Genomic DNA, 288,358 nt, shown 5'->3' with positions numbered 1-288,358 from the left:
TCAAATGACCTTCAGAAGCCACTGTACTAGCATTCTGCTTCACAAAGGGTGTGGAGGAAATGTTGAATGAATGTTGATGATTAATTGTAGAAAGTTGCTGCAATGGTTCCCTTCCATCAGGAATTTCGAGTTCTGATCCTTTTAGGAAGAGCTGGGTGTGAAATTTTGTAAATATTGTGATTCCTGCATTGCAGGGGGGTTGGTCGTAATGACCTTCAGGGTACCTTCCAACTCTACAATTCTATGATTATAGGAAAGCTTTGCCTGTCTAGAATTTGTTTTAGCAAAATAGCAGTATGCTCCCTTATCCAAAAACCAGTAAGAAGAAACAATCTGTTTAATTTAACAAGATTTTCCAAATTTCCTTATTGTGAATTTTGAACTTTTAAATAGTGACACTTCCAATTTTTGCATTTCCTGGCTTGGAAATATTATGATTAGTGGCCTGTAATATTATTCTCAATTATGAGGCAACCGGGGTGCCAACTTGAATCAAAGATGATGGGTGGGCAAGGTAAACCCCGCCAAACATAATCAATCACAAAATGTGGTACATGGGAATGCCCATAAACTGGGTGGGGGCTCCTTAAACATTTTAGGGGGGCAAAGGATCTTGGCCCCTAGGAGTTGGTTCCTATGGGAGGCAAGCATTTCATCCTGGAAAGTTAGAAGTTGATGTGAGCTGGAGAAGAAGTCAAGTCCTCCCTGCCCGTTGGTCTTCCATCCACCCACATGCCTTCTTTGCCCTCTGGTGGTGGGATGAAGGGAGAAAGGTCTCTCTCTCCTTCATGACACCTGGTGTGTTGCTATGTGTGATGGACAGCTGTGCCAGACAGATGGACAGGTGATGCAGTGCCTCAGAATTCCACCCGAGGGCTGGAGCCTGTCTCTGATTGGTTATCAAGACAGCTAGCTATCCAGAGGGGGGTGGAGCCAGCACTTTGGGAGGGAAAATAAAAGGAGCCGTTTCTGAGAGAAGGTTCAGATAGTTTAAGAGGGAGAGAAGGCGTTGGTTCTGGTCCATGGGTAACATTCGCTCTGAGGAAAATATCTACAGCTAGAGAAAGGAGTCTCTGAGCTTAGATAGAAAGACAGTGTTAGGGTCTTGTGGGAATATTTAAACAGTGGATAACTGGAAGGCAGAATTTGAACAGGAGAAGAAGAAGATGTGAGGAGACAGCCTCCTTGGGTCTCATTTCCATCAGGAGGGGAGAGATCTTCTAGACAGAGAAGACCCCCAAACCAGTTAAGAAGAGTTTGGGGATCCCCTGGGTCTGTTATGCTCATAGCTGTCAACCTTTCCTTTTTTTGCAGTGGGAAACGGCGCTGGAATAAGGGAATTTCCCGCAAAAAAAGGGAAAGTTGACAGCTATGGTTATGCTGATAGAAGTACCTCAAGAGTGTGGTTGAAAGAAGGTTGGGAAACTGACAGAGAAAATACCACCTTGTTTAAGAACCAACTTATGTGACACCTACAAAAGTAAGTTTTAAGAAACTGAAGTAACCAAACTCGAAATAAGCTGAACATGTACAATCTAGTCTGGAAACCTGTAGCATGTAACTGAAGAGTACTCACTGAAGTTTAAAAGAAGCTGTGCATTCACTACATTTAAAAAGCTGTAACATCCACTAAATTTATTATAATTGAAATAAGTTAACTGTTTCCTGGGGACACGGGTGACGCTGTGGTCTAAACCACAGAGCCTAGGCCTTGCCGATCAGAAGGTCAGCAGTTCGAATCCCCGCAACAGGGTGAGCTCCTGTTTTGTTTTTGTTTTAAATTGTCTTTATTGTTTAAAATTGGAACATTTCTAAGACAAACAAAATAACACAAAAAGAATTGTACTTTATAAACAGATTTACAGTACATACAAAATAACAAACAGAATACCACATGTTAATTTTCCAGAACTTATAAAATGAAAAGTACTAAAAATGACTTCCAATTAATCTCACTGTATTTTGTGTATTAAATGTATTATATCGCAGATGAGATGGTTGGACAGTGTTCTCGAAGCTACTAACATGAGTTTGGCCAAACTGCGAGAGGCAGTGAAGGATAGGCGTGCCTGGTGTGCTCTGGTCCATGGGGTCACGAAGAGTCGGACATGACTGAACGACTGAAAAACAACAACAATCGCAGTTATGTATTTCTTACTTATTTTCCTTTTATTTCCTTTCATTTCTAAATTTACTTGATTCCAGGTTCAGTCTGCATGAGAGTTCCTTTTATACTATTGTTTTTTTTAATACTCTTTAAAACTTCTCCATTCCTTATGGACTGATTGTTTCGTTTGTCCTCTTATCCTTCCTGTTGTCTTCGCTAGCTGCAGGTATTCCACCATTCAAGTTTGCCAATCTGATGTACTAGGTATTATTTTATTTTTCCAATTTCTTGCTATCAATACCCTGGCTGCTGTTATCCCCATACATGAATAATGTGCAAGTAGATAAATAGGTACCACTCAGGGGGGAAGGTAAACGGCGTTTCCATGTGTTGCTCTGGTTCGCCAGAAGCGGCTTAGTCATGCTGGCCACATGAGCCAGAAGCTGTATGCCGGCTCACTCGGCCTGTAAAGCGAGATGAGTGCCGCAACTCCAGAGTCAGACACGACTGGACCTAATGGTCAGGGGTCCCTTTACCTTTACCTAACTGTTTCCTTAACTTTATCTCCTGTCAAATCAGCTGATTTACCAGCTTTGTTCTTTAAAACAAATCTTTATTTGTTCAGCTTCTTCCTGAGTTTCCAAGTGTCAAAGCTTTACCTCCTATAAAACCACAAGATAGCCCATATACATAGCGGTGGGATATCTGCTTCACTAGGATTGTGAGCTGGGTGCAAAAAGATGTGGAACTCTGCCTGTGAAAATCCATTGAGCGAGTCACACGGAGCAGAACAAATGTGGTTAAGGGAAAGATTATTTACCACTTCTCTGACCCTTTTTGGTGACCCTTTGTCTCTGGTTCCTGACAAGCAACTGCGGTCTCTTCATTTATTTACAAGTGTGAGTGCAACTTAATGTTGCAGTGTGGAATGCCATTCCCCCCCCCCCAGTTTTCCATTTCCCTCCATCAACACCCACTCAGCCTTCTGTGGCTATTGAGCATACAGTGGTACCTTGGGTTAAGAACTTAATTCATTCTGGAGGTCCGTTCTTAACCTGAAACTGTTCGTAACCTGAAGCACCACTTTAGCTAATGGGGCCTCCCGCTGCCACTGCGCCGCCAGAGCACGATTTCTGTTCTTATCCTGAAGCAAAGTTCTTAACCTGAAGCGTTATTTCTGGGTTAGCGGAGTTCTTAACCTGAAGCGTATGTACTGGTAACCTGAGGTACCACTGTATTCAATCTTCATTGGGTTGTTTAAGAGGTTTTCCTTCAAAGATTTTCCCCTAGAGTTTTTGTGCTTCTGCAAAAACTCTGGTGTTCCTCCACTCCCTAATAAATACTTGTTTGAGTTTTGCTTAAATGTGTTTTTAGACAAGGGTTAGGGAAAGTGGTGCTGTCATCCCTGGCTATGGTGCCTGTGGCTGATGGAAGTTGAAGTCCAGAGTCTTTGGTAGAACCACAGGTTCTCTACCACAGGTTCTTGGCAATGCCTTCTCCATATGAACCACCCCTTCCTTTTGCTGTCAAGGTAATTTACAAGGTCTTGTTCTATCTGCTGCTTTTGACAGAGATTAATTGATGGGCACCTGAAGCAGGGTCTTTTCAGTGTTGGCACCACTGTTGTGGAATTCCCTCATAGGAGGCTTGTCAGGTTCAATACTTTGCAGTTTTTAGGAAGTTTGTTGAAATATTTTTGACCATCCTTTGTGTTGCACGGAGTATTTTACACTTGCTGTTTCAATATGTCTTTGTAGTTACTGTGACCATTTTTATCTGTAAACAACTATGAAGGTTTATAGCTAGAAAAGCAGTTTAGACATATTAAAATAAATAACAACATAAGAAATGAATACACACACTGAATGCTATGCCACCTGAAATCACATGATAGGTTATACTAGAAAAAAATATTGAAAAATCTTGAGGGCCAGCTACAGATGTAGATTTCTTTATCCTGTTATAAGCAAGTGTAAGAAGTTAGAGAAATGAACAAGGCTTATTTGTTTCAGACTTACTGACACCTTTAGGGGCAGCTCTCATTATTTATGATTGATTATCAATTTTACTCAGCTTTACACTTAAGTACCTTAAAATATATTTCACAATTCCAAATGGAAGCTGAAAGTAAATTACCTTCCAAAGCTGCCTAAAGCAGCTACAGAAAAGATTAATTGTCAGTATCAAACTATAATGGATGAGAATCGTATTACGGCCATAATAGTGACTGATATGGAATTATGGGTTGAATTTGACTCCCCCGCCCTTACACTCTAACTGCAAGTATTATATGGCTTAGAGGAGATGAGATTATGGTTCCAAAGTCACTTGAGGAAAGTCTCATCTACCCTAAACTGGTGCAAATGTGAGGCAATTTCACTGATTATGCTGAACACTCTATATTTATACTAGCAGAGATCTGAATGTAATTTCAGCTTGTTTCAGAGTAACAGACTACAGCTTTGCAATCTCTGTGGCAGTCTAGAAAAAGACACCAGTGCACATTTATGCAGGAACAGCCAGTCGTAATAATATTTTTTACTATTTTACATTTTAAGGCAAAGGTGGGAGACAATTTTCAGACTGAGGGCCACATTCCCTCACGGGCAACCTTCCAGGGGCCACATGCCTGTAGTGGGTGGGGCAATAAAGTAGGCAGAGTAATGGATGTGACTCTTACCTTTATTTATACAGTAGACTACATGCCATACTGTGCATACTTCATACAGGTAATGGCCATTTTGCACACATTCAAAGCATACACGACCATGCACGCATGCTCTGTTTTTGGACCTGGAAGAGGGTGGAACGGGGGTAGGGCAGGTGTAGAACAAAGCAGAGTGGGCCTGTGCAGACTCTGCTGACACATACGATGATGCAGAACGCAACCCCCACACAAATTGGGGTTTGCCTCTACAACATAATGCATTTTTCTACATTTCCACTGGTGTGCATTTTATGCACACTAGAACCTAGCATATACATTTTAATACACATTATTTGCACAGAGAACAGCACTGAAAAATTCAAGTAACAGATTAATCCCCAAAATTTTCAGAATGAATGGAATTGGCATGGTCTTGAAAGTCTTTTTCTTCAGTGTGGGACACCAACAAACTGTAAACAGCCTGGTTTTCATCATAGAAACGGGTCCTTGAGATGATGTAATAAACAAATCCAAGTTGGGCATGTAGATAGACCACCAGTAGGTCCCTTCTGTGGATTGGTTGGGATGAGTGGAATGATTCTTTCTGGGAAGAGCCACACTATATAGTGCATTTAAAGGACATGACTTCCCCTGAGGAATCCTTGGGAATGCAGTTTTCCCCCTCACAGATTTACAAACTACAGTTCCTAAGATTCTTTGAGGGAACTAATTTGTTTTATATGTGTGTTGAATGTGCTTTTATTGTATGGAGTGGGTGTGCCCAAAGTCGCTTGGTTTGTCTAGGTCAGAGCTTTCCTAACTTTCCAAGTTGGTGACACACTTTTTAGACATCTCACATCTTACATCTACTTTGGCCTCATTGCAATCCATGGCATAGAACTCAAAACATATTTTCACATTTTACAGATGAGTAACACTGACACCAAGGCTGTCATGTCACATGACATCGTTTCACAGGACACAACATATGGTAAATCAGAAATGGAGAACCTCCTCCCTGTGGAACCAATGCCTGGTTGGTTGGCAATGTCCCCTAGCCATACTCCCTCCCCAGTCACATCCCTGGCTGGTCCTGCTTTGCCCCCTGCTGGAGTGCTTTGCCTGGCTGGAAGGTGCTCTTGAATGCTGCTCACACCTCATGCTCACCTGGATGGAGGATAAAGAGGGATGAAAGAGTATGTTTAGAAACTACTAGAATTCTGCACAAAAGTAAAAGTCATTTCTGTTGCTCCTCCCACTTTCACCTCTGTCCCCAACCACCACTGGTATACGGCACCCAGAAGGTTGTCCAGAAGGGAATGCGGCCCTCAGACTGAAAAGATTCCCTACCCCCGAGGTAAAGGTATTAGTAATGCATCTACAAAGCATCCAACCATTTCATATTTCTCTCTTATCCAGACAGACATAGACAGGAGAGAGAAATGAACACACACTCTCATTGGACACTGTCCTACTGGCCAACTGCTGTCACATGCTCCTCACCTCTTCTGCAGCACACTCCTCCTCACTAGTTGGCTGCTGGTGATGCCAATCTGTAGTGTGAGCCTCAGCTAGCCAAGCCAGTGAGGTTCCTCCTTGCCAGCATTGCTGCCCATCCCTCCTTCTCTCCCTGTGATGACCCAAAATAGTGAAGGAACAGCTGCCTACCAGGCCCCTGCTCACCACCCACTCGCGGTGGGGAAAGCTCAGGAGCTGGGTGCTGCAGTGGGTGGCTGTTTTGAGTTTTGAAGCCCTTACACGCCTGGCCTCCTCATGACTCAGGTACATGGGTGTGCATGCGGCAATGCATGCAAAACAAGCAAAATAATTAAACAGAAAAGAAAAACTGCAAAGGAGTGAGGAAAAAGGCTCACCCCTCTCCACACCATTGGGAGACGTTTTCTGCTTTATTATTAATCTTACTCGTCAGTATCACCAGATGTATTCGCAAAGTATTGACAATGCTTTGGCTGCATCTATCCAAGTTCATTTGATAAGCCCTTGGCGTTTATGGTTAAAGGAAAATTAGTGCAAGGCTGCCTGCCAATACGTCACCTGGGTTTGCAGAAGCCTCTGGCTGTGCCTCACTTGTTAGGCAGAGGGCGCTGCTTTTAGCTGTGCCAGAACAAGTAACTGTACCACAACAGCTAAAGTGGATATATAGGATTTGGTTTTAATTTCCAAACTACTTTCTGCTCATTTACTGCACGCTTGCTCTAAGGCAGGGGTTCCCAACCTTTTTTTGTGGGGACTGAAAGCACACCTGAAAGCCTAAGAACTATTGTGGGCAACATCACACAATACTAATTCAACGAAATAAAAACACTGGCAGTGTTCAGAACCACCACCTTCTCCCCAAAAGACAAATCATACCCACAAAACACAGACTGAAATGTAGCTGTTAACTAGAAATTTCTCTGAAAATCAGAGCACACTGGAGGAAGATCTGGGTGGAAAGCCGTTGCACTTCATACTTACTGCAGACATATTTTGGATCAGCTACGTACGCTGAAAAAAAAATTCTCTCAGCAATAACACTTACAAAACACTTGGTGGCAGTATTCTACTTGAATTCTTTCACTTTTCATTCTGTGTGGACAAGAGGTTTTTTTTTAATTCTCTCTCTCTCTCACTCTCTCAAAACAGGGGGAGGGAGAGAGAGAGAGAGAGGAGTTGAAGAAAATATATCCATATCTCTCCAAAGCTAAAGCTGTTCCTTCTGGGGTGGGGGTGGAGGACGGGACACAAATGCTTAATGCACAATCAGAGTGTTGAAGTTATTGTCCCTTGTTCAATCATTTATGATTTTAGGAATTGATATTTTTTTTAAAAAAAAAAATCAGGGACACATTAAGTCCCCCCCCCCATCAAACATACAACAAACAATAGCACCATTATCTTAACCCCTCCAATGATTCCTTAACAAACATTACAATATATTTTGAACACATACTTATAGGGACATATTTGAATATGCACAAACTCTTCTAGGAATAAAGTCACTAATATTAACCATGTTGGGTGTGGGGAGCATGCAAATAAGATTGGACCAATTGATGAAGATGAAAGCAGAGAATGAGATCACACAATTAACTAGAAATTCATCTCTCCTCACAGCAATGGTAAAGGAAGGGGGAGGGGAAATTGATTTGGTGATTTGGGGGAGAGTGCAGACAGGAGTGGCGGGAACTTCTCAAAACCAGGAGGATAGGTTTCTGACACTTTTTGTTTAGGCGTAGGTGATCAGAGCCAGATTAAGGCCTTCAGAAGACGTAAGCACCAGTGCTTTTTTCAGGGGGCACTCAAAGGTATGCAGTAACAGCACCTCTTTTTTGTTGTTAAAAAGTGTGACACTTACACAGTAACAACTTCCTGGTGAGTACTGGTGCCTATTTTTCTAGGGGGGAATCACTGCTAAGCATTAAAAAGATGGTGCCCTCTATATGTTGTTCAAAATAAAAACAATACTAAACCAAACCCAGATTTATTGCAACACAAGACAGGATCTGATTTCCTCACGTTATTTCGATATACAGTACATTCATAGGACGTTGCCTGGTTTAGGTGGGGATGAGCAATAAAAAGAGAATAGAAAGATTGGGGAAGACTGTGTAGTGGGCAAGAAAGAAGGCTAATGAAATTCTGATTTTCCCCATTATAACTACTTTGATGCTTAAAAAAAAATCCCAGATATCACATTCTTAAAATAAACCCCTCACATTTTTGTGTGCCTCTGCTTTGCTGGCCTGCCTAGGTTACATATTGGGTAATCCAACATTGTAGGTGTTATATAATGGAAAGAATGAGGTACAGTAGATTGTCTACTATAGATGATTAGCAAATAGGAAAGACTGGTGCTGTTGGAGATCTGAAATCTCAAGACAAGTCTCAGGAGACTAATTATATGGGTGGAAATAACGATGAGTTACTTTCTATGATTCAAACCGTGTTAAAAGTTTGGAGGGCTTCAATGAGAGTTCATAATCATGTAATAAGTACGGTGAGAAGGTACCCCTCCCAACAATGACATACTTAATGAAGAAGACATTGATAATTTAGATGAACATATTGCAGAAGTACCAGGTGGAAGATATCCCTCCATGACCTAGAAGAAGATATATCTGGAATTAGATCTTTTTTTATTTTATTTTTTTGAGGGAAGTGGATCAAAATTTATTGAAATGATTTCAGAAGTGGTTCTGGAGATTAACTGTACAATCATATACATGTCTTGAAGGGAGCGGGTGGCGCTGTGGTCTAAACCACTGAGCCTCTTGGGCTTGCTGATTGGAAGGTCAGTGGTTCAAATCCACGCGATGGGGTGAGCTCCCGTTGCTCTGTCTCAGTTTCTGCCAACCTAGCAGTTCGAAAGCATGCCAGTGCAAGTAGATAAATAGGTACCAGTGTCTCAGGAAGGTAAATAGTGTTTCCGTTGCACCAGTAACGGTTTAGCCATGTTGGCCAAATGACCCAGAAAGCTGTCTGGACAAGTGTCGGCTAGCTCAGCTTGAAGTGAGATGAGCGCCGCACTGCATACTTGCCTTTGAATGACTTAACTGTCCAGGGGTCCTTTACCTTTACCTTTAACATATACATATATTTACTCAGAAGTAAATTTCATTGTTTTCAGCAGGGCATACTTCCACGAGGAAGTGCATATAGGATCACAGCTCAAAATCATTTTTAATCAGTGGCTTGAACGAAATAATAACAAACAAACAAACAAACAACTATATAATGAGATGAAGACGCAAGAGCCATTCTGAGGCGGTAAGTAGAAAAAGAGGAAGAAGAACATGAACAAGGTCAAAGAGAAAAATTGTCTTCAGAACCAGAAGAAAGAAATGGCGAGAGATAGGAAGAAACCAGCAAACTTTAGAAGATGATTTAGAGATTAAAGACATTTTGAATAAGACTAAGAACAGGAAGGAAAGTTCTGTAAAGGGGAAACAACATTTGGGGGACAAAGAAACCAAATTTGGACAGCCTTCTCCAGCCCGGAGTCCTCCAGATGTTTGGGGCTCCAAAAGGTTTAACCAGCAATTCTGGCTTATGGCTGTTGGGAGGTGAGTCCATCAGGTTAGCAAAAGTGGAAATAAATATTAAAGGTCAGGCTAAGTAAATCCTAAGCACAAAATCTGTCTGCAAGTTATTTAAAAATGCTAATTGGTTTTTTTTTTATCAATAAGCCAACACCATATGGTATTTTTGAAACAATTTCAATGGGCAGCCCATTTCATGCAACAGATGAGTGTTTCAGATCCTTGAAAAATAGAGGCTATTCAGAGGGTGGAATTTTAACAAATAATTACCTGACTTGCCAGAGTACTATTAAGAATGAGAAAATAGCTGCCAGGAACTTCCTTCAGTGACTTTTTTAATATCAATGTTAAGAGGATTGCAGTTAACAGAGTATTGGTTCATTTAATTCCTTGTCCCCTGTTAGAATTCCTCTCGATTCAAGATAAAGGGAAGTCAGGGAAAGAGCAGCTCATGAAGGCTGATGATCTGGATTTGTCTGGACAAATGTAACACAATATCATATCCACAATTTATCGTCTTACCTCTCCAAAGGCACTAGATGAAGCTTGATATTGGGAGGTTCAAATGGAATATATAAGTTCTGGAAGTAGTAATTGAAGCTTTGCAGCAGAAGACGTCTTTCACCTGAGGCCCTCCGGAAGTTTTGGACTCCAACTTTTATCAGTTCCAGTCAGCTCGTGTGTAGATGTGTGTATATATCCTTAGAGCATCTGGGAGGAATTTCTGAAAATTGGCAAAATGTCCAGGATTTTGAGGTTGATTTCCCAAAAGAAAGTTTCATTTCCCAGAAAAAGCTCAACAACTTTTGTGTCTGCATTTTACTTCTAGAGATATAGCAACCTCACACAAAAGACAGAATTATAGAATTCTGAGCCCAGAAATATATTTTGAATATCAGCAGTGCACAGAGCTTACAGTTCTTCAACACAAAAACTCTATCCAGGTTACCCTAAGCCTTAATTTCAGCAGTATGATTTAGGGCAGTGGCAGGAGGGGTATTCTTTTGTTGCTGCTATTGGTATCCTTGCCCAGAGATCTAGCAGCAGATCCAGAGCTATGTTTTGTCCACCCATTTACTGAACAATGTGCCCCAAACAACAACATCTCTTCCACCTGCCCATTAAGGGAGTGTTCTTCCTTGGTGAAGAGGTCTTTCCCACAAGGAATTTCTGAGTGTGTGTGTTTATAAGAAAGAAGAAAAAGGACAACTATTTGGCACAACTCTTGTTCCATCACCTTGCCAACAAAGTTAAAGGTAAAGGTAAAAGGACCCCTGACCATTAGGTCCAGTCGTGGACGACTCTGGGGTTGTGGCGCTCATCTCGCTTTATTGGCTGAGGGAGCCGGCGTACAATTTCTGGGTCATGTGGCCAGCATGACTAAGCTGCTTCTGGCGAACCAGACCAGCACACAGAAACACCGTTTACCTTCCCGCCGGAGCAGTACCTATTTATCTACTTGCACTTTGACGTGCTTTCGAACTGCTAGGTGGGCAGGAGCAGGGACCGAGCAATGGGAGCTCACCCTGTCGTGGGGATTCGAACTGCCAACCTTCTGATTGACAAGCCCTAGGCTCTGTGGTTTACACCACAGTGCCACTCACATCCCTTCTCAGCACGCCGACAAAGGTCTGTATAGTTAAAGCTATGGTTTTCCCAGTAGTGATGTATGGAAGTGAGAGCTGGACCACAAAGAAGGCTGATCGCTGAAGAATTGATGCTTTTGAATTATGGTGCTGGAGGAGACTCTTGAGAGTCCCATGGACTGCAAGAAGATCAAACCTATTCATTCTGAAGGAAATCAGCCCTGAGTGCTCACTGGAAGGACAGATCCTGAAGCTGAGGCTCCAATACTTTGGCCACCACATGAGAAGAAAAGACTCCCTGGAAAAGACCGCTATGTTGGGAAAGATTAAGGGCACAAGGAGAAGGGGACAACAGAGGATGAGATGGTTGGACAGTGTTTTCGAAGCTATCAACATGAGTCTGACCAAACTGCGGGAGGCAGTGGGAGACAGGAGTGCCTGGCATGCTCTGTTCCATGGGGTCATGAAGAGTCGGACACGACTAAATGACTAAACAACAACAACAACTCATTCCATTTGATCCATAGGGCAAGGCTATATAGCCTCTCGTATCCTGATGCCATAGAATAAAGCAGATCCTGTACTGTGCTGAATATGAGCAATATTGTCTGCAGTTTTAGTGGGATACTTCTCAGAACACACAGGATTTGACTTTGGCTCTGAACAGAGGCACCACATGTACAGAAGCTGTTAATTTTGCAAGGAAGTACTTTGCAGATGTTACCAGCGTGGCAAGAGTGTCCTCCTCGCTGTTGTCATGGCATATCACTCTCTTTAAAAAAGACTTATGGCTCAATCAGTCAGCTTTGGCAAGAGCTGACTGCCATGTGCAAGCAGATTATGAGCTCAGTTTCTACAGTTTCCAGCATATTGGTGCCTTACATTAAAATAAAATAAAAATCATGACATCGTAGCAATAGGGAACAATGTTGACTAACATTGCTCGTGCATGTTTCCTATTGGGGGGAAGTAAGTGGTGTGTTCCATAGCATATGTGCAGTAAAGATATGAAGCAAACCTCTTGCTCAGTTCAGCACTAACGTGGAAGGCAAAGGATGGCTGCCAATGGCGATTCTCATTAATGTACATCAAGCATTTACAACCCTGAGAGCATTTATATGTTGAAGATAATCAGAACAGATTAGCTACTGGCCATGTTAGGTTTTATACCCAGTGGCGGCTGGGGCTCAGTGGGACACCCAGGGTAGAAGAGGAATCTGATATCCTTGACTGGATGCAAGCAAGAAGGCAGACCAGTTTCCACTGTTAATAGCTTGTGATTCATTATTCAATTGGAAGTACCAAAATAAGCACAAACCCCAAATGGAACTGATGCCCCATCAGCATCTTCCAAACATTGTGTGGACAGGCAGAGTCCCCCCCAAACCCCAGGCGACCCCTGAGCGGAATAATGACACAAGACAATGTGTTATGGGATTAAAATTGGCCACAACTTTATTTAGATTCAGATGTAGGGAGACCTTGGCTACAGATCTCCCTGTATGCACCCCTACATTCGGAGCCAGCCAAACTTCCAAGTGTCGCCCAGGAATTCAGGGGGCTGTGCACGACCATGCAAATGTCCCCCCATTTGATGTGGGGAGCGGTCATTATACCACATCAGTTTTGGCAAAAGCTCCCAAATGCCAGTGGACTCTTTAATCCAGATTAGAGTAATTATGTATTTGCTAGAGACAGGGGATACACACACACACACACACACACACACACACACAGGCATAGTTTCAGAAAAAAAACATTTTCTCTCCTGCCCTCCTATGCCACCCCCACTACTACCTAACCTATCTGCATGTGCCGAAGAGGCTCTGTTCTCAGTTAAAGCTGCAAGGATTTCAGGAACTGCTTTCATGAAGCTCGACTGCATTTTCTGTTTTGATCAGCTGGGTCTACAGCAGCCAGCTCCACTTAGCATAAATTATTAATTTATTACTGAGCATTGCAAGGGAGGATAGAGGAATAACTCAGTGAGATAAAGACATCAGCTGGAACACTATAGGCACTTCTTGTCTGTTGGAAGTTTATTGGACTCAGGCTTTCTGCCTTTTATCAAGAGACCCCACACAACTAAACTTTGTAGTCAAAACTTTCAAGAGTGATTGGGTGTTCATTGTTGCTCTGCGGCTTGGCCTCTGTCTCCTTCTCTACACGCAGGAAAACCCTAGATTTATTTTGCTGGTGTAAAATCATGTAGCTCCATTGACTTTAATGACCCACCTACTCTCACCAGCCAGAAACATCATAGCCAGCCACTGGAGGGACCTGTCAGGAATAAACATGGAACACTGGTATCAAGTAGTATGGGAAACAACCTTACTAGAAAAGCTAACCAATAGACTGAAACTGACATGGGGACAATTAGAAGAGGATGCCTTCACTCCAGTACGGCTCTCCTTTATTATATACACAACCCGACAAGACAACAAGATGAACCCACCGACAGCATACGATTCAATATGGCTAACTTAACCAAACAACTCCCCCCTCACACATGCACAAACAAATCCCATGCAGCCAACCAAAGACAATCAACCACACCCAAACCTCTCAGAAACATAACAAGCGAATAGAAAGAGAGCCTACCCAAGTAACACTGGGACAAAAACCCCACACATACACTAAGTAAAATAACATAAGTCCCCCCCTCTCTCCCACCCCCCTCTTTTTTTCCCATCCCTATAACACTAATGTCTCACAACAAATTTAACTGATCTGAAAACACAACCTGAAGAAAGAGACAATGCATGTGCTTTTATAAACGAGGAAAATCTTTAATAAAAATTATTAAAAATAAAAAACATAATCAAGGAGATCTAGTTCTTCATCGATTCTTGCTGAGTCTGTTGTACACAGCAAACCAAATGCTAAAATTGATTATTTGACACACACTGATGAATATTCAAATATAACTTTTAACAAGGCAGAAAAGCATGGACTTAAGATTTTAAGAACTATAGATTTCATTTTTGTAAACTGTCACTACAGCGTATGCTGAGAAAGGAAAAAGCAAACAAAAAAGCCCCAAACTTGCATTAAAAAGACCTGCCATTCTTGCTCTTAAAGAGAAACTCACCTGGTGATCTCCTGGATGGACTGGCTCACCTAGTGAGCTTTTAGTGATGGAGGTATCAGCTGTTCTCTAGTAACCACCCAGTAGTCACTAGGTCTGGGGAGTGGAATTTCAGAGAAAGACCAGGATGAGAATTGTACTGTTCAAATCCACTTCTCATGATTATGTATTAGGATTTTTTAAAACCATAGGTTTGAAGATGCAAAATAATAAACAGTCCCTTGTTGTTTACTTGACATTATTTTTGGCCCTGTAGTGGGTGGGCAAGTATCACCCTATTATTTATATAAGCTTTTTTCTCATACTTTTATATTTCGTTTGAGCTGCATTACATGTCCTCATGCATTACATGATTACATTCAACCATGCTCAGAAGCCACCACTAAAGGGAGTCAGAAACACAAGAACCTCAAAAGAGAGCTTGGCTTTTCCCAGCCTTGGAAAGGAGTGTGGTGAAGTAGAACCAGCAGACAAGAGGGCTGGTGGTTATAGAGGGCTGCTGCCAAGCTGCTACAGGCTGAACCAAAATTTTAGGAAGGGTTGTTCTTTGCCCATAATGGAAACACCTTTGGCAAGATCATGAAGGGATGAGAGCAGAGCATTATACAGTAGTTCCTACATTCAAAGCAGGTGATAAATCTGACCCCAGGAACGATCACCCAGTTAGTTTGGTACCATTTCTGAATTTCACTTGTTATTGACCAAGTTAGGAAAGTGGGCTGAATTTTAACTTGCATAATCTTAGAAAAACAGGCCAGATTTAGGAAAGTTAATTGTCTAGGAAGCAGTTATATGTTGTTTTTGCCAACCATCTGTTCGAAAGCTACCATTTTATTTGGTAGCATACACCAGGAGACACCAGGGATAACATTTTGATATACCAGTGTTGACAGACATTTACCAGTACTCTGATCAGGAGACATTATATTGATACATGTAGCAAAGTCAGCGGCCATATTTAGATGACCATATCTCAGCTCAATCAACTTGAGATATGAATGAACCTTTTGGCAGAGCACACAGCCACTTTTCTCCTTCATTGGTGTGAGAGACTGAACAGACAAAGAAGTCTTCTATTAGTTGTAGTTTTGCACATCTTCCAAATTGGGAAACTATGGTAAATGGTGTGACAGAAAGACTTTGGACCTGGCTCCTGGTCCAGTAAGCAACCAGTAAGAACTGGTGAGACTCTTTGATTCCCTGTGGGCAAGTTAAATATTGGAAGGGGCTAAATGGGGGTTGCTGGTTAGAACAATAATAGCCATTCTATGTAGGAAAGGTCCACCTGCAGAGGTACTGTGTTCCGCCCAACATTGTGGGGGCTCGTTGTGTGCGCATTATGTCACACATATCAGGAAGAGGCTGTGAGGTCCAACAAGGCCCTCTGCCATCGCAGGTAGGCCCAGCAAGACCCAACCCCTCAAGATGTAAATAGATAAAATGGAGGGGGGGGCCTTACTCATAAAGTGTTAAATCCTCGTGGAGTGTAATTTAAATAAGCATATAGTTCTGTTCAGTGCTTTTTTTCTAAAAAAAATGTTTAGGGGTACTCTCCTTTTCCTACTCATATTGAAATACTCCCCCTCAATGAGGCCAAACTTAGATTCACAAAATGTTTAGGGGTATGTGCACCCCTGCATCCCTCCAGAAAAAATGGTTCTGTTCCATAAGTGCTTCCTCATACTTTGAACCTCTGGGTGGGAAATGAATGGTCACTGGGAAGCCTTCACGGAAATATAATGCTTGCTGCTGTTAAACACAAATGCTACTGTAAACAGTTAACTTTAGACTTTCCTGGTGTAAGTGACAGGGAGAGATTTATCTATGGACACACCCATAAAATCAATCAAGTTATTCAACACCCATCTTTAGTCTGTCACAAACGGTTATGAAGCCACAGTTTTAAGTTGGCTTAATATTCTGTTTTATTAAGCCAACATATGATTGTCCAAATCAGCCTAGAGTCATTTTGAAGGTCAACTTTCAGAAGTGGTTTCTGTTACCACTTCCAAAGGGTGTTCCAAAGGGTATCCTATTGACTCTATCCCTGTTTACCAGCGTTTCAGAAGACAGCTTGCTTACCAGTTCCAGTTTTGTTCCACAGACTGTTGATGCTAAAGTATGCAGACAATATGGTTCTGTTGTCAACTGTGCAATAAGGGTTACAGTTGCCGAGGGATTTCCAGATGGTGTGCAAAAGACAGCAGTTAATAGTTAATTACATTAAGACTCAGGCTTGTGGTTTTTAGCAATTGTCCTGATTACCACAAATAGGTTCTTGATGGTCAAGCAATTAAAGAGGGCTTCCATTATTTGTTTTTTGTTTTTTTTTTACATTTTCAGAAATATGGAATTAGACTTTCTGCTTGCTGCAGCAAAGGTGAAAGCTTCAACATGCTGGGTTTGCAAGAAGATTTGAGGAGAAAGATAATTTAGAATATTTCTAGCTGATTTGGATGATATTTATAACAGTGTTTCTTTTTTATTTTAACAAGTGTGTAACGACCTCAGTTTTGCATTTCGCTGTGACAGCTCAGAAGGTGATAACACATTTTGTAACAACTAATTTTGATGATTGTGGTGACCTTTCATTTTTTTATTATTCCATTGGTTCTGGGAGATGTTATTGCTATAAACAGTAACTAGTGGTAATGCCATTGTTATAATATTAGAATCTACTATTTTGTGATCACCTAATTGGTTGAACAGCAACATTTTGACTTGACTATGCTCTTAATTTTTCAGTGAGGGCTGAGTAAGTGAAATAGGCAAATATTTTCATCATTTTTTTTGTTTCCTTTGCTGAGCAAGATGATGATGATTTAGATATTTATCCCCAATGATCCAATGAAGTTGGTTGTTGAGAAAATGATTAATTTCAAAAACCGATCTATGCTTTGCAGCTGAGGGACTGGAAGCAGGCTGTGGGCAACCTCAAATCCAAATAGGCTGAATTAAAATGGGCTCCTGCATCATTCACTCTTTCTTCTCTACACTTCTTTTCAGTTGTCATTCATTTCAAACTTTTTCTTGCCCTCATTATTCCACTGTTTCATCATGATCCATCCAAATGTGAATTGATTTCAGTGGGTAAAAGCCAAAAGACTATGTTCCATGACTGACCCACCAAACCCCATTTGTTTTATTTTATGAAAGACAAGGTTGGGACTTCTGTGAGAGGAACAGGGATTTAGTCCTTTCTTGCTACACTGTTTTCTTCCTGAAAAATCACAACTGGAAGCTGTTATTTTGCTCCATTAGGGGAAAATAATAATAAGGGGATAGATGGTATCATTTTCTACTCTGCTCTTTATTCATTGCATACAGCACTGTTTCCCTTCCACTGCAGATCATCTTCTACCAAAAATGTAGACAAATTACATCACATTATTCCACCTCACTGATTTCAGTGCAAAGGAAACATAATGAAAATGGGAAGGGGGAAAAGTAATCAATTGCATAATGTTTGCAGACTGAAAGCAACAACAGTGAATGCCAATCAACATTGGATTTATTTCTGTTCCAAACGTGGGATGAAGAATTGAACATTGGCAATTTCCACTCCCGTTTCTGTTTTAATCAGAATTCTTTGGCATCCCTAAGATGAGATGAACCACTCTCCCTTATCCAAATGCTCCTCCCATGACTACTTGTAAAAGAAAAACCATGGAGCTTTCAAATCACAGAACTCCCACATTATGCCTAGTATGGTCTGTAGTTGAGGCTCCTGCTTACCTCTCTCCAGTGAAATCAAGGGGACTAAAAAGTGCATAACTTTGTCCGATCATGCCATTTGTTTTTGGCTAGATATACCTTGGCAATTGCTGTTTCTTTGTTGTCTGTAAGCTCTTATGTCGTTTAACATGTTTCCAGACACATTAAACTTTGCTGTGTCTTCCCCTGCTGCCGTACATTCTCTTTTAATGAAGTCTATAAAAACCATTATCTGCAGAACTAGTCTACGGTCGCTCCAAGCTGTTATTCCCATTTAGTTTATAGACTGGAATTATGACATCTCATTGATTGCTTTCAACATGACATATTTCAGAAGAGAAGAATGGGTGGGGAGAGGACCCAAAGTCTGTGGCGCAAATGGAAACAGACATGTGAATGAAGAAAGGATCTTCTAACATTAAGAGAATGTTTGGCAGAGTACTGGTATTTCCTGCAAGCCTTAAATCAAGAAAAAATGTCTCCATGCAGATCATACTTGGTGCACCTGGGAAAATGTGTTGTGATCTAAGACAGAAGTGGGGGGCATAATTGGTTGTGAGGCCTTGTGCAAAATTCATGCCAGCCCCCTCCTGTTTTTGCTTGATTATACACCATTATCTGGGACGCGGGTGGCGCTGTGGTCTAAACTACAGAGCCTAGGGCTTGCCGATCAGAAGGTTGCCGGTTCGAATCCCTGTGACGGGGTGAGCTCCCATTGCTTGGTCCCTGCTCCTGCCTACCTAGCCGTTTGAAAGCACGTTAAGTGCAAGTAGATAAATAGGTACCGCTCCGGCGGGAAGGTAAATGCCATTTCCATGCACTGCTCTGGTTCACCAGAAGCGGCTTAGTCATGCTGGCCAGACCGAGAAGCTGTCTGCGGACAAACACCAGTTCTCTTGGCCAGTAAAGCAAGATGAGCGTCGCAACCCCAGAATCATCTGCGACTGGACCTAACGGTCAGGGGTCCCTTTACCTTTTTACACCATTTTCCAGTTACATAATAATAAAGTAAAGTAATGTGTATTTTAGGGGAAATGCACTGAGAAGGACACAAAAATGCATGGGAATAATAATATAAAGCACATACTAAATGAGTACAATTTAGCTGCATTTCGCACAATTTCTAGAATCCACAAAAAATTGAAAGCAGGATTGTGTGTGACCCCGATGACACAATGAGTACGCATCATCATGAATGCACAATAAAAAGGATGTCTAGAGGGGTCCATAGTTAACTCCAGCTCAGCAACAGGAGCTGGAGGACCAGAGTTCTCATTTTCCTCCCCTCTAAAAGACTTCAACTTGTCCACATTAAGTTTTGGACAGGATTTGAGTGCCTGACAGGTGACAGCAGAATTAGCAAAAAGAAAGGCAGTAAAAAGGCATGCCAGTATAGGCTATCCTGTCCAGTAGCTAAGCCATGGCTATTGTTGCTCTGATGCACCCTAACATCCCAGTGTCATAAATGTATTGCACAATATATTAGTGTACATATCTTAGATTCAACATTGGATATAGGTGCCTTGCCTGAAGAAGTGAATTCTCAAAGTGTAGATGCACGCAAATACTATTCCAACTGAGTACAGTGGTACCTCTGGATGCGAACGGGATCCATTATGGAGCCCCATTCACATCATGAGCAGTCCGCATCCTGAGCCTGCGCATGTGTGCGACGTGATTCGGCGCTTCTGCACATGCGCATGACATCATTTGACATGTCTCTGCATGCGCGAACTGCTGAACCCGAAAGTAACCTGTTCCGGTACTTCCGGTTTCGGGGTGTTCGTAACCCATGACGAACGCAACACGCAGCGTTCGTAACACGAGGTATGACTCTAAACCCTTCTGCATGATCAGGGCCCCTAAGAGAGCAGGGCCAAACAAGCATGAGTAGAATCAACCTGAGAACCTTCCCTGTGCAATACAGAGAATGTTAGTGAAGATGCTGGAGGTGAGCCTTGAGAGCCCACTCCTACCCCATCTACACTGCATGTGCATCTTCAGAAGACTGCCTGAATAAGTGCGTTGGGGGTATATTGTGGACTTTAATACAGGGGTAGAGGGAGCCAATCTGCCGCCCGGGGCGGCAAACTTGAAAGGCACCCCTCCCCGCGCGCACGTCACGACATGCGCAGTCCACCCAAGATGGCGGGCACGATCGGCCGGCACCCTTTCCGTGCGGTGCGGCAACCTTTAAGGCTGCAGCGCGTGAACAGCAGCACAGACGCTGTGCTGCTGTTCGCGCGTTGCAGCCTTTTAAAAGTTGCCGCGCTCGATCGCAGGGGTGGGGCCTGCCCCCAGAGTGTCACCCTCCCCAGGGCGGTACCCGGGGCGGACCGCCCCCCACCCCCTTGCTCCGCCCCTGCTTTAATAGATAACAAACAACTGCATCCTGTAGAGGAAGAAAAAATGCACTATACAATTGCCATGTTGCCATAGGCTTAGTAAATGTGGGTTGAAATGCAAATTGTGTGTGTGGTGTAGCCAATTAAATGGTCACTTCACAATAGGTCGAATTCAGTATGCAGTCTTCAAATCACCCTCTAAGTAAGGGCCACCACAATTTATACAGATGAATTCTCTGATTTTGCTTCTTTTCTGCCTGAGAACCTGTGTAGTCAAGATATATTGGCCCTGTTCATTGTTTGCTTGTTTATTGTCTCCTGTTGAAACCTTACAGTAATATATATTTGTCAATTTTCAGTTTTTGACATTTCCCCCCTGGCTATTAGGGAACCGTTCATTCTGTGTCAAAAGGTTAAGAGTGCACTTTCTTTTTAAAATTGAAATTTGGTCAATAAATTACTAGCCCATTTGCTTCTTTTATAAATGTCAATGTTCTGATTTATTTTTTAAAGGAAGATAGTTAATGTGTAGAAATCTTTGATACACATTAAAGTGGAGACTTATATTCTGATGCTTGGTATCTCTGCTTCAGACTGATAGGTACTCATATATTACACAGTCATCTATTATTTACTGTGCAGTTACCATAAACATAAAGTTTGGGCATTTGCAGTGCCTATGAGTAATTGACAATGTACACTACCAATAATAAATCACTGCCTAGGAGACAGATTCCTCTCCAGTCCCATATGATGTATTTATCATTGTCTGTTCAAATGTGGCAGGTGGGGATTGAAAATCTGGGTGTCTGTCGTCTTGCATAGAGTTTGGATAAAACAAAAACGATTGCAAAACATAGCTTGGCCTCTGTTTAAGAACATTCTTCATGTGTGACTGAACTTGGGGTGCAGCTAGAAATTCTGACTTGGTGCTTATTTTTACATATTGAAGACTATTAGAATATAGATTGCATTCATACATATTGATACACCCCATAAAGTCAAGGGGATTAAGGCTTCTTAAACAAAAAAGAATTAGGTTTCAAATGCTCATGGTTTCAGAGTTAGGAAGACAGTTGTGGTTTTAAATTACAAACCATGTGCCGATGATTTAGTGGAGATTCTATAGCTGTTGCTTTATGGATTCTTCTTCTTTCTTCCCCTTCCCTCCCCCTGCTTGCCAAATTCAGCTCAGAGTAGACAACCATGACATTGTTAAGGACAGGGGGCTGAGGGCACTTGAGTCCCAGGTCTTTTGTGTTGGGCCTCCAGGTCACCTACCTCAGTGTTAGAACCTCTAATTTGCATGCAAAAGGTCCCAGATCCAACCTCTGGCATTTCCAAGTCAAGCTGGAAGAAATCCTGCTCTAAGGCCCTGGAGAGTGTAGACAATGCTGAGCTTGATGGACCACTGGTCTGACTCAATATAAGGCGGCTTCTTACATTCCCAACTTTTAAATAACTTTTTTTTACAGGGCTGCTGCATGTGCTGTAAAACAGTGCTGTTGATTCACATCCACCCGCTATCTTAATTTGCCCAGGATGCTAAATGTGTATCTCTATAAATGAAATTATCATATGTAAATACAATGCAAATTTATGCCATGGGTCTATTCCCTAAGCCTTTTAAGTACCTAGCAATGCACCTCACTAAATACATCTTTAATTCTGAAGAATTTGACATAGAGAAGGACCCAAACCATCTGGTTCTTTTAGAGTCTCTTCCCTTTTATGCAATCAGTTTTTGAACTGTTTGCAATATCTGGACAAGCCTTTGAAATCCCTTGAGTTTTATGTTTTCCATCTGAAAGGCAGAAGATCTGAGAAAGGACAACAAATGGGGTAGCCTATGAGGTTACGCCTCTCTGGCAACATATCATTTAAGCAAGTCTTAACCTTAAAATCCCAGAGGAATACTCTGAGACCATTGGGGTAAAACAGCTGAAACTCATACCTTTAAGAAGACAGTGGATATCATGGCAGAACCCAAGTCCCCAAAATAGGGGGAAACACTGGCAGTGAGGGCAGTCCCTGGAAGAGCCACCTGGAAGACACTTAGAGATTTCTGACAAAAGATAGGTTTTGTCAGAAATCTCTAACAGCATGAACCCATAGAATAGTGGTAGGGAACTTGTGCCCAGCTCCCAAGACTCATCAGCTTCAGTCAGCATACCCAATGGTGAAGGATGATGGGAGTTGTAGTCCAGCAATGTCTGGAGGGCCACACCTCACAGGTTCTGTTGTAGAACACACATTGATGCATTTATTTAAGTTACTCACCTAGCAAGTCACCTGTACAGAAGTAATTTGTACTTTCTTCAATAGAACTTACTCCCAGGTGTGTGTGTACAGAATTTCATCCTGAAAGGGGAACGCTTACTGATTGAAAAGACTATGCAAATGTTTCCATCATGTCGAATGATGCAGATATTGCTCTTGACCATATAACAGGAACAGTTTCAATTTCATATTGTATAGATACTGTTCTAAGTAGACACAAGAAGCCTAGTTCAATGGTGACATGTGTGTTTGAACCTCCAGGTGTACATATGACACAGCTCTAACTCACACAGAGACCTCCCTTTCACTTCCCTGCACATTTTGATGTTGAGGACTTCCTTATGTGCCCAGAACTGTTCCTTACATTTCAGGGAATACTTACTGGGTATATCGTGAAGCTTTGAATGAGGATTATTTGCTGCACATTTCTGATTGTCTGTCTTTGCTTAGAGGACCTGGCTTCTGAAACAACAACAACAATTTATTACCCTCGCAAAAGGTAACAAATTTATTACCCAGAGGTCTCAGGGTGGGTGACAAAAATGTAAAACAAAGTTTAAAACAGTTTTACAACGTACAATTTAAAAATGCAATCAGAAAAAAATAGGGTGGGTCCTGAAAAAATAGGGTGATTACATCTCAGGTGTTAAGTATTGCCAACTTACCTTATTATTTTTCAGAAGAGCTTCTCTTATGGGAGAGAGAATTGTGTTTCGTTATGAATATATGTTGGCTGTTGTGTTTTATAAGCCCTGCTCACTTGTGCGCCAAAGAATCTAAGTGTGGAGCAATGGGTGGTGAGACTGTGCTGTGCGTCCCAGCCACAGTGGCATGTGTTGGAGAAGCCAAGCACCCCAGACACCTGCAGACTGGAAGTCTGCATTGGTTTCACCCAATGCAAACATCCTGGGGTGTGGTGCTAGTACCATGCAGGATGCTGCGGGGTGGGCCAAACGTGTGGTCCCACTGCCCCCCTTTTCCACATGTACAGTCTTCGGGTGAATATGGATAACTTGGACCAAACTTGATGTGATGCCAGCCCACGCTATTAGAAATTGTGTTAATGGCTCTTTAAAAGTAAATTTCAGGTCTTCACTCTCACTGTGGTCCCAGTTTGATTAGCCTGTCTGCATGAAGGAGAATTCCCCAGAATGGTGGTGCGTCTGGTTTGGCCCTGAGTCTTTATAGACCACCCTGGAGATTTTGAATTGAAGGGCAGTATAGAAATGTTCCAATTAATAATTAAATAAACACAATTCAAGCCTAATAACAAAAATTGCTTTTAGACTCAGAAGTGCTGTCGCTCCTGTGAAGTTGCAAAAAACACAGAAGGAAGGGAGGGGCGTGGAAAGTGGAAAAAAAACCCCAGTGTTTCTAATTAGGCTACATGTCGAGCAGATAGCTTAAATTCTCTTCTAATAAATAGAAATCATTCCATCCTGCACAACGTCACCTTGTCTGCAAAAGTCCAAGCACTCTGGAAAAGCCAGCCAGATGCAACACATGACACACAGTGGGCCCCCTCAACCCTGAAGGGGCCCAGCCCCTTTCCAACAAAGATGGAAGAGTCCGGAAACATGGTGGCTCCCTAGTGTTGGCATGCCTGATTCCATCGGGTTAATGGTCCAAAATAGGAGAACCCAGACTGGACACCAGATCTGTCAGAAGGAGAGGTCATGTCTTTGAACATGGTATCCGGAACAAACTGCAAGACCAGCCCATAGAGGGGAGAAAACAACACGTCCCTAAGAAGCACATTTTAAGACTCAGAGGCAAATCTCCTCCACTAAACAGGCACTTTAAAATGAAAACATCCACAATTAAAACCATGTTTGCATTTCAAGAGGATAATGTGCGATCTAATCCTCTTTGCAATGAAGCCATTTGTGGAAAAGGGGAAGAAAAGCCTCAAACCCTGAAAAGGCAGATGCGTGTTGGCTACGTAATCCTGGGGTGTGTGCCAGCGGCATAACTGGAACTACAAAGAGAGGTGAGATCACTTCTATGTTCCGCTGGGGTGCAAAATGTTGAAGCCAGCCAGATTTCTAGGAATCAGCATGGGAGGAGGGAAACACCAGAGTGTGAATTGCATCTCTGAAACTCCATTATTCCTGGCATGGCGAGCTCCAGACCAAAGGGCACCCCAAGCAAGGAGTGTTTTCGACACCCATCCTTTGTTCAACTTTTGAATACCTTCCTTCCTGTTCCATTTCAAGGTATAGTGTACATGAGGCCTTATTCTTGCTGAATTCCATGAGTAGCCCCATTCAGGCTGAGCTATCCGGTCCAAGAGACCTGGCATATAATTTGGCTACCAAACCATGCAGAACCAGGGAATACCAAACTTGGTGACCTCTGTATAAATTAGGCTACAACTCCACTCAACCCTGATCATTGGCCATGCTAATTGCAGCTGGTGGGGGTTTTAGTCTGTAACAGTTGGAGGGCATCAGTTTGAGGAAGACTGTGTAATGGGCACTTGCCCTAAGTATTGCATTTGTTCGCAGGAGGTTTGTACCATGCACATTCCTGGTGGATTGTGTCCTCTTTGCTTTACGTGATCTGACAATGTTGGGACAAGTTTAAAGTTTGTTTTGAGACTGAATCACTTTCCAAATGTCTCAGTTGTGCAATACCTCAGGAAGCAGGATTATTATTTTATTTGACTGTCTAAACAAATTAAGAATTAATCCTTCACCCTCCGAAACAATGCGTTATAAGGCTGTAGCAGTTGGCTATCAAAGGGAGATGTTTCAAGGTGTGGCTCACTCTAAAGATATGTGCCAAACTGCTCAAGGGAAGTTGTGTGAAATAAATTTCACGGAGTATGATTCGCCTCTTCTTCAAAGTTCAGAGAAGTTGATTGTTAAACATAACTTTGCCAGCCTTCCCACGAACTTGTCTCCACTGCATTCCAGTTAGGATAATATTACTGCATTGATGTTACTACTGAAGCTTTGTTTTTCTTTTTACATTTGGAAGGAAGGAAGGACTTGAACTTTGTTTTCAGGGTAACATTTCTGGTTTAGAATGGAGATGGGAATTCATTTTTGGCTGAGGGTCATATTACCCCAGTGGAAAGTTTTGGTGGCTACATTCCAGTACATTCCCCAAACTGATCAGGAACTCACCCTCCACCACCCACCCTTGATGTACAGAGAAAAATTTAATGTACACACAATGTTATTTCCCAGGGAATGAGGAATATATTTAAGTCTCAGTAACTCCACTCAAGCTTCACCTTCCATTTCGTCTATAGATTTTTTTAAAAAAACAATGGTTATAAAAATTAAAAGCTCTTCAGCACTCTTTATTTGTCCTCATTGTGTAACAGGCAAAAATAATTCAGTAATCCAACAGAAGAATGTGGATAGCATCAATGCACAGCTGAACGGCAAGCAACACTTGATGTCCTGAGCACCCCCCAGCCAAGGAAGCCACACACCTGATAGTTATTGTCCAAAGCGCACACTTATGCCAACTCCTAAGGTGTCCCAGATACACACATGCAAACACTTCTAGCATCTAGGCAACTGTCCCTAGATTTAGAATCATAAAGTTGGAAGAGACCACAAGGGCCATCCAGTCCAACCCCCTGCCAAGCAGGAAACACCATCAAAGCATTCCTGACAGATGGCTGTCAAGCCTCCGCTTAAAGACCTCCAAAGAAGGAGACTCCACCACACTCCTTGGCAGCAAATTCCACTGTCGAACAGCTCTTACTGTCAGGAAGTTCTTCCTAATGTTTAGGTGGAATCTTCTTTCTTGTAGTTTGAATCCATTGCCCCGTGCAATGGATTTGTTTCTTGCAGAGCAGTTGCATCCAGCCACAATGAGACCATGGCCCTCCACCAGCTTATGTACTGCAACCTGAGGCTTCCCACTACATGAAAGCTGCCATTGCTCTTCCCTCTTCAAGCCCCTCCTGGTTCTTGGAGACTGTGGGGCAGGGGATGTTGGGGATTTCACTGGTTTGCCCCTCACCTGAACAGTCTCTTCCCCTGCCTCTAACAGATCCTGTGCACCTTCCTCTGGCTCAGGCTGTTCTGACCCTTCCACCTCCCCCCCCCCCCGCCACTACCATGGCTCCTGCCTTGTGGGCGGCAGCAACCCCACACACTCGTCAGAGCCCTGCCAGTCCCTGACATGTTAGAGCTATTCAAATCTTAAAAGTCAACATGCAATTGCATCCCAAAACTTAGATACATGCACGGTACTTTCAAATTTCAGGACAGTTGCAGTAATTTTCCTGCAAGGATTAACAGGTTGGAGTGGTTTAAAATTTGCATGAAATTTAGCATACCCAAGAGAGCTTCTCTAAGGTAAGGAACTTACTAAATCACAGACAAATAGGTCCAGGTTTTATTTATTTTTCTAGACAGCTTGAAATTTTATTTTATTTTTTGGGTGGAGGAACTATGAGGGATTTTATCTCCTGCCTTGTAGTTTTGTGGGCAGAAATTTTGTTATGAAAACAGCATGCTTTGTAGAAGTACCCCCAAGAAAAGTAATTGGGGGGAAACTCAGACAAATAGGTGCAGGCAGATAAGGCAGACATAGCCAACATAGTGCTCTTATTTCAATGTGCCATGCTTCTTATGTTCACCTAGTCCTGGGAGTTTTTATTATTTGTGGATTTATTTTTTTACATTTCCTAGATTCTTTCCAGACTTTATCTATTTATTTTCATTGGTGTCATTGTAATGTTCATGTTCTGAACTATGTCTGTCACAGTCTACCCCTGTATCCTCCCCATATTCTTGGGAGAAAATGTGCCGGCGATTCTTGATGGTTTGATTACAGTACATCTGCTGATTGCAGTAAGTGGCCCCAATGTATATAGTGAAATTGTCCCCGGATGTTTAAAACAAATGAAGTACAGAACACCTATAAAATGCTCATCTCCACTTGTTATAGCTTGGTGGGGTTCAATTGTGGGGCAGGCATGGTTTGTGTTGCCTTTCCCCAAGTGATGGACGCCCAGCCTATGTGAAACACAGTCTGTTTTTTTAAGTTTCATTACCTGTCAACACCTTTTAGCCCAACAGTCAAGCTGAAATAAATGCACATACTATTTACTAGGCACCTGGACAACATTTAGCAAGTGTTGCCTTTTTGCATTAGACAACTGCGTAAATGGAAACACATTTGTCTATCTTGAGCTTTATTTGCGGATCTTAAGAGAGCATGATAAACAATACTTTTGGATTCACTATCTCAGATGTCATTGCGGGTCGCAATGGAAGAGTCTCAGAAGTATTTTGTTGACTTCTAAGAGGTGCAGTATAATAATCCAACCCTTTCTCTGCGACTAACAGAGCTGGCCCTGCCATGAGGCAGCTGGTTTTGAGTATTGTGGGCACAGCTGCCCTAACCCTGCCTGGGGGGTGATCGGAGCAGAGGGCCACCACTTCTAAAGCCCTGTTGGTTCCTGCTGGTAAGGACAGAAGGTGAATGAAGCCAATTTTCTCCCCCTCCTTTTTTTGCTTTATCATCTTCAGGTTGGCACAGCAGATGGGCTCATAACAGGCCCTTCATTTGGCATTGAGCTAGAATATGATGCAGTGGATCCTTGGCTGGTATAGCTTTGCACCCGAAACACCCCATTTTGGGTCCTTATGCCATCTACTTCTGGCAGGAAGGAAGATTACTGGTGATGGCCTCTCACCCACCTGGGTGGAGGTCACGTATTCACCACAGAGGAGATCCTTAGCCCTGCCAGTGGAGGCCAGCAGAGAGGGACCTCAGCCATCCGCCTTAGGAAGGTTAGGTTCAAACTCAGCAGAGATGAGTTAATGTGCAATGGGGAATAGGTAACAAAACACATCAAATTTAAATGATTCCCACTTATATGTTTAAGTGAAGTTATGCCTAGTGTGCCTTTAAGTGAAGGCTTATGCTATTAAGCAAGGATTATGAAGGGGTGTTGTTGTTGTTTAGTCGTTTAGTCGTGTCTGACTCTTCGTGACACCATGGACCAGAACACGCCAGGCACTCCTGTCTTCCACTGCCTCCCACAGTTTGGTCAGACTCATGTTGGTAGCTTCGAGAACACTGTCCAACCATCTCGTCCTCTGTTGCCCCCTTCTCCTTGTGCCCTCCATCTTTCCCAACATCAGGGTCTTTTCCAGGGAGTCTTCTCTTCTCATGAGGTGGCCAAAGTATTGGAGCCTCAGCTTCAGGATCTGTCCTTCCAGTGAGCACTCAGGGCTGGCTGATTTCCTTCAGAATGGATAGGTTTGATCTTCTTGCAGTCCATGGGACTCTCAAGAGTCTCCTCCAGCACCATAATTCAAAAGCATCAATTCTTCGGCGATCAGCCTTCTTTATGGTCCAGCTCTCACTTCCCGTACATTACTACTGGGAAAACTATAGCTTTAACTATACGGACCTTTGTCGGCAAGGTGATGTCTTTGCTTTTTAAGATGCTGTCTAGGTGTATGATTCTGCCAATCGGTTTACCCTAAAATAAAGGGTAGCTCTTATAACACCTGCAGCACATTTCACAGGCAAATGATGGGAAATAGCAGTGTTACTTCTTGTCTGGGGTAAATAGGTATAGAATCATTTTCAATTCATGTGTGGTGCCAGGAAATAAATAAATAATTCTGTTTAAACTGCCAAAAGGTGAGAAAATGGCAAAAATGGCCCCAAACTGCAAAAATGTTGCCAAAAGAGCTAGCAATCCCAGGAGCCTTGGCACCAACCTTTGAGGCCTATGGAGAGTCTGGTAAATACTGATGGTAAATGTTTTTCAAGGGTTTTTCCAAGGGTTTCCAGAAGTTTAGAGTGTGTTTACAGGCTTCTCCACCATACACAATTTCACGGTACCCAGAAACGTAACCCCCATCTAAGTGGGGAGTCACCTGTATATACTAATCATGTACAGTCAAAATTAAGTGTACAGTGTTAGTGTTTGGGAAATATCCTACCTTGTTTATATCCTAAATAATGTAAATGTTTCAGTGGGAAGTGCATAAATTCTGCAGCCTGTCCTGCTTTTCAAATGTATAATGGCAAGCAATAATAGAAGCCTTCATGGGATTTTTTAAATATTTGCAGCAAATAGGGATAGGTGAATCAGTTTTGGTTTCTCAGTTTCTCCCTTTCTACTCTTAAATTCAGTTCCCACATCTTCTCATCGGTTTGCAATTTAATTTTTTAAAAGCCCTCATGAATTCATCAATGTGCTAGTGCAAATTTATCCTAATACACATGTTTCCACATGCAGTTTTGCCTAATCTAGTCATTTGTACAAAGCAATCTTCCCTAATGTAATGAATTTTGGTATGCTCTTTTTATTAACACATGCATTTTATAGTCATTTTACTTGGCTGGTGAACTGCCCAGCAAAATTTAGAGAAGTGCAAATTTCAAAGGATGGCTTTGTTTTGATTCAGTTATCGTTCTGGAAAATGCAAATTAGGTTGCTCACCTAATTTAAATGTGAACTCAATTAAATTTCTCTCCCATCTCCAGCAGCAAACAAACATCTCCTGGCAATTATAGATTACTGCTGGAAGGCAGGCTTTACAGAGACCTCTCGCTATCCTCTCTTGGAGAGACCTGCTAGGATTAAGCGGGCTGAGGTGCTCTCCTTGGCTGCAGCCCTGCCTCTGGAGATGCTTCATCCTGTGGTGCTGGAGATGGGAGCTGTAATCTCCAAAGCCAGTCATCACTTTAAGAGACACCGTGTAGATTCACAGCTGTGTAAGTTCTTGTAAAAGACACGGAATGCAGCTGTAATAGCTAATGGATTAGTATAAACCAGAGCATCTGGGAATCTAATACTTGGGATAAGCATTTTAAATTGCTAGGAGCAGGGCTGTGTGGCCCAAGGCCTGTTTGGTTCGTACCCAACACACACATATTTACCGTCGGCTTCCTCCAAAGTCAGTGGAGTTCGCTTAAAACCTCCTGGCGACACCAGTACAGATTTTACATAGCAGAAAAAAAGATTGATAAGAATACTTCTTTTTTTCCTATGTATTCAAGTTTCTTACTTTTGCTTGTTGTATTGTTTGAATGGCTGTCCTCAGAAAGCCTTCCTACCTTTGAGATCTTCAACCTGAAATCCAGGCACCCACAAGCCAGAGGCTTCTCTAATGACAGTCCAGAGAGTGGCATTTGTTGGCTTCTCTAATGACAGTCCAGAGAGTGGCATTAAGTTATTACTTAAATAACTAACAGGTGTGGCATCAGCCCTCTGGCCAGCATGGGCATGTAATGTTGAAATTTCAACATTACAATTTGAGCCACAGAGAGAGACAATATGCGGTCGCTGGGGCTGGTGGGATTTATAGTTCAGGACATCTGAAGGGCACGAGGAAGGCTGGAATAATCTGCTGACACAGGTTGTTGCTACCTGCTTCTTCATATTATGGCTATACAGATTTATTTTTCTTACTTTATAAGACAGTGAGGATCTCCAAATGGGTGGATGGATGAGATAACAAACTTCATTTATTATTTTTTACGCATTTTATTTTGACAGTTTATATACACCACCTAATGACAATTATTGTGCAAGAAACTGTATAAGAAACTCAATACAATTAAAATGAAAATCAGTTAAAATAATAAAATCAGGATTCAGTTAAAATGCCTGCTGGAAGAAGAAGTCTTCAGAAGGCACCTGAAGTTCAAAATGAATTGATTTTAACTTTTCGAGAATGACTTTTTAATGCTCATTTTGCATCTCAATGAAACAGATAAATATCAGTGTCACTGATATTTTGGGTTCACTTCAGTTAAATGGAGAGGTGGGAACACTGAATTCCAGGCAAATATCAAATACACAAAAATACACAAATAACAAGCATACATTGGGAAAATTTCCTAAGAGCTCCGAGCTCCTGGGACCCCAACACTTCCGATTTAGAAGGTCTCTGGCTGTGGTACTCTCCCCTGCTGGAGGGGGCATTTCTCACCCTAAGCTCTTGGCTGGGCATTTGGAGGGGAACTTCCAGGATCTCTGCTTTAAATAAAATTACACTGATTAATGGAGAGTTCCTCCTGGTCACTTAGATAATAACAAGAAGCTTTCCATAGGTGTGTTATAGATTTTATTACTATTATTTTTTTATTTTTTGCATTGTGATGAATGTGAAATTACTGGAAAGGAGAAAGATGCATAACATCTGTTGTACATTTAAAGTGATGGGGGATAAAACTTCATTTTTCATATGATGTGCCAAATGTCATATATCGTAATATAGCCTCACTCGCTGCATACCGTGGGGCAGCTGGGGTGCAAAATGGGGACTATCCAACATCACATTCAAAGTAAGGGGTTTACTATATATTTACTTAAATAACTACTCTGGCAAATGTTGCTGCCTTCCTGAAATATCTCCCCCCCCCCCCCCGGCCTGTCGGCATACTAAAGTTTCAAATGGAACCACTGTAAGGTTCGTGCATTGCCCATCTGAATGTTCTCTCTAGCAGTGGGAGAGCAGCAGAGGTGGAGAGTAAGGGATTCCCTAGGTCCAGTGGCGAAGCTACCGGGGGCAGAGAGCAGGCGTGGGCGTGGCTGGCACCCCCTGGGGGCATGACGCACATCCTGGGGGCATGGCGCGCTCCCCGCAGGGGTGTGGCGCACGTTCTGGGGGCGTGGCGCGGGGGTGCGCGGCGCGTGTTGGGGGGCCACTGTGATGGCACCCTACCAGAATAGTGGTGACGGGGCCGGTCCATTCCCTCCCATAGCTGTCAACCCTCCCTGCTGTTTCCCAATGCTATAATAAGGGAATTTCCCGCAAAAAAGGGGAAAGGTTGACGGCTATGCTCTCTCCGCACTCGCGTTCCTCCGCCAGTGCCTAGGTTTGGGCTTGGCTTAAAGAGGCCTTCAAACATCCATGGGTCTTGTGTCACCAATTGATTCTGTGGATGCTGTCACTCACCAGGGCAATGACCCACAATCACAATAGTGATGCTGTGTGGGGCAAGTGTTGGATCATTGAATCCTATGACTGCCCTACATTGGAGGCTGGAGCACCAACCTCAGTCTACTCTCAGTCAGCCCCCACCTGCCTTCTTTCCTACAGCTAGGGGGGGGGGAAAGATCCGTCAATTTCAGTTACATCAGTTTCTGATTTTCCCATTTTAAATTTAGTTCTCCACATTTCTGCAGCAATTACACACACACACACACACAGAAAATTCATCTGCATTTTAGTGTAAATTCCTCCTAATAAACACATTTTTGTATGCAGTTTTGACTAATGTACACATTTTTTGCAAGCGATTTCCCCTAGTCTAAATTCCTTTTTGTATGCTATTTTCACCAATATCATCATTTCCCCTAATGTATGTATTTTTTGTAAACATTGTTTGGCTAAAGAACTGCATCACAAAATTTGGACGAATGTGAATTTTGAATGTTAGCTATGTGTTGGTTTGCATATTTTTTTGCAAAGTGTGGATTTGATAGACTTGGCTTTAAATGCATACTGAATCCAGTGTCTACTCCATCCATACTTACAACCAGTCCAGTGGGTGGCACTGCCTGTCAGCTTCTTCCTCCTTAGTCTCAGTGTTGCCTTTTGTACAGCTCAGCAGTGAAGAGGACCAGGATGAAAGGGGAATTAGTTTGCTCCACCTGCCATTGGCTGAGGGTAATGCCTAATGTTCGCTTCTTTGTCTTCTTCCTTACCAGTCCCAATGGACACTAGCCACCATTGCTATCCTGATGATATCATGCTAATCTCTTTAGGGAACTACATCGACTGGACAAATACAAGTCTCTCATCCAAGCATGTATGTCACATATTGCTTGAATACTCCCCAGTTAGAAGGGCCTCTCTCCCTCGAGCTCTGCCTGCTGTGTGGGCTTCTTCAAGATAACCAAAAGTTATGTTTACCTGCATTTGACCTCGCCGCTCTCATTCTCTCCTCCATCTGTTGTCCACCATTCTGTCAAATGTTAAAATTGTAGCCTCCTCAGGGCAAAGACCTGCTGTTTTTAATGTCACTCTGTAAAGCACCATGCATATTAATGATGATATATAAATGATAGCAGCCAGGGTTGAACAGTGACTTCATGTCTGAAGTGTGCGTGCACACGAAAGCTCATACCAAGAACAAACTTAGTTGGTCTCTAAGGTGCTACTGGAAGGAATTTTATTTTATTTTATTTTGTTTTTTCATAAAAAGAATGTTAGGTAAACTACGCTCACTATGTCTTTTTGCTCACTGAAAATATTGTACTTGTTCTAAAATTTCATGAGCCCTGTGATTGAACCCTGCTGAGGTCTAAGCATACAAAGTACTCCTGGCTTCTGATGTCTGGAGCCACCCTGAGTGTACCCCTGCCCCCAGTTTTCTGACTCAGTTAAGTCATTTGTTAATAGGCACCGATGATCCCTGAGATTAGAAAGGAAAGTCATCTCCCACCGTTGTGATTTACTGCTGCTAGTTTGTACCAGCCAATTACTCACTAGGACTACAAATGTTCAAACTTTATGGTTATGGTGACTGGATAGTGAATTATAGATGACTCTGTGTTAGGTAGCGTAATATATGACATCCTATCACAAAGAAATGGAGATATCCAAATGTGGGTTTTGCTGTTTTTTAATGAATATGAAGGATTGCTATGCATTAAGAGACTGCAGCCGAGAATCAATCAGAATATTGCAATTTACAAAATGCCAAATGCAGCGCGGCGCACAGTTATTCATTGACCTAATTATGTTTTCAATTCTTGCTACGGGTAGATGAGCAAAGTGACGTGGAACAGCCGCAATGTTCATTTTAAACAGCGTGAATGGAAAAGACAACCGTGAAGCTGTTTGAACAACCTTGTTTAGATGGAATGGTGTGCAGTAAGTGATTCTTCCATTATTTCTATAAATGAGAGGATGGGTTTCCCCCCCCCACAGGCTTGGTATGGAGAGGAAACCTCTAGACAGAGAAAATGACTTGTGCATTTTAATTCTCTCCATAGCTGCTTGCCAATGATTATCTGTATGAACTGAGTTGCACATCCCAGAATGCCACCAGCTTGTTCTGCATACTGTGCACAATGGCTCTATCAGGCACATTTCATGTGAGCCAAGCAGCTGCAGCGATGGGTGCTTGAAATTGAACTTCATGGCCCAGATTACACATGGCAAGATCTGTCCATTTTGGTTTCAAATTTTCCCAGTCTTAAGTTCAGTTCTCCACATTTCCACAGCTAGCAACTTTACTTTTAAGTATTCATGAAAATCCACCAGCATTTTGTGCTCTTTTGCCCTAATATACCAATTTTTGTAATCATTTCCTTCCCCCAAATATAGTGCATTTTTGTATGTTATCTTCAGTAATATATGCACAGTTTTCCTACTATAAGCATTTTGGGACACATTAGTTGGTTGGAGAATTCCACTGCAAAATTCAGAAGGGCAAACTTTGAAGGGTGGCTGATTTTCAGTGTGCACATGGTTTTGGAAATGGTGAATTTGCCTATATATGCAAAATGAATTAAACGTCTCCCCTACCTCTATTTTTGTGAACATGGTCAAGGGGATGTTTAACAGGCCAGTGCAGTTCTGCTTGGGGAGGGAAAATTTATTTACAGTAAATAAGTGGCTATTATTTTTATTTTTATCTTCAGTGTGCAGAAGCTGCTCACACAAGCAGCTCACCATATGGAGGTTCACCTATATGGTTCAGTTGTCAGCATCATGTGAGCAGTTTATATAAGAAACAGATGGACATTAAGACAATATGTCTTATGTCTTTTATCAGGTGCTAACAGCTTCCTTCCTATGCTGTACTATCCCTGCTAAGTGAAAAATACACCAAAGTGAGGGGACACTCTATCGGACTGGAGGTTGCCAGCCTGGCACTTGTGGGCACCATGGCACTTGCAGAGTCCTTCACTGGCACCCATTCCAGGCTCCGAGCTGTCTTTTTAAAAAAGCAATTCTCTAGCCTTCCTAGAAAGAAAGTTATGAAGCAAAATGTGCAGGTACTCTTCTCAGCGATTTGAGTGAAATGAGCCAGCTGCTCCCACCTGCCAGTGATTTTAGCCAATGAATTAAGTTAACCAATGAACTAAGTTGGAATCAAGCAAATTGTTTGAATATCAGGCAGTAGGAATGCCTCGGGCCCTTGGGTTTCTGTGGCCCCCTCCCTTTTAGTGCATTTTTCTTGCTTCTGTTTTATTTTCTAGTAGTCCTTGGAACTGCTATAATTTGCCCTTCTCCCCCCACCTCATTAATCAGGATGCATCTTTCTGTGATGGCATTGTCTGATATCAGGTACTCCCTAGAAGTTTTTTGTTTGTTTGTTTGCAAATACAGTGGTACCTCAGTTTAAGAACAGCCCTGTTTACGAACTATTCAGTATATGAACTCCACAAAACCAGAAGTAGTGTTCCAGTCAGCGAACTTTACCTCGGTCTACGAATGGAAGCCGAACGGTGGAAGGGCACCGGCGGCGGGAGGCTCCATCAGGGAAAGCGCGCCTCGGTTTAAGAATGGCTTTGGTTTAAGAACGGACTTCCAGAACGGATTAAGTTTGTAAACTGAGGTACCACTGTACTACTGCACGATGTTAAAGAATCCCCTCCCAAAATTACTGTATATTCTGGTATATAAGACTACTTTTTAATCCAGGAAAATCTTCTCAAAAGTCGGGGGTCGTCTTATACGCCGGGTGGAGAATCTGCGGTCGAGTATATCTCAAACTCTATATTTTAACTGGAAAAGTTGGGGGTCGTCTTATACGCCCAGTTGTCTTATACGCCAGAAAATATGGTACAAATGCAAAATGTGAAAACCTTGCAAAGAGGCTTAGGCGTGTCTTCTGCTGTGCAGGATCTGATGCCCACATACTCATCAAGAATCCACTGTATAATTAACTTACAATGTTATCCATGTGTATGTCAAAAGTAAGTTTAAGTGTTTAATAATAAGTTTTTGTGCTTACTGCGAGGTAAGTGTGTATAGGATGCCAGCCTAGGCTTTTGTTTAAGATTGGCATTGTGCCTTAATTGCTGAATCTCCACAATTGGGACCAACAGGACATAGTTGACTTCCCCTGGTAACCACAAGGTTGTCTGGGAGCAGAGGACAGAAAATCAGCAACAGCTTTACTTTTGCCTCTGGTCCCAGCAAGGTAGCAGCACTTACCTAAACACCCATTGCTGGTGTTGTTGTGGCTTTCCCGGAGGGAGTGTGGAGCAGAGTCGGTGCAAAACAAATGCACTAGCAGAACCAAACTGGAATGCCCAACAGTGTGTTTGTACTGTGCTAAAGTGCCATTGCTTTGCCCTTCTCCCTCTAGTAAGCTGTGCTTATGCTGGAGACAGAAGGATAAGTAAGCAGCCGCACCCCACTGATCACTGCCAGACCCCACTCAGGGCTGGCTGGTGGTCCTTGGTCTGAAAAGAGTTTCTCACTTCTGTCCTAGCACATACCTGCAAGCCCATAACACAAGCAAAACAGTCTTGTCACAAACCAATAAAAGACAAAAATGATAAATAGGTGATTAAACACATATACAACAGTGGACTCAAACATATAATAATATAATATAATATATATGATTGTGATTCCTACTGACCCAGACTGGGAGACCATTTAAAGGCTCAGGAACCCTTTGCAGGTGTTATGGATTGAGTAGCTACTGCACCTTTTCACAATATTCTAATTTTCTGAGATTGTGAATTTGGGGTTTTCATCAGCTGTACGCCACAATCGTCACAATTATGACAAATAAAGGCTTGACATCTCTCGCTTTGCATGTCATGAGTCTATCTCATATGTTAGTTTCACCTTTTAAGTTGAATTCCTGAAATAAATGAACTTTTCCACGATATTCTAATTTTTCGAGTACCACCTGTAATATATAATATAATGTAATATATTCCATAATACAAATAAGGATAACCAATAAACAATAAAAGACCCCTGTATCAAAGAAAATATAACACAATGCAAAAGTAAGTCTCCATGAAGTTAAAGGCTGTATGTAACAGAAATAATTTACAATCCATGAAAACTGCATGTAGCAGAAATAATAAATAGTTCCGTATCAATGAAATGAATTCCATATGTCAATGGAGCTAGCCTGCTTGATGCATCAAAAGAAGTTGATGTACAAATTGCATGCAGTAGGAAAGTTGATAAGATAAAAAGTCCAGAATATATTTCTGTGTCAATCCTTCTTCAGAAACTACTGTGATGGATGGGAGCCAAGCTCAATGATTCCCAAAATATCATGCCACTATGCCAAATACCTTGAAGAAAGGACACTAAAAGTCCCCAAGGAGATAGTATACCAGGTTCACCAGGTAGCTTGGATGGAGCATGGAACAGCATTGCTGTGAGGAAGAGCTTGGGTTTGCCTTGTAGTGCCATTTTTTCTTTGTTGGCTTCTCTTTATCATGAACTCGGGTGCAGGAGAGGAGGATTGAGGGACTACTGTCAGATTTAAGGAGGACTCATAATAGGGAAATGAATCTTTATGAGGAGTTGCCAACCTTCGAGGTCAGAAGGGCTACAGAAATTGGTCGAATATGCAGAATTAGCCAAGTTGACTGAAAGAATGAAAGATAAGTCCAAACAAGTATTTATTACAAAATGGGAACCTCTTAAAACATGTCTTAAAAACAACTGTGGAAGTCTAAACTCAGTCGCTGCTTTTGAATAACCTCTGTAGTTGTACCAAGGAAGAAATAAAGATACAGGAGAAATAATATTTCACTGTAAAACGAATAGATAGGTTTATGCAAAAAGTTAGTAAACTAGAAATGAAGTATGGAGAAGATGGGAAGTCAATGGATTACAAGAAGATTTATTGTCAATTATATAAATTTATCCTTTTGGGTTAATAGTGTAATTTGTAACAAATGATGTAAATACTTAATTATTATTTTTTGTATTTTGTTGGTGCGTAAGCATAAGTAAAGCAAAAAACAAACAAACCCCAAAACAAAACAAAACAAAACAAAAAACATGGTGCCCTCCAAATGTTGTTGGGTTCCAACTTCCAGTTTGAGCCACGATGGCTGGAAGTGATGGGTTCAACAACATCTGGAGGGCACCATGTTGGATATCCCTTGTTTAATATGAAGAGGGAGGTAGCCCCCCCCCTTCATGGTTTCAAGGGGTTAGATGAACACATTGGTTGGAGTGGTACAGCAGAAGCCACACTCTGTGTGTGTGTGTGTGTGTGTGTGTGAATCTATATGAACATCTTCAAAATAGCACAAGGGAATGTAGAAATGGGATTTTCCCAGGAATAGAATTGTGCTATGTGATTTCGTTGTAACCAAAGTATTACCGGTAACTGAGGGAAATACACTTGCATCTAATGACTGCCTCTTTTTGCACACTAGAACAATGATTGAGAAAGGCATGTGGATATCTTTCCCCAAAGTTGCACAACTTGAGAACACCCCACAATTTCCTCTGCTAGCTTTATAGACTGTGTAGAATGCCTAGCATGCACCAAATTACCTATGGATGTGGGCTGCAAATAATGCATGTCTATGTAAACAGATCAGAGTCTTACAAAGAAGTTCTCTGCAGATGTACTGTATCTTTAGAGCAGCCTTCCCCAGCTTGGTGTGCTCAAGATATTTTGGACCATGACTCCCACCATCCATTCCCATTGGCTATGCTGACGAAGGCTGATGGGAGTTTGAGGTCCAAAACATCTGAAGGGCACCAGGTTGGAGAAACCTATCTGAGAAACATCATGTGTCACACTAGCATCAGCGCCAGGTTCTGTTTGTTTATGTCTGTCTCCTGCTCAGCACATACGGAACACATTTATGTAGCCTTTGCCAAAGAAAGTGCCAGTGAGATGGCTTTAGCAGTGCTATTTTTTGGTTCCCCGTTTCAATTTATGACCCTCCAGAATTTGCTCTTGCTTGTGCTAAATTTCACTGTCTTGACTGCTCTCTTTGCCATGTGTGCCTTAAAGGAAAGTACAAAGATGCCTTTGTATCACTCTTTATAAATCCAAGCACTTCTGCTTAACTGGGTAATGAATCAGGCTGTAACTTGCAAACTGGAAATAAGATTACTGAAGGAAACCTGCCTGGGACGCTCTAAAGGTTGCTTAGCAGTAAAAATAAAAAATAGCAGTGTCGTGCAGTCCAGTACTACAAACATTTATTTGGAAGTCTCATTTGTTTCAATCAGGGCCAGACCTACGATTAGGCAGAATGAGGCGGCCACCAAAGATGGCAGATGCATTGTGGGGGGTTGCTAAATATTTCTTATTGTTTCCTGAAGTACAAGAAAACAAATAACTCTGAGTAATAACAGTCAACAAACTTTGTTGTATGTAGAGCAAACTACAAATTTGATACAGATTAAATCTCAGTGAATGGGTCAAGTTATTCAAGTGTTATGGAAGCAGCTATGCCATAGGTCATCAAGCATCATTGGTGGGAAGATTTATTATTATTATTATTATTATTATTATTATTATTATTATTATTATTATTTTATTTGTATCCCGCCCTCCCTGGCCAAAGCATAAGACAATATGCATAATACAATATGCAATATGCAAATAAAATAACATTCAACTTTCCTTAAAATAATATAGAATAATACTAAAGATGAGCATTTCAAAATTAAACAGAAATCCACTCTTAACAGTTACAATAAGTGATTTCTAAACTCCAATCAATAAAACAACAGCAAACCACAGTGCACAACATAATACAATACAAAATGAGAAGTAGAGAAAGGAGGGTGGGGCAAGGCAGGTGGAAGGAGGCCTTGCCTGATGGAGTCTCTCCCCTCACAGTTCTTCCTCCAGGAACAGCTTCCTTATGAAGAATCCCAGGGCCAGGGGTGGGGCAAGGCAGGTGGAGACAAACCCACTGCAGCTTACATAACTGAGATAGAGAAACCAAGCCCCATGGAGTTTGTCATGACAGGAAATACCCTTGACTACCCTTTGGTGTTGTGTCAGATACTTAGCACAAACTATTGCCCATATTTTATCCATTCATCCCTTTATTGTAGGAGTAACTTCCAATGACTCGCTGTTTCTTGGTGGGTGGCTGCCATTAGCATAAAAATGAGATTTTTATGAATCACCACTGGGTTTTTTTTCACTCTCAAGTGACAACAGTGCAAGATAAGTCATCTTCCTCCCCCCCCCCCAGTCCACCTTGTCTCTGGCAGCAAGACCTTTAGATGTTCCGGCAGAAGTTCTGCCTGTGTTTCATCTCCCATTGTAAGGAATTTCTCTTTGTTTTGTACTCCAAGTTTAAATGGGAACACCAATCTCTATAGAATCCCTGCCTCTCTGTGCATGGTCCACCACTTCAGTGCTTCAGGGCAAATACTCTGGAAAACTTCATTTAAAGCTTCCTTACATTTAAGATCTCTACAGTTTCACAGGGCTATAAACCATCTCTTTGGTGCGGTAGTGTTCAAAGTGGATGATTATGTCTCTTGGCAGGCTGTCACTGTGCGATATTGGACCTGACATGCTGTGTGCCTGCTCAACATCATCTAGCAAGAGGGTCACTCCTAAGTTCATGGTATTAAGCAAATGAATTAGAAATGTTGGGGTGTCTGCTGCCTCCTCCTTTCTCTTGGAGACCTCCTGTATGCAGAAATTACTATTTCAGTGCTCCAACCACAATTCTAGGTCTTCAACCACCATTTTTATGGTCTCCAGCTCTGCTTAACTATCAAGGCCCATTTTCATGGCCGCATTTGCTGTTCTGCTAATGTCCACAATATTTGAGGAAACCTACTCTTGTTGGCTTAGGTTCTGAGCTACAATCCTCTGCCAGTGCCTTTCTATTTTGTAGTAAATATTCCTCCTCCTCTGGCATATCAGGCAGTTTCACCGCTGCCAACTTTCCCTTTTTTGCGGGAAATTCCCTCTGCTCTTATTGATTTAACCTTGCCCGTTTCAGCTTCCTTGTTTGATGGCTCAGAGTTGTTCTCCCCAGTTATAAAATCCCACTCACTTCAGCCATCTTTGCTTAACTCCTTTGGGTACCGCATTGCATGGCCTTTTAATAACTTGATTTTAATCTTGCTATTGTGTTAAATGTCTACCACCTACTGTTGCTTTTGCACTGTAGCTTATTGAGACTTAAAATTACCGGTAAGCTTCAGTTCTACTTACACGCAAGCCTCCTTCCTCGATGTGTACTTTTAGCAGCATCTCATCAGCCATTCTTTCTGAGCCTTCTGGCAAATTCATTTTCCCTCCTTGAGAGACCAAGCTGTATGTACCAAACAGCCTGCCCTGCACCCGCTAAGCCAGCCTCCTGCCTCCAGGTGTGGTGGAGGCTGCTTTTCTGTCACTAGTGTTGAAGTAAGAGTCAAGGGCCAGTTGAATGAATGGATGGAAGGAAGGGAGGGAGGGAGGGAGACACCATCTTGGCCTTCCCCTCAGGCAGCAGAATGTTTTGGTCTATCCCTAACCTCAGTGAATGTGCACAGCTTCAAAGCCTTGATTTCTCTCATATATTCATTCTCCAAAGAGCACAGTGTGCGTGTCACTTACCAAGCATCTTTAATGATCTCTGAGTCATGAGATCACTCGGGTAAATAATCCAGTAACATGAACCGAGTGGTGAATCGGATGGGTAGATGCAGTTGTTTGCTGAAATGTCGGGAACTTTGATCAGATAACAAAGAGGGTTGAGGGAACTGACAAAAGTACTTTTGAAAACTACTATTACTCTCATTTACAGAAAGATTAAGAGTCTAATCCCACACATACACGATGGTGGTTAGGGGAGGTTTCCTCTCCTTCAACCTCTGCTAGTGTGGAGAGGAATGAGGATGGTGGGAGGTCTTTGCTGCAGAAGAAGTCTCAGCTTTGCCCAGGCAGGTGCCAAACTGCAGCTGAAAGTGTACCTGCCAGTGGGTGGGCGTGTAAACTTTCAAGATAGGACATTTCAGAGAGAATTGCTGATGTGCTAGATCCAAAGGCCCACAGATTCCCCCAAGGGAGCTGGCATAGCTTTAACAATGATGATGATCATGATACCTTCTACCCTGGCTAGCTCCTACCAGCAGGGCTTTGGGTGGTCTGCTCTGCACTGCCCTTGTCTGGCTGGGGTTGGTATTGTTACGGTCCCAGTCGCAGCACACACATACCCCATGCAGTGAAAGTCCACCCCGCAGCCCAGCTGGCAGGGGAAATCCTCACACGGCTGGCGAACATGTCTTTTGGCTGCCAGAGATGGAGGCTGAACATGAGGGGTAAGCGACCACTCTGTGAGCACTCACATGTCAGCTTGTTGGAGAAAGTTGATGATGATGGATTTCTCCATTCCTCTTCTTTGGAAACTTTAATTGTTCTTTTTCATTTCCTTCATTATAAGGCGTGCTTCAAAAACTGTGTGCTGCAAAATGGACACGCGTGCAGTTTTGGCTCTCTCTAACCAATAGTCATGTAGGGAAAGTGTCAAGTGTAGACTGGTGTTAACTACGTGACCATCCCTTAACTCTTAACCCTGTTTTGTTTTTTGCTTTAGCAAAGGTTGCAGTTTGCTTATGGGCACAGGGGAGGGTTTTGCCTTTTGATATTTGCATGCAGCTTGCATTTAAATGTGACCCTACCTAACTTGCACTTCCTGAAACAATATGCAAAGTGTATTGTTAGGGGAAAGCATGCATAAAAGTGTGTATGACTCCAGGGGAAATTGCTTGCAAAAATATATATATTCCACAGCATTGCATACTCAAAAGTGCATATTAGGAAAAATGGGCACTAAAATTTTCCTGAGGACTTTTTTTAAAAAAAAATAACAAATGGAGAAATGTGGTGAATTGGAACTGGAAAAGTAAGAAGCTGAAATTCACATATTTGTCCAGCCCTACTTTTGTTCTCCCTCTTTTGGGTGTTTGTTAATGCAATGTCCATTCATGGCTTTTAGGTTTAGCAAGGTTGCTTGAGCTGACTGATAGGAAGTGTACAGCAAAATAATTGATTCACTTTCACTCATGTAACGATGAAAGCTCACACAAGATCAGATGCTATTTTTTGAAGGTCACCGAGCTGCTGTAGAACACAGGACCACTCAAATGGAATGAGTAAAACATTCCCTTTTAAAATTGCTTTTAGGAAGGAAAAATACTTGACTCCTGAGGCAGCCTTATGCCATCTGCTTGCAATGCTTTGGAAAGGAGAAGTATAGGCTCAGCTTTGCATGGCAGGTCGATCTTGAAATATTGAAATATAATCCCAGTGCATTGGCATTTACAAGGTAGCTAATGGAAACGTTTTATTTTAACCTATGATAACATGAGTAGGTTAATCACACCAATTTACTGATCAAAGCTTGTGGCTCCATTTAGAATGTCTTTGTCATGTTTTCAAGCAGGGACAAATTTTCTATTCTGCTAAACATTCTGAGTACTTGACTTGTATGTCATTATCCAAGAGTGTCTCTGTGTTCAGAGTGGGCCTATCCTCTTTCTTGTCCTGGACTCCTTTTTAAAATCCTCATAGCAGTTGGTTTCTCACTACCTAGAAGAGCAGCAGCCTCCAGCCATGGTCTCAGATCAGTGTGTGTGTGTGTGTGTGTAGGAAGAGTCAGAGAGAAGAAGAAGAGAAGAAGAGTTTGGATTTGATATCCCACTTTTCACTACCCGAAGGAGTCTCAAAGCGGCTAACATTCTCCTTTCCCTTCCTCCCCCACAACAAACACTCTGTGAGGTGAGTGGGGCTGAGAGACTTCAAAGAAGTGTGACTAGCCCAAGGTCACCCAGCAGCTGCATGTGGAGGAGCGGAGACACGAACCCGGTTCCCCAGATTACGAGTCTACCACTCTTAACCACTACACCACACCGGCTCTCAGTGTGAGAGTCAGTGTAGTGGGGTGCAATGGTTAGAGCATTGAACTAAGACCTAGAAGACCAGGTTTTGAATTCCTACTCAGCCATGAAGTTCACTGCATGACCTTGGGCCAGTTGCTGTCTCTCAACATAACGTAAGTCATAGGCTTGTTGTGAGGATAAATTAGGGAGGGGAAAACTATGCACACCACCTTAAATTATTTGGAGGAAAATGTGGTCCATAAATGTAATAAATAAAATCATATACGTATATGTGAGACACCACACACACACACACACACACACACACACACACACACTGGTTCAACTACAAATGCTAATGAAGTCAAGAAAGCTAGCATGTGTGTGTGTCAGTATTTGGTGAATTTGAATAAGCGCCTATGACCACTGGCAGAGGAAGAGGGGTGTCAGCACAATCCTGGTGGGGTGGCATTGCGGCTGCCCCCTGCACTGGGCGCCATGCCCCCGGGGCGCACGCCAACCATGCCCCTGCCTGCTCTCCGCCGCCCCTCCCCGGTGCCGGTGCATGAAGCTCCGCCACTGCCTATGACAAATGCATAACTTCCATGGGAGCTCTTGCACAACAATGTATTTTTCATTATGGCAATGCCTGAAAAGTTCGTGAAAGAGTGAAGCCAGAGAGGAAAGCAGCTGATGGGAGTTCTGGTCCAAAACATCTGGAAGGCACCAGCTTGGGAAAGTCTAGTATAAAGCATTCAAGCGGATCCCAAGTCCTGATTATTAACCCTGAAGCTAAACATCTCTTCTGTTTTAATAGCACAAATACATTAGCTATTTTTTCAGGTGCTCCATCCATGGCAACACTCTCTAGTCCTGAATGGTGAGCCTAGATGTGTGCTTCTATTTAATCTTTTTTCCACACTACATGTGCTGCCCAGTATTGTTTTAATTTCCAGGACGAGGAAAGAACATTGCATCACACACTGAATCCAACAGAGTGGAATTCATTTCGCACAAATACACTTATTTGGACAGGAACTGGCTATGGCGCTAGATGAAAAAAAACTTTGAAGATGTGCTCAAGTCTAGCAAAATATTCTCAGGGGATTTTGTGATATTAATTGGAGGGAATTTACATTTCGGCAACGTTCCTAGTTGGAAGCTAAGGAGATCCAAAGACGGAAAGTCTGAAAATAACGGAGCAGTGATAAGCGAAGGAGCATTATAAAGCAAAGACTCCAAAGAAAACAGACAAAGAGGCACAGGATGAGGGAAGTAGATCTGGACCTCATTGCAAAGTGAAGGAATTCATTTGGGAACATGTTGGAATTAATAGTGTACTTTCTTCACGTCTATTGCCAATTATGTACAAAATAAACAGGGACACACAGATACTTTCCTTGCCCTCCCGTGAACTTAAGTGCAGTGTAATGGATGCTGATGGAGTGAGTAGCCTCTTGTCCCAATTCCCAAAATGCAAGAACTAGCTTTTCTGGAAGACTTGCGGATAAACAAGTCAAAGTCTATTGATTTATTCATTCAGTTATATGGCAGGTTTTAGTGCGTATTCTCTCTCCCCATGCGCCCCCCCTCCCCAACCTAACATTACCTGCTGGGGGAAATAATTAGAAACCAAGGAGTACCAGAAATCCTGCTGGAAAAAATAAGCAAATTGCTTTCTTATGTGGTTAATACCCACCATTATTCAAAAAACAAAACTAAGGAATTACTAGTCAATCAAAATATGCTTCAGAAAACAGGAAATAAATTTAATGGGCATACACATAAATATTTTTTGGATCCATAGTCCCTATTGGTATAAACAGAAGAGCTGACTAAACAGGATTTCTGGATTTCAACAACAAAACCTGTTTATTTGACAAATAGTCTTCTCCAGGGCTACTGTACTTATATCTGCTCTAAAGGCGGGTGTGATGTCATTTATCAGTGACCCAAATTATTTATTATTAATTGACATACAGTGTTTATTTACCTCTTTCCAACAAAAAAAGTGCTGTAAAGCAGTTTACATTGTAAAACTTGACAAGCATCAAACGTCCTAAGGCATCTTAACTGTAAGGTTTTCACCACAGTTTATCTCCTCCCCCACCCCCCTTCAATAAAACATTTCCCCGGATGGGCAGCGCAGTGGCTTCCTGTTCTCACAAGCCAATGGAGCAGTGGAAAGGGGATCAGAATCATGCTCCTGATTATTACAGGCACTTTCCAGAAAATACCAAGCGCACCATGACCACATTAGCAGTGACTGCATCAGCTGGGAAGGGCAAGTATGTTTTCTAGCTGCAAAGTATTGTTCTTTGAGTGCTGGGAAATACATGAAAATTCCTCCGACGCGAAAGAGAAACCTTTGAAGGGTTGCTTGGGAAAAGCATCCAGGTGACCTGGTTGTTTAGTCCAACCAGGTGTATGTGATCTATTCTGAGCCTTTGAACTTGTGGCAGTAATTATGTTTTAGAATTCAGGTGGCCGGGCTGCAACTCACTAGGTGCAACTCCAGTGCAATCCCCATGGAAATAGCACCGGGCGGGATAGCATTGAGGATTAGCGAGTTTCTCAAGAGCGTTCCACACTGAGATCCCCTTCCAAGGCCTTGCCATCGGAGGTGTGTTGGGTGGGGTTTGTAGAGATGGCTTTCTTGGCAGGTTGGCCCATTTGTGGGACATGCTCCCCAGGGAAGCTCAGCTGGTGTTTATCTTCTTGTCATTTCAGCACCAGATGGAGACCCTTTTAATTTCCCATGCCTTTAAAATGTGAACTTGTTATCTACTGCTTTTTGATGTCATTGTTTTGATAGTGCTGCTATATTTTTAATTTATGTTTTATCCGTTTTAGCCACCCTGGAAAAGGTTGGCTACGAAGGGCAGAATATAAATACTTTAAAACAAATATATTTTAAATAGGGGGGGACGGGACTGAGGGCCACACTAGGCATTCTGTTAAATGATGTTAACAGGCAGGTGTTGTTGGTTTTTTAATGCAAATTGCATCAGTTAGAGCTAGGGTGGGAGTTGATGAGGCACAGTGATGGAATTTAACATGCACATACCCAGAGGTCCAGAAGAAAATCCTTCTTCTGAAGGGGAAGGGGAATTCCCACTGGTGTCAATGGGGAATGAACTACCAATGAAAAGAGGGAAGGAGATGGTTACATTTTCTCTCCATGTCTGCTGCAATGCCATTCATTGGAACAAACACAAACCCCTGTGTTGCAAAATGTAAAATGCAAATGCAACACGCTGGCTAATAACAGTTGCTCAGTTTTGCTGTCATTCATTGCTTGCAATGCCTTAAATTCCATTTCCAGCTGCCGAAGACTTTATTCCGAAACAGTTGAACTATTCCAGACATACTGTCCTTTTGAAACTTCGGAGAGATGTCTTCCTTTGAGACTTTTGTGAGACGTCTTCCTTTGAGTGACGGCTTGACGTTCCTCGCTATTCATTGATTTGTTTGATTCTTTGTTTGACTCTGATACATATAACAACTTGCAGTTACTTGTATATTTTGTGAGATGTGTTGTATGATATATACATCATTTTGAAGTGGCTTATTTGTATATTTTGAATGACATCATAACCGATTATATATTCACTAAGTTATTAGCCAGCGTGTTGTGCTTGCATTCCCATTCACTGTCGGCTGCTCCCCCTTCCCACCAGCTGGTGCAATTTTCATTTTTAAAAAGCTGCAGGTTAGATGTAAGGACAGAGTTATCACATAGTTGAACCCTCAGTTAAGTGAGCCTGCATCTGATTTTTATAAAAATAACGATGATGATGATGAGGAAATAAAGCTGTCTTTTCATATTTAAAAACTACACAGGTAGTGTATGTGTCTCACACGGTAGTTCCCCAAATTGGTATGTTGTATTATCAAAGGGATACAACATACTTTGGCCACCTCATGAGAAAAGAAGACTCCCTGGACATGACCCTGATGTTGGGAAAGATGGAGGGCACAAGGAGAAGGGGATGACAGAGGACGAGATGGTTGGACAGTGTTCTCAAAGCTATCAACGTGAGTTTGACCAAACTGTGGGAGGCAGTGGAAGACAGGAGAGCCTGGGATGCTCTGGTCCATGGGGTCATGAAGAGTCAGACATGACCAAACGACTAAACAACAGCAAATCAAAGGGAAAGGCTTCTCTGGTACCAACTCTTTGAGTGTCTCCTTTTATTCCTTGCCTGTTTTTAATAGCATTTCTCCTATTGTTTTATGAGCCTACCATAACTTCAGTTAATGCCAAGGACGTTAAGTGCATGTCTTTTAAATTTTTAACAAGAATAAAAAGTTTACCCCGACAGTGCAGAAGCTTTGTTGAATCATCTCTCGATTTGTGTAAAAGATAAACTGTGAATGTCTCACACATAAGTTTAAATATTTATTCAGGAGTCCCAGATGCTTTTCATTTCTTTTCACTTGCAGCATCTGTTCTTTAATTTTTATTTTTTTAAATACCCCAGATTTCAGCATCATGTAAAGGAATCTTTCAGATATTGACATGAACAAGTCCATCAACATTCCCCATAGGTAGAAGCTAAAGCTTGGGGAACCCCATAAGATCCAATCTGATCTTAGTTCAGATTTCCTAAATGATTTTTTTTCTGGTTGTCAGATTTCTTGTTTCAGATCCTGATTTGTTCTAAAAACATTGCTACTACTCCACAATGATATTTGGTACATACATTTTCTACATCCACTGGGTATTATGGGTATTGGGTGGGTGGCTGACTGCCTGGTGAGCATCTGTGCAATTTACAAAGCAGCATGTTGCAACTGTATCAGTTTCTTCAGTTCCAAAATTTGAAACTTAAGTTTACCAATGATTCAAAGTTGATATTTTCAGCTGCTCATGAAAGTGAGGGCAGAGGGGAAGTGATCTCCCAAGAATGTGCAGGAACAATTGAAGGTATGTTGTAAATGGTGATTAATCCAGTCGTTGTTGGAAACTAAACTTCTGAGATTACATGAAACTGGGAATTTGACCCCAAAATTCAGATTGCAGAAGGATGAATGCAGAATATAGCATATTGTTGTTCAGTCGTGTCCGACTCTTTGTGACCCCATGGACCAGAGCACGCCAGGCACACCTATCCTTCGCTGCCTCTCGCAGTTTGGCCAAACTCATGTTAGTAGCTTCGAGAACACTGTCCAACCATCTCATCCTCTGCCGTCCCCTTCTCCTTGTGCCCTCCATCTTTCCCAACATTAGGGTCTTTTCTAGGGAGTCTTCTCTTCTCATGAGGTGGCCAAAGTACTGGAGCCTCAACTTCAGGATCTGCCCTTCCAGTGAGCGCTCAGGGCTGATTTCTTTAAGAATAGATAGGTTTGATCTTCTTGCAGTCCATGGGACTCTCAAGAGTCTCCTCCAGCACCATAATTCAAAAGCATCAATTCTTCGGCGATCAGCCTTCTTTATGGTCCAGCTCTCACTTCCGTACATTACTACTGGGAAAACCATAGCTTTAACTATACGGACCTTTGTCGGCAAGGTGATGTCTTTGCATATATAGCATATAGATAATATTTTTATTCCTGAAACGCTGAGATTTTTTTTGATTTTTTTTTTAATTGGTTAATACACAACTAGCAACTATTATCCACTAGCCTGTTGTTTACTGGGAGAAGAAGAGAGGTAAAGTGGCAGGAAGGTTTTGTGGCAGAAACTCTCTGGTGAAGCAGACCTGGTGCTCCTGAATGGGTTATACTGAGTTTCATTTTGTGGCGTGATAAAGGAGTAATAAAAGCATCATATATAGTTTTTAGAAATATAAACAACTTATGCAGACACAAAGCCAGGCAGCAGTGAAAATATCTGTAGCTTTGGTACAGTGCTAAATTGAAAGTAAGATTTAGATAACCTGCCTATCCAGTTTATCTGACTACTAAACATCACTTGAATTACAGGAGAGTTGAGCAAACTGATTTATAGCTCATCGCCATGGAGGTCTAATCAGAGGTAAGGCCTATTGAGTTCAATAGGACTTACTCCCAGTGTGTATAGGATTGCAGCCTGGGAGTAAGTCTCACTGACCTCAGTTGGATTTCCTTCTGAGGAGACATCTATTCTATAGGATTACATTGTTAAGCTCTTCCTCTCAGTGGAATGCATACATCATCCTAGTTAGTGTGATGAAGTAGGATTCATTCCATGACTTCAGAATCATGTATACATGTGTTAGCAAGAAACAAAAACTGTTTTATCATTACAGGTGTGGCTAAGGCTGCCTGGTTATGGCTGGGATGTCACGTTTGGTATACTAGCTTCTGCCAGTCTTCCATGCAAATCAGTTTAATTTCCTTGGAAATTAAATAGATCAAAAAATCTCGAAATGCACCCCGATAACATTGACGCACTTCTCTTTGCGTAAGGGACAGGGCAATGGGTGGTGATGGGGAGCAGAGTGCTGTCAGTCACATTCTTCTCTCTTGCCCCCTGCCAGAGAGACCGGCAGTGCCATGGCTCCCCGTTAATTAATTATAATGTCAGCTTTGTGTCAGTGTCCAATTTGTAATCTGGAGGTTGAACCAGGGAGCTTTCAACCTGGGAAGGAGAACCGCACCATGCAGAGGGAAGCGGTGTTTAATATAAAGATAACTGGGAGGATTTCTAAGACTTCTCCCCATTCAAAGGCAAATTTAATCAGCACTTACGGAGGCCCTGCTGTTTTTAATCCTTTGCTGTCACAGATGTTTTTAAGTGAATAGGAATGCTGCATAAAATATGTTGGGGGGTGGAGAAACACGTGGAAACAGAGACCGTCTAACCAGGGGTCCTGATGGTTTCCAAGTGTAGGCATCAAGGTGCACGCCGGGATTATCTTTCCCTCGCTATTGAAGTTGGCTGAATTTGAATGGTTTTGTGTGGGTCTGAACCACATTCACCCTAAAATCAGTGGGAGAAAGCAGTTGACTCTGGTAGCTTTCCAATGCACATCAGAGCACAGGAGGCTCTGTGGTCAGGCCAGTAGTCTGTGCAGCTCAGTAAGAAGATAAGTAGCCCCTGGTGGATCAGGCTAATGGCTCATCTTCTCCAGCATCATGTTATCATAGTGGACAGCCTCTGGGAACCCTAAGACCAGCACTTGAGCACAACAGCATTGAGCATCCTCCTCACTTGGGATTTCCCAGCAATTGGCATTCAGGGCCATAATGCCTCCAACATAGAATCATAGAGTTAGAAGGAATGTGGCGGTTCGCTCAACCTGCACAGGTCCCCCAGACGTTTAACGGTCCATTGATACCTGCGCTCACCACTTTGTTAATTAACCGCTGCCACCAACCAGTCTGTCTGGTATTTACTTCCCTCAGTTCAGTCAAGGAGAATATTGGAACAAAACTATTTTATTTCAAGTTTAGTACATAAGCATGTGGTTTCTGAATAAACAGTTCTTTCTTAGTTGTGTTCTTGTTAACAACAGTGCCCAACGATTTCTCCCACCCCTGTTCCTACTCCTTCCCTTGCCACCCTCCTTCCAACCTCTCAATACCCACAACAAGCCCCCCCCCCCAGACCAAGACAAAAGACAAGACTAAAGACAAGCCCAAAAGACCAGCCCAAAAGCCCCCCTTCCTTCCCCGGGAGGGGTTTATATAGCCCACATAACTCCACCCCCTAAAGGTTCTTACTGGTTATTCCTTTTAACTCCTTCTATGCCATTCCTAAGTTTGGGTGATCGCCACAGGGAACCCAATGGTACAGTGGAGGAAGAACATTGCCACCATGGCTAGGAGCTATGGATAGTCTCATCCAGTATTGTGGACATTAACAGGCAGCAGCACTATGAGCTTTCAGACCTTGGGGCTGCAGGAGTTAGCACAAGCTGCAGCAACAACCACCGGGCAAGGACTTCATTCCCACTTATTGGGAGGTTGGGGGGGGGGCAAGGCAGTGGTGAGGGTCGGACTGGTTCTGTTCATGTGCCTGGGCAACCCTGACCTTGCCACCTCCCTGTAAGCATCAGAGATGCAACTTCCAGGATTGTATTGCTGTGACTGTGCCCTGGCAGGCAAGCTGCTCTGGGATCAAAGTATTTCCCTGCCCCCTTACCTGGAGAATCTGGGGATTGGACGTGTGGTACGATCTGCTACTGAGCTAGAGTCCTTCCCCAACAACGTGTGTGTGGGGGGGGAATGTTCCTTCCTCTTCCACCTGGCGGGACTCAAACTCACCTCCTGCTTCCCAACCCTAGGCAGTGAAAGCTGCTGTAGTCCTCCTACATGAAGCATCACCCTCATCCTCATTTGCGTATCCTGTAAAGGGCTTGCTTTACATTTTGGAAAAGGGTGACATCTTTTCAATAACAGAATTCATGAGCTGCTGCCTGAGTTGCCTATAGGTTATTGCTGTGGTTAAAAAAAAAATGGTCCTAAGAAATTAGAAAATGTTAGATGTATGACAAGCCAGGAAAGCACTGAGCAGTCCCACTGAGGCTGTTAGTGGATGATTTAAGACTCCTTTCTTTCCCCTGGACAGCACATATGAGTTGCTCCATTGACTTCTAGCAAGAGGATTCCTATTTTAATTTCTCATCCTTCTTCAAAGTTTAGGTCTCGTGCATGTTGTTTTATTGACCCTAACAGCTAGCTGATGACGCGCTTTCCCTCAAGGGTCCCTGATCTAATAGTAAAACAAACCAAAAGAACCTGTGTGAGCAGCATCCTGAGCACATTAACACTGACCAACAAAAGCCTTGTGTGGCCTACTTGCTCAGTTACACCTCCATATCACCATCCATGGCAATATATAAAAATGTTTCAGATAAGTAACTGAAGCCCATCAACATAACTTTGTGGTAGTCTATAAATCTCCCTTGTGTTTCACTTTTGAAATCAGATTATTATTATTATTGCTTCTTTTGGGTATGCTAGAAACCAAATTACTTGAAGAAAAATAGGGTGTATCCAGAGGGAGGAGAAGGTGCAAGACGATTGGAAGAAATTTAAGGACTATTTAAAAAATCGTGAAAAGCTAGATATTTGAAGCAGAATCAGTGTATACAAGTGGCTTTTGCTAGATGATGATAGGTAAAACAGTGCATTAGAAGTAATGTTTATGAATGGTTTTTAAATGATTAAAGTTATTTTTTTTATGTAGTGAGATATATATGATAAGTTAGCATTTTAAAATTTTACTAAGAATAGTGGTGAATGATAACAAAATAGTTACAAAGTTACTAAAGTATAATAGTATTGAATGCAGCAGAGAGAACGGGGGAAGTCCCCAGATAAGATTTGAAACTAGAATTAAACAATTAATATTTAGTGTTCCAGTGTTTGTGTGTAGGTATGTATAAGTTTTCTTTTATATTTTTGTTGTTGTTTTTTAAATGTGTTTGTTATGTCTTTAAATTGTATTTGTGTGATGTATTGTTTATTTGTTGTTTAATGTGAAAATTAATAAAATCTTATTAAAAAGAAAAGAAAAATAGGGTGTATACAGATAGTTAATTCTTTACATATGATTTTTAAATCTTTCTTTCTTTCTTTCCAAGTATTTCCATACATACCGGTACGTATTTGGAATATCAAAATATAATCTCAGATATCTTGGGGTGGAAAGTTAATTGAAAACACAAGACCAGTTGAAACCTATCTTTATGGTTGCCACTTGGCTTGCAGTCTTCGGTACCCTGATGTTTTCTGGACTATTCTTCTTGTGTCTGTGTTTTTCCTTCATGTGCAAGGCAACAGCAATGCCTCTTGGACATTTTTACAAAGTACAGAACAGAGCTTTAAGCTTCTTGCTCCGCTCTCTTTAAATAGAATAACTGAAACCATTTTCTGAACTCCATAAATATATTATGCAAGCTCAGGGACTATGGGTCTATCTATGCACTTGGGAGGGGGAATCTAATGGACGCAGCTTATTGTAAGAAAATGAAATTTATATACTTGTTTATTGACAGTAATAATCTATTAATAATTGAACCACAATTTCTTTCTAGTGCCCCATTATTTATATATGACCCATGCTGTTACGTTAGTATAGATAGTAATGGCTGCAATGAATACACCTACATGTTATCTATGGGGTTAGTTTTTATTGAATTTTTCAAATATGAAAATGTTGCAGAGAGCGGGTGGGTGGGGGGCATTTCTTGATACAGTTTTCAACCAGGATTGAGATTTCCACAGAAATGTTTTCTTTTTAGGATGAGTACCGGTAGATTGTTCAGTTCAGCTGCCCAGAGTGGCTGGGGAAACTCAGCCAGATGGGCGGGGTACAAATAATAAATTATTATTAATTATTATTCCTATAAAGGGGGGAAAACCTTCTGGAGAAAGCCCAGTGTGTTTTCTGTAGGGTCAGTGCATAAAATTCCACCCCAGAGCAGATGTTTCCAAGGAGCAATCCATTCAGCTTAGAAAATTTCTCTGTGCCACTGCAAAACTGTAGTGTACCTTTATAATAACGTGTTTGTTCTTTTTACAATGATTAAATCAGTTTCTGTATTCGTTTAGGTTATAAAATTCCACTAAGCATGAAGATATATGCATTGCTGGGTGGTCATGCCCCGTTTTAAGCTTGTGCTCACCCTCCTGTCTTCTCTTTCTATTTTCCCCTCACATACGACATACCCCAATCACTGCCTTTATTTCTTGGTTCTCAGCAAACCATGGTTTGCCACTTTGTCCAAGTGGACTAACTGCAGGTTGGCCTTGCCTGACCAGGGTTTTGTCCTGGTCTGCGATCCTATGTTTCAGGCATGCACAAGACATGGTTTTACCCATATTTACCAAGAAGTAAAGGTAATAATCTCATTGTGTGTGGAGGGAAGAGGGACCATTTGAGACTGAGATTCCTCGGGGCTCAGCTGCATAAGGCCAAACCATGGCACTGCCACTGGAATCCAAAGACAAACCCAGGGGCTTGGCGTTCATCTGCCCCCACCTCTGAACAACAGAGCTGCATGGCAAATCACAGTCTAATTTTCAAAAAACATTTTGCCATGTGGGATGAAGAGGCCGCTATTGGGAAGGCAAAAACCTTTGCTCTTTTTACCCACAAACTACAGCTTGTTGTTCTTTCCTGTTCCAGTTTGTTGCTAGATCACTAACTAGGCCTGGGTGCTGTGTTTGTATTATGCTGGTTTACAGAATACTTTTATTTGTTTTGCTTTTATTGTTACCCTTTTATTGTATCATTTAGATTGTACAAAAGTCAGTAAAATACATTTATTTTAAAAACGCAACCAGCATGTATCCTAGATCCACCTTATCAGAAACTGGAAGTCATTTTCTCTCTAAACCTGGGCTAGGAAGCCTCTGTTTCCTCCCAGATGTTACTGCAGCCCCACTCCCAACAGCAGCAGCCAGCATGGCTCATGGTCAGGGATGATGGGAGTTGTAGTGCAGCTGCATCTGGAGGGACACAGAATCCCCATCTCTGCTCTACACAGATAAAACTGGGCAATCCCATTCTCTGAATTTTTACTAGGAAGAAATGTATGTTATATTAAGTGGGGCTCACACCCAAGTAATTATACAGAGTGTGCCATTGTATGGCAATTTGATTAAGCTGGAGAATTGTTTGGCATTGCATGTTTGGCTGTTATGGCCAGAGTTCTCACAGAGCCCAGCACCTAGTGACTGAAAGGGAAAAAAACTATATTTCCCATTGATGAAATAAATAATTTGACAGTTTGCTAAACTACTCTTTTGTGGATACTGAATAAAGAAGAGGAAAAAGTGCCCTGCATCAGTGGTTAACCTTAAAAGAGCATTTAAATCCACAATCAATGACTATGGACATCAATGTTTAACAAAGCTTTTAGCCTTTTAACCACCAGGAAATCTTCTTTTCAGGATATATTGCTCTTGGGGGCTCTTATCATTCTGTGGCATTCTGGTGCAAACTGCCTGGGCTTTTCAATGAGCTCACATAACCCAGTCACAGCAGCCACTGTTTTTTTGTTTTGTTTTGTTTACCCCAGCATCACAGACAGCAATTTTACCAGGCGCAGCTTTCCCCCTGCAAGGATGGGGGGGCGGGGCGGGTGATGGGGAATCTGCAGTACTTAAAGGCTCCAGGGTCTGTGGCACAGAGGAAAGCAGTGCTCCAGTGTGCACAGGGTGCAGAATGTGGGCTGGGGCTTTCCTCCACCTCTTAGAATACTAGAGCTCAGGGTTATTAAATTAAAGTACTGTATTTTTCCGTGTACAGGTATAAGACTAGGTTTTCCCCCTTAAAAATAATGTCCAAAATGTGGGGGCATCTTATACACAGAGGCCATCTCCCCCCATTTTCTGAAATTGGAGCCCCCCAAAATAGGGGGTGTCTTATAGAAAGAAAAGAAGGGACCCAGGTGGCGCTGTGGGTTAAACCACAGAGTCTAGGGCTTGCCGATCAGAAGGTCAGCGGTTCGAATCCCTGCCACGGGGTGAGCTCCCGTTGCTCGGTCCCTGCTCCTGCCCACCTAGCAGTTCGAAAGCACGTCAAAGTGCAAGTAGATAAATAGGGACCGCTCTGGCGGGAAGGTAAACGGCGTTTCCGTGTGCTGCTCTGGTTCGCCAGACATGGTTTAGTCATGCTGGCCACATGAGCCAGAAGCTGTCTGCAGACAAACGCCGGTTCCCTTGGCCTGTAGAGCGAGATGAGAGCTGCAACCCCAGAGTCGGACACGACTGGACCTGATGGTCAGGGGTCCCTTTACCTTTATAGACAGAAAAAATAATTCACAGAAGATTCAGGACAGACAGTTGAGCTAAAGGTGGATATTTTACTGTTGTTCTCTGTGATAAGTAGGGTCAGAAATCCTACATGGGAAGCAGGTTACTCTTCTTTTCAATGTGTAGATGAAGAGCTAAATTGGAGAGTATGGGGTCTCAACTAGATGGTGCATCAAATATGTGCGATTGTATTTGCAGGTGCTAATTTTCTTTTTAAAAGCAGCCATGGGGAGGGAATCCTGATCTAGGTCTGGGCTTTGGCATGGGGGAAGGGGCCTTAACTCTTTCCTCCTGCACAGTTTTCCAGACAAAAATCCACCCATTCAAAGTTGCTGTTTCTGTTAATGTCCATTTCTCTTATTTTGAAAATACCAGCTTGCCGGTGTGTGTGTGTGTGTGACTAAGAAAACAGCACAGGGGGAAACTCCACCGCCTTCATGCAATGGTTCCAATCCAGATAAGCTTTTAGTGGTTTTGTTTTTTTTATAGAAACAATTATGTATGACTGAGCTGGATGTGGAACCCAGGTCAGGCTCCTAAAAGTCACCATTGGCCAGTTGTGTTGGATAAAACATTAGACAGGAAGCAGTCTCCTTTTGAAATAACCCCACTCCCCACTGCTCTCATTTGTATTTAAATATAATATATATATGATCCTGTTTCTAGGTTCTATCACTAGATGCAGAAATAGTATCTAGGATGGGGCTATGGGGATGCGAGTGGGTTGTCCACATCAAATGGGGTCAGTTCTCAATAGCTCCTGTGTGTTTCATGGAGCAAAGGCCAACAGTGTCCTGAAACTGCCTTCTCCCTATAAACTACAAGAGCACAGAAAGATACCTTAGACTGAGCCAAACTATTTGTCCATCCAGCTTGGTATTGTCTACAGTGATTGGCAGCAGCTCTCCAGGGTTTCGGGCAAGAGAAATTTAAATCAACATGGAGATGCTGGGGATTGATCTGGGGGCCTTCTGATAGCCAAGCATGTTGTACTCTTAACACTGAGTTATGGGCTTCCTCCTGACGGTTGCACAAAACCCAAGTCTTCCCCACTTCATTTAGGCATCTAGGTAAAGAATAAAATGTTCCCCACCCACTTTGACATACGCCAGTTGGATGGGCTGGCAGTTGAATGGACTTCGGCACTACGACAGCGTCTTCAACTAGGCCTGAGGGCAACAGGCTAGCTCTGTCCTACCTTCCCAGAATCCGATGCCTGAGGCAGCTGCCCTCCCCCATGCCTAATTGTAGGGCTGGCCCTGTATTCCTGTAACAAACAATGGGGGGAAACGACCTGTTACACACATTTGCATGTAACGGTTTCTTGCTTGAGGGTTTTATGCTTCTTTTCTTTTCAAAAAAAAAAAAAAAAAAACAGCTTCAGAAGGTCTCATCCCCATGAGGAATCCCCGCAATATATATGCTCTCTCTTTGCCCTCCTGCCCATTGTGAAATGGGTTTTTCACTATTGAGGAATAAAGGTGATGAAGATAGCTTTCTCCATCAGATTCTATATTGATTGTATAAACATTAGCTTGTCTAACATTATTAAACGTGATCTAATTAATCAATATGATATGACTACTTTGACATCAGGGCGTATTTGAGCTTTTCTGTTAAATAGCTCAGGTTCCTGGACTCTTAGAAATAAAAGACTGAAAATGCCTATGAGATGATTTAGCTTGATCATGGCTGCACAGGATTATTCTTACAATATAATTTCGAGAGCTTTGCCTACCTTAGTTTAAATATCCCTGGAGACTGAGCTTCCAGTAAGCTCCAGATTACCAGAAAATGGGCATTAAGAACAAGCTCATTTTGCATTAAAAGCAGTAGCCTAATCAGCGCTTTTATATTCTGACGCTTTACCCTAATGTAAATATGTAAATAGGCTGAGGTAAAGTGGTGGTAATCTATTTTCCCTCTCAAACCTAAAAACAAATGTAAATATGCAATAATCGATATTGAAGGACATAATCCATACCAGTTTTCCAGTTTTCACAGAGGTAACGAACATATGCATGGGTTGTACCTCTTCAAACTGAAGGTTGCAGTTAATTGGTGGACTGCTGCTCCACCCCACCCCCCAAAATCACCCCCCATAGAGAGCAAGGTGCTGGTGGCAGAGAGCTGTGAACAGATTTGCCATAGTTGTTTTTTTTTAATTGATACAGTTGTGAGGAGGGGGCAGCAAATCAAATTGGTACTGTGGTACTGAGGGAGGTATTTTTTAACCCTTCTGTCCATGCCATTCTCTTGATCCAGATTGTGCCCTTGCGTCCCGTGTCTGCATTTTTTTTTTAAAGTGTAAGATCCACTTGCATTGCAAGATCCAACTAGGCTGGCCATTTGATCTCAAGAAGAAGAGTTCTACCCTATCCGGGCACGGCAGTTTTAATTATTGGATGAATTTGTTTGTTTGTTTTTCAAATGTAGAAAGAAGCATTGCATTATCTGAACCTGCACCTGCAACCCAAAGTCTAAAGGGAGTGGTAACTATTAGATGTCTAATAAATTTAATAAATAAATAAAAACAATTAAATCAAGTTGCATATCCTAGGTACAGGTTTACCATGTAGTGAGGTCTACATAATGCAGGCGTAGACAACCTAAGGCCCAGGAGCCAGATCCGGCCCAATTGCCTTCTCAATCTGGCCCACGGATGGTCCAGGAATCAGCATGTTTTTACATGAGTAGAATGTGTGCTTTTATTTAAAATGCATTTCTGGGTTATTTGTGGGGCCTGCCTGTTGTTTTTACATGAGTAGAATGTGTGCTATTTTAAAATGCATCTCTGGGTTATTTGTGGGGCATAGGAATTCGTTCATCCCCCCCCCCCCAAAAAATAGTCCGGCCCAGCACATGGTCTGAGGGACAGTGGACCGGCCCATGGCTGAAAAAGTTTGCTGACCCCTGACATAATGCGTAAGGGGATCATTAGGTAAAGGCAAAGGGACCCCTGACTATTAGGTCCAGTCGTGTCTGACTCTTGCATTAATGGCCGAGGGAGCCGGCGTACAGCTTCTGGGTCATGTGGGCAGCATGACTAAGTCGCTTCTGGTGAACCAGAGCAGCGCACAGAAACGCCGTTTACCTTCCCGCTGGAGCGGTTCCTATTTATCTACTTGCACTTTGTGCTTTCGAACTGCTAGGTGGGCAGGAGCAGGGACTGAGCAACGGGAGCTCACCCCATCGTGGGGATTTGAACCACCTACCTTCTGATCAGCAAGCCCTAGGCTCTGTGGTTTAACCCACAGCCCTGCCTGCATCCCTAGGGGATCATTACCCAGTCTTAAAAAAGAAGAAGAAAGAAACCCAACAAATGTCATTGTAGGGGGGAAATGCCAACTTGATATGGGTGGGGTGGGGGTGGACTATTTGAACTTATTTTCCAAAGAAAATCATCTGCTGTTTCTCCCAAGGGAGCAACTGGGGAAGGAGTGTGCTGTGGTGGAGTCTCCTTCTTTGGAGGTCTTTAAGCGGAGGCTTGACAGCCATCTGTCAGGAATGCTTTGATGGTGTTTCCTGCTTGGCAGGGGGTTGGACTGGATGACCCTTGGGGTCTCTTCCAACTCTAGGATTCTATGATCAAGAGAAGGGCATGGAAGTTAAACATCCCCTGCAACAGAGCTGCTGCTCCCATCAAGGTAGTAGCCTGACCATCACCACTGCTGCATTTCATAAAACGTTAGATCCCGCTTGTAGCATGTAGTTTGGCAGCAAGAAACTAGACTACTGTTAAGTGCTTTGACAGTACATGTCCTAAGTAGGCTTCAATGGGGCTTACTCCTAGGTAAGCGAGTATAAGATTCGGTCTTACTTAAGTCACTGTGATTTCAACAGGAGAAGAAAGCATAATTTTCTCCCATTGAATAAACAGTACTTAGCATGACAAAACTTTTAAAGCTTAAAATTCCAATTAATATTTCATTCTGAACTTTGGGTATAGCCACTCAAACATACTATGTTGTATCTCTGCTGAATGGATCGGCCATAGATGGGAACGAATGTATTTTAATGACAAAATGTGAATTTCATTACTGCAACCTGCATTTGATGAAATTTGAATTATGCCCAGATTAATGGGAAGACCTGAATCTTTATATTTCACATTCCTTTCAGCTCTTACAGAAAGTTGATCATAAAACCCTTTTCCGGAAAAGGAAAGGATAGAATCATCTCTTGTCACATCAAACTTCATGAGCAACAAAGAACACGATAGGACTCTTCAAATATGCTGAACAAAGAGAAGAGAGCAAAGGTATGTTCTCTGTTGCCCCAGAGGGCCGTGAATCCCAAGTGGAGTGAGGGCAGGTGCAGGGGTATAGTAAGGGGGGGTGGAGGGGGCGGTCCGTCCCAAGTTTCATATTGGAGGGGGTGACAAATTATCAAGGAACAATTACTGCCCTACTAGGGCAGTTCATAAAAAAAAAACTTTTTTTTAAAAAAAATGCCTGCTCCAAAGGTCTTATCTTACTATACTAGGGATTATATATATGAAATATGTATGAAATTTAATGCATATTATCTTGACCCTCCTCCACCAAAATAGTTGTTTACTTGGCTGTTTTCCTATGTCGTGAAGGCTGAAATTTCAGTTCAGTGGAGCACTTACTGTTCCCAACCCTAACCCTGTGGAAAGCCATCTAATTAGATTTTAATTAGATTTTGAGATGTTTTTAGGAGGTAATTTAATTGTTTGATTTTATACCAATCTTATGTTTCTGATGTTAGCCACCCTGAGCCCGACTTCGGGCGGGGAGGGCAGGATATAAATAATAGTTTATTATTACTTGTTATTATTCCTTTGTAAGAAAATATGAAATAACGTAAAACCATTTTTGCAGGGGGGGGGAAATCAATGGGGGGGGGGGTGACAAGAAATTTTCTGCACCGGGTACCACATGACCTTCGTACACCTCTGGGGGGGGGTTTGCCAATTTTTTTTTGCCCCCGGGTACCAATTTACCTTGCTACGCCCCTGGGCAGCTGTGTTTTTAGGCTTCCTAAAGAAATATGGTTGGCCACTGTGAAATAACAGGTGGGCAAATCTGTCAATTTCAGTTTGCCTCAGTTTCTCATTTTTCCATTCTTAAGTACAGTTCTCCACATTTCCACAATATCTTTTAAAAATCCTAATGGAAATTCAGCAGCTTTTTAGTGTGTAATTCACCTAACATACACATTTTACTATGCAATTTTGCCTAATGGACACCTTTTAAAAAAACAATTTCCACTAATACCTGGGGTTTTATGCATGCTTTCCCCTGGCATATATGCACTTTTGTTCACATTACAGTGTACTTGGCTGCAGAACTACACTGCAAAATTCAGAGAAGTGCAAATTTCCAAATATTGATGTGTTTTGGCTCATGCGTTGTTTTGGGAAGCGTGAATTAGGTACGTTCACCTTTAAATGTGAACTGAATCTCATTTCTTTCCCATCCCTAACCTCAGACGAGTTTTTTTAAATGATTTGTATTGTGTATCACTATTCAGAGTGGTGGTGGTGGGGAGGCAACAGTTCTAACGTCACATATTTGGACCTTCAAGAATGTCTGAAGTAGCTTTTTTGGACCTCCATATATCTTTTAGAGTATAGTAAATGTATAGCAGTTTTTATATTATTATTAAAACACCTATTTATTTCATATACATCCCACCTTTTTCTCCAAGGAGCTCAAGGTGCTGCATGTGAACCTCCCCTTCCACATTTAATCTCAACATTAGGCTGAGTGGCTGTGCCTGGTCCAAGGTCACTTAGTGAGCTTCATGTTTCCAGTGGGGATTTGAGCCCTGGTTTCCCAGGGTCTTAGCCTTAGACTCTAACCACTGCACAACACCGATTGCTGAGCTGTTGCCCATAGTGCTGTCAGGGCTGGACATTGGGGCCGAGGTCTGGAACCCCACTCAAGAGACTGAGCAGGTGGACCCCCCCCAAAGCGTCAGGGAAGTGAATACCCATTGCCATCTAAACGTGAGGGGCTCCCATAAGACCCCTGAAGAGGAAATGGCTGCACCAGTATCAGCTCTGATCTCATCTGTGCTAGCAGAGTGATCCATTAAGCTCTTTCAGGACGCTTCTTAAATACAAAGGGGCAGGTATCATCATTATTATTCCGGCAGAAGAAGAAGAAGAAGAAGAAGAAGAGGAGTTTGGATTTGATATCCCGCTTTTCACTACCCAAAGGAGTCTCAAAGCGGCTAACATTCTCCTTTCCCTTCCTCCCCCACAACAAACACTCTGTGAGGTGAGTGGGGCTGAGAGACTTCAGAGAAGAGTGACTAGCCCAAGGTCACCCAGCAGCTGCATGTGGAGGAGCGGAGACGCGAACCCGGTTCCCCAGATTACGAGTCCACCGCTCTTAACCACTACACCACACTGGCGTATAGTCTTCACGTGTGTGTGTGTGTGCGTGTGCGGGGGGGGGGGGAGACGTCTTCCTCCTAAAGGTTTCCATCCTCCCACAGATCTAGAGAGATTTCTCTTCAGCGTGAATTAGTTGTGAAGCCTTTCGAATGGTTGCTTTTTCTCTCTCCATCGCTAAGCGCACGGGGGATCGGCTGCGGAGCGTATGCGTGTGTGTGCGTGCGCGCGCGCGCGTGTAACAATCCAGGATCGTGGGCGGTTTCATCGTGGAAAGCAAAAGCGACCTTGGTCTGTCTCCCCCCTCCCCTCCATCTGTGACAGGATCCCCACGTTACTCCCGCAGCACCGAGGGAGCCGCAAAGACGCACATTCAGCGGCCTCTCCAGGCGCAGCCTTCTCCCCGCCCGCCCATTCCCACCAGCAGTTCCCACTTCGGGCACTGGGTGGCGCCAGAGCTCGCCGGTGGCGCCGATGGCACTGCGGTGGATTTTCCCTGGTCCCTTTCGAAATGACTGCGGAGAAGGGATGGCGGACCCGGGAGGAAGCCGACCTGCGGCGCCGCCGCGGCCGCGAAGGGAAAGGCAAATTCCACGGCGAAGCAAGCGCTTTCCACGTCCATCGCGCGCGCGCGCGCCCGGGTGTTAAAAAACGGTCACGTTCAATTATCCCAGGATCAAGGAGAACCCCGCTTTCCCTCCTGAGCAAGAGCGTTCCGTTCCCTGCTGCCCCGTTCCTGCTACGCGCGTGTCTGTTCCACGCGTACACGTGACAGCGGGAGGTGCCTCTCGGCGTGGACTGCGGGGAACCTGGCGAGCGGGGTGCGGGGAAGCGGGCCTCTTCCCGGGTCCCAATCCTACATCTCGAAAATAACAGCTCATCGCCTTAACCTGGATAGGACCAGCAGGTCGCCTTGAGGGACCTGCGGTGTCCAAAGCTGCTGCAGGAGGCGGCGGCGGGTGTGTGTGTGTGTGGAAACCCCCCAGGCGAATACCTCGCCGCCTCCACCATGGGCGCAGAGAGGGGCGAAAAGACGCCCGCCGCGCCCCCCCCCCGCCTTTTCCCGATCCTCCTTCCTCTCTTAACGCCGATCTTCGAGGTCCTTTTCGAGCCAGTCCCCCCTTGCATCGCTTTCGATTCCGATCACGTCTTTCTTTTTTTCAAAGGGGGGGGGAAGAAGCAGGCAGGGAAAGGGGGGGGTGACGAGCAGAAGCCGATTTGCACAGCGGAGGGAGGCTGGAGGGTTGTCAACAACCACCACCACAACCGAACCCCCCCCCCCACGCCAACCATCCCAAACACCACACGCCGCCAGACACGGGGAAAGGTGTTTTTTTTGCGGAGGGTCGGCGCGCACTCCCGCTGCCCCGGATGCGCGCGCGTGCGGACAGATCCCCGCCTGACTAATGGGATCTCTCCTGCGAAGCAGCCCCCACCTCCCCGTTTTTATTTTGGATTTGAGGCTGGGCTCTCTAAACCCCCCCCTCTTTTTTTTCTTTTTTGGTAAAGGAGTTTCTACCCCTCCTTGCGTCAGCCTCTCACGTCACTTTGCCGGTGGCAGCCCCTGAGCTTTGGGGCTGGAGCAAAGAGGCTGGAGCCGCTCTTAGCAGAGGCGAGGGAAGGAGGAGGAGGAGGAGGAGGGAGACAGAGGCGGCAGCGGCGCCTGTGAGGGGCCGGCGAGGCGAAACGTCTTCTCTCTCCCCCCCCCCGCCCGCCCACCGCATACACACACACACGCATCCCACTCCCTCCCTGCGGTGTTGGCCGACAGAAGCGGGGCAGGAGGGCGGCTGACTAGGCGGCGGCAGCTTCGCCCCCCCCCCCGGGCTCCTAGGTAGGAGCGCGGCGGGCACCTGGCTGAGGAGAAAAGCGGGCTCGGGACCCTGCTTATTATTCTCCTCAGGGCAACGGCGGCCCCGCGCGCGCGTAGGGCGGGAAGCGCGAGGGGAGGGGGGGGGCAGGAGGCGAACCCTCGCGCGCCTTTGCCCGGCTGACCCTCATGTCAGCGCTTCTCTCTCTCTCTCTCTCTCTTTCAGCCTCAGCAGGTTCTCCTTTCGCCTCTCTCTCGCGCCGCCTCAGAGGGCTGCTTCTTCTCCCCGGCCGACGGACGGAGCCCCTCAGGAGGCGCAGTCGCCGCCTAGGGGCGAGGCAAGAAGGCGGCCGCTGAGGCGACGGTGGCGGCGGCGCTGGTCGGCCCGCGCGCGGTGAGCCTCGACGATGCCCGAGTGACCGGCTGGCTCGTCCTCGCCGGAGCCGCGCTGGATTGATTTGCGTTTTGCGGGCGGGAGGGCGAGCACGAGGCGTGCGGCACCAGCAGCGCCCGCATCAGCAGCAGCAGCAGCAAGCAGCAAGCAGCAGCATGGGGGCCTGGCCCAGGACGTGGTGTTGGCGGCGGCAGCAGCAGCTGCACGGCTCCCCCCGGCCGACGGCGACCCGCTTCTGGAGCTTGTGCTGGCTGGTGCTGGGCGCCTGGAGGGGGCTCGTCGCCTCCGCTTGCCCCGCTTCGTGCACGTGCAGCGCCGAGCAGATCTGGTGCCTGGAGCCCGCCGGGAACCTCACGTCCTTCCCCGTGCTCGGCAAGAGGAGCGCGCCCGAGAAAGTCACCGACATGTGAGTGGTCCGGGGGGCGGCGGGACCGAGCGGGGAGGCTCTGGCGGCTCTCTCGGTGGAAAACCGTTTCCCAATATCCTATCCTATCCACCATATAACATAGATACGTACATGCTTACATACACACGCGCATATCTGGCGTGTGCACAAACGAAGGCAATCCTTTCAGATTTCTCATACTTGCAGCCTATGTGAATGACGCAGACTGGTAGTTTCCTAATTTTTATTTCCAATAACACCCACTTTTATATGCCAAATGGCCATTCGGACCTATTCTGCTGGTGTTTTTTTTTTTTTTAAAGCATTCATCACAGAATGCATGATAACCACATTAAAGGCTCGTGATTCTTCCCTCTCTTTTAACAACACACACACAATATCTCATAGCAACCTATAAATTGTTTAATTCGGACTAGGCATATCTATTTTTATCTGCCACAAGCTTTTTATAGTCACCATTCTGGTGATGTGACCATATGGCAATAGACCGCTTCTGTCCACCCTTTAGAGAATGGAGTCACATCAAGAGTAGCCACTATGTGTGCCTCTGTGCAGAGCCAGCGACAGTCTGTTGTAGCTAATAGGCATGAGAAGGAAGGACACCCTTGTGTTGTGAGCCGCTCATCTGAACATGATAAGGGTTTTTTTTTTAAACCTCTTTTTGGCATCTCTTTCAGAAAATCTTTCTGCCCTACCAAAACATTTCACTCCATTCCTGTGTATTGGAAAAAGGCATCCTAGCAGTAGGCAAATGGATTGTTCGTAAGGAGATTCTGCATTAAGGAAACTGTCTGAGACCTTTTGTAAAGGCTGTGTAAGACGAGATGGTCTCTGTATAGCAATGCACTTGCTCAAAAGGCAACTCACTGGAAGCCTAAAAGCCTAGGCTGATCTAATTTAGATTTGACTTTCCCTGAGATATAATTTGGAAAGCATTTAGCTTATAAATCTTAATTGCCCACAGTCCAATTTGCTGGGAATAAACTAGATGATAAAGCAATAAAAGACATGGATTGGTGTTCATTTTAGTACAAGGCTAGTATTCTGTTACAAACCTGCTGTCAGATTTTGCTGCAGAGAGAGGCAGGAGAACTTGTACATTCCTGCTTATTATTGGGTTTTCACAAGCTGTTAGTGTTCTAAAAATAAGAAGGAACAAGGGCATATAGGCTAGCTGTGTGTAGTAGGCAAACACCAAAACACTGTTTGTTTGTATCATATTCATTCAGAGACAAGAAAAGCAGATGAGGTTTATTTTCTCTTCATAGACTTTACCCGTTTTCATGTTTCCTTAACAGTGTAGATTGTGTGTTTTGTCTTCACTTGCTGTTACATATTCTTCCATATAAAGTATATGAAGAATTGTGTAACAGTAGTGCTGTAAATAAAGAATTCCTTACTTTCCCCTCTTCTAGGATAGGTTACTTATTAGGTTCCCAAATTGTGTTGTGGGCCTCCCCTTTGGGGGCATAGGAGACTTTGCATGGAAGCCATGCTATACCAATGAGTGGCAGGACAGGTGGGCTCATCACTCCTACCTCCAACCAAGAATTGGGTGGGTTGAATGCCCTCCAGCAGAGGATCATCAACGATAAATACTGGATTTGTGGGGTAACTCCTGTTTGCCCAATTGAATGAGAGAAAGAAGCTTGAAAGGCTGCCGTGTTATTTCAACCATATTTCCTTGTATATGATCAGAAATGTTCTCCTCTGGCACATAGGCTCATTTGTAGAACAGAGTTGGTATTGCATTAGTGACTTGGGGTGTCAAGAAGGTAAAGTAAGTTTCATTCGGGGTGGAGGGCAAATTCAAAAAGTTTGGGAAATTCTGGATTATTAACCTTACTATTACTATAGCAAATTGAGTCCTTCTTAAAAATTAGAGCTGCTGGATTATTTTAATTGGAAAGTACTTTATTTAGCTTCTCCTTTAGAACATAATGCTGAGTATTGACTATATACTACAATAAGAGATAGCTGTAAAACAAGAGATGCACGAGATTGCTAAAGGCATTTTATTCACTCTACCATATTGAGTGCATTGTTTGTTTGCAGAATTTCAAGATACGTGGTTGTGCTCAAGAAGTATTTTTAAAGTTTTTCCTTTGCAATATATATATATATATATATATATATTGCTGAAAAATCCATTACCTGCATTATCAAATTCGTAAAATCCTTGTTCTGGGCTGCCTATATATACAGTTCATTGTAGTTCTTCTGCAGCATTTCCCAGTGCCTGGGTTTGGTAGAAACTGATGGATTTGTTTTCTCTGACATTGTTCAAAGGGCCTATTTTATTTTGTAGCTATTTCTTTGACAATAATAAAAGCACTTATTTCAGAAGGTGATAGCGACAGTTTGTTTTAATGGTTTTTCGTTCATCTTCAACTCAAGAAAGGTGACATTGATTCGGCACCCCATCCTTTCACAGAACACCATCAATCACTAAAAAATTATCCCCTTTAACTATTTCTCTCTAATTTGAAATCACCCTGAAAACATACAAGTTAGGTTCATTTCCTCCTTGCGTTTCTGAAGTTTGTTGGCAGTATTTGTCCCGTCCCCCCAACCCCTGTTACCACCATTTGATTTTGATACCACCTACATCATGAATTAGCCATAGAAGAATGGCTAATATCCCAGGAGATCTTATTGTACAAATTTAAGATACAGAGCATTGAAATTGGCCTTGACACTAAAGGATGAGCAGGTCAAAGTTGTTCATTATTACTCATTATTAAACATGGGAATTATTTTAGGGTTTCTTTGTAATATTTATGTGGCAACTGCACCATAAATAAGCCAACGCTTTATATGTGGCTTCCAAAACTACACACAAGCTACATACATAATTGAATGCTTCCATCGTGGTATGTCACCTGCTAGTTCATCAAGCATTAAATAATAGCTTTTTTTCCTGTTCTATGTGCTGCATATTATAATAGGTGGAGTTTTGCATGCTTTTCCCATGTAAGAATGTGATGTTCCTAACTTGTGATTTTCTTTTTCTTTAAAAATATTGGGAGTGATTTTATTGCATGTGTTTCCCTATGATTGGTAAATCTCAGCTAATTTAGAAGGCAAACTTTTTTTGTGGGGGACTTTAAGGCCTTGTTATTGGAGTCAGTGGAATTTTTCTGTAGAATAGGGGATACACTGTAAAATGGAGGGCTTGCTAAACTTTACCATGCTGTGGTATGGTACAACACAGGGAAGGTAGAAGGATGGAGGGTGGAGTAATTTGGTGGATGGGAGGGGTAAGATCAGCTCAGAATAAGTTGTAAATGTGAGGTTCCGATGTCCTACCTAGGTGAAAATGCTACATTCTTTTGACTGCCAGACATTAAGATAAATTACTGTTTCCTCACAAAAGCTGACATAGAACTCACAGGGTGGAAATAGAAACTCCCATTGGCTTTATGTGGTTTGGGACTGGGCTGATTGAACCAGTTAGGGAGAAGAAGGAATTTTGCCTAAAGTGCAAAAATCTCTCTCAGTAGATTATTCACAAACTTGCTTGTCTTTTTAATGAATACAGCAGGCATGGTCTTATAAGCCTGTGCTTATAATGAGATTGTGTTTGATTCTGTTCCTTGGGGTCCTGGTGTGGGCTTGAAAAGCTTCTGCTACGTATACACACTTGCAATGGTTATTGCTCCGTAATGGGCCATAATCTACTTCTGACATGATTGTTGTAGGTTATTGGCTACACAAATATTCTGATCTTTGCAGTGAGACACTGTAGTAGGGAAATTAATGTAGGCCTTGCTTAGCTGCTGTTGTTACTAACAGCTGAGGAACAAGTGTAAGGCATTTGTTAAGACAGAATTCAAAATCCGCACTAGAGGCATTTCGAAGCAGATTTTTTCCCCCACAGCGGAATTTCTAGAGTTAAAATATTAACAAGATGGCTAATGGGCTTCTTAGAGTTCTCAATTAATATTTTCTCTTGTGCTAAAATATTCAGTTGCGAAAATCTGGGTAATGTCAATAGCTTATCCTATCGAACTATTTACTTATAGACTTCTGTATATTGTAGTAGCTAAGATTAGCAGTTCTTCTGTGAAGCTATTACTTCAGACGACCAATGTTTGAAATTAATTGTTCTATTTAAGAACGCATATAATGTGCCAACGAAAAACAGGCAGCTATTCAACTCCTCGCCATGGCATTGAAAAAGCAGATTGTGTATGTGCATATTATGTATATCTAAAAGCCACAGCGTGAATTTGTAATGTGCTTGTAATGTAAACCACTTCAGACCTGTTAATAAATGAGGCACATTGTGCAATTTAAATAATAAATTATTTAGCAAGGTTTGTAAGCTTGTGCAGAAAGGGGGGTGGGGGAGAGATGCTGCTTGCATTCCTGTGAAGCTTTGTCCTGTTAATTTCTTGGGTCTCTTCCATGTTTTGCTCATTATGCTCTTTGCGTAATACAATAAAAGCACCCTTGTTCTTTTGCCCATTTGTTTTTATTTAATGGCCACTGCCAACTTCCACAGAAAATTCTGCTGAGGTTGAATCTGTTTTCCTCTCTGGAGATTTGGAGGTGCACAACTTCACCTCCTCACCGTGTACCACTTCCACCAAATGCTGTTTTCTCCTCTTCGTGAGGAGGCAGCAGAAACACAAGCGAGAGCCTGAGACTTCTAGCAGGTTGCAATTTGTCCCCAGTAAGTATTACCTGAACAGGCCCAGAAAAATGTCTTGATGGAGATATAACGGACACCAGGCTGCATGTTGTGGCCATACCTATACTTATACTTCAGGCCAGAGAAATTTGCAATGGAGAAAATCATGCAGGCATTTTTGTATTCGTACTTTTATGTGCCTGGGAAACTATGTGATAGATTGCCTTGTAGTAACTTTTAATGGGACAGTTCATTCATTTTTTAAAAAATAGCCAAGCTGTCGTAAGGTAAGCAGAAAACATTTGCAGGGGCAAGGTTACCTAGGCAAGCTACTGAACACACGGGGGGGGGGGGGCTGCAGGAATATGAAGGCCCAGCTTCGCCCCCTTGATGATGTTGTGCATGCCAGCAACTCTTTGCAGTGCAAAGTCAGGCACGTCTGAAGGGGGACTCGTTAAGTTTCCAGTGGGGTTAGAAACCCTGATGGGCCATGTATGCCATTGCCTTATTGAAAACATTTCACATGATGAAGGGGGCCCTCTTCAGACTCAAATAAGTTACTGGTGCATGTTGTGCTGTCTAGGGGCAGACCACGTGTTTCACAGAAACACCTGAGGAGGTCTTCTAGCTCTTGCATTTTCACTGCCGTGGTTGCCATGGCCTCCTGTTGACCTTTCAACCTGTTTTGACATGGGATTGATGATGCCCAATATTGCAGTGGGAAAGACACTTTTAATGAGGCATCTTGCAGGATTCATTTTGTAAGGTATGAAACAGATAACTGTAAATAAACCTATATTAGTTAAATATTTTGTTATATTGTTAGATTGTTTGTTGTGATGGCTTAGACTACTCACATGAGTAGTCACTTATGGGACAAAGCACTGGTACTTCTGAGCAGCTCCTCTTCCTTTTTGCTCAAGAAAAAAACGGTGTGAGTCAGATCTTTTCAAAAGACATCTATACTAGTACTGTCTAAAGCAGAGTCAAGACTGTGTGAACCTTGATTTAGTGCTAAAGAAGCCCACCATCAATTTCAGATAATTGTTAACCCAGAATAGCCTTATTCAACCAGGAAAAAAAACAGCCAATGATTTTGATTGCACCAGCTTTCACATTGTATTGGTTCAGCCACAAGTTACTGTATTTATCTATGGAACTTTGAAAATTGGACTCTAGTCATGTTTATCACAATCAGCATGGGAACCACTTCCCTGTGGAGAGATCTCATGCCATGTGGTAAGCACCTGAGGACCAGAAACACATGTGCAGAGCTAATTGTGTGGGTCCTTCTCACAGATGCGGATTTAGGGAAGTGCGACTGAACTGGTCGTACTGGGCTTGGAGCCTTGAGGGTGTTGCTTGGCCTCATTGAGGGGCAGTATTTCAATATGAGTAGGAAAATGAGAGTACCCCTAAACATTCTTTCAGGAAAAAAAGCACTGGCCACAACTATAATGTAGAATGGAGGGCGAAAGGTGGGGGGCGCCAGATTTCGGAATTGCATATGGCGCTGCTGGAATTTGAGACCCCAAGGTCTGCCACTGATTCCCACCCAGAGGAGTAGTGAGAAGAAGCTGTGCAGTTGTTACTGCTAAAACAGTAACATGGGCTCTCATTATGGGGAAAAACAGATCCTATGATACTAGATATGGATAGCACTGCAAACATAACTGTTGTGGGGTACTGTATGAAATGCATAATTCATCTAGTAGTGGACTTGGGTAGTGTCCATACAGCAGCAAGAGAGGGGTATTAGCATGCTTCAGGGCACCTCAAGGTTTGCAAAAGTATGAAATACCATTAAGGTGGGGATTCCTCCCATCACCCCCGTTTCACCAGACCAGTGAAAACTGAGTGCATACTTGGTACCCATGGAGCTTTGAGTGTCAGTTGGGAAAGAAAAATAAAAGATGGGAGGGGTGGGGGGGGTAGATGCCTTGATAAAGTTCCTCATAGCTCAAGAAGGACTGGCTGACTGGAACTCTGAACAGGAGCGCTCCTGTTTAGAGTTGGGTATACAATGCAACATTTTGTTGCGGATCCTACTTGTTCAATTTTGATAACAAACCAGAAATTTTTCCATGACTAAATTATTTTGCCTCACTATTTTATCTGGGATTTCTTATTTGCTCAAGAGGATTTTCTTGTGGTGCTGCCGTTTTAGTCAGTGTGTCACGGTTGAAAAATACTAGGTAAGAATGTATCAAATTGTGTGGAATTTATGGATTAATTAATCAGAGTTGCCGAGGAAACCTTGCATAGTGTCTTGTAACAAAGAATGACTTCTTTTCAGCACATAACAAAATGATCTATAAAACAACTTATTGCAGATTTTTAGTATGATTCTTCTTTTTACCAAATTCTTCCAAGAGATTCTTTCTGGCTTGGAAAAACTCAAATGATGTGCTCGGTATGAATTCAGATAAACACTGCTGATATTTTATTGGAATGATAACTTTGGTTTCAGTCAGAATCCTTTTTATTATTATTTAGAATTTTTAGCATGGAGTGGCAAGAACAGAGGGAAGCTTAAACTGAATTCAGATAAGATGGAGATGCTGGTGATTTCTCAGTCCCTTATCTTAGGAGGAGCAGTTCTGTGTGTTATTGACGAGGTCACACTCCCCTTGAAGGACCATGTGTGCAGTGTGGAGTGTGCTTGGATTTTGGTTTGCTCTTGAGTCCATAGGGTGGTGCTATGTCCGGGAACCTATTTTTTCCTTGGTTGGGCTGCTGCATCTGCTGTGTCTACTAGAAAAATTTAACCCCTGAATGGCTTGGGATCTGTATAGCACAGGAACTTCCACCTTCCACAAGTGTTTCCCTGCTTTCTTAAATAATTTGAGGTAATCTTTCTCCATCTACTTGCTGTGTTGGATGTTTAGACTGATGGTGAGATGGGCTAGAACCTTGTTGTTGTTGTTGTTGTTCTAGTGCCACAGTTATAATCTCCTTCTTATGGTAAGCTGGGTAGTGTTCTTAGGGATTTTATGAAAAATTGTGACATTGTATTCGGTTACAGAGCCAGTGTGGTGTAGTGGTTAAGAGCGGTATACTCGTAATCTGGGGAACCGGGTTCGTGTCTCCGCTCCTCCACATGCAGCTGCTGGGTGACCTTGGGCTAGTCACACTTCTTTGAAGTCTCTCAGCCCCACTCACCTCACAGAGTGATTGTTGTGGGGGGGGGGGAGAATGTTAGTCACTTTGAGACTCCTTAGGGTAGTGATAAAGTGGGATATCAAATCCAAACTCTTCTTCTTCTTCTTCTTCTTACAAGTCCTACAGTGTGTAAGCTGATTTTAATTCTACTTGCAGATTGTACAGCTGTTTTACAACTTCCAGTTTTGTTATTGTTCATAGAATTCGTAATGCTTGTAACCTGCCTGGAATTAATAAAGAAGCATGGGATATACTTTTGCAAATGAATTAGTTGTGTATAGTTTTGGTATGGGTCGTGGAATATGAAAGAAGTAGTCATTCAGGACAGAAAAAATGGTCCTTTCACACTGATGACATGTTTAGAAATAGATCTCAATGATTGTGAGAATAGACTCTTACTATAATAAAGTAAGTTTTTTTTTTGAGAAACTTTGTGTACTCTGTATCAGATAATGGATAGTTTATGGAGATCTGCGCATGGGACCAGGGACCTAGGGCTAGGTGGCATAAGGTATATCACACAACAAACGGCTGCTTTAAGGGGAAGAAGGCAAAAAGGAGAACAAGCCCCGGTGCTCACTAATGCAAAACTCCTTATTGCGTGGACAGGCGGAGTCCCCCAAACCCCAGACGACCCCCGAGTACAATAATGACACAAGACAACGTGCTATGGGATTAAAATGGGCCACAACTTTATTAAGATTCAGATGTAGGGAGACCTTGGCTCAGGCATTGGGCTTCTCCTTCCCAGTCCCCAGCTGGGGATCTGGGAAACTTCAGGGTTATCCAGAATGTGTGGGGATTGGGCTGGCTCTGGAGAACATATGTTCAAGCAGAGACCCCGCCCCCCCGTTCACCGCCACTGGTGGGGGAGAGCAATGACAACCTCTCAGCGTATGACCAATGCCTCCCCCCAAGACCCATTTAACGGGGAACCCTGGTATCGCCGCCACACTGGGGGTGTGGAGTCATTGCCCCAAGCCCCCCCATTTAGGAAGATGACTAAAGGATTCTGCCCAAGGCCTGAAACCGCCAAAGTTGTGACATTTTGCTACGGGAAAGGCAAAACCTGCCAATGCAGGGAAATTCCTTTCCGGCCTTTCAACAGCGACCTTGACATAGCAGCGCCTGCGTACCTGTGGAGAAGAGGTTAACCTGCAAAAATAAGCGTTAATTGAGGGAGTGGAGGGTGGGAGAAGCTCTGGAGCCCTGACTGCCGTTTCCCAGGTAGGCTACACCTGCTATTGTGTGGGCTGGGTGGTCCCTCCCCTTTGTTGGGATATTTGTACATGCCGAGCTGCAAAAGCAACAGCAAGGCCGGTGTGACTATGTGTCTGTTTTTATCCTGTGAGAAAGCCAGTACTATATCTGCTTTCTCACACATGTGATGTTATTGTACTTTACTTTCAGTTCTGGCTCGAGAGATGCTAGACACTCTTATGCACAGCTCTGAGTATCTGAGCTGGCTAGCAGAGACATATTCTGCATTTACCTATAATAAATAGTTTAGCCTCATCAATGGCTTGTGTGTGTTGTTCTTCACACTGGGGAACAATCGCATATTGAATGTGCCACCGGTCTCACGTAGCTGGGAATGTGCACAAGGCTTTGTTCCAGTCTCGGGGCAGTCTCACAACTGACCCTGGGCGGGATATTTGCCAACACCCTTTACCTGGCCAATCCCCTGGCAACACCTCCCCAGGCGGGATTGGGTGGTTAACTGAGGTAGGTGGAGACCCCTGGTATCCCTGCCTGGGAGAAGGCGACCTCAGTCCGAACTACCAGGAGTCACACTGGAGTCGAGGGGGCTGCGTGCGACCACGCAAACATTGCCCCCCCCATTTGATGTGGGGAACGGTCATTGTAGATTTAAGAGGAACCTGATCCCCATTTAAAAGAGGTCTTGCTGACTACTGTAGCACTAGGGATTTGCAGAAGGGCAAGGAGGTCAAGTTGCATAGCTCTGTATATTTCTCACTTATCAGTACCGACAGAGGGTCCTGGCTTCTTCTTTTTCTTTTGCAGTTGAAGTCAATATTAATATCCCAAGCTTAGAATCAAGCCACAACGGAATGTACTTTAAGTGGCATTTAGTATTTGACATTTTTTTCTTTCAGGACTAGTTTGAGGAACATGAAGGCTCTATCAGAATTGGATTCTTGAGCCCAGCCCCCAACACAGAACTATTTTGCATTGTACATAGAAAGAAAAAGAAAGAAAGAGGACGAAGGCAGGCTATCGTGGTTGTCACATCCAACCATTGGTAGGAATATACAGTAGCTGAGTCAGTTCATTGGTCCATCTAGCTGGGCACTGACTTGAGAGCAGCTCTCCAGGGTTTCAGGCAGGAATCTCTTCCAGCCCTGCCTGGAGATAACTGGAGATTGAACCTGGGACCTCCTCATGCAAAGCAGATGCTCTACCACTAGACCTGGGAGACGTTTCAATATATAGTTCAGAATCGGTTATGAAGTCCACAGCACGATAATGGTTTCATAAAGCAGGTGAGGATTATGAAAGTAGCTGGGAAAGCAGCAGCCAGCCAGCAGCAGAAACTTGTCAGCCCTCACGATATACTTTCGATTTTGCAGCAAGCCCCAGCTCAGCAGTCTAGTAGCCAGCGGGACAGGCTGATAGATGTGGTTTACAGAGATACTAGTCTGAGCTGGCTCAGGGCTTCTTGCTGGGAGCTCCCTTTCCCCTTTGCCCCTCCCTTACCCCCCCCCCCACGAAAAAAGAAATGGGTCTATGGAAATTTTATGGAAACCCCTGTTGAAGGTGAATTGCCCACCTGAGAGCTCCCAGTTAGCTTGGAGTGGTGATAGCTGTATCCATTTAGCAGTGGCGTAAGCCAGCCTTCATTCTATGCCTTGAAGCAGATAGTATTTGAATGCATGGTGCTGCACTATGTGATTCTCAGATATGGGAGGAGAAAGTTGTTTATTATGATGACAAGAGACCAGTTTTTTTATCGGTTCATAAATATTGACCCGGTCTACTATTCAGATTCTGTCTCAGCTCACCACCAACGCCTGCCCCTCCCCTAATTATGTGGCATGTGCATTAATGGGGTGAGGAAGGATGGAATTTGGCTTATGTGCTAGTGTTTCCTGGCTGCTCTCCCAAGTCCTCTGCATTTGTCAAAAGACTTGGGGAGAGGCAGGACCCTGCATCTTTGCTCCTCTGTCTTCAAAGTTTCCTCCATTAAGCTAACACAGGCATAGGCAAACTCTGCCCTCCAGATGTTTTGGGACTACAACTCCCTTCATCCCTGACTGCTGGTCCTGTTAGCTAGGGATGATGGGAGTTGTAGTCCCAAAACATCTGGAGGGCCGAGTTTGCCTATGCCGGATCTAACAGAACTCGCTGCACAACTGTTCCATAAAAGCAGTGATGGTTTCACTTGTATCAATCACTTCAAGTATTCACTTGTTCTCATGCTTGTTATCAGATAGAAACCCACACACCCCGCCTTGAATATCTCTGTGATGGGGCAGCATGTTCTCCATTACATCCTACTGGGATGTGCATCTTGCCCCTAAGTGTTGCCACTGGGGCATTAGTAGGATTTATGGCAGTTTTATGGCCTCTTAACTCTTCATTCCTCCTTCCACTGTCTGTAACTGTTGCTGTGAAGTCAGTTGCTATGTGAAGTGGAGCATACCATAGGGTAAAATTAGACATCCTGGGCAAATCGCCAGCAGGCACTGGAAATCAACCAAATGAACATGTGGGAGGAGCAAGGGTGCATGGGACATGAGCTAGGTAATTGATCCTTGTGATTGGCAGTCACACTTAGGGATGGATGGATGGATCAGTTTGTTTCCAATCTGTATCACTTTTATATACAGTGGTACCTGGGGTTAAGTACGCTTCAGGTTAAGAACTCCGCTTAAGAACAGAAATCGTGCTCTGGCGGCGCGGTGGCAGCAGGAGGTCCCATTAGCTAAAGTGGTGCTTCAGGTTAAGTACGCTTCAGGTTAAGAACGGACCTCCAGAATGAATTAAGTACTTAACCCAAGGTACCACTGTATGTTCATTCAAAAGTCTATTCCAGATCATTTCTGCATTAACTTGTAAATTTTTAAAAACAAGAATGTGTAAGCAACTTTGTATTTAAATATTTAAATGCTATTTTGAATGTCTTTAATCGCGAAAACAAGCATTCATAAATGTGTTTTTCAAATGTAAATATTTTTGTTAAAGTATGAATTTTATGTGCGTTTGGGTATATTTTTTTGGAGCTGGGAACTGCATTGCACACTTGGAGAAGTGTGAAATCTGAAGGATAACTACAGGTATGTTCCGTTTTGAACATTAGTCCAGGAGATGCAGATCAGGTCGATTTGCAGTAACTGAATTCCTCAAGCACCCCCTAATCACGCTAGACTCTCAGGCTAATGTGTGCATATATCTCGCTCTCCCTGTCCCATTCCTAGTTTCCCAGACAAAGCAGGGAAGTGGTCAGCTAAGCCAGCAAGTACTTATGAGAAGTCCTATGAGAACCAGAGGCCTGGCAAGGGAGCTGTCCAGCAGTGCCAGCAAGGTCAAATTTCAAGTGCTGATTAGCAAGGGGGAGCCAAAGAGACAGCTAGGATTAGGCGATGGTCCATAGGATTATTGTACAACAGATTCCAAGCAGCAGCTGAGGGGTTTTGTAGTCAGTGTGAACTTTAGAGTGACCCTGCCCTTGACCATTGCTTAACAGTTAAACTAATTATTATCCCACCCTTCCTCCCAAGGGTCTCAGGGCAGCACACCTGGTTCTCCAGCTACCGGCTTTATCCTCCTAACCCCCATATGAGGCAGGTTGAGATTGGGTTGCTCAAGGTTGCTTTGTGGTTGGGCAGAAATTTGAACCCATTTGCCTCTGAGAGTGAAGATAGAACATTGTGGCTAGTATATGGTTACCAGATTTTTTTTCAATGAATCTGGGGGAATTTTTCTAAAATTATTTTTTTGAAGCCGAGTAGCAACAGGGAGTCAGTAGTGGGGATGGTGAGGCAAAAGACCCTGGACCCTGGACACATGCATATTGTATAAAGGTGCAAAGCCCTTCTTTCACACCCTGTGAAACATAAATGCGCAGTTTTTAAAAAAACTGGGCAACGGCGTGCCACCTGCCCATGACTCCCGAGCCTTCCCCAATCTCCTTCCCCCTTCCCCCTTTGTTTTGACAGATCAGGGGAGGCTCGGGAGTCACAGGCGGGTGGCCATTGCCTAGGAGGGGCCAGCCTGGTAGTGCAGTTGGCTCCGGCTGGCTTCAGGAGCTGCTCGCTGCAGGAAAAATGGCGGGCGCCACGGCAGCGAGCAGCTCCTGAAGCCTGCCAGAGTCAACTGCGCTAACAGGCTGGCTCCGGGCTGCTGCCACGTTTCCCGGAGAAAGATCTGCAAATCCGGGGACTGTCCCCGGGAACTGGGGATGTTTCATCCTCTGTGATATTGTCTAATCCTCTTTTAAAGCCCTCCAAGTTGGTGGCAATCACTGCCTCCCATAGGAGGGAATGCCACAGTTTAACTATGCATAATTTTAAACACCTCTATCATGCTCCAACTACCGCACAATTGCACTCACTTCACACGCTAGCAAGGTTATGCTTAAAATTCTACAAGGCAGGCTTAAGCAGTATGTGGACCGAGAACTCCCAGAAGTGCAAGCTGGATTTCGAAGGGGCAGAGGAACCAGAGACCAAATTGCAAACATGCGCTGGATTATGGAGAAAGCTAGAGAGTTCCAGAAAAACATCTACTTCTGCTTCATTGACTACGCCAAAGCATTTGACTGTGTCGACCACAGCAAACTATGGCAAGTTCTTAAAGACATGGGAGTGCCGGATCACCTCATTTGTCTCCTGAGAAATCTCTATGTGGGACAAGAAGCTACAGTTAGAACTGGATATGGAACAACCGATTGGTTCAAAATTGGGAAAGGAGTACGACAAGGCTGTATATTGTCTCCCTGCTTATTTAACTTATATGCAGAATTCATCATGCGAAAGGCTGGACTGGATGAATCCCAAACAGGAATTAAGATTGCCGGAAAAAATATCAACAACCTCAGATACGCTGATGATACTACCTTGATGGCAGAAAGTGAGGAGGAATTAAAGAACCTTTTAATGAGGGTGAAAGAGGAGAGCGCAAAATATGGTCTGAAGCTCAACATCAAAAAAACTAAGATCATGGCCACTGGTCCCATCACCTCCTGGCAAATAGAAGGGGAAGAAATGGAGGCAGTGAGAGATTTCACTTTCTTGGGTTCCATGATCACTGCAGATGGTGACAGCAGTCACGAAATTAGAAGACGCCTGCTTCTTGGGAGAAAAGCAATGACAAACATAGACAGCATCTTAAAAAGCAAAGACATCACCTTGCCAACAAAGGTCCGTATAGTTAAAGCTATGGTTTTCCCAGTAGTAATGTACGGAAGTGAGAGCTGGACCATCAAGAAGGCTGATCGCCGAAGAATTGATGCTTTTGAATTATGGTGCTGGAGGAGACTCTTGAGAGTCCCATGGACTGCAAGAAGATCAAACCTATCCATTCTCAAAGAAATCAGCCCTGAGTGCTCACTAGAAGGACAGATCCTGAAGTTGAGGCTCCAGTACTTTGGCCACCTCATGAGAAGAGAAGACTCCCTAGAAAAGACCCTGATGCTGGGAAAGATGGAGGGCACAAGGAGAAGGGGACGACAGAGGATGAGATGGTTGGACAGTGTTCTCGAAGCGACTGGCATGAGTTTGGCCAAACTGCGGGAGGCAGTGGAGGATAGGCGTGCCTGGCGTGCTCTGGTCCATGGGGTCACGAAGAGTCGGACACGGCTGAACGACTGAACAACAACAACAACAATCATGTTCTCTTACTTGCTTGTTCTCTGAACTTAAAAGCCCCAAATGCTGTATTATCTCCTCGCAGGGGAGTTTTTCCAACTCCTTGGTCATTTTGGTTGCCCTTTTCCACCTCTAAAATATCTTTTGAGGTAAGGTGATCAGAATATTATTATTATTAATATTAACCTCTCGGTGGCTTTTGATACCATCAACCATGGTATCCTTCAGGAGCAGCTGTCCGAGTTAGGGGTTTGCTCTTCATTGTGGGGTTCTTCAGGGTTCAATTTTATCTCCCATGCTGTTTAACATCTACATGAAACCATTGAATGGGGTCATCTGGAGTTATGGAGTACGTTGTCAGCCTGGCACCTTTGTTATATATCTTTAGGTGCCAGGCAAAAACATTCCTCTTCTCCCAGGCCTTTGGCTAATTAAGCAATGTATGGCCTTTTAAACTGTGTGTGAGGTGTCATTATTTTGTTTGTTATTATGTTATGAATTTTGTGTTTTTATAACTGTCCTGTGATCTTCGGGTGAAGGGCGGTATAGAAATTTAATTAATAATAATAACAACAACAACAACTGCAGAGAGTATTTCAAGAGCAGTCACATAATAGATTTGTACAATGGTTTTATTAACAGTTTTATTTTCATTCCCTTTCTTAATGATCCCTATCATTCAGGTAGGTAGCCGTGTTGGTCTGACACAGTTGAAAAAAATAAAAAAGTAACAAAATTGTCCAGTAGCACCTTAGAGACCAACTAAGTTTGTTCTACATATAAGTTTTCGTGTGCATGTACACTTCTTCAGATACACTGAAACAGAAGTCACCAGACTTAACAGTTGTCAACAGGTTTACCATACCCATTGAGTCAATCACCGATCTCCTACTATCCTTCTGAGAAAAAAACCCACCCCACCCTCCCACTATATATAAGGGTCTGGTGACTTCTGTTTCAGTGTATCTGAAGAAGTGTGCATGCACATGAAAGCTTATACCCAGAACAAACTTAGTTGGTCTCTAAGGCACTACTGGACTTTATTTATTTATTTATTTACATTTCAATCCCTATCATGCCATTCACCTTTTTCACAGACATACACTGCTACACACTGCATCAACATCTTCGCTGAGCTATCTGCTAGGACCTCAAGGTCTAATTTCTTCTCAGTCACTGCCAGTTCAAACCCCACCAATGTATATGAAAAATTAGGATTTCTTTTCCCCAAGGTGCATCACTTTACACTTGATGCACTAACTGAAGGTGATGATAGATGCTTTTCATCAGAGAAGCCACCTGGGCCTCTATGGACAAAGAGAGTTCTAAGAGTAATCCTGAATTGCTTACCTGTTTCTTCAGTGGGAGTGCAACCCCATTTAAAACAGACATACTCCTCAGTTCTCATACCTGGCAACCACTTACCCACAATGTCTCTGTCTTAGTAGGATTCAGCATCAGTCTACTGGCCCTCATTCACAGTGCCCTAAAAGAGTTGCTCATGGAACCAGATTTCCTCTTACAAATCACAGCACTACCTCCCATGCTGTTTTGGAGGGTCACAGACCCACCAGGGCAGCTTTTCAGGGGACACCTGGAAAGGAAAATGTTCAAACATTGCCCCCTTTTTCCATTGAGGGCATCCCATCAGCGACACTCTGGACATGGGAAATCTGGATCCAACCTTTATATATAGTCTGCCTTGTTTCAAGAAGAGGGTTTGGTACATTTTCTCCTTTTTCCTAACAACCAGCACAAATACAGTTGAAGTGAAAGTTAGCTGAATCCCAGAAACATGGCTGTTCACTAAGGAATGTTTGTTCATTAACCTTCAAAATGCTTTTCCCCAACACAATGAAATAAAGCTCAACAGATAACCGAGGAGTGTTTTGTTGGGGAGGGCGAGAATGGGAGGTGGGGTGGAAAGTGTGTATTTGTAAATATGTTTTCCATAAAGGGGATTTATGGCAGTAGAGCTTGAGCCAAATTGCAGTATTATTTCTTTTTACCTAAGTAGTTAATGCTAGTGTGTGGTGGGTTTTTGAGTGTGCTGTTGCTGATCTGAATAGTGTGGAGCAACTTCAGTGTTGCTTGTACAGGACATGAACATCAAAAGGCTTGAGTAGACATATTCCGGCTATCAAACTGTTTTGAAGCATTGGAAAAGGCTATAAACATGCCATGTTAAATTTTTTAGAAGTGATTATTTACTTGGAACAAACTATGTTAAAGGGTCCAAAATCATGAAGTGTATTAATGTTATGAGTTTGTTGATATTCCTTAGCTTTTCCAAAATATTTGGGCTAAATGAAACTCCTTTTGCTTGTGGCTGTATGTGTCATAAGCTAGTTTTGGAAAGATTAATTATCAGTTCTAGTATTCAGAAATGTAACATCTTTTATAAAGAATAAGACACATGAGGAAAGTATTTTCTGGTGGGAATATATGAGTATTTAAATATATGTGCATATAAAAATGCAAGTTCGTTGTCTATTTTGGTTATATAATTGAACCTTCTGTATTTTGTAGTCTCATCTCTTTTAAAGTTTCTTACATACTGGACATTCAGTGTCCATAATATATTTCAGTGGCTCTAAGCAAGTTGTTTTTAAGGCTGTAGTAAGGTCCATGCAAGACCTCAGCCATCCAAGGCTATGTTCTGCATAATTGGCAAGCTAAGTTGGTCGGTTTGACAGGTTGGACTACGTGTTGCAGCTGGTGGGACCTCCATAATCTTTTGTAAGATCACTGCCCTATCCAGGCACCCAGTCATCGAGTTTCAAGTATTTGTCCCTATTTGTGGGCCTGCAAGACAGAATCTGGATTCTGTTTGTGTGCCATGCAACCCACTACCCAGTAGTACCGCTCTCTGAGCTGGTAGAGGTGGTCTCTGGTGTGTTGTTGGTCTCCCTCAGATGTCTTATGCAAAGGAGGATAGGAGTTTAAGGTATTTTAAGACCGTTGAGAACATTGTTCTTGCCCCCTGATATTTATTATTTTGCTATTTTGTAAGCTATTACATACCTTTCTTTGAATTTCAACATTTGTACTTTTCTATTTTATTGTCTTAACCGTATTTTTTAACTTCTCTGTGCTACTTTGGGGGTCTTTTGAAAATAAAAATGGCATACAAACATAGATTTCATCCTAAACTAATTTAGCTGATGAAAGGATTCTCTCTGTGTTTGTTTTGGGCTGAGAGAATACATACCAAATACATAGCCCTTGAACTTGCCAGATTGTAGTCTTGGGGATTTTAGCTAGGTTAAGATGGTAGTTGTTTTTTGAGCTGGGCTGAAATATCACAGAAAATAATTCTCTTGCTCCCCCCTCCAAGAATTAATTTTTAACCTCATGTGAATTGCTGTAGAATTTTAGCCCCACCATGCTCCCATCCCCAGTTTTGTTACCTGTGATTATTGTTTAATATTGTTACAGGAAACAATGGGCTCGAACTGTACTACTATCCAGCCACCCCATTGTTTGCTTCATCCACCATCACAAAAAGTAAAATAGTTACATTCTGTATTAACTGAGCTGTTTAAAAACAGTAATTTCCCTGTTCATCCCACAAAAAATTCTCTCCTACTCCAGCCCAAAAAACTGTTGAGAGAAGACTGCCTTCTCTCTGGAAAACATTCATCGAAACGGTGGATAATGGAAACTGTTTTTGTTTAGATCTAGACTGTTTCTTTTACCGTTATATTCCCTGTTTGGGTTCTGAGAGTATCCATGTGCAGATGCCAAATTTTACAACTAAATACAGTAATAGGAATGTGGAAGAGAAGAGTGGAAGCCTGGAGATAGGTACTGCATGTTGATAAGAAGAAGGCTGTCATTGAGGATCATTGTGGCTTTGCCTAAAGCAGGGGCGTAGGGTGTGGACCGCCCCATGTTCCATAATGGAGGGGGTGACAAATTATCAAGGAACAATTACTGCCCTACTAGGGTGGTTCATAATTTTTTTTTAAATCCCTGCTCCAAAGGTCTTATCTTACTATACTAGGGATTATATAGCTATATATGTAATTTCATGCATATTGGTTAATATCTTGACCCTCCTCCACCAAAATAGCTGTTTACTTGGCTGTTTTCCTATGTCGTGAAGGCTGAAATTTCAGTTCAGTGGAGCACTTACTGTTCCCAACCCTAACCCTGTGGAAAGCCATCTAATTAGACTTTAATTTGATTTTGAGAAGTTTTTAGGAGGTAATTTAATTGTTGTTTGATTTTATACCAATGTTATGTATCTGATGTTAGCCACCCTGAGCCCGACTTCGGCCGTGGAGGGCGGGATATAAATATAAGTTTTTTATTATTATTACTTTTTATTATTCCTTTGTAAGAAAGTATGAAATAACATAAAACCATTTTTGCGGGGGGGGGGATCAATGGGGGGGGTGACAAGAAATTTTTCACACCAGGTACCACCTGACCTTCCCACGCCTCTGGCCTAAAGACTAAAATAATTAGAAAGTGTACTTATCTTGTATGTCAGTTGTGATCCCCACACTCTGCTTAAGTTCTAGCAATGGGGCTGGATTGGGCTGGTTACAAAAGCTACAAAAGCTTTAGATCTCAGGGTTGTTGACATTTTCCTATGGCATACAAATGGAACATTGGAGCTTCCATAATCCGCTCATGTCTTAGAGTGATTTTCTTGTAAGGCTATTCAATTAAATAAAAGGAAAGCTATTTCTAAGAGCAGAACACACTACATTTCTCAAGATTGCCCTCAAAAAGGCATAGTAATGTTCGAGCTTTTAGGAATATTAATGTTTGATAAGTAACATCAAGGTAGAGTAGTTGTGAAAGAGGCAGAAATAGCCTTTAGCCAGAGCAGAGGTTTTGCTTCAAACCTCTGTCTGACTCAGAAGTCCGTGCACAGATCTGTACGTGTGGCTGGGATGGAGAGCACACATCAGTTGCCGTCATCCCTACCCCCAATTAACCCAGGTGATCTGCATTGTAGTCTGCAACACCTGGTGGAGTGAAGCAAAAGCAGTACAGTGCGTTGATACCAAAGTGCTCGCAAAGCAGACAGCTCTAAATTATTCAGGCAAGTGAACATTGCTCCAAACAGAGGCAAGTAATATACTCTGCATAGTTCAACTCTGCATAGTTACTATCCTCTGGCCCTTTGGGAGAATTCCTTCCTGAACACCACTCTGCTCCCTGTCAGTGATGATACTCTGAGCAGGAGGGCCAGCTTGAATAAAAATTTTCGGGGGGGGGGGGGAGCTAAGCCCCATCCCACAAAATTGATCACATGACCCCCCACACCATTTGAATGGCAATGCCCATCAACTTTGGGGAGGACTGGCCCCCTCAAATATTTTAGGGGGGGGTGAAGGGACCTTGGTCCCTAAGAGTTGCCTCTTACGAGCATGTGACAAAGTCTGTCCACTGAGAGTCACCCCAAACTTTACTGGGCACATTTCCAACAACATCCAGCTTCCAACAACATCCAGTTAGGCAGGGTGTGGGAATCAGTACTTGATCTCAGAAGATCATAGCAGTGAAGTGAAAGATTAAAATCTGTAAACAACCTAGCAAGATCCCCAAATCCTATCACTATATCAGTGTAATTCTTTGCTCCCATTCTGTTCTGTTCTAAAATGTTATTCCTCTAATAAGATTGAAGCCTTCAGACTTTCAGCTTGAAAAAATAAGCACAATTTTTATAGAAGTAGTCTTTTAATTTAAATACCTTCCTCCTATTATATCTTGTCTCCATTGTTATTTTACTACAGTCATTGTGTCATCGTTTAAATTTAAATAGATCAAATTCTCTTATTCGGTATTCATTGTAGAATTCTCTATTTGTTTAGATGGCCTACATTGTCTTGTGGCTTTTTGCCTTTTCAAAATAACATGTACTGTTATGCTTTGAATTTATTGGTTTTGAGCTCATCCTATTTGTTCTACATAGCAATTCTCCATATCTCTGTTATCCACAGGGTTTTCCAACATGCTCCTCCTTTCTATCCAAGATTCCCAATGAAAAGAGAATTAAAATAATAATTCCAAGATAAATCCATAAGCATCACCTTCTGGTTCTGAGTAGAAAGTTTAAATTGATGTGTGGTCCATCTTACAGTTCCTGCGTTAATATCTATTCTATTTGTAGATAATTTACATTTAAGGTAAACCAAGTGGGGTGCATTTCCTGGTCCACCCAGCAGAGGGCCACAGGCAAACACCCAAAGCAGTGATTGGTGTAAGCGTGTAAGGCTTCAAGCCATGGTTCTTTGTCCCATGCTGAATTTTATCTATCCAGTCTGCTCCCTGTTGGGAAAAGAGGCAAAGAAACAGCATGGAGGATGGTACCTGACAATGCTTGGAACATGTGGAGATTGCCTTTGGTGGGAATGTAGGGAGAGTGTACATAAGAAGGAGCTTGGTTTTTGTTTTTTTAATGTAAATAAATAGAAGAAAGAAGGTTCTTTAGTTGTTCTTGTTGTTGTTGAGTCTTGTCCGACTCTTCGTGACCCCATGGACCAGAGCACGCCAGGCACTCCTGTCTTCCACTGCCTCCCGCAGTTTGGTCAGACTCATGTTGGTAGCTTCGAGAACACTGTCCAACCATCTCATCCTCTGTCCTCCCCTTCTCCTTGTGCCCTCAATCTTTCCCAACATCAGGGTCTTTTCCAGGGAGTCTTCTCTTTTCATGAGGTGGCCAAAGTACTGGAGCCTCAGCTTCAGGTTCTGTCCTTCTAGTGAGCATTCAGGGCTGATTTCCTTCAGAATGGATAGGTTTGATCTTCTTGCAGTCCATGGCACTCTCAAGAGTCTCCTCCAGCACCATAATTCAAAAGCAACCTTAATTTAGCCTCTCATGAAACAACCTGATTTTGTAAACAGGTTTTGAACATTCAGTGTGAGATCCTTTGCCTAGCTTGAGGATAGAATTGCTCTAATGTGAACTGATGATCAACAAGGGGTTTATCCTTATTATCTCTAGTGTTGTTTCATGAGTTTTGCACTGTCTCTTAATGAGCACTAAAGGTTTAGATGAGTTTGCCTGTGATGGCTCGCAGGGGGGAGATTGTGAATAAACCTCTCCCGTAATTTCTATTTTATTTTATATTTATTTTTCTGTTGCTTTCCTGTTCATCCTCTGCTGTGCTGTCACTGTGATATGATGCACATGATACTGGGGTACTATGTGATGAAGACCAATGTATACCAACAGTGGCTGATGTTTGGACTTCTCAATAACCTTCATTCTAAGCAGGGTTTGAGGTCATTATTAGGCATGAATTTGGAGGGAAGATGCATGGTCATTGGAAGTGGTGGTAGATGTTTTTCCCTGAATCAAAGGCATGATGAAAACTTTAAATGTCTGGTCATTTAAAAATGGATCAGAACTAGCAGACAGTCAATAACTTGCATCAAATTTGTATAGATCAGTTTTTGTAATTTTACATTTTAATATTCCAGTCTAAATAATTTTTGTTTTAGTTTTGTCCCCACACTTTAAGGCTTGAGACCCCTCAGTTACTTACAGTGTCTCATTAAGGTTGAGCTCAATTACTTCTCATCAGATCTCTGTTGCACACATTGTCCATTTAACTCACAGTGTCAAATTATAATCCAAGCTTGGTAGCCAAGCATTCTGTGTTTGTGTTTTACTCAGGGTGTGATGTGATAGACATACAGAGTTCATTAGGACTAAGATCATTAGACTTTGCTAGTTATCTATTCTGCTTCTTTGGAGGAAATACAGTAATCAACCTAGAAAGGAGTAAGTGAAATCCATTGTGGTATAATGGATTGAGTGCCAGAACAGGACCTCTTGAAACCGTATGCTTGTATTCTTCTATCTCATGATGCTTGTTTACAAGAGTGCTCCTGCAAGCCTGTAGCCCTATTTGAGTGTTAGTAGTTCATGAAATTACCAGTGTGTGAGGGAAAGGACAGGGGTGTGCCAGTCTGCCCTGTCCCTGCTGCTGTATCTACTGAGGCCACCTCTGGCCCTGCTGCCAGGGTTCTAAATCATATAGGGAGCCTATGCATGTGTAGCAGGCCCCCAACTCTAGACCTTCCCAACAAGACCTTCCCCACTACAACAATGCATCAACAGCCTTCTTAACTGGCATATCTCTCTCTCTCTCTCTCTCTCTCTCTCTTAAATAGATACATTGCAAACCAACGGAAATTAGAAAGCATAAATGAAAGTGATGTCAGAAGCTACGTTGGATTAAGAAATTTGTGAGTATATCATTTTTCATATTTATTATTATAAACCACGTGTCTTTGTCCATTGTTGTATATGCTCTGTAGGGGCTTAGATATTTGGATATCCCTGTTTGTTTTAATGAAAATAACAACTTTGCAAATGAAAAGAATATATGTCCTCTCCATTGCACATGGAAGCTCTCACATGCACCGTGGATGGTTTAATAAGAGCAGTAGTGCTTAATAATCTTTAGAATCGCAATACTGTGTGCCCTCCAGATATTTTGAACTACAATGCCCATTATTTCTGAGCATTGGCCATGTGAGCCTGATGAGAGTTGTAGTCCAAAACATCTGGAAGAGACCAGGTTGGCCATGGCTGCATTAGATGTGCTGTGGTTACTGGACCAATATAAATAATCATGAAATACCTTGAGCTATTAAGGTAAAAGATAAAGGACCCCTGGACGGTTAAGTCCAGTCAAAGGTGACTATGGGGTGTGGCACTCATCTAACTTCAAGCCGAGGGACCTGGCATTTGTACACAGACAGCTTTCTGGGTCATGTGGCCAGCACTTCTGGCGCAGTGGAACACCGTGATGTAGGCCAGAGCACACCGAAACACCGTTTACCTTCCCGCCGCAGTGGTACCTATTTATCTACTTGCACTGGCATGCTTTCGAATTGCTGGTTGGCATAAGCTTGAACTATTATGCAGCATTAAAGAAGGATGAAAGATCACTTGACAATTCTAACTTGCATTCGTATTTTTTGTCAGAACTGTGGTGAATTCAGGTTTGAAGTTTGTCTCAACCAAAGCTTTCCTGAAAAATCCCAGCCTGCATTACATGTAAGTAAAAACTCACTTAATGGTTCCAGAATACGCAAAGCTTTATCATACATCATTACCTTATTTGCAATCCATGTGAAGGAAATTAAAGGGATGCTACTTAAAAATAACAAGTGGTGACCTGCCCCAAAGTATTGCAGTGTGTCATTGGTGCTTCAAGGCTCCTGATCAAGGTTCACACCAACCTGGAACAAACATTTTTTGTGGCTTGCAGAGGTGTTCACGTGTCTGTTCCCATGTGTGTAGATTTCAGGAGAGGGAAAAGAAAATGACATATTTCTCATTCCCTCAAAGCCTTTCCTGGCTGTTCTAAATGACAGGTTTGTGAGAAGTGGAAAGTTTTTTAACCTTAATCCTGGTCCTGACGCTAATGTGTCCTGTTATGGCTTCAAGCTGGCTAATCCATGGCTCTCCCCTTTACTTTATTATTTTTCCTCTGACACCTTTGAAAGCATTGAGCATTGTTGGACCATTTTAGAACTACCTTAATTTCCTTTTTCATTAATGCACTACTTACATTTTTCTGCATGCAGAAGTATGCAGAAAACACTATATTGTTTGTGGTTGGCCCTGTTTTGCTACCATACTGATGGCAGTGGGTTGTTCAAGTTCAGTTTAGAAAGAATAATAAATAGAAAACATCTAGATATATGTGGTTATATGTTGGAAGTCTGTTTTAAGTAAAGAAGTGGTTGCTGGTTTTGCTTTTAATTCTGGATTGTTAACAGTTTGTGATACAGTATAATGACTAAAGAGCCATGGATTTCAAACTTGGAATCTAAGGGAAGAAAAGTATTAGATACCAATGACCTGCTGATTGCCACTTTGCAAATTCCATGTTTTATATTTACACATTAAAAATACCATGTATGCCTGTGAGACACACAGCACCTGAGCTAGCAGCAGAATGCTGATGGAGATAGCCATTTAAATGCGTGTGCATGTTTGTATATTGTCAAAAGCAGTATACTGCAGATATACGGCATGTACACTTGAATGCACACTCTAATGTATCTGAAAAATGCTTGTGATACAGCAAGTGATATGCCTGTGGATATTCACTGGACTGGGATATATATGTTATACAACAACAATACTTTATTGCGGTCCAAAGACCCACAAAACAATTTCAAAACTAAATACAGTTAAAACAACCAGACAGACAGATGGAAGAAACCAAGGCAGTCATTTTGTTTTATCTAGGGCATAATGATCTTTGTTTCTTATAACCTCTGAAAGAAACTTTGCCATGGCCAGTGTAATATCATTTGCCCTGTCTTCCAAAAGATATTTAATATGGGAGGCTTCCGGCAAATTTGCAAGTAAGGATTTGGTCAGTTGATCCCTTGCTTGCCCATATTGCCCAGAATGCAGTAGGATATACTTCATACCATCGACGTCCTGGGAACATAAACAAAGCCTATTCTGACGGGGGATGCCTCTCAGTCTGCCATTTAGAACTGCCGAGGGAAATACATTTAGTCTGGCTTTGGTAAATAAACACTGATAGGTAGTTACAGACAAATTCCTAAGGTATGAGGATATCTGAAAGTCGTACCCGTATTGGATTCCAGCTGCAACTGGGTTACAAATTACATAAGATCGGGATTGCAGGTTGCTGTGTGAGCTGTCCCAAAGCCTTTGCCTCAGGGATTCAAGGGCAGTGTCGTAACCCAGATGATATTAGAGGGATGATGGCAGTCCAATCGGGGTGGCTTTTCTGGCCATAGTTTTCAGCCACGGGCTGACAAATTTCTCGTTGGTTAAATGTACTAACAATCCCTTCCCCAGGCCAAATACTGAGATCTTGAGCCAGTATCCCAAGGCAGCCCACCATGCTTTGGTGGAGAGGGGGCATTCACCTGTTTCCAGAAATAGAATTGAATTTGGGACACAGTTTGGGACCTGTAATAGGGACCAAAGAAACTTTGCCCGGGACCCGTCTAACTTAGGAAATGAACCATTGTACCAGACATTTGAAGCATAGAGAAGTTGGGAAACAGATTTTGCATTAAAAACCCTTATGGCTGATGGAACATAATGGCCTCCCGTTGTAAAAAATAATTGGAGTATAGCGAGTTTGCTTATCTCCGCCTTTCGATAAGCGTTCTGCCTGTGGCAGTACCAGGACTTTGATGAAATAAGAGCCCTAAATACCAGAAGCATTTGGATTTATGTTATGCAGCTACATGTTCTGTTGAAAGATGCGGCTTCTTGAGTTTTGCCCATGAAACTTACCGCATAGACCATATTGGGATGTCATGCTAAACCACGATTGGCTTGTTTCAAACAAATCATGTTTAACACGAATGGCAACTTGTTGCTTCAGATGACATGATGAGCTGTTGGTTAAGCCAGGGGTGGGGAAGCTCAGGCCTAGGGGCCACATGTGGTTTCTGCACGCCCCTCTGTCTGGCCCGTGGGACTTTTCTCAGGCCACACACCCTCCCCCCCCAGGCCACATCAACCCTGCTTTTCTTCCTTGAGAGTTTCTGCCTTGCTGAAATGTGTTCTTGAGCTCTGATATTGCCTCTTTGTTCCTTGGATGGAGTATATAGAGCAGGGGTAGGCAACCTAAGGCCCATGCTCCACAAGCGGCCCACAGGGGTTGTTTAACCGGCCCACGAGCTGCCCCTGAACCCAGCTGCCCGCTCGGCAAGTCCCTGCATGCTGCAGTAAACCGGCGCGGCTCGGGGACTCGCTTTCGTGGCACCGGAAATCGTGTCTGCTGGTGTGAACCGGTCCAGGCGAGGAAAACCTTGCTGACCCCTGATAAAGAGGAATGTGTGTAGAACATAACCTACTGTACCAAAGGTTTCATTTACACTGGATGCTCTGCCCACTTTTGCGTTTGACCCTGTCCCTCACCAGCATGTGGGCACCACAAAGTAGTGTGGCCCTTGGACTGAAAGAGGTTTCCCATCCTTGGGTTAAGCAAAAAAGAAAAAAAGGGGGGGGGGCAAAAGCTTTTTAAGTCCTCGTGACCACACTGGAGGAAGAGTGGAGAGAAGGCTTGCTGTGGCCTATTCTAGTCAATCGGAATAATCGTTTACCATAGCCTTCCTCAGCCCTGGGTCCATCAGGTGGCATTGGACTACAGCTCCCATAATCTCAGACAATTGGCCATTCGATCTGGGAATGATGGGAGTTGTGGACCAACAATGGCTGAGGAACCCAGGTTGGGCAAGACTGGTTTTGCGTGGCATTCAGACAGAGTCATTATTCATTTTCATATTAAGCTTAAAAAAACCAAAACACCCCCCCCCCACTGCATATCCTTGAGTCTCATTAACATTGGTGGCAAAAATCCAAGTGATTTCATAGGGAGTAATGTTTGCTTTTTCTACTGAAGTTTAAATCATCAGAGTGACAGCATACATTTATGCATTTTGCTGTTTCTTGTCTTATAACAATTGGTGCACATCTAGGATTTGGAAACCATTTTTGTTTTTGTTTTTTGGCAGACATTTTAATGAAGATTGATATAACTGCATGAACTTTCCAACTAAGAAAACTATTTTGGCTTTAATTATGTCACAGGAGGACCCTTTCAACTCCTTTTAAAATCCCTTTTTAAAAATAAACTGATTCCCAACAGTATTTCATGTGAAAATACTAATGATAGCAGCAAGCACTTAAAGCAACTGCAGTAGCGTCAGATGCTAAAGAATACATTTTGTCTCTTCCCCAGATGAAATTTGTATAGCCAAAATGCTTTCCTTTAGCTTGATTATTTGAAATCAGTAATAATGTAAACAAAGGGAAATAAACGTTAAATGTTATTGTTTTGAAATGTAAAGTCAGTGAGAATGCCAGAACTGAATCAATGATGCTGTAAGTTACATTTAAGCAATATCTACTGGAATGTTCATTTTCCTTTGTTTACATTATTACTGATTTCAAATAATCAAGCCATTGAACAGCACTGTTTTAGCAAAGTCACCTGTTTGTAAACTCAGCAGTCAAAATCATTAATACTGTACTTGTTTCCATGCTGTATACACAGTCACTGTGCATTTAAGTGCCTGAATAAGTATTGTGCTGTATGTGCTATTCAAAACTTTGGGGCATTGATGCTCAGTGCATGCAAGTATATGCTAGGGACACTGGAGGGATTCAGTTCATTCTGTATTTTAAAGTGAACCAACCAAATTCGCATTTTCCAGATCACGAATTGCAAACTCTGCTGTGAGGGAGAACATTTTCCAGTGATTTATTTTCTGTTTTGTATGTTCATTAGTAATGATGAATGGATGCTTGTTGCAAATAAATATTGGGCAAGTTTGGAAGTTTCAGAGTTTTGAGCTTTGTTTACTAAATATGAGTAAACATACTAAATTGGTTACTTTGGGTTGTTTTGCTCTTTTCTAAATTTTGCAATAATTTTTTTAGCTCACAAACATGTCAAATGTGTACAAAAATGCATGTTCTACTGTAAAAATCGCCCCCAAATGCTTATGCTTTAAAGTCCTTTTTAAAAAGAATGCAATCAACTTTTCATTCAAGTTGATGGTGATGCTTTAAAGTCCTTTTTAAAAAGAATGCAATCAACTTTTCATTCAAGTTGATTAGAATGATTAGTGGTAGTAGATTGATGTGGAAATGAGATTTAATGGACTCATGCAAAATTGTCATGGACCCAGAAATATGACACAGATTCATCCATCCCTAGTGTACACACAGATCAAGATTTTCTGTGTTGTTACTCCAACTGTGTAGTAACTGATGTGCTATAGCCTGGCACATTTCTCAGTTACATAAAATGGTGAAAAGCAGCACAAGTAGGAACAGTGTAAAATGAAGTCTTGATTGACTCCCTTGCTGAAAGAATCAGGGCTTGCCTAATATACTTATTAAAGCTGCACATTGTAATAAAGTAGGCAAACACCTGATTCACCCTCAACTATGGGTGAGGAACCAGTGACCATCAAGTTGTTGATAGACCCCCCAACTCCATACAGCCCCAGTGAGTGTTGCCAGTAGTCAAGAATGATGAGAGTTGTAAACTAGTGTGATGTAGTGGTTAGAGCAGGGGACCCCAAACTAAGGCCCGGGGGCTGGATGCAGCCCATCACCTTCTAAATGCGGCCCGCTGGTGGTCTGGGAATCAGCACGTTTTTACATGAGTAGAATGTGTGCTCTTATTTAAAATGCATCTCTGTTATTTGTTATTTGTGGGGCCTGCCTGGTGTTTTTACATGAGTAGAATGTGTGCTTATATTTAAAAAGCATCTCTGGGTTTTTTGTCTGAGGGACACTGGACACCTGCTGAAAAAGTTTGCTGTTCCCGGGGGTTAGAGTGTCGGACTAGGACCTGAGAGATCAGGGTTCGAATCCCTACTCAGCCATGAGGCTATTGGGCCAGGCACTGCCTCTCAGCCTAACCTACCTCATGGGGTTGTTGTGGGGATTAATTAAGAAAGAGGAGAACCCTGTATACAACAAATAGGTGCAGCTCCTAGTTCAATGCAGTTAATTGCAAGTAGAATCGAAAGCATCTGATCTTCACTCAGGCAGAAGGCAGAGAGAGGAAGTGAGAGTACATGGTCTTGAGGCTCATAGCTATTATACTACCAACCTTACTGTATGCCTGTGAAACATGGACCACTTACAAACGCCATCTCCAACTTTTCAAAAGATTCCACCAATGGTGTCTCCAAAAAATCTTGCACATCACTTGGGAAGACAGGCGAACTAATATCAGTGTACTGGATGAAGCAAAGATCACCAGTGTTGAAGCAATGATTCTTCAACATCAACTTCGTTGGACTAGTCATGTTGTACGGATGCCTGATTATCGTCTTCCAAAGCAACTACTCTATTCCAAACTTAAAAATGGAAAACATAATGCTGGTGGTCAACAAAAGAGTTTTAAAGACTGTCTCAAGGCAAATCTAAAAAAATGTAGTATAAACACCGACAACTGGGAAACACTGGCCTGCAAGCGCTCCAGTTGGAGAACAGCCTTTACCAAAGGTGTCATGGACTTAGAAAACACTCAGACTCAGAACGCAAGAGAGAAACGTGCTAAGAGGAAGGCACGCTTGGCAAATCCACACCATGATCAGCTCCCGCCCAGAAACCAATGTCCCCACTGTGGAAAGACGTGTGGGTCCAGAATTGGCCTCTACAGTCACTTATGGACTCATTGTTAAAACCGTGTTTATGGAAGACAATCTTACTCGGCTACGAGTGATCACCGAAAAAGAAGAAGAAGTAGAAGAAGAAGAAGAAGAAGAAGAAGAAGAAGAAGAAGACGATAATAATAATAATAATAATAATAATAATAATAATAATAATACAAAAAGATAGTTCAGCATTGTAAACCAGACCAATATCTCCTTGGGACTATTCCAAGATTTTTTCTTCACTGCCCTAGGTGAATTTAATTCCCCCATCGTGTGTCCTAAGCAGCATATTAATAGCACTTTAATGATCAGGAGTTGACTGTGCCACTACGACTATTTTTTGTTTTAATTTTTGATGACTGTGCCTTCCTTACTCCCTCTCTTTGGAGTGCTTCAGCTTCAGGTGCTGTGCAGTGTATCTTCATATCTCTTACTTCAGCCAGATGTGCACTCAACTGGAATGGAGGTTGTGGGGAGGCAAAAATGGCAATTCATGGCAGCTTCTACACTTGTTCCCAGCCCTTAAAAAAAGGTTCCAGGTCTGCAGAGATTTGTAGTCTGAATGGGAACGTAGATGACAGGGACCACTACAGCATCTACTAAGCCTTTCCCTTGCTCACTGGGCACATTTTATTTTATTTTATTCTATTTTATTCTATTTTTCCTCCTTTGTCTCTTCTTCAGTGAAGGTGTGCCCACACCCACAGCACAGATGACCATGTGAACATAATCTAGAGCAAAATTGCCTCTGATCTTCAATCTAGTAGAAGACATTAAAGCTCATTATAGTATGACGCCCTGAATGCTTAATTGACGTGAAAGGCCTAATGGCTGTATTTTGCCATTTTTCCTGTGATCTTTCATGCAGTTTCTAAAGGATATATAAAAAGCTTATGAAACTTCTTTTATGGCATGTGCTCAGGGTTTAGGTAAGTACAGTTTTCAATGAAGGATCAAAGAATACATGGTAAACATGTATATTGCTTATGAATAAGTTGAGCATGTAGTCAACATCTGAGAATGTCTTTGGAGTAAAACTTAATCCACATTTTTCCTCTACATGAATAGACCTGTTTAAAGGTGCACATTGTGATGAATCTGAAGAAGTATCTGAAGAAGTGTGCATGCACACGAAAGCTCATACCAAGAACAAACTTAGTTGGTCTCTAAGGTGCTACTGGAAGGAATTTTTTATTTTATTTTATTGTGGTGAATGTTTGCCTTTGTGTTGTGTCTCATCTTCAAGTAAGAGTACGGTCCATATCTGTTTTATAGGCCATCACCCAATAAAAAAAAACCCTGAAAGTTGGTAGCTATACCAGGACTTACAGTATATTGCAAGATTTTTGTTTCAGATTGTTTCTTACTTTTAATACTGACATTCTGTTTCTTTACAGTAACTTATCTGGAAACAAGTTTTCAAGTTTGTCCAGAAAGTCTTTCCGCCATCTGAATTTGACTGATCTGTAAGTAATTGTTTTGTTTTGATTCTTAAATGTTGAGGGTTGGTTATTGTAGTAGTTACCGTTATCATCACCATCCAGCCCAAGCCTACTTCACAGGGTTCTTGTGAGGATAAAATGGAGAGTGTTGAAAGTTTGTGTGCCGCCTTGAACTCCTTGAAGGGAAGGTGGGATATAAATGTAATAATAAATAAAAATAACCATTATCCAGTTTTTAATGGACATGGAATATATCAAGGAAATACTTATGGGTTTAAAGGTAAAGGGACCCCTGACCGTTAGGTCCAGTCACAGACAACTCTGGGGTTGCAGCGCTCATCTCACTTTACTGGCTGAGGGAGCCGGTGTACAGCTTCCGGGTCATGTGGTCAGCATGAGTAAGCCGCTTCTGATGAACCAGGGCAGCACATGGAAATGCCGGAGCAGTACCTATTTATCTACTTGCACTTTGACGTGCTTTCAAACTGCTAGGTTGGCAGGAGCTGGGACTGAACAACGGGAGTTCACCCCGTTGCGGGGTTTCGAACCGCCGACCTTCTGATCAGCAGGCCCTAGGCTCTGTGGTTTAACCCACAGCGCCACCTCTGTCCCTTATGGGATTAAGAAAAGGTAAATTTTACTTTGCACAGGCCTAAATACATTTGTGTGTTCTAGTGAATCAGATGGGTTGGTCTCCAAATTCCACATGTTTTGTCTCCATACTCCACAAGCTGTTACTGGGAATGTTTGGGGACTGTGGTGGTAAACAATATGGGATAGATACATGTGATGAGCACAATACAGACAAACAACTCACTTCATCACATGGAGACGATTTAAAGAGGCTTCCATGCAATCACTGTACTGTGAAAAGGACTCCTAGGCTAGAACTCTTTAATAGGGGCTCTTCTCTCTCCCCCTCAAACCACAGAATCCACACTGCAGATCAATTTACTTTTGAAACACTGGAGAATTGCAGTGGGAGTAAACTGTGCACTATGGGAAGCCCTTGAGTAAGCCTAGCATCACATGACCCTTTGACCTGATGAGAATTACTGAACCCTTGGTGAAGCAGCAGACTTAATTGCTTCACCTAATTAAAGTTTTTGAGTTACTGGGGCAGTACAGTATCACAAAACTTGTAAAAGTGAATCAAGTGATACTTGAGCTGTGCTTATGAAGAAGCAGTCAGTAGGTGACATACCATGGTCATGGTAATTCACATCCTGTTGCTCTAAAACGTTTCTGTGTGAATTGGACCTTTTGTTATTTTGTCTTTGTCCTGCTCTTTTGAGACTTTCTTCACATCTTTATTGCACTTGTCTTTCTGGTGAAGTTGTACAGTAAAAGAAAATTTTGTTGTTTTATTCATTTGATAGAGAAGAAGTAAACTATGACTATCTGGGGGATTTAAAAACTGGATTTGTGTTTGATTTTATTTCCTGCTGCTTCTTAGACTTGTCTGAAGGCACATTATCTTACCTGGACTCATTGTGTTGAAACCAGTGTTAATTCTACTCAGAGGAAACCTATTGAAATTAATTGGACACATGTAACTTAGGTTCATTCATTTCAGAGGGTCTGCTGTGAGTAGAATTTTGATGAATTCAACTCATTAGCTGTAATACCAGTAAATACATATTTTAAAATATTTGTTACATATTCCTTTTTAGGGAAGCCATATCATTTACTGGTTTTAGAAGTTCCCAAGGAGATCCTAATCTTAGTTAGGTCCCATGCTATGTGCAGGTATGGACATTTGATACTATGTGCAGGTATGGAAAATATACTATGGCTTTAGAGAGCAATGTGATTATAGTTCAAGAGGCAGCATTAGTTTGCATATTTTTGTAAAGCAGCTGGGTGAGAAAGATTATTGTTTTAGGAAATAGAGTGGCCATGTTTGGTCGATTATATCTCAGCAAGCTGAGATAAGAAGAAGCCTTTTGAATGTGTGAGCAGCTCCTTTGCTCCATTGAGTATTTCCGCTAATCCAACCTCTATAGTAAAGATTGTACTATTCAGTTGAATGTGATACTTTTTTGTCAGCTCATATTAATGTACGTTGCTGACATAAACAGCCTAATGATGGCATTTTATAATGCTCCTTTTGATCTTTCATCTGGGTGCACATAGACTCTCAAAGGTTTAAAGAACTTGTGTTAGCACTGGCCAGGATTTAAGTGAGTTCAGTTTTCAATTTGTGATTAAAAGATGACATGAGGAGCACCCACTTTGCTCATGGCTAAATTGAGCATATAATTGAGATTATAAAAGTTGGCTTGATAGTGGAATCTGCCTCATATATCTGTAGGTGCCAGGTGGGGCATCCAGTTACAAAACTTGATTCTTCTGTGCAATGAAAGTGAGATATGAAATTACTCTTACAGAGGAAAATAATCCAATCTCCTGCACTGACTGTCCTTTGACTTCTCTGTAATCAAACAAATACTTTGTTTTAGATGTCATGGTAGACATGAGTTGAGAGAGGTTTTAAAAGGCCATAGCTTTAAGTACATTTTAAGAGATTGAATTTGTTGATTATAAGGTATTTGGATGCTATAACAATAAGTCAATCTAATAGAGATTTGAGGGGAGATGGGAAGTTATTGGTATAACAAGGGTAGAGAACGTATTATAAAATGTAACAATAAATGGGTAGCAGTAATCTGAAAGAAATATTACTGTTAAAAGAGAAGGAAATAAGGAACAATGTACCACATTTGATGTTTACTGAGCAAAGGGTAGGGAGCTGATAATTCAGATTTAGGAGTTGGGTAAGTCTGGGTTGTGCTGCTATATTGAAGACACAGGAAATGTTTCTGAATGGCCCATTAAATCTCCCTGGGGAGCTAGTTTATAATCTGACAAGCACAGCCTTGTAAACAAAGGTTAAAAAGGTAAAGGGACCCCTGACCATTAAGTCCATTTGTGTCCGACTCTGGGGTTGCGGCGCTCATCTCGCCTTACTGGCCGAGGGAGCCGGCATACAGCTTCCGGGTCATGTGGCCAGCATGACTAAGCCGCTTCTGGCGAACCAGAGCAGCACACGAAAACGCCGTTTACCTTCCCGCTGGAGTGGTACCTATTTATCTACTTGCACTTTGACATGCTTTCGAATTGCTAGGTGGGCAGGAGCAGGGACCGAGCAACGGGAGCTGACCCCGTTGCGGGGATTCGAACCGCTGACCTTCTGATCAGCAAGCCCTAGGCTCTGTGGTTTAACCCACAGCGCCATCCGCATCCCTAAACAAAGGTTACTAGCCTGCAATTTTTCTTTTACTAGCCTGTTGTGGCTGGCAGAGGAGGGTAAAGAAATGTAAAGGCTCCTGCAGTAGCCTTTACATTTCTTTGCATGGACGATGTAGCTTCTCTCCTCTTGCAGCATGCTTGGTTTCTTCGTTGGGCACAGAGGAAGGATGGAGTCTTCCATCACCCTTCTGCTGGCCTGTTTATGCGCCTGCATGCAATTCCATGTGTTTACCTAAATGTAATAATAATAATAATAATAATAATAGTAATAATTTTTATTTATACCCCACGCTTCCCGGTTTAAAAACCGGGCTCAGGACGGCTAACAGCAAATATAAAACATTGATTAAAATGTGACTTAAAAGCAGCATAAAATACAACATAAAATGCCCCATCAATTTCAATAAAATTCAAAAATGCAGGGGTCATTTTTTTGGGGGGGGGGATGATCACCAGGGCTAACTGGCCAAGTTGGTCCTATTAGGGCCAGCAAGGAGACCAGGGAAGAATTTAAATGTGGGGTCCCAGAAAGGTTTTTTTATAGAAGAGGAAAGGGAAAAGGGAGGATCAGGCTAATTCAAATTGAAGGCCAGGCAGAATAGCTCTGTCTTACAGGCCCTGCGGAAGGAGATCAAGTCCTGCAAGGCCCTAGTCTCGTGGGACAGAGCATTCCACCAGGTCGGAGCTGTCACTGAAAAAGCCCTGGCCCTGGTGGAGGATAGGCTGGCTTCCTTAAGGCCTGGGACCTTTAAGCTATTATTATTCGTGGACCTTAGGGTCCTCCGTGGGACATGCCAGGAGAGGCAGTCCCGTAAGTATAGTGTTTAAAAGGCTAGGCCAGTATGTACAGTGGGGATTTAAAGACTTTAAAGTTATAAGAAATTCAGATAAAAGTTAAAATAAACATGAAGCCACGAATCAGCATAAAATAAGTATACTTGGAATAGGGAGGGGCGACAAATCCCTAATTACTATGCATATGCTTTCATCTCTGTGTCCACCTGATTCCTGCTGGGTATAAATTAAGTACTGTATTATGGAAGTGTGATGATGATTATTAAGCAGTTGCCAAGTCCTTCTTTCGGTGTCTCCTCCAATACTCCTGGATTAGACCTGGGCAAAGCTTTAGTTTGGCAGTGTTGCAGTGTCATGACAGGAAAGTGTGAATGCTATCTTGAGGTTATGGGAATTTGGCACCTACTGAGTTGCCTGAGTGCAGATAACTGTTGCAGTTATGCTGTTGAAAGGCTGACTCATGGATACTTTTTTCCTTTTGTATTTCCGTGCTCAGACCTTTAACCTTTCCCAAATAATTTCACACAAGACTCAAATACTTGGTTTGGTTTTTGGCAGAATTTAGGCCACAACTTTATTGATTACAACCAAGTGAGTGGTTGCATAGGTTCTGGTTCGACTATCTCCCTGCACCCATGCAGGCAGCCCTGTCCCAGAGCCACGTTCATGGGACAGACAAGGATGAACACCAGGGACAGCTGCTGGAAGGTTCGCCAATCAGCCGTTCTGATGTCCCCTGGAATCAGCCACTGGCCGGACCCCTTTCGGGACCGACAAACCATTGAGTCCTTGGATTCCTGTACCGGAATATCCTGCATTTCCATAGGCATGGCCACATCACGTGCCACGCCTATCATCTGAACCAGAGCCTATCTGCAACTTAAAAGTTGTGACTATTTGCTACGCAGCAGGCGAAACCCAAATGGCACCAGCCAATCAGCCAAGTGGGGAAAATTCCTACCGTGCCCCTGTCCCAATGTTAGACAACACACGACGGCATAGCAAGGTCAACTCAAGCCCTAAATACAGGGAGTGATGGGTGGGTGTTCCGATGCGTTAGGCCCCAAAGAGGAAGCCTCTCATGGGCTTAAATAGGTCCCACGTTGCTGCATTTTACGACGCCCCATTGGCCAGATTTCACCCCAGCAACACGGGACCGACCTATCAGGGGTTGTAGCCTTGCTTTTCAATTACCCCCACAACACTGGGTCGGGTTGCATGTCTCATTGCAACACGTGCCCTCCTTTAATGGAGGACTCAATTTGCTAGCTAAAGGCTACCATCCATATGCATGGTTAATTAACATGTACTCTCTGTAGCTGTAAACCCAGATTTGCCACCAACAGTTTAGCTAGCCGGTAGAGATACACATGCCAAGGAATCAGAATTGGCTGCAACTTCTTGTCTAGTGGTTAGTTGGTGACCAATTGATATGTTTATGTTCCGAAGGCACTGTTTACATTTCAAGGGAAGCCTCAATTTATGCCAATGGAAAATTTAAATGAAATCTAAAGCTCCAGAGAGACATTTTTTGTTAGGACCATGGCAGGCAGAGAGACAGAGGGAAAGAGATTGAAACTTCCTCTCCCTCCCCCTCTCCAGTCCCGAGGCTCTTTGGGCTTCGCTTCTGACTGCTATTCACATAACAAAAGTAAAAACAAACCATGTATGTAAATTGTACTCAGTTTATCCCTCAGATGCCAGAAATTCAGCATTCCATTTTGTGAGAGAGGGGACACTGGGAAGACCAGAGCAGCTCCCAGCCTTCTCCACTGCCCCATGTTAAAGGAGAATTAAGGTGGGATGTGAGTCTGTTTGGTACAGTTGTCTCTTTTTATTGCAAATCCCATCCTCTCCCTCTGTACTGTCTCCCACGCACCGCTGGAAGAAATCCAGTGCTGACCCAAACCACAAGGTTTGTAGGAGTGGGGTCTTAACTTTTTCAGTCTGTTAGCGAGAATTTGTCAAATCTGTAGAACAGTCTGTTTTGATCGGAATTATCTACTTTGGCTTGGGTCCAGTCCAAATCAAGAGCTTTGGAAACATCTGAACTGTTATGAACATTCTGCTGAGATTGCATTGGCGAAAAGGATTTTGAAGATCGTGGTCAAATCAAATATAACTCCTGTAGATTATTATAATTAGTGCTGGTTTGTTTCTTCTTCTAATGAAATGTCTTTGGCGGATCAAGCGGCACATAAAAAATTATCCTCGTGAAACATAGGTATGCTTTTATGAGCAAAGTTGAGATAATGTTCCGTTCCTGAGCCAGACATCTGGATGTTCTGTGTTATGTTTGTCTCCAGCATCTTTGCACTTAGCACTGATGTGTGGCTTTCATGTGTGTTTTAATTATAATAGTTCTGCAAAGCTTTCATTTGAATTCCTCAATATGCGCTTACATGCTTGGAGTATGCAGTTCAGCTTTTGTTTGTTATTACTCTTTGATATTAGTTAAACACTTTTTGCGTCATTGCCTAGAGATCTACAGATTATTTCTTTTTAGAATAATTGCATCACTTACTTTGAATACATTTCTTTGGTGCTTCACCATAAGGAGAGCTAACTTTACCCCAGAATATTAAAAGCATTTTAAAATTTACTTTCTCCAGAAATAATACTGGAAATCAGATACGGTTCATATTCCCGGTCCATAATATTTTTGTCGAAATATATGGAATTGTTCAATAGGTTGATTCTGTGCTTAGCACAGCTCAAACTAATGGTAGAACACTACTGAAGTCAGTGGAATCACATCTCTTTCCTCCAGTTCAAGACCTGGTCTTTGGGCTGAAACATTTAGTCTATTCATCAGTTGGATTAATATGTTAGAAAACATTTGATTAAAAAATGTGTCCCTAATTAATTGGGAGTTTTAGAAAATTGCCATTTTTTTTAAAGATACATGTATGTATGTATGTATGTATGTATAAATAAATAAATAAATAAATAAATATGTATGTATGATATTGACAGTATCAGGTGCCATGTTAGAAGAAGTATTCCTTTCCTCTCTCACATACATGCTACAAGACTTGTATGAATATTGTCTTATTCATATACAGATTGTATTGATTAATAGATTGAAATTAATGGGCTTATGCACAGTGCACATAGGTCCAATTTCACATCCTTGCATTTAGGTATGTTAAAGTTGGAGTAATCATGCCAGGTGGGAGTGGGAAAGAGCTATGTTATTGCTGTCCATCATGGAGCAGATCAAAGACAGGTAACATTCAGTCCAGCCTTAACTACTTCTTAATTAGGTGACAGTCCTGCCTGGTCTCATATTAAACTTTAATTTGGAGCAACTTTTTTAAAAAAATGCATTTGTACTTACTGTTTTGTATATTATTAATTAGTTTTGGAAAAGAAAACCATATTTCCTGTCTTTTTTTTAATCTTTGTAGGATTTTGGATGGCAATCCATTCAAGTGTAACTGTGACATTATGTGGATCAAGATATTTCAAGAGACCAAGTTTCCAAAAACTCAGGATTTTTACTGTATGAATGACTTCAACCAGAACATATCTCTGAGGGAGAAGCCAGTCAAAAACTGTGGTAATGCACTTTTAATGTAGAATGATTGGCATGTGTGTTTGATGTTGCTAAAAGTTGTGGAGCGCAACCCATTAAGCACCTTCCCTGTCCAAACCCCATTTAATCAAACTTTTATTAGATCATTTCTTCATGGATTAGATTTTTGTTTATAATCCAGGTGCTAGTCTGGTTTGTGAAAGATAAAAATCATACTTCAGGAGAATGTTTAAAGTTGAGTTGTACATACCAGTTGCTTAACCAGTCTTAATTGTGTGCTGGATTTCTACTAGAAATGTGATTTTGTCACTTTTTGGATTCACTTGTTAGAATGGTTTTTCAAGTGAAAGTCCTATTTTGCCCGGTAAAGATTGGATAAAACTTTCAAAGTTAGTCCATCTTTTCTGTGCTGCATCTTACCTGTCCTGCATTATGAGTACCTTGACAACTGTTGATATTCTGTTACATTGTGACTGTTTGTTAAGCTGAAACAGATAATTCCAGGTTGAATGAACCACAGAATTGTTCCCATTCTACATCTTTTTAAAATTTCAAAATGTGTCAGTCCACTTTTCAATACAGTGATACCTCAGGTTACAAACGCTTCGGGGTTACGTGTTTTCAGGTTGCGGACTGCGAGAAACCCGGAAGTACCGGAAAGGGTTACTTCCGGGTTTTGCCACTCACGCATGCACAGAAGTTCTAAATCCCGCTTTGCACATGTGCAGACGCGGTGCTGCAGGTTATGAACGCTGTGGGTTGCGGAGGTGCCTCCGTCACAGATTATGTCCACAACCCGAGGTTCCACTGTATTTAGTCAGCAAGTTGCACTTGCTAACAAGAATTTTTTTTGTGGGAGGATTTCATTGATACACCAGTGGGGAGAGAGAATTGGAAAAAATTGCCTTCCCCCTCCAGGAACCTCTGCTGCATCAAAAGCCCTTACATTCATTGATGAACACTTAGCACCCAAGCCTATGTATTTATATGAACCATTAGGCATCTTGCCTTTTCTGAAGCTTATATTGTAGAAATGGGAAGGTCCAAAATACCATCTAGTCTACATTGTCCTTGCCACCCAGTGGCTTATACCACTTGCAGAAATGTCTGTTCCTCTCAGGGCACTGATATTATGTAGGCTTTAGGTCTGTTGAGCTTATAGAAAAGTATGTTAACTTCTGTTTCCTCCACATGCTAGTTCTTTACTCTGAGATACTTTCCTCTAAGGAGTACATGGCAGAGATCTCCCTTCCTCCCCCTTTATTTTTGTTACGCTGTCCCTCCAGGTGCCCTTGCATGCAGGGTGCCATTGTCTAGCTGCTCTAGGGAAGCCATTTTGCCTAAGAGAATAGCATAGTATTGAGTGCACAGGTTTCACTGTCAAAAGCTCGCCAAGCAGTCCTGCCAGGACCGATCCATGTGCTTTCAGCTGACAAACTAGGGGCCTAAGCATCCTTTCCAGAGTCCTCCAGCTCTGAGGCAAGCAACATTTTAAAGGTTTATGCTTCTAATTTTTCTACTTAAAAATACACACGTTACATTAAAAGTAGGAATAAAGAAATAATTGGTTTAACCGAGAAACAGGAAGCATGTAATGTGTTCTTTTCAAGTTTAGTAACAAATGCATGGTCACTCGTTTTTCTTCCTGTTCTGTTGGAAACAGACTGCTTTTGACTTGTTTTTCTGCTCAGATAATTCATCCCAAGAGATGAACACCCACTTCTTCTTTGACTTAGCTTTTTTAAAGCAGCGTTGTTGTATATATTTATTTGATGCAATAATTAGATTAATTGTCATTGCTTCATTCTGAATTCCTGTGAACTTGCAAGAGGACAAACGTTAAAAAAAAGAATCAAGGATGTAGGAAGTCAAAGTAGTTTGTTCATTTATTTTGACAGATGTTCTGCATTTTGTATGGTTATAATTTCCTCAATACATTGCAAATTTAGTATTGTACAGAAGGCAGTATAAGTGTTAGTAATGCAAGGCCTTACAGCAGTCAGCTGCTAATAAATTACTTGCTGGGAAATGAAGTGAGACTGTTGTGGTTTCTTGGTAAGGTTATTCATATTAGTAGACCAGTGAAGCAAGAAATAGAAATCGTTGGTGGTACTGCCTGTACTCTCTTTTTATGGTTGAAATGGTCAAAGACTTGCTTTTAATGCTTAGCTGAAAATAAACGTTACGTGTACAGTGGAAGTTTATTTCTAACCCTGGTAAAATATTAACAAAGAGAACTATAAAGGGTGGGTCAGATTTGGCTTACTTCTCTCTCATTTCTTAAGTATATTTCAGCTGGTTCTTAGACTGCTCACTGATGAGCTGTAGGGGACTCTTTCTTTCCAGCTGTTAAGTTGCATTAAAAATACTGTTTGTTTATGTTTGCTGCTAGCTTGCCATTTGTTGACTTCATTTGGAGGTGGTATATAAAATAATGTCATTTAGAGAGTATTGTTAAGCGCATATAGTTGGCAAATCAGGGTGTTTTTGTGTAGTTTATGATTATGTCATTAAAATAAGGAAAAATCTGTGTCACAGTAAATGTTCAAGCTCCTGGATGATTTTTGCTGTGAAGTACTGTATTTGTGTAGCAGTTACATTCTGTAGGTTGTAGCCAATGTTAGTCCTACTCAGAGTAAACCCGTTAAAATTTATGGGTGTGACTAACTTGGGTGGGATTTGGCTAACCACTCCCACTAATGGAAACCAATGGCTTCAAACTATAGGAAAGGAGATTCTGATGGAAGAACTTTCTGATGGTAAGAGCTGTTCAACAGTGAAATTCCCTGGATAGGTGGTGGACTCTCTTTCATTGGAGATATTAAGCAGACGTTGGATGCCCATCTGTCATGGATGGTTTAGTTGATATTCCACATTACAGTGGGGTGGGCCTCAGGTTCCCTGCCAACTCCCCAATTCTATGACTCACGCTAGCACAGTGGTACTTCATAGATGCCTTTCCTTGCATTGGAAGATGTTGTCTGGTAGTCTCCATGGTTTCGTTCATGGAGTGTTAGGGTGTGATTGCTTCTTTAACTGTTACCAAATGTGAAGTTAATTCCATACACCTAATCAATTGTAAGGAATGTTCTTGTTTAAAATAATAGCAAAAGGATTCCAATCATTGTGGTGAAGTCATGATACTTGGCAAGACTTCAAGTGGCTTCTTTTCCTACCCAAGTGTTATTTACGCTATAAAAATCCATTTAGACCTCCAGGTAATGTGCTGATGCAAAAGTGGGTAATATATGTCTCACAGGTCCCTATAGTGCCTTGTCCCAACATCTTTGCGTGGTTGGTGCTGTTCATTTGCTGTATAGTTGTCAATTGCAGGGATTTTCTTGCAGGTAGTAATATTGCATTTGAAAGATCTTTTTGTGCATGTTAATTATTTTCTGAACAGTGGAGACATGCAGGTTGTTTCCGGAAGCCTATTGACATCTGGACTTTGTGTGTAGGGTAGAGAGTAGGGAAAAGTCTTGGTTTCTTGAAAGCTCCCCAACATGGGGCCATGTTCTTGTAACAGGAATTGTCTGTGGATGGACCTGTGCACAATGCTCTTTATAGGTCACCTGTATGTGGTGGGGGAAGGCTTGTAAGCCAGATTTGCAAGAATTTCTTAAAATAGCCCACCCCATGATTTTTATTTTGAAAAAAATTAAAGAATAGCATATGCATGTGTTCAGGCCATGTGTGATCTGGTAGAGAGTTTTGTAGTTGTAGGTTTCTGTTAGCACCTCATATTTGACACTGAATGAGGTGTTCATAAAACGAATGCAGGCTTCATTCTGTTGGTTATTAAATACATCCTGAAAATCCTAAGTGATTTCTTTGAAATGAGATTGAGCAGGATGAGGCCACCTTGTATATTTTTCCTGATGCTGAGGAACGCTGCCTGTTGCTACTGAACAGTATCAGTGTGAGTGTAAAGTCAGTTCTGTGTTACCTGCAAAGGACATAGCTGCTCCCTGTTTTAAGGTACCAAAGTGTGATCTTGGATCTAGTTTGTATGGCTACATCTAAAATTGTTGTGTGTAAAGATGAAAAGGATAAAGGCATTGTTACACTGGAGGTAGATTTAGGTTTGTTAATAATATGCCACATATCTGAGAAAAGTGTGTAACAAAGTGGTTGGCTAATCTCACTAATGCAACAAACCCCAAAATATCATAATAACCCAATAAGATTTTTTGGGTCATTTGGAATGTTGTCTATCTGTCTTGGGAACATTTCATTTACCTCTGGATCTGAATTTGCTTCTCTCCCAATCAGTTGTTTATCTTGACACAGTTGAGTGACTGCTATACATGAAATTCATGTCTTGTAGGAGGGGGTGAAAGACCACGTCTTAACAGAAGTATTAGGGCTTCTACTGTAATTCTGACACAGTAGTGTCTGCCTCATGCACACGAACACAAAACATTTCTCTTAATCAATGTGTGCACTCTAAAAAGCAAATTAAAAGTGGTTGGTCAAATTCTATATACAGTGGTGCCCCGCTAGACGAATGCCTCGCTAGACGAAAAACTCGCTAGACGAAGGCATTCGTCTAGCGGAAGGCTGCCCCGCTAGACGAAAAAGTCTATGGGGCTGCCTCGCAAGACGAAAAATTTTCGTCTTTTTTTTTTTTCGTTTTGCGGAGCGCGGCTGTCATTGCCGCTCCGCAAGACGAAAAACCCGCTAGACGAAAATTTTCGCAGAATGAATTATTTTCGTCTAGCGGGGCACCGCTGTATAGCAGTGTTGGAGAACCTTGTAAATTCTTCTTCTCACACCTGTTAATTATTTTCTTTGAATACATAAGAACGTAAGAATAGCCTTCTGGATCAGGCCAATGGCCCATCTAGGCCAGCATCCTGTTCTCACAGTGGCCAACCAGACGCCTATGGGAAACCAGCAAGCACAACATGAGCAGTAGAGTTTCCCATGGTTTCTAGCAACTGGTATTTGGAAGCATTGTTGCCTCAAGCTGTGGAGCTAGTGATAGAGCAAAGCCATCCATCATGGCTAGTCGCCACAGCTAGCCCTCTCTTCCTCGAAATACAGAAAAATACAGCTTCTAAACTGGAGACAGAATACATGCAGCCATGAATAGGAATGCAATTGTGGTATGCATGAGAGTTCAGGATGATTTGAGAAGTATCAGTCTGCTCCTGAAATGTTGTCACAGTGAATGAGTACCTGAATATGAACACAGATTTATGAAGCAATAAAACATATTTGAAACTTCAGTATAATAGATGTTTGCTGTTCCCCATTCTAAATTATTTAGTCTGTGTCTTAGAATACTTCCAAGAAGATGCTTAAGTAGATTTTAGATAAGGATTTCAAAGACTTTAATGAAGGTCAGATGGCGTTTTCCTGCTGGTGGGGGGGATGTGTCACAGTAAAAGGCCTATTCTTTATAAGAACTAGTGAACATTTATAATGGGTGCAGAAGAGATTGGTCCCATAATGTCATTTAATTAAATTTTAGTTATTTTTTGTCTTCTGCATCCATCAAAATATCTTGGTTTTTTTGTGACTGTGGAATTAATAAATTCCGAGTTTTATTTGCATAGGTGTCTTAGTTGAGATGTATTCTGAGGACATCTGGGTCAGAAATAGAACATCTATAAGTAAGATCCCTTAGATTTGGCAATAATGCTGCAATAATGAAGTGGTCTCTAGTAGGATTATATGTATGTTTGTTTCTATTGAACTTGTATATCCAGGTCCCTTAGTTGGCTCAAGAAATCTCTTCTAGAATGTTGTTGTGTTGTCTACCCAAATGTCATTTCCTGATAAATTTTGGATTCCAACAATGAATTTTCAGTCACAAGACTTGATTCATTGGCATAGTTCACAGGAATATTTGGAGCATTATTATTCTACAAAATTTGGTTTTTTAAAAAAATTATATTGCTTCAGAACAAAACAGCTATCCTAATTCATAATTGGTTCCCAGCATAGACTTCCATGCTTATATACTGTAATGCTAATACCAATAGGATTCACAAGTATGTGAAATAAAGTTGAAGAAGAAAAATCTAAGCTATCAACCTAACCTTAAATATATTTTACTTTCTACTGGAGAGATCATATCCTCTTCTGTTTCACATTCTTCAGCCAGAATGTGCTCCCCCCAATAGATTTTTCCCCACCCCTTTGTTATTGTCTGAGAACACTCTGCAGCTTTTGGCACCATGATCAGATTGTCAATAAATTAAAGGAAGCTCCCAAAACTATAACCCACCCCCAATGTTACCTAGATGAGGTGCAAGAAGATGCAAGCTATCCTGATGAGACATAGAGGCGTTACAGTTCTTCTTGCTTACCACTAGGTGGCAAAGTCCAACAGATAACTAATGGGGCTTTATTAAGAAGGCCTTGTAGCCCCACAAGGGGCAGTATAGCACGCCTGCAAGTGGAGAGTTGCATGCCCTTTGCTAGTTAAAGAGGATCACAGTTAAAATTTTGTACAAGAGATGTCTTGACATTTATTACTTACTGTATACTTAAAAGGAGCACTCACATCCTGCCTTTCTAAGTCAAAATGTGACCCTTTCCAAGTAACTAACATCAAAATGTCAAACATAAGCAGAAAGGCATACTAAAAAGCATAAACACAAAAATAAAATGAAAACAGAAGTAAACAAGCAGGAGATACAGTCGTAAAAACAAAGGGCTACAGCAAAAGCAAATTTCAACTAGCATCTTAGAAAAAAGCTTGCAGAAACAAAGCAAAACTTGTGCTGGCAGAGTGCCATCAGAGAGGGGGCCAAGCAGATCTCCTGAGGCGGCGAGTTCCAGAGAGTGGGCGCAGCAGCTGAGAGAGCCCTTCGAGTATTTCTGACAACCGTGCCTTTGATATCAAAAGGGCCTTTCTGAATTGATATTAAGTATTTAACAGGCTGCATTTGAATTTTACATATTGATATGAAGACTTTCCTGTGATTTGGAGTTTGTATTAGTTTTCACTTCACGTGACAGATGCTATGGAGATTGTTCTTGAAATTAATGTCCCTGCAAAAAGGAGCCTAGCTTCTAAATTTCCTCTTTCAAGCCAGTATGGCCACAAGCTGCTCAGAATTGAAACAATTATATTATTGCTTCTGCCTGTTTCCTAGCTAGTATAATTCATATCTAATTGTTCCATAGGTTTCATTGACAGTTAATAAAAGCTGATGGAAGTTTTTGTCGACAGATTGCTACATCCAGAGGAAGAGTAATGGAGCTTTCAGTCGTGTTTAATGTACAGTTTTGCAAACAGAATGGACAATGAATTGTCTACAATTCCCACAAACTGATGTTGGATGCAAAATAAGCAACCTTAGTAATGTGTTCACTGTAAAACCTTGCTAGGAAAGGAAATGATTTGTCCTGCTTTTCTATTACATGTCATTTCAGTTCTATTGAACTTTAAGTACATTATAATTATATATTATATTTAAGTACATTATAAAGGTAAAGATAAAGGTACCCCTGACCGTTAGGTCCAGTCACGGACGACTCTGGGGTTGTCGGCCGAGGGAGCCGACGTTTGTCTGCAGACAGCTTCCGGGTCATGTGGCCAGCAGGACTAAGCTGCTTCTGGCGAACCAGAGCAGCGCTCGGAAATGCCATTTACCTTCCCACCAGAGCGGTGCCTATTTATCTACTTGCACTTTGATGTGCTTTCGAACTGCTAGGTAGGCAGGAGCTGGGACCGAGCAATGGGAGCTCAACCCCATCGCGGGGATTCCAACCGCCAACCTTCCGATCAGCAAGCCCTAGGCTCAGTGGTTGTGATGGAGTTTGGCAGATTTTTATGGTTTTTTTTGTCAAGAGTTTGGCTTTTTAGATGGTGTTCCCTACTATATGCTATTTCACGTATATGCATGGTACCCGGGAACGTAACCCCCACGTAAATGGGGAGTCGCTTGTACTCAACTTATAATTGAAGCCAGTTGGGCATCTGAAACACAGGGGACAAGTAATAGCACTCCTCCAGATTATCTCAGGTTAAGCTGGGATAGAAAGCCTCAGGCGGTTGTTAAGGTATCCTGGACCCAAGTTATTCTGGGATTTTTATTTTAATATAAGAGCCTTGATAGTTAATATAGATCACATATTTAATGGCTAATGGAGCCATTAAACCTTGCAGTAGAAAAGAATCAACCTTGCGAGACTGGCATGCCTGTCAGCACATGATGAAACAACTACACCATAACTGGAAAGTAGAAACAGAATGGGGCACGGTTACAGAAATAAACTCATGTCGATACAGAGCCTACAATCTCTGTACAGAGATGTACTGCCATGCCCTCTCAGTTATTTGATATAACAAACATGCCTAGAATTGCTTAACCAATATAAAAAAGGTAAAGGACCCCAGCTATTCTGGGCGACTTCCAACATAGATAAAAACATAATAAAACTTTAAACTTTAAAAAAACTTCCCCATCCAGGGCTACTTTCAGATGTCTTCTAAAGGTTGTATAGTTACTTATTTCCAACATTTCTCCGATGAAAATAGGGATAGCCTAAGAAAAAGCGGGACATTTTGGTATCAAATCAGAAACCAGGATGGCTTCGTTAAATCTGGGACTGTGTCTGGAAAAAAGGGACACTTGGAGGGCCTGATATCGTAATAACAATACTAAATGTATTAAAATCAGTGAGCATGATCTGTCTCCTTGTGGGTGAAATGGCACACATGCATAGCCCTGGCAAGGCCAGACCCATAGAAGTTTTGGGAGGAAGCTGCTAATCTAGTGAGCAGTCTCAAGCAGATGGGGAGAGCAGTCGGTGAGCAAAGGGAGGCTGCTTGCCCAGTCCTGGTGATGCCAAGCAAAACCTCAATATAGGAATCTTTTTCAAGATATGGAAGGAAGTTTCTGTTGAGAGAGATTTTACTAAACGTACTACATTTCATGTTTAGAAGTATAATATTTCTCCTCAGATTGGGAACCCAGAATATAGGATATTGCTGTATACAAAGCACACCAACTTCAAAATGACTTAAAATGAACAAGTTCAAATCCCTTAAGTATTGCGGAAAACCCAGATTTGAAAAAACATACTGACATTGATTTTAACTGAGCGTGGCCTGGTTCAGTTGTTTGTGGTTCTTGCCAGAAGGAAAACCCTAGTGGTTTCACTTTGAAATGGAAAAAATTTGGATATAAAGCTGAAGGTTGCAAACTAAAAGGAAAGTTTATTAGAAGTTTCACTTTCATTGATTTTGCCAGAGGGAGGAGGGACTCAGAGTATCTGTGTGGCCTGCACTGATTGTGTGAGTACCAATGATTAATCATGGAGAAAGCTTTAATCTGCATTTAAGCCTTTCATTGCTCTGCTGATCTAAAGCTTGCGGTTCTGGTGATAATTCTTTATAGCTGGTATATAATAATTGGCAGCAGGGTGAAGTGATTCAAAAAACATTACACACTAATTGTTATAAAAAAAATTACTTGTGATGGGGATGTTCTATTTTGTTGGCATCATGGACATTTATAGTCACTTCATGGAGTTTTCCTTATTATGAAGCATTTTCAGTGGCTTCTATTGAGGAGCCTTAGGAACTCAGTTGGTTCCCAGTTCTTCATATAATTGTGTTTTGATATGCCAAAATAATATTTGAAAAGTCTGTTCACTAGTGTTATGCTCAAATAGTTTATGAGAACCAAGATGCATATGGTTCACCTGTGATATTTGCTGAAAACGTGGCATAGAGATTTCTCTCTTTCTTGCTTCATAGGCTTGCCTTCAGTTAGGCTGAACACACAGAACCTCACTGTTATTGAAGGAAGAAGTGTCACATTGTACTGTGAGGCTTCTGGAAGTCCATCACCAAGTATAGCTTGGGTTTTCAATAATATTGTTTCAAAACATGAGGTAAGAATTTCATATTGAAGCATCTGGATCTGCCAAAGCCGTATACGTACTGGTTTTTAAGGAACGGCGTAAGTCCCACATCCTGCCTGAAGTAAAAGTGCCAGATGCAGTAATGCAGGTTACATGGAATTATGCAACTTGGAACTCTTTAAGTGCTGGATAGGAGCCCTGCAGACATTCCTCATCAGTCCCGAGGGTTAGTGAAATGCCCACATCTATAGTAATACTTGCAGAGCCTACAGCCTGAGTCAGTAGAAGAAGCTGCTCACATTTGGCTGGGCTTATTGTCACCTTCCCCTTGTAAGCTTTTGCGGTCTTTCCACTATGTGCTGCCTCTAGGCTGACATCACAATAATGATGCTAGCCAGGAATAAAGCCCAAGGGCAAATGAATGGCAGGCACTGCAAAATGTAGTTTCTCCTTCCTTCTTCACTCAGAGGCTCCCATTTGTCTTTACCCATGCTGGGCAGAATCATATCCCCGATTATTGGCTGGAATTGCAACTACTCAGATAGCACACTTTTTCCTTCACAATCCTATCACTACTTTTTATATAAAAATACAAACATATTTATAATGTCTGTTTAGTGAAAGAAAACTTCTGGTGGTTATTGTCATTTAATGTCCTAGATTAGGAGGCCATTAATGCAGATGGAATGGAATTTGTGGTTTGTGTTTAATACATGTGGTTAATTTTCTCATCTCAGAAAAGGTATCCGATAATTATCAGAACCCACATACAGTACAGTGAACCAGATTAATATTTGATTTCTAGCCAAATTCTTCATGCACTAGTAAAACTATTAACCATGACAATTGCTAATAATAATGTACCTATAATTCATTAAGAATGCATTAAGAGTTTTTGTTCACCTGAACATGAGCAAATTGAGGCGATGATAGGATATGAAATACTGCTTCAGTTCTTCACATGATAGATGGGCTTCTGTAAAGCAACAACACATAGGTGTGTCTGTGTGAGAGTATGCCCTTAATCCATCTCCTACTCCTGTTTGTATGTGGGTTGGTAAAACCATGTGTGCATATTTATTGGAACAAGTCATGCGGTAACTTATCATACCTATTCATACAAGGTCTGTGGCATTTCTTTGCATCTATTTATATGTATATGGGCATGTTCACAGGTTAGTTTCTGTGGCTAAGTTACATAACCATAGTGAGTGCAGTGAAAGTACTCTGGTAACAATTAAGCATTGGAAGGTATAATTTGATAGGAGGTTACTAGGGCCTTTTTTGTATTTGACACCCAGGGCTATTCCCTATTCCCTATATAATATATTTATTTGGGGATGCAATACTGTATAAACAACTTGGAACCAGGGAACCTAGGAGACCACCTCCTCAGTATAGACCAAGCTCTTCTGAGGAGTCACTTGCTGTAAGCAGACATTCTCAGTGATAGCACCCACCCTCTAGAATGCCTTCCCATGGGTAATTCATGAGACATCGATTACATAGCTGCAAACCAAAATAGAGCCTTCAAACTAATAGACACTTTATTTATATTGAATAAACTGTTATTTTAAAATATGTTTAAATTCAAATAAGTTTCTTAGTATTAGATCATGTTAGGGAAACCACTCCTAACCTCTTTATTTCTCCATTGCTTTTCTTCCAGAATGACACAAATAAGAACCCAGCTTCCCTAACCATAAAGAATATATCATCCAATGACAGTGGCGTGCAGATTTTTTGTGTAGCAGAAAACATTGTGGGCGAAGACCAAGCTTCTGTTGACCTCGTGGTGTTCTGTATGTAAATAAACTTATGCAAAATTTTAGCTGCAGTTAATTGTAGCCAAGTGGCATCAGTAGAGAACAATTTTAGAATTTCTGCTCAGCCTTCTTCAAAAAGATAAAAGTTTATAAAGTATATATTAGTAAGGATTAGCACTGAAGAGAAGAGTCATTAAATGCTTATGATTATCGCCCTCAACACGCCAACAAACCTATTCCTTTTAGTTTGCTAAAGGTATTCCCTGTATTCATTGTATTCGTGCAATCTGAGCAAGAGAGTTGGAGTTGGAGCTTCAGTAAATTGGAGGACATTGTCAATCTGTTTCTTTTTGGTCTGGCCCAATTCCATCATTTATGGCAGAAAATTGATTAATGGTGAAGAATTGCTCTTCTTTTGGCCTTAAGGCAAGAGAAGAGCGTGACCACGGACAATATTAAATTGTTCATTTTCCTCTCTGTTCTAATTCTCAGAACATGTAAATATCAAAGTTTTAAGAGACATATGGTGCATTTTAAGTTTTGCCTTGCCAAGTTATGTCAACTTCTGCTGTAAACATTACAAAATTTGCTGAAATAACATTATAACAGAATAGGTTCAAGCAGCAATCCGATACCTACTTTGGAGGAAGTAAGACCTATTAAAGTAGTGGCTTATTTCAGATAGAAATGGATATGACTGCGCTGTCAGAAAAAGAGGTGTATGTACAGGTAAATGTGAAATATATTAAAGATTTAGGTAGAATAAACTCAGTTGTGAAGTGGGTAGGAAACACTAGTGACTGAACAATATAAACAAGCTACTGCTCCTCCAAAAAGTGAAGGAAATCATAAATCATAGCTTAAATCAGGCATAGGCAAACTCGGCCCTCCAGATGTTTTGGGACTACAACTCCCATGATCCCTAGCTAACAGGTCCAGTGGTCAGGGATGATGGGAATTGTAGTCCCAAAACATCTGGAGGGCCGAGTTTGCTTATGCCTGGCTTAAATGATCCTTTATTATAACTTCCTCTAAAGAATGTTTTTATATATATGAAAAACATAATAAATTTGCTTTTGGAATTCATTTATTCGTTACATTTATATGGATGCCAGATTCTTTTCTTTAATGATTTAAAACGAACTGATGAATTTTCAAGGAAGAGAAAATGTAGTATACTAACATTACTCTTATTGTTCTTAATATAGTTGCACCAAATATCACATATCTTGAAATTCCATATCCGGACCACCACTGGTGTATTCCATTCAGCGTGAGGGGGAACCCGCAACCTGTCCTGACATGGTTGCATGATGGGGTTAAGTTGAATGAGTCCGTCTACATCTGGACTAAAATACATGTTGTAAATCAAACGGAGTACCATGGCTGCCTTCAGCTGGACAACCCTACTCATGTGAACAATGGCGATTATACCTTGGTGGCACAGAATCAATATGGAAAAGATGAAGCCAGCATTTCTGCGTACTTTATGGAAGATCCTGGAGGTAGTAAGTAATAATATTAATATTATAATATCATTGAAGCATTAATTAAGTAGAGCTGTTGTTTCTTCTTAGTTTGCTTAATGATGCTACTGAAAGTTAAGATGAGCAATTTTTTTATTTTAGTTTTGCATGCAGCCCTTGGGTGGCATATTTCTATTAAAGCTGCAATCCTATACACACTTACCTTGCAGTAAGCCCCATTGAATGGAATAGAGCTTACTTTTGAATGGTTGTGCATAGGTTTGCATTGTATGTTTGCAATTATGTCATAAGGTTAGACTAGTTAAATGCTAAAAAGCAAATAAAATGCAGATTAGAGCAAGTAATCTCACTAGACAACACAGTAACCTAAACTTTGCAGGATGGCGTAAACCTTCTCTGGTCAGTCTCATTAGTAATTTAACATTATCAACTGACTGAAATCATTATATAAAGCAGTGGTTTTCAACCAGTGTGCCGTGGCATCCTGGAGTGCCTTGAATGATAGTCAGGGGTGCCATGGGCAACACTGGCCTCTGTCCCTCTTTCCTTCCCTCCCTCCTCTGTTGCCCTCTTGCACTTCTGCCTCCCAAAGGCTTGCACAGCTGTTTGTTGCAGCAGCCCTGACTACAAGCTCCCCAGGCAAATGGTACCTCTGGGCTGGCCAGGGGGTGCTTCCCAGGTCCCTGTGAGGTAGGGGGTGCAGCTCAGAGACCAGGGGCGGCAGCTGTGGCTGCCCAGAGGACGCCCAAGGAGAAGGGAGAAGAGAGGAGACTGAGGGAACACTCCACAATGGAGGGTGCTTGAAAAAGGGTGAGAGGCTGCCAGCTCTGCAGGCAAGGGGTGACATAACTGGGCTCCTGAGCCCCAGGGGTGCCGCAGAAAGGATGTAGTTGGTCAAGGGAGCCGTGGACACAAAAAGATTGAAAGTCTCTGATACAAAGTATTATTTTCTTAATCTTCATGTCACTGCAAGTTAAATACAGTATTGCCCATCAGAGACGGTAGTTGTTTCATTCATTTGCTTAACTTTCACTTCAAGCATGGTTTATTTGTTTGCTTTTGGATACGGAAATGCTAATTATAGAGATGCAAATTGCAATCCAGTGTTCCTAGGTTATGGATACTATTAAATGAGAAGTTTGTTTGCACTGAAACATCTTTGTTAATTGACACATTATTTTCTTAATGTATAGCTTAAGGCTCTCAAAATGAGGATAAGTGATCATTGCATGGGGTGTGTGTGTGTGTGTGTGTGCGCACGCTTGCTTTTGTATTCTTCTGCCTTCCTCATTATTCACTACTGAAGAGATGCATTGATACTTCTACCTATGCATGAGGTGCACAGAGGTTATCATATCTTGCTCTTCCAGAAATTAAATCTCAGAATTTAGGCATAAGTTCCTCAACGTACAGTGATTTTATTTACCTTTAAACAAAAACATTTAGTGCTCCCATTTTCAGCCACATTTGCAGTTTCATAGAATGCTGTTATACAGTATCTCTCTGTGAAGTTAATTAAACCAAGCTGCTTTATTCTGTGAAGCCAGTTATATAATCTCTTCTTTAATCATTACTTTATGCTGTTTTTAAGTCTTAACAAACTTGTAAATATTCAGAGATTTTAAAAACCGTAGATTATTATTATTTTTTTGCTGCTTTTGTGGTGAAAAGGAAGAATAAACTCAAGCGTAGTGGTAGTGCAATGGCATAATATGTTGTGAGATCCCTTGGGGCACTCTATAGACCTTCATATGCCAGTAATCCCCACCACTATCTTGTTTTCCACAGTTAAACTTCATATCTCATACCTTCCTTAACAATGCAATAGTTTCATCTGTTAAGAGAAGGAAAATACCAATCAGCTTCCAATACTTGTTAAATAGATCTAAATGGTTGGTTTTTTCCCCCCGGCTTGAGGAAAAGAACTCTGCAAAGTAGGTTAAAGCTTCCCCAGGTGAGGTCAATGCAGGCTGAATGAGGATACACCCAGTGTTGGTTTTTTCTGGGGGGACGCAGGAGTTCGCTTACCCCTAAACATTTTCTGAATCTAAGTTTGGCCTCATTGAAGGGCAGTATTTCAATATGAGTAGGAAAATGAGAGTACCCGTAAACATTTTTTTTTAAAAGAAAAAAAATACTGGATACACCTAAGGTCTTACTAAAACCCTTGATTTGTTTGTCTTGGAGTCCAGTAGCAGGAAGGTGCTATAGACCAGACATAGGCAAACTCGACCCTCCAGATGTTTTGGGACTACAACTCCCATCATCCCTATCTAACAGGACCAGTGGTCAGGGATGATGGGAGTTGTAGTCCCAAAACATCTGGGGGGCCAAGTTTGCCTATGCCTGGTCTATAGACTACAGAAAAGACCTTTGCCTTCTGCAGGTTAGCATGGCAACTTTGTACCTCTAGCCTAGTAAACAAATCTAAGCAAAACATTTTGTTCACTTGCTTTGCTGTGCAGCTCCATTACTTGAGTGTCAGTGGTGTTAAAGTATTGCTACCTAAGCAGAAAGAAACTTCAGTAGGTGAGACAAATTTTGTAATGTCGTGTCTGCTCCTTTTCACACCCTTTTCAAGCATCCTGACAAGGTTCTGGATTGGGGGCTGGACAGTTGGTAGATGCCCATGAGGATGCCGGCACCTTAGGGTGACTGAAGTAAACGCTTGATACCCTGGAAGCTTGCTTGTGCAGGTCTGCAGCACATTGGGAGTCAGTTATATTTGGTCTGCCTGAAATTCTTTACCTAAAGTTCAATTTTTCATGTGGCTTATAGTTGTTGACAAGTATTAAGAAATCAATGCTAGGTTAAACCATGTGTAGACCCCATTCCAAGATAGCTTCAATCTTAGAATATTGCAGTGTCTTACAAACTATTTGTCTTATATTTTATGTTCACCTTCTTCCATAATGGGAATAAAGACAAATAAATAACAAATAATCTACTGTAATTGTACTCATGGTTTACATTGCTATTTAAAATAAATGCAGATCAGTCTTCAACCCTGAAATGGCTTTGATAGCTATTGTCACTGTCAGTTTTACGTACTGCACGAGCCCAATGTTATCAGGTGATGGCAGTGAGCTGACTTGAGATTCAGTAGATCCTGGGGCTTTCCTTGAGTTAATGTTGCTGTGAATCCCACCAGTGGTACTCTTGCCTTCCTGCATTCTTTGATCAGTGCAACAGGGAGCTGCACGCTGGAGGAGTGATGTTAGTGGAACTGTTTGGGGCTAGATAACCATTGCTCCACCCATCCACTCCCACCCAGAAAAAAAGCTGGTTAGGGCTAGGTATAAGAACAGGTCAGTTGCTCATGGTCAGTTTATGAGACCAAGTAAATAGGCTACATTTGCCAACACTGTTGGCAAAACCTGGATGTGCTGCAGTCCCTAACTGGAACAGTACAAAGACAGAGGAGGATTTACCCCATTCTCCTACAGAGGGAGAGTTTCTTTTATATTCTTGTTGAAGGGAGACAGCAATTCACCTGTTGGGACCAGTGCCCTCCTCTGGTTTTACCACTGCCAGGACTTTTAATTGTATATTGAATTGTGTTCCTGTATGGGGGCATTAGGAACATACATAGGAAACTGCCTTATACAAAGTCAGTTCTGGAAGTTGCAATACAGAGACAGCATTGGTCCATCTAGCCAAGTAGTGCCTGCCCTGACTTGCTAGGCTATCTAGTATTTCATATAGAGGTCTCTCACCTCTACCTAGAAATGCCAGGAATTGAACTTGAGTCCTTCTACATGCAAAGCAGATGCTCCACCAATAAGCTATGACCCTTAAACTGTGCATGTACAAACCTTTTGAGAGAATCCCATGTGTAGGGTGTTTTGAATATGGAGAAGAAGGATGTGTGTTTTCTGTGTGGGGGTACATTCCACTCCTCTGTTGCTGGCATGGAGCCACCACATTAACTGTTAGAGAGAATGGTCATATATGCATTTATAGTCACAAAAGAAGGTTAATTTTCAATAATAACTGCTTTATCCAATTGATCTCAGAGAAAAGCTTATCATCCAGATGGTGGGTTAGTACACAATGTGTGCCCAAAAGTTGTAAAGAGGGATTCTTAGTCTGGGCACAACCATTTTGAAGTAAAGCTTGGCTTGGATTCTTCTAAAAGACAGACAGGCAACAGATTTTTTTTTGGTCATGTTAATTATTTAAATGGCTCACATCTAGTTCCAAAACCTCTAATTCCCCCCCCCAAAGGTAATCAAGAATCTACACTACTAATGATACTGACCTCAGATAGGCTGATTTGAGTGGCAGTGTTAATGGAAAAAGTCCAACATGAAGTTAAAGTTCTGCTGAGATACCTCTCAAAAAAATTTTTTTGACAATGTTTCATCAATTTGAGGGATAACAACAAACTATGAAACCAACAAAAAAAAAAACAGCCATTAAGAAAAGTGGGATTGTTCAAAAACTAAAGAAATGTTTTTGTTTTTTTAAAAAATGAATAAAAAGAAGAACCCTTAGAAGTAAGCATAGTCTCTGAGCTTTCCAGTGCTCCTCTAGATGTTCGCCATTAGACTTCAAATGCATCTTGGCTGCTGTCTCCATCTGAGGCAGAAATTGAAAAGGTCTAGGGTTCAGGAAATGGCCACCAAGTGACAGCATGTTCAGAGGTCTAAAGTAACAGAATGTCCCTAAATTCTCAATCCAAGATTTTGAGGTTAACCAGCTAAATAGCAACGGAGCAGGTGGACTCACTTCTTACCTGTGCAGCACCATAGTCTCCCATCCAGCCTCTGGGCAGTTTGTCAGCCACTCCTTGTTAGCTCTTCTGGATGTGACTTGAGGTTTTAAAATCTACAGCAAGTCAGAAGCAGAAGTTAAAAGGTCGGCTTTGTCTATGCTACTGGCCAGAATGTCCGCCCCCCCACCCTTGTTGTTTCCCCAAGCAAGGTGGCATATACTATACAGGTAAGCACCACAGAATCTCACAAGCAATTTCACAAAAGTTTTCCTCACAGGCACAAAGTGGATCTTGGGCTGTTGGTTTTTTGAAAAAGCTTTCAAGCCTACCCCCTTTCTAAAGGCCAGGTTGGGCAGAATCTGCAGGTAGGCACCTAGTGTCTCATAAGCAAGCTCACAGAGCTCTTCCTCCACAGAGCAGGATCCGGAATGCTGGTCCCCATTCCCAGATGAGACAGATCTTACAGGTAGGCACCCCAGAGTCTCACAAGCAAGCTCCCAGGAGTCTTTCTCATAGGCACCTGATCACATACGAGCTTTTCCACCATCCCATAATGATGACATCTTACTAGTAACTGGTACAATGATTACTTGACCATTAAAACATGCTACATTTTCACCTTGCATCATTGAGAGAGGTTCAAACATACTTAAATAAATGGGTTTCCCCGTCAATAAAATATATGAACAGGGCCCGCTGTTCTCAAGCTATGCTAATCTTATCAAGTAGCACGTTGTTCTCATTGTTCTAGAGAAATAAGATTTTGTCTGCCCAAACTGTTTCGTCATCTTGGAAAATTCAGCTTCCTAGATCAGTTAAAAAAAAAACACAAACCTTTAAAAGTTTCAAATTCAATAGTGAGTGGTGCTATTTAGACTGTTGTGTTTCAGCCTGACAAGGCTATGTTCTTTTTCTTTTAGAAAAGTGATAATTATTACATTAAAAAAAAACCCAGTGCAAACCTGTTCATTCAAGTTGAATCTGAATTCTCATCTTAGGAATATTGAATATTGAATTAATGTTCTCCCAAGGCACAATATATTTGTTTGTTTGTTTGTTTAGTTATTGAATTCGTATACCACCCTCTATCTGTAGATCTCAGGGCGGCTCACAACATAAATGTGCAATGCATAATGTAAAATAGGTGAATTCAGCTGTTATGTGTGATGTAGAATATGATGCACAAATAAGTGCATTTTGTATTGCTCTGGAAACAGTTCAGAAGATAAAAGTCTATACAATTTAGGTCTGTATTTAATGTCATGTGGTATCATGTGATTAAAGGCTAATTGGTTATGTGTACCTCTGTGCTATATTTGTCACTTAATTATATCTTTTTCTTTTTGTTATCTAGGTAGTTCGTTCTACACTCATCTTGGTTATAGTGGTATATCTTTATTTTATACTTCAATTATGTATATAGCCTCAAATGATCAAGTAAATGACTGAAACATGTGAAAGATGGACTTTTATACAGTTTAGCAGAAATGCCCAAGCTAATGGAATCATTATTACAGTAAATACTATTCAGCTAGATTTAGAACCTCAAAATTTGCCTTGAATTTAATATAGATATGAATTTCCTTCTGAATTTTCTGAAGGGCAATTCTTAATCCTGAAGTGGCACATTCTCCTGGATAATGTCAGCAGGGTCAATCTTCATTACTGTCAAGGGAGAGGGACAACATGGCCCTTCTTGTCAAGCTCTGCCTAGTGAGATGAACAGTTAGGTCAAGTTGGAGCTGTAAGAGCTCTAGTAGTATTGGAGGCTTCTCCTTCACCTGCCCAACATGCCTGAGAAGGCATGCTCTGGGGATGTTTCTTTGTGTGTGTATGTGCACAAAGTCCCTTCAAGAGCACTCCATTCTCACCTAGTCTGGAGCCAGATGTCTTGCCACTGAAGGAAAGTAGCAATTTTAATCTACAAATAGAAGTACAGTGGTACCTTGGTTGTCGAACTTAATCCGTTCTGGGAGTCCGTTCGACTCCCGGAACTGTTTGAAAACCAAGGCACGGCTTCCAATTGGCTGCAGGAGCTTCCTGCACTCAATCAGAAGCTGCTTCGGATGTTCGGCTTCCCAAAAATGTTCGCAAACTGGAACACTTACTTCCGGGTTTGCGGCATTTGGGAGCCGATTTGTTCGGGAGCCAAGCTGTTCGACAACCAAGGTACCACTGTACTAGAATAGATGCCCTCCTGGAGCCTCAGGAGAAAATGGAATTTCTCTTCAAACCAGAGCTTCTGTCAACATTGTACATATGTTGGAGGCAGACAGATGTGCCTGGGGTGAATTCACCTCCCTGGCCACCTCCTTCTTTCCATTTCTTATTGTTTTCAGAAAGTTATTTTTGAAATGATCATATAATTGGTGCCTGTTGGTATGGCTGTTTTTTTATTTGGTTTTGAGTAGGGACCAAATGTTTGTGCCCTCTTCCAATCTGCTCTGGCAGGGCAGGGTATCCATTCCTCCTGGCAAAGCGATAAAAATTGACCTACCAACATACTCCAGGTGCCTTCTCAAGGTTAAGGGTTGCCCTCTGTGCCACTTAGAGAAACAGAAAAAAATCACGAGGCACACCACCATTAGAAAATGTTAAAAAAATTAACTCTGTGCCTATATTGACTATATATAAAGTAATTCTCTTGAATAGGAATCAAATAAACAAATTTTCCCCACGGCACACCAGGCAACATCTCGCGGCACACTAGTGTGCCGCGGAACAGTGGTTGAAAAACACTGTCTTATATGACAATCCCTTTATACATTTATGAAAAAATCATACTTTTGTTTTTTATATTTTTTGGTTTTTTTTTGTATATCTACATATAATTATTAATTACTATTTTTTTTTATAAAAAACATACTTTTTACCATCAACTATTTTTCTTTTTAAAACAATTTCTTAAAACTATGCTTGTTGGAGGCTACAATCCTGCACACAGTTAATCTGCTTAGGTCCTACATTTAAGCTGCCTGATTATGTGTAGGACTGCTGCTGAAGCTATTTGCAAATCAATGTTCTTAAAAGGCTAACCTATCATTATTAGATCAAAACTGGTACCTTTTAAAAGAACTAAATTTTTAGATAATGCCATCATAAAAGGCACCATTGCTTTTTATCTGTGAAAGTCCATTTTAAACATTGTTTCTATAATACTTGTATACCTTCAGGAGTGGAAAGCTTTGTTCAGTCCTGCTGAATATATAGCCCTGTGCCTAAAATTGCCTTAAAAATCCCAATATAAATTATATATTAATTGTAATATATAATTTTATATATTAATTTGGTTTTATTCCACATCATTAACCATAAACTCCAGTATGCAATTGGATTACCACATTACCTGTAAGAGGAATGAGTAGTTCCTAATACTAATTAAAATTCTGAAGGGGAGTTTTGGACCATTCAAGAACCCATTATTTGGATAAATATTTGGGTAGCTTGCCTGTGATAGTGGAGGAGCAGGGCAGAAAGAAATCCCACAGCCCACTGATGAGGTTTCCCTCACTTAATTAGAAGTTCACTGAATAGATAGCTTGCAGCAATGTCTTCAGTTCTTTCATACTTAATTACAATAAGTCTGATCAAAAATGCAGTATGCGAGAAAGGGAAGCTTACCTCTTCCCTCCCTAAGGCATGCACACTGTGATTGTAGGGGCCGGCCATAGGGGGGAAAAGTCTCCATTGGCCTAGTTTCCACAGGGGAAAGTGGTAGAGAAATGTAAAATACAATGACCCCAGAATTATAACTCATTGGTTGGAATGACTGTGTATAAAAAGGAGAGTGTGGTAGATATGCCTATTTCTCAATAAAATGTTTAATATGACCTTATGATTAAAGATTAAAGATACTATATTATTGTAGTTGGTAAATTATTGTAGTGTCCTGCTGAAAAATGAGCTGCAGCAAAATTGGGGCTTACACTCTCCACTTCTTGCAAAACTGAGAGGAGACTTTGGAAGCTTTTGCTTCTGCGTTTATTTAATCACAGGTTTCCACAGCTGAAGTTGGTTTGTTTCAGACAATAAACTGTGGTTAACCAAAAACAGAAACGAAAGCTTCCCCACTTCTCTGAATTGTATGGGGAAACTAAGTGAAAGTGTTTGAGCCCAAAGTTTACTGAGCTTTATACTTGATTGTGCACATTGTGTTAAACCAGGCATAGGCAAACTTGGCCCTCCAGATGTTTTGGGACTACAACTCCCATCATCCCTAGCTAGTAGGACCAGTGGTCAGGGATGATGGAATCGTAGTCCCAAAACATCTGGAGGGCCGAGTTTGCCTATGCCTGTGTTAAATCGTGGTTTGGCGTGATGTATATATGTTGCCATAGAGTTAATCTCTCCCATTCCCCGTTTCTGTGTCATTTCTGATTTTTCTGGATTGTCAAAATTAATTATAAAATAAAACTGTCATATCAGGAGTAACTCACCCAGTGGGGTGGACCTGCAGCAATAGTCTCCCGCAGCTGGGAGGGGTGAGGTTAGGGCTATGCAGGATGCTTCCACTGGTTCACCCACGCAGCCCCAAATTCCCAGTGCCGCACCCCTTTTCCTCATGGTAAGTGGCAGTGGCCATGGTGGCTGGAGGCTGTTGTTTTGGATCCATGGCACTGGGCAAGTTCCTCCTCCTTCCTTCTCCTGCCAGCTAAAGAAACAACCTGCTCAAATGTTATCAGCTCACATCTAACTATATTTGGTAGGGCATACATCAAACTTGCCTATCTTCCTTGTGTACTTTGGGGGAAGAGTGAGATGACTTAAAGGGAGTAAACTGCCATTTAGTTTAGCTTATAGTTAATCACCTTGGTAGTCCGAAGCACACAAAGTGGCTCAATTCTGTCAATTGTATACAATTATAACAAATGGAATTTCTGCCATTAAATGCTCCGTTCCTATGCGGGGAGCTGATTGCATCATTTTTTCCAAAACAAATCATAAAAGTAAACTCTACAAAGCCTATGAAAAGATTAACTCCAGTTGTGCAACTCTAAAAGCCATAAACAGAAAACATTTTGTACGAAACCACCTAGTACTGTGTGAAATTACATATTTCTATTCATGTTTTTTATGTTTACATTGTACATTCTGCTGAATGCTTATTCATTTCTAGTTTTCAGATTTGGCTCTAAAGCCATATAATCTGATTTTTCTTTTGCCCCCTCTTATTTTGTGGTCATATATACTAATGAAAAGTGGAAGAACCCCTGGCTTTTGTCCAAGTGGCAATTTTAATGTTTCTCAGTATATCTGTATCATGGCAGCACAACCACTAATGTGCCAATGAAACCTCCTTACACCTTTTTGCTTGTGCTGTGTTACAAGAACGTCAAAGTGCAAGTAGATAAATAGGTAAACGCCGTTTCCGTGCGCTGCTCTGGCCACATGACCCGGAAGCTGTCTGTGGACAAACGCCGGCTCCCTCGGCCTATAGAGCGATATGAGTGCACAACCCCAGAGTCATCCGCGACTGGACTAAACTGTCATGGGTCCTTACCTTTACCTTTTTACTGCTTAGCCATTGTGGGTGGTGGTGGGAAATCCCCACCTTCAAGGAAGAAACTTTTAGCCCTTCCCTGGACATGGAACCTCTTTCCTGTTGAGATGCACACCTTCTTGTGATATTAACAGAGCACCAGGTGGTGTGGACTTCATTTGCCCTTTGTGGGATCTTGACATTGGAATGAGATATTATGCAAAACATGAAAGGAAGTGTAACCAGTCATAAATAAGCACAACATTTGCTGCAATTTGAGATAACGAGCAGATTAAACCTTTTGAAAAGTTCTACAGACAAGAAGCATTACTATCTCATGGGAAGAGAATATATTCATTCTGGAATAGTTTTAAAATAATTTCCTTCAGTTCAAGGATAAGCTAAGTTATGCATAACTTAGGTTTCATATTTGATCCGTTAATATTAAGTAAAGATCTTTTGTTCTATGTTCAGTGAACAGATTTTCATTAATTATTTGTTCACTCCTTTGTATTTCCAAATGCCTGCTTTAATAAATCTAACCTTTTACCCTTCCACCACATGCACTAAACAGAGATAACTTTTTTGGCATTTTACGATACTTCAAATTGTACAACTTTCTGAAAAGTATAATGTTTTAATGCACATTTTGTTGCATTTCAACTTAACCTATCTCTTATCAGTGAAAAAGAATACTTCCCGCCTTTGAGCTTTTACAAAACTTATTTCACTGGGAAAGGAGAACTGTAACTCAAGCAAAAGGATGCATTTTTCATACTAAAATGAAAGTTAGAAGAATCAGGGAAACAATGATGTACTTTCAGCTGCCCAAAACAGGCCTTAAACTATCCTATGCATTATTCTTGGCTGGTCCATGTGGTAAGAGCTCCCCTCACAGAATTCTTAGGTGATGATACCTCTCCTTCTTCCTTTAAATTCCAGTTGAACATCTCGTCCATGAACCCCTTGATTTGTCTCATTGTCTGAAACCTTATTATACCCAGTTTCCTGGGAATAAGCCCTATTAAACTCAATGGGATTTACTTCTGAGTAGGCAAGTATAGGATTGCACTGTTAATTTTGGCAACCAATTATATGTGTAATCCTAAACCTACTAGACACTAAGTCTCATTGAATATAGACGCTTAGGATTGTGCAGCAAGTATATACTCTCTCCCTTTTCTTGTTCTTTCCCCTTAAATGGTAGATTATAAGATGTTTATGGCGAGGGCCAGTATTTTTGCTTAACTTATGTTAACTCTTTGAAGTACTATACAAATAACAGCAGAAGTTTCTATTTAGTGCATTTTACTATTACTGTACAGTACTGTATTACTATTTTCATCCTGTGTTTAGAATATAACTAAGGAAGAACAGAGTACATAGACTAGATACAAGTTTTCATATCACAGAGCATTCGCTGAGAAAGTCAGGAGCGAATAAAGTTCCTGGCTTTCTGTATTTTTGGCAAACAAAACTTAGAGCACTGAACAATACATTATAGAATTATAGCAAATTTCCATTTCCTGTGTTTAGTACTTTTCATAGAGACAAAAAAAAAAGTACAGTCAGGGAAGTAAATAAAAATACATTCTTTCTCTTAGAGGATTATGGAACGCCAACGGATAATTTTGAAGATACTACAAATAATAGTAATCCAGTTACTTCAACGGATGTTTCCGACAAAAACAATGAAGATAGCATCACTGTAAGTATATACATAGTTTCCTGGTTTGTAATCTCAGCAGACTTTCTGACAAGGGATCTGATACGATTGTGGTGTTTTAGCTTGTAACAAGACACCACCTTGACCATACCCAGAGCTTTTCACAGGCATTTGTATAATGTGAAACAATTGCTTTTTCAAAGAGCTGGTAAATTATAGATAGAAAACAATGTGCACAGTTTGTTTCATACACTACCATTAAGTGATATTACTTAGTTTCAGCTTCCAAGCTGCATGGAAACGACTCCCATTTTGGGTTTCCCTCCTTGGCATGAAAAATATGATGTAACTTTAGCTGGGTGGTTCTAGTGAGCACCCACATAATTTAAGTAACTATAAGGTCAACGTGGTCAAAACCACTGAGCCTCTTAGGCTTGCCGATCAAAAGATTGGTGGTTTGAATCACCGCGACGGGGTGAGCTCCCGTTGCTCAGTCCCAGCTCCTGCCAACCTAGCAGTTCGAAAGCACGTCATAGTGCAAGTAGATAAAAAGGTACTGCTCCGGCGGGAAGGTAAACGGCGTTTCCATGCACTGCTCTGGTTTCAAGAAGCGGCTTAGTCATGCTGGCCACATGACCCGGAAAAACTGCAGACAAACACCGGCTCCCTCGGCCTGTAAAGCGAGATGAGCGCTGCAACCCCAGAGTCATCTGCAACTGGACTTAACTGTCAGGGGTCCTTTACCTTTTTTTTACCATTTTAAGGTCAAGATAAACTGGATGTTGTATGTATAGGATGTTGTATCCACAGAAACAGATGATCTAGAGATATTTTCCTGGTTCTGGTTTCCTTAGCAAAAGACATAGAAGCCATATTTTGAAGTCTCTTTTATTGAAGAGGCACCCTTAATTTTTTTTAAGGATTAAAATGCTAAATTCTCAACTCTTACTAGGGCGCTGTGACTATCCCTAGTAAGAGCAGCCAAGGTGAACAGCACTCATAGGCTCTGGGTGGCAAAAGTTCAAGCTGCAAACTTCAAAAGTCTTTCCAGTTTGGCAATTCTGATACTATGTTCAAATACTGCTAATACTTCACTATTGTGTTTAATTGCATCTTGCTTTTCTCTTAGGTCTATGTTGTAGTGGGGATCGCAGCACTAGTGTGCACTGGCTTAGTTATTTTGCTCATTATTCTCAAGTTTGGAAGGCACTCCAAGTTTGGAATGAAAGGTAAGAGGGGCTGCTTTCATTTCTTTACTTCAATGAGTTAGATTGTTGCTTTTTGATTTTTATACACATTATATCCATTTACACATGTAAACTTTGTACAAATACATATGCACCTTAACTAGCATTTTTTTCCTCTATGATTCTTGAAGTTGCAGTGCATAATAGCAGTACAAAGGGCCAGGCCCCTATCCTTTCTTCTACTACAAATGTATACTGGGGCTGTGCTAAATGTTTGTATGTGTTTGTATGTTCTGGTACAAAGGCATTTTAAGGCAGCACAAAATGCCCACTCCCCCAAATTCCCCTAAGTCCACCTTGGTCACTATATAGTCATGGGTGCTTCCTTTCTCTGCTTCTCCCTCAGCACCATTTCAGAGTGAGGCCACTACTTTCTATATCTCATTATCCATAGTCTCCATGGATGTGGCGAGTGCTGTAATACTTTGAGTGCATGTCACAGGAGGGGGAGTGTGGAACCACCAGACAATGAAGGTTTTTCTCAGCCAACAGAGTTGTGGTGGCTCCTCCTCCTGTGTCCTTCTGCAAAAGGTGTTTTGTCTTCAGTTTCCTACTATTCCGACGATTAATACAAATTTCTACTGAAAAACCGAACAGTTCATTTTCATTGCCGCTTCTTTCACTCTTCAGTAACCATTTTAACCATTACGCCATGATCAAATAGTTTGTGTGCTCATTCAGTAGTAGTGAGAGTTCTGTTTGCTCCCCCACCAAAAAAATATTTTTCATAGAGGAAGTGATTTGGCAGCAGTGGTCACTGATGTGATTTATTCTCTGTAAAGGAATAGAAAGGGGTCAAGATTCAGTTGTAAGTCGGTGGTTACTTTATCTTTTCTCATATTTGTCCAGTCAGTCTACCATATGTGGGCATGTCTACCATGTGTGGTAATATGCACCCGTTTCATCTTCATATTTCCAGGAACAGGTGATAACCTTTCACAGGTTATATGGAGTCACTTAATACAACTTTCTCTCAGATGTGAACATAAATACAATCAATCCATATCAACTCCCTCCTGAGTAACTCTGTTTGGATGCGCAGTCATATTTCATACTGTGATTATTAGGTGAAATATTTTTTAAAAAGACAGCAAGTATTGTAATGCCTTTATATAAAACCAGTGCTATTTTTCTAGAAAAAGAGGTGCCAGAACTCACCATGAATACCTCCCTCGTTCTCTTAGAATGGCAATGGTGCCCACCTGAGAAGTGCTGGAATTGAGTTCTGGCTGAAAAAAAGTCCTGTATAATACTGTAGTTCAGCTACTTTACAGAGATGCTGTCCTACACAGGGTAGATCCATTGAAGTTAATTGCCATGACTAATTTGGGATCATTAATTTCACTCGAGCCAATTTTGGACCTAGCTGAATGCAAATACCGGTATATGTACAAGTCCAATTGTCCCATCACAAAAAATGCTACCACAGACCTGAAAGGGGTTTAGAAGAAGCAACCTAAAGGCTTTAGAGGTTCATTTGGGACATCTATCCTACAAGGAAAGACTAAAGTGTTTGGAATCTTTAGGTGGGTTTTGTTTTGTGTTTTAAGGCAGCTGTGGGTGACATGACAAAGTTAATGGACGTAGATTCTGAACATACAAAAATAATTACTCAGACAATGAATAATCCATTTATGGAATTCACTGCCATAAGATGTGGGATAGCCCTTGGCTCAGATGGTTTTTAAAGTGGATTAGACAAATTGGACTGTCAGTTACTATCAGCTGTGGTAAATAAATAGAGCCTTCAGGTTCAGCAGTGGTATATGCCTGACTACCGGTGATGGGGAATCAGTTTTTGTGGGAGAGCTACGACCTTCATGCCCTGCTTGTGGGCTTCTCAGAAGCATCTGGCTAGTGGCTGGAGAAGTTCAAACAGTGGCCACTTATTTGGAATTCGGGGAAGTAGCGGTGCAGCCACAGCCTGGTCACGACCATCTTTACCATGGAATGACCAATTGGGGGACATCAGACCCTCCCCCCTGCAGTGGTGACTCTCAGCAAGAAGTGCCCATTTGAACAGGCCAACATGAGGCGAGCTGGAGGCATGGCTGCAGTGGTAGGCCGGGGCATGACTCAGGTCCATCCAATTTTATACGTTCAGGCTGCCCCGGGCTTCCCAGCACAGATCAGCATTGGTTCTTATCTTGGCTAATTATGCTGAGTGTTTTGATTATGCATGCAGCCTCTTTATGAGGCCATCAACAAACCCGGGTCATATGACTTGCGAATAATTTTTCAAGTTCTGTAATTCCCTTGAAGATGCTGACTTCTCAGTTGTTTTTATTTGCAAATCTTCAAACCACAGAAAAGTTTTATTTCCCATATACAATTTGATTTATCATGGCTAAGAAATCCAGTTTCATGCCAAGGTCTATATATCTATTCGGTCAGACATTTTATTTCGTTCATCAGAGGTCACTACAGTCCCTCTAATGGCAAGGAAATACCATGAGATATAGGATACATAAAAAATGATAAGAACTGGTTTTCAAAGAAGGTACAGTAATTTCTCTCTACAAGTTATATTACCTTAACTTACAACTTCACAGGTCTCTTTGGAAGTTTAAATCATTATAATTTATTAAAGTGCTGTTGGGACGGCTATAGACAACCCGTATTTCTGGGTTCTCTTCTCAAATAGCTTTGACTTATGAAAATGCTGTGTTTATGCAGTAACATTTGAAATCACCCCAAAGAGATTTTGTTTGTTTGTTTTTGTTTTGTTTGTGTTTGTTTTGTTGCAAAGAGCCCTGTTTTGGCTCAATCTTTGTAAGACCAAGGGAAGCAGCAGAAATAGGGTTGGCACAATTATGATTAAAGAAAGAGTCAGGATCCTGGTTTGGGTCCAGTTATCAAAGGTGAACCATGTCCCTTAAATGCCATTTCCCCAACTGCTTACCTTTTAAAAGGCCTTGTTCATAATAAATAATATTTTTATTTATACCCCACCCTTCCCAATTTAAAAACCGGGCTCAGGGTGGGCTAACAACAAATATAAAACATTGATTAAAAATGACTTTTTAAAAACAGCTTAAAAACAGCATAAAAACACATAATGTAGCATCCATGTCAATAAAATTCAAACAAATTCAGGGTCATTTTTTTTGGGGGGGGGGGAGAACCCAGTTCAGTAAACATCGAGGGATTGCCAGGGCTAACTGGACAAGTTGGTCCTGCTAGGGCCAGCAAGGAGACCATGAGAAGAGTTTAAATGTGGGGTCCCCAGAAGGGTTTCTTCATAGAAGAGGAAAGGGAAAGGGAATGGAGGATCAGGTTAATACATATTGAAGGCCAGGCGGAATAGCTCTGTCTTAGGAGATCAAGTCCTGCAGGGCCCTAGTCTCGTGGGACAGCATTTCACCAGGTTGGAGCCATCACTGAAAATGCCCTGGCCCTGGTGGAGGATAATCTGGCTTCTTTAGGGCCTGGGACCCTTAAGCTCTTATTATTCATGGACCTTAGGGTCCTCGTGGGACATACCAGAGAGGCGCTGTTTATTCAGAAGCAAGTCCTATGGAGTTCAATCAGATTTACTCAAGATTTACCCTGCGTAAGCCACAGGAATAAGCCGCATTGGCCTCAGTGGGTCATATTTCTATATACACATGCATAGCATAGCACTTCACATGGCTTGAAAAACATTTTGAAGAGCCTGATAATGAAAAAAAAACTTCAGATGGTAGACAGTTGCTGTATACTGTTGGATTCAATTTCAGTAAACGCAGCACACACAGCTGTATTGTATATTTCAGAAGTCTAACCAAATTATAGACTCATTTATAAAGAGCATAACATATACCGCTAAACATTTTTTATTAAGGCATATATAAGATTTTTTTTAAGGAACCTTCATCTTCTCAGCCTTCTCTCCCCCCCCACCCTCCCCATCTCCTCTCTTCTCTCATATATCTGTATTTGTATACACCCACCAAACCAGAGAGATGTTATGTTATTGAGGCCATATTTCTACTGAACATGATTTTTCTGCTCAGAAAGTGGAGTTACTTTGATCACACAGGAAAGCTACTGTGTAATATGAAGTAGTACCAGATTTTGTTCCTTTAACAATTGAAGAAATTGAACTAGGTTTGAACTCTGGTAGGGGCTTAAGCTTAGCTCACTACCTCAGAATTCCATATTAGCACTATCCAAAAAAACCATTACCATCACTAGTGTCAAATTAGGAAAGTGCTAATTCCTTTAAAGATTTGGAACTTACCATAGTGATGTATCCTCCCTCAGGGTTGCTGCCAACATATGTTAAAAGAAAAATCAAATGTAAGCTAATGGGATCTTTCTGTCTGAAGCACATCCTTGTCAGAAAGATCATTGAGTGTATCCTACTGTAAATTTCAAATGCACTGAATTTGGCTGCAAACTGTTTCAAGCCCCATGACATACAGTATTCAAAGTTTTTTTTCAGTTCATTTGGGGGAGCTATTGATGTAATTCATTCCACCTTTAATTTGTTCCTTACCCAAGAGACAGATATATCACTACACTGGTTGATCTGTAGAAAGGTCCTCATTGCAACTCATATATCTCATCTGAAAATCTGTGCATCTGTTACGGAGGTGGGTTAAGGCAGCATATGCAATAACTTCACTAGGGACTACAAACAGTACTTGCCAAAAATATGGCCACTTTCCAGCTCTGGTTTTGCCCTTTGTTTCTTCTTCTTTGAATTTTCCATTAGAGCAGCAGAAAAGTTCTAGTATTCTTTTACGGTGATTGACTGGGTTGCCCCAATTTCTCTGTCGGTTTGTATGCTATTTAAGTTCATTCAGAACCTCTGAGTCTTAGAATCCCTGTGCTCAGTGTGGAGTTTTGAAAAACAGATTAGTTGGTGGATGAGATTATGTGACTTCTGCTTATCAATATCATATTATATTAAAAAGCTTAAACTGTGGTGATGTAAAAAGCAGTGTGTTGAACTTCAGTGCCAACAGAATGCTTGTATTGAACACTGATGGCCTGTGTACCAAAACAGCACACAAGTTTTCTCATACTTAATTTAGATCAATTCAGATCAACTCAATTAGTAACCCTTCCTAGCTTAGACTCAAAATGATTTAAATGAATGAAATGTGGGGTTTAATTAAAAAAAATATGACACCGGATTCAGATTTTTAAAAGTTTGTGATAGTTAAAGGTGTGTATCCAAACATGGTGGTTTTAGGAAGGTTTCCATGTTCCTGAGTTGGATCGTGTTGTTGACAAGGCATCTTGAGTCAGATTAGGGCCTCCCTAATCTTCCAAGCTGTTATGTGGCTTCTGCTGTCCAAAACATGCCCAACTTCCTTTTGCTTTTTTCTGGGGGAAAAAACACCAAATTGACTGCATAAGCACCCAGAACTCGAGAGGGATGGAGGTGAAGAGCTGGGGGGCAGGGGCTTGTGTCTTCTCATTCACAATAGAATAGAGTGTTAAAACCAAAGTCTTTAAAGAGCCTAGGTCTATCAATCCAGTTTGCTCGATGTGTTTAGAAGAATTGCCTTAGAGCATTCCTTATTGCAGTTTATCAACACATAATCCCACCCCTGTTATCTGACTTATTTGATGCAAGCTAGTCAAGAGCTTTATGTTTGATCTTACATATAATATAATAATAATAATGATGATGATGAAATACAATCATATTTCCACCCCCTTCCCCAAATATTGGTCCCCACTACAGTCTCTTACTACAACCCTTAGGAAACATGCCAAAAGTAGCACTACATTGCTAAATTTTCACCTGGCTCAAATCCAGCTCATCTTTCGCTGATAATCTCTCTCACAGTTCTTTAAATATACCTAGATAGAGCCAAACTAAAGCACACAATAATACAGTGCTCCTGTATTATGTAGTAATCATTTATGCCCTGCTAAATGTTCTCTAGTTCATATCCTACCCATTACTTGGGCATTTCTTCTTCATAGTCTCTGTGCATACACACAAATGGATTTTGTGCCTGTGCAGAGTGTCTTTCAGAAATTTCTAGCAGTAAATTTTACAAGGTTTTTTGTGTGAAGGTCTCCCATACTGTGCTTGCCTTAATGACTTCTCTGCCGCTCCCATGACTACCTCACCAACATCTGGACTGATGAGCACCTTTCCATCAGCCTCTGCTTCTATTCTAAGTTATTATGGTGACTATGCTGTCATAGCAGCAGAGCCCTTCAGTGTAGGTTTCCATTTTTAAAAGGTTTTCTTCCCCTTCTATTTGCCAGGAGGTGAGGGGCCAGTGGCCATGATCTTAGTTTTTTTTGATGTTGCGCTTCAGACCATATTTTGCGCTCTCCTCTTTCACCCTCATTAAAGGTTCTTTAATTCCTCCTCAGGAGTTCAAACAGGTGCAGACTAGCTTTACATATTGCCAGAGCTCATGGGGCGGGGGGCGGGCATATGCATACATGCATGGGGAAGATTTTGCATGCAGTATCTCCAGTGCTTTTTTTCTTTTAAAAATGTTTAGGGGTACTCATTTTCACACTCATATTGAAATACTGCCCCTAATGAGGACAAACGTAGATTCACAAATGTTTAAGGGTATGCGTAACCCCATGAAAAAAGCACTGAGTATCTCCATGTGGACATCAGAACTCTTGCATTAGAGCTCTTTGGGTGTTTTCTTCTGTTACTGTACCCACTGAAATCCCTTTACTGTTGGCTTTTCACATAAACCAGGGAAGTCTCCGAAAGAGCTGGACAGATATTTCGGCACTTCATTATGCAACGCAAAAAAGAGTTACCGTAGCACTATGCTTTTGGGTTCTGTCTGATTCTGTGATGCAGTTAGAAGTGGTGCCTGATGTCCTAATGCTGTGATATAGCTTACCTGCTCTCAGGAACAGCAGAGTTTCATCCTAGAAAGAATGAAACAAAGAAAGCAGTGTGTGCCAGACTGTAGCATGCATGTACAGTAGCTAGGGTTCCGTTGGGACTCTGATCTAGGGACTATATCCTCTTGGGGTGATGTTGTGCCAGTGAATGCATTAGCAACTCCCTTTATCTAGCCTATAAATTCCAAATCCCTGCATTAGAGTCAGCTAACATATATCTCTGCAAGCGACTAGTGCTTCAAAGGAGCCTCATGAGGGATAGGGAGCCAGGCAGCTTACCAAAAAGGGGCCAATAGAACATGAATGAGCATTAAAGATGCTCTGGTCAAATGGGAGCTGAAGCAATATCCTTTGTTTTAATTGACTTCAATACAGCACCTACATATTTTTTCAAGTGTATACACGCCCCCGTGTATAAGACGGCCCCTATTTTTTAGGACTCCAAATTTAGGAAATGGGGGGGAGATTGCCCAGAGTTGTCAAGCTTTTTGGGGGAGGATTGCCCAAAGTTGTTGAGCTTTTATGGGGGGGGGGGTTGCCGACAATTGCTCACCCGCCTGACCACCGATGCAATCGCCCGCCCACTTGCTGCTGCTGCCGTCACAAATCGCCAACAGGCCTGCCTCAGCCATTCATCACCTGACCAATCACCGATTACAATCTCCTGCTCACGGCTGCCACCAATCGCATGTCCCCCCCCTGCCACTATCCGTGTATAAGACGACCCCTAATTTTTAACGATAATTTTGTAATAACAAAGCCCCATCTATACACGGATAAATATGGTATATTGTAGCAAGGATACGGTATACGTAGCAAGGATATATTGTACAAGGATTCAATTGTAGCTGACACATTTCAATGGCAGTTCATTAAATTGAATACCACTCCATTTCTAGACGGAATTACGGTACTACTTTTTTGTATTTCTCCCCTTTCCAGCCAAGCACCATTATAGTGCCTGTTCCTTTAATTCTGAACACCTTGATGGATGGATGTATGAATGAATGAACCTTGATTTGCATTCAGCCATCGGCCATAGCAATAAAACAACAATAAATATACAAAGAATAGAAATAAAAGTCAATATAGGCTTATTTTGCAGATGGTAGGCTCCAGCAGGACCTGGCATTTGTTCTTAAGCCTATTAAGCCTATCGGTATGTTTTTACCAATAAATAGGGCAGAGAGTATGCAGAGAGAATTGCATTTCCCAGCAGTTTTTTACAAGCTCTCCTCCCACATACACCCCTATAATCATAATTATGAATATTTTACTACTAATAAAGACATTTGAAACTATATCAAACTTGTGCTTAATGCAAAATTAATAGAGTCTTCCAAATATTTTGGCAAAGCCTCCCTTATCCACATGCCTGTCACTGTTAGGGCTGGGCGGATACCTAGTTTTCAACATTGTGATATATCACCAGCTAATATCACGATATAATGATATATTGCAATGTCTGCAATAAGGAGGAAGAAAGAAATAAGGTGGGAGGGAGAAGCAGCCAAGATACATGGCCCAAGCCTACAGATGACCCCACATGCTACTCTGACTCGGGCTGGAGGGGTTGGGGGGGGAGGCTTCCTTAAAATTCTCAGCTGAGTCGCAAAAGCCTCCTTGTCCCCCAGCTGAGCATTGCCCTCATGCCAAGGCGGAAGTTTGGGTTTCCCTAAGCTTCAGCCTCAGCTAGCTTCACAAAAACAATGCTTTCTGTCAGCAGCTTGCACACAAAGAAGAGAGGAAGGGAGGAACAGCGCTTGCTCATTCAACTCAGGGAGACACAGAAGTACCGGCTGGCTTCCCTGTTTTTTCCAATACAATCGTACCTCGGAGGTTGAACGGAATCCATTCCAGAAGTCTGAAGAAGTGTGCATGCGCACGAAAGCTCATACCAATAACAAACCTAGTTGGTCTCTAAGGTGCTACTGGAAGAATTTTATTTATTTATTCCGGAAGTCCATTCAACTTCCAAACGTTCGGAAGCCAAGGCACGGCTTCCGATTGGCTGCAGGAAGTTCCTGCAGCCAATCGGAAACCCGTGGAACTACGTCAGACGTTCAGATTCCAAAGAGCGTTTCGCAAACTAGAATACCAAAACGTCGACTTGTAAGGCAAACGTTTGGACTTCTGAGGTACGACTGTATCAGGATTTTTGCATAGCACACGCGCACACACAAGTGCAGCGCCTCTGCACCACACACACACAACACACACACAACACCAGTGGCTCCTATGGCATTTTTTCTTTTCCTAGTGGAAAAGCTCTCTCTCCTTATCCTTGAAAGCCTGTTAGGTCTTGAGTACCGGTAATTTACATTCCCTCCGCCATAGAAAAAGCTTAGCTGTTGTTTTTGTATTTCATCCAAACTAAAAATGGTGGGGTGTTGTTTTTTAACCTTTCTCGCTGTTTTCTGCTGTATAGATTGAAATCAGAGGTATTCATTTCTAGCTACCTAGCCTGATAGAGTTAGAAACACTATTCAACCTCCTCATTGCTGCAAGGACCTGACACATTAATAGTGGAAGTGGTGATATCGCATGTGTAAGCTAATAGAATCGTGTTACTGTAGGAAGGCATGAATTTGACACCGTGTACTCATTTTCACTGCTGTCAATAGCAGTACATTGTCCTTGGGGCCAGAGTTAAATGAATTGTCCCTGTTTCTCTCAAATACTTTTTTAATGGACATTTTCTGGCTGTTGGAAGTTTGTTGTTACATTAACTAATCAGTGAGAATATTTATTTCAAAGATGTTCCCCAGTCCGTTTCTGTGACCAACCCCAGTCTTAAGTTCCAAAGCAAACTTATTACATTGTAAGAAGTGTTATTATATTTTACAACCAAGGATGGAGAATTTGTGGTCTGCCAGAGTTGCTGGACTACAACTCCATCATTAGCTGGAGTTGATGAGAGTTGGGAGTCCAGAAGCATCTTGTGGGCCACCCCTGCTCCAAATGAAGGCCCCAGCCACTAGTAGTAGTAGTAGTAGTTCTTTCTTCTTCTTCTTTCTTCTTCTTCTTCTTTTTCTTCTCTTCGTTCTTTCTTCTTCTTCTTCTTCTTCTTCTGTTTATATGCAGCATCTGACTGGGTTGCCCCACTATTCTGGAGTGGCTATCCAACACAAAAAATAGTGACAACATGATCCAGTGCGAGGTGCTGCAATCATCATAATGGACCACTGTGCCTCTATAGGCGCTATAGATTGCCCTCTTAGACAAGAACATCCAGGAGGAGTTCTATCCTATCCAGAAGCTTAGTTCAAGCTCCTACAGCTGCCTCTGTATTATTAGCACTTCTGCCACTAACTTAAAATATCAGCAATTTAGGCAACTTGCTAAGCTCGAATGGACTCAAACTCTGGCTTAACTGGGTTGCAGAGTGTTCACTGCAGAATACTTTGATGAACGTTACTGGTGGGACAAGCCCTGTCCACCCCAAGTAGCCTTATTTCGCCGTTGTTGGTTTGGTGCAGGTGTCAAATTATATCCAATACAGACCAGTTGTACTAAACAGTTCCATTTAGAAAGCAGTTTCCCAAAGCTGAACAAAACGTGCTCGGTTTAGGAATAGCATGCATATTTAGGCAAGAATGGGGGGGGGGGGGAGATTTTCCTTTCATTCCCAAAGAGGTGAAGTTCAAGTAGAGAATTGGAATTCATTAATGATTCAGATGGTTGGTTTCCAATTCCATCCCTTTAGGCACAAGCAAATCATGGTCGATATTTCTCTGTCAAGGTCACCACTATTTTGCCCCCCTCCCCAAGTCATATGCACTTGTCACCTTTTCTTTTCTTTCCCAAAAGAACCTGTCAGACATTTATGAAGCCTTATCTATCCATTCTTTCTTCATGAGGAGAAAGGCAGTGTTGGGGAAAGCCTGTCTTATTTTGCAGATGGTAGGCCTCCAGTAGGAGGAAGAAAACAAGTGAGGAAGGAGAGTAGAATATACTAATAATATAATAATAATAATAATAATATAATAATAATAATAATAATATATAATAATAATATATTTCTACCCCGCCCTCTGGCTGGGTTTCCACAGCCACTCTGGGTGGCTCCCAATAGAATATTTAAAAACACGATAATACACCAAACATTAAAAACTTCCCTAACGAGGACAATCCTCACCTCCCTTCTCTCCTGCCAGATTTCCATGGAGGAATTCTTCATCCTTGTTTAGCCTTGACCAGATGAAATTGCGTACGAAGAAATAATGTCACTTCAGACCAACCTTTACCTGTAACAGACCACGCACATACATTATCACCACCAGCAGCTTGCATCTCTCCCCCATCAAGGCTCTGAAACTGCCAGAAAAGGTCACTGCCAGTATGGCCTTCTGGTGGGTGTGGGCCCTTCCCAGGTCCTTCACTGTTCTTAAGAAAAAGCAGGGAAGCATGAGTTGTTTTAAATTTTTTAATGAACCAATCGGTTTCTGATCAAGTGCAGGTTTCATACAGAGACTCTTGGTACTTTCCTTCCCGGATGGAGGGATCACCTAGCCACAGTCATTCTTAGCATCCCCATCAGAACAGAGCACTGCAGATTCTGTTTTTTCAGGTTATAAGGATCAGTAGCAGCATTTCTATGCTTTTGCCCTTCAGTCACTCTTGAACTTCAAGGCTCTTCACCAAGATCTTGGAAGGTCCAGCAGCTTTTCTGATGGAGAAGGGGATCTACAAATATCCACTCCTCAACAACCTGCTTGCTTGTTTCTTTCTTCGTTCCCTAGGTCCTGTTTCTTAAACATTGGAAATAACAAGCTCTGCCCTGTAGAGGCATAGTTTTGTCATCTGCAAGGATCTGTATCAGTCACTCCTTTTGTAATTGGTCTCAGTGTGTCCATAGAATGAGTATTTCTGTTTCCCAGCAGCGTGAACTTGGTGAGTGTACTTGTGACGCTCCTCTAACACGGTGTTGTGACATGTCTTCAGTCTTTGTCCAAGCTTCTGGAAATGAATATTTCATACTTCAACTTGGGCAAGATTCTACTTCATATTCAGATTATTGAGACTGAACCAATATATGCCTGCTTCCAAATAAGTGTAGTGCCTCTCTGGTGATGAATACTCTCCTCCCCAGGGAGGCTTGCTTGGCACCTTCATTACATATATTTAGGCATCAGGCAAAAACATTCCTCTTTCCCCAGGCTAACAACTTTGAGAATAAGTGGGGTTTACCTCTAAGCTCATAGGTTATTCCACAGAAGGTTCTACATCCTCTTTGCATCTACGTACTTTTGACTAAAAGGTATGTGGCACCACCTGGATGTTTTTGTAGCTTGATGCCAGTGGTATGGTAAAGGAACTCAATCTAGGCTTAGGTTGTGGTCAGTGCTTTTTTCCCCAAGGAGTACTCAGGGGTACACAGAACCTGCACCTCTTTTGGTTGTTGTTAAAAAGTGTGGCACTTACTGTAAGAACTTCATGATGAATACCAGCGCCCATTTTTCTAGGGGGGAAAGCACTGGTTGTGGTGGATTTGGGTTCCTCCAAAATAGCCTTTAGTCAGGGCTGAAACAAAGAACTCTACAGAAGCAGATATCAGCCCTTGCCAGTACCCTGGAAAACTTCTTGTCATCTTGCACAGTTTGTCACTGCCTACCTGGACCAGCTTATTTTGTGAGCCCCCCTCCAGTTCACGGGGTACCCAGCCTCTTAAAGCCTTGGACCCACTACATTCAGATACTGATTTTGACTGGTGGTGGTCACCTCAGCAAGTTGAGTATCAGTTTGGGGTTCTGCCTTTAGGGAATTAACTGTGTCTTTACCTGTTAGGAAATGTAATCTTTAGGCCCATTAAATATTTTATTCTTAAAATGGACCTGGCCTTTTCTGCAGGGTGTAGATCTTGTTCTTCTTTTCTTCTGCCAACTGCCTGCCACTCCTTGGAGGAAATTCTTGATGTATACAGAGCTCTCATGTGTTATGTAAACAGGATGACGTTCATTTGACAACACAGAACCTATTCTTACTTTGGAAGAAGTTATCTTTGGCCGGACAGTGTCTATGACCTTCCTGGTGCACTGGCTTCAGGAAAGTATAGATCTGCCCTCTACTTCTTGCTATTTGCAGCTGTTTGAAGGCATGCTTGCTTATTCCATAGGGAGTGCTGCGGCCTTGGCAACCTTGGCTTCTTGGGCCACTTTTGAGATCTTCACTGGGTATTATCCTTTCCCATGATATGCAGCAGGATCAAGGAACTGTCCACCAGGGACATACTACTTTTTAATGTCCTAGCACTAGCTGCATCCTTCCCTTGAGGGAAAAGAGAGAGAAAACTAGGGTTTGTCCGCGAATTAGTGTTATTCTCAAGTGAACATTGTGATGTTTCTGATCTGATGGAAAATAGAAAGTTGTCTTCTACCAAGTCAGACCACCTGGTCCACTTAGCTTGGAGTCATCTACAATGTTACAAAGATAAAGAGAGATGACTAGAAAGAGAGAGACCAGAGGTTAGAAAACAAGATGGTAAAGTTGGGAATGCAGGATAGTTGGGAGGAAGCTTAACCACACCCAAAGCTGTGGGCTGCAAATGTACTAGTTGAAAAATCTGAAAGTGAGAACCTTTAGCCAGTTAAACCCTGACTTGCTAACCTAAACCCTGACTTGTATTCCCTTGACCTAATAGTGGGGCATTGCTTTAGTGGGAGAATGGGATATTTATGTTATCAGTTGCCATACATGATTCTTATTAAATACTAGTACATTTGCATCTTTCTAGTCCGCCTCTTTTAAACTTACTGGCTCCTGTTAGAATGATTATCACAAAATGAATGCATGTAACTGAATTTTGATTAGCAATAATTTTAAGGAAGTTTTTCACCTGTGACATTTTAATGTATTTTTAATCTTTGTTGGAAGCCGCCCAGAGTGGCTGGGGAAACCCAGCCAGATGGGTGGGGTACAAATAAATTATTATTATTATTATTATTATTATTATTATTATTATTATTATTTAGGTGGGGTGATTGGGAATGGAACCAGTGGAGCGAAGGGAATCCTTATCCCTTCTTCCACCTTTCACTTTCTCTTTGCAGATTCCCATAGATTGTCTCACTCCATGAGATTGTAAATTGAAGGAGGATAAGGCTATGTTCTCCTTTCACTGTCAGAGACAGTAAGCCTCCGAATGCCAGTTGCTCAGATCCTTTCAGGCTTCACATAGGTTGCCCACTGTGAAAACATAAACAGGTATATATTCACACACACACACACACACACACACGTGTTGATGGTTTCACTTTTAGCTGCTGGGATGTCATAGGGGGTAGGATGGCCTTGAGCTGAGAAGTTGCACAGGAAGGGGAAATAGAAAGAACTTGGAGTTTGACTTTAAGGATGATCAATACCTTGGCTATTTAAATCGTGTAGATATTGCCTTCATGCTACAAGCTTGCAGATTACATTTATTATGCAGGTGCAAATCAGTTGAATAATTCAGATGCCTTCCAGTAAAAACAGACAAATAAGTGTGGATTGTTTATATGGCAGTAAGAAAGTATACAGTATGTGAGATGTCCAAAAACAAAAGAGGAATAGACATGTCTGTGTAACTAGGTATATTAATTTAACGTTTGTTTTAGAAATTAGGGCACTAGGTAGGGTGAATTTTTCATGACAGGCTTACAAATCTGAGAAGAATATAGGAGGCATTTGAAGATGTATCAGATATTTAGACAAGGTAAAAACATAAGCAATGGAAAGGGAAAGGAACCTGTCTGTGGTGATTAAATATGTTTAATACTGGCATTAGAAATATTTTAGAATTGACTGCTAGCATTTGGCTTTATCATATATCATGGGCACAAGTAATCAATAGCTGTTAAATATAGCAGATCAAAATTTGTAGTGGCTCATAAGACTACATCAGTCAGGGACCGTATGCTGTTCAATTTTATTAATCCCTGTGACATTATACTTACAGTTCAAGCAGGTTTCGTGTATGTAATACTGATTTAATGTTGTTCATAAAAAGCCACTAATAGAAAAATCCATTTCCATTGCCTTCTCTCCCTGTGTTTCTTGGGATACACTAAATGAATGTCCCTGGGAACACACTGTATTTCTGAATAGCCATTGGAAAGCATTAAATCAAAGGTGGTTGCTTGCTCATCCATAGGTTTTTAAGGCCTGCCCTGCTGTACCCAACATATGCATAAAAACTGAGTTGTTAAATGGCCATAAGAATGCATTAGGACAGCTTAGCTCTGTTGAATCAGCTACAGGCATTGCTGCCTTCTGTGTCAATGAAATGTGTTACAAAATGGCTGTAGGAATCTATTGAGATGGGGAACTGAACTATGTCCTGTGTGAGTCACCAGGAGCCCAACCATCTGTCAGAAATGCATTTAGGCTATCCCACCCTGCGCCCTGCAAAGAAATATACAGTACTTCTAGGATTTTACCTAACAATATTCCTGCGTCTTCTTAGCCAATCAGAAAGTGCATAGGTTGTAGCTTTCCAGAATCTAGAGTCTAAGAGTATGTGTGTGACTGCACTCCTGAAGAATTAATTTAACTTTAAATTAGCAAGGCAGTGGGATAGCCTTGAAAACCTGGGATAGTGAGATAACATAGGTGCATCTGCTATTAGTGAGAGAGAAAACTACTTTCTCATGAGCTGATTTACCCAGAAAGCTAAGCAAAAGGAGCCAACTTTTTTGAAAAGGCCTAAACGTAAAAAACAGTTCTCTTGACAGGCCCCTCTCTACTCCCCTCCAGCCATACTTCCAATGCAGTAGCATATAGAAAGGGCCTCTCGGGTAGATCTTCAGCAGCAAACAGGCTGGTAAGGGGGAAGGTGGTAATTTAGGTAACTATTCTCACAATAAAGCCTACTTCTCATAAATGACCATGGGAATGCCCTGCCGTAGGTTATCAGTCCTGAGACATTTCTTGTAGGCTTTAATGCCTGCCATGTCAATCAGCCCAATTTTGAATGGCCATTCCATCCAGCATTTTGGATTCTCCTCAAATGCTTCCTCTGGCCCAAACCTGTCACAGCCACCCTCATTTGCATAAAAAATCAACACAGTTTCCAGATGGCCACAGAAATGCATTGTAATGGGCTGGGATTCCACTCCTTGCCTTGTCAGCCTCCAAATAATGCTGTACAAAGGGCTTGTCAATCAATCTGAATGGCTATTAAAATGCAGAGGGTTGGATGGAGAAGGTAATGCTTGATCAGTGCGATATAAATGCATTGCTGGTGGTTAGGGATAGGTGAATCTTATCACTTTCAGTTTCTCATTTTTCCAATTTTAAGTTCAGTTCTCCACATTTCTACAGCAGTTTGCAATATTTGTTTTAAAAATCCTCATAAAAATTCATCAGAACGTTTGTGTAAATTTCTCCTAACATACACGTATTTGCATGCAATTTTGTCTAATATACACACATTTGAAAAACGAATTCCATTAATATAATGCATTTTGAATGTTATTGTCTTCATTATTTACATTTTTATGGACACTTTGCCTCAGTTTATGCATTTTTGTACACATTACTTGGTGGAGAACTGCACTGTGAAATTCAGAGAAGTGTGGTTTTGAATGAATTTTGTATTTCGGTTTACATGTTGTTTCAGAAAGCTTAAATTAGGTCGATTCACCTTCAGATGAGAACTGAATTGAATTTCTCCCCATCTCTCCCCACAGTGCGCATTAACTAACCACTAGTTTGCATTGGGAGTTAACAGTTGCTGTTGAAGTTACCATTGCAAAATATTATGTGGCCAGCCTGTCTCTAGTTTCATTCTTCATTTTTGTAGGATACACTATCTCTGTGATAGTGACATGTTTATATACACAGAAACACATTTTGTTGCACTAAATTGAAATTAAGATTTGGCCAATACAGAGCTACCATATCCCAAGTCAGACCATTTACCTCAGCAATGTTTACACTCAACTGTCATCATCACACCTGGGTTACAAGTTTTCCCAGCCTACCTGGAGATGCCAGGAACTGAATCTGGGACTTTCTGCATGTGAAGCATGTGCTCAATCATAGAGCTGTGTTTCTTCCCCAACTGTGGCTGACATCTATGAGCTATCAGCTCACATGTTACATTGACCCTAATAATGCAGATATACAGACTGTGCCCACATGTACAAAAACATGCCTTTACTTGCTGCCTGAATGCCATGAAAGATGCCATGTCATTTAAGGTTAAGAGAAATGGAATCACTGGACTCAAAGCTGTTGTATAAAGTAGGGCAGGTTTCAATCTGTTCTGAGCAAAGTCTTGGTTTCCCCTGATCTGATTCCAAGTTTAGTCACAATTATTCATCCCACCCAGTCTCCTCAGCTGTTTATAGATAAGAATACGTGCTCACAGAGTACTTTTCCTGTCCGTGCATACTCACCCAGTCAGTTCCTGCTCCTCCCTCCATAACAAAAGAAAAAACTGCTCAGTCTTTTACTACTTCTGCACAAACTAGTTTAACTTTAGCACACTGCCCTTAATTTCAGAAGGAATTGGTAGGCCTACTGGTTTCTTCTACTATCTTCCTCTCTATGAGTAGCTGGAAGTTATCCCATTTACCCAGCTGCAACCCCCCTCCCACTTGCAGAAAGCAGTTAAGACAAGAGGGATGTTCCAGCCATGAATTTTTGCCCTGACTTACTGACCTACTTCTGAGTCCTCTGGAGTAGAAGCTGACAAATGCTGGATCTAAATAGAAATTCTAAAACATTCATTTAGAATGAAACACACAAACTCACTTTCCATCTAAACAGGACTGAAACAGGACTCAAGTTGAGGTGTGCAAACATAGGCCTGGATCCAAAGAACTGCATGATCAGTTCTGTGTGCCAGAGGGATCTTTGAATTTGTGCTTCTCAAAGAGCAGCTCTCTTTTGAAGCAGAGAGCAGTTTAAAAAGTGGTTTCTGATTTGGTGCGGGACTAAAAAGTCATCGTGGGTATGCCTAAGGCCTTTTGTGCACCTGAAATGGTTTTTTGGATCCAGGCCACAATTAGCAACAAGGCAATCAGGGTGGTTGGAAAAACCAGACAGGTTATTTGCATTTTTATGGCGTGCACATACAAACACTTACATTAAAAAAAAATTCAGTCAGTTAATTCAGAATTACATCTATCTGCTAAAATTAAGTAATCTCAGCCCTGTCTTTTTCTGCCCTTCTATCAGGTCCAAACTGGATGTGACATTAACTCAATGAATGCAATTAAACTGCAAGTTTCTTGTTATGTAAATATCGGCCAAGGGGAAGCCTTGGCAGCTTTGGAAATTGAGTGGGGACGGGAAATATAACTATTTATTTCCCTGCCATAGCCTCTACAAAAACCACCTGCTAAAACTCTTTGCCTCATCTCAAATGACCCTGAGCCTGTTCAGTCTTACCCTCAGTTGCTTCTTTTACATGATAAAAAGCATGTAGGTTAATTGCATCTTGTCTAGCTTTATGTATATTTTCCACCTCTTTCCTGACAGAGAGGTTGCTGTTCATGACATCCTGGAAGAATATGCAGAGATCTCCTCAGTTTCTTTGTGTCTGGGGTGAGGTTCTTATGAATAAGTAGTTTAGGTGCAGACCTTCTCTTTCAAGAAGTTTGCATATTTTTGCTCCCTGTTAAGGAACCGTTAAACTGGAGTGAGTGGTGCTGGTGTGAGCAATGGAATGTGTTAAATGACCATAAGTTATGTTGAGCTTGATCAACACCCTTTTCTGTTGCATTAATGCCAGTGCATCTCGTTGCAGTTGAATTTAAACAAGTTGGTCTGGTAGACCATATGTGGCTGTCATTGCAAGACTGCGATAATGAAGGTGAGACCATTAGTTGTATAGACTCATAGCTCATGGACCAGAGATAAAGACTAAAATCCATTTTTCTTATTAAAAATGGATATACTATGAAATGATTCCATCATAGTAGTAGTCTTAGCGCAAAACATTTTTACCATTATTGTGTTGTGTGGTCCCATATATTTCATTGGTCATTTTAGTTTTACATCCATCCATCCTAAGAGACACAGCAATTGAAGGATAAGGAGGATTATTACCTGCCTCCAATTCGGGGCTACAACTGCACTGACTCCTAACAGGTGCTTTGTGGCAGGAGGATTCAGGAACAAAAGTGTTGCTGACACATCATTGTTTTTTTGACCAACAATTTCTACAATTTGATAACCAACATTTAATATTACCACAGAGGAAATATAACATGCAAGCTTCAGAGTGTTGCTAATGACACATAGGAACAGAATTTCTTGGCATCTTTCCTCAGGGCCAAGTCCTTATGAACAGATAGTCGGGTCACTTATACTCTTGACATTTAATGTCTTGTGAAATGAAGAATTTCAGTAGAACATATTGTAATATCTGGTGACTCCAGCCTGGAGTTTTATGGACAGTGATATGTGCCACAGCACCAGCACAGATTTCCCACAGCATTTAAAATTAAATAACAAAGGCTCCAGGGATGTGTATGTTAAGTTGCCTTCTCCCTTGAAGCCTCTGATGAAATGTTCTCTAATCATACCTTCATTTGTCCTAAAGTTTGAAGATTTCTTAGGACTCTTTGAGTCTCATTCCAAAGACCCATTGAGCCATTCACAAAACTGCTTCAGTACTTGCAAATTGACTGGTGACATCAACATGTATTTATATATTCATTCTAATTATAGGTCACTTACTGTGCACAGTTTACAATATGATAAATCCTAATACGTAATCAAAATGCATAGATGTACAATAAGCACATAGCTTATAAGCCCCTTACGTCAGGGCTATAGTTCAGTAGTAGATCATCTGATGTGCATGCAAAAGGTCCCAGATTCTATGGTCATAAGGTCTCAGCATCTACAGCCACTGTAGAGCCACTGTCAGTCACCATAGACATTACTGAACTAGATGGGCCACTGGTCTGATTCAGTATAAGGAGGCTTCCTGTGTTCCTACATGAGGACTGACTCATGAGACCATTTCAGTATGTGAATGCTGTGAGGGAAAGCAGCTCTGCTCCTTTCCTTTCTGGGTATGGAAGTTTTCTTGGAATCTTTTTAATGCGATTATAACGGGGGAAAGGGTCATAGATGAGGGAAGGCAGAGTATATATACTTTGCATTCAGAAGACCTCAGCTTAAATCTCTAATGTCTCAAGTTTGGAAGTTTGTGGGTTCCAAATGATGGGAAAGACATTGGCATGAGACCCTGGAGAACTTTTGCCTCATAGAGGGCTGGATGGGCAAATACTTATTTAACATATTTTTAGACTGCCTTTTAGGGCCATAATCTCAGCAAGCAGCTTCCATCATGCATAAAAGACAATTCAAATAGTGTTTCCTGGTATTATAAATCAGTTTTCTATGTTTCTAATGGCCGACTGCTTGCAGACTGGACTGGTTTGTTGTTGTTTTTAAAAAGCCAGCAAACTTAGTTATATGAGTTCTCAGCTGAAATCTAGTAGTGCTGGTGATAGGAATGCAAATGTCATTAAATAAGATTGCCCTGGTTTTAAAATAAATAATAATAATAATAATAAGTCTAGCCCCAGCCAAAGCCGGGCTCAGAGCGGCTAACAACAGGTAAAAATAGCACAGTGTAAATAAAATTGCACAGTCAATTAATTAAAATACATTCTAAAATCAATTCAGAATCAAATTAATGGCAACCATCGGGTTAGAGTTCTATGAAGATTATGGAAGGAGAGAGGGGTTAGACTGTGCCTTGGCCGAAGACCAGGTGGAACAGCTCCGTCTTGCAGGCCCTGTGAAAAGATGTCAAATCCCGCAGGGCCCTAGTCTCTAATATTTAGCTTTCTAGTGGTATTCCTGGTAGACCTTGGAGTAAGTCACCCATAGCCTACTGTCCAACATAGCTTAACTCTCTAATTAATTTTATGTCAATGAATTTGGTAATATTTAATTACCATTCCATTCTTGTCTAACACATGGGCTGAATTTCCAGAAAAGTCTTCTTAAATTTAACTTTGAGCTAGTTAAACTTGGAAACATACCAAGGGTTTTGTTTTGTTTTTCAATTCCTTAAGCATATATAGCCCCAGATCCAGCAGAGATAAGCATGCTTAATCCCATTGAAACCATGGCTAATTCTGTGTAGGATTTAGGTGTCTGTTGGAGACAGCATCCACACTAGTAGCAGGATTATATCCTGTTCATTTTCCATCTCTTATCACATCAATGGTGGCTTTAGCTGAATTCATTCCCCTGTACATTTCCATGGCAATTGTCTAAAATGACACTGTGTCCATTTCTTTACAAAATGCATGGTGGACGTTCATATTTATTTATTTAACTATCACCTTCCAAACACAAGTTTCAATGTACCATTAAAACAGCTTTTTAAAGTGTTTTAAAAAGCACAGAAAATAACAGTTTATGAATTTAAAAACAGTGCAAAGTAGGCACTCAGGCAGAGCCGAGACCTTTCCATCCAGCTGGGAAAGCCTGTCGGAACAAAAACATCTCCAAATGTTTCCAGAAAGTGCAGAGAGTGGGTTCCTGTTGTATCTCGACAGGAATGTTGTCCTACAAACAGGTTCACGTAGAATTGATGTAGTAGGTACAGGGTTTACAAATAATGAGAATAAACTTCTAGGTTCACTAGTAATTTGAACTCAGCTTGATCTTTTATTTCCCTTCTCTCCCCCATCCCCTTTTTGAAGATTACCCCCTCTGGGACCCTACAGCTAATTCTCCCCTGGCCTCCTCTCTGGCCCAAGTAGGACTAATTTAGCCAGCTAGCCCTGGTTGTTTAATGTTTATTGTTTATTGGGTGGATTTCCCCAATTGATTTTTGAACTTTGAATTTTATGTTATTCATGCTTTTATACTGTATTCTATGCTGCTTTTATGTTGTATTACAATTAAGTGTTTTAAATTTGTTGTTAGCCACCCTGAGCCCGGGTTTCTGAACTGGGAAGGGCGGGGTATAAATAAAAAATTATTATTATTATTATTATTATTATTATTATTATATATTACTATAAAAATACCATTTTTAAACACACTGTAAAGTTTTCTGACAACATCAATACAATATAATTTTAATTGAATTTATTTCAGTATTACTATTCTTAGCAAGAGCTGCCACTGTAACCAGATCTCATAGGGATTTGTACTCCCCATCTTTTTCAGTATTGTTAGAGCATGGTTTTATGATGCAGCCCATTGCAATTATTTGCATCCACCCAGCCCCTTTTCCTCAGATGTGAGTGAGTTGTAAATTCATAGCACAAAACCTGCCAGCATATCGTTTTGAAAGGAAGTTTATTTGAAAGCTGTAGTCTTTTTAATGCCCTTCATTCTCACTAATCAATAAAAAAGCAAGGAACCATATCTTCAGCACCAGCAGAATCGTAGAAGGAAGTGCTTATTAGACATTGCACAGGGCAATGTGAGAGTAATGACCCTGAGTTTGAGAAATGCATAGTAAATCCTAGATTAAAATGCTGAATACAATTTATATTTCTCTTTCTGTCTCATGCCAGGAAGATGTATATGCTGTTCAAGGTTTCAGTTGGAGAGAACACCATCAAGTAGCCTAAAATAGCCTATTACAGGCAAGGCCACTGCAAAAGAGTTTAAGGAAATCAGCAATCATTGCCTGCAGGGCATGAGGCTATTAACCCTACCCATATTTTTGCTGTCAGAAATGCTGAGTCTATGGGTCATATCTTAACGTACTACCCCACTAATTCATTTTATATTGAGATCAGTGTTAACACTTTTTCAAAAATTAAAGTGTGTACAATTCCATTTCTCTCTCTCACACACATACACTTTTATTTTATGAACTTATGGGTAGATTATTTAAGCTATCAAGCATATGAATGAACACTGTCAATAGCAATCACATTAATTATTCCAATTTGTCTCCTTAAATTATAAACTTCGTTTCTGCAGACGTTGAGAATATATGGCTTGGCAGTTAATAAGGAACGTGACTTTTATTAGTTGTACAAGAAACTGCATAAAAAACCCACATGTGTCTCTTACATACTTATTTCTGTGTTGAGGACTGTGGACAAAAATGTTAACAATAATGATACATTAGTCTGATATCGTGGTGTTATGGTAGTAGGTTGTGTCTATAGCTCTACAATGATTATGTGTCTGAGGCAGTTCAAGAAAGACTAATAATGGGACTCAAGACTCTGTGTTCTGCTCATTTCACCCATTGACAGGATATGTGACCTTGTTTGATGATTCACTTAACCTTCCTGTGCATTGATTAATTAATGTGCGAATGGAGTGTAATCATTAGAAATTGTCTAAAGTTACACAGTAAGGGCTCCACACTAGATTACTACCTGTTATTTGGGCCTGAGCATTTGTTTCAGCTACCATATAAGAAAACCAGCCACAATCCCATGCAGATAGGTTAAATGTTTCTTGTTGGATGCTGCATTTATCTTAGGGCAAAATTTATTTTGTTTCTTACATGTATAGTCAAAACTGGGAAATTCAATAAATCCTGTACAAATGTACCTTTGGATGGTTATATTGCAGGTAAAAGGATTCATAACTAAATGTATGGTTTCCTTTGCCATTAGAGAAAGTAGAGTGGACTGCCAGTATTCTACAAATTTCACCTATAAACCAGAAGCTCTAAAGCATGTACTGATTGTCATGCTCACAGCTGAACATTCTGCGTAGGAAGTGGGGAATAGTAACGTACGTGGAGAGCCCACTTCATATAAGATGAGCAGAAGTGTTTGTGCTGCTGATCATGCCTCTCATGTTTCTTTAACGTTTTGAACAGGTCTCACTTCTAATGTTTCTCACCATTTTGTCCTCATCTCTATTATATTTTCAGTACATGGAGACATAATCTATCACACATAGCTATGTGGATGTGTGTGCTGCTCTCATACTTAGCTTCTTCCCTCTTTCTCCCCTTCCAGCCAGAATCTGGCCCTTTCCACTTCCCATTTCCAGTCACCCTGTTAGGATCGTCCTACTCTCATGTAGGACCCTGGTAGAGACACATGCCCAACTGGCAAGTTCTCTCCCTCCTGCTCTGTCGTTCGGGAGCTTCAAAAGTTTTCTTCAGCTTCAATATCACAGCGACTGATACCAAGAAGCATCAGCACACTTATGATCCTGCAGCGCATTGGCGGTTCGCGTAAACAGACTCAATAGCTCAGCATTTTGGCTAATCTGCTTTTCTTTACATATAATACACTCGGAGCATTCTGACTTAGCTCCTTCCTCTTTCTCATCAGACAGCAAAGAGAGAAAAAACAAAGGACAATAGTCTACATTCCAGAACACAGTAGCACAAAACATCCTGTCTCCGTCACTTCCCACACTGTGGAATGAAAACATACACTGTCATGTGATAAACAACAATCCCATGACTGCAAACACGGAGCAAGAATCCTAACACACCCCACCAACCATTTAAGAAAAGAAAAGAAATAGCAAAAGTATAGAATTGTCTTACTGTTCAACACAGCTGCTGGTAGCTGTGATTACAAAAACCATACAGGTTGTGGGTATGATTAAGAAAACAGTGTGTCCCACAATTTGAGAAACACTGTCATAAGTTTAAAATAACCTTTTTTTTTGCAAATGTAGAGAGGTTACCCCTCCCAAAAGGCAGTCATCCGAGAGAGAGATTTGAGCGCTCTCTCTCTCTCTCTCTCTCTCTCTCTCACTCTCACACACAGATAGCTAAAGGAAGAAGAAGAAGAAGAGTTTGGATTTGATATCCCGCTTTTCACTACCTGAAGGAGTCTCAAAGCGGCTAAAATTCTCCTTTCCCTTCCTCCCCCACAACAAACACTCTGTGAGGTGAGTGGGGCTGAGAGACTTCAGAGAAGTGTGACTAGCCCAAGGTCACCCAGCAGCTGCATGTGGAGGAGTGGAGACGCGAACCCGGTTCCCCAGATAACGAGTCTACCGCTCTTAACCACTACACCACACTGGCTTAAAAGGCAGACTTCATAGTATTCTGAGACATTTGTGTATTAGCTGTAGCTATAATATCACATGAAATTTCAGATTAAGAGGCTTTTTTCCGAATAAAATAAATAAATAAAACAAGGCGGCAACATTTGCAAGCATTGCCAAGGCAGCAGCTGAACAGCATAAATTATTTCATTTCACTTTCTGCTTGCAATCAGAACTGAACAAATTTGGTAAGATTTCCTTTTTAGGTAACATTGCAGCATCCTCCTTCCTTCTTTTTTTATTGCTTCCCTTTAACACTCAGCTATTCTTCATTTCTCTCCTAATAATCATTCTTCATTTAAATGGGTCACAGATACAAGTCTTGTTACGGATTATTGCTTCCAAGCTGTGTAAAGTAAATGTCTATATCTTGTTTAAAATAGCTGAGATTGCATAGGGTATCAAATAACACCAATATGCTTGAGATATATGAGGAAATATAGTGGGAGACAGAAAACAGAGTTCGATTTTAGTCAGATTTTAAAGCCAGAAGAATTTTCAGATTCTGCGTCTCCAATTTGGAATCACAGAGTCGTCGTGATCATTTTAGGCCATTTAGTGCATGAAATCCAGAGCTGTCCAGGCTCAGCTTCAAGACCTCTGGACAGCGAGAGCCCACCACCTTTCTAGATAATTGTCTCCATTGTCAAACTGATCTTACCATTCTGCTTCTCCTAATGTCAAACCAAAATCTACTCTTAAGTCCATTAGATCTATGTGATATGCACATCGTACATTTATAGCATGTTGCTTCCTCTAAAAATCCTGAGATTTTAAGTTTAACCCTTGCAGAGCTGTGTTTTTCCAGGACCCTAAGCAAACGATAGTTCCCAGAATTCTTTAGGGAAAGCTATGTGTTGAAAATGTACTTTAAATACCATGTGTTTTAAATGGTGTGGATGTAGCCCTAGTGTAAAGCCTTAGGGTTCTGTAACTGAGAAGAAGAGGGGCGGGTTGGCAATAACTCCAAAGTCTGTGAAATAATCCTTTATCTCTTAAAAGTAAACAACAACAAATTATTCACATAACCAGTCAGTGACAGTGGTAGCAGTGCTAGAAAGTAAATTGAAACCCAGGGAAAGATGAGAACGCTCAGCTTCACCCCACTTGTGTATAACAGCCACTTTGATGGGACAAATATAAGATCAGTATGGTGATTGATGTCATTAGTGCTCCCGAGCACACACAGTTTGTGCTTTCTCGTGTCCTACTTTAAGCAGTGTCTCGGATTTTCCAAGTGGTGCTTAGCTGTGATCCTGAAGTGCAAATCATTCTGCTAAAAAAATCGCAGTTCATGATGCTGTGTGCATACCTCCTCTATTAGATATTGGAATGAGCCGTGGTGCGCTGGAAGTTGCAGCATGTCTGTGTGTTGTCCCTGGCAAGATGTGAGTAGCTTACTGGGTAGGTAAGAGGCCACTTAAAAATAATCACAGTGAAGTGTTAATCACATCAGTGAATGTGGTATTCCTCAGAAGTAGTTGTCATTACAGCAAATATTACCTTATGAAATTAATCTTCTTAATGTCTTAAAGCCTTTCCTTCAAACAGCTTATGCGAACACCCCATTACAGAATCTGGCAGTTCTAAATTGATTACACTTGCTCTGAGATTATAATTTTGTGTGTGGTTTAGCCAAATCCCTTTTACTCTCTCTGTTTTTGTTGGCTTTTCATTCTACGTTGTAGTGATTGTTTCAGCAAAAGGAATTTAGGCAAGCCTTCTTGGAAACATGAAATAGCTCCTAATAAGCTAGTTTGTTTTGCACATGTGTCATTACCTACAGTGAAGCTGCAAATAGTAATGTTGCCTCGGGTGTTAAATTAGCAATCAAGTGGAATGCAAATGAAGTAATTGCTGTTTACACCCTTCTAAGCCCTACAGCCTGTATTGATAAACTTTGGAGCAGTTAGAAGCTCCAAAAGTCTCCTTTACATTTGAAGCACATTGGAGAATGTTTCACAGGATAAGCACTCATCCATTTTTATTTTTATTTTTATTTTTTGTGGCCTGCATTCTTTTCCGGGTGGCTCTGTGATCCATGTGATCTTCCCCCACTTTGGGGTTGTGGGGTGGAAATCACACAAACCAGATCTCCTCAAGATTGGGTGCTAATGTGGAAGGCCCAAGTTACGCAGCAGTGTGGTTCGGAAGGGACTTCCACTGGTCTTCTACTATGTTGTTGTCTGTGCTATTTTCCTAGAAAAAGAGGTGCTGGAACTCACCATCACTGCTTCCCTTGTTCTCTTATGATGGCAATGGCACCCACCTGAGAGGTGCCAGAACTGAGTTCCAGTGAGTTCCCCCTGAAACGAAGCCCTGGTTATTGTGGAGGTGCCTTGACCTGAACATTTGAGCCAGACACAGTTGTATGTGGTTCTGAATCATGGCATCCATGTCCACAACCAAGGAGTATTTTTGTGCTTCTCATATTACATTGCTTTCTATTTTGAATATTTTATTTGTTCACACAATGCATATACAACCATACACTAAGTAGTAAATGCCTTTTAAAGGGAAAAAAGGAGAAATCCATGCATGCAAGTCATGTCAAAATATATATTTTCTTTAGCATCAAGTGCATTTTTTCCCTTATGGTTGTGTCATGTGTTTTGTTAAATGCATTCCATATTTATTTGATTCTTAAAAAAGTATTTATGTTGATTCATTGTGTTAATTTTGTTTGACTGTTATAAGCATGATTTCTCATATGTTTATTTTGTTTCTTTTAGGTTCTGTTTTGTTTCATAAGATTCCACTGGATGGGTAAATGAAATAAGGAAAAAAGAGAGAGGGGGCGTGTTGAATCTATGTGCTTCTCTCTAGGCAGTGGACATGTTTGTTGTGCTGTCAATTGCTACACTCCTTGGACCTCTCTTGTAGAGATGAGTTATGTTTGGAGGACTGGAAGTATGAACTGTTTTGGCAACTTTAGTTCAAAATTAGCCCCAGGCAGCTATAAAGAAAGCACAAAAACAAACTGTTGTATTCCGTAGCAACGATCCTGCTCACAAAGTGGCATTTTAGCAAAGTTCCACAGTATTATTTTCAATTCAATTGTTTGCTTGAACTTAGCTGGAAAGAGAATTAATTTTATAGATAATATTTATTAAAGGTGAACTGCAAATACTTTGTGTACTAAAAAGTTAAAGTGTTTTATGTCCTCATTTTACAGATTCTTATATTCCAGCCTTTGAATTATAACATTCATACCAATGGAGCAATTGCTCACTTAAAACCTGAGCACCTGCATGTTTGCAGGACTTCGATCAAACATTCTAAAACCAATAAAAGTAGTTCCGCAAAGCTTTCTCAACATAAATAGTCTTTAGCATGGGCTGGCGTCTTTGGAGAGAAAATAAGCTGTAAAATTGCTTCTTAACATGCTGCTGTTAAGGCATTGTTTAGCAGTATGCCATCACATGTTCAAAGATCACTCTTTCCTATTCCTAGTCAGGAAACGTTATATGACTCTCCACCACTGCTACCATTAAATAAAATATACTAAATTGCTATATGTGCAGTTCAAGTACTTGCATGGTCTTCCAGGTCTTGAACCCAACAGCAGTACTATTGCCATTGCCATTATTCTCATACAGCATAATCCTATTTCTCTTTTTTGAAGGAAGGTAGGTGGCAGACATATCCCTAGGTGCTGTGGTGGCATCTGAGGACCCTTTTCAGACTTCAGCTCTGAAAAGTGGCACATCTCTCGCTATATGACAGCCTGCTCTGTTAAATATAAAAAAGCATGAGTGGATTCTGGTGCAGCTGCCCAAGAGGTTTCATTAAGTTCTCAAAGGAAAGGTGTTCTGTGCAGCAAAGGAGCACAGAATAAGTGTCTAACATCTCCTTGCCTAACCCTGTCAGACCTTTGTCATCTCCATTATAATTCACTTATGCACCTCTGGGAACGAGACTGATTCTTTCTCCTGATTGGTATGAACTTATATTTGGTGTTAATGGACTGAAAACCATTAAACAAAAGGTGGGCAAAAAAAACGAATGCTATATTTAGCTTATTCCAGTCTCATCCAAGCTGCAAAGTTTCATGTGTGTAAAAAACAATAGATGGATATCTTAAATACCAAACTGAGAATTGCCAAACTTCAAAATAGTCTCAATTTTCCATTCTTTAAAGAAGCTTCCAGATGCACTTATTGTCACATAATAGGTTTAGGATCTTTATCAGTATTTCTATAAAACATTCTTGTAGTATTTTGCAGTTCAACTTTAAGGTACAGCCACAGGTACGATTTTGGAATAGCTCTATGTGTACTGACAGATTATTTTGGATTCTATGTAATCAAGGCATTTATTTTGATAAAACAGAATTGATTTGTGCACCACCAATTTATATATGCAGACAGGCAATATAGGATAATCTGGGTATTTTTGTACTCCACATTAGCCACCCAATGCACTGTTCATGCTATAGTTACTCACAATGTGTTATGGATTACAGCACATGGCTATTTGTTGTTTGTGTTTTGGCAGTAGCCATGCTTAAATAATGAAATAGGCCATGCTTTGCTAGTTGATTTCCTTTCCAATATGGGAACAGATAAAGCTTACTGTAGCCAAATTTTGAAGTTGGAACTTGCAGTATGCTTTTTTTCATTTGGATTACTATTGACCCTGCCTGTCACTCTAGATATTTTAATCTGTCCAAATAGTGTTGAGTTACAAAGATCATGGTTAATTATACAATTACTGACCCCTTAAACCACAGTGAAAAACCATCCCAAGAAATCTGCCAGGGCCATTATAATACAGTTAAAGGCATAGCTTTCATTGCTAAAGTGGTATTAATAGTATCTTGCTAAGCAGTAAAAAGGGTTTGTAGAATGCTGAAAGTCTGTTTTACACATTGATAAAACCTGAACGGGTAGAATAGTATATTTTTCTTGTCAGCAGTAGTGCCTAGCTAACTGTCATGCTAGCTAATTGCAGCATACATTAAAAATCAGTCCTTGGCTCTTGCGGGGGGGGGGGGGTGTTTAAGAACCAGAATCTGAAGCCACTATCATGTTCAGAAACTATTCACTTACTTAGGTGGAGCATTCAGGTGAGTACCCATGTTGGTCTGACACAGTCGAAATATATAAAAATAGGATAAAGGTTGAACAGCTTCAGGTCTGTAATAAAATTGTATCCTTTCTTGTTGAATTCAATTGGAGTTCTGCTATTGGCATGCATGGCTAGAACACGGTACCTTCTGTAGAGTATATTTGATCAAGCCCTGAATGCACACTTAATCACAAACACGTTAGTGTTCCATAACATAAAATTCACAAGGAACGTGACCATTTAAAAGGGGTAGCTGCCCACCTTTAAAATTTCTAGAAATTAATTTGTACGCGTTGCTTACATTTTATCATGTAATAATTTGGGTTTCATCGTGCAATATAACTAACTACTGTCCAACTAGGACATATAGCTCAGGCTTTGACTCATTTTCATTCTTAAGTTACTAGAACTGTTCTTAGCAAAAGACAGCGTAAAGCTGACAAATTAAGCCAGGCATCAGCAACCTCCGGCCCATGGGCCGGATGCGGCCCACAAAGGCCGTTTAACCAGCTCATGAGCCACCCGGTCACCGAGCTGCCCGCTTGGCAAGTCCCCCCCCCACTGCGCTAAACTGGCACGGCATGGCACGGGGACTCGCCAAGTGGTGCCGGAAATGGCATCTGCGCATGTGCAGATGTCAAAAATTGCTTCTGCGCAGGCGTCTGGGCATGCGCAGAAGCGATTTCCAGTGCCGGGGACATGCACATATGTTATTTCCAGCATCACGCTGCGCATGTCCGGCCCACAGCCGGATAACCTTGCCGACGCCTGCATTAAGCTGAATTGTGACCATTTTCATTTAGCATTTTAAAAAGTAAAGAGAAAAAATGAACTTGTGTAATTATGTAAATTGCGTGGATTAAACAGGAGTGTTCTGCAAAAGGGGGGGGGGGGAGCCAGAATATAAATCTTACCTTCATCAAGTGGAGTGAAAAACACTCCCAAACTAGTTCTTCTTGGGTTCCCGGTTTTAGATTGTAGGCTACTAAGTTGGTGCTACTGGGAAGAGTTAGGATGCAGCAGAAGGACCCATCTGCTGGTGTGAAAGAAATTGCCTGACCACTTCAGTAAGCATGTTAAAGCGGCCATTACATAAGGGTCACAAAGTCATTGGTGGCCTGGGAGGTGGGGAAGCTCTGCTGCCATGGGGGCTCCATTGCATCTAAAGAAAGCAGCATGACAGGGCTGCTACCACCCGCAAAGTTTCCACTGGTGGTAACCAACATAGGACCTAGAATTGAGGCTCAACAGAACTGACCACAGGCCCACTGGATCCTAAGCTATTCCCCATCTTCTTGAGCAGGACCTGGTTCCCCCATAATCCTCCTCCCTGATGACCATGCCTGCAATGTAGGGGTCAATTCATAGCACTACTGACCACTCCCCAGGCAGAATTTAGATTGCTCTGACCTTTAATTAAATGATTTCTTCTATGTGAGTTTGGGGGATGTAAACTTGAAGTCTCCCACAATACCACCCATTTGGATTCCTATTGTAGAAGTGAAATAATGTTCTCCTGAAAGTCCTGCTCTCCTGTGTATCATTAGTTAAAATCCTCCAAACACTTATCTTAGAAAAGTCACAGTGACTTCAGGGTCACTACTCTTAAGTAAGTGGTTTGAAGATTTTGACCAGTGAAGCTACCTAGTCATGGCATGCCAGTCGCCTGGTTCATATGTCTCATTGAACAAGGTACAGTTTAATATGAATGAAAAAAAATTCACTGCACTTCTTCCTCATGCCTTCCCACCACCAGGAAACAAGCCAGAGTCTGGCTTGTCATAATGTCCAAAGCCTAGTTTGTTTCTCTCCAAAGAAACAAGTGGGAACATAATTTTTTATTCTTTCTGCACAAGCCCAGGTTTGTACAACACAAGAGCGGGGGAGGAGCACAGTGAGAAAATTTCAGCTGTGTCTACCAACTGCACATTCACACTAAACCATTGTTGATTTTTAGCTATGGTTTAATGTGTGCAATATTTTGCTAGCCCATTCATACAGTACTGTGCCTTACAGAGGAATAATAGCAGGATTTATTCCCCTAGCTGGAACAAGCAGGTGCTGACATATTCAGCATTTTATTGATTTGAGTTTAGATCAAATCTAAACACCCATAATTCCTGACTTATGCATAATCAGGCTGTTTACAATTTAATTAAATCATATCAAAGCTTTAATATAACTGCTATTAGAGGGCACCATTTCTTTTGGACCATAGGATTGTATCCAGTGCTGCAGCCCGGCTGTTGCAAGGGACTTCTGTGTGCACAACAGAACTTCCTTTTTCTCTCTTGCCGTCTCCCCATGGACCCTCAAAATTAGCTCTAGAGGATTGGAAGACCCTGTGGAGCAGGGGGGGGGGGGGTTGGGGGGGTTGGAGGAAGGAAACAGAAGTCCTGTTGTAGCAGTGGAACCTCACTGGAACAGTATTAGATACAGGTTGTAGATCCATTTGAGTAAGAGGAAAATTCTCATCATTTGCTGTAATCCATCAACAATGTGAAACTTTAGATACTCTGCCTGCAATTCATCTTAAGAGGAAATTTTATATATATATATATTTTCTTGTAAATAATTGACAATCACTGATTTTATTTCAAAGCACGATCTTGACAATATGGACAGGCTGTACTTGCTGAAATTTCTAAACTTCTTTTTAACAGGCCAATAAAGTTTTATAATTCATTACCATTGTGTCTTGCATTTTTTGTAAATGTATGTAGCATCTACCTAGTCCTTCATCAGTGAAAGTCTAACCAGAAATGGAATCCATTGATGTATCATGCTTATGTTTTGATTTATTTTGTTTCTCTGAAATTTGTAGATATCTGTGTATGTTTATAGTCTGGTGCATTTCTAAAATATGTAGCTGGTAATGTTTTTCTCATAAATTTATTTAAAATTTAGAGTATGGGGTGTGTTCAGACAAGTAAAAATCCATATCCAAATTTAAAGTAAGGGAAATGTAATAATTTGCTGAGGCAAATATATGTGGTTAATCTAGCATCCCACAATTATTTAGCATTTTGGTGATAATTGGGAATCCCTTAGACTACTAAACTGAGTCTCCAAAGCATTTTCTGATTTGCATTATGGTAGAATGGGGTGGGGGGTGGAATGCCCTTTAGGTATAGAACTGGGAGGGGACGAAGGGAATGTGCAGAAGAAAAAGGATGAAGTCGCTACATAGACAGGCAGAATGACTGAGGAAGGAGTAAATTGTTGCAGTTACTTGCATTCCTGGATCAAGCGTCTTAGCAATGTCTCTGTCACTTTTGTTTTAAACACTGCAATGTCAAAATGAACTGGTAAGAAACATCTTACAGGTAAGAAAACATAACGGTTGGAACTATGCCAGTTTCTTAAAACAACTTTGATAGAAGAGGAACAAATATAATTTCCCAGTTAGGTAATACTGTAGATCAGGGATCACCAGTCTTTGGGTGCCTGCGGGAAGAAGCTGGGACCCCACATAAGTTCTCCAATCACTCATACACCACCATGCAGCAGTTAATTCTTCCCCCAAACTCACCCCTTGCACTGCAGTTAGGCTTGAAAAAAAGCTGCCTATTGCTATCATAGAAGGCTACTTTCAAGCCTCATTTCACCAGGGGGAGAGGAGGACCCTGCAGGTGCCAGGGAAATCTTTTGTTGGCATATGGGTGCCAATTGGTGATTCATGTCATAGAACTGACTTCCTAGGTAAGTAAGTTTGTTTGTTTGTTATGCTATTAACATTCACTAGTTGAGGTTTATTGCCTTTTAGGGCCCTTCTCTTAATCAGGATACATGTGGAACATGTCCCAGTTCTGACAAAAGAGGTCCTTTCATCTGGGGAAATGACAGGGACAAGAGATGTGTACAGGACTCATCAATCTGATGGCGTTTCCACTTTAATGGTGCCTGAGAAGGCATTGTTTTTCTTCTGCTTGCTCCAGCCCACGGGTGGCTAATCTGTGTGCCTCCAGGTGTGCTCCAATCTAAGTGGAGGATCCTAGCAGGGAGCAAAGGGTTAACCCCCCACCCACCCACACACCCACACTACATTGCAGGTCCTACACTGGCAGTTTGTGCAAAACAACAACAGCTGCATAGCCATAGCACAATGTCGTTTGGCCCTGACATGCTTAAGGAATTGATCAACCCCAATTTTGCCTGGGTGCCCTTGCCAAGACAATGGCAGAGTTGGACTGAACTTCCCACCGTATCTGGCAAGTCACCTTATTTCAATATGCCTCAGGGTATTCCTTTAGATGAGGCCTGTACGTTTCATGGGCGTAGACAGTATTTTTGTTAGGGGGAGGCAGAACCTCAGATTTGTATTGATTTTGATTGATGGCTATGCCCATGGTACGCTTTGTCAGTTTACAGCCCCAACTACTTGCTTTCATGCTCATTATGTCATGTGAAGGTCACTAGGAGAACAACACTGAGATAACTGGGTCAGTTTTTCAGATTTTTGCACAATAAAAAAATATATTCTCACAGAACTAGAATAGATTCTACATAGGCACACTGTGGAAACGAGCTGTTTTCTTTTTATAACATAGCAGGGAAATGGAATGGAAAAACTCTGAAACATTTTTGGTTGATGTGAATGCAAGGGGATTATTCTGGTATCTGTTTTCTTTTTTAAGGGAAGAGAAAACAATCCTATTGAGTGTTAAAGCAATTATGCCTCAACATTGCCCTTTCTTGCTATTTGTACAGTCATGTCATGTTTTTCCCATGGTTTTGAATATTCTAGTTCTGCTAACTTGGCAGATGCAGATTTTTACAATCTAAGCTGTTTGTGTTTGCAAAATGTGCAGTCACATTTTTTTTTTCCATTCTGGGAGGACAGAAGTCTCCTCAGCATCTTAACAATCAGCCTAATTTGGCCATAGGGGACAACTATTTTTTCTTGAAACTGACATGATAGCTGATGGTGTTGCATGGTATACAGTGGTAGCTCGGGTTAAGAACTTAATTCGTTCTGGAGGTCCGTTCTTAACCTGAAACTGTTCTTAACCTGAAGCACCACTTTAGCTAATGGGGCCTCCCGCTGCTGCTGCGCCGCCAGAGCACAATTTCTGTTCTTATCCTGAAGCAAAGTTCTTAACCTGAAGCGTTATTTCTGGGTTAGCGGAGTCTGTTACCTGAAGTGTCTGTAACCTGAGGTACCACTGTATTTAATATGCAGATCACTCTTCCATGTTCTTGTGTGGAATGTGCTGTTATTGGAAACACATTGCTAGAATCAGGTAGGTAGCCTTGTTGGTCTGACATAGTCGAAACAAAATAAAATAAAAAATTCCTTCCAGTAGCACCTTAGAGACCAACTAAGTTTGTTCTTGGTATGAGCTTTCGTGTGCATGCACACTTCTTCAGACGAAAGCTTATACCAAGAACAAACTTAGTTGGTCTCTAAGGTGCTACTGGAAGGAATTTTTTATTTTATTTTGTTTTGACATTGCTAGAATGTCTCACCATCCAAAAGAAATTAGGCCAATTTAAGAATCACAAGCTTCCATGTCAGGGTTTCTTCACCATGGTTAGGCCCATGTCCATGCTCCTATGTTTCTTTAGTTCATTTATGATACTTTCATAGTGGCAGAATATTTCTGGACTCACCCTGCAACCTTTGTAATAGCAGAAATGTATTTGATTAGTACTTTCAGCAAAACATTTGGTTTCTACAGTTTTCCAGATTGGCTCTTTCTTGCCCTTCTGGACAAAGGACTCCTTCTAGTAAGAACACTTTTATTTACTCTAATCCAGGCATAGGCAAACTCGGCCCTCCAGCTGTTTTGGGACTACAATTCCCATCATCCCTGACCATTGGTCCCATTAGCTAGGGATGATGGGAGTTGTAGTCCCAAAACATCTGGAGGGCCGAGTTTGCCTATGCCTGCTCTAATCCAAATTCAGTGATCCCTTGTGAGAGTGCACTGGCTCTGATGCACATTTGAATTCATTTTCCCATAATGTATTCCCCATTTTATTTCAATACACAAACAGATGGGAATCTGGAACTTCATGTAAGTGAATAGGGATAGGAGCTTTTATTCCATTTGTACATACAGAGCTTTGGATTATGATAATTTCCCTGTCCTGACATTCTAGATCACCTACTTCCATTCCTTTTATTTTATTTTTATACATATTATTTATCAGTGTTCAATTTAACAATCATCATCATCAATCATATTTACATACATACTTGTTTTGACTTCCCGCCTCCCCTTCCTTTGTTTCTTGTAAAAACATTTTCAAAACTGCACCTCCCCCTTAGCTCCTTTTATTTGTTACTCTATTTCTTCCAAAGTCACGTTTTAACTGCTTGGTTTTAAATTAATCCTGCTAGTGTGTTTAATTGTTTACAATAATTTTTATAGGTAATCCATGTATCTCACCCATTTTGTGTTAAACATTCTTTCATTCCTTTTAAATGGCCAAACTTCTGCTTAATGAAGTCAGTTCCGCTTTATATCTTTAAATGCCAGAAGAAATGTTCACAAGTGTCAAGAGTTCGACGGGAACAAGAGAGCTGGGTCTCGTACATCCCAGGGTTAGCTACGGAGTTTAGGAGCTTTGGGGCACCATATGTCGGGCCATCCGCCTTCATCTTTCTCATTACTGTACTATTGTTCTAGTTGCTTGTGAGGAAGCAAGCAGTGTCTGCCCTTTTCTGCTGTCATTTCTCACTCTCTGGGCCAATGAGGAGGCAGCAGTGAGGAAAAAATAGAGCCAGGATTTTATTGACAGTGCACTTACTGCCAGGGCATGGACCTTGGTAGGGGCTCCCCCATGTGCCAGTCACTTCAAGGTATCTCTTGAAGACTTTTGTCTTTGCAGCTGCTTAATTAGCCAGTCACTTAAATTATTGGTTTTAATACTGTTCACTGCCATGAGATTTTATGATATGTTGGATACACACCCACACCTATATATATATATGAGCAAATTGTGTGGAAGGCATTGGCCTGGATTGCAAAAGTAATGGACTGATGACTGAGCAGCGGTTTCTGTTTCTTCTCTAGCCTAAGCATGATATTCACGTAATATTTCAAAGAAAATAGTTATCGATGATCAGCCATGTGCAAAATACTTTTTCCATTAACTTGTTTTCACAATATATATATCATATATTTAAAGCCCCAGAAGAAAATGCAGATGTTTAACCTTCTGTTGCTATAACCTAACACAAATATAAATACAATATATAAAAACCCACAGCCATTCTTTTGTGGATTCCTGGAGCATTTCTCAAATGTACCTGCTCAACAAGCCCTCATGTCTTTTATTGAAGCGAAATACTCTTTGCTGCTTGTGTGCATTACTGAAGGCATTTGTTTCTTGTGTTAATGCAGCCTGAGTCTACCCTTTGTCTGCAAAAAAGTGATTAACAATACTCTTATAATAATAATTCTATTACTACTACTACTACAACTTTCTGTAGAAAAGGTCACTTAGAGATTTTTTTATGTCGAAGTGGATGCTAGCTTTTCATTATTTATAAGTGGATAGATGAAGCTACACATTCACCATGATAATAGATTATAGAAAGTGTTGCTCGGTAGGTTTTCTTATTTATATGGCTAATAGTTTTTCCTGCCCTAACCTCTGAAGAAGTTGCATGCTCCAGGTTTTTTTGTGGGTTTTTTTTTAAGTACTACAGAATGCAAAATTAAAAGACTTTCTGAATTTGGGACATTTTATAGACTTTTGCTTTTAATACCTGTTGTCGTTCAGTCGTGTCCGACTCTTCGTGACCCCATGGACCAGAGCATGCCAGGCACGCCTATCCTTCACTGCCTCCCGCAGTTTGGCCAAACTCATGTTAGTAGATTCGAGAACACTGTCCAACCATCTCATCCTCTGTCGTCCCCTTCTCCTTGTGCCCTCCATCTTTCCCAACATCAGGGTCTTTTCCAGGGAGTCTTCTCTTCTCATGAGGTGGCCAAAGTACTGGAGCCTCAACTTCAGGATCTGTCCTTCTAGTGAGCATTCAGGGCTGATTTCTTTAAGAATGGATAGGTTTGATCTTCTTGCAGTCCATGGGACTCTGAAGAGTCTCCTCCAGCACCATAATTCAAAAGCATCAATTCTTCAGCGATCAGCCTTCTTTATGGTCCAGCTCCCACTTCCGTACATTACTACTGGGAAAACCATAGCTTTAACTATACGGACCTTTGTCGGCAAGGTGATCTCTTTGCTTTTTAAGATCCTGTCTAGGTTTGTCATTGTTTTCCTCCCAAGAAGCAGACGTCTTCTAATTTCGTGACTGCTGTCACCATCTGCAGTGATCATGGAACCCAAGAAAGTGAAATCTCCCACTGCCTCCATTTTAATACCTAGCTAGGCTCTAAAAGTCTGAACAGTAGAATCCTATAGCTACATACCCCCCCCCCCCCGTTGAGTTCCGTGAGGCTTACCTACGCAAATGAGTATGGGGCTGAAACTTCAGCTAATTTTATTTCACTCCTAAGCCAAAGGGACCTTTCTGTTTCAGGAACTTCATCTATTTTACTTGTTTGTATCCTATCCCCTCTGCAGAATTCAGTGCAGCCTCCATGACTCTTCTTCCCCCACACCCCTTCTAGGAAGTAGTTTATGTTGACAGATACTACATAATAAGGTTGATGGAACTTTGTGCTGGGTAGGCATGCATAGAATTGTGCTCTAAGAAATGCTGCAGGTCTCCTCAATTCCTGACCTGCTGAGCTGAAAGGATGGGGAGAGTGCTGTTGCATTCAGTGCTGTTTTGGGGCTTCCCACAGGCATCAGGTCGGCCACTGTGAGAACAGAAGGATGGACTAAATAGGCCTTTGGCACGATCCATTAGGTCTCTTTTTACCGTATTTTTCGCTCCATAGAACGCACCGGACCATAGGGCGCACCTCATTTTTAGAGGAGGAAACAAGGGAAAAAAATATTTTTCTGGTTTTCCTCCTCTAAAAGCCCTTTTTTGTGTTTGTTTGTTTTTGAGGATCAGCTAAAAGTTTTGCAGCTGTTTTTGCAAAGGCAAAAGGCTGTTTTAAGGATCAGCTAAAAGTTTTGCAGCTTTTTTTGCAAAGGGAAAAGCCCTGGTTCCCCCCCCCCCCCAAGGATCAGCTAAAGGTTTTGCAGCTTTTTTTGCAAAGGGGGAAAAGCAAAGCTCCTTTTGCAAAGGGGGAAAAGCAAAGAGGAAAAGCCCCATTTTTATGAGGTTTAACTCACATTTCTGAAAAATCTTAAGGAAAGGGAACCATTTCTACAGTTTCCAGACAGATAATCTAATCAGCCAGTCACATGTCCTGGGGAAACAAACAACCTCCCTCTGCAGCACATTCAACAAAGGAGGGCGGGGCTGAAAGGGAGCCGGGACTCTTATCTCTCTCCCGATCTCTTGCTGATCAGCTGCTGAACGGGGTCCTTTCAACACCCCTTTTTCTCTTTGTAAAATAAAAAGCAGTATCTGCTTTTGGCCCCTGGGCAATTCAGCTCCAGGGACCACCATTCGCTCCATAAGACGCACAGGCATTTCCCCTTACTTTTTAGGAGGGAAAAAGTGCGTCTTATGGAGCAAAAAATACGGTATGTTCTTCTTGAAGGGGGTGGGGAGAAGTAGAAAGGTAGATCCTGTCAAATGTAAGGGGTTAGGTCCCCAGTTGTACTGTCTTCAAAAATTTCATTTGGAGGGGTAAGCCATCTTGTAAGTTGCGTACTATAAATCTTTACTTTGGTTTACGTTATGAATTGTCTTTTGGGTTTGTGAGGAGGCAAATGCTGTGGGCACGTTGACCAGAAGGAATTTCATTTGTTCCTTAGAACTGTTAGAAAGAACTCAGTCCTGCAGTCCTCACAAATCGGTAACAGCTGCTAAGCCCTAGTGGTTGTGCCAAACAGTCTGGCAAAGCCAGGCTCTAGCAGAATGTTAGGGCTTGAGCAATGTACTTTAGACATAGATGAATTGAGCTAATAGCTCATATTTCTCTGGTACTGTGGGCCAAGTCATGCAAGTCCTTAATACCTACTCTGGCAAAACTCCCACTGATAGTTTTGTCTCAGCATGAACCAAGGAGTTTTCAAGATTTGATCTTGCATTAATTTCTCAAGAGTTAAAAATGAGGAATGGGTTTTCATAGATTTTCAATTAAACATTATGTAGACATGAAACTGTCGCTCTTTGTAATACAAGAGATCCAAAGATCCATCATATCCCCCTTTGCACGGCATTGGACTAAGGAAGATGTATTACTTTAACTCATTCTTAACAGCAGATCATTAATCTGCAGTTGTATAAATGAACTATTGTCTCTCCAGGACAGAAATGGCTGAAAACGTCATTTGCTAAAAATCATGCACTGATTATTTCAAGACTTCATGCTTTACTGGTCTGGAGAGCACTCATGCATGGTGGAGGAGAGGTTGCTCAGCAGAGCTTGGCCTGCCCCCTATATCTGCAGAGAGATCTCTGAAGAGGAACCTCTACACATGAGTAGCTACTGCCCACCAGGGTCCTCTGTGTGAGTAACACGTAAAGAGAGCTTCTCTGATCCTCATTCACATGGGACTTGTTATGTATAATGAGGCTACTAGTTAATAATCTAATCTCGTGCACATTTATTTTAGAGGAAATCCAACTGAACTAAGTGGGAGTTGCTTCTGAGTAAACATGCACAGGATCAGTCTGTTAGGAAAGTCTGGATGGTTCACCGTTAGAGATGGTGACTTGTTATGTATAATGAGGCCACTAGTTAATAATCTAATCTCATGCACATTTATTTTAGAGGAAATCCAACTGAACTAAGTGGGAGTTGCTTCTGAGTAAACATGCACAGGATCAGTCGGTTAGGAAAGTCTGGATGGTTCGTCGTTAGAGATGCACTTAGATGAATGAGCAGAAGAGCCCTCACTGCTGCAGTTTCAGCTTCCCACATCCAAACTTTTCACATTGGTGACACACTTTTTAGACATGCTTCATTTCATGACACAGTAGTCCGGTTTTTGCTAGCAAACCGGAGGTTAAACTAACCCCTTTCCAGGAGTGTGGAGAGCATTCGCACGACACACTTGCACACTGCGGCAAACACACTAATGTGTTAATAATAATAAATTTTTATTTATACCCTGCCCTTCCCGGTTTAAAAACCAGGCTCAGGGCAGCTAACAGCAAATATAAAACATTGATTAAAATGTGACTTAAAAACAGCATAGAAGACAACATAAAATGCAGCATCAATATCAATAAAATTCAAAATTGCAGAGGTCATTTTTTTTGGGGGGGGGACCCCTGTCAGTACACATCGAATGATCACCAGGGCTAACTGGCCAAGTTGGTCCTACTGGGGCCAGCAAGGAGGTATGTGAAAAAGAATTTAAATGTGGGGTCCCAGAAAGGGTTTCTTCATAGAAGAGGAAAAGGAAAAGGGAATAGAGGATCAGGCTAATTCAAATTGAAGGCCAGGCGGAATAGCTCTGTCTTACAGGTCCTGCGGAAGGAGATCAAGTCCTGCAGGGCCCTAGTCTCGCAGGACAGAGCATTCCACCAGGTCGGAGCCATCACTGAAAAGGCCCTGGCCCTGGTGGAGGATAATCTGGCTTCCTTAAGGCCCGGGACCTTTAAGCTATTATTATTCATGGACCTTATGGTCATCTGTGAGACATACCAGGAGACACAGTTTGGAAAGCTGTGAACTAAAGGTATTGAAGGGGGTGGGACATAGACCATAAAGTCCCCTCTCTAAAATTACCTAATTGCACCACTGTGCCCAATCAATCCATCATTTTATCTGTATGCCACCTTTCCAAAGTTAAAACAATGCTCAAGGCTGCTTGCAACATCCAAAAAAAATGCATAACTACGAACATTACAAAAGTAGTCATAAACAAGAAACAAAACATCAAAGCGTACACAACCAAATTGAACAATTTCCACATAAACCACAATTTCCAAAATAATAATACAAAAAAATTAACAACAACAATAACCCCCACCCACCCAACAACCCCCTCCCTAAAGAATGCCTCAGCCCAAGGGTCTGTTCAGCAGCCTCAGCTTCTTTAGCTGGAATCAGTCCCAGCCCAAGTGGGAAAGGCCTGCAAGGCAGGGAGCAGGTCTTCCAGGACTCACAGCCAAGATGGCCCAAGTACCAAACACAAGCAAGAGACACATCCGAGTGCTGTCTGTGTGTCCCTGTACAATTCTTTATCATCCACTGATTTATAGGCTACTCTCCACTCTCAAAAGAGGATGTATGTGTTTTAAGGAGGATAAGGAAGAATGATGCAGGCAGGCACATTTCACATTTGAAATGTCACTCCTCTAATTTGGGCTTGCGTGTTTCCACCTGATTACAGAAAAAACCCTTGTATGAACTGAAGGGCAACCAAGAACGTCTATCAGCTACCTTCCATTTAGGACTGTAATAAGGTTCAGTTTTTGCCATAACCCTATAGAAGGGTTACCAGACGTCCCCAGATTTGCAAATCTGTCCCTGGAAAACGTGGCAGCGGCAGCCTCAGCAGCCCAGAGCCAGCCTGGTAGTGCAGTTGGCTCTGGCTGGCTTCAGGAGCTGCTCGCTGCCTTGACGCCCGCCATTTTTCCTCACTGGAAGTCCCCATATGATGTGTCTTGTGTGCAACACATCATATGGGGACTTCCGGAGCGAAAAAATGTTGGGAGCCATGCCAGCGGGCAACGAGTAGCTCCTGAAGCCAGCCAGAACCACTGCACTACCAGGCTGGCTCCAGGCTGCTGAGGCTGCCACTGCCACCGCCACTGCCAAAGGGAACCAGGGACATCCGGCGGTACAGATCTGCCCCCCTTCCCCCTTTGTTTGGACTGATCAGGGGAGTCTCGGTAGTCGCGGACGACCATTGCTCAGTTTTTAAAAAACTCTGTGCATTTATGTTTCACGGTGCGAAAGAAGGGCTTTGCACCTTGCCTGGCAGAGAAATTGCATGCCTTGCGCTCCTCCTGGGCAACAGCCGCCCGTCCGTGACTCCCGAGCCTCCCCAAAACAAAGGGGGAAGGGGGCAGGAGATCGGGGAAGTCACGGGTAGGCAGTGCGCCGTTGCCCAATTTAAAAAAAAACCTCTGCACATTTATGTTTCACAGGGTGTGAAAGAAGGGCTTTGCACCTTTATACAATATGCATGTGTGCTTGGGCCCAGGGTTTTTTGCCTCACCACCCCCACTACTGACTCCCTGTTGCTACTCAGCTTAATAATAATAATAAAGTGTCCCCGGATTCATTGAAAAAAATGGTAACCGTAGGTCTGGGAATGTCTTTCCCCTGTCATTACAATGTCAGGTTCCTACTGGAAAACCGGACAAATGCCAGAACATTAGCAGTGGCGAAGTTTTTATCGGTGGTTGCTAGAACCAATGACCCCTACTTTAAGTCTGAACAAAATGCTTGTGTAGCCTGAAGGCTGGTTGTTCAAATTGGGTATTGCTTTGTAACGAATTGATGGGTCTGTGGACCGTAATAAAGATTGTTGTTGTCTTTCCCCTGTCTCAAATCCTAGAGAGCCCCAGCCAGTCTGTGGAGACAATACTGGGCTGGTGGACTAAGAGAGCTTCCAGTGGTCAGAAGTGAGCATAGAATCACAGCAGTCTGAGCTCACGTGGAGAGTTCATTGTAAGCAAACAGGCCAATACCATTTGTTTTTGTTGTTCAGTCATTCAGTCGTGTCCGACTCTTCGTGACCCCATGGACCAGAGCACGCCAGGCACGCCTATCCTTCACTGCCTCTCGCAGTTTGGCCAAACTCATGTTAGTAGCTTCGAGAACACTGTCCAACCATCTCATCCTCTGTCGTCCCCTTCTCCTTGTGCCCTCCATCTTTCCCAACATCAGGGTCTTTTCTAGGGAGTCTTCTCTTCTCATGAGGTGGCCAAAGTACTGGAGCCTCAACTTCTGGATCTGTCCTTCTAGTGAGCACTCAGGGCTGATTTCTTTGAGAATGGATAGGTTTGATCTTCTTGCAGTCCATGGGACTCTCAAGAGTCTCCTCCAGCACTATAATTCAAAAGCATCAATTCTTTGGCGATCAGCCTTCTTTATGGTCCAGCTCTCACTTCCGTACATTACTACTGGGAAAACCATAGCTTTAACTATACGGACCTTTGTCGGCAAGGTGATGTCTTTGCTTTTTAAGATGCTGTCTAGGTTTGTCCCACTACCATTAGCTGCCATTATAAAATAGTTTCTGGATCAAACTTGCAGCTGTGAGTTCTTTTGAGCTATAATAAAATACAAATAGCTGAAAGGAGTATATATTCATTTCAGTTGGGAAATTGCTTATTGCGTCATTCTCTAGGGAACTGGCGTGTTTGACGTAAACATTTATTATGCAGGATCTGTTTCTGAAAGGTGTCTTTAAAGTTCTATTTAAATTAGCAAGAGTGACCCTTTGACGCTGTTGTTGATTATTTAGGATGAACCAGAATGCAACTGTTTCACTGCCCTTGCTATGACTTATTGCCAACGTTGTCCGAACACTAAAAATGTCACTTCAATGCATTTCCTCTTCATCCAAGTTGAACTACAAGGTAACTCATTGCCGTTCTCTTCAGGCCTGAGTGAAATATATTTCCCTGTCAACCAAAAAAGGTGTAACATGACAATGGCCTGATAGGTGGAATGAAAGCTGCATAAAGAAGTGTTTCATTCCACCAGGATTCATGAACTGTGACCTTGAGCTTGGATTCCATTCAGCCAAGGGTGGGTGAAATCCTGCAAGTTGGTTCTTGAACTTGAACTTTATTGCATAGGCAGCCAGCTCATTCCTGTCAAAGATCAGGAGGAAATCTTCCACCTTCATTGCAGATGTCCCTGAAATAGGCAGGCTTCCCAGAGTGCTTGAATGGAGGGAAAGTGACATACTTCAAGAGTGATCAGCCCTCTGAAGAAGTCAAACAAAATTTGTTAAGTTAAATATAGGTACAAATAGATTGGGAATGTTTTATTCAATTTGTTCCTGGGGGAAGCACGTTGTGAGCTCCAGCATGACCCTACAATTTTCTCCCCCAGTAGATGAGGCCATAGGGTTGTGCGCATGGCACATCAGTGTTCTTGCTTGAGCATGCTGCAAATTTTCTGTGTAACATCCAGCAGCTGGAGCTTCTTCCCATAAGCTGAGAAGGTAATGTGTGTACAGTGTCAGTCAAAACTCAGGGGCGCTCCCCTAAGCCGGCCTGTCCCATCACAAGTTTTGAAGTAAGAGTCCATTGCCAGTCCAGTCAGCTTTTGTAAATAGAACAGGGTATTAGAAATGAAGATTAAATTGGCACACATTCTCTCTGTTTCTAACAATTCCCAGCCGGATACCTGTGGGAAGCCCACAAACTGGCCTGGCCTCATCATGTAGTTCTTTGGGGCCTAGTGGAGACAACCAATGCTGACGTCTGCCATAGTCCTGCTGCACCAGATCTAGAAAGCTGCCGTTTTAAATACCTGATGGTGCCTGAGAGCACCCATTGTAGTTTTGCTTCATGGCGTTCTGGAAAATTAAAAATGGTGTCTTATCGGGTGGGGGGCGCAGTTGTCAATGTAGGACAGGACCCACCAGACAGGACTAGCTGACAGGACTCCTCATGTTGTTTGCAAGCAAGGCACAAAGGCCTTCCCCCATTGTTGTTTCCACAGATGCTGTGGACAAGCATGAATGAAAAATTCCAAAGTTCATTGGGTTCCCTCTTTTTCCTTTTTGAAAGCAAAGAAATTGTATCTCAGCATAGTCAGTGACACCCACAGAAGTATCACACCACTTTGGAAGGTACTACATTTCTAGGTGTGTCATCCAAAAATACACCCTGCAACACCATAAAGAAAAAAAACCAACTGGAAAAACCATATGTGCAATGGAAAGAGAAAGCAAACATGAGAATCTACCTTTAATGTTCAGCATTCTAGAGAAAATCTGGCTACAATATGTAGCCTAAGGATAACCTTTCAAACACAGGTCTCGCCATGTGACTGTTGGGAGGTCCTCCAGCTGTGGCTGTGTGCAAGTGTTTCTACTATATCCTGTTAATGACTTAAACCAGGCATGGCCAAACTTGGCCCTCTAGCTGTTTTGGGACTACAACTCGAATCATCCCTAGCTAACAGGATGAGTGGTCAGGGATGATGGGAAATGTAGCCCCAAAACAGCTGGCGGGCCAAGTTTGACCATGCCTGGCTTATGTAAACATATAGGAATATAAGAGAGAGAGCACAAGGCTCTTGTAGCTTCTGGAAGAGTTGTAGCAAGTCAGAGAATCCAACCTCCTAAGGGGAGAATGAGAAGGATCCTGTTGCAAGGGTGTTGAGTGAAAAGTGAATATGGGAGGCACAGAGGAATTTATGGGACAGGGTAGAAAGAACTAGAGAAGAGGATGCATGCCATTTCCAGAATCGGAAGTAGGACAGGTGTAACCAAAAGTATTTCCTCCAGATAGTAGACTACAACTTCCATGATCCCTAACCAATGGCCCCATTGGCTGGGACCAATGGGGATTGCATAAGAGCCCTGCTGGATCAGACCAAAGGCCCATCCTCTTCTCATAGTGGCCACCCAGGTGCCATTGGGAAGCCTGGGAACAGGACCTTAGTGCCAGAGCACTCTCGCCTCCTGGGATTCCCACCAACTGGCACACACTGGCCTGCTGTCTCCAGCACGGGAATCTACAAAAACTGGAAGGTACCATGTTGGCTAACTCTGAAGTAGACTCAGCTTCTATAAGACCTACTTACTTCAAACTATAAGTAACTGTAAGTAAATCTATAAATATAAAACAACCACTGCCCAACGTATTACTCATTTTGGCAAAGAATGAAGTCTTTTATTGCTTTAATATTTCAGAGACACTGATGCAGCCTTCACAGTCTAGCTTCTTAAGTTGCCCCAGCATTTGTTGGGCAAGAGGTGAGAGCGGTAACAGCAATGGAATTCAGTCATGCTGGGTCTCCGGTATCAGATTTATTGTGTGCAATAGCAGCTGGGAAGCATGGACTTTTAGATGTTTTGAGTGGGCAAGTAAAGTGCTCTGCTATTATTGCACGACACTACAGATGGCTTCCTGGAGTGACAGTTCTCTGTGGAAATGTAAGCCAGTGGACATTTTGTGGGGGAGTGAAGCTCTTGGGGGGGGGCAGAGGATGGTGTGGTGGGTGTGGTGTGTGCAGCAGGAAATGGTTCCTCCACCAGAACGTTGACACACCCCAGAAGGGCCAGTCACAATCTATGCATTTTTTGAGGGATGTGTGTGGAGCCTACATAAGAAACATGGATAACTACTTTTCCAAATCTCCAGGCTAGACTCTATATTGGAAATAATGCATGCATGTTAGACAGTGTGCACATGCAACTTCATGCAACTCAGAATGCACATCCAGATACAAGAAGGAAGGATGGAAAGCTAGTGTCGGAAGTATTTCTCCTATGCTCTCTCTCTCCTAGGCAGATTGCTGTTTCTTATCTATTTTCAGTTTCCAACTTTAAAAAATAATCTTAACATGAATTCAGTTGGGAACATCAAGCGGAATTCCATATGTGGTTACTATTAGCTATTAGTGACCTGCGTTGCTAGGCTTTTTTTTTTTTAATGTACTTTCCCAACTTTTGGTTGTAAGCCAAAGCTGGATTTGTGAAAACAACATCAATAATAGGTGTTATCAAAAGGTTCCTTCTGCTTCTGACAAGTAATTAGCTGACCCCATTTGAACCAGATGCAGCAGAATTTCAGCATTTGGGTGGAAAATTACCCTTTGCCTCAAAGTTCACACACTGTGCGTATGGGAGAGTTGATGGAACAGTGAAAGCTACTTCCAATTCAAAGTGAGTGTTTTTAAATTCCCTCCTGGAAATTGTTTTGCATTCTTGAAACCTCGTGCATACATTTGGTTGTTCAATTAAGTGTTGGCTCTATAGCATAGCCTTTGACTGTGGTGTAAATTTGGCAGTGCATTAAGGAAATGGGATGTAGCTTTTCATCTAATAGCTAGTCTGTCAGATAAGCAAGCATTAAAACAGTTTGTACGCCAGTTTACTCACATTTATCAAGGGAGCTGACAAACAAGGTATTTAAAGAGGTGTAAATTTAGCTGTCTCCTGACACACAGAGATTTGCCATCTGTTAATTACATAACAAATAGAGGACAAAAGGGGGGAAAGTAGGCATTGCAAAATCAGAGCACTTGCGCTAAGCTCATTCATTGCCACAGTTTTGTCTGGAGTATTTTCTTTTCTTTTAGGATATTAAAATATAATGGCGGTTTTTGTTTCATTGTTTTCCGTTGTGGCTGTTTGTGTGGCATTAATGTAGGTCAGGTGAAGGTTTTCAGAGCACCATCTAACATTGGTTTGTGGGATCAGTTTCACTTGTTGTGGCCTGAGGATATGGGCAGGGGTCTGGATTATCGCAGGTTACATTCAACTAAGTTAGGTCCATCCATGTCATTGGTTGAACTCTGGGTCTAAGTGAATCATGTCCATTAATTCTATTGGTTCTACTCTGAATATAACTGACATTGGTTCTACTCTGAATATAACTGGCTCTACTCCGAATATACTGACTGAATATATACTGCCTCATGTGCTGTGTGCTCTGTTGACCCCTGCCTATCATGGCTAATAAATATTAACCAGGAAGGTTTGACAATATGAAGTGGTTGAGACGGGGGGAGGGGGTGATACTTCTTTTCCCCAAAAAGGTACAGCAGCGATCCCTTTCTCAAGAGTCCCTCCCTGGACTCTGAAATTCTAGATAGCTACGATCCACTTCCAAATGTCCCAGGGCAATAGGATTCAGAGACAGCAGCTGATCAGTTTCAGGCATGCTTGCATGAAGCTACCTATTTCACTCTGGCATCACAGATGGGCACTGAAATGACCTTGCTCACCCTGACTGATAACCTTTATCAGGTAAGCAACAAGGGGGAGTGCAACCCTGTTGGTTCTTGATCCCGCTGTGCTTTTGATATCAATTAATAAAAGGAAGGACAGATCCTGAAGTTGAGGCTCCAGTACTTTGGCCACCTCATGAGAAGAGAAGACTCCCTGGAAAAGACCCTGATGTTGGGAAAGATGGAGGGCACAAGGAGAAGGGGACGACAGAGGATGAGATGGTTGGACAGTGTTCTCGAAGCTACCAACATGAGTTTGGCCAAACTGCGAGAGGCAGTGGAGGATAGGCGTGCCTGGCGTGCTCTGGTCCATGGGGTCATGAAGAATCGGACACGACTGAACAACAACAACAAATTAATAAAATGTATACACCGTTCGATTGTAAAAACAAACCAACTTCAAAGCAGTTTAAAGACAGTAAAATCAAGGGGGAAAATCACAACCCTGCGGGTGTAGGGCGGTATATAAATTTAATAAATAATAATTAAATGATAATAATAATAACAACCCTACTTTAAAACAGATCAAGATTACCTTTCTTTTTTCTGATCTTAATTGAGATTATTATAGTCAATTAAAGTAAGAAGAAAAGGGAAAGAATAGAAAACAGGTTAAAAACAGATCAAGATTACCTCTTAGCATCTGGGTAGGCTTGTCTAAACTGGACTGTTATTAGCAAGTTCTTAAAAAGAGTACAGTGGATTGGTCCAAGTTGTTTAGGACTTTATATGCTAATAGTAACTTGGCCCAGCAGCAAATCGACAACGGTTCAAATGTGAGGAAAGCCACACACGGTAGAGTGCATTGCAGTAATAAAGTCTTGCAGCAAGAAACACATGAACTGCTGTAGTAAAGCTTTCCTGGACCAGGAATGGTCCTCCCTGTCAAATGAGCTGCAGTTGGTAGGAGACACTTCTAGCCACTGACGTCCCCTGAGCCTCCAGATACCATTAGCTATGGTATCCTCCTGCAATGGCACCATATTACAGGACCTCCACTTGTACCTGCAGAACTGATCCTGGACAGTAGCCTTCTGCTCAGTTCCTTGGCATTTGTGCAGGACACGTGTTTTTTAACTTCTATATGAAGTTGGTCGGAGCTATCATCCAGGGATTTGGAGTGTCATCAATATGCAGATGACACCCAGCTCTTGTTTCACCTTTCATCTGATTCGGAAGAGGCTGTTCAGGCACTGGATCTGGGCCTGGAATCAGTAATAACTGGAACTGGATGAGGGTCAAGAGGCTGGGAATGAATCCTGGTGAGATGGAGGCAATGTTGATGGGTGGTTTCCAGGTCTTGGAGTTAGGTAGATGGCCTGTTCTCTGTGGTGCAGCACTCCCCTGAGAGCACAGGTTAATAGCCTGGGGGTTCTTCTAGAGCAGGCATAGGCAAACTCAGATGTTTTGGGACTACAACTCCCATCATCCCTAGCTTACAGGACCAGTGGTCAGGGATGATGGGAATTGTAGTCTCAAAACATCTGGAGGGCCAAGTTTGCCTATGCCTGTTCTAGAGCTGTTATTGTATGCTCTAGCCCTTTAAGAGCTAATCCCATCCTGGAAGAGCCCCTCAGCTTTTGGTATGATGGAAAGTAACAAGTAAAAGGAACTCAACATTTTATTTAAGTTACCCATAGAAACAAGCAATTGCAAAGAAAACAAAAAGCTGCTCCAGTTGTCTTCGCTGAAGCAGAAAGGAGACATATTTGGCCATAAGTAGAATCAAATTTCGGTTCCAAGTCATCTGCTGAAGTGTTCTGACAAAAGAATGAGACAATCATGAAATTTACAAGTTTGTTTGTAACAGAGTAGCATAGAGGAAGTCAGAAGATGAGGGACACCATCAAGCAGAGGCTGGAGACTTAATTTCATGTTATTTGATGGGTTTTTCTGGTTCACAACAGCATGCGATATGCTAACACGTTTTTGCAAGCTTGTTTGCATTTCTAATTAAGTGCTAAAGGTTGCATTTCAGCTGGATGAAGAACTTTTGTTGAAGCCCGGAAGTATTTTCTAAGTTGGGGTCCAAAGTAAGAGGAGGAGTTCAATGGCGTTTACTCCCACAACACTACGCATAGGATTGCAGCCCTGCTGACATTGATAAATGGGGCACCTTGTTTATGTAAGAATGGGTCCCTGCATTTTAGGACTGTCCTTGGGGGGTGACTATGGGAGCTGCCATGCTGTGCTCCAGCTTCAAGATTTCCCACTATACCCCTGGTGTAGTGGCAAGCAGCCATTGTAACTATGGTGCAGGTCATTGCTTTTCTGGTAAAATGAAGTAAAGGGGATAGGAACCATCGTGTCATATGTAATTGAATTCAAGATGGTCAGTGGATTAAATTAACTTTCTGATTTATGAATTCTGATTTATGAAAAGCCTCTAGAGTACTTCGCATTGGATGGTGATTTTACAATACATCACGAGCAAAAAGGGGGGAAAGCTAGTAAAGGGATGTGTGGTCATGGCCTGGGAAGGAGGGATGACTAGTGAGAGGGTGACCTCAGTGGTCGCATTTGTCCTCCGGGCCTGAGGCTCCCCATCCCCAGAGTACACAGTACTGAGCGAGATAGCCAGACTTGGTATAAAGGTAAAGGTAAAGGACCCCTGACCATTACGTCCAGTCGCAGACGACTCTGGGGTTGCGGCACTCATCTCGCTTTACTGGCCAAGGGAGCCAGCATACAGCTTCTGGGTCATGCGGCCAGCATGACTAAGCTGCTTCTGGCGAACCAGAGCAGTGCACGGAAATGCCATTTACCTTCCCGCTGGAGCGGTACCTATTTATCTACTTGCACTTTGACGTGCTTTTGAACTGCTAGGTTGGCAGGAGCTGGAACCGAGCAACGGGAGCTCACCCCGTCGCAGGGATTCGAACCGCCGACCTTCTGATCAGCAAGCCCTAGGCTCTGTGGTTTAACCCACAGTGCCACCCGTGTCCCTCAGGCTCAGTATAAGGCAGCTCAAATCGGCTCTGTCACCTCCCTCACCATGCAAGCCATTTTGGGAAGAGGGTGCATTTGGGCTGCTGATGGGCTGCTCTTCTCCATCCATTCCATTGCATCCACATTCCATGACTTACAAAGTCACCAGTATCTTAAAAGGAGATTCGCTTAGGACATGAGTCGTCATCTATACATTTGGTGTGTTTTATTATTTATTTGTTGCATTATATGCTGCTCATATATAGATAGCTAAGTTAAATGTGCTGTATGAGCAGGCTCTTTATTTATTTAAAAGTACAAATGCCGTCCAAATGGAAAAGAATGAAAGTTTTAATTGGCACAAAACAGCAGGAGAAACCGTCTTTGGAACCTTCTAAAGGTCAGCACCGCCTATCCTAAGTAATTGCCACGGTTTGCTGTGGTTCAGCTTCCAAAGTGGTGACAGGATCAGAGCCAAAGTGATGTGCAAAAGGTCAACTTCCAGAAGCGGCAGCAGTTGAGGTCAGAGGCAAGCAGCCTGGTCAATGCTAGGCAAACAGGCCCCACAGCTCAACCTTAGGTAGGTCTGCTGCCTTGGAGGTGCAGAAGTTAAGGCACTAGGCCTCTGGGAGTCCTGCTCTTTCCTCGCATCCTCTGCGCAAAACCTTACAGTATGCTTGGTTCTAAGCAACATGGTGAGGGCCAGAGCAATGATAGAGGGAGGGGAAAACTATGTCAAGTTACAGGAACATCTTTGTTTCTAACTTTAGGTCCTTCTTCAGTTATCAGCAATGACGACGATTCAGCGAGTCCTCTTCATCACATCTCTAATGGAAGTAACACTCCATCTTCTTCTGAGGGCGGACCAGATGCAGTCATTATTGGAATGACAAAGATTCCCGTAATTGAAAACCCTCAGTATTTTGGGATCACAAATAGTCAACTCAAGCCCGACACATGTAAGTACAGGTGTTTGTTTATATGTATTTCAGTCACTGTTTCTTCCTCTCCTGAATTGTGTATGAGAGCCGAACAGCAAATGAACAATGCAGTCCTAAACTTTTTCATTTTGATTATGGCCCATAATCTAATTTCATTTAGATTGTGTGTTCAGTTGGGCTTTCTCTCATGGTGCAAGTAGGACTGCAGCCTAAATGAGCTTTTGAGATGGGAGAAATGGGGGACAGGTGGATTTCTCCAAGCATTTGAATCCGTCAGGCTCTGAAGATCAAAATCTGGTACAATTTTAAATACATGTCAAGAAGGCATAAGGGATGGCTAAACCTGCCAAATGTCAAAGGTCAAGTTGTGATGCAAATGTTTTGTTTCATTTTCAGGTAAGTTTAGAGATGTTCGGATTAAATTAATGGTTTCTCTTGTATGTTTTTATTATCTCCTCGTTCCCAGTTCATCCTCACAAGAACCCTATGAGGTAGGTTAGGCTAAGAGATGGTGACATAGTGAGCTTCATGTGGCTGAGTGGGGATTTGAACCCTGGTCTCCCACGCCATAGTCCAACATTCTAACCATTATGCCATAGTGGCCAAGGCAAATACACTAATACTCTTTCTGTTGATTTTTGGATCAATATATAAAAAGAAGAATGAGGCCGCGGATTGTATCACAGTAGGTTACTGTTATGAGAATCATTTTCATTCCCCCCTATTATTAGTTGCCCCCCCCTATTATCAGTGCTTCCAACAGTGGCAACAAACTCAGGATGCAAGCCTATTCTCTTCAAAAAAAAATTATATAACTTTTAAAAATTAAAATAGCTAGCAGGCTGAGTTGGTAGGGAAGAGCTCAAAGTTGACCTCTTGGCTGCCGTGGTAATCTTAGCCTGCCAAGAGCAGACTTGTTCTATAAAAGTGGAACCATGTTTCTCGAACTGCTTAGTTGACAAAAAAGTCGGCTCCTGAACGCCGAAAACCCAGAAGTAAGTGTTCCAGTTTTCAATTTTTTGGGGGAAGCTGAACGTCCAACGTGGCTTCTGCTTGAGTGCAGGAAGCTCCTGCCCATGACTTGGTTTTTAAATGCTTTGGAAGTTGAATGGACTTCTGGAACGGATTACGTTCGAAAACCAAGGTACCACTGTAGATCCCAACCCTCTAGCTTCAAAAGTTTGAATGAGTGATTGTTGAACCAGCAGAGAATTCGAGATTTTGTCCCATTGCTTGAAACCTTAAACATTACAGTGGTGCCCCGCTAGACGAAAATAATTCGTTCTACGAATTTTTTCGTCTAGCGGTTTTTTCGTCTAGCGAAGCGGCAATGTAAACCACGGTTTTCGCTAGACGAAAAAAAAGACGAAAAATTTTCGTCTTGTGAGGCAGCCCCATAGACTTTTTCGTCTTGCGGGGCAGCCTCCCGCTAGACGAATGCCTTCATCTAGCGAGTTTTTCGTCTAGCGAGGCATTCGTCTAGCGGGGCACCACTGTACATACAGCAAGAAATGATTCAGAATGGCTCTCTGCTCCTTTTCAAGTCTGCAGAGCGCTCCTTATCCCCATTTGTGCTATACCTGGAGTGTTTTAACTTGTCGCTCTTTTAAATATCCCTGTAAATCTCCATCTCATGAATGGTGGATTTTTCATTTCCAGTCTGCACACATTGCTGGGCTCTGTCCCTTTTGGTTTATCCTTCAGCTTAAACGGTCTCCTTGAGATTTTTCTATGGGCTGGTGAACAAGATCAAGAACGTCTACCCGGTTTCCCTGTATTACCTGCTTGTAGATGGATAAGAGTAGCAACTGAAGTCACAGACTCACAAGGAGGCTCTGAATGTGGAAAGGCAATTTTTGATATGAGGTCATTGTGTGCAAAAAAATTGCGGTGTGAGGAGCAGCATTTCACCTTGGAATGACCTATAATTTCCAATTATAACTGTTAGAATGGCATTGCAGTGAAGTAATCTGCAGGTGTTAGGATGGGTGGCAGCGTTTTAATTTTTTAAATATTACTCTCTCACTCTTGAAGATCCCATAAGATTGAAAGCAGCTCATACAGTTATTTGCAGGGCCCTGTGTTTGTTTTACAAATTCTGGCGAGAGCTGCAATATCCCCTTATCGTCCTTTTGCCCTTTCGTTGATACTGTTCCTGCTGACTGATGTCTTGGCTGCTAATATTTCACAACTGAAATGGGATGTGGGGGGGGGGGGGGGAAGTGTTGGAAATGTTTCACAAATAGACTCACCAGGGAATGGCCATTAATATTTCACAAAAATAGCGATAAAATATACCTGAAGGTAATTTAATTGAGCCCACCACACTGAAGTAAGGTCTTTTAATATGGTAAATATAAATGATGGCTCAAGCAACAGAACTGCATCACGTACTAAAAAGGAAATTCTTTGCAGTAGCACCTTAGAGACCAACTGAGTTTGTTCTTGGTATGAGCTTTCGTGTGCATGCCAGTGTGGTGTAGTGGTTAAGAGCGGTAGACTCGTTATCTGGGGAACCGGGTTCGTGTCTCCACTCCTCCACATGCAGCTGCTGGGTGACCTTGGGCTAGTCACACTTCTCTGAAGTCTCTCAGCCCCACTCACCCCACAGAGTGTTTGTTGTGGGGGAGGAAGGGAAAGGAGAATGTTAGCCGCTTTGAGACTCCTTCGGGTAGTGAAAAGCGGGATATCAAATCCAAACTCTTCTTCTTCTTCTTCAGATACACTGAAACAGAAGTCACCAGATCCTTAAATATAGTGAGGGAGTGAGGAGGGGTATTACTCAGAAGGGTGGTGGGAATGGGTGATCAGCTGATAGGTGTGGAAAACCTGTTGACGACTGTTAACGGCTGCAATTAGTCTTGCAGAGAAAGGCAAGGGGTGAGATGGCTAAAGATAGCTTTGTTATGTATAATGAGATAAGAATCCAATGTCCTTGTTCAGACCAGGTTTCTCCATGGTTTTAAGTTTGGTGATTAGTTGCAATTCAGCCACTCCCCACTCCTTCACTATATTTAAGGATCTGGTGACTTTTGTTTCAGTGTATCTGAAGAAGTGTGCATGCACACAAAAGCTCATACCAAGAACAAACTCAGTTGGTCTCTAAGGTGCTACTGGAAAGAATTTTCTATTTTGTTTCGACTATGGCAGACCAACACGGCTACCCACCTGTAACTGCATCACGTACTGTGGAAGAAGAACCTTTGACCAGGGAAAGGTTACCGGCAGCTAACATGAACTAAAAGAACTAAACAAAATAAAAAATAAAAAAGTTCCTTCCAGTAGCACCTTAGAGACCAACTAAGTTTGTTCTTGGTATGAGCTTTCGTGTGCATGCACACTTCTTCAGATACAGAAGGAACTTTTTTATTTTTTATTTTGTTTTGACTATGGCAGACCAACACGGCTACCTACCTGTAAACTAAAAGAACTAAGGTAGCATACACACAATAACTGTAAAGCACATTCAAAGCACATTTCTCCCCTCAAAGAACTCTGGGCACTGTAGTTTACTCCTCAGAGTTATAATTCCCAGCAACCCTTAATTCCCAGCAACCCTTAACAAACTACAGGGCCCAGGATTCTTTGGGGGGAAAGAATGTACTTCATTTTCCTGTCACCAAAACCAAAGCAAGCCAAAAATTGTGGGGGGAGGATTAAAATGACAAATTATATCATTAAGTGAGAGGAATTGCAAAGGGATTCTGGTCCTCAAAGACTACACCATGGGTAGGCAAAGTAAGGCCCAATCCAGCCCGCAAACGATCAGGGAATCAGCATGTTTTTACATGAGTAGAATGTGTCCTTTTATTTAAAATGCATCTCTGGGTTATTTGTGGGGCATAGGAATTCGTTCATTTCCCCCCCCCCTCCAAAATATAGTCCAGCCCCCCACAAGGTCTGAGGGACAGTGGACCAGCCCACTGCTGAAAAGGTTTGCTTTTCTAATGGACTACACGGCCATTAGAAATTGTTGTGCTGGGTTGGCCAAAGGACTCTCTTGTTCAGCATCCAGTTTCCAGCCAAACTGGCCTCCCAACTACTCATGTGATATATTGCATGCACAAGTTATGAGCCCAACACAATTAATTTAACTGATCCCACCACATAATTCCTTTGTCCAACATGCAGTGGATATCACAAAACACCTGTTATTTCTCTGCAAACTCCTTGTTGCTTTAGTTTGCTTCCAAATGGAGTAAGCTCCCCCACTCTTTGAAGTCCGTTCTGACTGTAGTGTCGTCAAAGACTGGAGGCAAGAAGTAGGTACAACATTTCTTTATTTCAGGTGCTGGAAGAACTCGGGGGAATGGGGAAAACTGGGGTTTATATAGAAACAGTTATCTAGTGGAGAGAGATACATTTTGGCGGGAGCCAATGGCACGGCTTCCCTCCTGTGGGAGCCAATCCAACAGAGGATCCAAATTCTGCTCCCTGCCTCAGCAAATGGTTGCTGTTCCCGCTGTAACTAGTACATTCAAATAAAGACTGTAATACAACACAATACATTATGCTAACATCTAGACTGTGTTATTGCTTAATACACAACACCCCCCCACGCTTAGCGGGAATGACACACGTAGTCTTTCAGGAACTGTGGCTTCCTGCGATCTCTACCCGATCGTCTCACCTCTGGTGTTGTGACCTGAGGCATTGGCGGCTGAGGGATCTCCTCGGGTGTATTGGCTACCCCTGTCCCTGCTAATGGTTCCCCCAGCTCATTTTCTTCCGCCAACTCTGTGTTTTCAGCGGGTAGTGCACCGACTGTCTGCCCTGGCGGGGCATTAACCCGTGCAGGTGTCTCTACCTGGCTCGGGGATGGCGACTCCCCATTTAATGCAGAGGCGTTAGGTTCCTCGGCATCACTCCGGCTGGGTATCCTGCGTCTCAGCTGATCCACATGCCTGCGCCAGACCTGACCTTGTGATAACGTGACATGATATGACACGGGACCGGTGGCCCGTGAAATGACTCCCGGAACCCAAATCGGACCTCTGGCATAATTTCTCACCCACACGAGATCCTCCGGATTAAAGTGTCTCGTTCTATCCCCTTCAGGTGGGGGTGGCTCCCGTGCAGGACGCGAGGGCATCCTATCTGGATGCACAAAGTCCAGGACTGTCACCAACCTTCGGCCTAACAGCAGCTCAGCTGGTGATTTTCCAGTGGCTGTGCAGGGTGTGGCGTGCTGCAAGAATAGCATACGAGCTATCCGGGCTGCCCAGTCACCCTCCATTAGACGTGAAATAGCCCCTTTTGCGGTTCGCACCATTCGTTCTGCTTGACCATTAGAGGAGGGGTGAAAAGGGGCAGAGGTCACTCCTCGTATGAAATTGTCAGCAAGGAACCCTCTGAACTCATTTGACACGAATGCTGCCCCATTGTCTGACACCACTGTTCCTGGCAGACCATGCGTGGCAAACAAGCGCCTTAAAACCTTGATAACGGCTGCTGATGTGGGACTGGAAACTAAGGCTACCTCCAACCATTTCGAGTATGCGTCGACCACAACCAAAAATGTTTTCCCTTGAAAGGGGCCCGCGAAATCTATGTGAAGACGGTTCCATGGCGCCTTTGACTGTTCCCACCAATGAATAGGTGCCCCGGGAACCTCAGGTCGAACCTCTTGGCATGTTTTGCACGTGTTTACCCACATTTCTATTTCCTTATCCATCCCTGGCCACCACACATAACAACGTGCCAGGGATTTCATCCTGACCATTCCCGGGTGCCCCATGTGCAAGGTCTCTAGAATGCGATTCCTCAGTGGGTTAGGAATGACCACCCTGTCCCCCCACAGTATGCACCCCTTATGAAGTGACAACTCATGCTGCCGCATTACGAATGGGCGGAATTTTTCTTCTTGGCCCCCACTGGGCCACCCCCTCCCTACCCAGGCGAGGACTCGGGAGAGTGTGGGGTCCTTTCGCGTCCTGGCCGCCACTTCTTCCGCGGTCACAGGAGCGCCTGGCAGAGTTTCCAACATCGTGACCTGTTCGGCTGGTGCTGGATCACAATCACCAGTTCCCTGGAGTGGCAGCCGGCTGAGGGCGTCTGCGTGACAGAGCAATTTCCCTTTCACATGACATATTTTATACTGGAACCCATTTAAAAAGATCGACCACCTGAGCATTCTAGGAGACAGGATTTGAGGAGTTTGTTTGTTGGGGTTAAACAGGCCTAGTAATGGCTTGTGGTCCGTTTCGATTAGGAACGATCGCCCATACACATAGTCATAGAATTTCTTAACCCCCGCTACCACAGCCAATGCCTCTCTGTCAATCTGCGCGTAGTTCCTCTCGGTGGAAGTAAGAGTCCTTGAATAGAATGAGATGGGTCTGTCTGACCCATCCGCCTCTCTGTGGCTGAGCACAGCTCCCAACCCATATTGCGATGCATCACAAACAAGTACGAGGGGCTTCGTTTCGTCATAATGTGCCAAAACGCTCTCAGCAGACAACATTCCCCTTATGGTTTCGAAAGCCTTTTGTTGCGGCTTTCCCCAATGCCAGACGCACTTCTTCTGCAGAAGCCTGTGCAAGGGCTCTGCCACCGCTGCTTTGTGCGGTAAAAACGCATGGTAAAAGTTTACCAGACCCAAAAATGATTGGAGTTCCGTTTTGTTGCTGGGTTTGGGTGCATTAGCGATGGCCCTAACCTTGCTTTCCATGGGGTGCACTCCCTCAGCATCAATGGTGTAACCGAGGAAATCCACCGTAGGAACTCCAAAAATACATTTCTCCTTTTTTAGATGGAGTCCAGCTTCCTGGAACTTGTAAAGCACCTGTCTGATGCGGCTTTCCAACTCGTGGGGGTTCCTCCCCGATATTAGGACATCATCAAAATACACGAGTGTGCCCGGTACTTCCCTTAATAACCTTTCCATAATGCCCTGGAATATTCCCGGAGCTACACTTACTCCAAATTGCAATCGGTTTACCTTAAATGTTCCTTTGTGGGTTACGATAGTCTGAGCCTCTGCGGTCTGTGGTGTTACAGGTAACTGCTGGTACGCCTGGGCAAGATCAATTTTTGCAAATACCTTGCCTCCCGCCAACTTTGCTAGCAGTTGCGACACCACTGGAATGGGGTAAGAATTTCCCCGAATTGCCTTATTTATTGTGCATTTATAGTCTGCGCAGATACGCACTTCCCCGTTTGCCTTTAGCGGGGTCACTATTGGGGTTTCCCACCGCGCTGAGTCAACTGGTTCCAATACCTTTTGCTGGACTAGTTTGTCGAGTTCTGCCTCTATCTTGGGCTGCAAGGCAAATGGTACTCGTCTTGGTTTAAGGCGGACTGGAGTCACCCCTTGGTCCAACTCAAAATTAATGGGGGGCCCTTTATAGCACCCCAGACTGCCATCAAATAATGGTGTGAACTCCTCATAAAGCTTCTCGAATGTGTTTGGGGCTATTGTTATGGCGTTCAACCCAGATATGCCCAGCCCTAAAGCAGGAAACCAGTCTGTTCCCAATAGGCTAGTGCGCTTTCCCTTGGCAATCACCAGCTTAAGCACAGCCCTTTTGTTTTTAAAACTTACATTGACGGAACACATTCCAAGGATGTGTATCCGGCAGGCCGAGTACGATTGTAATGTGGCGGGGAATGGCTCCAATGGAGGAAGCTTACCCCCTAAAAAAAACGACCTCGCTGTTTTGTCGGAGACAATTGTGAATCCTGACCCAGAATCTACCTCCATCTGGCAAGGGTGGCCCTCAATGCTGACCTGGATTGATGCCTTCCCCTGAGCAGGAAACTGAACAGTCTTGCCCTCAATCTCGGTGAGGTAGTTGCAGTCGTCCACAACGTGTGCCGATGAGTTTTCCTGTCGCCGGGACGATCGCGGGGATCCTGATGTTCCCCCGGTAGCCGACCTGCATACCCGAGCAATGTGGCCCATTTTTCCGCAAATGCGGCACGTGGCATTCCGGAACCGGCACTTCCGACGTTCGTGCGCACCCCCACAACCGGGGCATTCTAGTTTTCTTCCCTTTGTTCCCGATGAACCAGCCCCCAGGGATCCAACGGCGCGGGATGGACTCTGGGACGGGCTGGACTCCTGGCTGCACATAGCGTGGGCTGTTTCTGCTGCCGGCCTGGTGCTTCGCTGTGGGGTTTTCTGCTTTTCCCCCTCTGCGGTCTCCGTGGCTAAGGCCTCGCGCACTGCCGTTGCTAGATCCACCTCTTCCTTTGCAGCGATTCGACGGCGGGCCTTACTACTGCTCAGGCCGCCAATGAACTGGTCAAGCAGCGCCTCCTCAAGAGCCACGAACTGACATTGCCTTGCCAGGACCTTCAGCTCAGCAAGGAACATGGAGACCGATTCGCCATCCTTCTGCCTCCTATTATGGAACTCTATGCGGCGTGTTGTCTTAGTTGCTGCTGGGGCCAGGTGCCTCGTAAGTTGGTCTGTTATCTGCGCCAGCGTCGCTGTTTCTAGCGTGAGAGGAGCCACCAACCCTCGGGCCAACTCGAAAACTTCGGCACCGCAGCAACTCAGAAAAACAGCCTTCTTCCTGTCGCGGCAGCAGCAAAACCAAAACGTTGGAGATAGGAATCCCAAGCCTCCGCGGCTCCCGGTTTGAACGGCTCAATTATCTTACTTCCTGCCATGGCGTGATCAGGAGCGTTTACGACTTCTTCCTCCTCTTCTGCTGACTCCGGATGCCGATCACTGCCCTCCATTTACGGCAAGCCGGATCCCATCCTCGTCGCCAGAATGTAGTGTCGTCAAAGACTGGAGGCAAGAAGTAGGTACAACATTTCTTTATTTCAGGTGCTGGAAGAACTCGGGGGAATGGGGAAAACTGGGGTTTATATAGAAACAGTTATCTAGTGGAGAGAGATACATTTTGGCGGGAGCCAATGGCACGGCTTCCCTCCTGTGGGAACCAATCCAACAGAGGATCCAAATTCTGCTCCCTGCCTCAGCAAATGGTTGCTGTTCCCGCTGTAACTAGTACATTCAAATAAAGACTGTAATACAACACAATACATTATGCTAACATCTAGACTGTGTTATTGCTTAATACACAACACCGACAATTTGCCTTTCTTGATCTGTGCTCAAAAGAAAGGTGAAATGTAACTTCTTACTGTTGGGACAAACCTAGCAGTATAGCTCAATCCTTAATGCAGAAAGGAAGAAATTATTTGCAAGTGTTTGAACTATCTGGCAGAAATGTGAGGCTTAGTTTAGTACACACGCACTCACACACACACACACACACACACACACACAAAATAGTTTGCGGTCAAAAATCTTTTTCAGAACCTAACTTCACCCCACCCTAAGCACAGCTGGCTATGAAATAGTTTTCATTTCAAATCAGTTGGTTCCAAGTTCTTCCTTTGGCTTCCTTCTACCATTTTAAATCAAGAGCTGAGTTATTGTTAATTTTAATTGACTTCTTATCTATTCCCAAGAAAATTTCAAAGTATCGATGATCACTGGTTCCAGCTCACCCAAGTGCTATTAGTTCCAGTGTCACAACAAGCCCTGCTCTTTGAGTAGAATCCAGCGCCAAATGTGCATCTCCACAAAGTAAGCAGTCAGTATTATCAAATAAATGAAATCTCCGGTCCCCCTTGATGAATGCACTGAGTCAAATATATTAATTACCCTCTGGCTGAAATCCAGAATTTCCATTGCCATTATCGCTGTTGCTACTACTACATTTATTATTTACCATTTATTTTAATCTGGAAATTGTCCTATTCCGACGATTTCCCCCACATTTTATTTAATGTACAGAGAGGGAGCAGGATTGCACCAGTGGATCCCACACTTGATGTCAGCATGAGCCTCTGGGCACACCCTAAGACATATGCATTCAGCCGAATTCATGAAATGGGATCTTGCATGCATTCAGTTGTGTGTACATAGGGGTTTCCGTGTACCATAGATGCCCATGCAGCAAGCGTCAGCCGCCGCTGGCAGCATCGTCCCTAGCGGCCCGCCCATGCAGCGAGCACCCAGGGGTGCCGCCCGCGCAGCAAGTGTGGAGTGGGGGTGGTGCGGCGATGTCACCCGCCCTCATGGCTGACACCCAGTGCTCACCTTACCCCCCGCACACGCCTTCCTCCGCCAGTGAACCCCACACAAATCCAGAGTGGAGTCCCTAAGATAGTTGAATGGCGCCTTGCACTCCTCCTTTCAGAAACTCCTGCATCCAAGCTAGTATTACTCTGCTTTCCTTTGGACCACACCAGGACCTCCAGACACACTGCCCAGGCTTGCACATTGGAGAGGTCACTTCAGTGCTGCTAATGCAGCAAAAGCAATACAGGAGGCAGCAGTTATAAGTTGCCGGTCTCTGCAGCCACAGCAGGTGCTGTGATTCTGCAGTGGCTTGACTTCACCCTTGGAGGCACAATCCATTGCCTCTTGAGACAGACAGGTGCCAACAACTGCTTCCTCCTGTTGGCGCATAGGAGTCCCTTTCACCCATTCAGCTGAACGTGTGGGTGTTGTTTGTATGCCCTGAGGCGCACAATGGCATTACTGGCAGGGGCAGCAAGTTCAGTCACATTCCCCTTATTCACTCAGTGACTCTGTGGGGGAATGAGGGAACACGGCTATTATGTTAGCCATTGTGGCTGGCAGCATATAGTTGTCTGGAACCAGGAGCAAGGAACCTTTTTCAGCCAAAGGCCACATTTCCACATTAGAGCATAGCCAATTTAGCATATCCTCCAACATTTCTCAGTTGAAAATAGGAACATCCCATCCCATAGCAATCATACTAGTAGTAATTTTTATTTTTTATTGGCCACCCATCTGACTGGGTTGCCACAGCTTCCAACATATATAAAAAACATAATAAAACATTGAACATTAAAAAAACCTCCCTACAGAGGGCTACCTTCAGATGTCTTCTAAAAGATGAATACAGTGGTACCTCGGGTTAAGAACTTAATTCGTTCTGGAGGTCCGTTCTTAACCTGAAACTGTTCTTAACCTGAGGTACCACTTTAGCTAATGGGGCCTCCCACTGCCGCCGCTGTGCAATTTCTGTTCTCATCCTGAAGCAAAGTTCTTAACCCGAGGTACTATTTCTGGGTTAGCGGAGTCTGTAACCTGAAGTACCACTGTACTGTAGTTACTTTTCTCCTTGGCTTTGGGGGTTGCATAACTCCATACCATCCCATTTCTCCGATGAAAATAAGGACATCCTAAGGAAATGCGGGTGGCGCTGTGGTCTAAACCACTGAGGCTAGGGCTTGCCGATTAGAAGGTCGGTGGTTCGAATCCCCGCAATGGGGTGAGCTCCTGTTGCTCGGTCCCAGCTCCTGCCAACCTAACAGTTCGAAAGCACATCAAAGTGCAAGTAGATAAATAGGGACCGGTCCAGTGGGAAGGTAAACGGTGTTTCTGTGCACTGCTCTGGTTTCACCAGAAGCGGCTTAGTCATGCTGGCCACATGACCCGGAAGCTGTCTGCGGACAAACACCGGCTCCCTCGGCCTATAGAGCGAGATGAGCACCGCAACCCCAGAGTTGTCTGCGACTGGACCTGATGGTCAGGGGTCCCTTTACCCTTTACCTTTAACAGTTCTCAGCACCTTTAACAAATTGCACTTCCCAAGATTTTTGAGGGGAAGCAATGGCTGTTTAAAGTGGTATGACTCTGCTTTTAATGCATTGGGCAGATGTGAAGATTCCTGTGCCTGATTGCACATTGTGCTTTGGGTCCACACTAACCAGTTTTCTTGTGCAAAAGAGCATCTTTGGAATGCATCCAGTGCAATGAATAAATGTTAAAAGATCAAACTATTCTACCATCAGTTAATACAACTTGAGTGCTTTGGCCATTTGTAATTTTATCTGAACAACCAATGTTAGCCCAAAGGATAACAGGAGGGGGAATCCATTTAATCTTCAACTCTTAATGTATTCATTTGTATAATTTTTAGTTTTGCCTTTCAAATCTCTCATAAATCTTTTGGTAAGAAGACTAGCACATAGTTAGAATTATTCATAAATCAATCAAACATCATCTTTGCTTCAATTCGTTATCAAGTGATCATGTCATTAATCAAATGTTCTTACTTGCATTACGTTCCTTGCCTACGGCAAGTTTGTCAGAAATTAGCTTGAGGGAAAAGCAATTGTTGATTCAACGACCTTGTTGCTGACAAGCTAGCGTGCAGTAAAAATAAGAATGCCATTCTCCTAATGAATTGTTTCTGCAATGTTAGTCAGATACAGAACAATGCATAGCCTATTAAAATATAAAACCCACTTTAGGGCAATATGCAGTCATAAAATAGTAAGCAAGCTTTTGAGTTCTGCAGAACTATTAACCAGACAGGATGAGAAGCAGGATTGGGTGGGAGGAAGTTGAGGCGACTGGTGAAGTTCTTTGCTTCCCAAGTCTGCAGTTTAGAGAAGTCTTCCGCTGGATTGCACCAATCTATTGGACATAACTGGATTGAGCCTCTCACAGTGCAAAGCCTGATTATAACTCGCATCCAAGTCTATTTCCCTACGTTTGAGAATATAAAATCTAGCCATTACTACTTAGTTGTTCTTTCTCAAGCTATAATTGGAATATGCTGTTCCCTTGGGAGGCAGAGAACAAAAACAAAGAATGATATGGTAGTCCTTACAGCTGGAAGTTACTTTTTAGGTGGTAAGTCATTAGGATATTTTTTTAGATAGCGTTGCCTAGTAGTTGGAGGGCATGAAGCCATCAGAAGTAAAGTTTTGTCTTCAGGGGAAGTCACTGGATAGCAGCTCCAAGGGAAATCACTGTGCCAGTTAATAGGTAAAGGTAAAGGGACCCCTGACCATAAGGTCCAGTCACGGACTACTCTGGGGTTGCGGCACTCATCTCGCTTTACTGGCTGAGGGAGCCGGCGTACAGCTTCCGGGTCATGTGAACTAGAGCAGCGCATGGAAACGCCATTTACCTTCCCGCCAGAGTGGTACCTATTTATCTACTTGCACTTTGACGTGCTTTTGAACTGCTAGGTTGGCAGGAGCAGGGACCGAGCAACGGGAGCTCACCCCATCACAGGGATTCGAACCACCAACCTTCTGATTGGCAAGCCCTAGGCTCTGTGGTTTAACCCACAGCGCCACCCGAACCAGTTAATACATTGGAATAATTCACACACTGAGGTCATATTCATACAGTTACTTTACCATTTACAGACAATACCTGCTGCATCCAACTCTTGATGTTTCCATTTGGAGCTTTTAAAGAGACAAAAACATTGTCTTTGGGGAGAAAATACACACACACATTTTATCAACTGAGGTCCAATGCATGCATTCGCAACACACATTTAGTAGCTAAAAAACCGTTCCATGACATCGGTTAGAATTTCTGCCAGGAAGCTGCAGCTCTGTCCATGAACGTGACGCTCCAGGCATACCTGAGCTCCAAATCTTGGAATCTGTACTTCAACAAGATCTGGAGGTCCACGGGTTCCTCATCCCTGCCTTAGGCACTCACTTACGATTCTGCCCAAGGACAGGCATGGCTCATAGCGTTAACCCTCACGCCATGTCTGAACTAGCTCCAGCCTTTACAAAAGCCAGCATGCCACAAGGTGTGCGTGTGAATGGCAAAGTGCAGACAGTGTAAAGCAAGGCCTATGCAGGTTTTAATTCTGAAAACTTCCACCCTAGTTCTTTGGGCTCTGAGGGCTCTTCAAAGCCATAAGAGCACCAATATTACTGATATAGAACCTCTCTGATGCCAGCCAACCTTAGAAGTACAGTGGTACCTCCGGTTACGTACTTAATTCGTTCCGGAGGTCCGTTCTTAACCTGAAACTGTTCTTAACCTGAAGCACCACTTTAGCTAATGGGGCCTCCTGCTGCCGCTGCGCCGCCAGAGCACAATTTCTGTTCTTATCCTGAAGCAAAGTTCTTAACCTGAAGCGTTATTTCTGGGTTAGCAGAGTCTGTAACCTGAAGCGTATGTAACCTGAGGTACCACTGTATAGGGAAACTGGATTTTTGGAGTGTTTTCTTAGACAGATGAAGTACAGTGGTACCCCGCAAGACGAATGCCTCGCACAACGAAAAACTCGCAAAACGAAAGGGTTTTGCGAGTTTTTAGTTGACTCGCGAGACGAATTCGTCTATGGCTCTTTTTCGCAAGACGAATTCGTCTGGCGAGGTACCACTGTAAGCCGGCACCGGACCGCGCCGCACCGCGTTTTAAAGCTGCAGTGAGCGAACAGCAGCGCTGCTGTTCGCCCGCTACAGCCTTAAAACGCAGCGCGGCGCAGTCCGGTGCTGGTCGGAAGGGGTGTCAGCGATCGCGCCTGCCATCTTGGGTGGACATGCGCAGTCGACCCAAGATGGCAGGCGCGATCGGCCGACACCCTTTCCAACCGGAGCCGCGCCGCGCCGCGCTTTAAAGCTGCAGCGGGCGAACAGCAGCACTGCTGTTTGCCCGCTGCAGCTTTAAAACGCGGCGTGACGCCATAGCTGTAAAGTCTTAACTTTTGGCTCTGGTCGGAAGGGGTGCCGTCCGATCGCGTCTGCCATCTTGGGTCAACTGCGCATGTCCAGTCATGCGCAGTCGTACCAAGATGGTGGGAGCAATCTGCCGGCGCTGCTTCCGACCGGCGCCCCCGGACGTTTTTTCCCATAGGAACGCATTAATTAAATTTTAATGCGTTCCTATGGGAAACGGTGCCTCGCAAGACGAAATTTCCGCAAGACGAAAAGTCTTGCGGAACGAATTAATTTCGTCTTGCGAGACACCACTGTATTATGCTTAAAATGTCCCTTGCTTCTCATTTGCTTAGGTGCTGACCAAGAAACCCCAGATATGCCACAGGCAAGGGGACCTAGAAAGAGTGGCGAGACAGAAGAGAGAGGCAGCCCCATGCCTGCCTGTCTTTGGCTGTTTAATATGCTGATGTCATAAATTAAAACAATATTTTGCAGCTGTGCCATGCCACATCTTAGGCAATTAAAGCTATTAAATGGATTCCATCCTTGCCCTCTTTGACAGAATATCTGCAAAATTTGGGTTAAAGCACCGAAGGCATTTGGGAGTGTTACCATCCCTGTTGATATGTTTCCTGGCTGGTGTTAACAACATCCATGCTTAATGATGACAGATCTTTTTAGCTGGCTTTCAACAGGAGGTAATGTACGTACATTGTAAGTTTTCTTCTTCCTGGCACTTCTCTCAGAGACTCCCAGGCATTTAAATTTGTGCTGGGCAGGTTAGGAAGTGAATCGGCCTCCCATTTCGCAACAAGAACAAAAAGCCATGGAAGATGGGTGAATGGTGATAAGAGTTGAACTGGGGGAAAGGTTTGGGTGAAAATCGAATAATAATGCTTTTCTAACATGTCCAACGTTGCCATTCAGAGCTTTCAGAGAGACGGAGCCCTTTAGAGACATGCTTTCAGTACCAGCTAGGCAAGGGGGAAATTGGATTCAGTTTGCATTTAGAGGCGAATGTACCTAATTCACACTCACTGAAATAGTGTATGACCTGAAATTCAGCCATCTTTCAGAATTCACACGTTAATTTTGCAGTGCAGTTCTTCAGCTACATAACATGTGCAAAAGTGCATCTACTAAAGGATACATATACATTCATTTTAGAATAACATACAAAAATGCATTATGTTAGGTGAAATTGCTTTGCCAGACTGTATATTGGGGAACATTTCATATAAAAATGTTTATAGTAGGAGAAATTTGCACAAGAACACGAATGAATTTTCATGAGAATTTTTTTTTTAATCACAAACTGATGCAGAAATATTGAGAACTGAACTTGACCGGAAAATGGAGAAAATGAAATAAACCCAAACTGACATATTCACCAATTTCTAGTATCAGCCCCTGAGAAAATGGCTGAAATAAATATTCCAGAATGCACATCTCTCTCTCTCTCTCTCTCTCTCTCTCTCTCTCTCTCTCTCTCTCTCTCTCACACACACACACACACACACACAACCCTAAGGCTGGAATCCTGTGCATTTATTTGTTATTTGGGTGTAAATCCCATTAAAATAAGGAAGGCTTAGTTCTAAGTAATGCTTAACAGGCTCAGAAAACATGGACAGGGTAGAACTTGATGACAACCCAGAGAAAGTGAACAAACGGGGGTTGCATTTTCCAGGTCTATAAGGCAAATGCAATGCCTAACATGCTTAGAATGACACACTCCAGTCTCCGTACATGTGCACAAGACATTTGAAAGAGATTTTGTGCCCTGTATGGTTTTCATTCTGAAGGTAATAGCTGCTTTGGTGATGGTGACTTTCAAACAGGGCCACAGCTCAAGTTTCTTAAAGCCTCCCCATGTCATGGCCCAATTCAAATTGTCCCATCCCCTGGTGGCTGATTTTGGAGGCATCTCAAACATCCCTTTTAGTCTGGCCCTAAATAAACAAACACAAAGCACACGGGTTTATGATGCCCAATAACATAGGGTCAAGACCAGGGGTCCCCAAACTAAGGTCCGCAGGCTGATTATCCGGCCCCCGATGACCCGCTGCCGCCCGCCGCCTGCTCTTACCAGCGCAGCATGGCTGCCCATCTCTGGGTTGGCACGGCACCGGAAATAGCTTGTGCGCCTGCACAATCGTCATTTCTGGCGCACTTCTGGTGTGGCGCGGCGCCGGAAATAGCTTTTGTGCATGTGCAAGCGGAATTTCCGGTGCACTTCCAGGTCTACGGAGGCCCGTGCACACGTGCACAAGCTATTTCCAGTGCTGGGCCACACCAGAAGTGTGCCAGAAATGAAGCTTGCACATGCGTGCAAGCTATTTCCGGTGTCGTGCCACACCGGAAAAAGTGAGTGCACGCGTGTATGGGCGCGCACTCCCCCTCCCTCTGGCCCGCTGCGTGATCGGTGCCGGAGGAACCGGCCCAAGGCCTTGTAAGTTTGGCGACCCCTGGTCAAGACTATATTAACATCCATTCCGCAGATGCAGAGTAATGGACAGTTCCTTGCTGAATCTGAGGTGGCTGGCAGAGCCGCTAAGTAACTCTTTTTCGAAGCAGATGTGTGGTTTCTTGGTGAGCAGCTCCCCTAGGCTACTCAAGATGAATGAATATAAATTAATTTAACAGTACCTAAAATGTTTAAGTGGGAAAATGGGAAGAAATCTGATTAATATTACAAATTAACTATGATCTGGAGAGTTTCTTTTCTTACGAACTGGAGCAGCTAAGTCATACTGTTGCCTCTTTTACCTAGAGGAGAGTGTACGATACTTTCCAGTGTGGTGTAGTGGTTAAGAGCAGTAGACTCGTAATCTGGGGAACCGGGTTCGCATCTCCACTCCTCCACATGTAGCTGCTGGGTGACCTTGGGCTAGTCACACTTCTCTGAAGTCTCTCAGCCCCACTCACCTCACAGAGTGTTTGTTGGGGGGGAAGAAGGGAAAGGAGAATGTTAGCCGCTTTGAGACTCCTTCGGGTAGTGAAAAGCGGGATATCAAATCCAAACTCTTCTTCTTCTTCTTCTTCTTCTTCTTCTTCTTCTTCTTCTTCCATGTTCTTCATTTAACTATCTCAACACCTGCCAGCCTCAAAACTTGCCTTATGTTTTTAGCACATTCCACAAAAACTAAATTCTGTTGTATGCTAGGCGCCAGATATGGTTTCTTCATGACAACTATCAACTCTTTTCAAATATCAAATATCAAAATCAGATAGAAAATATTGCCATGTTTCAAATACTGATGTCGAAAATCCATCTCAAATTATGTGTCAACATTCCGTACCATTTAACACATTTGTACAGTATACGCAGTGACTGCATTTTTATTATTTGTTACATTAATAATATATTCCATCTGCTGCTCAAAGCTATGTGTACAGAAATTATCCCCAGAAATCCTATCCAGGCATTGACCAGACTCAGATCTGATTAGCAAATTTGGGGCTTCATGTGTCTTAAGATCAGGGTTTGGGAACCTGTGTCCCGCTAGGTGTTGTTAAACTACAAGTCCCATCTTCCATGACCATTGGTCATGCTTGCTGGAGCTGATGGGAGTCGTAGTTAAACAATATTGGGGGGGGGTAGGTCCCTCATCACTTTGCAGAAAACTTTGCACTGTTTCACAGCAAGATCAAGCGGTGATCTGCTGTGTCAACAATCCAGTCCATGTAAACCTTTCATATCACCTAACATTGTGATAAGCCTAATGCTTTTCGGTGTTGTCAGTTCATCCGTTCGGATGCTGGTTGTTTAAATCCTGAATAGTTCCAAGCATTGAGCTTTAAATGGCAAATATATACCATATTTTTCCATGTATAAGACTAGGGTTTTCCCCCCAAAAATAATGTCAGAAATCAGTGGGCATGGATAGTACCAAGGGTGGACTGGCGATTGGTTGCTGCCCAAAAAATAGGGGGCATCTTATACCTGGGGGCGTCTTATAGACGGAAAAACCCGGTATATAGTAAAGCAGTAAATTTAAATTTACATAATCAGTGGATAGGAAATCAATAAGGCAATGCATGTGGTGAACCAACCCTTAAATAGGTTGTAATTAACAACAGTTGTTTGTAGCAGAAGGGACATGTTTTTATAAAGACAGCAGGGCTATTGAAAGTAAACAAGGATATAGATTATCAGCCAATATGTTGATGATCAGTGGAGGAAAGCTTACTTATTGCTTACCTAAGAGACCCAGGATTCATGCAGGGCATTCCAACATGACTGTTAATGGAAGATGAAATGTAGGAGCTACCTGAAAAGACAGTGGGATGTGGCTTATTTGTGGTGCCATCTAATGCTCTATGACAGGCATGTCCAACTCCCAAGAGACTGTGATCTACTCCCACTATATAAAAAAAAACGGGCAGTGATCTACCCATTGGATTGACCAAAGTTGTTGAGCTTTTCTGGGGGAGGCTTCACCAAAGTTGTTGACCCCACAATCAACCAGTAGGCTTGCTCTATGAGAACCCTGCAGAATTAAGGGTTCTTGATTAATCAGAGATGGCAGCTCAGTTTTCTTCTAAGCACAGGTTAGTCTTAAGGTCCAGCTTCCAAACCTGTGGCCCCTCTATGGGACACCTAGAGGGGCGCACAGTGTTTTGGAAAGGGATAGGATTATAAACCACATGGGACTTCCTCCCCACCATTTTCCAAAACCTGTGTGAGGGACATGTACAAATGTTTCCTGTTTACCCACATTAGATTGGTATGCACTGTGCCTTTCCAGCTGACCACTATGGGTGGTTTAAGAAGGCCCTGAAGATGTCTAGTTCCAAAAAAGATGCTTTTGATATTGTGTTGTAATCTATCGATTCCTGCATGCACCAATCACAGCAAGGGACCAGTGACTACGATGTTAGACATAGACTAAGGTGGAGCTATGGTTTTCCCAGTAGTGATGTATGGAAGTGAGAGCTGGACCACAAAGAAGGCTGATCGCTGAAGAATTGATGCTTTTGAATTATGGTGCTGGAGGAGATTCTTGAGAGTCCCATGGAATGCAAGAAGATCAAACCTATCCATTCTGAAGTTAATCAGCCCTGAGTGCTCACTGGAAGGACAGGTCCTGAAGCTGAAGCTCCAATACTTTGGCCACCTCATGAGAAGAGAAGACTCCCTGGAAAAGATCCTAATGTTGGGAAAGATTGAGAGCATAAGGAGAAGGGGACGACAGAGGACGAGATGGTTGGACAGTGTTCTCAAAGCTACTAACCTGAGTTTGACCAAACTGCGGGAGGCAGTGGAAGACAGGAGTGCCTGGCGTGCTCTGGTCCATGGGGTCACGAAGAGTCAGACATGACTAAACGACTAAACAACAACAAGGTGGAGCAGGTTCAAATCCCTGCATGCCCACAAAGCTTACCTTGCAATAATCATTTTCTTAGCATCATGAAGATTAAAGATGCCAGGGGAGGGATGGGATTCTCTCCTGAACTCCTTGTAGGAAGAGCAAAATAAAAATACGTCATGAAATAAACAACTGCATGCACAAATATTTGCATACTAACCTATAGAACTGAAGCCAAGAGGCAGGTTGAGGAGCAAGAGAAGGCAGAGTAGATTTAGAACAGTTGTGGGGAGGCTTCAAAATGTTGGAGAATATTATCTTACGGTCAAGCTCATTAGGGTAGCTGAATAAATCAAAGCTGAATAAAAGTGATTGTCCTTTATCTGCGCATGCCCTTATTCAGCAAAGTCCTGCATCTGCCGGAAGATTGGACTCATGCCCTTCTGTGAATACCAAACAGCCTTGGATGCTTGCCTCGTGGCCACTTTTTCAGGAACAGTGGGCTGTGAGGAGGGGGCAACCATGCTTACAAATACTTGTGACTGTTTTCCCTCCTTTCAGATGTATCGGAACAAAATGTTCAGGCCATGGCCCATCTCCCTCTGCTTCTCAGGCTACGGATGGAAAGTTGTGAGCGAGTTCATTATGGTGCGATAAATCAGCCAATAAACTTGCATGCATTGTCACTGCGGAAGTGTTGGGGCAGCTCCTGTTCCTTAGTGACAGCTGCTTGGCACAGGATGCCGTAATTATCAACAGAGGGAGATTTTGAGAGAGAGGAGGAAGAAGAGGAAGATAGATGGATATATTTTGAGAGAGGGAGGCTGGGAGAGAGATGCGATTTGGAGGGAAAGGGCATGCCTAGGTGTAAACAGCACAGAAGCATTGTAGCAAGTGTGTTGCTTTGCTGTGGGGCAAATAATAGTATGTAAATTATTATTAATCCTACCAGAAACTCAGTGGGAGGGGGACCTGTGGGTGCAACTTCTGTTCCATTCATTTTGTTTAGTTGTTTATATTTGGATTTTTTTTACTGCATTTTGGTGTTTGCTTTTTATTTGCCATGTTTTCCTTTTAATGTTTAAGAGAATATTTTGTTTTATTGTTAATTTCATTGCTTTAAATGTGAACCATTAATATATTTGGATCTGATTCTCATTTGTAATGTGTTATTTTTTGTTTTTGGCAGTGTTCCATTTGCTCATTTAAGGCATTTTGAATCCTACTTTGAAATTCCTTTGAAATGTGAAGCGGTGTAGAAATGATAGGCTATGATACTGGTGCTGGCTGAATTGTTGTACATTGAGATTTAGGTACCTCCCTGTCACCAAGTCAAATAGCCAAATATCAACCTTAAACCCAGCATGCTTTTTTTCTTTCTATATGGTCTGCCACCAGTGGCAAAGTAACTCTCTGACATTTACTGCACTTGTAGCCTGCTGTACATATTCCTCAGAAAGGCCATACTTCAGTGGTAGACCATGTATAGAAGTTCCCATGGTCATTCCCTAGCTTCTCCAGTAGCAAGGATAGTTTAAGATCCTAGCATGAGCACTTGGGAGCTCGTCAGATTAGACAATACTGGGTCTGATGGGACATTCTATAAGGAAGATTCATATATTGGACCAAGATGATAAAGGGTCTGAAAAACAAGTCTTGTGGGGAATGGTTGAGGGAGTTGGGTATTTAGCCTGGAAAAGAGGTGATATGGTAGTCATCTGGAAGATGGAGCAAGCTTGTTGCTCCAGAGTGTAGGGCCTGAACCAATAGTTTCAAATGACAGGAAAGGAGATTCCAGCTAAACATGAGGAAGAACTTTCTATTGGCAGGAGCTTCTCAACAGTGGAACATACAACTTCTGAAGGTTGTGGACTCTTCTTCACTGGTAGTTTTTAAACAGAGTTTGGATGGCCATCTGTCAGGGATTTATGATGCTTTTGAATTATGGTGCTGGAGGAGACTCTTGAGAGTCCCATGGACTGCAATAAGATCAAACCTATCCATTCTGAAGGAAATCAGCCCTGGGAGGACAAATCCTGAAGTTGTGGCTCCAATACTTTGGCCACCTCATGAGAAGAGAAGACTCCCTGGAAAAGACCCTGAGGCTGGGAAAGATTAAGGGCACAAGGAGAAGGGGACGACAGAAGACGAGATGGTTGGATGGTGTTCTCTAGGCTACCAACATGAGTCTGACCAAACTGTGGGAGGCAGTGGAAGACAGGAGTGCCTGGCGTGCTCTGGTCCATGGGGTCACGAAGAGTCGGACACGACTGAATGACTGAAGAACAACAACAACAAAGACTAAATGACACTTAAGTTGCCTTCCTTCACTACAGTTCTATAATTCTGTGTACGTAGAGGCAGGTTCTGAGTTCAGCAAGTCTGTAAGCCTAGTTTTACATTTTCAGGGCCCTCTTATTATGAGTCATATCTCTTGGCATTTTGGAGCCATCAGTTCAACGTGAAAAGCAACGGTGGGGAAACTTATGCAGTTGGCAGGCTGCAACCTTTACCTCCTGAAACCTCCACTGGCCATTTTGACAGGAGGATAGGCTGATCAGTGGCGCCTGCAACCGCTGCTTATTTTGTCTGGGCCAGTGTTTGATTTACACTATAAAGCAGGGGTAACGAACCTTTATTCCCCACTCTACCTGTCCTACCTCTCACGGGTCAAATGTGACAGGTGGGCGGGACCTTTCAAAGAGGCTTGTTCCAGGAGTGGTTTGCAGTGAAACTCCTGCTAAAACAGAAGCTTTTCACTCTTGCTGTAAGGGAGCATCTGATATAAAGGGAAGCAGGCGAAAATTAAGAAGAAGAAGTAGCATTGTCATAACATTATCCTTTTCGTATCACCTCAAAAAAAAAAAAAAATAAAAAAAAATCCTTCCAGTAACTTGTAAAACAGGAATAGTTGTTCAGTATAGTTAGTGGCATTCATAGAAGCCAAACGTGTGTATGGTCTGGTATTTTAAGTGCTAAGGCTGCAATCCTGTACATACTTACACGGCAGTAAGTCCCATAGAATTCAGTGAGGCTTACTTTTGAGTAGACATGCCCTGTAAATATTTTTGTAAGCAGGGAAAGAAAGAAGAACTGGCATCAAAGAAAATGGTGAAGGATCCAAGTTTTAATACAGCAAGGCAGTTTTATCCTGTAGCAGACAGTTGCCCAGGCTCTGATGGCCATATTGCTGCCGGTTGTCTTATTTCTCTGTTTAACCTCAGAGCAAGAGTGTAAATCATATTTGCTGGAATGAAACATCTTATTTATCCTCGTTGTTGAATGAAACAGAGTAAGTGGCAGCTTAATTTAAGAGGCGAGACACAGAGTGGGCTGGATTTAATTTAAGGAAGACCTACTTTATCTTCCTAGGTTATATGAATTTCCCTCCTCCTCACCCCCCTCTCAGAAATTTTCTTTGCTGTGCAATAAAGGGGAGCAGCTGTTAAAGAAATTTTTAAAAAATGGAAGTGACAGGAAATAAACACAGCCTGTCTTTCAGTGTTTTCCTCCTCTTAATTTATTTCTTGAAGCAGCAGCATTCAGAATTGTTTTCTTCAGAGCTCACTCTGCTGTGGTGATCAAAGACATCCCAGGATGAGTGACGACCTTGATCTTGTCAAAAAGGAGCACGCCATTTTAACAGCAGTATCAAAGTATTTCGTCCTGGTGCCCCACCCCCTTTTGGCTTCGCCTCCCCACATCAGAATGTGGCCCCTGGAAGGCTGGCCAGCTCTGATATATTTCAATTCCATTTTATGTATTTTATGTTCAATTCCCCCTTTGTTTGGGGGTAGGGGAAATATATACCTCATACATAATATAAGTAAATGGTTACATCTAACCAGAAGAAAACTGAGGAAGGTGGTGGGGCAGATTGAAACGGTTGTCAGGTCACATGATTGGTGGGTGGGCGGAGTTTGTTAGAAATGGCCATGTGAGCCTGAATGGTTCTGACCTCTGCATTAGCTGCTTGACTTAATAACATGGCCAGGTAAAAAGAGAGGGGTCCTTCTTTGGGGCAGGACTTGCCAAGTCAACAGAGAAAGCAAGCCCTGTTGCTCTACATGCTGGGATTTTACCTGGGCCCACTTCCCAAACTGCGCCTCTCCTCGGTCAGGAAATTCATTTCTAATCCTTGCTTTACCTTCATTTTGCAGTTGTCCAGCACATCAAGCGACACAATATTGTTCTCAAAAGGGAACTGGGAGAAGGAGCCTTTGGGAAAGTCTTCTTGGCCGAATGTTATAATCTGTGTCATGAGGAAGAAAAGATCTTGGTTGCGGTGAAGGTAAAAGGGACCATCTTTGTTGTGGGTGTAACGGTTGATGTTTGTTGCCATTGAATTGTCTCCAGCTATAAATGGTCCCTGTAAAACATGGGTGGGGAACCTGTGGCCCTCCAGATGTTATTGGACTCCAGCTCTCATTGGCCCAAGCCAACATGGCCAACGGTCAAGGATGATGGGAGTTGTAGTTTAGCAACATCCATAGGGTCATAGGGTTTTACCTGCCCTGCATTGTTTAAAGTAGCTTGCTATTAAGATCTTGCAGATGTTAATAGGAAGTCAGGAGATTCCTGTGAAAATGCCTACTTGAAAGCCATACCCTTTTGAAGGAGAACCTTGTCATAATCTCGATCTCACATTCTAGTTGCATTTATTCAGCAGGGAAGAAGAAGCACTCTGCAGATGTTTGAATATGCACTGTCTCTTGCTTCACGTCCTCGAGGGTTGAGCCATAGTACTGTATTGCAAACATGTTCCATGGCTGAACATTAGTGATAAAGTGCTCCTTGCTGTGGCTCTCATCCCTAAATGGTTTCTTGCATCATGGGGGATAATTTAATTAGATCTACATTTTTTAGCAAACTTGTGCATGTGAGGCCGCCTGTGCACTTAGTTTGTGTGTCAACCAGTACTATGTGCCTGGAGAAAAGCGTTATCATTCCAAGAATTATGGTTTTTCTTCAAGTCTTCATTATGTGTTTTTTTTTAAAAAAAAATATATGAATTGGTCAGCCAAGGGCGACAAACAATTGTTTTTTAAGAATGCTTATTATTCCGACGAAGAGTCGGACACGACTGAACAACAATTATTCCTTCTTTTCTGAATTGTAAACAATGTGATATCACTTCCTGTCTCTTTAAGACAATAGAATCTTGATAAACTATGTGATAAGCCTGTTTACTTTTAAGGAGTGGTAGAGGATTACATCTGTTGGCCTCGCCTCCCTTCTGTGTGTTCAGCTGCAGAAGGTGTGCGCATTGTGGTTACAAATCAAAGCACGAAGGCTCTGCGAGATCATTGGCCCAGCATTTTTGCAGAGTTCTCAATTGCATGGAAGCACCTACCGTATTTTTCGCTCCATAAGACGCACTTTTTTCCTCCTAAAAAGTAAGGGGAAATATCTGCGTCTTATGGAGCTAATGGTGGTCCCTGGAGCTGAATTGCCCAGGGGCCAAAAGAGGATCATGCTTTTTATTTTACAAAGAGAAAAGGGTGTGTTGAAAGGACCCCGCTCAGCAACTGATCAGCAAGAGATCAGGAGAGAGATAAGAGTCTCGACTCCCTTTCAGCCCCGCTCTCTTGCCCAGGCCTCCACTGTTGAATGTGCTGCAGAGGGAGGTTGTTTGTTTCCCCAGCGACATGTGACTGGCTGATTAGATTATCTGTCTGGAAACTGTAGAAAAGGCTCCCTTTCCTTTAGAAGCTGCAGAAATGTGAGTTGAACCCCATAAAAATGGGGCTTTTCCTCTTTGCTTTTCCCCCTTTGCAAAAAAAGCTGCAAAACTTTTAGCTGATCCTCAAAAAAAAAAAAAAAACCCAGGGCTTTTCCCTTTGCAAAAAAGCTGCAGAACTTTTAGCTGATCCTAAAAAAACCAGGGCTTTTAGAGGAGGAAAACCAGAAATATATATATATATATATATATATATATATATATATATATATATATATATATATATATATATTCGTTTCCTCCTCTAAAAATGAGGTGCGCCCTATGGTCCAGTGCGCCCTATGGAGTGAAAAATACGGTACTTTGCTTCCAGTTGTACACATGCCACATAGGACTTTGTCCACACTGATGAACACACAGAAGATATGGGGAGGAACAGAGGATGCAGTCTCCTCCATCACTTTTCACATATTGAGTGAATGTAATTTGCAAGTGTGAGCAGGACTACAGATGCAAATTGACAGATCTGGAACTCTGACTTTGTAGTTAAAAAGTAGCTTTGTACTTGACAATATTGTAGTCACCTTGATACAGAGATAAAACATTAGAGCACAAATAATGCAAAAAGATTTTCTCTCTCTCTCTCTCTCACACACACACACACCAATATGTATATTCACCTGGGAGTGAGCCCCACTGAAAACAGTGGAACTTATTGCTGTATAAATACATATAGGATTGTGCCGGATTTTTAGGGGCTGTTATACACGCATCCTTCAATTCTCCTTGTGGAATATACAATTTGTGACTAATATGTCCATTTCAGAAAGATTTTAGACAGAGAAGAATCTGAGCAAGTTGCCACAGAAGGCCAAATCATCTCACTTAATGTTCAAGTATTGTCACATTTGCTATTCATTCATTGGATCTTTGACATGCCTCCTTGCTGGTTGCTGGGCAACCCAGAAAAGCATTGTGTATACATGTTAGGGAATGGCAGCCACTGTTTCCTGTGAGAAGACAAAATCTCAAAAGGTTTTCAGGGTGTGTGGAAGAGAGGGTGGCAAATATTCTCATCTTGTATGAATTAATAGCTTTAGAAGAAAGGGTATTCATATAAAAAGAGGAAAACACATACAGAGGGAAGCTCTGCTTTGCCCTTTACCAAAAAAAAACTTGACTCAGGTTTATTTTTACTTTCAGTTTGTTTGGACAGAGTTTGATTTGTGTGTGGCCATTCTGGAGCCAGCTTCTGTGCAGAAAGATTTAACTGAGATTTGAGTAACACACAGTCCTGCTATAAGCCCACTAAAAGCAAGCAGATGGAGAGGCCATGGACAAACTCATAACAATATAAAAGCAGGAGACAAGATAAGACAGAATTTGTTGTTATCCACGGAGTAGAATTCTGATTGCCAAAGTGTGGCTTTTGTCTTTGCTGCAGGATATTCCTGTTGGACTTTTTTTTGGATTGTTCCATTAGGCTGGTGTAGAAAAGACTTCAAGAAAAGAAAAAGCACTAGAGGAGGGATTAAAAGAAAGTCGCTTAATGGAAAAGCAAAGGCTATTAAAGCCACAGAGAGCAATATGGTAGAAGGCTTAGGGCCTTCTCTATAGTTGAGCACACGGATAAAGAACATGCATGGCAGGGGGTGTGTGCTTGTTGACGGTTCTACCCCTAACCCTCATGAGAACCTCGGAAGAGATCCTTCACATGCCTGTATGGACATGAGAACATAGGAAGAGCCTACTGGACCATGCCAGTGGCCCATCTAATCTAGCATCCTGTGCTCACAGTGGCCAACCAGAGACTTGTGGGTAATCTGCATGCAGGACCTGAGCCCAAGCAGGGGCGAACGAAGGCATCGTGACACCCGGGGCGGCAAACCGCTATGGACTTCTTATTGCCAAATAAATTGTAATGAATCCAAATAAGAACTCTGGCCAAAGTTTTAACAAAAAAACATGCGTTTACTCATAAGTAATTCCAAACGTATTATCAATTCTGTAAAGAATTACAGTCTTAAACAACAATAGTTTCATATGAAAGTTTTCTTTAAAGTCTTTTAGAGATGGCTGTCAGGGCTTCTCCAATGCGTGTCAGGTGTAAACCAGGGAGACCAGGACAGGGCCCCGTTTCGGCATGGATGCCTTCTTCAGCTTGTTTTTTATGGTAGAAGTATGTGAAAAATACGCCCGAAAAAAACAGAGAAAAATACAGCAAAACTTCTAAGACGCTATATCCTCTTAGGAATCAAAGAAACACACCATTTTTATTTTTCACATACTTCTACCATAAAAAACAAGCTGAAGAAGGCATCCATGCCGAAACGGGGCCCTGTCCTGGTCTCCCTGGTTTACACCTGACACGCATTGGAGAAGCCCTGACAGCCATCTCTAAAAGACTTTAAAGAAAACTTTCATATGAAACTATTGTTGTTTAAGACTGTAATTCTTTACAGAATTGATAATACGTTTGGAATTACTTATGAGTAAACGCATGTTTTTTTGTTAAAACTTTGGCCAGAGTTCTTATTTGGATTCATTACAAACCGCTATGGACGGCACATGTGCGGTGTCGCTACGTACAGCACATGCCGGGATCCTCTTCTCACAGCTGCAGCCATGATCAGAGGATCCTCCACATGCGGCTGTGGCAGCACGATGTTTGCTCGCGCCGCGGCGAGCCCCCACGGGGTGCCTTCTTGCACAGCTGTAAACCCTCCCTGCTGTTCCCCAATGCTATAATAAGGGAATTTTCCGCAAAAAAAAAGACAAGGCACCTGGGGCACATCGCCCCCCCTTGCGACGCCACTGAGCCCAAGCACTGTCTCCCCTCCTGTGATTTCCAGCAACTGGTATTCAGATGTATTAGTGCCTCTGACCATGGACGGGTAGGTAGCCGTGTTCGTCTGCCATGGTCAAAACAAAATAAAATAAAAAATTCCTTCCAGTAGCACGTTAGAGACCAGCTAAGTTTGTTCTTGGTATGAGCTTTCATGTGCATGCACACTTCTTCAGATACCTTCCAGTAGCACCTTAGAGACCAACTAAGTTTGTTCTTGGTATGAGCTTTCGTGTGCATGCACACGAAAGCTCATACCAAGAACAAACTTAGTTGATCTCTAAGGTGCTACTGGAAGGAATTTTTTATTTTATTTTGTTCTGACCATGGAGGCATACCAGAACCATCATGAATAGTAGTCAGTGATGCCCTCTTTGGGTTTTCTGATGAGCACATATAGATGAGAGTCAGACCCTGCCGCTGAGATGCTCCATCTCTATCCCCCACCCTGCGCATTCATTTTCCCTGAACTGAATTACTGAAAAGGACTGCAGTTGGGGTGGGAGAGAGAGACAAGCGGAATTTTGATTAAGGGAGTTCCTGCTATTCTGAAAGGGCTAGATTGGGGACAAAAAGATGTTCTAGCAGCAGTAATTCTCAAGCATCAACAATCTATCTGGGCTTAGAGACAGTGTGCATTTGGCTGTTTTGACGGACAGTGTACAGTTACCATAGCAACAGCTCCATCACAGAAAACAGCTGCTACGCCTCAGAGATGAAAAACATGAGTTCGCTATGCCACCTTCCCCAACTAAGGCTGCATTCAGACAGCACTTCATTCCATCTTCCTGGTGTTTCCTCACCTGAAGATTTTTTGCCTTTCATGTGATCTTTCACACAAAGTAAAATCCCCATCTGGAAATCTAGCCGAATGCAGTCAGAGTTTTAGTGCTCATTTCTATGCTGTTTCCAGGGAAAAAAATCCTTTTGCAACCCTGGAAACCCGTAATATCGGAAGGGTTTTATTCACATAATGAAATTCTGCATGGCAGTTTGGCACACTGCGCAGTGAATCATGGGGGAATGGAAGCACCAAAGCCTGGAACGGGAGTAGTGACATATCCAGTGACATTTGTTGTTGTGTCACACCACACCCACTAGTGCAAATGAAATTTAACTTGACGTGGTGGTATATCAAGCAAAAAGCCATAGCTAAGGAACATTGAAAATTGGGACAGAAGTGCTAGTACCTGTAAAACTCATGCAATAAACACCATGTTTGTTGTTTTTTTAAACAAAAATTTATTGGTTTTCCACATCAAAATACAACAAATACAACCAAAAAAGAAACAACAAATACAACAGATGAAAAAACAACAACAAATAATCAAAACAAACAAACTACATTAACAAAAATAAAAAGAAAACAAATACATACCTCACACCCTGGAACACCAACACACCATCTATTAATTTATAATCTTATTTCAAATCTAATTAGGGGGACTTCCCCCGTTCTCTCTTCTGTTTTCACTTCCAATTTACTTTAGTAACTTTTCTAACTTTTTTTAACATTTCTTTCACTTAAATTCATAATCATCATCTCAACATCTTAAGTAAACACCATGTTTGAATGCAACCTAAATGTGTCAGGATTTGAGGGTTTACACACACACACACACACACACACACACACTTCAATTGTTCCTCCCAAGTTGGTAATTTCATTTTCAGTTCTGTGAGAGATTTTCAGACCACCAGGGATTTTATTTTTTTACAGCGTGAATCTGGTGCATCGGTTTGACATAGCTGTTCCTCGCAAAATAGTTCCATTTGGCAACACAGACTGTGCCAAGAGGCTTGATACTTGGGGGCAATGTTTCTGAGGAGGAAAGGTCACCATGTTGTTGAATGTAACAGTAAGTAAAAACAGAATATATATATATATCGCCCAAGAAGAGAACTTGAAGGACAACTTGCCAACATGCAAGTACCTGGCGACTTAGGCTCCTGGGTTACCTATGGCATGAGAAATTGCAGAAGAAAATAGTGCAATACACAGCACCCTCGACTGCGTGATTCCTCCCAAAACAAAAAAAAAGTAGTTGCCAAGTTTCTGAAAGTGTGTGGTGTATTTCTCTTAATTTTGATTGACTCTTTCCTCACAGGCGCTAAAAGATGCCAGCGATAATGCCCGCAAAGACTTCCACCGGGAGGCAGAACTATTAACTAACTTACAGCATGAACACATTGTGAAGTTTTACGGGGTATGTGTGGAAGGAGATCCTCTCATCATGGTCTTTGAATACATGAAGCATGGAGATCTTAACAAGTTCCTCAGGTAAATTCATAAAGAAACGTCTGCTAATTGTGTACAATAGTGGAAATAGCTTTTAGAGAGGTAACGTTGGGTTAGTCTGTTGCAGCAAAACAAACCAAAAAAACAACAACCCACGACATCAACAGCATTGTAGCACCTTAAAGACTAACACATGCATTACAACACAAGTTTTTGTGGACTAGAGTCCATCAGGTATCCAACAGTGTCGACCAATAATGAGAATGTAGCCCAGATATTTCATAACTTGCATTTTGATGGGCTTCGGTTTTGTTTATCATGTGCCACCAAAAGTTATGGCTTAAGTTACTATTTCAGTGGGTCTACGCTGAGTAAGACTTAGTCACATACAACCCTTAGCTTCCAATCCTATACATTCTTACCTGGGAGTAATTCACATTTAACACCGTGGGGCTTACTCACACATATACATTATAAAATGGCACACATCTCAGGCTAGGACTGAGAAAAGCTTCCAGTGAACAAAAGGTAGGATTTAGACCCAGGAATGGGGAACATATGACTCATGAAAATTCTGCAAACCATGGGAAAAAGAAGAAGTATACCAAAAAAAAAACACAACGTGCTGAAACTATCCAGTCGACTTTAGGAAAGTAGATGTCAAGTGCTGTGAGAGATCATAAGAATTCAGCCATATGAAAACATTTAAAAACGGGGCACATTCTCAAAATCTGGCTCTGTCCTCCAATCTTGTGTTCCAAAACCATCCAGCCTGAGCTTATAGGATCATCTATGAGTGTATTGCATGGACCACATGATCTGGCACAATTATTGGGCTCCTGGAGATGCCTTTTGGATGCCAAAGTTTATTTTGGAATTAGGTCTTCTGTTAGGAAGGGTATTTTGGCAGTCATATTACCTAAAGACCACACATCAACAGTAAACATTCCTCAAGATACCATTTTGAACAGAGAAATCATTTTCACTAGCTAATATTGTAATGGCGCAGTCCTACCCATGCCTACTCAAAAGTAATTTCATCAGGCTTCTTTCCTGGGTAAGTGGAGTTACATTGCAGCCTAAATTAGGGATTGTCCTCACTTCCACTTGATTTGTTCCTAGAAAGCGTGGGTCCAAACAATTTTGCCTTTGCCACACAACTTTCCCCCAGAAAACACCCTCTTTAGCACTAAAACAGAGCAGATGTCAATCCGGAGAAAACATGATTGACATTTGCACTGATTCAGCGATAAACAGCAGGTTTTCCTGGGGGCAAGTTGTGGGGCAAGTGGCAATGTGGACGAGCCCTTAGTTTTGTCCATTTAATTTCAGCTTCCCTGTCAACCTTCATTATCTGTGCAGGTGGTTGTCTGATTTTTGTTGTTGTACTTAACATATATAAATGCATTAGCGTAAGTTGCAGTCAACCACCATTGAAAAATTTAGGAGGCTGAAACTCTGGTGCACGTTTCTGCACACAAGTAACATTTCTTAAAAGGCACCCATCCTCCTAGCTTGACATTGATTAGGATAAGAGAGGGAGAAGCGACGTTTAAGGAGGAAAGAGAAGAGATAAGGCCTTGCTGATATCTTGCACCCAAGGTTCCCCAGAAAGCTAGAGCAGGCCTTGTGTTAATGTGACCTGCGATTACGTCAACAGAAATCAGAGTCCCAGATGACATCTAAGTCTATGCGTGTCCTGTTTGTGTACCACATGAAGGGACTGCGTGGTTTAGTGAATGTACACAGGCTGAATAGCAGAACTTGCTGCTGTGATCCTGTTTCTCCCCCTTCGTAAGTCCATTGTATACACAACTGGCATCTAATGGATGTTTATACCTCTAAAGCATATTTGAAGCATCTTGTTTCCCTCAAAGCATTCGGGGCCCTGTAGTTTACCGCTCACAGAGCTACAGTTCCCAGCAACCCTCAATAAACTGCAGTGCTTAGAGGGGGAAAAGGTGCTTTGAATGTGTTTTAAAAGCATGATAGGTCCTTCTTTAGCTAACAGAGTTCTTGACGTGAGATACCATTAGCATGCCCCATACTGCTTTGCTTTGGAGAGAGGAGGGCTGCCTAAATTGCAGTCACTGGGATACAGGCAGCCTGTGTTTAACAGCGCAGCCATTTCATCCCAAAAAGGCATGTGCCATTTCCACAGGGAGAATACCTTACTGGCAGCCTGGCCTGACACATGTTTACTTGGAAGTAAATCCCACTGTAGGCTTTACTCCCAAACAAATGTGCACTGCAGTCGGAGAGGGAGGGGAGAGAGATCCATGCTATTAATAGACCGATAGTGCCAGATGATGTGGGCTGGATGAGCAGCGCAAGGCAGCTTCCCACAATTGAATGCAAACATTAAAAATTCATAATAATGGCACCCGTTTAATAGCATTTGAAGCACTCATTCATTTAGGTTTTCTGGTGCCATGTGGTGTTCAGTCTCTGGAGTTTTGATTTGGGATTATACCACAGCAACACATGGTCTTTCTTTTGCACTCTTTCTCTCTGCCTTCAGTTGTTAGTTATTTCTCGAGTTTAGAATGCTGAATTGCTCTTGAACTTGCGCTTAAGTCTGGCATTCTTCTGCCATTTGATGCGGCTTAATAAAAGGCTGCTTGCGGATCATGGTGTGAAGGAACATTTATTTCTTACCCTGCAGCGCCCCCCATGGCCACCAAGAAAAAGTAAACTCTCTGCGTCCTTCACAGTACAGGGCCAAATTGCAGGCCAGGATCTGAAGGTCAGGAAGCCTTTCTGTGTGTAGCATTTAGGCTGAGGAAGCCTAAACAACAAAATGAAATGTGGCAGTCACACACAGCTGTGTGTCTGTTATAGATATAAACTGGACAAAAATGAAAAAAGAAGAGCCAGTCATTTTTTTAAAATCAAATTTAGATGGAAATAATTCTAATGGATGATAGTCAAATATTATTAACAAAGACTAACTATGTGCCATGACTGCAGAAGGAATGCTGCTTCACAGTTTGTTTTTCTGCCAATGTTAAAAGCTGCCCACACAGTTTGGAGGAGGAGGAGGAGGAGGAGTTGAATATATGAAAAAGGTGTCATGTTTAAAGCCCAAATAGGACAGGGGACACTTGAATAAAAGGACAATCACGTTTTTCTAGGGATGGGTGACAGCCCTACATTTCAGCCACCATGTATACACAACTGTATGCACTTAATATGGGAGTTAGGAATTAAAAAGGGACCTATATCAGATTTGCGGTGTAATCGTAAGGCCTGTGTGAGTTTTCTCACATGAAATGCTGCTGTAGTTAATTTGCGACATTCCAGTCTGTGAAACAACAGTGCAGCTGTGCATCTCTTTAGGATCTGAGTGCCCAGCGACACACCCTTCACATCCTCATGTGGGCATGTGAGGGCCACTCGAAAGCATGCGCTGGTCTCCTCAAGCCCATGGCAAGCCAGCTTTGTGCTTTCACCACCTGCAACAAGGATTTTGCTGTTGCTTCCCTCAAAATCTCTTTGCTCATTTTCAAACTCGGCTTTTATTTTCGAAATGTCTCCCATGATTGTGGAAGAAAGCTTTTAAACATGAATAAAGCAATCTGCTCTACAGCTCAGCAAGCAAAATGATACAGTAAAACCTCCAGTGTCGGGGGGGGGGGGGAAGGATTTTGACAGTACAAGTAAATGTGTCCCACCCTTTGGGTTTCTGCTTTTGCCTTTATCATCAGGAATATCCTGTGACTCTTTCTTTCTTTTTGTCGTCCTCTCTTCTTCATCCTCTTCTACTCCAGTTCCTTATTTGTTTATTCATGTGTTTGTTCAAAAACCCATGTTGTTCTACAGGCACAAAAAACAGAAGTGAATGTATGCGAATTTGCGTAATTGGAAGACTTCATTCCAGTCACTGCATCTGTATTTTTTGCTCTCTGTTTTGAGCATTTATGACAGATTGTTAAACTCTCCCCCCAGATATGTACCCTCAGATAAGTATTCTGTGTTCTAAGGGCTGAAGGCTGACATTTGCCTTCATGTCAGATTGCACAAGTCCGAAGTGAGGAGGGACGAGGATGGGTGCACTCCATCCCAATCTTTCTTTGTAACTTTTGTCTTGGGTCTTATGAATCAGTGGGGCAGAAGAGGGACAAAGTTATCCAGCCCATCCCTCCCAGACAGTCACTAGTTGTGCAATAACTATTCTGAAGGACGATGGCTCAGAGCCAGCAGGAACGCTCGCCTAGCGCCATTTGCGTTGTCACTGGTTTAAACCATTCTGCTACTGATGTTCTCACAGAAATTGTTCCACAGTTTGTATGTCTGCTAATAACTTGAGCAATACCCTTCTTTATTTTTCTTTGGTTATTGAGAGTCCATTTGCAGAGCTTAAATGGCATCTCCCACTATAGAGCTTTGGAGGGTAATACTGAGCATTGATTACAATAGTTTCATATTACAGGTGAAACTCGAAAAATTAGAATATCGTGGAAAAGTCCATTTATGTAAGCTATTGTTTTCATTAGCTACTAGAGTTTAATATATGAGATAGACTCATGATATGCAAAGCGAGATACGTCAAGCCTTTGTTTGTTATAATTGTGATGATTATGGCGTACAGTTGATGAAAACCCCCAAACTTGAAATTGTTAATTTGGGGTTCTCATCAGCTGTACGCCATAATCATCACAATTATAACAAATAAAGGCTTGACATATCTCGCTTTGCATGTCACGAGTCTATCTCATATATTAGTTTCACCTTTTAAGTTGAATTACTGAAAGAAATGAACCTTTCCACAATATTCTAATTTTTCGAGTTTCACCTGTATATTCAGCTTTCCTCCATGGAGCCCAAGGCAGAATATGTAGGGTTTCTATTTGTTCTGCTAAGTCTTGGCTAATTAAGAATAGCAGACCAGCAAGTCCCTTTCATTTGTAGAGACAAGGGCTCAACCACACTCACCCTTTGCCCCTCACTTTCTAGGCATGGGCTCAGGCTTTCCCAGCCATGTCCAGGTGCTTTGTTTTTTGCCCTGCCTCTCTCCCCAGGAAAACCTGCTCTTTACCGCTGAATCGGAGCAAACAGCAATTCAGGCTTTCCACAGATTGCTGTTTGCTCCAGTTCAGTGGCAAAGAGCGGGTTTTTGCAGGGAAACCTGTGCCTAGACATGCAGAGCAAAGCTAAGTGTGGATGAGCCCGAGGTCTGTTAATCCAGGCCTTGATGTTTTCATGCATCATACAATTGAGACTCTTAACCTGGAAAAGGACTGTTGTTATAGGAGATAAAAACTCAATAAGCACTTTGCCTGTTCTTCAAAGCAGATGGTCCTTAAAGAGATTGGGGCGCATGGATCTTCATCTCCCATATGGATCTTTCCTTGTGTGGGCATGTTTTAAACTTAAAATAAATGAATAAATGGGTCTGCTTACACTCTCCTGTGTTCCATACAGGGCACATGGACCTGATGCAGCTCTGATGGCTGAAGGGAGTCATTTAACGGAGCTAACCCAGTCACAGATGTTACATATTGCCCAGCAGATTGCAGCTGGCATGGTTTACTTGGCATCACAGCATTTTGTGCATCGTGACCTTGCCACTCGGAATTGCCTGGTTGGTGAAAACTTACTGGTGAAGATAGGAGATTTTGGAATGTCAAGAGACGTGTATAGCACAGATTACTACAGGGTAAGTGATTTGTTGCAGCTACTGAAGCCAGTAGTTGTGCTGTTATTTTTAGAGCTTGTGTCATTTTATGGACCTTACTGATTCTTTTTATCTTACTTAATTTTGTTCTAAACTGCCATGTGGTTTATGCAAAGAGTGATACAGAAACCATTATTAATCTGCAAAGCAGAAAATGTTAGTAGAGTTGAGTTTTAAGTGTCAAGGATGGACACTTTAGGAAATGTATATCCTGCTGAGTGCTCCAGTGGGTATAGTAGTTGACTTTTATCTGGGAGACCTGGACTAAAATCCCTACCCGGTCATAATTCAATTGAGGGCCAGAGGGCAATTCATTAACTGTTGGACTGATGTTTCACTCTGTAAAACTGAAATATTATACATCTTGTATAATATACACTTTATGGCTTCCACTTGCATACTTGGGGCCAGTTGCACCAGCAAGAGCACAATGGGGCTTTCCTCACTCCTTCTCCCAAGCATCACAAAGCTTGCTCAGGGGGGGTCAGGAGAATCCCAGATCAGCACACCAAGGGGGAGAGGAAAATTAGTTCCTTTGTTCCATAATAGAGCAATGTTAAATTCATCCTTTGGCTTTTTAAATAAACCAAGACAATTTTCAGTGGTGATTTCTAGCTATGTATGATATCCCAAAATGCAGTTCTGTAGTCACAGAGAATATAACATGCTGACCACCAGATGTTGGGAAGAAACAGTCGGGTCCACATATTGCCAGCTTGTCTTGCTTTATGAATTTCCTTGAGCCGTCTGGCTGGCCAGAGTCTCAGACTAGCGTTCTGCTGGGAAATGCCTTCTGCGTTTTTTTCCCACGAATATTCTCCCTCCATTAATGAGAAAAGAAATTGCATTCCAAAATTTTCAAAGGGGGAAAGAAAAATTAAGTAAAATTCTCATGGGTGAGATGCAAGATTTTTGTTGCACTTACTCTTGAGATGAGCCAAGGTTCTTGTGAGTGTCCTTTCCTTCATTCTAAAAGTCTTCTCTCCAGCGATCTGCCTTCTTCAGCCTTCCCAAGCGCTTGTCCTGAATACCCCATGATGTCATTGCTGGACTCTTTCCAAGCAGGGTAACCCAGGGAGGCTGCCTACCCTGCTCCTGGCAGATGTTCATTTGTGAAAAGAGTAATCTTTTTACTTACAAAGAAATCAGTGTGGACTTTTTTTTAAGGTAAAAGGGGAGCACCTTCTTAAAAAAAACAAAATCAGTGAGTGCGCCCAGGCTCCCCGGTTTCCTACCCTTCAACTAAAGCCCAGGGGAAAACATTCCTCCCATTGGACTTTTTAAGATCAGGAAACACCACACTCACTGAAATGATAAAGAAATTCTAAAGCTCCCTGTGAATGAGGCAGGTAAATGGAAGCCTCTTTTTCAGAAGAAAACTTTTGAGAAACAGCTTTCGGCACATTATTTCCTCAGTGAAGATACTGACCTACTGAACTCTGGTTCTGATCCAACATGCTAGCTGTGAGTTGATAAATATTAAAAATGAAATAGCTGTTTGGCTAATCTTTTCTTTTATTCCTGCTCACGAGTAGCTTACAAGTTTCTTCTTTTTTATTAAAGATTTTCTTGGTTTACAAAGTGTGTGTAATGTCTCTCGTATTTTTCCATAAAACATTTTTACAGATCAATTTTAGTTGTTGAGACATTGGGGGGGGGGAGGAAGTGGATGGGGTGGGTGGGAGGGTGGGGGGGTGGGGAGATGATGTTTCTATTTTCCTTAATATATGTAGGATTTGGTATCAGCGTCACTTGTGTTGGTTCTTTGTTGTTTGCTTGTGTTTCTTTGGTGGTGAGAGGTCGCGATTGGCGTAGGGTTTGATTGTTCATTTGTGGTTGGCTGTGGTGATATTTGGTTTCCTGTGTGAGTGGGGTGGGTGGGCGTTTTGGATCAGGTTAGCCATATTGATTTATATGCTGTCTGTAGATTTTTGTCATTGTCTTGTTGGGCTGTGTGTGCGATGAAGGGGGACCATACGGGGGTGAAGGTGTCTTCTTCCGTTTGTCCCCGTGCTAGTTTTAGGTTGCTGGTTAATTTTTCTAGTAGGGCTGTTTCCCATACTACTTGGTAACATTGGTCCATGAGCTTGCTTGACATGAATAAGGAAAAAGCATTTCTCAAGGAATGTTGATTGGTCAGTTTGATCTGCCACGTCATTTCAATGATAACACAGCCACCATATCTGTTCTTAAGCCTGAGAGAGACCAGATCTTACTGGAAAGAAAATATCAATTAAAAATCATGCATCACAACTGACCTATTAATGGGTTGCATGTTGCTGCCATCGCACAGTGGCGACCTTCCGATGATGGCATAATCATGTTCCCATGCATTTGTGTTTGATTTCTGAACTCCCTGCAGAGCAACAAGCCTTCAGTCATTGCTTACGGATCAATTTGTTGATCAACATACAAGGGACTTCACAAAAGATAAAAGCTTCAGTGCTAAACTGATTATTTATTGCTGTCTTTGTTGCTAATTCCTTTTAATGAGGCAAGTGGCTGTGGTTATTGTAAAGCAACAAGTCATGGGCTAACAGCATTTGGTTTTGATCACATGTAAATAAAGAGTCGTGCTCACGTGGTCAGGGTTTAGCCCACCCCTGCCAGCTCATTCTTCGCTTAGTGGCCTGGTTCTGTGAGAGGACAGAACCTATTTTGAGCAGATCGATTGTCTTCAGACACCCTGCTTCAAAAGTGAATTGTTACATATGGCTTAGTGGCAAGGCAGAAGGAAGCTGCACTACCACACAAGGACAGTATTTATTTTCATACAACTGTTTTAATTAAGAGCCGAAAAAGAACACTCTTATTTTGGTTTGCATTGTCTGTTCCTTCCTCCAGTGATCCATACTTTGCAATTAGTAAACATCTGAACTAGATTTCTGTCACATGTTGTCTTCCCAAGCTATAGCCTTCCAAGCTAAGTACATTGTTACACTACGAAAATGACATCACATCACACGAGCGAACATGACTTTCACGTGCAGTTTTAAGACTTTGGGGCAGGAGAGGGCTGCCACTGGCCAATTTGCATCCGCAAAGTTTCAGCACTTTTTACACTTTAAGAAACAATAATGCCTCATGGGCAATAGCTTCAAAGTAAGTCTATCTGGCATGTTAGGTTACATCTGCACCATACATTAAAAAAAACAACCTCTTATTCTATTTTAACAGTCATAGCTTCTCCCAGAGAATCCTGGGGAAGGTGGTTTGTTAAGGGCGCTGGGAATTATTGCTACACTTTTAACAAACTACAGTTCCCAGGATTCTAAAGTGGCACAGGCGTGCCTTAAATGTGTGGTGTGGATGTCAGCATAGAGGAAGAGAGATCACAGAGCTCTTGCTTTCTATCATGGAAAAATATCCTCCCATAACAGGGTTTTCAAACTCCCTTCTGGGAAATCCTGGAACTCCTCAATGAAAAACAAATAAATCAGTAGTGGCAGACCAGCTTCCCCAAAAGCCAGCTTGCCAGTCACTTCTTGTCTTCCCCAGCAGTGGACAATTGAATGCACAAAACTGTTTTAGGACACATTTTAAGGTATGTTTTCAACCCACATGGGACAAGGGTGATGCTCATTCGAGAGCCCTAGGACATGCCCCAGAATCCTTTGCGACACAGAAGGGCCTCCATTATAAACATATAATGAAGTTTATAACTCCACTATAAACATTCCTTAAATTTATATACCGCCTTTCATCTGAGGATCACAAGGCAGCTTACAATACAAAAAAAACACAAAAATACGTAACATAGTGACAAACAAACACAATACCCCCACATACACGCAGTTTAAAAGGCCATAGATATTTTTATTTTATTTAACCATCCTCAGTGGGCAAAGCAATACAGGAAGGGCTCCTTGAAGTCAAAAAGCCTTAGAGGGTTAGGTTGTTTATAGTTGATAGTGCCCACAGCAGAAGTAGGGAAGAAAAGAGAGAAGTAACACAGAACTAGATGGGTGTAAAGGTAAAGGGACCCCTGACCATTAGGTCCAGTCGCAGACAACTCTGGGGTTGCGGTGCTCATCTCGCTTTATTGGCTGAGGCAGCCGGCGTACAGCTTCCAGGTCATGTGGCCAGCATGACTAAGCCGCTTCTGGTGAACCAGAGCCATTTACCTTCCCGCCAGAGCGGTACCTATTTATCTACTTGCCCTTTGACGTGCTTTCGAGCTGCTAGGTTGGCAGGAGCTGGGACCGAGCAACGGGAGCTCACCCCGTGGCGGGGATTTGAACCGCCGACCTTTTGATCGGCAAGCCCTAGGCTCTGTAGTTTAATACTAAAATACTACTACTTTATTTGTCATAATTCAAGTTAATTTGGCCTGAAAAGGAAGGGCCTTGGCCTTCATTTGCCCAATTGTTGAGAGGTGGCTTCTCCACCAGCCTAGCCTGGCTGCTAGGTAAACTTTGAAAGAATGGTAGCAGACAAGAGGTCCAACTCAGGCGAGTCTCTATGCCCTTTGCCATTCTTCTGGGGTGTGGTTAAGCCTTCTTTCAGTTGCTAGATTGGTCCGGCGTGCCCAAGGCTCCCAGGACCTCTTAGTTAGCTCTCCTGTATTGTAGTGCATCCAAAGTTGCTCCACCCTAAGGCCCTAATTCCCTTCTAAACCAGAAGTGGGACAGCAACATCCTAACATTTCCCTGAACCAACACGGGAGGAAATGATCGTCTTGATAAAGACAAATTGTGATAATGATCCTATCCTGGACATGGACAGGACGCTTGCAGTACTGAGGCTAACGACATGTCTTGTTGATCCCCATCCATTATGATTGATGAAATCACGTAGGAGGGGATTGACTAGGAGTGGTAAATGCCACACTACTTGAGGGAGTTATGTCCACCACCTTGAAGGGGTGGTAGTGCAACCTCTCCTGAAGAGGTCCTCCTAGGACCAAGAGGTTTTAGGAAACTTTCACCCAGTCTCTAGTATTCCCTCTAGTACTCTAGTATTGAGGGGTAGTGGCCAGCCAGTGACAGGTGTGTCTTGAGGAAGCAAATTAGCCAGACCTCTGGTTTGGGGTCTAGTTTTAGCACCAAGACAGTCTCTGTCACCTTGACCAAGCTATGCGAGAAGGACAGAGTGTGATCCTGTTGGTTCTCCTTAATCTCTCAGTGGCTTTTGACACCGTTGATCAAGGTTTCTGGAACAACTCAGGGGGGTGGGAGTTGGAGCCATTGCATTACAATGGTTGTGTTCTTGCCTGCAGGACATTTAGGCCATGGGGTGTTCCCCCAGGTGTCTATTCTGTCTCTTAACGCTTTTCAACATCTATATGAAACCATTGGGAGTTGTCATCCAGGGATTTGGAGCATGGTGTCTTCCGCATGCCGATAATATGCAGCTTTATCTCTCCGTTCCATTTATACCAGAAGAGGCTGTGAAAGATTTGGATCGGTGCCTAGAAGCAGTGATGGGCTGGATGGGGGCCAGTAAGCTGAAGCTGAATCCTGATAAAATCCAAGTGCTGTGGGTGGGTGGTTCTCAAGTCCTGGAATTAGGTGAGTGATCTGCGGGGGGGTGAGTTGCACTCCCCGTGAAGACACACTCATGGTGTGCCTTGATTCAGATCTGTCACTGGAATCCCAACTGGCCTCAGTAGCTAGAGTTGATTTGTTTTGTTTGACAGCCATAGCTGTATTTGGGCTCCACACATATGCTCTATGTGAGGCTGCCCTCAATGACAGCCTGGAAGCTGCAGCTAGTGTGGCAGACCAATTTGGACCATGTGTCACTGGTCCTGAAAACACGATACTGGCTGCCATTGAACTACCAGGCCCAATTCCAAGTACAAGGCCTTAAACAGTGTGGGAGCGAAAACATCACCTCCTGCAATATCAACCACCAAAGGCCATATAAACAGCAGGGGTGGCCACAGCAGGCTGCCTAACCGGTGCTGACTTTCCAGCAATGGTTCATCTCCACTCCTGTTTCTACCTTTTAGTGACATTTTAGGGTCACTTCCAGATTCACCGCCATGCATGTGTGCATCATTTGGATGTGCGTAAATCGGTTGTTGCCTGTATTTAGGCAGAATTATAAAGCAGGCCTGCTTGCCCATGTATCTGAATTCTCTTGCATCCTTGAAATTAATTAGCTGGGAAGATATTTGAAGGTTTTGCTTTTTAAAAATCTTTGTATTGTTTTTACTCTTTGCGTTGTTGTTTGGGAGGAAGGTTTGGGAGGAAGCAAGACACTGATCAACTGTAAAAGACACGGGAACGTCTAGTAAGCTTGTGTCTTTTTACTATTGAGAAACTGCATATTTGACACTGACTGTTGTATCAGCTGTTCATTTGCCTGATCTGTGTATCTCTTAGCTCTGCGGTGCAAAGTGGAACAGCAAGTGTTGGTTACCAATGTCTACACAACCATCTTTATTAATGTGTTAGTAACCGGCACTCCATGACGCCTGCACTGATTTGCTGAGATATTAGTTTGCATCCAAAATTATTGTCTGCCGCTTGCCTGTTTACATGGCAAATAGGCCCGGCCCCTTCTGCTCTGTCAGATTGTTAATGATATTCTGCACTCTGTCGGCACAGCTATTAAGAGATGCTGCAGGGACAACTGTGGAGAGAGATAACCTTTGGATAATTGGCATGTTGTGTTGTTGCATGCTGTTAGCTACAAAGGCTTTGTTTGTTTGTTTGTTTGTTTGTTTGTTTGTTTGTTTGTTTGTTTAGAGCCTCTCTGAAATCATACAAGAGATAGGCTGGGAAAGTACTCCTATTGTCCACTGCAGAAAACAAACATGTAAAAACATGATACGGTAGTTCTTTTTAAAAGCAAGCCCACTATGTCTTAAGACATGAATGACATATAGCAGGTTTTTCCCTTTCTTATTCTGTGAAAGAGAAAACAGAATGATAACAAATTATAAGCATCAGATTTGGTTGGCATGCAAACCCCAGATCTTGACAATAAGTATTTATCCTTCCCCGCACCCCCCAAAGAGTTCTTTCAACATTTTGCAAAATTGCAGCCTTATACAACTGAACTTACTCAGTTTGAACTGAGTTTGGTGTTCATACTGAGGCGGGGGTGTCATTTCCTTCTTTTTTCTGAGGTCTGGGGTGTTTGGCTGCTCACAGTGTTAAGATATGGAGTTTCCCATTCTTTCTGTTTGACACCTAACTCAGGGGACTCATTAGCATTTATCTCAAGGGGATTTACAAACAGCAACTTTGCAAGGCATTCTTGAATTCACTAGGAATGAGGAGAAACTCAGATTGGTTCCCATTTGGAAGCAAACTTCCCTCTATCACACATTTACTAACTAACTGGGATGGTGTTTTTCCTTTGATAGAATTCCTCTGTATAATTCCACAGCCCTTTTATCATTTCTGTAGGCTTAACAGGCACAAAAATCCCACCATGGCCCTATATAAATCAAGCCTAAATTGTCTGCACACATCCAAAGTAAGTGCTACCATATATAGACTGCAAGACATATTGTAATTCTTGTTTTCCCCTCAGTACATATCACAAATTTAGTAAGCTGATCAAATCAAAACTGATAAAATCTGTTAAAACCCACTCTGAAGTCAGTTTGCAAGTGGTTTGTATTCATAAGGCTCTAAGCCAGGGGTCTGCAACCTTTAAGACCAAAAGAGCCACTTGGACCCGTTTCCGAAGGGGGAAAAAAAACTGGGAGCCGCAAAACCATTGCGACATTTAAAACAAATATAACACTGCATTTTATTTTAAAAAATCCGATTTAAATTAAAAAAAATCCGATTTAAATAAAAAAAAATCCGATTTAAATAAAAAAAAATCCTTTAAAAAAAATCATTCATTTTTATCCACCCTGGGGACCACTACCAGGTCACAGCCTGATCCAAGGTGGGTTGCAACAGCATACAAATATTTGATTTTTTGTTTTTTGTTTTTAAAAAAAATGAGTCCTCAACTGCACACTTGTGTTAAATGTTTGTCCCATGTCTTATTGAAGACTGCTGGCTTTTACAATAATCTTAGTGTCTTTTACCCTTAATATTCCAGACCAGAAGCTATGTTCACCTTTTCCAACCTCCTCTCTTGCTAAATAAAGCACAGAATTGCACCAGAGAAGCCTGTGATGTTTGTGCTGACTTGCATACAGGTGGCTGTAGTAGTTCGTAGTGTTCAAACCTTTTTAGGGGAGTTCCCTGCCCCCTTAATGACAATGGCGATAGATTTTGCACATGAACACAGATCCAAGTTAGGACTCCTCTCTTCCACGCCAACAGGTGCTTTGTCAAGGCTCCCCTAACACACACTCAGGACAGAGGAAAAACTGCAAAATGTCCCGGCCTTGCTCCGGGGCGGAGAGAGACGCGCGCCCGCAAGAGCGCGGTCTGAGGCTGCGAGCGGAACCAGGAGCGAAGGAGGCAGCGGCAGGGAAACAGGCGCCGCTTCCTCGACCATTTTTTAAAAGAGGGCTTCCCCCCTCGCCCGCCACCCGCCGCCCCTGGCCCAGCCCGCAGCTGCCTACCTCGTCGTCACCTCGACGCAGCAGCAAGCAGCCTTCCGAGAGGAACCGCGGCCAGCCCTTCCCCGCGGTCCCACTACCCAGCCGAGGAGTCCTGGCCTCCAGTGCCCGTGCGGGGACGCGTCTGAAGGCCCCCTTCCTGCCCCCATCCCGTCCCGCCTCCCAGCTGCCTCTGGATGCCGCGGGGTCCCACATACCCGCCGACCCCGGAGCTCCTCTGTCCGCCCCAAGGCCGCCTCCCACGCTAGGAAGAATCCTGGAGCTGGGCAGGGTTGGTCCCGCCAGGCAGGCTCGGGGGGGCAGCCTCTCCCATGGGCGCCTGCTTCGGAGGCGGAGGCGGGGTCTTCAAAGTTCCCCCTCCCGCTCGCCCAGCTCCATCTCTTCCCGAAGGAGCGTGCGCGCCTCAGGCGCGCTCCCCACCAGAGCCCTCGGCTGAGCTGCGCCACCTCTACTGCGTCCCCACCGCCTCCGAGCCCCGCTGCCCCGCTGTTCAAGGCCAGGTGATCCTGGGTACGCCCCTGAGCAGCGCCCTCAGCCTCCGGAGGGCGGGCCGCCGGCCAGCTGGAGGGCGGTCGCTGCCAGCTGGAGAAGTGGGCGGGCGTATCCGCCCCGGAGCCGCGGCAGCCGTGTAAAAGAGCCGCATGCGGCTCCGGAGCCGCAGGTTGCTGACCCCCGCTCTAAGCAGTTATCAGCTGATTGGCACTGACAGCCAGCCTTCAAAGGGGCTCAGCAAAGCCCCTTCTGAGTCGTCAAATGACATCAGATGATTGACAGGTGTCTGGCCCCATCCATCTGACAAATTTGGCCTGCAGGAGAAGGGGAAAGGAATGATCCGGCTGATAATCATAGAACTGCAGAGTTGGAGGGGATCACAAGGATAATCAAGTCCAAACCCCTGCAATATTTTGCCCAACATGGGGGTTGATTAAAAGTCTCATGCACCACTAACTGAGCTACCGGTATCTCTCAAGGCTTGCCTGCGTTAATATCATTGCATAAAACACCTTGATTTCGTTTCCTTTGTATTACGTACATTTCATGGTCACTGAGAAATATCTCGTGTTGTGGGGATGGAATTTCAATGTGTCATTTGCAATTGTTTGTTAAAGTTTTAAAGCAGTTCTGGGTTTCATCAGACACCTGCCTGAAAAGGACAGGTCCCCTTTTTCTTGGTAGCCATTTGTCTACTCAAGAGTCGCCCTAAGCTCCTTTTATGCTTGCAGGGCCAAAGATAGGAGAGCCCGCTATCTATTCTAGCACAGATGGGAACGCAAATGGGGGGGGGGGATTTAGGGAGGACAGGTGACTGGAAAGGCAATGTCAAAATAAAATAAAAAATTCCTTCCAGTAGCACCTTAGAGAACAACTAAGTTTGTTCTTGGTATGAGCTTTCGTGTGCATGCACACTTCTTCACATACACAAAAGCTCATACCAAGAACAAACTTAGTTGGTCTCTAAGGTGCTACTGGGAGGAATTTTTTATTTTATTTTGTTTTGACAATGGCAGACCAACACGGCTACCTACCTGTAACTGGAAAGGCAATGGTTAAACTTCCCTTTTCCCCTCTACTTCTTTCAAAGTCACCTACAGCTGCCTTGCAGGATAAAAGAAATGCCTGAGGGGAAACACTTTGAGTTCCTCCCAAAACCAGTAAAGACCCGCCCCCCTTAAGAGTAAGTGTAACTAAGTAAATATTAAGGTGTGTATATATTAGATAATAGAAGCAATCACAGCTTCTTTGTAAGAGGTACACTTTCTTCAGCGGTGGGAAGAAGGCCAACCCCTTTTGAATGCCAGAAAGTCAAAGCCTGACACAAATTAAGCCACAACAAAATATAACAATAGCGCAGGCACACACAAATGAATGGAAAATAAAACTCGGATACTTGTACTTCGCACTGACCTGTATCAGGTTGTTTATTGCACCATAGGAATCTGATTTTGTCTGTCACCAGGTTGACTCAAATAAGCAAACCTTCTCAGTGTTTACCAAGAAGGTGTAACCTACTGAGCTTCTGCACGCTCCTCTTAACTGCTTGGAGGCTTAAAGGGTGCTCTATGTTGGGGTTGTTTTGTGCTTTGGTAGCAAGCTAATACTTCCTGGAGTAAGCTAACTTTTTCCATAACTGTTAAATGTTTTTGCTAGGTTTTAATCTTAGATTCTCCAGCACAAATTGTACTTCTTAATGGAATGGCAGATTCCGGCACAGTATGTGAGGCTCAGAGCTACCTACTCGCTGTAGAAGCAAAATTATTCAGTAGACATTTTCTGGGGATTTTTTTTTTTTTTTTTGCCCACGGACCCCACCCTCAGTTTGTTTAAAGGGCCACTTTATGGAATTTTGCTCCCTGCCATTTTTGTAGTGGCTGCCTTTTACACAAACACAGAGTGTCCAAGGATGTGCTTGCACAGTGCAACAGTCGTGTGTGTGTTTGTGTGTGTGAGAGAGAGGGGGGGGGAGAGAGAGAGAGACTGTCTGTGGTACTGCCACTGCAAATTTGGAGCCGCACCCCAAGAAATTTGAAGGGTTTCCCCTCCCCGTGGAGAAGTTTAGTGAAATGCCCCACTCCTTCAGTTTCTCTGCTGACAAATAGGGTAGAGAATTTTGAGAGGCCATCTGTGCACTGCAAAAGAAAGAAAGAAAGAAAAGAAATCATTCCTTAGCATGTTGTGCTCTGCCTTCCATCTTACAACCTTTCAATAATCTGATTCTGGCTTCGGTGCATTGTAGATTTCCTTGTGATTCCACTGTTTGTTAAAGATAATGGCAGTGTAATAAGCCCAAAGGGTGATCTCACTGCCTATTTCTAAGTATAAAATGTCTGTACATTAAAAAGAGTCGATGTATGGCAACAGGGTTCTTATTCCCCCTTCTTTTTATAAATAATGGCATCAGGTTTAGCTGCTGATAGAACACTTAAAGCAAGGGATAAGTTGCCTTTCTTTCTCCCCTCAGAAATGGCAGTACTCACAGACACCTGCAGGTCTCCGCTGTCACTACGCAGCTGCCTACCTGTGTGGGCGAGTTTTGTGTCGAGGTCTCGCACAGGAAAAGCAGGAGCAAGCTGGTGACGGAGTCAAGCAGCTTCCAAGGCATCCATGTGGGTGTTTATATTGAACTGTCACAGTTTGAAGGCTTTTTATTAGATGCTATTTTGGCAACTGGTACTCAAATGAAATTAGCTCTTTTCCCCACGTGTGCTTTTCAGCTCTGCTCCAACGTCACAGCCTGGTTCGGCCATTGCGTCATGTCAGGATCTAGAGGATGACAGAGGGATTTTTCTCCCCCCCAGGGGCTGTGGAGTGGGTGTCAGGAGTACAGCTGATGCACATAGAGACCTATAAGCTCAGCTAACTAGCCAGGCTAGAGGCATTGTGCCTTATCTTGTGCCAGGAGCAGCTTTACTCCCAAGGTTGTAAACAACATTCTTAAGTGTCTGCCTTTGTTTCCTTGCCTAATGAATAGGTAATGAAGGAAAGACCATACATGGTATAATTAGTATTGTATTGTAACTTTAGATTGGAGGAAGTTTATGCATATGTATTGCTTTAACAGATAACAGCTGTATGTACCGTATATTAGCAGGCCCCACCCTTTGGGCTTTGCTCAGCTTTTGGAGAGTGATCCCACTGAGCCATTATTGCTATATTGCTAGCAATAAACACCCTTTGTCTTCTCACCACTGCTGAAGGGGTGTTTCCTTCAGCCCCAAACCTTAATTTTGCTACACAGTGTGGTGGTTGCCTTTATTTTTAGCCCACCTTCGATGGCTCCCCATCCTCGCAGTATTCTTAGTTCATTTACCCCAGAGTCGTCGGACATAAAAAATGCCATGAAGCAAGGACTGTGTAAAGCAGAGGCTTGCAGATGGATTATGCTGTTGCCTCTAGTAACAAAGAAGGGTATAAGGTGGCAGTGGAGTGGGGTTGATCTTCCAAGCTGGACTGGGCCCAGCCGGCATGGCCAGATGCAAAAGTGTGCAGGGCTCCTACACTTTCAATACTTAATTAAAGGTGCAGAAGCCCCAGCACAGCAGCTGCCATTGATGCCAGTTTTTGCACAAAGCTGCCCCCAAAGCCTGGGAAGGAGAGTAGGGTAGACCCTGGCCTAGAAGCCAAAGGGCTTACTACAAGTGGCCATTGAATTACGCTGGAAAATAGTTTCTGGTAGCATCCCTCCACATAGAAAGGAGACTTCTTATGTTATAAATTTGCTTTCATTGTCTATGTATGCCGACTGTTGTAGGGGAAAGTCTTCTTCTTCTTCTTCTTCTTCTTCTTCTTCTTCTTCTTCTTCGTCGTCCAGCCTTCCCCTTCCCCACTTCTGCTAACTGATCCATGACAAATAGAAATTAGATCTGCAATGATAACATAGCAAATCTTCTATAAAGAAGAAACCAATATGCTATAGACACTATCTTTCGTGAGCAATTGGGAATTTGTTGGGTGATCTGTACAGAAGCATATAGAAATCCTGAGCCAATCCCTTGAGGGCAAAAATGTTCCATTCTAGGTGATGGTAATTTTAGGTTTTGCACAGGTAGGAGGCAAGAAGGAGCCCTGAAACTCTGGATCCAGTAAAATCCTTGCCCTCTTATACTAGGCACCTGTAGAATTATTGAAGGGAAAGCATTTGTTTAGATGGCACTGCAATGAATGGAAGAGCATGGTGAATGAAGGTGAATTTGAAAGCTCTGGTTCAGGGGAAAGCAGATGTCACCCTTCTTAATTCCTGTGCCAATCTTGGAACAGCGGCTTTATTATCACTGTGCATTGTGAGTTTTAATTTAGAGTCGCGGGCATCTCAGGAGTCTGCCCTCACAAGTAGAGATGTTGTTTTTGGCACCAAGATTTGAAAGCTCAACGAATAGCTCTCTGCAGCTGTAATTTTAATTACATAGAAACTCTCTGCTGCCTTCTGCGAAGCAACCACCCAGAGTCTTAGAGGAATCCGGAGAACTGCTGGGCACAGGCAGGTTAAATTACAGTTATTAGGAGGAAGTTATTTAAAGATCAAAGTTGACTGTCTTCTGAGGAGCGAAGCCTCCACTTCCCCCTGAAATGCAAACCAAACAAAATGTTTGCTTATCATTCCAGACTTCCTCTTGTTTATTGCTGCTTGCCTGCAAACTCCAATGCATTGTACTATTACCCTCTTATCTGCTAAAGAAATATACTTTTATTGTGAGTCCTGCCTCCCTCCCACCCCCTGCCATTTGTTTCCCACCCTATCCAGATGGCTAAAGGCAAGTAACAAGGTCAAGATGGAGTCATGCTGGTGTAAGTTGTCGGAATAAAACTGAACCAGAGCCCAAACTCAGAATGAACCATTTATTTTTCTTGAAAAGAACCTGAACCATTCTTTGAATATGGTCCCTCAGATTCCTGGAAAACAGGAACTGTTAAATAGAGTCCAATAAGGGCTGGTTCACACATAGCATCACACCATGGCTTAGGGTTGCATGGACCCTTCCCCTTCCCCTTGCATTTTCTGATTTACAAATAGCAATAAATCACGATATATTGAGCTATAGTTTATTAAACCATGATTTAGCACTATGTGTGAACCCTGCCCAACAGCTTACATACATACATTCTTTAATTCGACCGTCAGTCAGGAAAAAATACATTTGTACAGAATTAGAAACAACCTCTGAAGGAACTTTGAAGGAAAAAAAGAGGAAAACATAACCCACAATGGAATGGAGCTAAACAGATAGCCCCATATCAATACAATCAATTAAAATCTTGTGATGCGTAAAAGCTAAAAAAAGAAATTTAGCCGCCTGGGAGGCTATATTTCTAGTGACATTGTTCAGTAAGTATAGAATAGGATAGAAAGCTAAATTGACATAAAAGTGGAGCTATAAGGTTTTGCCCGAGTTCTACATAAAGAGGACAAGTCAGAAGAATATGTTCAGTAGACTCAACCACGCCCATAGTACAATGACAGGTTCTCTGGGTGTATGGGACTCCCTTGTACCTTCCCCACAATACCGCAAAATCAAGGGCGTTTAGTCTAGCCACTGTAAGGAGTCTGCAGTATTCCACATAGTGGATTTCCGCAAGATATGGGGCTGGTGTCAGTTGATATATCTGGTCCCCTAGGAACATCCCTGGTTTCACTTGGGCTATGTCCTCTTGTCTGGCAATATCGCTCAGTCTCCGGAAGATCTGCCCAACAGCTTAAATAGGATTTATTTACTGCAAACCAACTGTGATATGAAGCTATAGTTTGTGGTTTGTTTGCTTATGAACCTTGATCTGTTTTTACTATGGCTTGGCACTCCATGTGAACATAACAACCTCTGTCTATTAACCCTACCCAAGAGCTCTCCAAACTACAAAGATGTGAAGCAAGGGCAGCTAGAAAACAAACCATATTTTGGAGCAACAAACCATGATTTGTTTCATTGTCCGTGGAACAACTTATTGATACCTCGTGATTTGTAAAACAAACCATTATATATATACAGGTGGGTAGCCGTGTTGGTCTGCCATAGTCGAAACAAAATAGAAAATTCTTTCCAGTAGCACCTTAGAGACCTACTGAGTTTGTTGTTGGTATGAGCTTTCGTGTGCATGCACACTTCTTCAGATACACTGAAACAGAAGTCACCAGACCCTTATATATAGTGAGAGATCGGCTGATTCACTCATTCCCACCACCCTTCTGAGTAATACCCCTCCTCACTCTCTCACTACAGTATTTATAAGGGTCTGGTGACTTCTGTTTCAGTGTATCTGAAGAAGTGTGCATGCACACGAAAGCTCATACCAAGAACAAACTCAGTAGGTCTCTAAGGTGCTACTGGAAAGAATTTTCTATTTTGTTTCCATTATATATATATTTAAAATAAATTGCTTAGTATTATGTGCAAAGTGGGCCAACGAATTACTTTCTCTTCCATGCATCCCACAGTGTGCCAACAAACTGTGCACATACACTCCAAAGCCAAGATGGCAAACCACATTGAGATTGTGACTTCCTATCTTTATTTGGAGGGCAAATACAAGTTTGATGATTCAGGTGTAACTGCAAACTGTGATGTGGCCGAGAATGGAAGTAACTCAACAGTTCATGAAGGTGGGGGGGGGGGAGAGGAAGTGCAAGGCTTGTTCACACATTGCCAAACTATAGTTACATCTGAAGTTAGCCCAAGTTTATTGTTAACCCCAAAAGTATGCTTAGGCATTTCACTAAGGCACTCCAAGTGTCTTTACTGTGAACAGTGAGGGTGCAGTGAGCAGTCCTGTTTTGGAGAAATTTGTTATTAAAGCTAATTTTCAATAAAAGAAATAATAATATTTAGCTTCCTGAGAAGAAACACTCTCAATTAGACTTAAACCACTAGCAGCAGGAATTTGAGATAGCCCCGTTGCTCAGAATGGCGGCATCCACAGCTCCTCTGTCCTAGCCATCCTGCCTGTGTGCGTATTAAACTTTACAAATGACTGAGCAGGATAAAACGATGGTTGTACAGTGCATTTATTCCAACTGTGTGTTACTCTCCAAGTCCAATTTATGTTTAAAATTTGGACCCTGCCCCTGCAGTGGACTGCATGTGAGCTCTGGCAAATAGCTCCAGCTCAGCCTTATCCTTTGCCCCTTAATCACCCCGCTGGCAGAGGGCCTTGCCCACCTGTTGAGTCAACTTCCCTCTGGTTCTGATTTTTATGATCGGGTAGCACCTGCAGATCTCCCAGGCATCATTTGAATTGGCTCAATAGAATGTTTTCACAGATTGGCATCTGTACTGCTTACATCCTGTACCAGTGGCAGGGACACATTTATTCTGAGTCATTAAACTTCCCCAGATGCAGGGAGGAATCTCTGCCTTTAAGAGGGGTTGCCCCCTTGGTAAAGGAATGAGAAGTAGATTTGCTGGTCTATTTTGGATCTGCTAGTTTCTTGCGTAGTAAGCAGGGTGCCCATGCAATATAATAATTTAACATTTTAGCACAGTGGGTTGGTGGGATACATGTGTGAGTGTTGATCTCTTGGCCATAATAAATCTGTCAGGACCCTAAACAGCATGCCCATGAAGGAAATCCCCCTCTTTTTGCCTATCCTCTAGCCTGATGTACCTTTTTGAAATTCACCAGCAGTATGCTCGAGATGTTGATGTGGTGAGGTTTGCACATTCGGAGACTTAGTTTCCATGGCAGCAAGCCTTATGTGCTAGGAACCGGCAAGTCAGGGGAGAAGCGAGCAGAGAGGAAGGAGACAGCATTAGGGAAAGAAATCATTAAAGTGTGTCAATTAGTATGCAGTGCCATGGCTGTCTTTACAGCATGCTCCCTCAAAAGCAGGCAGTGTTTTCTGCCGTTGCTTAAGCAGAGTGGGCATGAATGGGAGGAGAATGAGTTTTCTCCTTTAAAACAAATGGCATGCCGTGCTGAATGACAGATCGCCATTATACCAACATTAATGTGTCTTTGTAACAGGGAGCGAAGAGCTGATAAGGAACACCAGATGAGTGTCTTCCAGACCAAATATCCCTTCTTACCTTTTCTGCCCTCTCAACTAGAAAACACTGCACCGATGGCAAAAATTTGCCTTTTTTTTTTTAGTCTTAGTAAGCAGGGACTGTGGGGAGGGCAGAATCTGTGGTATCTGTATATTTGACAATACCACAAATTGAAAATCTCAAGACTGAAAAGATTAATATTACCCCGACATGAGTAATATTCCTGTGCAAAGAATGTTGCCCACATTGGTTTACAAGGAAGTAGTGAATGCTGGAACAGCATCAATATGAGATGCTGAATTATGGTATATTTGTCTATTTAATTAGAGGGATAGCCAAACTGTGATCATTAAAGAGCCAATGAACTAACTCTGAAGAGAGGGGATCAGAACCATGAGGGTTCTTGTTTACCAATATGAATAACTGATTAGTGCATAAAAGGCTATACGACTTGTATCTTGTTTACTAGACAACAACTGTTTGTAAGCTTAGCATGAGGTTTCATAGAATCATGGAACTGTAGAGTTGGAAGGGACCCCAAGGGTCAACCAGTCTAACCCCCCCCCCCTGCAGGAAACTCAGCTGAAGCATCCATGACAGATGGCCAGGTTTGCCTGAGGTCACCCTGTAAGCTTTATGGCTGACCATAGGTTTGAATGCTTTCTTGTGCCTAAACCGAATTCTCTAGCCACCACACAATTCTGGCTGTTTTTCCAAAGTGCCTTTGGTTTCAATTCAGGAAAGCTGCAACAATTCTCAAAGATGAAGGCTAATCTCAAATGGTATGGTTTTGAACTCAAATGGTATGGTTTTAGCAGCAGATACCTCAGATGTTGTTCAAACTGGAAGGGAAAGACCCAGAGATGGCTCCTTCTGGTTCACTCACACAGCAGAATAGTAGTAAAAGTTTAGCAGGGGTTGAGATTTTGTATTTCTATAGGCTTGCCCCTCTTAGGCTAATCAGTTCTGCTGTCAGTGGGGAAGGTAGCGGCAGCCAGAATCAGAGCCCCATTTATCCCCATTGAATTTCCCATTCACACCTCAACATCATACCATGGGCTTTCCTCCAGGAGTCAACAAGTCAACTGATGTAGCCAAAGGTAAGTAATTGATTATTAGCAGTTGAACTGCTGCCCTTCCCTACCCAAAGCTACAGAGCAAACAGATTTATCATGTTTTGCATCCCATACAGATATGGTTAAGAGCCAACTGGGTGCAGAATCTTCATCTTGATGAACTCTCAGCATAGATCTCGTGTGTGTGTTTAGAGCATAGCCTTTAAACGGGTGTTTTATGTGTTGGCACAACAACGAGCCAAGGTCAATCCTAATTTCTGGTGTTCATACTTGTATGAAACAAAACCTCAGCACCCACTTCCTAAGTGCCACAGGTGACAAGGCCAGTAATAGCAATGCTGTAACTTCTTAGGTTTGGATAATTTTTCCTCATCATCACAAGAATTGAGCCTTAAAATAAGAATTGAGCCTTAAAATAAATGGAAAGCTTTTGGCAACTGTTTAGTCAAAGCCTGGAACATTAGTGGTGAACCTCTGACCCACAGGCCTAATAAGAGCTTGCAGACCCCCCCTCCCCATCTGACCTGCTAGGTCATTTTGGCCAAGACATGGTCACCTGCCCTGTACCAGATGCCATTTATGATGAGAGGTAAATATACAGTGATTATTGGATCACCGAGATCTAGCTTTGAGGGCCTTCTGGTGGTTCCCTCACTGAGAGAAGTGAGGTTACAGGGAACCAGGCAAAGGGCCTTCTTGGTAGTGGCACCCGCCCTGTGGAACTCCCTCCCATCAGATGTCAAGGAAATAAACAACTATCTGACTTTTAGAAGACATCTGAAGGCAGCCCTGTTAAGGGAAGATTTTAATGTTTGATGTCCTTTAGTGTTTAAAATTGTTGGAAGCCGCTCAGAGTAACTCAGTCAGATGGGTGGCATATAAATAAATTCTTATTCGTCTTCTTCTTCTTATTTAGAAAGCCCAGTGCAATCATCATAGCTTGCACAGTGCTTTGTTTCTAGAAAAATAGGAGCCAGTACTCACCATGAAGTTGTTACTGTAAGTGTCACACTTTTAACAACAACAAAGAGAGGTGCAGGCACTGCATACTCTTGAGTACCCCCTGGGAAAAAAGCACTGGCTTGCACTGAACCGTGTGTGGCTCTTTGCGAACCCTGACAATCAACTGATCATTGGGATCTTTGCAAGCCCCATCAATTGGCTGATTGTCCACACAGGCACCAGGCAGCATTGTGATGGTAGGTGATTGTGGGCTGCCCTACCTACTGGCCAGACTTCATGGAGTGTGGGAGATAAGGATTGCCCAGCATTATCCTGAAAGTTGGCGCGCAATGAGCCGTCACTGGAAGACTCCACAGTGCAGAAGTTCAGTGCAACAAAACTGATTAGGATGAAGCAATAGAGGGGGCTGGGAGTTAAGTAGCTTAAGTGCCTTAATTGTGTGTGTGTGTGTGTGTGTGTTATCTATGTTCGTTGTTCAGTTGTTCAGTCGTGTCCGACTCTTCGTGACCCCATGGACCATCTATAGTTATGAATAAAAACAGTTCTGTTGTTACCTTGAGGCAGCCCAAGCATCTTTATGTAGCGATTCTATGTGTGTAGCTATGTATCAAATGAGGCTCCTACATTTAGTGTAAGGTAAAGGTAAAGGTACTCCTGACCATTAGGTCCAGTCACAGATGACTCTGGGGTTGCGGCGCTCATCTCGCTTTACTGGCCAAGGGAGCCGGCGTTTGATCGCAGACAGCTTCCGGGTCATGTGGCCAGCATGACTAAGCCGCTTCTGGCGAAACAGAGCAGTGCACGGAAACGCCATTTACCTTCCCGCTGGAGCGGTACCTATTTATCTACTTGCACTTTGACATGCTTTCGAACTGCTAGGTGGACAGGAGCAGGGACTGAGCAACAGGAGCTCACCCCGTCGTGAGGATTTGAACCGCCGACCTTCTGATCGGCAAGCCCTAGGCTCTGTGGTTTAGACCACAGCGCCACCCGCGTCCCATTTGGGTATGTTATTGTTCTGCAATAGCTAACTATGGGGAAGCTAATAAGAGGAAGGGTGCCCTTCTTTTTCTAATAGGCATTTACATTTCTTACAATAGCAAGAAGCTTAAATCACAACAAAACCTCAATAAAAGAGAGAACCATGTTTTACAACCAGCTTTCATTAATTTTTTAAAGACTGTCCCATAAAACGCACGGAGCCAAATCAGTCATAGATACCCCACGATGACCAAGCTTAAGAGCCACTTAATATTTAATGAACCAAAAGCCTCTAGCAACTAATAATGTTGTAATGGTGCTTGCCCTTTGCTCTGGTGTGTAGCCACATGTTTCAAAGGGTCTATTTTGTTTTTTCAACCTCCTAATGAATGCTCACCCACCCACTGAGTAAATGCAGCAAAGGATAGCAGCTTGCTTTCTCAGTGCATCTTAGAGCAAGGGTCAGAAACTGAGTGCTGTATTTGTGTCTGGTGTGCATATTGGCAATGCATTAGTAACACTATACTCTCCACACAGATCTCGGCCACAGATCATATTAGTTCAGTTATGGGTATTTTTACACATCCTGGTTTTGACACCCTTGATACCAATCCTTCATGTGCTCTGGAAGCCCCAGATGTCTCAAGAACATCAAGAGAGCAGCGGCCGGTCTGCTTCATTCATGTTTGATCCCAGATGTCTCCAAGAAAAGAGTGTAGCTGGCTGCTCCTAGAGCCTAGATCAGGCATAGGCAAACTTGGCCCTCTAGAAGTTTTGGGACTACAACTCCCATGATCCCTGACCTCTGGTCCTGTTAGCTAGGGATGATGGGAGCTGTAGTCCCAAAACATCTGGAGGGCCGAGTTTGCCTATGCCTGGCCTAGATGCTAACTGGACTGCTGCACCTTTTCAAGTTGCAGTGCAGAGTAATTCTGCCAGCTGTGGCTTCTGCTCTGAAACACGGTGACTTGGGAGCTGAGCCATGTGCATGTTGACTAGGGGATGCCTGGAGACCTCTAGCCAATCCTTTGCTTGTAGACTTTTAGTCATTGCTGTGCCCTGGCACAACCAATCTGGAGCAAACAGCCAATGAATAAAAATTGGTGGCAAGCGATTAAGTTTTACTCAGAGTAAACCGATTGAAATTAATGGCTCTAATGCAGTCATGGCCATTCATTTCAGTGGGTCTACTTCCGACCACAGCTTAGTTGAATACCACCCATTGTGTGCCTATTTGTGTGTAAGATGCATAGGTCCTTATTGGAGGTGGCGTAAAACCTGGTTTAAGGTAATCTACATTGATTGCCATGGTCAAATATTCTGTGCAGTGAAACAAAATGAGTAATCCACAAAGTGTCGATACATTTTCTGTCCACCGTATTTAACCAGGAAAGCATTTAAGAACAAATGTAACCGGCATATATGCCTTCATTTCAGGGAAGTCAACAATGACTCCTTTTTGAGAAAACACTTCTGCATGTCTTTAAGTGCATACAGAGGTGCTTTCTACAAGTAAATCAGTAGCCCTGGATGCAGTTGAATGCTCCAAACATACACATGTTACTGCTAAACTCTGGCATACAGCTGGAAGAAAATGCTCCATAAATCTTGGTCAGACTTTTGGCTGTTCTGATACTTTGCAACAGAAGTAAAGGGCTATAGTGTAAAGTCCCCGAAAGTTTCAAAGAATGTTGCCTTGGAAGTGAAGAATCCACCCATCCTCGATGAAGATTGTAGGGGATAACAAGAAGCAGAAGGATGTAGTAATGAGACGCAAATTCACAATAACAGGAAATAATATATTGCACTGCAAAATCTTAGAAACATGTATTGTCCCTTTCTCCGTATATTTCTTCCCACAAAAACCATTTAAATTCTTTTAAACTCTTCTGTCCAGGTTGGTGGACATACCATGTTACCCATTCGTTGGATGCCTCCTGAAAGCATAATGTACAGAAAATTCACCACAGAAAGTGATGTCTGGAGCCTCGGAGTCGTTCTATGGGAAACCTTTACCTACGGCAAACAGCCGTGGTATCAGCTCTCAAACAATGAGGTGTGTGCTGTTGTACGAATGATATGCTTTTAAAAATGCAGTCGGGCTGTGGTGGCGAATGGTCTCAAAGGCAGAGTATTCGGCTGGATCCAGGCCCTTCCCTCCATTTGCCGGAAGTGGAACATTTATAGAAAGATAAGAGTGCAGAATGTAATGTTTGGCGCGTGTAAATTGGGAGGTGGGTGACTCTCTCAGAATGTATTGACTAATTGCCAAAATCAGCAATAAAAGAAAGAATTAATTGGCTTGCTCCTTCTCCCTTTTCTTCTCTCTCTCTCTCTTACTCCAGGTAATTGAGTGCATTACTCAGGGCCGTGTCCTGCAGCGACCTCGCACATGCCCAAAGGAAGTCTATGATGTGATGTTGGGGTGCTGGCAGAGGGAACCTCATATGAGGCTCAACATCAAAGAAATCCACTGCCTCCTTCAGAACTTGGCCAAGGCATCTCCAGTGTACCTGGATATTCTAGGATAGAAACTCCTGGCACTTCCTCTGACGGAGTGTGTGAATGAATGTGTTCAATTGCCACTAAACTCCATTAAAATGTGTTCTCGACTCTGACAGTATTAAATACAAAGATATGGAGAAGCTTTCAAAGGGCAAGCTGTGTGCATTTCTCCCTCTGTAGACACAGTATTGACTTTGTGACATTACTGACATGTATCTCTTCTCCCCTTCGTTCTTTCTGTGTCTCCGTCCCTGCCCCTCGATTTCTATTCAATCAGGCTTCTGCATTATTATAACTCTGCATAGACAAAGGCCTTAAAAAAAAACCTGACCTGTTATATCGACAGACACTCAGTTTTGCCCATCACAACTAACAATGCCTTGTTGTATTCATGCCTTTGACCTGGATAAAAAAAGGGAAATAGTGACTTGAACTTTGTGACTTCTGCTGTATGGATATCTGGAGCTTCTATGGATTCACCTCTTCTTCATGTGCTTTGGCATCTGGGCAGAAAAACCGAAGACTGCTATTCTCTGTGGGAATCTTGTTTTGGCTGAGATCAAGCCAATCAGCAGATTGTGTAATCCACTCTTAAGGAGAATCTATAGGATCAGATGGCATCCGATATACCACTTTAACACATAAATGTAATTATTTGGTGAATGGGAAGGAATTCGATGCTTTCCCCTGGGAAATGTTCAGAGGAGTAAAGGCGCATCTAAGTGTGCCGCCATTTTCGCATTGATAGATGCATCAATGTGGTCTGTGTAAAAGGCGTTGCCAGGACTTCCCAGAATTGCATAGCAATATGCTCAGCTAGGAATCTCCAGCCTTGTTTAACCATAGGGATTTCTGATGTCTCGGAATACTAGCTGATGGGAATCACACATGTGGATCGTGCTGCTGTTCTTAGTTCCTGTTTGTGGGCTTCTCCCAGGCATCTGGCTGGCCACTGTGAGAACAGGATGCTGGACTAAGAATAGGTATTGGGCCTGATCCAGCTAGGCTGTTCTTTCATTCTGTTCTGATGCCACTGGTATAATTGTTCTCCCGTGAGTCTTTGATAATGCAGGCAAGGCCTGAGGTATATTAAAGTGTAGTATAATTACCAAGGCCAATTCCTAAAATATGAGTGCTTCAGTAAGATTGGAGGGAAGCTTCTCTTATATGATGCTGTTTAGACAGCGAGCCCCTGCGGTTGCCCCCCCTTCCCCTTATCCCTGTGCAAACCCCAACCCAGCATGGTCCCCGTTGATTAATACCCAGCAATTTGTGCTGAAAACAGTTGCTCATCTCATTGTGCACCCAAATAGGCGTAGCAAATTCATGACGGAAAACATATATTTAGTTGTAGGAAGGTCATTAGCAACATTCAAACATGTATACATTGTTGCAGGCGCAAGAGGCTGGTACCGAAGATTATATGGCATTTGTGAGAAAACGGGTCCAAGAAGTCTCTAGAGAAACGACAGTATGGTTATTACTTTGTGAATGATTAAGATTCAGAGTTCGCACTAGTATCTGCTTGATGAAGTGGTGGTATTCCAGTCTTTTTTTATTTAAGATTGACAGGCATGGTGCGTTTACACTTTTCATCACGGCTGCTGGGCTGAAGAAGGCAAGCTCACGACACACAAATGTGAAAGGTTTAGGATGTGCATGTCAGGTAATTTTTATTATAAACCCTTAAGATGAGATAAAATCAAAGTCAGTTCCTACCTTTGTGGAGAAAGTGCTGCAAAAAATAGGGGTTGTTTTTTACTAAAAACAAATGGGGTCTTAAACGCACAGCTTGTCAATGTTTTATTGTTGATTTATTTTTAAAATTAAGCACTTATTTTTCTAAGTGTTTCCATAATAGTTTAATATATGTTTTGCTTGCATTTCTTATTTATTAAGGCACTTTCTTTTTGTCCCTCAGCAGTTTGGAAAGAAACTGTTCTTTTACATCTAAATTAAAATAGCAAATGTTAAATAGTGGTGAAGTTGGGCTCTCTTATGTCATTGACAAAGGTTGGTGAAGAATACATATAACAATGTAACTCTAAAGCTACACACACACACACACACACACACACACACACACACACACACGTGTGTGTGTTACTAAATAAGATTTGAACAGGATTTTTTAATGGCTGAGGATATTTAATAAGAAATGGACTTTGAAGATTATTTCAGTGATTGCTGAGAATTTATTACATGGAAAGAAGAAATGTTGAACACTCAGTCTTATCCATTCTTTCATCCATTCTTTTTTAAAGTGTCATTCTAGTTCATTTCCGATATGTGAAAAATTTGGGAAATAAATCTTGAGAGGTCAGAGATTACTAAAAGGCACACCCATCCGTGTATTACGTTCCAAAGTCATTTTTCAAAATATTTGGTTGCTTTAGCACTGCTGAGGCATTGGTTAGTATGATTAGTTGAAAGTGGGATTAAAAGGGAAACTCCAAGCAGTGTATTATAAAGGTCCTTTCCAGTGTTAATTAACAGTTTCTCGCTTCCAGGACCCGTCAGTTTTTATTCCAGTGGAGGAAACTTGGCTTTAATTATGCATTTCCTTACATTTTTCTTTTCTTCTGCAGTTTAATAGTAAAATAGTGGTATTTCGCTATTCAAAAAAGGAAAGGAAAAATATTAGAGCCTCCCTCTACCCAGCATGAATGGAACTAACACTGTGGTAATTAAAATAGGCTATTCAAGGCACAAAGAACAGGCAGTTCATCCAAAAGCATTAAACAGGCAGGCTCTACAAACAAGAAACTTTAATTAAAGGCACAGGAGCACTAAAAAGCTGCAATTGCACTTTGCCTTTCCTCGCTGGACAAGCTGGTGTTGCAGTTGGGTCTTATAGCTGGGGTGGCTTGCTACAAATCAGGTCTGAGAATATGAGAGATGAATAGAGAAATCACTGCACCGCAATGACTGGAGAACGCCTGGGATTTTGATAAAAGTGTGACCAATCTGTAGCTGCCATTCGTAGAGAAAGGGGGCTAATACGGAAACAGACCTCATTAACAAAAGTACAGTGGTACCTCTGGTTACGTACTTAATTCGTTCCGGAGGTCCATTCTTAACCTGAAGCTGTTCTTAACCCGAAGCACCACTTTAGCTAATGGGACCTCCCGCTGCCACTGCACCGCCAGAGCACAATTTCTGTTCTTATCCTGAAGCAAAGTTATTTCTGGGTTAGCGGAGTCTGTAACCTGAAGCGTATGTAACCTGAGGTACCACTGTACCGTTATTTCGCCTCTCAATACACGTTTTTTAGATTCTCAGCTTGAAAATAACCATGTATATTGTATGATTTCTGAAGGACTGTATACCAAAACAAATGTAAAATTTGACCAGATGGTATCCTCTATTCCCCCCCCCTTTTCTGGAAAAGCATAAGAGAGTAATTAAAAATACTGTGTTATAATATAGTGTGCAGTAGCTTACCCATATGCCCATGTTAAAGGACCAAATGTTCTATACAGCCATTGTTCTGTGCCTAAATCTTGGCCTGTACTGCAAATGTGGACCTTAAGTGAATAAAATCTTCTGGCCTTGTAGGAGAGGCATTAACTAGCTAAACGCTAAGGCAACAGTGGCATTTATTCATTCAAGTGGATATAACTATAGGTAACTGACAGGAAAATAAGAGTAAGAAATATAATCTAACATGGGAAACGAAAGGTTAATCATCTACTGTGTACATATCTGTCATGTTTTTCAACTTTGGCTAACTTTATACACTGAGCTAATATGACAATCAGGCTTATAAATAAAGAGGCAACCTTTCTTGACTATGCTACATACAATCATATAGATATAATATAAATTAGATATTGTGTCTGTGATTGCATACATTGTGTATATATCCACAGTAGATACATACCTGTATATGTGTTTTATAAATATTTGATTTATACATATGCAGACATATGTGATTTTATGTATATGTATACATTTGTGTACACTGCACATATCTTCTTACTGGTGATGTATAAAAAACTGAAGGCTGACAAAGTATGCTAAGTAACCAAAATTCATTTTATCATCCATTTTTCCTTAGGTTTTTTTTTTTAATAATAATAATAATAATAATAATAATAATAATAATAATAATAATAGATGTTTTTACACATATTGGTGATCAGTATCTAACCTGCATGCAGTTCTGCCTAACCAGATAAATTCTAAAAAGCAGATTTACTAAATGCATAAAAAATAGCCCTACATCTTCATCCCATCTATTAATTCCTTTCTGACTGGTTTTAAGAGTATCCTTTAGGTCTAAGAGTTTAACTTAGCTTGCCTCATTTTCTTTTGCTGTTATTTTTTTTCCCATGAACATCCATTGTATGAGTTTTCACTTGTCATTTATGCACAGTAGTATTTCTAAGGCTAAGCTGGAAAAACAAAGGTGTCACACAGAAGGTAGGATGGAATCACTGAGAAAGCAACAGACTTTCCAGTAAGTGCTGCAGCAGCAAGGGAAACCCAGCCATATGGGTGGGGTATAAATAAGAAATTATTATTAAATTATTATTATGAAACTAATGAAGGTTAAGCTTCATCCCAGAGGAGACCCAGAAGCGACTTTAGTCCACATGGCTTAACAATTTTGGGTTCAGTAGACCTAATTTGAGTTGCCCATCTCAAATGGATATTTTTGTTGTTGTTGTATATATATATATATATAGTTCAACAACCCTCAAGTCTGAGAGTCAGTAGCACAGATGCCAAATGTCATTGTAACCTGAAAACTATAAGGCATAGGAAAGTTTTATTCACACCCGTGACTTTGACATGTGCAGCAATTTTAATCAAAATCTGAGATGCAGTTATTTTATTTTTTTTAATTGTGATCTGTCATGGAGCAACCCAACTGAAAAAGATAACAGTGGTTACCCAGACCTCTTTAATGGTTGCAAAGGGGCCCCCATAACAGTTCAAGCTTCAGGGACCCAAAAATGTAGGTCCGCCACCGTGCAGCAGAGCTGATTTTTTTTTTTTTTTAATTTTGTGGTGAAATGTGCAAGTTCAATGCGGGAGAACTTCTGAATGAGCAATGCTCAAACATTTCTCCTGGAAAGTAATCGCAGATGTTGCGCATCTGTAATCTCTGAGATAGCCCACAGAAGACAGTTCAGGGAAGCTCCAAAGATTTAGGAGCTGTGGAGTTAATCCCTGAGCTCGTCTAAGAAGTTGGAGAACTTTGCCAAGCTCACTGATATAAAACTCTTGCAGAGGCAATTTATCTTGATTAAAGCCTTTCCTGAGCCCATGTGACGATAGGCAGGCTGGGCACAAATTTTACGCAAATCTTTATTGTATTTTATCATATTGGCAATGCAAAAATGGCAAGCATACCAGCAGCCTTTAAAAAGTTTAGCTGAGGGGCTTTGTATACATCTGTCATGTTTAGGCTTCACTTTTTGATATAATTGCAAGGGCACGACTGAAACAACTGAGGCTGTTTTGGCTGAGCAGGACCATAGAAGTACTTTTCGTATTCTCTTTTCCACCCTCCGTTTCTTCAGCTAGCTTTGGGGGCAAGTGGGCTTTGCAAAGGGACAGGGTCCTGCATTGCGACAGGAAGGTGACTCTTCTTCTGAATGGGGTTGGTTTACTCCGACGTGTAAATCATCATTTATGTCTATAGCCACTAAAAAACAACAGTCAGTGGGAATCACAAGGTCCGCAGCATCGCCCCTTCACACCATCCCCACCCAGGCCATGTAGCCATTTTTTGCCTCAGGCAGAAACACCCACCCACACGTTCCCTCATAATCCTAAAAAAATTATGAGGCGCCAAGCCTCGCAATCCTAAACAACAACAACCCTGCTGTCTCTTGATTTTTCTCTTTACTCTTTGGAGAGTGGCGTGGGCTTTTGCAGGACAAGCAACTTCCCAAGGAAGCCAGCGGTTGACTAAGAAGACTGTCGTCTTGAGGTGGCTGTTGTCCCTGGGAGCACATTGCAAGCGTTGCCATGGGAACAGAGAGTGCGCCAGAGGGGGGGGCAGCGCATTGTGGCTTGTCACTAAATGTGAAGGTTTAATAGCACACAAAGATGTATTTTTCTTATCAGGGCTGAGATACTGCTGCTCTGATTCGAGCGATCCTCATGGAGCCTTAGGTTAACGCTTGTTTTGATTTAATTTTTATACATTCGTTGCAAATATGAAGCAAAAAAATAATAATTTAATAATCTATATATGTTGCAGGGAAAACACTGTGAATTTCACGCAAGCAACCAAGTGACTATTTTGCCATCTTTTTAACATATGTCTCAGGAGAAGAATTGGGAATCGATGGTTATGTGTTATTTTTTACCGTCTATGCATTCAAAGCCAGGTCGGGTTGGGGGGTGGGGGGGGGGCTTGTTCATTTTCTGGGAGAAGATTTAAGAGTGTCAAGTGGAGTAAAACTCTGAGCTGGAGCAGCTGGAGCTGTTCGTAACAAGGCTGTTTGACAGGAAGATGGAAGAAAGCAGAAATCAAACCTTTTCAGAGACCTACATACAGCTTTTAGGTGTCTTTGTGTAACTAAAAAAAATACCAAATGTTGAATAAAACAGCTGAGAATGTTTTGTAAATTAAACCCACACTGGGTTTAATTGCATCACAAATCAATTTAATTTAGAAATTATTCATCCCAGTGCTACAGGCCACTTATAGTATATGTACATATATGTGTATAGATATATTTTCTAGACCTTTTTCTGCCTTTTTCCTTTTCTGGTGGGAGGAAGAGGAAGAGCAAGATCTAGATGTTGATATAAATATCTATATTTTCACTCAAACTGTGACCTGGTGTTTGGAGCCCTCTTTATCCCTTTCCTTTTCCTTTTCTTTTTTTATTTGATTGTGACGTCTCCGTGCCGATATTTAGTGGTTCTTGTTTTGCAGTTTGTTATCAAAACTCATTGCTTTTAAAATAAAGACCTATTGCATCTTGGCTGAATTTGAAGTGATGCCCGAGTAGCAATGTTCAAAGTTTTGTTTGTGAATCATGTGACCAGCTTCTCTCAGCCTGACATGGAAAGTCTCTTGTACTAAAGTGTATTTAATGAAAATGATGTCCAACAATAAACAATGTCATCCTAAAGAAAAACAATTAATAACACAGTGACTATTACTTAAGAAGGCATAGAATTGCAATGAGCTGTTGTGTCCTGTTTCCTTCCATCGACTGTCTATATATATCAAAACCACATTGCTGGGTTGTCTGCAGAAGCAACCTTGAGATGTAGGGGCTTATACGAAGAACAACAACTGAAGTGAAGAAGTACTTGTGTGGCCCGGCACATGTACTGTTTTACCTAATAAAGTCTGATTTCAGCAATTCCTTCTTTTCTGAGGAGTAAGAGATGCACAAACCTGCATTAGATGCCTCTGGGTAGTGAGAATGCTGTGGGACCACATGGTTACTCACTCTCTCAGCGCAAATACAACAATCCCTGGCTAGGTAAGTGTCCTGGGCATCTATGGGTGGGTCCCACCAATTACCACAAGCCCCAATTCATTTGAAAAACAGAGTATCTAGCATTTGTAGAACCTGATATACGAAACACTTATTCCAGGTCATGTGTCCCTACCCCTCCAAAAAAGAATTCCTGTGAATGTCCCTGTTAAGTGTGTGACTTCAAATAGCCTATGCATGTTCTAAGCATACCAAGAGCACATACATACCATCTCAGAAACTACCTTGTTTTTTGATAAACCATACGACGTTTCTGCTGGTTAGTGAATACCTGTATGCTGATTTTTGCTTGGCTGAAATCTGACTTTCTACTAACTGGCAGCAAGGTGGTAAGGTTTCAGAACTGATTACATGGTGGTAAGGTTGCAGAGGACGTGGGTGGCGCTGTGGTCTAAACCACTGAGCCTCTTGGGTTTGCTGATCAGAAGGTCGGCGGTTCGAATCCCCGCAACGGGGTGAGCTCCCGCCGCTCGGTCCCTGCTCCTGCCAACCTAGAAGTTCAAAAGCACGTCAAAGTGCAAGTAGATAAATAGGTACCACTCTGGCGGGAAGGTAAACGGCGTTTCCGTGCATTGCTCTGGTTTCGCCAGAAGTGGCTTAGTCATGCTGGCCACATGACCCAGAAGCTGTATACCGGCTCCCTCGGTCAATAAAGCGAGATGAGCACCACAATCCCAGGGTCGTCCGCTCCTGGACTTAACTGTCAGGGGTCCTTTACCTTTACCTTTTAAGGTTGCAGAACTGATTACACTGCCTGGCAGTGTGCGTTTGCCATATCATGTTTCTTGGGTTATCCCATTTCCACCTTATATCTTAACACTTCTGTGCTGCGGTCCAGGCCATCTCCAGCCAATTTCAGCCCTGCTCACTTCATTTCCTTTTTTGTTGGGTCTGCTGTTAATTTCTGGGTGCAGTTTCATCTCCTTGGAGCAAGCCACTTTGCACACAATGGGGCTTCCTTCTGAGCTGCAGTGCCTGAGACTAAGGAACGCTGACGGGATCCGCCTTTGTTCATTTGGAAGATCAGTAGTACCGTGTTTCTCCAAAAATAAGACACCGTCTTATATTTATTTTACTTAAGAAAATAAGCCTATGGCTTATTTTCGGGGGTGTCTTATTTTTTTATTAAGTACCGTATAGTTCTGGGCACCTGCCTCCTCCTGCCGTGGCCGGCGTTGCTGCTGCTTGGTCCAGCTGTCTCGGGGCACGCGGCCCTGCTTGGCGCCGACCCAGCAGGCCACCTCCTCTTCCTGCTGGCTCCCGGAGGCTCGGGCGGTGGGCGCTGACCTGGCAAGCCTCCTCCTCTTCCTGCTGCGGCTTGGTGCCTGGAACTGGCTGTTGCTGCTGCTGCTGAAGTACTGACAAAGTGCCCAGCAGCGCCGCACGGAGCACCCCGAGCCACGGCAGGAAGAAGAGGGAGGAGGCGGCTTGCCGGGTCAGCGTCCAGCAGCGCCGCACAGAGCGCCCTGAGTCGCAGCAGCAGGAGGAGGAGGCTTGCCAGGTCGGCTTCCAGCAGCGCTGCGCTGAGCGCCCCGGGCCTCCGGAAGCCAACAGGAGGAGGAGGAGGCTCTTGCTGGGTCCCGCTGGCTCGTGGCTACAGGCGGCGCGCGCTGCGGCTCTTGCTGGGTTGCTGGGCGTTTTGACGGGGCTGCACCAGCAGCAACATCCGGGTCTGGGTGCTAACCCGACAGGCCTCTTCCTCTTCTTTGGCGCCCTCTAGAACTGCGCCCAGCACTACGGCTTATTTTGGGGGTATGTCTTATATTTTGTGAATGCTTGAAAATCCTGCCATGGCTTATTTTATAGGCACGTCTTATTTTATGAGAAACAGGGTAGTTCTAAGGGCACTTAGTTTGGTGGTCGCTTGTGATGTTGATTGGTGAAATGCAGTTAGCTAGGTGTGGAAATGAAGTTTAGTTGGAGCGCAGTAGCAATCTAACAAGGCGGGGAGAGACACCCGCAGAGCTCATGCGTTTGGGCTCCTTACAAAGGGTCCATGGGTGGGTATTTTTAAATGAGCATATTGACTCTAGATCTGAAACACAAATAGGCAAAACCTGGGCTTCTTGTACCATGATATATGGAAACAGTGAATAAAACACAGAGATGTGGAACCAGGGGAATGCTTCAGCAGACAAAATGGGTCTGGACAATGTGTATCTTCAGCTGCGGTGTGGAGACTGTAGAACACAGTGCTGTCAAGTATCCCGTTTTCACGGGGATTCTCCCTTATTTTAAGCAGTTTCCCGCTGCTCTCCCTTATTTTTTATTTCCCTTAAATTTCCCGTTTTTAATGGAAGCAGCTCCTCCCCTGCTGGCCAGGAACTGTGTGGGAAGACCTCGCCTACTTGGAGAGAAAAGCCTCAGCCCTCAAAGCAAGTGGGAGCCGTTTCCCGCGCTTGCAGGGGGGTGTATTCCTCCCCCTGCATCAGCCCCTATCCGTTGCCGCCGAGCCCCTCAGCCGGCCAATAGGGTTAGCTGGTGGACGGAGCCTGGCTGCCTTTGAGCAGCTGCTGCTTCCTGTCCTGTTTTGATGGGATCAGACAAGACGATGGGGCTCCATTGTGCGGAGCACATGGCTGCCCTCCTCTTTGCTGGCTGCCCTCCTCTTTGCTCCGCTCCGAGGCCGCTTGGAGTTTACATTGCTGCTCCGCCCACTTTTGCTTCTGGCTCTGCCCACCACTGACATGTGACTGTCCCCGGGATAGGTGAGACTGCTGATCCCTTATTTTCAAATCTGAAACTTGACGGCTATGGTAGAACATGAGGCAGAATGTTGGCAGCCAGGACCCTGAAAAGAGAAAATCCTAAGCAACTACCAGAGGCAAAACCTTCTAACCAACCCAAGGTCAGGACAAAAATATCCTGGTAGGGGCAATGTAAAAATTGGGGTTTGGCTTTTGCTGCCAACTCCCCAAGGGACTCTGAGCCCCCTAACTCCATGACCAGTCAGGGGGGGAAATGGATAGAGGTGGATCCAGTGGAAAGCAAGGCAGATACAGTGGTGTAGGAAGCCTCTTCGCAGCCCAGGGCATTGGAGCGGAGGCATCCCCCTGGAGGCGGGGCACCACGGCACGTGCGTTGTGACGTCACGATGCGTTGTGACGTCACGATGCGTCGGATGCACTGCGCATGCCCGGAATTTCTGGGCATGTGTAGTGGATCCAGCTGGCGCTGCTGCGAGCTGGCGAGCAAGCAGCGGGCTGGGTTGGGCAGCCCCATGACCCACCGCCTGCCTGCTCATCACGGGAGCAGCAGCGTCTGCCAGCTGCATCCAGGCCGGCGCTGCTGCTCCCATGGTGAGCCAGTGAGCAAGCGGTGGCTCGTGGGGCTGCCCTGTCCGGACGGGGTGCCGGGCGGCGGGGGAGGGGCCGGGGAATGTCACCCCCCTCCCCTGGAACCCGGGGCGGAGTGCCCCCTACGCCCCACCCTTCCTACGCCACTGGGCAGATATTTAATTTTTCTGTTGCAACACAGTTCCCTCCCCCTCCTTCCAAGGAGGGAGAGACGCTGAACAAAAGAGTGCAGGAACCTTTAAAGGCTTTTGACATTGCTGAACCCCCTTAGACAAAGACCACCCCCAAATCATCATACATACGTAATAGGAGGCAGTCTACAGCAAAAAGTCATGTCTGCCAGGATACCTGATAATGGTCACTGATTGTATTTCCTAAGCAGCCTGGTCATTCTTTTGTGATGGTTAATACTTCAGTTCCTTAATCCAGGTCACAGGCTCACCTATTAATACACAAATATGCCCTAAAAGCGAAAGGAAGCGAAAGGAAAGTCCAATGCTGTAAAGAAAAGTATTGCATAGGAACCTGGAATGTAAGAACCATGAACCTTGGTAAGCTGGATGTGGTAAAAAATGAGATGGCAAGAATAAACATTGACATCCTAGGCATCAGTGAACTAAAATGGACAGGAATGGGCGAATTCAGTTCGGATGACTATCATATCTACTACTGTGGGCAGGAATCCCGTAAAAGAAATGGAGTGGCCCTCATAGTCAACAAAAGAGTGGCGAAAGCTGTACTGGGATGCAACTTCAAAAATGATAGAATGATCTCGATACGAATCCAAGGCAGTCCTTTTAACATCACAGTAATCCAAGTTTATGCACCAACTACCAGTGCTGAAGAAACCGAAATTGATCAATTCTATGAAGACTTACAACACCTTATAGAAATGACACCAAAGAAGGATGTTCTTCTCATTATAGGGGATTGGAATGCTAAAGTAGGAAGTCAAGAGATAAAAGGAACAACTGGCAAGTTTGGCCTTGGAGATCAAAATGAAGCAGGGCAAAGGCTAATAGAGTTCTGTCAAGAGAACAAGCTGGTCATCACAAACACTCTTTTCCAACAACACAAGAGACGACTCTACACATGGACATCACCAGATGGGCAACATCGAAATCAGATTGATTATATTCTCTGCAGCCAAAGATGGAGAAGCTCTATACACTCAGCAAAAACAAGACCTGGAGCTGACTGTGGCTCAGATCATCAGCTTCTTATAGCAAAATTCCAGCTTAAACTGAAGAAAGTAGGAAAAACCACTGGGCCAGTAAGATTCAATCTAAATCAAATTCCTTATGAATACACAGTTGAAGTGAAGAACAGGTTCAAGGATTTAGATTTGGTGGATAGAGTACCTGAAGAACTGTGGATGGAGGCTCGTAACATTATACAGGAGACAGCAACGAAAACTATCCCAATGAAAAAGAAATGCAAGAAAGCAAAGTGGCTGACCAATGAGGCCTTACAAATAGCGGGGGAGAGAAGACAAGCAAAATGCGAAGGAGATCGTGAAAGATACAGGAAATTGAATGCAGATTTCCAAAGAATAGCAAGGAGAGACAAGAGGGCCTTTCTAAACGAGCAATGCAAAGAAATAGAGGAAAATAACAGAATGGGAAAAACCAGAGATTTATTCAAGAAAATTGGAGATATGAAAGGAACATTTCGTACAAAGATTACCACAATTAAGGACAAAAGTGGAAAGGACCTAACAGAAGCAGAAGACATCAAGAAGAGGTGGCAAGAATACACAGAGGAATTATACCAGAAAGATATGGAGGTCTCATACACCCCAGGAAATGTGGTTGCTGACCTTGAGCCAGACATCCTGGAGAGTGAAGTCAAATGGGCCTTAGAAAGCCTTGCTAACAACAAGGCCAGTGGAAGTGATGATATTCCAGCTGAACTATTTAAAATTTTAAAAGAGGATGCTGTTAAGGTGCTGCACTCAATATGCCAGCAAGTTTGGAAAACTCAACAGTGGCCAGAGGATTGGAGAAGATCAGTCTACATCCCAATCCCAAAGAAGGGCAGTGCCAAAGAATGCTCCAACTACCGCACAATTGCACTCATTTCACACGCTAGCAAGGTTATGCTTAAAATTCTACAAGGCAGGCTCAAGCAGTATGTGGACCGAGAACTCCCAGAAGTGCAAGCTGGATTTCGAAGGGGCAGAGGAACCAGAGACCAAATTGCAAACATGCGCTGGATTATGGAGAAAGCCAGAGAGTTCCAGAAAAACATCTACTTCTGCTTCATTGATTATGCAAAAGCATTTGACTGTGTCGACCACAGCAAACTATGGCAAGTTCTTAAAGAAATGGGAGTGCCGGATCACCTCATTTGCCTCCTGAGAAATCTCTATGTGGGACAAGAAGCTACAGTTAGAACTGGATATGGAACAACTGATTGGTTCAAAATTGGGAAAGGAGTACGACAAGGCTGTATATTGTCTCCCTGCTTATTTAACTTATATGCAGAATACATCATGCGAAAGGCTGGACTGGATGAATCCCCAACTGGAATTAAGATTGCCGGAAAAAATATCAACAACCTCAGATATGCTGATGATACTACCTTGATGGCAGAAAGTGAGGAAGAATTGAAGAACCTTTTAATGAGGGTGAAAGAAGAGAGCGCAAAATATGGTCTGAAGCTCAACATCAAAAAAACTAAGATCATGGCCACTGGTCCCATCACCTCCTGGCAAATAGAAGGGGAAGAAATGGAGGCAGTGAGAGATTTCACTTTCTTGGGTTCCATGATCACTGCAGATGGTGACAGCAGTCACGAAATCAGAAGACGCCTGCTTCTTGGGAGAAAAGCAATGACAAACCTAGACAGCATCTTAAAAAGCAAAGACATCACCTTGCCGACAAAAGTCCGTATAGTTAAAGCTATGGTTTTCCCAGTAGTAATGTACGGAAGTGAGAGCTGGACCATAAAGAAGGCTGATCGCCGTAGAATTGATGCTTTTGAATTATGGTGCTGGAGGAGACTCTTGAGAGTCCCGTGGACTGCAAGAAGATCAAACCTATCCATTCTCAAAGAAATCAGCCCTGAGTACTCACTAGAAGGACAGATCCTGAAGTTGAGGCTCCAGTACTTTGGCCACCTCATGAGAAGAGAAGAATCCCTAGAAAAGACCCTGATGTTGGGAAAGATGGAGGGCACAAGGAGAAGGGGACGACAGAGGATGAGATGGTTGGACAGTGTTCTTGAAGCTACTAACATGAGTTTGGCCAAACTGCGAGAGGCAGTGAAGGATAGGCGTGCCTGGCGTACTCTGGTCCATGGGGTCACGAAGAGTCGGACACGACTGAATGACTGAACAACAACAATGCCCTAAAAACAGGATTTCTAAGTGGAAAGACAATGGGAAGGCTTTTCCCATTTACCTCCCTTACTGCAGAGGAATTTGAGGTCATTGGGACAATCAAAATGGCTTCAGGATTGCTCTCCTGTACTATTTCAGGCGCATGGTTTATATATTTAGATATGTGTGCAAATATTTGTATTTGAGACCTTAGAATTCTTATGACAGGGCTAAAAGAAGGGGCAAGGCCACAACAAACACCAGATTGGAGAGTGGAAGCAGCACGTGATTTGGGTTTCATTACCAAGCCCAGGAAGTGTTTAAAATATGCATTTAGGCTTATGGTTCAGAACCTGGATCAAAGATAGCAACTCACTTTTGATGTTCATGCAATTTGCAAAAACACCAACAAAATCTGTTCTATTAAATTCGCAGCTTTTTGATGCAGAACAATTGAAACTTGTAAAATTGCAGGTCATTCCTAGTTCTGTTATATTGAACCACTTCAAGCATTAAATACTTGACATGTATAAATTAGCCACCTGGAAAGTTTTCCAGCCTAAATATGCTGTAGAAATGCTATGAAGCCTTCATTTTGATTCCTTTAGGACAATACCCTTACCAGTATATTTCCCAAAGCTTTTTGCAAGGGCACAAATGAGTTCTATGGTTGGGATTGCGGTTTAGTTTCTGGGATAGCAAAATAATCAAATCCCTCACCAATTTAATTCTGGAGAATCCCCGCCAAGTTCCGTAGGCTTTTCCAAGGAAACAGAGCTTTCGAACTGCAAATATATAAACTCCTGTCTGTAGAATATCATCCATGAATCAGGGCATTCCACATGCTCTCTCTCTCCCCCTTCCACATAAATGCAGATACACTGTTCATTTGTTTTGTGGTATCCAGTTCCAACCCACAAGGTAGCTGCATTTCCCCAGCACTCAGGCTGCAAGATTGTGAATGAGGCTCCTTGGCAAGCGCATCTGTGTGGCATGTAACTCTCCAAGTGTTACAGGACCTTACTGGATTGCACCTATGACATGAGAAGAGATGAGTAAATGCATCTTTCCATGTGCTGTCTGCTTCGAGTTCTCCAAGTCTGAGGCAGTGAGAGATCTTTTCTGATGCCTCTCTACCCGATCCTTTTAACTAGAGATGCCAAAGATCAAGTATTAAATTTTCTACATGCAAAACATACGCTTTCTCCGTGAACTACTGATCTGTCCTAAACCCAAACTCTTAAAGCAAACCTTTAGCATGAGAAATTCTATACAGTACAGTATTTACTTATTTATTTGATGAATGCTCCACAGGACTGGAATACAAATCTGTCCTGTTCATATTCATTTTTAAAGCAGCAAGTTAGTACAAGTTTTCCCTGCCTTCCTCTCTCTCCCTCTCTCCCCCCCCCCACTGTATTTCCTCAACCCCATCCATTATATATGAATTGGAAACTGAACAGTTGAATTTGAATCAGGACTTTGAATTCTGTGTGCAAGTGCACATGATATGTGGCTGAAGGAGGCAATTACTCACCGATCATCTGAAGTGGCCCCTGCTTAATTGTTGCCTTGCATACAATAAATTTCACACACTTTTCTGTAGAATTTTTACAGTAAGGATCAGCAAGGTGGATCTTTGTGCAACCAAAATCTTGACAGAAATGGCAGGCCAAATTTCTCTCATGTCGCCACATGTCACTGCACTAGACCGCTAGTATCTTTCTTTTTAATCTCATGCCCTGCATCTTCCTTTAAAAACAAACTATACCAGGTTTCCTCACATATTTGCCCAACCCAGCAAAAGTCCTACAAAGCCAATACCACCTATTTACTTGAAAATGAAGCATGGGTGACTGAATCTAGCTCTCTGCACCAGCATCCCACCAGTGACGGCTGATGTCTATTGGGAGTGGAAGGGCAGAAGGGAAGGAGGCCAAAAGGAAGTGGAGCCAGAGCCAATGACAGGGGGGGGGGCAACTTTTCCGCTTTTGTCCCCATCCTCTTTTCTGCTGAGTCCTACAAGGGCAAAATGAAGGAAGAGGAAGCAGACAGGCATTGAACCCTCTGGATTGGTTGTAAGAAAGCACGTTGGTTTGGAGGAATCAAGACTAAGGTGGGTGGAGCCGAGCGCCTATTGCCCACATGCATTCAGTCTACCTCCTACTAAACAGATGACCAGAGGTTTCATTATATTTTGTCTGATATGGTTTCTGCGTAAACTATGTGGGAAGGTGTGCGTCAGCCCACAGCATATGCACATACACATAGATTTATGCTCTCACACTTTTATTCATAGGCTTCCGAGTTTTATTTATATTTACAGCCTTACACAAAGGGATTGTCCTCTAGACAGCTTGCAAACAAAAACCAGTGAAATACAATAGCATATCGGGACGTGGGTGGCGCTCCCACAGAGCCAAGGGCTTGCTGATCAGGTCGGCAGTTCGAATCCCCGCGACGGGGTGAGCTCCCGTTGCTCAGTCCCTGCTCCTGCCAACATAGCAGTTCGAAAGCACGTCAAAGTGCAAGTAGATAAATAGGTACCGCTCCGGCGGGAAGGCAAACAGCGTTTCTGTGCGCTGCTCTGGTTCGCCAGAAGCGGCTTAGTCATGCTGGCCACATGACCCGGAAGCTGTATGCCGGCTCCCTCGGCCAGTAAAGCGAGATGAGCGCCGCAACCCCAGAGTCATCCGCGACTGGACCTAATACACAACTGCAGTATTAAAAAAATGCCAATAGAAATGAAGACGAAACCAGTTTCTTTATTTTTTGATTTTCATATTAAGCTTGTTTATTAATGTTGGATTAACAGGAGGGAGTGAGGGGGAGGAGGCCACAGCAAAGGGGAATAAATATGAACCAAGGAAACGGGCGGCTGTGGGCTGAGCTAGTTTGTTACCTACCCCAGAATACCCCTACCTTGAACAGCTCTGACAGGGGGATGTGCAGTTACGCAGCCTGGGGGAAAGGGCTGGAGGTCGAGGGGGACATTAGAGACTTTCTAGCCAGCTCCAAGGACAGAAGGGGCTTGGGAGGCAGCTACAGCACTGGTTGCCAAGAAGTGGGGGGGGGCAAGGAAGGTAATTGAACATGACTGACAGGGACCAGAGCCCAGGTGGGATGAAGGCAAGGGGCAAAAATAGTGTCGTTTGCTAGGCATCCACAAGCAGGTTTCTCCTCCCACTTTGAGGGGGAGTGCTCTGTGCCTGTGGGAGGAACACCCCCTGCCCCTCACTTCCAAATCTGGGGAGGGGGGCTTCTGTGCTCTAGAAGGAAGGGATTAAAGAAGGGAATTTTAAGCAAGCTCAGCAACTAGAACAGTGCTCCCCCCCCAAAAAAAAACCAACCCTCCACATTTAATGGATTAACCTCCATGCACAAGAAAGGTTGTCATCCCAATAGAACTTCTCCAATTGCTGCAACCACCACTATGTGGAAGGGTTGGGGTGGGGAGCATCCCACATTGCCTCAACAGAAAACACAAGACAAACACATTTGGCAGGGTTAAGAGTGCAACTCTTCGCAATTCGCAACGGGAATTTTAAATGTCGTTTTTTGTTTTGTTTTTGTTTTGCTCAGTTTGTTGTTCTGGGGAAAGACACAGCTCCCTCATCAAACGCCGTCACCTCTACACAGAAAGCATTAAAACTAAAGATAGAAAGAATCAACATAAGTCTCCTGCAATTTCCCCTCCTTCTAGCAGTTTTAATATTCTTTCTTTCTTTTTCCTTTTTAAGGGCAAATTCTCAACTTCTCTTGCGAGAAAACAGCTGTTGTGTTACTACCAACCGAGAAAGGGGAGGGGGATTGGGAGAACCAAGGCGAGAGGGGGACCAAAACAAGTGAAATAATATCAAAAGGAATACAATTAAGCGTCCAGCTGTCCTGTTTTACAATGACCACAAAAAGTTTCTTTTCTTTTGTTTAATTCAAAAGGGAGGTTGTTGTTGTTGTTGTTGTTGTTGTTGTTGTTGTTTAAAGGAGGGAAAAAGAGAGGGAGAGAGATTTGGGGTTTGAAGCCAAATCTGCAGGTTGTAATCCTCTCTGGTTCATAATAATAATAATAATAATAATAATAATAATAATAATAATAATAATAATAATATATTTATACCCCGCCCTTCCCTGCCAAACCGGGCTCAGGGCGGCTAACACTAATAAAATCACAACAAAAACATAAAACAATTCATTAAAATACAGATTAAAATACAATTTAAAATTAAATCTAAACTGCAGCCTCATTTTTAAGTAGCCCACCAATCACACCAAAAAAACGAAACATCAGGGTTAAACTGAAACCAACCCAAAGGCTTGGTGGAACAGCTCCGTCTTGCAGGCCCTGCGGAAAGATGCCAAATCCCACAGGGCCCTGGTCTCTTGTGCCAGACAGTTCCACCAAGTCGGGGCCAGTACTGAGAAGGCCCTGGCCCTAGTTGAAGCCAACCTAGCATCCTTGTGGCTCGGGACCTCCAGCAAATTATTATTTGAGGACCTTAAGGTCCTACCCGGGACATACCAGGAGAGGCAGTCCCTTAGGTATGAGGGTCCAGTTGAAACTGTTGTTACTTTATACAGCCACAGCCTTGACAGCAATTGCAGAAAGTACGGTGATCAGGATTTCTTCACCCGTCATATTTCTATCGCCTTGCCCAGGTCTTCCTCGGGAAGGTGTAGATTCTCCCGGACTCCCGCTGTCCTGGAACAAGGAGAGGTTACCCATTCTAAATCCCAATAAACTGGAAGTCATTTCTCTTAATGTTGGGCACATCTATGTTGTGGGTGGAAAGGCAGTTATCTTCATATTTCCCCCAGTGAATATGTCTATGCCAATGAGGAGCATTTCGACATGACCGTGCTTGCTGGTCTTGGAAGTGGACACCTCCACAGTCTTGCAAAATTTGAGCAAAACACTGCATGGAGAAGGTAGCAGAGGCCCCTGGCATTGCTGGTCCTGAAGTCTAGGTCACCAGCCATGGTGGAACAGATGTTATGGAAGCCGCCCAAAAGCTCAACTGCTGCCACCCATCCCACAGTGCACACACCAGTTTCATGGCATGGCTAAAAATACATGTCATGTAAACAGAGTGTTTATAGTGTATCGCTTTAAAATCGCAGATCGTAAAAGGTATGGGAGAATTTCACCTCCCTTGGCAGAGGCGCCTGGAGCAGGACTCTGAAAACAGGGCCGGCCCTTTCATTAGGCTAAGTGAGGCAGCAGCCTACTTAAGCTTCAGGTGCATGGGTGGGTCTGTAGTAACTATGAGGATTGGCAAACAGAGCTGTCTGTGGCAGATGGCCTGCCCTGCACCCTGGAAAGTAACTAGGTGAGGTGCTATCCCATTGCCAGTGCTGAAGTGGGATCCAACGGCCAACCCTGTATGTGGAATGGGAATGGGGATGCCATCTTGTTCTTTGCCTCAGGTAGCAAAATGCCTTGGGGCAGCTATGTCTGAAAAGGATCTGAAGGTTCAGGTAAGATATATGTGGGAGAAGGCAATATTTCAGTAAGACCTCTAAACTTACAATTATCTATATACTAGCAAAATGTCTATCATTATGAAGCGTATTTTATACGTATGTGTTGAAAGGATTTGTATATTGCAAAGACTTTGGAAAGAGAAGGATGTGTATGTAAGAATGTGTTAATTGATTAACTGGTTAAATTAATCCATTAAACAAATAATCGATGGGAAATACGCTGCTCATCAATGATTTTGCATAATTTGTAGAACTGCAGATGGCAAGCACCATCTTTGTTATTTATTGAGTTTTCGTTTTGACAGCAATAACAAAAACCCGCCTCCCTTTCCACCTGCTGCTGCCCTTCCACCCAGTCTGATACAACAAACGAGGCACAAAGTTCTGTTTGCTCAGAACTGTCAAGCAAGTGGCACTGAACATTTTAAAACACATTCCTGCAAAAAAAAAAAGAAGAAGCTTGTCTCCCTTTTCTCTTACACACAAGGGAATGCTTCTTCTAATAGATGCCAGCACAACATATATAAAACAGTGTGCTTCTTCTTTCAGAAATATGTTTGGGTTTTTTTAACCTTATTACTATCAGCAGCATCATTATTACTCAACCTTCACCGGCTGGTCTCAGGGTGGGTTACACAATTTAAAATCCACAATTAAAAATATTTAAAACATGTCGCAGGACTGGAAAAAATTTAAGGACTATCTAGTTAAATCTGAGAAACTGAATATTTGAGCAGAACTAGGTAAAAGATCGGCTTTAGTATGTTAATGTTAGATAAGATTGCATAGAAGAAATTTTTTATGAAAGACTTAATTGTCAAAGAATATTTTAAGACACTGTGCTTGAGATATGATTTATATTGGATTAACTATATTTAAGAGTATTAAGAAATTTGGTGAATGTTAAGGGAAAAAGATATAAAGCTACCTAAAACGTATATATGATTTTGAAGGCAGTGGAGGGAACAGGGGAAGTCCCCTAGTAGAGAAGTTAGAAAATAGAAAAATACAAAGATAGGTGTTTACTAAGGTTGGTATGTTTTATTTTTCTTTTCTTGTTGATGCTGTTATTGTTTGCAATGTGTTTATGTGTTTATATAGTGTGTGCTTATTGTGTTTATGTTTATGCTATGTTTTTTCTTTGTTCTATGGAAAATAATAAAAAATCTTTTAAATAAAAAAAAATATTTAAAACATATTACATTCGCAATAGGGTGGGTTTTTGCAAATAAATAGATAGATAAATATCCACAAGATGAATGCAAAACAAGTGCAATGCCTGGAGCATTGAGCCGGCTCAGTGTTTTTATAACTCTGGCAAAGAGGCCTGCTTTGCAGAAATAGCTGGAACTATCGCTCATTTCTCTGCCACCAACTGCCTGCTAATATTTCAGCCAGTCCTAGGTTGTGGGAATACAATCGCAGATGAAGTCTAGCTCCTCCATAGCAGAGTGGGGAGAAGGAAGAGGCAGTGAACAGGGAAATGTTTCCACATCACGGTCCCCAATCTCTGCTCTGTGCACACACACCAGCTTTGGTCCTCTCCATCACTTTATACAGCCTCTGCCTTCATGTTTTATAATAGTTATGATTTCGAAACTAAATTACATAAATGCAGGGCCGTAGCTACGGGGAGGCTAGCCAGGTTTCTTGTCCCGGGTTAAGCCTCCAGAGGGGTGTCTTTGAAGCTCCCAACCAGTGTGTGTATGTGTGTGTGTGTGCGCGCAAATGCACATGGGGGGGTGCAAACTAGATCTTTGACCCAGGTGAAATCAGTGGCGTAGGAGGGGCGGGGCGTAGGGGGCGGGCCACCCCGGGTTCCAGGAGACACTTCCCGGCCCCTCCTGCCACTCCCCCGCCACCTGGCACCCTGTCCATGCTTCTTTACGGACGGACGGGGCAGCCCCACAAGCCACCGCCACCTCGCTGTGGGAGCAGCAGCGCCGGCCCGGATGCACTACGCATGCCCGGAGATTCGACTCTGACACGTCGTGATGCCCCGCCCCCAGGGGGGTGCCTCCGCTCCACCGCCCTGGGTGGCGGAGAGGCTTCCTCCGCCAATGGGTGAAATGAAACCTAGTTTTACCCCTGCATGAATGTGAGCAGTGCAGTCCTTTTCAGAAGACTAGCACATGCAGTCTCCCAACATGTGAGTAGGGGAGTAGTAACCTTGCCCCCACCCCCCGCCCCTACCCCAATGTCATACAATCCAAGTAACCCCAACCTTGGTGTCTGCATATGCAGTGCAAATATCCCTAAGGAGGGAAACGTCAGCCGTGCAGCTGGACAATAAAGTTCCCTCCCTGCAGATGTCTGTGCCAATGGACAGGGCTATTTGGAATGCGAGGTGTTTGGGCAAGGCTATTTGGTGAGCCTGTCTACATACGGACTGAGCATGTCGTCCTCTCTTCTGCAACAGGCTTGCAGGAGTCCTCAATCGACACATACATAGATCATGTCAGTGCCCCTCCCCCGCCCCCCGGACCTACACACTTGCCCAATCCTGCCTTGAGCAGGCAGCTTGACTTAAGATCCACTTTATCTCTGTTTATCTAGGTTGCCGGTCAAACCCCACTGTGTCCTGCTTCATTCCTGAACGCTATTGAACTTTGCTCATTCCTTCCAAGTTTTCAGGTTTTGCCAGCATCCGCCTTACCCTGCTGCAGTCCTTTCATTAAATACATTTCTGTGATATTTTGGGAACTGGTGCGCACACACACACACACACACACACACACACACACATGCCAATTACTAGATCCTCAAGCAAGTGTGGAACTCGTAGGAACACAGCGGTCCCGTCTCCTAGCAACAGAGTAGGTAAAAAAAAATTAAACCCAGGGACCTGGTTGCTGAGCAGTGCTCTGTATGTAAGGCATTTGCGCACTTCGCCTTTGTTGTATTTGATTGCCATTTCTAAAATAGAGCTCTTTATTCATCGAATGCAATGTTCGTCACTGACGTTACCCTATTTAACAGATCTCCACTGATACCCACAAATCCTATAATCAACATTTCAGGCACTCATAACCTGGAAGTAGAGGCTGATGATGAACAACAAATTAGGATATCCATGTGACACAGATTTTCCTCTCTCCAGTCAGGAGAACAAGTCCCTCTAAGCAACCTGTGCAAGGCAAAATTGCTCCCCTAACCATGGGAGCAGAAGGGCAATGTACATGTTACATCCATCATGTGGTTGGCAACCATATCAGGGGATTTTAAAATGTAATATTAAGCACCCGGGCCAGCGGGGGGGGGGGGGTAATTGGGACCACCACAACACATGAGAAGGAAGTTTAACCCATCTTCCCCCAACTGTGAGCCCCCCAAAAACTGCCACACCATGCAACATGTAGCTATGGGACAGGGCAAACTCTTAGAAAGCATCTGGCCCATATATTTTGTCTTCAAGTAACGGACAGAAGTCTACTTTGTTTCTTCAAAACTTTCATAGGCCTAGTGATACCTGTGCTTATGCCACGATCACCTCACACCCATTTAACTGTGGTTCCATACATGTAAAGCTTTCAAGCAAACTAAATAGGACATTAAGCACTTCACTTGTTCTTGCAAGCATGGAGGTGATTTTCATTGTGTGGGCCTGCAGAATGTGGGGAGGGAGAGTTCAATTCTTTCCTCCCCACTGTGGTCCCAGTTAAAATTTCCCTCCTACTGGCTGCTATTAGTGCCCATAGAAGCCTTGCCTCAGAGACACCAGATTAGTGGGGGATTTTTTGTCAGGACTGCAGCTAAGGAGAAAAAGGTTGTCTCCTTTTCCCTGTATGCTGCTGTCCTGATGAAAATCCAGGGGTGCCTGTGTCAAGCTTGCTTTTAATTGTTTGAGGGAAAGATGCAGTAGCAAGTACCATGTTTCTTAGGCTGCAATCCTACACTCAGTTTCCTGGGAGGAAGTGCCAATGGATTCTATTAGTAGGTACTTTGAGTGGACATGGATAGGGTATCATGTCTAGTCTGAACCAGCTTCTATGGATGCTAAACCACCCACCCAGACCCTGCACGATTAACTATTAACTGCATGATGCATTTACATGACTTAATGGCTGAGCAACTTCAACATCTTTATTGATTTGTCTCCTCAGTAAAGGTTGCAGAGAAAGTGAATCAGGACTGACAACCGAACAGAATGTTCCCTCGTTCTAAGAGCCCTAATAATTTCTTTTATCGCTCCACAATGAGATTTGTTTAAATGCAGTCACGTTAATTCAAAACAGTGGTAAGATTGTATTCATAGTCTTTGATGTGGCCTCTGTCTTTTCTTTTCTCTCAAATATGGGGAGGATGTGGCAAGTATTTTGGAAATGTGGTGGCAGCAGTGGCGGAGGAAGAGGGGGGAGGGGGAGCACACCGCCCCTGGCAGTGTGATCTTGGTGGGGTGCCATTGTGGCTGCCCCCCCACCGAAACTGGGCGTCCCACCCCACCCCCACCTGCTCTCTTCCCCCCCCCCCCCCGGAGCCGGAGCATGAAGGTCCACCACTGGGTGGCAGGTCCATATTCTCTCCCAAAGGCTAATCTGAGGCTGCCAAAATTATAGCTTGTAATCAACACACCACATTCAAAGAATGATTCCTCACACAGATGTAAATCATGAAACAAGAAATGATGGTGCCTAATGATAGTCCTAAATATGATGGCATATTTCTGTATATGTACTAAGAATTGCATGATGATAATGATAACCTTGAATTACAGAAGGACTTGTAATATCTACTTTAGGTAATGCATAGGGAGATTGTGGCTATAGCCTTCAGATTAAGTCCCACTGAGGTCAACATAATTGTTCTTGGGCAAGACAGCCAGTGTGGTGTCGTGTCAGAGTGTCAGACTAGGACCTGGGAGACCAGGGTTGAAATGCCCACTCGGCCTTGAGGTTCACTGGGTGACCTTGGGCCTGTCACTGCTTCTCAGCCTAACCTACCTCACAGGGTTCTTGTGGCAAATAAATGAGGAAGTGGAGAACCATGTACAGTTTGCCACCATGGGCTCCTTGGAGAAGAAAGTGGGATATAAATGCAGTAAATAAATAGATATTTGAAGAAGCACAGGCAGGTGAGTCCTAAGATGTATTTGGGGCAATTTTGAGTTGAAGGTGGGTTTAATCCTTTATCGAAATTCCTGTGGGAGTCAGCAGAAAATGGGACTCACTAAAGCGTGGGTAGCCAATGTGGTGCCCTTCAGACATCCTGACTACAGCTCCCATCGCCACTGGCCATGCAGGCTGGGGCTGATGGGAGTTAGAGCCCAAGAACATTTGGAAAACACCAAGTTGACTAGTCCCGTACCTGTGCCTTGCACCTACATTTTCACTTATCAACCGAGAAAGCAAACACGTTGCTACGGAAATTTAGGTAGTTCCATGTGTCTTGGCTGACTTCAGCTTTGATTGGCTTTACCTTCAGTTGTTTGAAAGCCCACTGGCGTACATGCATGGGAATGGAAATTAAACTCTAGAAGTGTAGAGGAAGGGACCCTGAGAGTCATCCAGACCAGCCCCTGCAATGCAGGAATATGCGGGGGGTCCAACCAGCGACTTTGGTGTTATCAGCACCAATTGCTTTCCAGCTATGATTGTATGCTGTAAAACAGCCCCGATACTGTCTAATGTATGTACAAACAACAGCAAATGAACAATACAGGGCTAAAAATATATAGGAGTCTCCTGACTTTGATTACTGGAGGTGCCATTCGCAGCAATGGCTAGAGTGTTTAATTTTCAAATCTATGGTCTGTTCTGTAAAATGTACCTTTATATCTAAATGCCTAATTATATGCTTGTATACTCAGAAGTAAGACCCATTATGCTCAATGGCATTTATATTCATCTATGTAAGTGTGTCCAGGATTACAGCCAAAAAGTCTTTTCAATCGCCCCCTTGCTTGTGGCCTGAAATTGTGCCCCCTCCCCGGGTATTACCCATTCTGATTTGTTGTAATTGCAGGCAAGAAATGATGGCATCATTAGAATGAGAAGGCATGACTGCCCTGGGCACTTTGACAATTGATTCTGCAGTCTCCAATGAGCGTTTATTTTCAGAAAATAAAAAGGCACAGCAGCTTGTTTTTCTGTTGCTGCTGGGTGCACTATTGTGCTAGAAGCCTTGATCTCACAGGCTACCTGAAGTTCAGTCTCTACGTACTTTAATTTGGCTCTGACATAAGGCCTTTGTCAAGCGAGACTAGTTACCATGGCACTGTCTCAAAAATAGACCAAATCCAATACACATCAATATCTGTGCAATAAATAGACTAATGCCTCGCTTAAAACACATCATTTTGCACTCTGCTAGGTGCTCATTTGTGCAGAGAGAAGACTTGAAACTCTTTTTCCTCCATTTTGCAATGAAGAATATCTCCAGGTCAGAAACAGGACTGAAGCAATATCAAGTTGTCTTGGGAAAGTTTTTCACCTTTCCAAACAGTTTTTTTTAAGACAAAGGTTGGATTTTCGTAATTTAGTTGTTGGGAGGAGGATCTAGATGTCTTTTCCACAGCCAGTACATCATGAAAAACAGAACAACTATAGATGAACTAACAGAAAGCCCTAAAAAATTCAGTGCATGCTAGGAGATGGAGCAATTTAGCTTCTTTATAGCCAGTAGATCTGCTATGCTTACTTTGATGTGACAGCGATGCGCTGAATTGTAAACACAAATATTAAGCTGGTGCTCACAGTTTTTTGTAAATATTTTAAACAGTGTGTAGAAAGATACACATCCCTTTCTTTGACACACCTTAAGAAATATCCACCTATTTGCATCACCTTGACTTACTCTTACTCTCAACTGACTTCACCTGCCCTTTTTGAGGTCATCAAGTAGACATATTTGATTGGCTGTATAGCACCGTGCAGCCTGCTCACAATGTATGTGATCACTGATTGGCTAGGGTTGTCCATGTGATTGAGTTTCCCTCAAGCAGAATGAGAGGTTGTTATTGGGGGGCGGGGCGGGCGGGTGGAAGCATGTCCTTTAAACACATTTAATTTATTTCTTCATTTCACAGTAGTGCCCATCATCCATATCTAAGTTGGAATCCAGTGACAATGAGGAAATCATATAATTTAGTAAGCTAAGTCACTAATGATTATATTGATACTAATTTTAAAAGTATAATGTGAGACATAGCCCAACTAATTATATTGCATACACACACACACACACACAGAGAGAGAGAGAGAGAGAGAGAGAGAGAGAGAGAGAGAGAGAGAGAGAGAGAGAGAGAGAAAATTTGCATGCATGGTCCTATCAATTGCAATGAATCATAGAATGCAAAAAAGGCAAAACATGTCTCAGGAGGGGCAGGCTTGTGATATGATAAACTGGGGGCTCAGTATAATATACTTCTGCAAAACGCAACCCTCTCCCTCTAACTCGCTAACTAGACCAAGGAATACCATAGCAGGGTGCTCATACTGCATTCTACTGGATGGAGAGGATAATTGTTTTAAAGCTATATTCTGGAACTCTGTGAAAGAATGAAAATACTTCGTTTTGTGTTCTGTTTTGGGGCCGAACAACCGTTGCTTTTTGTTTTAGTTATCACTGGAGAGTCAAAGGAGGTTTTTAATGCTTGATGTTTTTTATTATGTTTTTTAGATATGCTGTAAACTGCTCAGAAAAGACCCTGATGTTGGGAAAGATGGAAGGCACAAGGAGAAGGGGACGACAGAGGATGAGATGGTTGGACAGTGTTCTCGAAGCAACTAGCATGAGTTTGGCCAAACTGCGGGAGGCAGTGAAAGATAGGCGTGCCTTGCGTGGTCTGGTCCATGGGGTCACGAAGAGTCGGACACGACTGAACGACAACAAAGCTGCTCAGAGGGACGCGGGTGGCGCTGTGGTCTAAACCACAGAGCCTAGGGCTTGCTGATCAGAACGTCAGCGGTTCAAATCCCAGCTCCTGCCAACCTAGCAGTTCAAAAGCACGTCAAAGTGCAAGTAGATAAATAGGTACCTCTCCGGCTGGAAGGTAAATGGCGTTTCCATGTGCTGCTCTGGTTCGCCAGAAGTGGCTTAGTCATGCTGGGCACATGACCCGGAAGCTGTACACCGGCTCCCCCGGCCAATAAAGCGAGATGAGCGCCGCAACCCCAGAGTCGTCCTCGAACGGACCTAATGGTCAGGGGTCCCTTTACCTTTATCTTTAAGCTGCTCAGAGTGGCTGGGGAAACAGAGCCAGATGGGAGGGGTATAAATATGATTATTATCTAAACCTTAAGGAGGAAATAAAACCTGAAGACTTAAGTTGGTGGGGGAAGGAATCAACACAGTAACAGGGAAAAGAAACCTAGTGTAAATAGGGCTCTCCTGTCCTTCTGATTGGCCAAAGGTTGGCTGAACGAGTAGAAATCATGTATAGACGTAAAATGCACAAAGGGAGTGATTTACCTCGCTGCAAAGAAAACAGAGCTAAAATCAGAAGGAAATAGCTAGAGGATTGCTGTGGATCCAGACTCCAGGGTAGGGAAACAGTTCAGATTAGGTGTAGGTGGGTGTGTTTTCCTACATTATTTTATGGTTAAGTAAGTGTGCAAACTGTTTTGAAATTAAGCACTTTTCTCCTAAAACGTCCTCACATAATTGTTTAAATCTTACAAAAATCATTGGTATAAGCTTTGTCCCAAACATGCCTAGTACTGAGAGCTTCCTGGGACAGTTTTTTTTAGACCACAGGGGAATATTCCTCAGAAGAATCTATAGCAGGTTATTTGAGTAAAAGAAAAAAAAAGTCACCACAAAAAATGTAATAAAGTCCACTTTTGTCCCATTTCATCTTTAATACTTTATATCCAAATGAAGGTATTTAACCTTTCTATTAAATTTAGCCCTCTCCTTTTAAATTTGTTTCTGCCTGCAGGTAGCTATTAAGGGTTATCAGCATCTATCCACAAAAGAGGTGGAAACTGAACCTCAAGTTCTTATACTGACTATACAGCACACACACCCCAAGAGCTAAACAGATGAATGAGTGAAACAGACTAAATGTTATATTCAGACAAATTTAATGAGTGTATTGTTTTCTATTCCCCTTCTTGCACACAGTGCTATAAATTTGCATGCCCAGGCGCAAGAAGCCTGCTACCAGGGGTGTGAGATGAAGGAAAAGAATCTCAGGACAACTTCTTGGATTGAAATAGGCCACAACCTTATTGAATACAGATGCAAGCGAGTTTTGGCTCAGGCATTGGGTGTTTTCCAGAATCAGTTAGTCTGCCTGCTGACTGCTAACCTGGTATTTGATCCTGGGATAGGACTGCCCTATGGCGTACATCAAATAGGAGCAGCCCATCAGAATCACCGCCTTGGGGAGTGCTATGACCCCTCGCCCCTGACTGACCATATGGACAAAAGCACCTCCCCTAGGATCCCTTTGGGGGGGGTAATATATCACCATCATCATCGTTTTATTTGTATAGTTAAAACAATGCTCAAGGCAGCTTACAACATGACAAGATTTACGCAAATACCAACGTAACAAAAGTCATAAGCAATAAATAAAACACATCGAAAAGTACACAACCAAATGGAAAACAATTTCCACATCTATATATATATAAATGTTCCCATTGTGTGTGCGGCGGACACCGATGTTCTCCGTAACCGCTGGACCAAAGCGCATCAAATTAGTACAAAGCGTAACATGACCACCGAGGAAGGATCTGGCATAATAAAAATTTAAAAAAACCCCACCTGTCATGCCTAAAATATAGAATAAAGGCAAAAAAATGGCGCGCCTATTATACCTCACCAGCAAAAGGAATGAAGACTCCAACAGCATCCAATAGAAAGGCAGCTGGCCCGTCGACATCATCAGACCTGGCCAGAGCAACAATGCCTGTGCCCTCACCTAAAATGGCCGCCGCAGCTTCGCATGCTCCGAGGGAAAAAAAAACACGGAGCAGGAGGCATGCACTGAGTAAGACCAGCTCTGAGGGGATTGTTTCGCTGGGGTGCATGATTTTGGGACTGGGTAATTTTGGGACGGGGGTGGGGGAGAATGCTCTTTAAGGTCGCCATTGCCCTCTCCTAAAATGGCCGCCGCAGCTTCGCGTGCCTGGTGCTTTTACATGAGTAGAATGTGTTCTTTTATGTAATGGGAATCGGTGTGTTTTTACATGAGTAGAATGTGTTCTTTTATGTAAAATGCATCTCTGGGTTATTTGTGGGGCATAGGAATTAGTTCATTCCCCCCCCCCAAATATAGTCTGGCCCACCACATGGTCTGAGGGACAGTGGACCGGCCCAAGGCTGAAAAAGGTTGCTGACCCCTGCTCTAAAGGGACAGGGAAGAATGAAAACAGGAGCTTCCAGAATACTCTCGGGGTCAGGAGAATTTTAAAAAGCAAAACAAAACAAAACAAAACAAAACCACAGCAATGTGTGGCTGGGCCAGCTAGTAAATCATAAAATCTAGAACTAAGAATGCAGCGTTTATAGCAATTACAATTTAAAATGACATAGATAAAAAATAAAAGCAATTTAAACAAAAACGGAGCCCTCTCTGCCCAGATGGAAAGAGGCAGGCAAGGTCCTTCAGGCCCTCAGCAGCAGGTGAGTCCCTCATACAACACACACACACACACACACACACACACACACACACACACACACACTGTTCAAGACTAAGGATTTTGCCCAATGCCTTATCCGCCAAAGTTGTGACAGTTGCTATAAGGCAGGCAAAAACTCCCAGACCAGCCAATTTGTCTGGAGACAAAATTTCTTCCTGGCCCTGAATATGGCAACTGAAAACTAGCAAGGTCTTCACATGGAACCAACTCTGTATGGTGAAAATACTCTGAAAATAATGGGAAGGAGGGAGGGAGGGAGATTTGAAATCTGACTTTCTTTCAGTGAAGGGCAAGGAAGTGGGCCTAATTTATGCCTGGGAAGCGGACCAGAACAAAGACCCTGCAAGAGTCTCCATCCATCTTCACCGCTCCTATGTCAGCCTCCTGAGCCCATCCGTGATTGGTCAATTTCACAGGTGGGCTAAATTCAAATTCCCCCTCTAAATTCAAATTCCCCCTCTAAATTCAAATTCCCCCATGCCACCTCATGCCGACCAGTGGAAGTGGAAAAAGGTGCCTGGAGATAGTGGCAAGTCATGCTGTGCTGCAACTGCTGCCCACGGTCCAGGTGAGTGGAATTTATGGAGTATTGAGTTTTTTGGAGGGACAACACCCATCACTTGAATGGGTTGCAGTAGCACAAAGACAGTAGCACAAAATGTTAAAATTAAAATCAAACAACTGATCCTTTTAAAATAATAATAATATTGAGCAAAATGAGCAGAGAAAAATACAATTCAACAGTGAGAACAAGCGGTCCATGGAGGGAGAGGAATCAAGGGGAGGAAGAGACTGAATTATGCTATTGTAAAAATGTGAAAAACTCCAATAAACAAATAATACAAACAAAAAGAGCCACTATCCAGCTAATAAAATATCACTCCTGAAAGGCCAATTGAAAACAAGAATTTCAAGGTCTTTTGGAAAGTGCCTTGGCGCAGGTCTGGTAGAAGGAAATTCTAAAGCTATGGTAGGACCACCATAGAGAAGACCTTCTCCCTCATTTTTTAATGCTTGTGGTGGAAATGTCTTGAGTTGCAAGAGGTGCATGTTTCCTTGGATGCCTTCAGGACAGTAGGACAGATCCTAAATATACTGAGAAATAAACAGTGATACATTTGGGCACCAAATATTAAAATCCATTTAGAATTTTGAATATGACTGTTTTGTCTTTTTGAGTGGTGTGTGTCACATTTTTATACATGGGAACGCTGCAGCATTAATCACTGAATGGAATTAATGTTTTTAAAAAAGGAGAAAAAGAGATGAAAATGAAATTAAGCAATCTTAACCAGAGGTATAGAATTACAAGGCCTCATCTGGTAATTTCGTTCTCCTAGCTACTATGGTGATTATGTTTAGCTGTAATTCCCAATACATTAGAGAGCTAACAATGCCATTCAAGTGCTGGGAAAGCTCTAATTCAAAGCACTTGGATTTGAAAGTATTCTAAATATTACCAAGGAGACCATTCTCTTCCTGTCTGATGAGGTCCTCTTGGCTCCAGCTCTAAAATCATCATCATCATTATTATTTGCAACCATAAAACCATCTTCGAATGCCTCACCCCTCACAAATGCAAGTTGAACTTGCCTGCCGATTAAATTTGAATGAAAAGAGACTGCTAATTCCTAACAAGCTTGATGAATGTCTGCCTTTGTTAGAGATTGCATCTTTTAACTAGCACACCAGGTCTGTGCAGGATTCCATGAACTTGGGCAAGAAGGGAAGGGGAAAAGGTTCCTTGGAGGGCTTAGCTGATCCAGGCACAGAGAAGGCTGCCGTACCTTTGAAATGCTGCATAGAAAGGAGAGAAGCGGGGATGCCACCAGCTTTGGCTTGTGAAATATACTCGGAGTCAAGTGTGAATTTCATGCTCTTTATTCAGCTCATAGTGGTGAGGAAAGCAGTTCCCCCAAAACGTTTGCTTTATATATACACTATTTACACAATGGGCCCCACGTGATTGGCTAATTCCGGGATACTCCTGTATGCCAATCGGAGTGCAGATTCACTTCCACCTGGAGCTGGATTGGGTGGCTCCTGCGGACCAATCAGACTGCTGCAATCTCAATCCTATTGTTCTGGGAACAATCAGACTGATGCAATCTCAATCCTATTGTTCTGGGACCAGTCAGACTGCTGCAATCTCAATCCTATTATTCTAGGACCAATCAGACTGCTGCAGTTTGGATCCTATTCAACTCAGTACATAACAGCTTGCTAAAGATCTATGGCCAGGGAAGCTTCACTTAGTGAAATCCTCAGCCTCTGGCAACTTGTTCAGTCCTGACCACCTGCACATGCCCCAAACTCAAGTCTGGATGAAAGTGGTTGGGAACCCTGGTGCAGTTCCCAAAATAAGACACACCCACCCCTCCCCCCAAGAAGCAACACATGAAAGAACATTTAAAATAATGAAGAAATTGTGGGGATTGTGGTCAGATTGGCGCTGGCAAGCCACGTCAATTCTGCAAAGGTTAGAGAAACAGCGCTGGGAAGCCACGCTAAAACCTGGAGGGTTGGAGACTGAAGCGTTTTTTGATTGTTGGAAAGGCTTCAAACCAACAAGGCACATAAATGGTGTCCAGCAAGCTTCCTTCTGCGCCCGTACCTGCTGTACGTTCTCCTTGCTTGCTTCACCTGTGCTATCAGCAGAGTATTCCTCTTATCTCGCGCAGCGGGGTGTGTGCATTGTCAGCAATTACAGAAAACAAAGTCCGGCTTCTTTCTAATCCAGGAGACGCAAGCTTCTAGATTAGAAGCTTCTAGATTAGAAAGAAAGAACCCAGGAGAGACGCAAGACATTTTCGTCCTCTCCCTTCTCCGTTCTCCGGACACAGAAAAAAACAAGTATCACATTACACATTACAGTACACAGTGTCTTCCGGTGACGCTCTTCCTCCTGTGGGTGGGGCAACCTGGTTGAGCCTGTTAACCCTAAAAGCTCCAAACCTCTACAGAGACACAGCGCTGGCAAGCCACGCTGACAGGAGCGCCAGGATGGGAATGCACGTGTTGGAAAGGACAGGAGACCAAAGGAATGGGCTGGAAAAGTACTGGGAAGTCACAAGATGAGCAGCGGGAGGGGCGCATGCAGAGAGAGGCATGGAGGAAAAACACGTACACAGTGGAGGAATTGGGGGTGTCACCAAAGGAACCCAGGGCAGGAGCATCTCCTTATATGGTGTGGATGTCCCACCTTTGGGTGAGGGGTTTCGTGAAACTGTTTCTGTATAACTAATCATTAACTTGTGTGAAATTGCCAATAAAAGGGAGCCCGCAGGCGCTGCTCGTGGTTGCCTTCCCGTTGATACCATCCTGTCCATCGCGTCGTTCTTTGCCAGCGCAACAAGAAATGATGTAGTGGACTTTTAAGAAACAGCAGTATGTAATAAGGGGGGAATAAATCAGAAGTGGAAGTCAAGGGAAGCCCGGGAGGGAAGGGGTGAAGTGATGTAATATGTATGTTATTGATATGAGATATATGTAACAATGGGGGGGGGAAGTGAAATAAAAATTTAATAGAAGAAGAAGAAGAAGAAGAAGAAGAAGAAGAAGAAGAAGAAGAAGAAGAAGAAGAAGAAGAAGAAGAAACACATGAAATAGTAAGTGCTGCAGTATCTTAAAGACTAACATGTTGGCATTCATGGACTATCAAGTATACTCTGTGCAGTTTCTCAGCAGAACACAAATGGGGGGACATTTTGTCAACCTCAGTAAACAAAAAGAAAATACAGTTGCAGACAGGATCTGTTCCAGAGGTCCAGTCGGATCCTGAGGTTTCCGCAACCCGAGGACCGCTTCTGTGCATGTGCGCACGGCAAAACCCGGGTTTGCCGCTTTCACATCCCAAAGTTTACGGGTTACGTAACCGGAGGTACTACTGTACTCCGAGCTTGTGTAGTTTCACATTTTAAACACACTTAACTCGCTTCCTGCCTTGGGACAGTCGCCAGCTCTCAGACTAGCCTCCCTTGCAAGGTAGAAGGAGGGACTATAGAAGAAGGAAGTATAAAATGGCCGCAAAATGGGGCTTAAGGTTTGTATTATAAGCATCAGATTTTGTTTTCTTTAACCTGAAGGCTGCATCTTTGTACAGTACAATAAACGTACACATATTGTCTGGTGGCCAAACAACGCACTTGTCAGTCACAGCTCTCTGACTTCACTTGCCGCCTAAAATTGCTGAAAGAGAGGAGCAGCCAGGCCAGCCCATCTCACAGAAGTCACTAAGACATTGCAGTCCTTTACTATTTAAAAACACGCTGCACTGTGCTATTGAATATGTACTGCTAATCTTTGCCTCCAAATTCAGCTTCTTAATGTACTTAATGTACTATGGTGCTGGAGAAGACTCTTGAGAGTCCCATGGACTGCAAGAAGATCAAACCTATCCAGTCTTAAAGAAATCAGCCCTGAGTGCTCACTAGAAGGACAGATCCTGAAGTTGAGGCTCCAGTACTTTGGCCACCTCATGAGAAGGGAAGACTCCCTAGAAAAGACCCTGATGTTGGGAAAGATGGAGGGCACAAGGAGAAGGGGACGACAGAGGATGAGATGGTTGGACAGTGTTCTCGAAGCTACTAACATGAGTTTGGCCAAACTGTGAGAGGCAGTGAAGGATAGGCGTCCCTGGCGTGCTCTGGTCCATGGGGTCACGAAGAGTCGGACACGACTGAACAACAACAACAACAATGTACTGAGAAAGATGCCATGATTACAAAAAAGTATTGTTATTAGTAGTATTAGTATTATCAGTTCAACTTCCCGTCGATGATTAAAATTGCATTTGACCCTGCCTATCATGTCTTTACAGTCAAGGATATTTGAATATACAGTAAAGGTGAGGCTTTGTGTTGATTTTACTGTAAAAGATTTCTTATGAATATTAGCAGTCCTCTGTGTTGAGATTTGTTGGCAAAATATACAGAGAGTTCTGCTCCCAAATCTGTACCATTTCTATAGCACAGGCATGTCCAACTCCCAAGAGGCTGTGATCTACTCCCAGTATTTAAAAAAACAAAACCTGTGATTGTCATTGGAGGGAGGAGGAGTGTGCGTGGGGTGGGTGGATTTTTTTAGGAGGGAAGTGCCCAGAGTTCTTGAACTTTTGAGGGGAGGATTGCGCAAAGATTTTTAGCTCCCCCCCCCCGTAACTTTTAGTACACAATAAGGATCCCACAATCTACCAGAATCAGCCGGGGATCTACCAGTAGATCACAATCAACTGGTTGGACACCCCTGCTATAGGATATGGAGGAAAGGGAGAGTGCTTTCTACTCAACTCCTTCCAACAGATCTTGTATTTTAGTTCCATGAAGCATCTTCGCAAGTCCAATAGTTCTGTGGCACATGTAGCACCTCTGATGCTGAATGCCATGTGAGCATGAATAGCTCTGTGGTTTTCAGTAATGAGGGGGAATCCATGTACTTGGGGGGGGCACCTCATCGTACTTTATCATGCTCCCATTAATTAATCTGTGGAGCTCCAAACATCACCACCGCCTTGCCCCAACCGCACCCATGTCATACCACTATTGGGAAGGTGGCTTCACAGCTCTGTCCCACTAGACCAGCTGCTTTTGGGACCAACCTAAGTTTACACAGGGGCTTCTTGCACAGAAAAGTGTGTGCCAACACACACACACACACACAATATTCTACTGCGTGAGTATAAATGTGTGGACAGCTCATCCTCGGTAACAATAGGCCAGTGTTTTTCAACCACTGTTCCGTGGCACACTAGTGTGCCGCGAGATGTTGCCTGGTGTGCCGTGGGAAAAATTGTGTTTATTTGATTCCTATTCAAGAGAATTACTTTATATATAGTCAATATAGGCACAGAGTTAAATTTTTTAACATTTTCTAATGGTGGTGTGCCTCGTGATTTTTTTCATGAAACAAGTGTGCCTTTGCCCAAAAAAGGTTGAAAAACACTGCAATAGGCCATAGTAAACAAACCCAGCTGAGTCTGAAAAAAACACAACCCCATTTATAGTTACAAAGAGTTATTTTCATTGATGAATTCCTGCTGCTCATTCTTATGGCTTAATTTAAACTGGGATTTATATAACAACTTAATAAATCTAAATCCAGCACAAAGGTAGGAATACTTAAGCTCATTGAATCCAATGTGTTGGATTGAAGCCTTTCTGTATGCCACTTCAAATATATACTTAAAATAGTTCTCTATACATTTGTTTAACAAATGTAAAGATTACATGGAACGTCCTGCACTACCTTTTGTGCCAAAATGTTTCTTTTTAAAAAAGATTACAGAGATTTAAAAATGACTTGCCATGTAAAACCATTGACATATATTTTTAGCCAAGATGCAACTGTAGCCAATGGTCAGATCAGGGACAGTCAATGACACAGTAGAGGAGTGAGTGCTTTGATGCAGCTGTTAGGCTAAATTCAAGTAACGTTGCCTAGGGACTTTTTTTATACGCATTGTGTGTGCAATGTAACATTCTGCCACCAGTTGGTGATGTGGAGTCCTGTTTTTCTCTACCTGTTTTCCCCGTTTAAATCTACAACCCTTTAAATTGAAACTCTTCTTTGATGTGTCTAGAGCCAGCCTAGGAGTGGTGGTGAAAATGTAACACCCCAATAATGAGCACAATGCATGGAAGTAAATTCCACTGAAATCAGGTAATAAACTGGGCTGTCACCCAAGTAAAAATTCCTCACCACCGTAAAGGCACAGACATTGCACTCTTCAGAGCAAACAGCCCATACTCTCCTCCATATTAGTTTCTAACACTTACAGAATACGGCCGATTTTCCAATAGTCACTTGGCATTAGTCATTCCCACCTTCTGAATTAATGAAGTGCTATCAAAGTGGCCATGCATATATCCTTCATATGTATCCAAGACACATAGCAGTAAAATTTCCTGTACTGTTTATCCCTATTAAGGGAAAACCAGCCAGTGGGCTTAAATGGTTTAGTGACCACACTTTCCCGACATTCTTCTGTGGAAACTTTTATAAACACAATCCTGCTGTGGGCCACACACACACACACACACACACACACACAGTAAAGATGATAATTTCTCAGGGCAGGATTTTGTATGGTTATATCTTACACAGTATTTTAAAAATAAGAATGAATAACCATATACAATTGCAAGGGAGCATCACACTGGGATTACATATTCTCAGAAAAAGAGATTGGACATACTAGTCCTTCTTGTTTTCTGTTGGTTGTTGTACTTTCTGCATCTCCAGTTCATCTTTCTATGGACCCTTCTTTCTCCAAAGCTCTGCTTACTATTTCCTTTGCATTACGTATGTGGGTGTCATGGGTATATCATTGCTCATTTTATGCTGGAAACAAGTGGACTTGGAATGAAGTATGAAATAAATGGATGTTGTCCGAAACCAGGGGAGTCTAATCTGTGACCCTTCAGATGTTGTTGGACTCCAATTCGCATCAGTCCCGGCCAGCATGGACCTGAAGTCCAACGGCAACATCTGGAGGACCCCAGGTTAGCCACCCCTGCACTGAGCTCCGAGCAGCATTGACATACCAACAATGAATGCTCCAAGGTTGCTTTTGTTCTTACGGCTTCCCCTAGAATTGCTTCCCTCAGGGTAAAGCAGCTGTCATTACAATTGCTGTTGTTGTTTTAACATGTGTTTCAACATTTAACCATTTCATACTTAAAGCCCACTTCACAAAAGGAGTCAGCATTCATATCATTAGTATTCATTTTATTTTCTATACCGCTTTATATTTTTAAGAAAAGAAAATCTCAAAGTGGTTAAAGCATCAAATAAAACAACCCAGAATAAATCGTTACTGAAAAAAGTCAGATTTAAAGTATACATTCAAAGCAATATAATTAACAGGAAACTACAGTATTATCTTAAAGATTTCAAAATAAAACATTATGCTATGAGTTTTTTTGGGGGGGGGGAATAGGCTGTATGCCAAGACCCTTATAACCCCTGGATCCAGCAAGGGTTAAAATCTAAGAAAGGCTAGCTTCCTGATTAGGCGATCACCTGGGTGATGGGTCATTAAGGGGAACAAAGGAAGTGGATCTGTGTGAGGCCGCAAATGGGGGCAAATGGGTGCTCCCCACTAACTGACTGATACTTAAAAAATAAAAAAATAAAAAAATCCTTCCAGTAGCACCAACTAAGTTTGTTCTTGGTATGAGCTTTCATGTGCATGCACACTTCTTCAGATACACTGAAACAGAAGTCACCAGACCCTTATATACAGTGAGAGAGTGAGGAGGGGTATTACTCAGAAGGGGGGTGGGAATGGGGGATTGGCTGATGGGTGTGGAAAACCTGTTGACGACTGTTAACGACTGCAATTAGTCTTAAAGGAAAAAGCAAGGGGTGAAATGGCTAAAGATAGCTTTGTCATGTATAATGAGATAAGAATCCAATGTCTTTGTTCAGACCAGGTCTCTCCATGGTTTTAAGTTTGGTAATGAGTTGCAATTTGTCTTAGAAAGACAAAGGTGAGAGCTGAGAATTCAGTGATGTAAGCTAGAAGCAAATCGGTAAAAAGGCAGGGAGAGAGCAATGTTTTATTTCTATTTGAATCCAAGAAGATTCTAAAGAGATGGGAGAAACAAGACCCTTTTGGGGTGTTAATGCTGTGAGCCCCTCCATTGTAGGCTCAGGTTGTATATATGAATATACATGTGTGTGTGTGTGTGTGTGTGTGTGTGTGTGTCTGTCTGTCTGTCTGTCTGTCTCTCATCCCTTTCTTTACCATTCAAAGAAAGAGAGAAAAGGTTAAAGCCTTTGGCTCTGAGCCTTTCCCGATCTTGTACTGTAATCATTAGCAATAAGACGATTAATCTTCTTGAAGACTTTCAGATAGCAAACCACAGGGAGCAAAAAAACAAAACACAACTAGCCAATTGGGAGTGATGAAATGTTAAAAGGGTTCAGCTTATAAGTCTGGTGTGTAACCACAATAGTAGGGCTTAACTTCAAGGAAACAAAAGCTTTTACATCCTTTACGCTTCTGAGGGTAAAGGGCTGGAAGCCGGGAGGAGTGTTTACCGCAACTGAGCATGCTGGATTTTCATCACAACCATGATTGACATGCATGTATTTATTTTATGACTTCTATATCCCACCTTCCTTCCAATGTACTATCTGTAGCAATCCTAGGCAATCTTCCATCCAAAGACTGACCAGATTCACAACTGCTTAGCTTTGCAAAGCTGAGCCTTCAGATCAACATAGGTTGTTTTTTTTGCAACCCAATCCAAATAACTTTATTGTACTTGCCATTGGCCATGACAATGAATCAAAAATAAGCATGTGCAAAAGGGATGCCACACCACAAATAATAGTCTATTTGGATTGCGTCTCGGCCTTTTGGCTAAGATGAAATGTAAATGTTGTTCGTTGTTGTTGTTTGCAGGTGTATTCTGGTGGATTCATACTGGGCTGTACAGACACCGTTCCGTTTTATTGGGTGTTCCACAGCGCTTCTCCATTGCTACTGCATTATTGCCTATAGTGCCACAAAAGCAAAACAAAAACCAGCAAGCCCTGGAACATTTGTGGTATGAAAAGGTACAGGATTTCAGCACAAAGCTACAGGACATGAATAGACTAGAAACAAAGTAGTTATGTCCGCCATGAAAATTTTGCAGGCACTAAACAGAATTGAAAGCAAGATAATGCATAATTGTCCCAATCCTTTCATGAGCACAAATTGGCATGAATGCACAATAAAAAGGATGCCTGGAGGAGCCCATAGCTTCTAAGTATTACCTGGCTGGTAGTGCCTGCATATGGCACCATCACCAAGGTAACCCAGAGGGACCATGTTCCTGAATTTTGTAGTATTGCTTAGCCACCACATTCTTTTAATTTGTTCCTGCCAGTTTTAGAAACGAGCATCACTAAGAAAAGGAAATTCTCCTTTTATTCTTTTGTATGTCACCGCAAAGTTTTTTGACTCAAGCAACATTGTAAAGCATCACACACTTTCCTGCAACCCTCAGCAGCATGAGATAAGTATCCTTATGAGGGAAGTATTTATCTAAGGTCAGTGACTACATGGCTATCACAGCTCCTGCTGAGAAATTGAGTTTAATTTATAGCAGGGATGGATAGATCTGTCAATATCAATTTCTCTCAGGTTGCATTCAGAGGGCACTCTACTCCATCTTCACGTTTCTTTATCTGTTCATTTTCACATTTTATGTGAACTTTCACATGGCGTAAAAGCCACTTCTGAAAATCTAGTGGAATCTGGTGAAAGTTTAGCACTCATTTCCACGTTAAAGAAAAAATCAATTTTCAACCATGATAACTTGGAAAATCACAGAAGATTTGCACTGACGAAATTTGGGGTGACGTACATGGTTCTTTCTCACCATTTAAAATTCAGTGTGACATTGTGGTATATTGATCAAAAAGCCAGAGTTCCATAGCATAACAAGGTATGGCAGTGTAAGAGGAAGGATAGAAATCAGGGCAGAGGTCCTAGCATTATACCCAGTAAAGCTATTGCAGTAACCCCCCCCCCCCCAATCTGAATGCAGCCTTGGTTTCTCATTTTCCCAATCTTAAATTCACTTCGCCTCATTTCCACATCAGTTTACTTTAAGGGGGGAAAGTCTGCACAAAAATTCTTACACATTTTGCCCATGCAGTTTTACATACAATTATACTTAATATGTACATTTTTTCCAGTTACAGGTAGGTAGCCGTGTTGGTCTGCCATAGTCAAAACAAAATAAAAAATAAAAAAAATTATCTGAGGAAGTGAAGTGTGCTCATACCAAGAACAAACTAAGTTGGTCTCTAAGGTGCTACTGGAAGGAATTTTTTATTTATTTTGTATGTACAGTGGTGCCCCGCTAGATGAAAATAATTCGTTCTGCAAGTATTTTCGTCTAGCGGGTTTTTCGTCTAGTGAAGCGGCAATGCAAACCGCGGTTTTCGCTAGATGAAAAAAAAAAATTCGTCTTGCGAGGCAGCCCCATAGACAAATTCGGCTTGTGGGGCAGCCTTCCGCTAGACGAATGCCTTCGTCTAGCGAGTTTTTCGTCTAGCGAGGCATTCATCTAGCGGGGCACCACTGTACATTTTTGTAAGCAATGTTCCCTAACATAATGAAATTTTGTATGTGATTCTCAGTTACACAGGCGTATGTGTGTGTGTGTTTGCTTTCCTCCAATATACACTTTATGTATACATTTTCACTGGAAAACTGCATCATACAATTCAGAGGTGTAAATGTTGAAGGACGGCTGCTTTCCTCTTCATGAATTAGCTTGGAGAGCACTAAGAAACTTCTCCCCCATCCCTAGAGCTGCTGGTAACCCTCTTTTTGGAGCCAGGCTCCATCTTTTCTAGCTAACATTCTCTACCGGTTACTCACTGATACTTCCCCCCAACATTCCATTTCTTCCACTGTCAATCATCCTTCCCCAGGATCAGGAATGGGGCATCTAGGACCCATGGGACAAATGTGCTCCCCCAGTTCTTTCTATCTGGCTGTCAGGACTCTTCCCAAACCATACCACCTCTCCTCAGTCACATCCTCTTTGCCTAAGTCACGCCCTTCACCAACCTAGTTTTGTGCTGTTGAGTACTGCCTCTTGTTTGCCTGGGTAAAGGTTATGGAGGGCTGTGTGAGCATTAGCCTAGTGTCCAAAGAGAAAACTTACATTCATCCCTCCACCCACTTTCATCTCTGACCCTGCCCCCCCTCCCCCAGTGGTATGCGGTCGTCAGAAGATTGCCCAGGAAGAAATGTAGCCTGCAAACCGAAAAAGGTTCTCCATTCCTTCTCTAGATCTTCTGTTACAAGGGATGAGTAGAAAAAGCCCTTGAATTATCTTGATGGAAACTGCTGAAGTTCCCCAGAAAAAAATTCTTTCTCCCAAAAGAGCTCAGGTAATTTTGGGAAAGCTTGCCTACAATAGAGCCGCAGTGCTTCCTCCAAAATCTTCAGGGAATTTCCACTTACTCATACAATGCATTTCTTGATCCTAAGGCCCAGGCATCCATGCGCTTCTGTAGGAATTCAGCTTTCTCTAGCTGCACATGAGCGCTGTGTACAGACCTAGCAAGAAATGATGACTGGTTTTTCAAGACTGCCAACTAAGATGAATGTGCTTGCATATTCAAATCTCCTACAACTGAAAGGCAGCAGTCCAAAATAAATGACACTGAATTGCAATAACGGGCACTGCAAATAAATCCACATGCTCCTTTCTTTCTTCAAGTGTTATTAGGTCAGGTGAAACCATCAGGGGTTATTTTAAGGGCCTACAGAGCCAGATAGCAAGCTGCCTTTCTGCTGCCTACAATGAAGCAGACAAACTGCAGAGGAGAAGAAATAATGGCCGCGGCTTATTCTCTTCTGCCTCTACATCCCACTTGGCCACTAAATGTTCCGTGCCTTTTCTCAACTGAACAATTGGGCTCCCTCCATCATCGGCAAGGCCTGTTTTGGCTTTAGACCTCACAACAACATCTGCCCTTTGGTTATATAACGAGAGTTTTGCCAAAGAACAATTGAGTTTTTAAAACCCCTCTTATTTTCCATTCAGCAGCTCCGTTTTAACGGAACCAATCTTCATCTCCATCTTCTTCAGACTATAGAAGATGGATAGAAGCCCAAGAGCTAAGGTTTCCAAATATGGCACAGCGCCGAGATTAGCTTTTGCTCTACAGCAAGGCTTCCTATGGCGAGGCGTCATGCTGTCGGAAGGGAGCTGCATGAAATGTGAGGCTACATGAAGCACAGGGACAACGTGAAGGAAAACTCCAGCATTTGACCTTTCTCTAGTACTGTCTATCTAGCTGCCACTGTGAGCAGAACTGGCCATTTGGTAGCAAATAAAGAAGAAGAGGAGGAGGAGGAGTTTGGATTTGATATCCTGCTTTATCACTACCCAAAGAAGTCTCAAAGCAGCTAACATTCTCCTTTCCCTTCCTCCCCCACAACAAACACTCTGTGAGGTGAGTGGGGCTGAGAGACTTCAAAGAAGTGTGACTAGCCCAAGGTCACCCAGCAGCCGCATGTGGAGGAGTGGAGACACGAACCCGGTTCCCCAGATTACGAGTCTACAACTCTTAACAACCACTACACCACACTGGCTCTCGAGGATTCTCAATTCCCCCAGAGGAGAGTTTGCAAAGGAGAAATGACAGCCAGGAGGGGAGGTGCTTAACTCATCCTGATACCCACTGCAACCCCATTTTTCTCTGTAACCCCTGTCCTCCAGTCACTATTATTGCAATCTTCCACTGGGGCAGGGTTTTCCAGTCAAGTTGGGAAAAGAAGCTGGGGGGAAATGATGTGGAGGGAAATCAGTGAGTGACTTTCTGCTGCGGTTTAAGTGAGCCCCCTGCCTTTTACTACTTCTCCTGCAAGTGTTATATGTGACATCTAAAAGGTGTGCAAAACTTTTATTATTTCATGATGAATGTGCAAAAATCAGTTTGACCGAACTGACCCAAAAAAACTAACAACCTTCTGAAATTGACCCTATAATTCAAGGAGAAACAGTTCTTTAAAATGTCCTTCAGAAGTCAGAGCAGACCATTCTAGGAACCAAATGGCTCTGATTCAAACCCCTGCCCACCCGCCCCAAGATTTGCCTCTCCTAAAATATTGACAAATGAAAACACTTGAGTTCAAGGTGCGTAAAACAGCAGCAAATTGGTCAGTTCAACAGTCTGACCCATGGGTAGGCAAACTAAGGCTCGGGGGCCAGATCCAGCCCAATCACCTTTTAAATACGGCCCACAGACGGTCCAGGAATCAGCGTATTTTTACATGAGTAGAATGTGTCCTTTTATTTAAAATGCATCTCTGGGTTATTTGTGGGGCATAGGAATTCGTTCATTCCCCCCCCCCCAAAAAAAAATAGTCCGGCCCCCCACAAGGTCTGAGGGACAGTGGACTGGCCCCCTGCTGAAAAAGTTTTCTGACCCCTGCTCTGACCCCTTCAATCACTTTGAAACACTTATTTCAATAGCATGGTGTAACGGACCAACCCTGAGCCTGGGTGTGAGCAGGTGCCCAGCACTCGAAGAGTTAACACCCACTCTAGATGACTGGCAGCTCAATCGCAGAGGCGGGTCTTTTCGACCTTTTAAAAGGGAGAGAATGGCAGTTGGGCGGTTGTTGTGGGTCAGGGATTGAGGGTGAGAGGGTGTGCGGGTTGGAGGTTGGGATTAGGCTAGAGAAGAAAAGCTTTTATCCTGTTTAATGTTGTAACCAAGCTTACATACCTGAAAGAAAAGCATTGTAACCGCAATCTACCTGAACGTCCTTGTTAATTAAGTTACCTCAATAAACATATTTTGTGTTTCAACGTTCGTGGACTCTGGCAGTGCGTCAGTGCCTCAAGAGGTGTGGCTGAGGGAAAAAGCACTAAGGGTTTCCTGTGATAGAGGGAACGGGTGGCTTATTTTCCTGGCATACAGAGGACTGGGCAGTGAAGCCAAAGGTGCCACGCAGTTGCCAAAAAGGGAAGGCAAGCTGCAGTAGGTGGGAACCAGGGCGGGAGATCCCAAGGTGGCAAGAGTTTTTTCGAACGTGGAGCACTGAGGTACCCCGAGGACATCTCTCATAATATCACTTTAGGATTCATTTTAGTCGTCGGTGAAACCTAGGGAGAGACACGGTCTGGGGAAACTTTATACAGTGTGAGGGCTCCTTGGAGTGTAACGAAGGGTCCCTCACACATGGAATCTAGGAGTGGCATTGCAGGGGGGGTGGAGAGGCAGCAGCACATTAGCAATGATGAGGGTGTGTGTGCAGTGATGGCAAGGTCTAGAGTTGGTAACATCACCAATCCTGTGCTCCCCTGACCTCACCACCACTTCGTCCCTCCTCACCCTTGTCCTGGCAAATATGGCTCTGCTGCTACCCTCCTGCGGCAGCTAAAGGAACGAAAATTTGTTAAATGATAATGTATTGCACTTTAACAGAGTACAGACGTGCCTTAAAGGCAATGCCAACAACCATTTTTAAATTGAGATTTTTAACAGTTTGGAAGGGGGGAACGAGCGAGGCCGTTGATTAGGCTTTGAGATGGGTGCCAAATTGCAATCACTGGCAAATATAAATAAAACGAGGCAGTGTGTATGGATTTCTTCTTCTTCAGTATTTCAGGGCTACAAAACAAAATGTTTACCAAATGCAAGTTTCTATGTCCACTTTTCTTTGGATATCTACTTCGAGAAAATCATCCTAAAACTTCAATGCACTAAATAAAGGGGAAAGATAGTAACAGATTGTGCAGAAGCTAACTTTGTGGCAGGAGAAACAGCATGTAGCAACCTCTGGTTAATGTATGATGTTGTTGTTGTTGGGGGGGGGGAATACCGTAGCAGTAAATTCCCCTGCTGCTGCCGCCACCTTTGAAAATTTGCATGTCTGCCCAAACTCAATGAAGTGTGCATGGAGCACTTTCAGAACAGCTGAAGCCACACTGAGGAAAGAGCTAAAAATCAGACTGAGGAAAAAAAGGGAAGCACTCAAGCACCGTTTCTCTGGGACCCAGTACAAACTTGTAACACACAATATATGCACACAGAAGTTTTGTCAAGTTAGCAAAAGTGAGAAGAAAATCCTCGTCTGTTTTTTTAAAAAATCGAAAGACTGATTGGTGGCCTTTACCTTCTTTGTGTTACTTTTGCTTACGGTCCTTAATTTCTGCTGACTGCTTTGTGATTATAGCCAGACATGGTGGTAAGACAGGCATG

General features: G+C 42.7%; 1 protein-coding gene and 1 pseudogene across 8 annotated transcripts; one reads left to right on the top strand and one right to left on the bottom strand.

Moving 5' to 3' along the window:
- Positions 1–66,017: 66,017 nt before the first annotated feature.
- Positions 66,018–244,514, top strand: NTRK2 (neurotrophic receptor tyrosine kinase 2). Of its 8 annotated transcripts, none has more exons than XM_033163598.1 (19): positions 66,018–66,225; positions 88,993–89,067; positions 89,813–89,884; positions 97,410–97,478; positions 104,912–105,063; positions 114,761–114,897; positions 116,537–116,669; positions 117,842–118,138; positions 123,253–123,303; positions 124,192–124,224; positions 129,921–130,024; positions 131,112–131,211; positions 149,792–149,857; positions 183,638–183,826; positions 207,702–207,832; positions 214,175–214,347; positions 219,730–219,964; positions 241,856–242,014; positions 242,304–244,514. In XM_033163598.1, exons 5-19 carry the CDS (start codon positions 104,952–104,954, stop codon positions 242,487–242,489), a joined length of 2,106 nt encoding a protein of 701 aa, XP_033019489.1. In that variant the 5' UTR covers positions 66,018–66,225; positions 88,993–89,067; positions 89,813–89,884; positions 97,410–97,478; positions 104,912–104,951; the 3' UTR covers positions 242,490–244,514. The 8 variants fall into 8 exon arrangements, with proteins under 8 accessions (XP_033019489.1, XP_033019487.1, XP_033019491.1 ...); XM_033163596.1 differs by having other exon boundaries at positions 117,842–118,141; XM_033163600.1 differs by lacking the exon at positions 124,192–124,224.
- A 16,612-nt stretch (positions 244,515–261,126) lies between these two features.
- Positions 261,127–261,556, bottom strand: LOC117054754 (annotated as a pseudogene).
- Between the last annotated feature and the right edge of the window lie 26,802 nt (positions 261,557–288,358).

The sequence above is a fragment of the Lacerta agilis genome, chromosome 11, assembly GCF_009819535.1.
Source record: "Lacerta agilis isolate rLacAgi1 chromosome 11, rLacAgi1.pri, whole genome shotgun sequence".
NCBI lineage: Eukaryota > Metazoa > Chordata > Lepidosauria > Squamata > Lacertidae > Lacerta > Lacerta agilis.
The sequence above is the reverse complement of the archived record's forward strand: the minus strand, read 5'-3'. Positions and strand labels throughout refer to the sequence as shown.

Excerpts from the sequence above, each read along its gene's own strand:
- NTRK2 (XM_033163596.1), top strand. The coding sequence starts at position 104,952 with ATGTGGATCAAGATATTTCAAGAGACCAAGTTTCCAAAAACTCAGGAT. Across the intron at positions 124,225-129,920 it reads CACTCATCTTGGTTATAGTG|AGGATTATGGAACGCCAACG; the intron begins GTATATCTTTAT and ends TCTTTCTCTTAG. Across the intron at positions 207,833-214,174 it reads AGATCTTGGTTGCGGTGAAG|GCGCTAAAAGATGCCAGCGA; the intron begins GTAAAAGGGACC and ends CTTTCCTCACAG.